This window comes from Plecotus auritus (genome assembly GCF_963455305.1).
Source record: "Plecotus auritus genome assembly, chromosome: 3".
Lineage (NCBI taxonomy): Eukaryota > Metazoa > Chordata > Mammalia > Chiroptera > Vespertilionidae > Plecotus > Plecotus auritus.
Window position 1 is genome coordinate 9,815,821 of NC_137772.1, and position 288,358 is coordinate 10,104,178.

At 42.6% G+C, this 288,358-nt stretch overlaps 1 protein-coding gene across 18 annotated transcripts; it reads right to left on the bottom strand.

Moving 5' to 3' along the window:
* Nucleotides 1-17,763: 17,763 nt before the first annotated feature.
* Nucleotides 17,764-225,508, bottom strand: SORBS2 (sorbin and SH3 domain containing 2). 18 transcript variants are annotated; one of them, XM_080661534.1, is made up of 26 exons: nucleotides 188,254-188,299; nucleotides 151,841-151,896; nucleotides 114,347-114,396; nucleotides 109,410-109,502; nucleotides 102,746-102,772; nucleotides 102,137-102,261; nucleotides 91,123-91,261; nucleotides 87,649-87,821; nucleotides 82,291-82,357; nucleotides 81,578-81,622; nucleotides 78,666-78,855; nucleotides 75,781-75,895; nucleotides 68,520-68,678; nucleotides 67,757-67,840; nucleotides 65,989-66,045; nucleotides 61,256-61,305; nucleotides 57,148-57,335; nucleotides 52,715-54,292; nucleotides 49,549-49,637; nucleotides 47,421-47,467; nucleotides 44,635-44,749; nucleotides 44,424-44,552; nucleotides 41,867-42,070; nucleotides 24,462-24,511; nucleotides 20,634-20,740; nucleotides 17,764-19,893 (listed from the first exon to the last, which is right to left on the bottom strand). In XM_080661534.1, exons 3-26 carry the CDS (start codon nucleotides 114,354-114,356, stop codon nucleotides 19,832-19,834), a joined length of 3,903 nt encoding a protein of 1,300 aa, XP_080517660.1. In that variant the 5' UTR covers nucleotides 114,357-114,396; nucleotides 151,841-151,896; nucleotides 188,254-188,299; the 3' UTR covers nucleotides 17,764-19,831. The 18 variants fall into 18 exon arrangements, with proteins under 18 accessions (XP_080517660.1, XP_080517659.1, XP_080517674.1 ...); XM_080661533.1 differs by lacking the exons at nucleotides 65,989-66,045; nucleotides 67,757-67,840; nucleotides 68,520-68,678; nucleotides 151,841-151,896 and adding an exon at nucleotides 224,940-225,508 and having other exon boundaries at nucleotides 102,137-102,192; nucleotides 188,254-188,392; XM_080661548.1 differs by lacking the exons at nucleotides 65,989-66,045; nucleotides 67,757-67,840; nucleotides 68,520-68,678; nucleotides 151,841-151,896 and adding an exon at nucleotides 25,274-25,294 and having other exon boundaries at nucleotides 188,254-188,500.
* Nucleotides 225,509-288,358: the final 62,850 nt, after the last annotated feature.

Consider the following 288,358-nt stretch of genomic DNA (forward strand, 5'->3'; position numbering starts at 1 on the left):
AAAGAAATTTTTGGAGCTCTTCCTCCCCTTTCTTCTCTTAGGTCATATTAAGTTGAACATGTTAGGAAAGAAGATTCATATTCTTCAAGTTACTAGGAGACTCTTTAACCCACTGTAGCTGTGGTTAACAAAAACACTCCTTTTAGTATCATGTTAGGAAAACATTTATTTCTTAAATCTCTAAATTGCAATTTGAGAGGAGTGGAAAAGGAAAAAAGTGATTAAACATTGTTTGGAGGTTGGAATATGGCGATTTCCGCAATAGTTCTAATCACTTATGGTCACATCGCTGTCCTCACATCGTAACACTGCCTATGGATTTCAAAGCCTGGCAGCCCAGGTGAGCCACACCACACAGTTTACCTCTAGTATGCGTTTTCCTCCAGTTTCCGTTCTCCACCATTACTCTGGCCAGGAATGCAGGGCATCCCAGGAGACCAAAGGTTATGAGAAGTTGGTGGCAGCCCTGACTAATTCTCCAGCTTGCTCTGTAAGCTTGATGCTGCCCATTACAGTCTGTCCTATTACGTTATCAGCAAACAAGGCAGCTGGGGCCGGGTAAAGGGCTGGAAGTCTTGAATGAGCAGGAGGAAGTGGGTGCAGTGGTCCCTGAAGTGCCATCTGGTCATGGAGCTTGTACCCTGGGAAGCCTTGAGCTCAGGAGAGCTCCCCGGGATGTGATGACGGTGTATAAGAGTGCGTGGGGCTCCAAGGTAAGGTGAATGCACAAAAGAGGAAAGAGAAAGAAAAAAAGGAAGAGGAGAGGAAACAGAAGGAGCTTTTTAAAAATATTTTTTTATTGACTTCACAAAGGAAGGGAGAGGAAGAAAGATAGAAACATCAATAATGAGAGAGAATCACTGATCAGCTGCCTCCTGCATGCCCCACACTGGGGATGGAGCCCGAGACCCAGGCTGTGCCCTGACTGGAATCAAATCGTGAGCTCCTGGTTCATCGGTCAGTGTTCAATCACTGAGCCTCACCGGCTGGGCCAGGAGAAGCTTTTTAAAAATACAGGAACAATATACAACTAAGTTTCCCATTTTCACATTAAAAATACTAAGACCTCTGCTTGTTCCTGCAATGACATTTTTTTGGGTACCAGCACCATAGGAGTGACCTGTTATGCCCCGACATGTCAGTGCATCCTTACCTACGTCCCAGCATGTGCAGGATGGAGGCTGGGGGAAGGGGTGAATGAGTCCTGGCTGAGATCATAAGCCTGGCTCTGCTGACTACCAACCTCAGCTCCTCTGGCCTCAGTTCCCTATCTGTAATGCAGCAGCGATACCCCCTACCAAGGGGCGAAATGAGGTGGTGAAATGAAGACCAACATGAGACGCTGTGGAAGTTGATAATCAATAAAGGCTTTTTGTTCACAATATTTTCCCCATTTTGAAACAATATTCATGAGAGTTCTTTTCTGAACAATCTCTTACTATGTCTTCAAGGGCATCATGGAATTACAGAATTTAAATCACTTTCTTCTGGGTGTCTTTCACGTTCATTGTTTTGATTATTAGCAACCCTGATACTTGCAGACAGATAGCACTTGAAGGATCATAACTCACAAACATTTAATTCTTTCCACTTAGCATATTTTAGTTCTGCTCATTTAAGATTTCAAACCATCTGGCCTCCCAGAATCGCACCAAAGCTGCCTTCCCTCGGAGGCTTCTCGCAGTTTCTCCAGTAAACCCTGGAATGACTTTCATGACCAAGTTGACTGCTGTTTCCATGCCTACGAGTCCTGTTTTCCAAACGGGCTGTTCTCAAGCTGGCAAGAGTGAACTGATTTGACTCCAGAAACATTTTAAACTTCCTGAAAGCTTAAATGGCCAGGCTCACTCCCACAGATCTTCTGCACTGTTCCTTTGTAAGGTCAAGGTTCATGCTCTCTTTGCAAATGTAATGATTTTCTGTCGTTCTCTCTCTGACATGTAGCATCCATCCCAGGTCCTTCTGCATCTGCCAACAAAAGGCCTGTCTTCCCACTGCCCCTCCTTCCCAGACCCCCTTGAGTGCTTATCTCTGCTGCTTTTTTTTTTTCCCCGGTCCCTCTGGCCGCCAGAACTTTTACCTGTTCTGCACGTGTAACCCTTGAACTGCCTTGTGATGGTTTCCCATGGCATCTGACACCAGAGACTGAAAATAGCCAGACGAAGCCCAAAGCGTTCTCCAAGGGAAGAAAACCGAATAACGTAAGCGGAGTATTCTTGGTTATCTTGCAGATACCGTGTGACCAGACGCCCACAAAGGGCGCTGAGATCATTTCTAGTCGCCTCTTAATCTGTTGGCAGCTGGCTTCCCAGGGCGCCTTGAGATTCTCCCCCCACCTCCCCCCGCAAGCCAAAGGCAGCCAAGGGCTTTAAAGAAACGTCCCATATTGGATGGTCATTCTGACTTTGACAAGTCACTTTGTAAGGTTCCTTTTCCTTTCCTTCCTTTCAGGTTTGCTTGGGGAGGAGAGGGGAGGAGCGGGGGAGGCAGGGCTCTGCTTTTTCACAGTGGTTGCTAAGAAAGCCTCCTCTCTGTTTATAGGCCCCTAACAACGAGTGACAACTGAGAGACGAATGGGGCGCTGTGTGCGCAGGCGATGGAAGGGGGCCAGCAATTAGCAGCTTTGCGCACGGGCGCGCTCACAATGAGGCCTTTGAGAGCGCAGCCTGGCATTCTGCTTCCACACGTAGCTTGCAATAATTTACAAAGGTGTTTGCCTCATGCCTGCAGTGACACCTTCATTTCCAGAGATCGGCCAGGACGGTAGAACTCGATAGGGTTGGAAATAGCAGAGCCTTTTTCTTTCTCAGAGACGCTCTGGCTGAACGGGAGCCACACTGCAGCCTGATTTCTGTCCATTTTCAGAACAGGATCCTTTGACCTTTGAGTCAGAGGTTGGAGGGTCACAGACCGATAATGGGAAGCCAGGAGTGCGTCGCTCATGCTCACCTCTCCTGCCCCTTTGTTTGGGGCTGGGGGACTGGGCGGGGGGTGGTTACCCCTGGCCTTGTTGCCTTAGGGCAGGATGGTGCTGCCTGGGCTGGAGTCAGGAAAGAATTATGCAATGAAAAGAGAAAACCAAGGTGTCTTTCTAACACTACACCATTGGGTACTGGGTTCTTTAGTTCATAATGACGGTATAGGGGAGTGTAGGCTGGGGTCACACAGAAGGCCTGACATGATGCTGTTAGAAGAGGAGGCCCAGTGGAAGTGGGTGAGCACGTGGTCTGCAGTCAAGGGAAGCAGAGAGGGCGGGGTGGCTGTGGGTGCTGGCGGGCACCGGTTCAGGCCTCACCACGGCCCTAGCTGGTGGGTGCTGGGCTTATCCCACTTTACAAGGAAACGGAGGGCATGAACAGCTTCCCGCAGATCCACAGTAAACGGCAGAGCTGCGGTCGGATCCAGGCAGTTTGTTCAGAACCAGTGACCCACGGCGTGATGCTGCCTCTGTTGGGAGGCCCGCCGGTGGTCCTCAGAGCCTCAACTTCTGTTCCCCATCTTTTTTAAAAAAAAATAATATATTTTTATTGATTTCAGAGAGGGAGAGGGAGAGAGAGAGATTGAAACTTTAATGATAGGAGAGAATCATTGACCGGCTGCCTCCTGCACTCCCCCACTAGGGATTGAGTCTGCGACCCAGGCATGTGCCCTTGACTGGAATCGAACTCAGGACCCTTCAGTCCACAGGCCGACGCTCTATCCACTGAGCCAAACCAGCGAGGGCTGTTCCCCATCTTTTTGTTTGACCATCAGCACTTCTGGTTCTGGGGAGACTGCCCTGAAAAAATGTCTTTACCCACTTAGCTGGGAGAAGGCCTTGCTGCTTGCCTCTCTTCCCCCCCCCCTCCCCCCCCCCACCACCACGACCCCCTCCCGCCAACCTCCTCCTCTAAGGAAATGAGTATATAGAATCTTGAAATGACTTTGGAGGAAACACAGGGAGCTTAGACCAGGAAAAGATTTCATTTACTTTCTTCCCAACGCAGCACACAATACAAACTGAACTGCTGTGTTCAGTGCCACCATTCATTCCACAGGCTCCCCTCTGACTCCGATGCCTGTATTTACTGAACCTGAGGTCTAAAACGTCAGGAAACCTGGTGTCGGGGGGTCCACAGTCATCACTGCAGGACAATTTGAGTTCCTGTCGGAGGGACGTCTGCCCGGTGGAGAGCTGAGATATGCACATGTCCACGGAACACTGGGAGGCCGCCTGTCCTTCCGTCAGGACCAGGCTCACTCTGTGCCTCTCCGTCCGTCCGTCCGTCCTGACCGGAGATGTTGCACCTCTCTCAGCCTCCGATTCCTTCTGCAAAGCCCGCGGCTGCGAGCACCGGTTCTGAGTGAGCCTGCCTGGATCCAGACTCAGCGCCATTGTTTGCTAGAATCTTCTAATGTGAAGCTTCTCGTCTGCTAGCTGCGATGATCACACAATACTTTACCCAAACTGGAGGGGGAAACATAAAACAAACTTGAAGAGCAAATACGGGGACCAGCTACAGTTCCATAAACAGGAGGCAACTTAGAATTGTTTGGGGCTGAGTGGAGACTGCCTTTTCATTTTTACCAGTTTTTGTCATATGATTATTTAGTAAAATGTGCATATTATTATTTTCTAGTCCATTAGAAATAATAAGCCTTCTATTGTTTTTAATATTTATTGAGCGCATCATTTGTGATCTGAGGGGAGCCTTGAGCAGCTCTGCACCTGGGCATGAGGGTGAGGTGGGTTTATAACTCAGGAGAGATGGCACACACCCATCGGGTTATAAGCAGCCCACAGATGCCGCACTGGCAGCAAGATACACTTGTTATGGGAGCGCAGGGCAAGCATGGTGCAAAGGGATGGGTTTATTGAGGAAAGGTTTACAGAGGAAATAACATTTTAGCTGAGGTTTGAACGATTTATTCACCCATTCAAAAAATATTGTTGAATGCCTAGTAAATGCTGGACTCCGTGGCAGGTGCAGTGGACAGTGGGGAAAGGAGGGCCCACTCTGAGCGGACACAGAGTGCCAGGAGGACTGTGAGCTGGTGGACACTGGGACTTGGCAGGAGGAGGCTGCCCTGGGCAGGGATCTGGGTGGTAAGATGCAGAGTCAGGCTCAGGGGTCAGCGGCAAGGGAAGCCGGCACCTGCCACACGTCCCGTTGGGACCAGTTGTCTACAGGGCACTGACCCAGAGCCCAGCATTGTCAGGCCACCACCCTCCCACCATTGCTAGGAGGACTCATAAGGTTTCCCCTGTACCCAGTCGAGCTTGGAAAGGATGAAGGAACAATCTGTTATTGAGTATACTTTAAGCTTAATGAGTCTTTGCCAAAATTAAGTTGCCTTAAACTGGAAACATCTGAGCTGTTATTGATTACTAAATTTGAGCTAGTAATTTTTCACTGCCACCCAACGGGGTGGGAGTTCATTGGGGCAGTTTGGTTGGTTACATAGTGTATGATTCCATTTGTATGAAATATCTAAAATAGGCAAATCCATCCAGACAGAAAGGAAATTGAGGTAGCCAGGGGCTGGAGGGAAGGGAGAATGGGGAGTTACTGCTAATAGGCCTGAGATTTCTTTTTGGGGTAACAAAGTGTTCTAGAGTTAGATAATGGTGATGGTTGTACAACTATGTGAAAATACTGAAAATCACTCGATTATCCGCTTTGAAGGAATATGGTATGTGAATTATGTCTCAGTGAAAAATATTAGATTGGTTAAAGAAAACAAGGAAATTATGCTTTTCTTTACACATCTGAGTAGTAGTCAGAGTAAAGTCCACTCTGTATGATAACTGTTAACCAAACATCGATATTCCAAACACCCCAGCTTCATACTGTACTGGATAACAGTCTACATGTAGCTTTACACTATTTCTACCAAAATAATACATTTCATGAAAAAACTCAAGTGGTAATCAGAATTCAACTCAATTTGCTTCGCACTTGAAGCAAAAAGTACTTAGAGAACTATGCAAAAAATAAAGCAATCCACAAGGTGTAGAAAGTTAATGTGAGTTGATACATGTAAATTCAAGTACTTTTGGTTGTCAGTATTTTGCCTTTGGTTTCTTTCATACTTTGAAGATAAGAAATGATAAATGTTATTTTCTAAACCAGAGTACTTGTTGAAAACATCTGCTATTGTCCTTCTTAATGCCATACAAAAGTTTTTGAATTTACAAGTTTTTAAATATACAAGTTTTTGAATTTCAAAATTTTTCTTTCTTTACTTTTAAGTCTATTTATATTGTGATAATAGAAAACTTGTATATGGAAAATACATTACCGTCATTCCATTTTAAGAGCCAGGACTGAAAATGGGCCATTTGTTCCACTGTTTTTATCATTCCTGCCGTTGGCTTGGCTTGAAAGCTCATTGTCGTCATGGACTCCACCATTTCCTTTATTTCCTGAAGCCAGTCAGTGGCCAAGTCTTGCTGATTTTATTTTTGTCACCGCTCTCATTTGCTTCCCACTGCTGCCACCCTAACTCAGACTATCATCTCCCCCACTGGGACCAGGGTCGCTGCTGGCTTCTTGACTTCCATCTTGCTTCTCCGAAAGCCTGGAGTGATTTTGCCAAAGTTTCTTGCTGCCAGTCCTTCCCCCTCCCCTCCCCACTCCTCTTCCCCCACCTCCCCCCCCCCCCCCCACCGCCGCCCCGCTCAGTGTTTGCTTTGATTAGATCATCATTTCTTCCATAGCTTGGTTTATCTCCTTTTCAAAGGTGTATCATTTCCAACATTTCATTCGTTTTGTCATTCTACTTTGTCTGTGTCAACTAGGAAATTTACATCTTGAAGTGCCTTTTTAAAAGAATCTTTTTTATTTCTGAAGCTCCTTTATCATTTACTATTCATTTTTCCTGTAGAGTGAGAATAGTCCCTGTCACCTGCTTGAAATCCTTTGTGGAACAAGATGGTATAGAAATGAACTATGGACATTGGTGTTCTGATGGTGTATCTTGGTCTTCCACAAGTTTTATGCCCATGGCAAGAAGATTATGTGTGTACCATAATTATTTCTCTCTGAAACAACTTGAATATGTGGAGAAACATCACATATTACACATAAAAATACAAAGGACATTTTAATTCTTATATCTCCAATTTTCTTTATATTTTGCACTGGTTTCTTTTAATTCCCTTCATTAAGTTCCAGCGTCCTCCAAGTCTCAGTTTAAAGCCTTCTTCTTTCTCTCCCGGTATCTCTCTGTTTTGTCTATATAGTTAGGCTGTCTCTTTTTCTTACATAAAGTTTTTAAATACTTTCTTTTTCCTTTTTTTAGTCAATACTCTTTGCTTCTTCTGCCCTCGGTATTTATTTAAATATAATTTTCATAGGAGAAATGCTAAAAGAAAGACCAAGGTAATATTAAAAATTAATATTTTGTGATTCAGAAAAAGAATGATGAAAGCTATTGTCTTGTAAGCTATTTATTGAGAAAGCCTTCCTACTTTCCTTTATCAAATGAATAACTGGTCAGAGAGGGCTCTGTTCAGAGAAGAGACCCCTGTATACTTCACTAGAAGAGGAGGTAGAGAGTAGGGTGTAATGAAAGTAAAAGAAAACCTGGGCCAGATTCTGTCCTGGGAAGTGGTGGAAAGATGGAGAAGGGGAGAAAGAATGAAGAGCATGGGGCGGGGAGGTGTGTGTGTGTGTGTGTGTGTGTGTGTGTGTCTTGCTCTCCTCTCTGGAGCCTAAGCTTTAAGGTGAAATTACTTCACGAGCAGTCTGGAGCTCAGCCACATCAGCGTAAGCTGGGGAATGCTGTGGTCAGGCAGAAAGGGGCCTCTGGAGTGTGGCTTTCCCAGCTGCCCCTGTTCTTTTTCTAATGGGGATGCAGAATGAGGAGAGAGGTATCTACTTGGTGCGCACGATGGCTATGCAAGGCGATCCTGCAGCAGAGGCTGGGGCACTGCTGGGCCAGAGGCAGGGGGAGGGCCTGGCAGACCTTCAGGAGTCTGCAGCCTGCAGGACCTAACACGAGGCTGAGTCAGCCAGGGAGTGATTATCCTGACCCTAAACCAAGGGGGATCAGATCAGCACCTCAGATTTCAGTCCTGAAGGTCAGGAGAGACCCAGGGCACAAACAGCCTTGCCCTGGAGACCAGAAGAAGTAGAAGACATACTCCAAGACCCCAGATCTTTCCCACCATGAGGATGTTAAATTCTCTTTCTGCCCTTGCACCTGGGAACGGTCCTAGGCACAGAAGGGAGGGCTAATCTGAAAGACCAAGTGGTTTTTAGCCTGATGAGTGATTCTTTCCTAATATGAGTGCTTAAGTCTTTGGAATGGATTCCATTAAGACAGGATTTGATATTTAGTTAATTTTACACATATATGTACATAATACATAAATATGCATAGTTTATGCTTAGATTTCATTAAATATTTTTCCATGAGGCATTTTTATTTATTTGTTTATTTTCTTTAAATATATTTTTATTGATTTCAGAGAGGAAGAGATTGAAACATAAATGATGAAAGAGAATCATTGACTGGCTGCCCATGAGGCACTTTTGTTTTATTTATTTATTTATTTATTTATTTATTTATTTATTTATTTATTTTCCATGAGGCATTTTTAAATGAATGCACAGCATTTCATAGTAAAAAGTGCCACAAATTACTTAATCATTCCCCTATTATTAGATATTTAGGTTTTTAATAGTTATTTGATGTCATAAATAACATGACAGTACATATTTGTAGCTAAATATATGAACACATTCATAATTATTTCTGGTGAATAAACAAACAGAATAAATATGTATAGATAACTATATAGAGTAAGTATGTAGAATAAATACATAGAAATGACATTGCTGGATCAATAAATATACAATATTTTAAAGTTTTTGTTATGAATCTCAAATTGTCATCCAAAAATTCTATCAATGTACCTTCTCACAAACATGATATGGAGACAACTTTTTGTGCGGTTGCCAATTTGCTAGGTAAAAAATTATAATATATTTTATTCTGTTTTTGACTCCTGGGGTTGTATAGTTATTTATATGCTTGGGAGTTCTGTGTTTATTTTGTTTTAATCTTTTAAAATTTGTGTCTTCATGCCCTGGGTTTTGTGCTGTACTTGAACTGCACCTGCCCATGTAGGAGACTGCGCTCACGGTCTGGCCCCGTCCCCCTCCCAATGCAGGTGTTCCAGCCTCCAACCCAGAGTTAATGAATTTCCGTTTCTTTGAGATCCATATCCAGTGGCCGCTTCGTCTGCTGGTGTTTTTCCTGAATTATGTCCCATAAATATTTCATGGACAGTTTAGAAATAGAAGGATCTTGAAGATTCAGTTGATTGTCTTCATTTTGGCATGAGGATCTTGACTCTAGGCCATCCCAGTAACTTCTCATGTCACAGATGTCATAAGTGTAGAGTTTGGGGCTCTGTAATGCCCGGCTCTAGACTTCCAGTCTAGTCGTATATCCACCCCCCTTCATCCTACTAGGGTTTTCTGCAGCCTCTATGCCAGACTAGATCTCTGTGTTGGAACCATCCATATAGCTGATGGCTAGCAGCACTTTTTCTGCTCTGTTCCCTTTCTAGTTCTAGCTTCTAGGTCTGTTTTTAGATCATTTCCTTCTCATGAACTAAGTATCTTACTATAAAAAATTACAATACCTGTCTTATATAATACAATATCTGCTTTAAACATCATATTGATTTAAATGTATTTGTAAATGCTATATTCTGATTGTCCTCTTTAAACACCCAGGCTATGAAATTTGGCAGTGCGGCCTGAGGAGTATCTAATAAGTAAATTCAAATGTTTGGTGTTACTTGGAATCAGCCAAAATGTTAACTTCAAAAAGAAAAGAAGCGGGGGAGAACCAAGATGGCAGCATAGGTAAACACCAATACTTGCTGCCTCTCACAACCACATCAAAATTACAACTAAAAGGCAGAACAACGACCACCCAGAACCACGGGAAAGCTGGCTGAGTGGAAGTTCCACAACTAGAGAGGTGAAGAAAGCGCATGGAGACTGGTAAGAGGTGCGGAGGCGTGGAAAGTCCCGGCACCTGGATGTGCTACTCTTTTCATCGGGAGGGAGATACAAGCTCCCACTTGCTCTGAACTCCAGTTCTGGGTGAGACTCTGGGGGATCCAGACACATATGGGGAGAAACTGGACTGTCTGGCATTGGGACAGGAACGCAAGGGTGGCTTTCTCTCAGAGGTGCTCACAGCGATCATTGTTCCTGCACGGGGGGCGTGGGACATGGAGACCCGGGGACCTCTCTGGTGCAGGGCTGCTGGCAGCCATTGCTGTTTGCTCCTCCCTGGTGATTCCCAGAGACCCTGCCCCACCTAATTTACAACCCCACCCAAGCTGTGTGCATCAGCTCTTGCATATGAATGAATGGCCTGTCCTTTCTCCGTCTAAAACCTATCAAACTGCAGCTGGGTCAGAGAGCCCCAGAGCTTCCAAAAGAAGGCCCAAGGCCTGGAAGCAGCAGCCGACCTTGCTTCACAGCTGGGCCTCATCTGGGCACTTCTAAACCCCATACAAAGAGGAGGAATCTGCAGATGTCTCTGTAGCTCCTGCTGGGTGGCCCCAGACAGTGGCTGACCTTGCACCTCCTTGGAGATCCAAGAGCCAGTGTACCCAGTGGTCAGAGTGAGACCATCCAGATTACAACTCTTCACATCCATAAGAGACACACTCAAGGGCAGACTCAGTGAGCATCAAAGCCCCACTGAAGCAAGTCCTGCCCCATAAGGGTGTCTTCTGTGCAACAGATCTTCCAGTGTAGACACAGCTGGTCATCACAGCCAATTGGCCTGGAGGTCAATTCCTCCCAGCGATACCAACAGCAATCAAGGGTTAACTACAATAAGACTGCAAACAGCCCACAAAGGGGTGCACCAAGAGCATCCACCTCAGGTGACTGGGGAGGCTGAGCCACGGGGCCCTATAGGACACCTACCACACAGGGCTACTCTATCAACTCAAGGAGACTTAGCAGCTACCCAGTACATAGAAACAAACACAGGGAAGCAGCCAAAATGCGGAGACAAAGAAACAAGTCAAACGAAAAAAATGGATGAAAGCAAAATACTGGACATAGAGTTCAAAACCACGGTTATAAGGTTACTCAAGAATCTTCTAGAAACCTCTGAGAAATTTGTGAGACCCTCAAGGTTATGAAAAAGGACCAATCAGAAATTAAGCATACACTGACTGAAATAAAGAATAATATACAGATATTCAACAGCAGACTAGAGGATCCCAAGAATCAAGTCAAAGATTTGAAATACGAAGAAGCAAAAAACACCCAACTGGAAGAACAAAAAGAAAAAAGAATCCAAAAATATGAAGATAGTGTAAGGAGCCTCTGGGACAACTTCAAACGTACCAACATCCAAATTATGGGGGTGCCAGAAGAAGAGAGAGAGCAAGATATTAAAAACCTATTTGAAGAAATAATGACAGAAAACTTCCCCTACCTGGTGAAAGAAATAGACTTATAAGTCCAGGAAGTGCAGAGAACCTCAAACAAGAGGAATCCAAAGAGGACCACACCAAGACACATCATAATTAAAATGCCAAGGGCAAAAGACAAAGAGAGAATTTTAAAAGCAGCAAGAGAAAAGGTTAGCTACCTACAAGGGAGCACGCATACGACTGTCAGCTGATTTCTCAACAGCAACTATGCAGGCCAGAAGGGAGTGGCAAGAAATATACAAAGTGATGAACAGGAAAAACCTACAACCAAGATTACTCTACCCAGCAAAGCTATCATTTAGAATTGAAGATCAGATAGAGAGCTTCACAGACAAGAAAAAAACTAAACGAGTTCATCACCACCAAACCAGTATTATATGAAATGCTGAAGGGTATTCTCTAATAAGAGGAAGAAGAAGAAAAAGGTAAAGATAAAAAATTATGAACAACAAAGTGACAACAAATACATATCTATCAACAGGTGAACCTAAAAATCAAATGAATAAAAAACCTGATGAACAGAACAGACTGGTGACTGTAATAGAATCAGGGGCATGGAAAGGGAGCAGACTGACAATTCTAAGGGGGAAGGGGGTGTGGGGGGTGCGGGAAGAGATTGGACAAAGAGCTTACACCTATGGACGAGGTCAGTGTGTGTTGGGGGGAAAGCCTGGAGTGGGGTGGGAACTGGGTGGAAAAAAGAGGAACATCTGTAATAATCTGAACAATAAAGATTTTAAAAAAAGAAGCATAAATTGGTACTTACAAAATAGTCAGGGGGATATAAAATATGGCATAGGGAATATAGTCAATAATATCATAATAACTATGTATGGTGCCAGGTTGGTACTGGAAATATCAGGGGGAACATTTTGTAAAGTATATGATTGTTTAACCAGTATGTTGTACATCTGAAACCAATCCTTTGTAATAAAAGCCTAATATACTAAAAAAAGAAAAGAAGGGCAGGGAACTAGCCTTTATTTAGTGCCAACTATGTGTTAGATTCTGCTTGTATATTTTATCTCATTTACTCAAATAAACATGGATTTTTTACTGTCCTCACCAGTGGTTGGCAAACTCATTAGTCAACAGAGCCAAATATCAACAGTACAACAATTGAAATTTCTTTTGAGAGCCAAATTTTTTAAACTTAAACTTCTTCTAACGCCACTTTTTCAAAATAGACTCGCCCAGGCCGTGGCATTTTGTGGAAGAGCCACACTCAAGGGGCCAAAGAGCCGCATGTGGCTCGCGAGCCGCGGTTTGCCGACCACTGCTCTAAGCTAACTGAAGTTGTCACCAGGTCAGAGCCTAAAAAAACGAGTCTGAACTTGAAAATATGATTTTCATACTGTTTTATAGGACTTGTGTTGGCAAAGTGAGGCATTCACTCTTTCATACTTTTTAAAAATAAACTCTGAATTCCAGAATGATCCTTAAATAATATGTCATTATCACACACCGTCAAAAAGGAGGCTTAGACAGACACATTTGGATTTGAAGCTGACACCATGGTCCTTGTTTTAAATCTCTTATTGCAGGGAAAAATGTCTCCTGAGGTAAGAAGATTATTCATGACCCCATTTAGAAAATAGATCATCTCATCTATGTATGATCAGTGTCGAGAAGTATGCTGTGGTTTTAATACAGCTGTCTAGCATTTATCTTTGATAACGAGAGAAATACCAGGCCCATTAATCCATGGGCAGATGTCTGCTAAGCTTGTTGTCAGGGCATCTGACAGCTGACCAAAGTCATAACTCTGTGTGTTGAGAGATGTTGGGTGCATGGGAGGTCTAGATAGCACTAGCTCAGAGTTATGAGCATTTTGAGATTACTCCATTAGAAGAGAGAAGGAGAGAAAGAGAGTGAGGGAGAGAAAACAATATTATAAATACTTTGAACAAATCGTCCCAGGGTTTTTCCTAGGAATTATGTCAAAGGTCAGCTTGCTAGTTCTAACTCATTTCTGTCAACCACTCTTTTTCTTTGTTGAGGGGTTGGGAGAAAAATGCCAATAATTTTAAGTAGAAGCCTATGCTATCAGCAGCTCTGAGAGACTAACAAATGGTTAGCGTGTACAGGAACAGCCTTTGAAGGGGACTTTATTATTAAGAAGGAAATAAATCTCATCCCCCATTTGGTTTATGGAGACATACACAAGTCCTGAATAGCTGAAGGTCTGCGTATGTGTGTTTTCTCTTATTTTAATTAAACATCCTGTATTGCTATTTAGTCACTAAGGTGAACTCAGTAAATTATCTAAGAGTCATATCTTGCTGCCTCAACAGCTCAGCCCCCAGTTGAGATGTTGGTGGCATTCAGTCAGGAATCTTGAAGCCAGAATGCCTTGAATGCCAAGTTTGATGGAATTTTGGTCTTGATATCATATTCCTTGTATCAAAGCTCATCTTCAGAACCAGACAGTGTCACTGGTTCAAATATAGGCTAGTGTCTTTGAGCAATGGCAGCAAAAAGGTGCTACAGGTTAGCATTGCATTACAGACCTAACAAAATCAATATTTATGCCAATCTAATTTTGAGACCAATTTTACTTGATATGATTTAAGAATAACGAGTGAGTCATTAGAAAAGGTATACTGATTCCTAGCCATTCTGTCCAAGGGATTTTTCCAGGATAAGTATTGTCTATAAATTTTGAGCTCATACCTCATCATGACCTTATCAATACTTGTATTCTGCAGAAGAACAATGATATTTCATGATTATCCAATGAACAACTCTGATATTACTAGCTTTCATTATCTATCTTTTCTTACTTTAACAGTGCCCATAAAGATATATATACAGGGGTCGGCAAAAGTGGGTTTACAATTATTTGAATGGAAAATTATACAATAATTAATTAAGAATAATACAAAAATAAAGTGTTTCACGTACTCACCACTGCAAACCTACTTTTGCCCACCCTGTGTGTATATATATACACACACACATATGTTGTGTGTATATATATGTAGAGCCATCCCAAACCTACTTTTGCCCACCCTGTGTGTATATATACACACACATATGTTGTGTGTATATATGTATATACACACGTGTGTGTGTGTGTGTGTATGTATATGTATATCACATACACACACAGTGACAAATGCCGTTGATTGAATGTTTCAGTGCCATCCTCTGTCCCTTGTGGAATGGAAACTAGCAGACTGCTGACACTTCCTTTGAAGGCTCTTCTGATTGCGTTTGAGATGACTTCTTGAAGCCAGTGATTGAGAACATTTGGTGAAACAAAGTGGATCAAATAGTCTGATGTTGTGGACTAGGTGCTACCTAGAGATCTCAGGAGTTGAGGGCCCGAGGCATTTTCTGAAGAGATCCAGGTACCCTGGCTGTTTCTTTGATGTCCCCTCAGTCATCCTGCCAAGTTGTGCAATTATAACTGAGAAATGGGCCGTGTCTCTCATAGATGGTGTACCCATCATGGAAGCAGCCCTCGCAAAACCTGAGGACCTAGAGTCCTGAGGGTTAACAAAAGAATAATCCAGAAATCCCTGGGGCCTATGGAGACATAAAAAGCTTTGGATAGCTTCTCAATAGATCCACACAGAAAGCTTCAGCCACCAAGATGAGCCCAGGGAATGTGCCAAAAGCGATGGTGCTTCAGTGCCTAGCCTTATATTCTAAAGGTTCTACAAAATGTAGTTCCATGACCTAAGGCTCCATAAAGTGTTTTATTATTGAACCTTCCAGACTCACCAGAGGTACTCCCCAGGCTGTGAATGATGCGTAGACATGTAAGACAACGGAGAAAGGCAAGATCAGAGGGAGGGACTCCACTCCCTAGAGCCTGTGCTGTAGGGTGGATTGATGGTGGGCTTCCTCGTCTATGTAAGTTTGGGAGTAATTAATGAGTCAGAAGATCTTACTATAGTTTTACCCCCAGGGACCTAGAATTTTTTCTTACATTACTGAATTTTTCTTACATTACTGTCATCTTCTGTTGGGATGGCTCTACATGTATGTGTGTGTGCGCAGGGGAGAAGGGTGTAAGCTGAACTACTCACCGGTTACCCTCTTCTGTCCGTTTGAACTCAAAACTTGTGCACTTTGCTAACCCCCAGGATGGTTTGGATGTTGCACCCAACTGCTCTGTGGTTCACATATTTCTCCATTTAATGTCTCTCTTCCGTTAGCCATTCCGTAGCTATAAAAATGCCTACTGCATGTGATGGCTTATGGTATGGAGATAATAAATACTTTCTTTTTTCTCTTTGTCTCTTCTTTCCTTCATCTACCATTTCCTCAGATTGCAACATTATTAGTGATAATTCTGTAATTTTTGTCTATTGGTTTTGAATTAATTGCATTTTCATGAGTTCTGGGGATTGACTTCAACGTTTCCTCACTCCTTTATAAACCTGTTGTCAAATTGACTTGAAAACATGACTTATTCACTGTATTTCAGAGTCCTGACTCAATAGTAAATGCAGGTTATACAATAATATGTCCAGTATGATCCCACTTTTGCCTGCATATTATGCACACACAGACACACACACACTTCTATGCATGTGCAGAAAAATACTTCAGAGGAATATGTTTCCAAGTGTAATCTTTGCCCTAAAAATGGGACTCTCAGTGATTGTCTCTTCTTTTTGTTCATTTATATTCTCTATTTTTTGACAATATGCATCTGTTGCTTGTGTAATTAAAAAATACTTTAAAAAGCCATTCTCAAGCTTTCTGTGTAATATCAGTGTAAGATCTGACACCCACCCACTGGTGTTGTTAATGGTAATTTATTTAAATGGCTTACTTGAAATGGCACTTATTTTTGGAAAATGCTGGGACAACTGAGTCACCCATCATATTTTAGGAAAAAAGATGAACAAGAAACCCCAAAGGAACAGGTGAAGATTTGCTAGGCAGAGGTCTGGCTCATACCGAAAGGTTTTTGGGTCAAGATATATGTATGTGCATGAGCTCAGCTGGAACTTTCCTGACCTGCGGAGGGGCTGAATTTAGCAGTGAGCTAAGGCTCCTTGTCACTTAGTGAGTCACCCAGCAGAGAATGGCTGGGATACAGACCCTAGGGCTTTGTAGACCGAGGAGTCCTGGGAGCACACTGTGTTCCTAGAACACGCTGGGCTTGCCTGTCTCCAAGTGACACCGTTACCAATCGCTTCCCAAAGCCACCACCAGCTGCTGTGTGGGCTCACTGCCCACAGCCTCCAGGCCCACAGCCATAATGATCACAGCTCATGGGCAAACTCAAGCTCAGTTAACAGAAGTCAATCGTCCGACTGGTGTGGCTCAGTGGTTGAGCGTCCACCTATGAACCAGGAGGTTGCGAATGGATTCCCAGTTAGGGCATATGCCCGGGTTGTGGGCTCGATCCCCAGTGGAGGGCGTGCAGGAGGCAGCTGATCAATGATTCTCTCTCATCATTGATGTTTCTCTCTCCTTTTCCCTTCCTCTCTGAAGTAAATAAAAGTATATTAAAAAAACAACGTGTAAGTAACCAAAATTATATCCTCATGGGTCACTGTATTCTTTTAAAGACCAAAGTGAGCTTTCCTTGGGGAAAGACTGTTTTACTGGATGGAACACATACCTTTCTTGTCATCCTGGGCACAGCCAGGTGGTGTGAGGAGTGGTGGCTGTTGGTGATGGGAGAGTATGTGGATGGTGGAGTGGGAGGAGGTAGAGGACGTAGCTGTTGAGCTAGAAGCACACAGTGTGATCTGCAGTGTGTTTAGCACTGAGGATTGGGAGAATTTTAAGACAGTCGAATTGGGAAAGTGCTCACACCTTCTTGTAATTAAGTTCTCCTTGGAAAAAAATAGCTGATTATCAGGCAGAAACATTTTAATGTGTTGTTTTAGCTGAAGAGCAATTTTTTAACCAAAGTGTTTTAAGCAAGCAAGCTTCAGTGGTGGGTTTAAAAAATTTTCTCTCACCCAGGTTGGTGTTGCTCAGTGGTTATATTGTTAGTCTGTGGACTGAAGGATCTTGGGTTTTATCTCTCTCTCTCTCTCTCTCTCTCTCTCTCTCTCTCTCTCTCTCTCTATCTCTCTCTCTGTCTCTGTCTCTCTCTCTCTCCCTCCCTCTCCTCCCTCCCTTACACACTCTAAAAATCAATGGAAAAAATATCTTCGGGGGAGGATTAAAGAAACATTTCTTCTCTGAGCTGAGGCAGATACATTTTTCCTTCCATTGGTATGTCTAGAGAACACTGAGCAAATGCATTTTCTCTCAGCTTATCTAACAGATTGGATAAAATACACAATTCCCTTAAGGATAAATGTCAAGAAGAAAGACTGAAGTATACTTCCAAGCAAAATTTATTAGATGTCTATTCAAGAAAAACACAATGACCTTTGCTTGTAAGACTTCAAAGTCAATGACCTGAAAGCCAAGTAGGAATATTTTTTCCGTTCAAAATCAGGTACAGAGAGTAGAAACAGTAATTTTTCTTAAATATGACAGGCAACAGATATTGAAGTCTTTTCTCATAAATGGCATGGAAGATAATTATTCATTTATCAGCAAAGCTGCATGCAGTTGACCTAATTTCAAACCCAAGGCCTTTAAAATATAAAGCTGGTTGTGAACTTGACAGTAATCAAGATTGGCTACTCAAAGGTGTTTCTTTACCTTCTTCCTATTGAAACCCCTCTGTACTGGATACCTATATACATTTCAGTCTGGCTGCTAAGATCGTTTAAGCTCATAAACTTTTGCATAAATGCTATCTTATAGAATCACACTATCGAGGCGTGCTTATGATCTGTGGGATATACAAAGGATCATCTTTAGCTTAGTTTAAGTGAAGGATAAAGACCAAGTTAGGAAATTCCCTTGTTTTCTCAACAACTAAATAGTCTGTACAAAAAAAAAAAAAAAAAAAAAAAAAAAAAAAGAGCAACCATATGTACAAAATTCTAGAGTCTACTTACATTGTGAAAAGATCAGTCACTGTCCACAGAAGAAATGCCATAAAAAGTTTTCTCTATAAGGTGCTCAAGATCCAAATATGAATAGTTCTTATGCAAAGTCATAAGAAATACAAAGCTAGTTCTCAGGGGGTGTGTAATTCAGGCACTGTTTGCCACATTAAATCTTCCAGGTCCCAGTATTGTTTTGTAAATTTCTACCTCAGGGCAGAAAATAGAACCTGGATGAGTTAACATTGCCTCTAAAAAGTGCCTAATGTATTTTGAGGAAGTATTTTATACACACCAGAAAATCAGGCTCAACATATTCCTGTCCTCAAATGTAGCCAGGATTCTGAGTTCCATAGAAAAAAAATAATTATTATAGTAAAAATAATTGTATTGATCATAATCCTTGCTAAAACCAGCCTTAATACATGTGATACTTCTAAAGTTTTCTATTTCTATAAAATAATGTGTGGAATTCTTTTACATTCCATAAAATGTATGACATATCATATGGATTGCCTGTTCTCATACAATCGCAAATGGCTATGTGCACACACAGTGAAATCCTACCTAGGAATATTGCTTACGGATACTTTCAAGTGTCTATGTTAGAATAACTCTTTGCACCTCTCACTAACACTGCTTTTATTTAAATTTTGTCAGATAAATAAGCACTAAGGGCTCATTGTTTATGATGCTGATTATTACATTTTAATATAAAATAGCAACGCAACTTTACAACACAATACTTTTTTTGTAGTCTAGCTAAATCTCTTATATTCTCATGATTATTACCCAAAGCTCTTACTCACTTACTGTTTGCACTTCTAAAAAGTACAAAAGAATCGCAGGGAAAGACTGCTATTTGAAAACCCACATTCAATCAACAAAAATCACACTCATCCAAATGAACGCTCCTACTCTTGCTTTAGCTTGTGTAATCACTGTGCATATTACAACATACGTATAAGTGCAGGCAAATAATAGCTGAAGTACAGTTGTCATGTCGTGTAAACGAGGACTCTAGGCAAACTCGTGAAAGGAAAACAGACTGCCAAGCTAAGAGTGTGAACACGCACACCACGTATTTAGTAATAAACCATCTTCTGGTTGCCTGAGGAGGGTGGGGGGAACAACCTCAAAGTGGACCAGGGAGCCTCCTCGAGACACTTTTCAATTTATTTCACCCTTTGTAAGTATGATGACTTTCTTTCTGATCCTAATGTACAGACTTTCAGTTTAGAGCAGAAAGCAGGGATATGCACTTTCACATGGAACAGGCCTGCCAGCCTCCCCGAGGCTCCAGCGGTTACTCTGCTGGTGGTTGGGCGGCAGGTGGAGACGGGGATGGTGGTGACTTCTATGGGAAACATAAGGCATGAGAGCGGGAGGCCTGCGGGGTCTTTCGGGCAAGGTTCTGAGATGCAGCATACACAGGAGGGACGGTGCTTCACAGCCTCTTGACATAGTTTCCGGGGAAAGTACCAAAGAATTTGGTTCTTCTTGAGGTTCCTGCAACACATGAAAGGGGGTGATATAACATGAAATAGTTCATACGTGTGGGCCTGGAACTCTGCGTTCCAAGGCTTCCCTACCTGAGCAAGGCCGGCAGGGTTTGCAGAAGCAGGAAACTCACTTGGGGACGTGAGGAAGGTAGTCAGGTGAAAAAGAAACAGAGACTGGGAGGATGGTGTCTGACACTCTTGTCCACAAATGTTCTCCCAGAAGACGTCTAGTCTTCTTTCAAGATATAAGAACGAGACTGTCTTTTCAGTGGTCAGAATGGAACGTCTGTCTCCCTCCTTCCTCCGCAAATGAAGGCTAAGAAAGCCCTGGCCTCTTAGGGTGACGACAGCAGCCCTAGATGGGGGTGAGTGACCTTGTTCTCTCACACTGACCCTCACTGCTGACAACTAGCACTCTCCACGGAACAGAGTACTGATACTACTCATCGAGGGAACATTTTTGTTTTTCTTCTTACATCTCAGTCTTTCCTGGTTGGTGCTCTTTAAAGGAATTTTCTTCTCCCCGTTGAACCAGAAATAAAGCTAACAGGAAACCGCATCTACCTGGAGCAGTCAGTGCTCACCTATATTAAAAATGCAGTTGCCTTGGGATGACAGATGAATGTATGGAAGATCAAAGGCACTGTGAACTCAGAGAAAGCCTGACCGCCGTACCCATCTACGCAGGGAGCAAACACAAGCACGCTAAACGTGGGCAAATGTGTGTGAAAGGAACGGTACACGTACCCACAAACCATCCATCATCACATTTTTCCATCACGTCGATGACGTCGCTTTCTCTGAGCTCCAGCTCGTCTTCATTCCTAGGAGTATAGTTATACAGAGCCTGAAACCTTAAACAGGACAGATGCAAGTGTTTAACACAAAATTCACACCTTTGTGAAACTATAGAAGATATACAACGTTAATTTTGCTTTTAGCATTTCTATTATTATAATTATGATATTACTATTAACATAAGTCTTTGGTAAGCTTGTAAATAGGACTATTGAGACTCTCATGGAAATTAAATCACTCAGTATTTCAAAAACTCGCAATAAGGAATATTCATGGAAGATGATAACATCCACGAATTGGATTTAAACATTTTAACATTTATAAGCCAGAGTCACATTTCAATTGGCCAGTCACAGACATCTAGCATTCAGACATTAAACAATAGCACAGAATATTAAAAAAGTGCCATGTGTGTTATTCAGCTATATAAAAACAAGAAATTACAGTTTTAGCTATCTAGAAGCAGAAGTCATTAATTGCAGTTTGCAAGTTGAATTTTCAAAGGATTCTAAATTGACATGTGCAAAATGTGTCTGACATATATCTTCTAAATCACTGAGTGGGAATTACTAGAAAAAAGAGGTGTGTTTTTTTTTCACCAAAAGAATTCTTTAAAACGGTTTGGTTTCACAGTTTGAATCCATCCGTGTTTTCTCGGATTTAGAATATGAAAATCTGATGTTGTCCACTTATGAAATGAAATGGATGTATTCTATGCTTAGTTATCACTTGAGCTAATATCAAAGAGTAAGGGTATTATGGGCATCAATGCCTTTTAAAAGGTTCTATGGAAATTGTGTTTGATGTAAAAACTATCTTGAAATAATTTTACATAAAAAATGACTTATCAGTAATGCTACCCACTTCCCTTTCTCTGTCTGAATTCTTTGAGAGCATATATTTTGGTGACATTGATCAGTAATGAATTCAGCCATTGAATTTTTGGTAATAAAATCGCTCGTATTTTAACGCATATTAACATGGACTGGCATTTTGAAAAGTGAAGACACAAATTCTAGCGGCTGAGGCCAGGCAGCATTGGCTGTGCAGTGAAGACAAAGACGTCCCAGTGCTTCTAAAATGTTATCAGTATTGGGAGGGGGGTTTAAAAAACAATCAGTGAACTTGTTACTGCTGTTTTCGTAGGAGTTGTCCATTCTGCCATTGTAAGAACAGAAGAACCACATTTCAGGGCATTTCGGTTTTTTAAAGCCAACTTTGAAAAGCTGATTAATATTGAACACTGCTCAGGAATGAGGATGGTGTATTTCTCATGTCTTCATTCCGTCGGAAAAATCACATTTTGGTGGAACAAAACTATTCTGTCACGTGGACGCAAACATCCTGTCATAAATCAGGGACGGGGCCCCCTGGCTTCCTCTCGGTCTGTGCACGTGTTTGGGGTGGGGGACCTGATCAAGTGGGCTTCTGTGGGGGGTGTCTGAGAAAGGGTGGGTAAGATGTGGTGCCTAACACCTTCTCCTAGGAAACCTTCTCTTCCCTGGCCTGGCCCGAAGCCTGAGCTGCGGACACTGGAGATGTCTTCCCCTGTCAGTACTTCGTCCTCCTAGGACACCTTGTCAGCGGCTTGTGCTTGTGGGGATTGGCCCCTGAGGTCCTCTGTTGAGAGGGGATTGGATTATGGGGACGGGTCAGGGAAAGCAGCCAGAGTCTGAGAACAGTGGCGACAAGGCAGGGAGGTGTCGAATACCGACATGACTTCGTTTGGAGGCTTGCTCCGTCATCCCTGATCTTGCTGTTTGCTCTAAGGATTTGACGCTGAGGCCCTTCAGATGAATGGATGATGTGTTCTGTATACCCAGGGGGCAAGGTGATGGCTATATAGTCCCTTTTCCAAATCCACACGAGTGAGAGTCATTCATTGCCCTGCTGCTAATTCAATGGATGTACACTGCGTCCCTCCCTTTGAGAAACTGGTTTTCTGATTGAGTTTTTCAGGCTCAGCCCTCACCCGGGCACATCTCCAACCACGTAGGGAGACAGGCCTATTTAAGGCCACCAAGCCCAGCTGCTTGAAGAATCTCAAGGTCCCCAGAGCTAAAATAAAATTGGCATGAACTCCTACTTCACTTGGGTGTGACGAAAGCCAGCATGCATGCCAAAATTTACTTACCCTTCTGGTTTGGTTAGACCACAAAAGGCAGGGAGGGGTCAGGGGGGTTGAAGGGAAACATAAACAAACTTTTCAGAAATCCTCCTGCCTCACTGGCTTTCAAAATCAGTGTTGCACAACCGGAAATGCAGTCGAATTACAATGGAAAATGCTGTTTTGAAAGATGTGTTGGTGAGATGAATGATGGTGGTGGGTTAGGATGCCTCAAAAAGACCTTTGTCTTCTAAATAGGAAATCCTCAGCCAGACTTAAGTTCTCTAACTTGCAACTTTTTCTATAACGTATTTCACCACAATTCTGAATTTAGAGACATAAAGCCTTGTGTCACTATTTTTTTTAAATGAGATTAAGCGACACCCTATTATCCTACTAATTGGGGTGGTAATCAAATAGAAATTTCATAAGGCATATTTTATAATGTCCAAGGCAGGACTTGGAAAATGTGCCATCTTCCACCTGTGAGCGCAGTAGTTTCATAAACAGTCAAATGACCACACTGGAAGTCTTAACTCCATGTTACTTAAACCAGTGCAACGTCACATACCTAGTACTTCATAAAGTCCTTAAAAGCTGCTGCTGTCATCTATTAGTAATGCGATCGACCTAAACAGCCCTGACATTTATTTTTGTGTGATGTGACCCTGTCGTTGTTTGAGAAAAAAGGAACCCCAAACCCAAAAAAACAAACTGAAACTTTAGAGCTAAAGGCCATATTTAAACTTTTCCCAGTTAATGAATTTTCGAATGATTCTTATTTCCAACTTGTTCTTTTCATGGTCTTTTTCTTAGCAAGACCTTCTGGTTGTACTCGGGGACAGCAGCCTCAGGCGAGAGATGGTTTCTGAAGGGCACGCTTTTAGCTAAGTGTCAGGTCTGCGAGGAGTGAGGGGGTTACATGGCCCTGCAGGACTTGCTCTGTCCCAGTGAGCAGAGCGTGGGCAGTGGGCTAGAGGCTCACCTGTGCTCAGCTAGGCCTGACGTCTCTCCTTCCAGGGTCAGCTCCTGACTCACAGAATAGGTGGGAGCCAATAGGAGGTAGGTCACCTCTGAGTATCCCTCACGGTCAAAAATGGAGCAGGAAAGGCACACAACGTATGGGTCTTAAAGACAGTGCCTGACACCTTCGGGTTGATCTGACTACGTTTCAGCAGGGAGAGGGAATTTGATAGTGTGAAAAGGCATGTGATTGAATGACAGTGCATTTTAGATACTGCCATTCCCAAAGACCCTTCTTGGAACGTAACTTTGGAATTATGTCCCAAATGTGTCACCTTAAGTCTCCTGTTACATTTTCCTTCTCCCTAAATATGTGCAAAAACAACGTTGGGACATTTTCTGTGCCTTTAAAGCTGTAGTTACTAGGATCTACGTGGCGCGTGAACAGAGAGGAGACAGATTCACAATCTTAGGAACCACTGTAGTTTGGGAGGCCTTGCTAGTGCACGAATCAGTCTTCTGTGCAGACCACGGGTTTCTGTTTAAAAGTAGCTCTTTCTTATGAAGATGGAGACTATGGCAATCCCCCTTCCTCTCGGAGGCCTCCGTTTGCATAGTGGTGCCTTCCTCTACTTGGGTACATCAATCGTCCATGTTGTGGGTCAAGGTTAGTCTTGAATTTAGAAGAGGAGAAGAAGAATACTTACGGTTCCCCCCCACCTTGAATGTTTTCATGAGCAAACACAGGACGCTGTGGCTGAAATGAAATGATTTGCAATGTAATCAATGTTTAAACTGGTACTAAGTAAGAGATAATTTGGATAATGGCATGGTACTTTTCTTAACATGTAATATATCCTGCTGTAAAAAACCAAGAGGAAGAAAAAAAATACAACCAAATAAAGGGTTTCTGCAGGATTAATCATTAAAATATTTTGGAGGGTGCTTTCAATGACTTCAAAAGAACCAAGCTTCGAATGCTTTGAACATATCTACGATCCAGTCTGCTCAGGTTTTAAGGGAAAGTCAGGGCTCTGTCCCATTGATTTTTCAAAAGCCATGGCAAGAACATAGACAGCAAACCACTGAATGGGAAGCCTGGACACCCTCAGACAGCCTTGCTCCTCAGCGTTTTCTCAAGCAAGCAGAAAAGAAACCACACTGAGTCTGACAGCCAAGTATCCACACTCATTCTAATATGCTTTTCCCCCACAGACAACATGTCCACATACAGCACAGATGAAAATATCGAGAGGCGGACATCCCATGCTACATTTGAATTAACAGTCTCTGTTCTCAGGGTGGAGAAACACATGCATTTTAAAAAAAGAGAAAACAGAGAACTTTAAATAGAATGCAACGAACAATATCCAGGTAACATGTAGCATTTTACCTTAGAAGAGAAATATTGGTAGGCATTCCCAGTGCACTGAACTCTCAAAAGAGTTTCCTTTCTTTTTATACTAAGCATCAAGACCAGTATCTGTAATAGATACTCATAATATTGGAAATGACAAACCTGAGCATATCCACATAAAGACTGCAATGAATGAAAGTTAACACGTCGGTTGAATATGTAAACTCAATGTTGTTTATACTGACTACCTAAATGTTATCTTTTAGGGGGAAATTACTATAATATTCATAACACATTTCAAAAGCATTCTCTTCTAAATGATGGCTACATGGTGAAATGAAGTAAATCCGAGTTTGCATAGCAATGGTCAAAGTGACTGTTTGATGATTACTGAATTAGATATTAGATTGATCCAGGTCCACAGACATCAGAGTGAAGTCCAATTCCTGGATTCCAGAGTTATGAGTAGATCTAGGCTAACTTTCCCTTGCAAATTATCCATAGAAACCCCACTGGTCCAAGATTGGATGGGGAACTCTGGGGTTCCTTTCAGTCTATGAGTCTTAATTTTCTCCCTTCCTAAATTCTTTATCCACTCTCTTTCCATCTAAGCTGTCTAGCATACACTACTAAAATTTTAAGCTTTGACTGTAGTAATTGGAAGTGTTTATTAACAGTATTCTTAGAAATTTCACTCAACAGTTTGCATAAATTTAAGACTAAAGTATGGCTAAAAATGATTAGGCACATGTATGGCTTAAGAGAGTAGAATACTTTACCCCTATAAATCAATATAAAATTACTAACAATATATCTATTATTAAAATTATAAAATATACTATTTCACAAATGATAAAGACTAAGCTGTTTTTCAGCCATTTTAAGATAATTGAATTTAATACATTAAATAAATTAAAATATATGAAAAGAGATAAATATGTCATTTATAAGCCTATATGCTATTACGTTTCTTCAATTTCTTGTCCAATCACACGCACACACACACACACACACACACACACACACACACACACACGGTGTCCCAAAAAAATGTATACGCACTTTAACAGCTGATAGCTCAATTTTGAAAATGAAATGTATTTTAATAAACACTGCCTTTATAATTATTCAAAGTGTGTGTACACATTTTTGGGGGACACTATATATATATATTTTAAACTTTATTTTTATTATTGACACTATTACAGATGCCCCCATCCCACCTTGCCCACCTCTACCCAGCCCCTGCCCTCTTCCCTAACTTTTATTGCAGAAATAAGGTATATATATATATATATATGTATATATATATATGATATATATTATATATGCATATATATTAATTGCTATCAATATTTTGTAATAATTTTCCCGTACACATTTTAGTTCTCTTAACCATTTTGTTCTTTTTTGTTCTGCAGTTGATCGTTCTAGCCTTTTTTCATTGTCATAAATAACAATGCTATGAACATCTTATACAAAGAACTGTTTTCTTCTTTTGAACCATTCCTGAGAAATCATTTCCAGGAGTAAAATTTCTGGCCAAAGATTATACATTCAAGCCACATGCTATTGAAACTGCTCACATCGGTCACTCAAACATACTGTATATAAATATGTAACTTAAAAAAACTACACTACCATATTTCAAATCACACATCAAGACAGGTACTGTTTTCTCATAGAAATAGTCATAGCACCATATTTCTAGTGCACAACAAAGTTATAAACAATAAATATTATCTGTTCTTGCCTGAAGAGAACATGTTTTGTAAAATATATTTCACTGTGCTCTAAAAATGGTGTGCCTATTTCCAACTTTTAAATCATCCTGATACTTTTAAGTTGAGTAAAAACTTGACTTTTACTTGTGGCATCTGGGGCTTGGTAAACGCAAATGTGACTACAACTAATACAATACTTTGAAAATCAGTATTGTACCTTGTTGTTATTGTTATTACAGTTTTACTGGTTTAATTCAATTCAGCTTACCTCATACATCATTGAACTGAATCCTCCTTTTGACAATGATAAAAACTGGGCTATTACCAGAGGTGGTGGCTCCCTGATTCCACAGGCCCCTGAGTCTCAAGAACCGTGTTCCTGGATTGCTGGCCAGTAGTGTCTTTGCTTTCACCCATCTTCCCCACTGTGTCTATTCCTTCACCTCCTTCCAAAGGATCCTCCATTACTTTTTTTTTCTCTCCTGAATCACCAGTTTTCTATATGTTCACATTCTCAGGCCAGGATTTCGCACAGCTTTTATTAGCATAGATGTCATGTACCTACTATAGTGGCGAGTTTCAGAACTTTCCTAGGTTACCTTTAATAGGAATCATTTCCATGCGAATGTGCATGGCTGCGAACCAGCGTTGAGGAAAGATGACCATTACAGTATTTGAATTCATTTATTTTACTAGGAAAAGTATTTGGTCACTAGAGGAATACATAGCATTAATAGATACATTTATGCCTTTCTGGTGTCGGCATTGACTACGTAGCTGTGGATATGCACCTAGGTTCCCTATCTCTAAAATCAAGGACTTGGATGAGATGAGGATTGAGATCTTGCTTGTCCCCCTCAGGGAATCCATAATGGAATCCACATTTCACAGACATATTTTCTGTGTTATGTATAGGTGCCATCATCGACCTTACTCATTCAGTTGTCAGAGAGCTGTGACAAGGGACATTCATTTACAGGTGTCTCAGTCATGTAAAAACAGTAATAGTAATAATTCAACTTCATTTTGCAGATCGGTGAGCCAAAACCAAAAATAATTTCTTAAGATCACAAATAAGTAAAAAGCAATAACAGAATTATAATATTGCCTCTCACTCTTTATAGCATAAAATATTACTATGAGGGAATAGATGGCCTAAGTTGGTTAAAATCAGCCCTAACCCTAACCCTAACCCTTACCCTAACCATAACCCTAACCTAACCCTAACCTAACCCTATCCCTAACCTAACCCTAACCCTAACCCTAACTCTATCCCTAACCCTAACTCTAACCCTAACTCTAACCCTAACCCTAACCTAACCCTAACCCTAACCTAACCCTAACCCTAACCCTAACCCTAACCCTAACCCTAACCCTATCCCTAACCCTAATCCTAACCCCAACCCTATTTATTTTTGCCTTTAGGCAGCTGTTTATGCTCTGTGTGGTTACTCAAGCGAATTACCTTAGGGGACTATCTTTTGCGGTTCCTCCTCTTGGTGTCATAACCATGGGCACAAACCTGGAGGAAGAGCTCTGTACTGTATCTGCACTCTATTGCCACCTAATGGTGAGTAGTGGCAGCAACATTTAAGAGTTGTTCATGCCTTTACTCAGCTCTCACCAAGTTCCTTTAACCTGGATTCATTTTGGAAGAATATTTTAAAGACCGCAGAGCAATGTGGAACCGATATTCATCTCTTTTTCTGACCATGTTTTTCCCTTCCCACGTTTTAAATTCTTGAGAAAGGATCACGCTGGCCACCAGAATTTTTGGTCTATGATAATTTCTATTTTAACTATCTACCCAGGCATTTCTATTATTCATGACTTCTTAGCCGTTTTGTGACAAATACAGAACAGTATACATTTGTGCCATCCAGAAAGGCTCACGTGAACTGTGAACGTATGAATGTGGTTTTCAAGCCAGCAGATTACAGACACTGTGCTGGAAATGTTGGGTGAGAATTACATACATCATGCCTGCATTATCTTGATGAGTCTTAGGGGGACAATACAAATGAGAGAGCCCAATGGAGCATCCTGCTGTTTTCACGAAAGCCTAAATATTTAACATTTTCCTTGGCAACGCAACAATTATTTTTTATCTTTTAGTGTAGCTATTTTTAATGTCAAATGTCAAGTATGGGTACAATCTTGACAGGTTTTAAGCACATGCTAATTTTCAAAGCCAGAACCAAGTCACAAACCACTGATCGTATAGGAAGCTGCTTTGAAATATCCTACAATCTCTGGTATCAGTAAAACATACACTTCCCTAGCTCAGTCTGTCTGACACTCACCTATTTATCTGTGCTGCTGCAGAGGCGTCTCTGGAGGATCACCTATACCTCGTTGTAGGAAATTCTTAAATAAGGGGTCATTGCTACTTTAAATATTAAAGTGTGGAAAAATCTTTGAAAGAGAGCAGCAGTTCTAGAGTTCTTACGTCAATTCCCCCCCCCCCCCCCCAGAAAATGTCCCTTGTAGTTCCTGCAACCAGAATTGAATGTTTCTGCTTCTCAGCTTATTTTTCCTTCTTAAATTATGAAGTTAAATCAAACTTTTGCATAAATCTAAAGAATATAGAATATTCATGTTCCACAACATAGATAACGTACCTAATGTAAAAATCTGGCAAAGAAAAAAACCTTAAGGTGACCCAAAGCATACCATTGTCACTGGCCCGTGGGAAATTTGTGCCTGGCCATGTTAATTACGGAAATTAACATTTTTGTTGTTCTGGAGAAGGCCCTTCTGCGGGGTCTAAGAATCTCTTCAAATCAACATCCCTCCTTCTCTATGGCAACGCAAACCTCTGCCCCAGAAACAAAACGAGGTCTTACTCGAAGAAGCGAAAAGCACAATGATGGGATCAACGCAGAGAAGTCTCCACATTTTTAAAGTATGGAAAAGGCAGTTTTCTTTGCAAGGAAGCCCTTCACCACTTGCGGACCCACAGTCACGTAACAGACCTTTTAGGGTTAAACCGGGCCCGTCAAGACAGAGAAGGTGGAAGGGCTGGCTCATGCGGGGAGGAACATTCCCGGTTCCCCTGCGCCTTCCTCGGGATCCACAGTCCTGGTTAGCATCCCTCCGTTGTAAAGTTTGACCTTTAAGTTCAGTCAGTGCTGTCAAGAGACTGGAAGAACTTAAGAGTCCAGAGCAGCGCAGGCTGCAAAAGGGTCGTGGGGCGGATGAAGCACGCATCACCAGAGCAACGCGATGTTTTGCAACAAGATCATAGATTTTGAAACATCCACATAAACTGGACGACACAGAAGCAAACATTACCGGAAGCATGGGAGTTCAGTACAGGGTGGGGCAAAAGTGCGTTTATAGCTGTGAGCACGCCAGGCACAGAGTTTGTGCTTGTGTTCTTGTTTATTGATTCTTGTATTATTTTCCCTACGAACAGCTGTTAACCTACGTTTGCCCCGGCCTGTGTTTTATTGGTAACCGCTTTATCCTTTGCACGGAGGACAATGACCGCAAAGCAGGGATTTACAGAGAACATTGGCACAGAAGCACGAGACGAGGTGGAAGACACACGGCACCCTTAGCTGTCTGGTGGAGAGTCTGGCCACGGCTGTCCGGATTTGGGGGAAGCTCACACAAGCACATTCCGCAAACAGTTAGGATAGGATTTTCGTGTTGATCTGATATGGTAGCTCATCATCAGTGGGTCACTCCATCTCAAGGTTACCTCTACCCTACTTGACCGGCAACGTACAGCGAGGACAAGCAAGGAAGAGCCAGCCCGCTGAGGGTGCGTGTGTGTGGCCAGGGTGCCTGGCTCAAGGAAGGTGATCCGTCCCTACCCTGTGGGAACCGCTGAGCCCTCTGACAGGCGAGCTGCAGGACCTCCTAGTCATCACTGGGCTACGCGGAGGCTTACCCAGGACAAATATCTCGCCTTTTACATCGGCCTGGAAAAGCCACAAGAAGTGAGTTAGTTCTCATCTCATCCTCCAGCGTCAGGAGGAGCTGCCTGCTCGTTTTTCATGCACACACAGCATGCCAGACCCCTGCGCATGGCCGCGTGGGGAGGGTCTCACCCTGCAGACAGCCCCTCCGGCTGCCCCTGCCTTCCACACCATAGGCATCCGTTGTGCTTCAATCTGAACGCGCAGGCAGAGCAGAGCAGAGCAGAGCAGAGCAGAGCAGAGCAGAGATGTTTGAATGTAGCGGACATGGCAAAGAGCACATACCAGAAACCGTATGCCTTTACCAAAATGTTTAACAACTGGGTTCAAGACACCCTCCGATCTGGCCCGTTTTCTTTGTGTTTATTTGAATAGCTACAGAGTAAGAAAGAGGGCCATTTTACTTACTACCCATCCAATTGCATAGGAAGTGCCAGTCATTTGTCAGGGGGGAAACATTCTAACAAAACACATAAGAAGAAAATAGGACTTTTTTGGGGAAAATGATGAAATGCGATTAAATACTAAATACTGTCCTAACTCCAAGCACCTTGTGACTACATTGGTGTTCTTCCGAAGCAAGATTTTTAATCTGACCGTGAATAAGCTACCGTTCTTGTGTGTGGGTGCGCTTTCTCTCTCTCCAGTGGTGGACGAAATTAGCAATGCGTCCTGTGGTATTGGACTTGGCTTCTGAGAACTCCTGTGGGACTGAAGGACCTTTAAATAAAAGCGTGGGGTTTCCTCACCTCTCATTGAGGACAATGTTCATGGTAATTAGTGATGAGTGACCTAGACTCCGCAGCCTCTGGGGATGCGATGCGTTAGGTATGGATCTTCAGGCTTGTGGCAGGGGCGGCTTGATGCCCTCCAACATCCGCTCTCTCCTCTGTCCGTCCTCAGTAATGAAGCCCCGCGGGTTAGGTAGGCACATGGCCATTCGGAATGAAGTCTCTAACCCAGTCTTGTACTGAGAGGCGCTCATGCGGTAAGTGCTGACAGATGGGAATGTGCGCTTTCTGGGAAGTGGCCTTCCGGAGGTACAGACTCCTTTCCTCTTTCCTCCTTCCTGCATGCGGATGAGGGCAGGACTGCTGGAGCTGGTGCAGCCACTGTGCAGCGGGAGCTTCTCTTTGAGGATGATGAGGCCAAAGGAAAAGGGAATCTCTTGGGTTCTCTAATGACTGCGGAGCCACATACCAGCCCTGGGTGCACTTACCTTTATGCGTAAGAGAAATATACTTCTACCTGGTTTAAGCTATACTTATTTTGCGTCTTCTGGCACTGCAGCTACTCCAGTCTTGACTAATACAGGGAAGATTGTCTATAAGCATCAGGGCTCATGGAGAGAAATACCATTTAGCTGTTAGCTAGAATGACGTGGTTCAACAGCTGGTGAGATCATCGGAACATATTAGGGAGAATCAGGGTTTCATTTTATGTTGGAAACTGTGCTGGGGGGCGGGGGGCGGGAACCACCTTCTGACGGGATGGCCGGAGTGTGAGGAGACTTCCTTATGGGACCACAGTAAGGGAGTTTCTTAGAAGAAACCAAGAAAGAGCCATCTTAGTGCTTCAGAAAGAGCTTCTATCGCAATTGGAGCCCTCATGCTGTAAGTCTCCTTTACAAAATATTCTCTTAGGTGGAACAGGAAGTTCGGCTTGTGGAAAAGCTGAGGAGGATAATGACTTTTATTATGAAACACCATTATTTAAAGAAAAGATGCTAGCAAGACGAGAAAATATTGGATGCTGATTTATATATCAACCTCGTTCTATTTTTCAGTCTTCTGTCACTGACAAAGTAGTGGTAAATTTTTACTTTATGGAAAATTTTGGATTGCATGTGACAAACTTACACTGTCTGAGAAAAATTCTTAAAAGAATCAAATTGTATTAAATTAGGATGGGTTAAACCCTAGCCAGTTTGGCTCAGTGGATGGAGCATTGGCCTGTGGACTGAAGAGTTCTGGGTTCGATTCCAGTCAAGGGCACATGGCCGGGTTGCGGGCTCAATTCCCAGTAGGGGGCGTACAGGAGGCAGCCAATCAATTATTCTCTCTCATCGTTGATGTTTCTGTCTATCTCTCTCTCCTTTCCTCTTTGAGGTCAATAAAAATATATATTAAAAAAATTAAGATGGGTTAAGTTAAAAAGAACCAGTGGCTGATAGGGGCTGATAAAGTTGTATTGATCTCCTGCACACTATACTTTGCCCAGTAAAACATTATTAACATTTTACTTTCTCTCAGCTTTTAGTGCGAGGCTACTCTGCTTTGTAACTCTAACATCCTTGACATGGAAGGAACAGAAAGCCTTCTCACAGGACTCAGCTCAGCACAGTTCGTCACTGTCAGATGTGGGGTTAAACGACAGTAATGGTCTAAAACTCGTACTTGGTTCCATTTGTATTTAATTACTGTCTTACTTAGGACAATTTTCATAATAATTAGTGATGATTGACCTAAAATCTGCAGTCGCTGGAGAGGAAATGCGTAAGGCATTGTTCTTCAGGGTTCATGCCAGCAAGACGAGAAAACATTGGATGCTGATTTATTTATGAAACTCATTATCTTTACAGGCACAAATAACTTCAGGCAGTTTATAATCTCTCCGTGAATAGAAAAGTAATTTATAAGGTTTCAAAAAAAAAAAACACCTCAGTGGGGGATTAAAAATTAACATTTGCTCGCACATAGGGGATGAAATAGAGAAAAAACAAGGTCAGTTTTATGGAGGTAGTTATTTGATGTGGTTACTGAGGTGTTATTCTCAAACAGCTTTATTGAGAACACCTCCATTCTCTCCTCACATTCCGCCAGTGCCTGAGACCTAAAGCCCCGGTCTCTTAAACTACAGAACACCGATTCTAAGTTATGTTCGCCTTAATGGCTGGAGAACAAGGAGAAAGGCAAGAAATAAATACTTTGTCCTTAAAAAGAAAACCACAGAGAGAGAGCGGGGGTGGGGGCGGGGGGGGGGAGAAGGAGGGGGGAGGCAAATTCTTAGTCTTAGACATTATCCAAGTGTTATTATTATCTTAAAAATTTCCTAATTATTTCCTGCCAGCAAAGATGAAAACCTCAAAGGGCAAAGATCAATTAGTCTTCGAGTGTTCCACTTTTTCAGACATTTTTCCTTTCATGCGTAAGAGGAATTCACGGCCGGACGATTTTGGTGGGTGGGTCTGCTGGGTGGGCGTGGGAGAGTCCCAGATGGCCCTTCTCAGGTGCGGGCTCTTCCCAGAACAGCCTGGCGCGGCCCCCTCTCCGCAGAGGCTCTCGCGTCAAGTTCTAAAGGTTGAATGTGAAGGTGAGTTATTACTTGAAGTCTGTCGCCTAAAGGGGAAAACTTTGGCTCATTTCGATCATAAGTGCAAAACTTGTCCACGAGGGAGTGACTTCGTTCTGGGATTGCCATCCAGTCTCTTTCCAAGGCTAGTCACTCATTGTGGCAAAACCTTTTAAAACGCTCTCCTTAGGGTGTTTAAAATAGCAGTAGAGCTGCCAGCCTGCACATCTCAGAGGTAGAAGCTTTGTTCACGCCTTCAACAGAAGGGGCTGCGTTCCTGCATCCTTATCAATTTACTTCAGTTTTGTGGGAGAACAAGGCTCAACCAGGGGTCCTCAAACTATGGCCCGCGGGCCACATGCGGCCCGCTGAGGACATGGATCCGGCCCGCCGGGTGCCGCTGCCTGTCCTGCTTAGCAGCCGACGCGTCCCGGGCCCGCAGTGCGCATAGGAATTTGTGCATAGTTTTTTTTTAAAAACTATAGTCTGGCCCTTTAACCGTCTGAGGGACAGTGAACTGGCCCCTGTTTAAAAAGTTTGAGGACCCCTGCAAGACAGTCCAGGCCCGGGAGCATCGTGCCCTCAGGCTCTGCTGACCTGGCCGATGGGTGGGCAGCACTGGGGGTGATGAGCCCACTGAGACGTGACAGAGGACGATAGCTACAAAGCTGACGCCTTTGAGTGGGATGGCTCTCCTGCTGACCCTCCACTTAAAAAAAAAAAATCTTACGTACATTTTAGTTTGTTTTTCTCCTGCCTGTGGGTATCGCCGCTATGCAAATATAGATTTTAACTTTTTGGATAGAGGCCATGCTGCTGTTGTTAAAAGTTAGCAATCAGTCTTGACATGACTTTTTTTAGATCTTGTAAGATGGCACAAATCTACGTACATACATGTAATTGATTAAGTCCATATAAAGACATGCAAGAAACCACACACAAGATGCAGTTACCTTTAATTTTGGTGAACTTATTTCCTGTTGGTAAGAGTGTTTAGGGAGGAGAGGTGGTGAGTAGGACTGGGCAGGCTGAGAAAGCGTAGAGACCAGCTGTGAGGCCGAGGCCAAGGGAGGAGGAGAGGGAGGGGAGGGAGTCAGACAGCTGGGAAAAGGTGTAGACGGTCCATCTCTCTAGGAAAATGAAGGTAGCTTAAATATCGAGGAAAGACAAGATGAGATTACGCTTGTGTCCAGAATGAGGTCACATGGTCAGCCTTTAGCTAACATCCCCCATATTTGAACAAGTTTAAAGTGAACCAGTACTGGTGACATTTATGACAAATTCTTGCTTTAAAAGCATGAACTTTTTCCTTGGAATTTCATTCAAGATTTCCAGTGGGTGTGATCAGTTTCATTTTTCTGATGTGGGAGGTAAGAATCTCCATAGAAGTTCCTGGGACCCAAGCCCTATATCTAATCATGTCTTAAAATTAAACTGAAGAGAAAATGAGCCATTTAAGTGATCAGCTAGAATCATGCTTGACTAACTACAATGAATGATCTCTATTATGAAGCAGTGTGTTTAGTTGGTACAAATGCAGGTATGGCTGGGTTCTTTGTTCAGGTGAGGGTTTCTCTCCGGGTTGAGGGACAGCCAAGCCTCAGGGTCCACGGGCCTCATGGGCACTGACCATTATTTAAGCCCAACGAGACCCTGTGTTGGCCAAGTGCCTCTACATTTGTTATGGGTAAGATCTAAGTAGCAAATTATGGGGTTTAAACATGATTTTCATTTTCAGAAATCTTTCAATAGAAGATCCACGGGGGACTTGCATAGCGGCATAATATGAATCATTCATTCTTTTTGTCTCATAATTTTGATATTTTCCAGTAACCATATTTGCTACTTAATTCACAGATTACATACGTGAGATATTGAGTTTTCGTTTTCTTAAAAGAGAACTTGACAAGCTAAAGATTCAGGATGTTATCTCTCTTTACTGATTAAAATTATGGCCCAAGTCTCTTGGTTTTTAAAATGAAAATGGCAGGACCCAATTCTTTAGTAGTCACCGATTTGAAGAAAACTCTCTCTTCAGAAAGAGTAGAGAGGGAACCAGAACACTATCTTCCTCCCTCCCTCCCTCCCTTCCTTCCTTTCTTCTTTCCTTCCTTCCTTCCTTCCTTTCTTCTTTCTTTCCTTCCTTCCTTCCTTCCTTCCTTCCTTCCTTCCTTCCTTCCCTCCCTCCTTTCCTTCCTTCCTTCCTTCCTTCCTTCCTTCCTTCCTTCCTTCCTTCCTTCCTTTCTCCCTCCCTCCCTCCCTTCCTTTCCTTTCCTTTCCTTCCTTCCTTCCTTCCTTCCTTCCTTCCTTCCTTCCCTCCCTTCCTTCCTTCCCTCCCTCCCTTTTCTTCCTTCCTTCCTTCCTTCCTTCCTTCCTTCCTTCCTTCCTTCCCTCCCTCCCTCCCTCCCTCCCTTTCCTTCCTTCCTTCCTTCCTTTCCTTCCTTCCCCCCTTCCTTCCTTCCTTCCTTCCTTCCTTCCTTCCTTCCTTCCTTTCCTTCTTTCCCTCCTTCCTTCCCTTCCTTCCTTTCCTTCTTTCCTTCCTTCCTTCCTTCCTTCCTTCCTTCCTTCCTTCCTTCCTTCCTTCCTTCCTTTCCTTCCCTTCCCTCCTTCCTCCCTTCCTTCCTTCCTTCCTTCCTTCCTTCCTTCCTTCCTTCCTTCCTTCTTTCCCTCCCTCCCTCCCTCCCTCCCTCCCTCCCTCCCTCCCTCCCTCCCTCCTTCTCCCTTTCCTTTCCTTTCCTTTCCTTCCCTTTCCTTCCCTTCCCTTCCCTTCCCTTCCCTTCCCTTCCCTTCCCTTCCCTTCCCTTCCCTTCCCTTCCCTTCCCTTCCCTTCCCTTCCCTTCCCCCTTTTTTTTGGTATCAATTTCCTCATCTCTAAAGTGGAGATGATAGTATAACCCACCTTAAATATGAATGTATAGCTGTAAATAAATAATGGAACTATATTATACATTTCCATCATCTTATTAAAATTTGCTGGGTTGCCATACACTCCCCCCCCCCCCCCCCGACTTATATAGTGCTTGTTTCTCGTAAGGAAAACCTCTAAGGCAGTGTTTATTAATATGATTAGCTGTGCTATCTAATTGTCGTTGTAGGACAGGTTAGTTCTTCAGGGATTAGGCAATATTGAAATACCTCCTTATTGGTGTGAGCGGCACGGTTGTGTTCCTTGGGGGCTCTAGGGCCTGGGAAGGTGGCTACTGCACCTTGTGAGCAGCTGGGTTTCCTCTCCTCTTCCTCCTCTTCAATGTACAGGCTTGGTGTCACCTCGGGGCCATCATGGCCCCACCGCAAGGCGTCTGGGTCTTGAGATTCAAGCCCTCCTTGGATGCCTGACATCACCCCCTCACAGAGTTCCTCCTCTTCCTCTCCAATGACAGGGAGGGTTTGGGGCAAGGGACCCACATTAGTGTGTGCAGAGGCCACAAACTTATCCCCTAGGACTTCAGATACCTTTTCAGGGTTTGCAAAGCCTTTTCTCATTGTTGTCAAGTCTGCACACTTGTTCTGAGTTGTCTTTCTGGGATCCTGGACTGGCGTTTTCTCAGAGGGATGGACTGGAGTTGAGGTCGCACCTGCGCCACATAAGGGTGGCCGAGGGGAAGGTGATTTGGCAGGTACAGATTCTGGAGGCGATGGGAGGGGAACTGAGGGTTCCTCTTTAATTTCAAGGGTGATCTCCTCTGGGATATTTGGCTCGGCTTGGTCAGCTGGTAAGGTGAAAGTACCAAGCTTCTCTAATTCATCCAAGAAGTTGTCCAAGAAAGGAATCAAAGGGTTTGCCGGAGGACAGTGAGCTGTCAGGGACGGCCACCCCTGGGTGGGCCCCTGGTGAGCTCCGTTATCTGGGCCAGGAGAAGCTCTGTGCGTGAGAGGAGGGGCTGGTTCACCGGGAGCCAACTTAAAAATGAGCAGGGAATGTGAAGCAAAAGAAAGGAAGAAACCAAGAAAATAACAACAGTGTATCAAAACACAGAGACAGAAATGCAGGAAAGGTAGTGAATACAGAACAATATTTTATGCTGTGGTATAGATTTGAAGATATTTTGCTGAATTTTTCTTACATAAAACCACTAGCATGTTAATTAGAAATTTATTTGGGAAATGAAACTCTCCTAGTATTTGAAAGGGGTCTTCAGTGTCAAATGACAAAACAGAGCAGTCATAGCGATGATAAGGATAGACAGTGAAACCTTAAGAGATTTAATTTCATTTAACAGACTACCTCTTTTAAACTAGGTTCCGAGATAGTGACTTAGTAGTAGAAATGACTTTGAAATGACAAGCCAATAATTAAACCTTTCTCAGCTGCCGAATTTGTGACGTCTTCTTGCTTCCTGAAGCAGTGCCCAATCCTATGGACTTCCATAATTTTCTCACCTATGTTTGCCAGGCGATTATAACATATGGCATACAATATTTTTACATCTTTATACATGAACACATTTCTAAGTGCATAAGTTTGGAAAAATATGTTTTGAGAACAGAACCCATGATCAGAATGAAACTGAACTTACACTATTTCTTCAAAGTTTTTATTTTTATTTTGTTATTTTTTTTTTTGACTTAAAAGTTTTAAAAAAAATTCAAAGTAAGTGATTACATTGGAAGGGAGCATACGATGTTAGTGGGAAAAATCTTCTGCTAGGACTCCCATCTCTCTCAATAGCTCGACATTTTATGTAAACTTGGGGAGGTATAACTTAAGCTGAATCTTCTGAGTAAAAGTAGACTTCTGTGTAACTTAATATTATTGCTATATTTTGGATATATTGAACAAAACAGAATTTTTATGTAAATTCATTCAAAGGTCTGGAAGCGCTGCCTAGGAACATTCTAATACATGTATCTATTGCTCCTGGGCTGGGAAGGATGGTTCATGCCATGCATGTGAAGGCCTTGCGAGAGGCTGGTGGGTGACATGTTACTTTAGTTCTTCCCAGGGAATGATTTTGGTTTGGAAAGAAAAAGTGTTCAAGAAAGAGCATGGAGATGTGCTTTCTGGTTGGTTGTTCAGGGTGAGCTGGTTGTTCTGCACTCAGCACTTTGGGGGCCAGGGCCTTAGTACGTATCAGCGCACAATGGACCCCCACTTAAGCTTTGCCTTCTGTGTCCGATAATAGGAATGGGGCATTTATAGAATTTATTTAGCTGTGTGTGTGTGTGTTTTTTTAAAGCAAATATGCCATGTCACCATGTGGTGGGATAAATGAGACAAAGTGTCATAAAACTCGTGAGCATCTTAAAGAAGATTCGGGACTACGGCTTCTTAGCACCTGATACAAAGAAATACTCTACACTTGGTCTATTACTGGATAGACAGACATTCCTAGCAAGTCCTGTATATATTTAATATTTAATGAGATAGAAATGACCTAAGTCTTAATTGATGGTCTAGAGAAGTTCCCTTATTGGCCAGAGTCCTACTGTATGCTCTATGCTATGCAACACAAGAATCGATTTTGAAAGCCTGTGAAATAATAAATTCAAGATGATTACTTTTCACTTGCACTTCTTCTCATGGTCAGGAATATTATGTGGATGCGAAAGATCTTTAAATTCTACCCCGATCACCAATACTATTGCAGTGCCATTACCACCATAGTCACCAATCTATGTTTAACAGGTTCAAAGCGCTTAGCTTTATAATGGACATATTTCCACTGAAAGTCAAATTAAGTATCCTGGGATACCATATCACAAAAATATACCTATAATACAAAAATCATTAGAATTGGATTCTACTGTACAAAAGCAAGAATATCAGAAATATTATCAACTTATATTTGAGCCACCCCTGAAATACAGTACATCAAGAAATGTGATTGAGTGTGTCAAAGAGTGATTCATAAATCACTTAAATTCCTTCCTTTATTTGCAAATATCAGGATATGTAACATGCATTGGATATCGTCGTTTAGAAGTACATTATAGTTCTTTTTCTGAAAATGATGGCGTTCTACACCACGGAGAAGTTTCCTTATTGAGCCAATATCAGAGCACAGATTACCAGAGGGAATAAAACCATTAAGAATTTTTTCCAAATTATGGATGTAAGATTTTCAACACATTTTTTCCCCCAGCAGTGAGAATAAAACACTAATTAGTTATTAGTGAAATTTGTACAGTTCTCTATTTATAGGATTTAAAATTGGGTGGTCTAAGAAAAAACTTTGGAAACTGAAAATACATTTAATCATATTCACAACAAAGATTAAAACACTGTGCTCTAAAATATTACATTGCCAATTAATTAGGACATTATGGAAGAATTTCTTAAATGTTAAAATAAGCCTTTGTAGAGATACATGCTTATTCTTTCTTATATAATTTTATTTGAAGGTACAGTTACTTTGAAATTTATTTGGTAGTTCATTTAAGATGACTGAATAGTGGGTAAGCCAAATATGCAGATGAGGATTCTTATCTTTTCATTTATCAGTGGGAACTACTAAAGAAAGAATGTTGATCTCTAAGTGCTAAGCTCTGGTAGTGCAGTAAGTATACTGAAGAAGATTCTGGAAAACTTTATAACCAATCAACCAAAATTGGACGGTACCAAATGGTTCCATTACCCAATGATATTTGATTGAGAATAATTACCTCACAACTGAAACCCATTCTTCGAAGAGAAGTAGAATGAATATAATGCCAACCTTTGCCCTTTTAAAGAAAATGCTTCTCTTAAAACAGGAGATAGGAGATCTTAGATTATTTGCTTTTGTGAAATTCTCTTAAGACTCATTTTCAAGGAGAGGGTTAGGGCACTGGGGGTGCTACTTGAGGTGGTCTTGCATTGGAGCATGAAATGACTGTACAACATCCGATGTTGATGTTATGTTGCTGGCTCTAGATGGTTTATTTCCCATGTCCTAGCCTTGATCTTAATTATTTATTAAAATAATCAATAAATTATGCAACATCATATACTTTTTATATGTTCGAAAGTACTTACAATATTTTGGAACTAACTCCTTGGTAATTTAAAATTTTATACTTGGAGCTTAATGAAAAGGTGAAAGAAATCCCTAAATACTATCCATAAGAAGATCACACAATATTATAACTTCACAGAAAATTAAGAAAAAAATTCACATTATGAGTAAAGAAAGTAGAATAGCCTTTTCTAGTTAACCAGTTCAGGGAGCAAAGTTCCTTTTAGACCAGATATTGAGAAAGATAATTTTCTTCAGCCACTAGCTCAAGTGAGATAGTAGAACTGGTACATAATTATCCTAAAACTGAAATACACACGAGGGCACCTGATGACCAATGACATTTTCATTCAGTCTAATAAACAACCTGACTTAGAGATCTTAATTTAAAAATTTTACTCTATTTCTCTTTCTATATTAAAAAAATCTCAAGACGTCTACAGAATTTTTCAACCTAATTACCATGTACTTTGAAATAAACTATTTTGGGATCTATTGATTTATCTATAGATGCATACATACATATGTATATAATCCATTTAATATATACATATATAAAATTAAGCTTTAGAAAAAAATCACTTTTCAAAAAACCCGAGTTTCAGAAAGCAGGTATATTTATCCACAATATAGGCTCTTATGATACTAATTTTTCTCTTTCGGTATTTTAACTCGAAAATAAAATTTTCAAAATCAAGCATTAAACCCTAATGCCAGCACCCATAAGAAAAATTATATTGACCTGTCACTCAAACTTGGAAGCATAACATGTAAATCCCTTGCTTTGCAATAAAAATGATGTTCTTAATGACCTAATATCACCTATTATCTTACTCCAAGCTCCCAAGTGTTCTCCTAATATGCTAAGTGTCTTCTTACCTTGTTGGAACTTAAGCTGTGGATTCTATCACTCGAGTAGCTGTGGGGTATTGGAGGGTCGGGGTAATCCTCGGCGCCCTTGGCTGGGTTCCTCTTTACGACTTCTACATAGGAAACAGGGAAGATGCCTTGTCTGTTGGTTCCTGGAATTTTCCCTTCGTACCAGTTCTGATCAACTCTTTTGAGAAGAATAACTCTATCTCCCTGCAATGAACATGAGGAAAATGCATTATAAGCAGGGAGGTGACAACATAAGAAATATAATTGCCAGCATTTCTAACAAACAATAGTTTTTCATTTGGGAGAGTGTTACACCTCCAGTTTCATTTAGTCAGGAGAAGGCAACGGAAGTCTCAGTTCATTCCCAAATAACAGCTGATCAACATATATGCCATTTAGTCACCCACGCACGACATCTTTCCCTAAGGGTGCTTGGTTAATGTGAATGGGCTCATACATGTTCACACTGGTTCTGTGTGAAATGACTTGTGTAATGTCAAAAAGCAGAACGGTTTAATAGGCAATGTCTCCTAGACAGCAGCGTCCTGTCGCTGACAGAGTCCACGGAATGAGCTTCCGCAGGAAGGATGAGCTTCTGAAAGTGTCACTCAGCTCTCTGTGACGGCGGGCCTGCGGTGGGTTGCAGGAACCAGCCCCAGAAGGGATGAAGTTGGATGGCACACCATTTTTCTTTTTACCCTGCACATGCTAACTAGTAACAAAGAGTGAAGCGAATGGGGTGGGCCAGTGGGTGGCAAACTCATTAGTCAACAGAGCCAAATATCAACAGTACAACGATGGAAATTTCTTTTGAGAGCCAAATTTTTTAAGCTTAAACTTCTTCTAACGCCACTTCTTCAAAATAGACTTGCCCAGGCTGTGGTATTTTGTGGAAGAGCCACACTCAAGGGGCCAATGAGCCGCAGTTTGACGACCACTGGAGCGGGCAAAGACAAGCCCTTGTGATAATCCATGTCTGTGGCCAGGGCCTACATCCACCAGGTCTGCATCCAGATGGCCGCACACCAGCATCCATTCTGAATGACGGGTCGCCATGCCACAGTGGCCATTAAGTCTTTTTATAGAACCCCTGGCTTTTGGAATAATAGAACTTTCTACCATCACTAATCCTGCCACCTGCAGGGATCAAGCCAATGCCACAAAACAGTTTAAATTTTAACTCAAAACCACATGCGGCCCAGAAATAAATGGGCAAGATGTGGTTAGACAGTCAAACGCGGCGCAGCTGCATCCAGTAGATCATGTGGACGTTTGGGCAGCTGCACCTGCTGGGACGACAGAGGCGACAGACACAGGGTCAGAGCTTGGGCACCGCGGGGAGGCCTTTTGTCAGGGGTACTCAAAGGGAAAGTCTGCTTTTCGCCAGATGCTGTGGTTTATCCAGCCTGACCCACTGCCATGGAACAGAACATACCGAAGCTAAGTGGGGCTCCCTGCATCTTAAACTTGCACTGCTTTTCTCCGTAACACACCGACAAGAGGCTGACGCTAGGCTACTGCTTGAGCTATAATTGCACTGGCGGAAGCTTCCACGGAAAGAATGAAACAAGCCGATAAAGATGCCGTGTGGCAGCTTGGAGGGTAGGAGAGAATCGGTTGATGATGCAGACCCAGGTCTCACAGGGGAGGAGGAGGTGAGGCTCTGGAGCCAGGAGGAGAACAGGGGTCCTTTCCTGCATTCACCGCAGGCAGGAGGCGCTGGTGGCCCGCCCCCCATGTGACCACGGTCTAGTCTGCGTGGTGCGCAGACATGCAGGCACCTCAAGCAAACGGACATGACTGCTTAGCAAACACCGAACGCAGTTGATGGGACCATTCCCAGGTGTGTAAAGTAGCAAGTTAGCGTGCTTTCCATCCTGCTAGGAAGAGGCACTAGGATCGGCTAGACTTCCAGTGAAACGGGGGCCAGTCACGAGGCCTCGAGGAGGAAAAATGCTCCCCAGGAAGAAAGAGCGTCATGACTGCAGGACCTTTCCTTGATTCCAAGGTAAACATATTGTTAATTAAAATTAAAAAAGATCACTCATTTGGGGATAATAAAAAACAGTATAAACTGATGAACGAAAAGATAGATACAGAGGCAGTAAAGCATCAAACAGACTGTCAAATTACAGCGGGAAGGTTAGGGAGAGGTGGGGGAGATAAGAAATCAACCGAAGGATTTATATGCATGCATATAAGAATAACCAACGGATGCAAAACATTGGGGGGTGAGGGCATGAATGGGAGTGGGGTGGGGGGGGGCAATGGTAAGATATGTACACATATAATACCTTAATAAAAAAATTAAAAAAAAAAAATGAAAAAAAAAAAAGAAACGGAATGATAAGGCAAAGTGCTTTTCCTGCTGATGCCTTTCCACAAGTTCAACTCCATGGTGCTCAGGCCGAGGCACCCCTGGGAGGGGCAGGGGCCAGGAAACAGGGCCCAGGGCAGCCCTGGGGAGTCCGCTGGCCTTTCTTTATGGGAAAACGCAGAGGCGCCTAAGGAAGAAGACAGCCTGGGAAAGGCACCAGCACAGAAGGCAGCCCAGTACCTTTCTCAGCGACAGCTCCACGTTCGTGTCCGCATTGAAATTGTATTTGGCGATCGCCTCTCCGATCTCTCCAGGCTGGGCCGGGGGCGGCGGCCTTGCGGGCTGTGCTTTCTCAGGAGGTGAGAGCTTCTAGGAGGAAAACAGTGGTTTATTCCTGACCGGCCAGGACCTTGGAGGAACCCCCGTGTGAGCAGGCGGGGCGAGGACTTACCTCCACGTAGGAGATGGGGAAAATGCCCACTCGCCCGTGGTGCTCTCCCTCGTACCAGTTCTGGTCGATTTTCCTGAGGATGTAGACGGTGTCTCCTTTCTTAAAGGACAGCTCCCTGGGAGAGACATGCTCAAATGGGCTTTTTCTCGATGAAGAGCAATTATTCTTAAGATCACTAGACCCGCATTCGGCTGGGAAATACACTTCCGACACTTGACCCATTGTGCGCCATAAGCATCTATAGACCAATTTTAAGATCGTGGTTTTGTGTGTGTATGTGTGTGTGTGTGAGACTTTTCAGCTGAAAATATTCCAGAACACCCGAGTTGTGAGTCATATATCTATTTTTAGAATATTCATTGCAAATTGATTTTTTAAAAAATTAAATTCAAAATATCATGGTGTGTGGGGATGGCTTCCATTTTGGACACATGGCAGTTATAAAAAAAAATCTGTTCAGCCCAGTTGGATAAAGATTTTCCTTACAAATTCTTAGGATTTGCTTACAACATTATACCTTTGGAAACGTGATTTTACCTCATTTTCCTGTTTAGCAATTGAGACATTACATTGGATGGGTTCCATAGCTGTATTTTTTAAAATTAAATACATTTCATGTATTCGGCAAACAAAAATAGCTTTTAAAATAGATATTTATTTAAAACAGGTACCCATCTCTCGCCTGTTAGATGTCAGGCACACAGAAGCTCTCCCGTCTAGGCATTAATGGAAATAACTTAAAAGTGAGGCTGGCCCTTCGCTAACGTGCAGGGCTGGCTGGGCCTGGGAGCCTTTGAAAGTTGCCCGAGTCGGCCAGAACCTTGACTTTTGTTGCAAATAGGTCATTGCACAGGGATGATGAGCAGCTCCATGTGTACGAGAACAGAGCAAGAGGAATGTGACGAAGCTGCAATAAGATATGTTTGTTTATGGTGGAAGGGGAACACTTTTCCTAAAAGGAAGGGGTGGCTTCCACGGTGACTATTTAACCTGCTTCTCTGAGGTGTACACCGTTAGGGTTAGTTGGTTTAGGAAGGGCTTTATGGGAGGGGGGTGCGGGCAACCCTCAGGTCTGTTGTTGATGCTCCTGCGGGCGGCCGGTGGAAGAGCAGGCTTCCCCGAGCCCTTGCTAACCTTGGACTGTCACAAAGAGGAAACGAAATTCACGTGTTCTGTATAGTTATTTTATAAAACCGACATGCATCCTCCAATTGTCACAGTACATTCAAAGAACAGTAGTAGTGAGGACCAGAGTATAGTAGACACAAAGCAGAAGTTACTTCTCTAATAATAATTTTAAAAATGTGATCTTTTCTTTTAGGAATATATATATATATATATATATATATATATATATATATATATATAACCACCAGATTTAAACCATGTTCAACATCTTAATTTCTAAATAGCATTTTTCTTATTTGGTTCATTCCCTTTCTCAGCAACCTCAGCCAACTCTGAATGATTTTATTTTCTCTCTGTCTTCTCCTAGAGACAGACTCTGGAACAATGAATTTATATAATATGCATTTTGATGAATAAGTATTTGGATTATTGTATATATTCAGTCTAAACTACACCGTGTAATTTTATGCCAATTTACAGTGAATTTAATAACTTGAATTCTAAGAGAGACTAAAGTTTCTTAAGTAAGGTCTGGGCACATGGGCCACTGCAAGGTGGCAAACTCCCTCCCATTTGAGCCAACTCATGTATCTAGTTCCTATACTGATTTTCCTCAACCACATGCCCATCTGATGAACAAGAGTCTAAAGAAAAAAGGGAAAGGAAATATTGCAACACAGGAGTATGAAAACACCAACATCAAAGGCCACAGGAGAGAATGTTGCTCAGACTCACTGAGCTTTTTTTTCTTCTTCTTTTTTAAAATATATTTTTATTGATTTCAGAGAGGAAGGGAGAGGGAGAGAAATAGAAACAAACATCAATGATGAGAGAGAACCATTGACTGGCTGCCTCCTGCATGCCCCCTACTGGGGATTGGTCCTGAAATCTGGGCATGTGCCCTTGACTGGAATTGAACCCAGGACCCTTCAGTCTGCAGGCCAATGCTCTATCGGATATCCACTAAGCCCATGGTCGGCAAACTGCGGCTCGCAAGCCACATGCGGCTCTTTGGCCCCTTGAGTGTGGCTCTTCCACAAAATACCACGGCCTGGGCAAGTCTATTTTGAAGAAGTGGCGTTAGAAGAAGTTTAAGTTTAAAAAATTTGGCTCTCCAAAGAAATTTCAATCGTTGTACTGTTGATATTTGGCTCTGTTGATGAATGAGTTTGCCGACCACTGCACTAAGCCTAACTGAAATCGCTAAGCTTTGAGTGTTGAGACATGGAGATTTTATGGTGAGAATCTGTGCACAGTTCTAGTCTTCAACCCCCCAAACTTCCTTGATTTAGATGGATAAATGAATGTTATCAAATTCTCCCAGGAAGTGTTAATTATTCCCCAACTCTTTACTTTTACTTCATCTTGACACAAAAATTCGAGAAACAAAGATGCTTAATTTCTTTTTTTGTTTTACCTACCCATTTGAATTCGTTGTGATGTAATATGTTTAGTGTAGTTTAAAACTCAATGATTCTCAACTAAACTCAAAGTGAAAATAAAATTACCTACATCCCAATTAATTCGGAAGGAACCACTTAATTAGAGTGGATTGCTGAATTATTTGAACATGTCCCATTGCAATATTTATCTCTTAAAGTATTATTAAAGTGTATAAAGCCAACTTAAATCATATGATGAATACTTATCTTACTTACTTAGATGTCTGAGCCTTAAAATCATAAACAGCTTTTGCAGGCAATTTCTGGAAAGGAAGGAAAACGATTAGCACTAACTTAAAATGTTGGGTTTCCTACAAGAAAGCAGTTTCACAGGAATTAAAGAGAAGTGAAACCTCAAGGAATGATTAAAAATATATAATGTAAATTCTATATGCAATTTATGAATAAATCAATCAGTTCTTCATTTAGACACTTAAGCTATAGCAGGAATACAATAGATGGCTTATTCACCATAACTATTGAATGTCATATTTCATCTTAGCAACTAAGGTAGATGAATGTCATAATTCTATATAATAAAAGCCTAATATGCTAAGTGTCTGGTTGTACAGTCATCCGTTTAACCAATCAAAATGTAATATGCTAATGGTATGCTAAGGCCGCTCAACTGCTCACTATGATATGTACTGACCACCAGGGAGTAGACACTCTGACTGGTAAGTTAGCTTGCTGCTGGGGTCTGGCTGATCGGGACTGAGCAAGACAGGTGGAACACGCCCTGGAGCCCTCCCATAGCCCCTTCCCCCAGCCGGCCTCACCCCCGATGGGTCCCCATTGGGGTGCACCAGCCAGACCTCAACCATGCACGAATTTGTGCACTGGGCCTCTAGTAGGGGAATAAAATACCTGCAGAGGATTCTGTCCCAGGTATAATTTTGGCTGTAACCAAGGCATTTTCTGGGATAATTGTGGAGTCAGTTATCTATGCCTTATGTATTGGAACAGCTCTGTCTGAATCATAATAAAAGGACTGATGAAAGTTGGGAAGGATATCATCATCCTTTTTTCTAAACACTTATGAATATAGTAGCAGAGAAACATTAGCCCAGTTATCACTGGGAGGCTACTTCAGTGGTCGGCAAACTACGGCTCACGAGCCACATGCCGCTTGCGAGCTGTGGTTTGCTGCTCTGTTGACTAATGAGTTTACCAACCACTGGGATAGGGGCTTAATCACAAGGAACAACAACAGCCTGTAATTATTGGAATCGAGAGTCTAGGTCAGTGGTCAGCAAACTCATTAGTCAACAGAGCGGCAAACCACAGCTCGCGAGCCGCAGTTTGCCGACCACTGGGCTAGTTAGTGGCCAACAGTGTAGACTGGATGATCTTGCATTCCCCGGAGGGTTCAGGAATTCTTCAGCACATGGTAAACGTGTGCTCCCCATCAAACCTTGGGGCCCACAGATCTGACTGGGGCACCGGTGAGCTAGCAACTCCAGCTCTTCCTTCCCTACTTCCCAATGAGTCCCTCACCCCACTCTTTCCCCCTGTGATTCTGGTGAGCTTTAGGCAGCCTGGACCATTCTTGACTTCTTTTGGTGGGGAGTCCCACGGGCACAGGACTCTATCAGACACCTACAGAGATACTCCTGGAGGGGCTGCCAGTCCAAGACCCACCTTCAGATCCCACCAGATCCTCATGGCTCCAAGGTAGTGTGAGCCAGCGCTCTAGGCCTGGCTCAGGGCACTGGCCAAGAGCTAGTAAGTAGGTGGTTCCCAGGGACAGTGGTTTTTTAAAAATTCTTTATTGTTTAAAGTATTACATATGTCTCCCTTTTCTCCCATTGACCTCTCCCAGCCTGCACCTGCTCCTACAGAGGCCCACATCCCCCCTCCCCCCCCCCCTATTGTCTGTGTCCATTGGTTATGCTTATATGCATGCATATAAGTCCTTTGGTTGATCTCTTACAGGGCAGTGGTTTTTGAGGGACCCTCACCAACAAAAGCAGGCCAGGAACAGATATCTATATAGCCTTTGTATTGATTTGCAACATGGTTGACCTAGGGCTCTCCCTATATCACTGGACCAGGAGTTTGCAGATGCTTTTAGACCACGACTGTTCATTCATGGGTGTGAGGTCCAGATGCACAAGAACAGAGGTCTCACTGCCCCAGCTGGACCGCAGCTGGGGCTGATCTGCAGCTGGGGTCAGAACACAAACTCTCCAGTCCTTTGCTTGGGCTCCAGGGAAAATGTTCTAAGTTTCTCCACTGTCATTTTTATGTTTTTAGTCCGTGTTCTTTACTGGTTTTGGATGTAACTTTGACTGGTTTTCAGGTATCTTATTGACAAAAACTTAAATGCAGTTGAACGAACTACCTCTTTTTCTGGAGTTCCTCTTCTTTCCCTCGGTGCACTCCTCCCCAAGTCCGTCACAGTGGATGCGTAACTTCTAGGGGACTCGCGGTCTATTGGAAAGGACAGGGCCAGAGTGAGTACCCACCTATTCAAAGCAGACGTGGTTAGCCATTTTCCCTGGTGACAACTATTTCCCCCCTTACATATGGAGAGACACCACGATGGAGAACATGGGTACGAAACTCATAGGTAATCATACAGTTGTGACATTAGACATAAAAACAGAGCATTTCAAAAGGAAAGCTACCTGAGGTTGCAGAAGTATTACAGTCATACCTATAAATAAAATTGTTGCATTGCTGATATAATTATACAGCACCCTCCAGGCCAGAAAGTTCATAGTTGGCAGGAATTTGTCATCTCAAAGACTTTTTAATATTTTCTATTTCTATTCTTTTTGCCTCCAATTTATAATGACTATTTTAAGGCCTAGAGAAGGTGGAGAGTAACACTAATGTACAGAAATGGAGACATTTTGTGGAACAACAGTTTAAGAATGTAGTAAAGAAAAAGAAACTATGATGATGACATAACTATGGTCATGTCCATTCTCTCCCTCTCTCTGTTTTTAAATATTTATTGAGACTTGAGATGTCATCTTGAGGCTTAATGCTAAAAGGGCCTTATTTCTGTTCTTTCCTTGTGCTCAGCTTAGCTTATCAGAAAGTAAATATTTATTCCAAGAAACAAAGGGGTAAACATTCTCTAAACAGAAAGTATCACATCCGTTGCCAAATTGCTTATGAAATAGTGAATTGTTTTTGTTCCCCTTAAAGCAAAGTATAAATGATTAGTTACTTTACAGAATTATGGTTGTAAGGATCTCTTAAGGTTATCTTATACCTTACACATTTATATGTGGAAATGTTACTAAAAGTATTCCAGTGGCCTATGTGATAAAATTTTACCAGTATGCCCAGATCAAAATTTGTAAATTCTTTCTCTTATGCCTTTAATAAATGTAGTTATACTGAATAAGAAGATGCAGTAAATATGAAATAAATCCATCTGTAAAGGGATGAGAAATACTGATTTATAGAAAGGAAACATGGTCTAAAGGTTTTGACTGCTTTGATGACAAGGAAGAATTGTCCACTGATAACAGGTGGGATGTCAGTTACATGACAGATACAGATAAATGCCTAACTCTCCGTGAGGTGTGCATTCTCTAGGCTTAGCAAGGTAACCTGGCAATAATATTTCAGGTAAACTGAACCAGTTATTTTCGTGAATGCTAAAGGTTTATGTGCAGTATTTTTTCATTGTAAATTAATATATTTTTATGATCACAGGGCTCTCATAGTGATCATAAATTTTAAATTACTTTTGCTAAACACAATTGGAATAGTAAATATTTTAATAAAATACAAAATACCCTTTAAATGCATTGCAAAGCCCTCTGAACTCATGCCTTACTGATAGTACATACTCTATCTTCATATAATGCTGAGTGGTGATTAAACTAGGATTTTGAATAACTGGAAAAGGTAGCTAATTTATTAAAAAAATTAGATTCTGACATGGCTCAGTCAGTGAAAATTTCAAATTGCAGACATTGATTTTGAAAATGCTAATTTATTGTTTTTGAATCATGTTGCATAGTACAAGTAGAGCAAAAATAAATACTAATAATATAGTAAAGTTGTGCAATGAGAATAAGTGAGCCATATATTACATTAATATGAAGCTTGAATTATGTCTTTTTTTTTTTTTGCCTATAGAGATATAGTCTATATTACAAATTCTAAGTGTTAGGAGTTTAAATCTGTTAGCGCTACCTTCTCTCTACATGACCTGGGTCAAATTTATTGTCCTCTGTGGGTCTCCGTTTCCTTCATGGTAAAACAGGGCTTATAATAATCCCTACCACTTAGGTGTAGGCCACTGTTAACTGGGTAATGTATGTGAAACATTTTGCAATGTCTGGCGATCCAACTTCTTAAAATCTACATAGAAAACAGTTGCACCTTAAGGATTCATGAAAACAACGGTATAAAGATATCAAAACACTTCGTGCTTTTCAGTTACATAAACCTCAAAAAAACCCCAAACATTTTCTGCATCCGAATTGCTATCTGTCCTTGCGTTGCCACTGCAAGGTGATAATCCAGCTATGAAAACAGAGTTGAGAGTCACTTTTAGCCTAAATGGTCTAATTCTAATGTCAATATAGGATTATTGTAGCAGAAATAGAAAATAGATAAATTAAGCAATGGAATGGAAGAGAAAATGAATACACTGAGTGATGGAAAGGAGACTGTTATATATATACAGCTTAAAGATACATTCACAAAAATTTTACCCTAATCGTGTCCTTTAAGTGGAGAAAGTTATTAAACAAATCCTAATCTCTTGTAATCATCCATCAATTACTTTGCTACATATTTCAGTTTTGCTTCCTGAGTATTTTGCTGTAGTACCTTCTATATAATTACTTCAATAATTACTTATTGAGTGAATGGCTACAAAGTTAAAAAAAAATCCAGGAAAAAACTAGTTACTAATTAAGAGGTAGTGCAAAGGTGTTAATCTCTTAAGGAGACTGCTAGTCAATTATGGGTTGTCTTGACATCTTTTAAAATTGGTAACATGTTGCCCTAACTGGTTTGGCTCAGTGGATAGAGTGTCGGCCTGTGGACTGAAAGGTCCCAGGTTCGATTCCGGTCAAGGGCATGTTCCTTGGTTGCGGGCACATCCCCAGTGGGAGGTGTGCAGGAGGCAGCTGATCGATGTTTCTCTCTCATCGATCTTTCTAACTTTCTATTCCTCTCCCTTCCTCTCTGTAAAAAAAAATCAATAAAAAATATATTTAAAAAAAATTGGTAACGTGTTTAGTTTCTTGTGTTGTAACTAACAGTCGTCTCAACCCTAACATGAAGCTACAAAATCATTTTCCCTTTCAATTTCGAATGAGTAAATTTTTGTGAACGGGTGATCACGTCAAGCCACACACACCACATCCAACCATCACATGGAAAAACGAGAACTGCGCGGTGAGGCGCATGTGCACAGCCGTGGTGCCCGGTGGGCTCACAGCTCAGGAATGATGAGATGTGGGAATGGACAAGGACAGAGCTGGAGGGTGGGTGTCTGAACCACAAGGAGAAACAAAGAAAGGGTCGTCCACCTTGCAGACCCAGGGCACTGTCGAGGTCTGGGTGGTAGTTGTTATTGGTGTCCATGTCTTGGAGAGAGGCACTGTGAGGCACCCTCCCGCAGTCGTTCTGGTACCATGGACAGTGGGTAGCACCATCTTGGGGCAGCGGGTGGCAAGGCTGGGGCCTGGGGCTCCTCCTGAGAGCTCTCAGCGATGAGTTCCTTTCGGGGACATCCGGCAGCAGTTCACTGATCAGACGGTGCAGTATACTGTTGTCTGGCAAACTCCCCCTCCTCTTTTCAGCCTTAATTTGGTCACAGATGTCTTTCAGGGCGGAGTCCAGCGCCTCGAATACGGCCGTTTTGCATTTCGCTTTTTCTGTCTGTTTTTTGGGCGTCGAATGCTTTTTCCTCCGGAAAGGCACGGGGCTGACGAGAAAGGCAAGTTTCGAAAGGCCGGGGTCCGGGTCCTGTCTTCTGGGCTCCTCAGCATTGTCATGCTTCGCTCGTTCGTGTTTTCGCATCGTGGTAAAGCGCGTGTAGGAGGCCGGGCACCTGCCTTTGCAGGAGCTGACCAGGTGCCGGTGATGGTGATGGTGGTGATGGTGATGGTGGCTGGACCCATAGACACTTTCCGAGGACGTGAACGAAAAGTGGTCGAAATCGCTCTCGCTGCAGAAGGACGAGCCCTCGACGTGGATGTAGTCGCTGTGTTCGGACACCACCCCGTCCTGGTCGCTGTCGGAAAGCTCCAGCTGGGGCCTGGGTGGCTCGTGGCTGGTGACTTCGATGTGGATGGGCACCAGGGTTTTAGACGGGTAGCTCCGCGGTCCCGGACGAGGGTGCCTGCTCGGATTGTCTTCCTCCAGCAAAGACTCGATGGAGAACCGCCTCGTGGGGCACAGCCCCCGGTGCTGCGGCTCGAGGACCGCAGGGGAGAGCATCTCGTCCCCTAGGTTGGGCATGGACTTGGACTTCTGAATCAACTTCTCAAACTCCGAGATGCGGGTGGGGACCATGTCCCTGGGCACCTCGTCGGCGGAGGACTGGCTCCACCCGTGGAGCAGGCCCTTGGCGGGCGGCTCGTTTTCGTACTGCAGGACCCTCGACTTCACGGAGCACATCACCTCGGAGTTCAGCAGGTCCTGGCGGTTAATGCGGTGCATCTTCTTGTACATTTTCAGGAACCCCGGGGCGTTGTGGGCTGACCTGTGGCGGAGCCGCGACCTGCCGCCGGCCCTGGGCTCCTGGAGGCAGGAGGATGGCCACGGCCCCGGGCAGCCCTCCTTGGGGTCCTCTTCGCAGAGCAGGGAGCCCATGCTCTCCGACTTGGTTTTGGGGTCGGGGAAGCCACTGCAGTCGTCGTTCAGGAGGTCGTCGCAGCTGCGGGACTTGATTTTGGGGGACACCGCCTCTTCGGTGCTGCTCCAGACCTCCGCGTTCTGCCGGGCCATCTGCCAGCCGTTTTTGAAGGCGATGGCCCGCTGCGAGTCGCGCGGGACGTCCAGGTGCTGTCTGTAAGTGGGACAGTCATCTACCTCCTGGCAGGGGCTGCCGCGGGGCCCTGGGCAGCTGCAAAGGGGTGCACACATTTTGCTATCATCCCCACCTTTTAATCCAGAGCAGCGTGGCGGGAGAGAGACGTGTGAAGAGGTTAAAAGTTTCACAAAGAGGAGAGCATGTCAGTTAGCATCAGACAGACAGGCAGCAAGAGAAGGCAGCGGGTTTGATACAGACACATTGTTACCCTCGAAGCTTCCCCTACAGAGAAAACAGTCTAATTCTAAGGCATGACACTGCTTTTGCAGTGAAGGTAGCTTTAAAGATATTGGAGTTGACAAGACCATGCATAAAACGTCATTGGTGTAGCTGAAACCGGTTTGGCTCAGTGGATAGAGCGTTGGCCTGCGGACTGAAAGGTCCCAGGTTCGATTCCGGTCAAGGGCATGTACCTTGGTTGCGGGCACATCCCCAGTAGGAGGTGTGCAGGAGGCAGCTGATCGATGTTTCTCTCTCATCGATGTTTTGAACTCTCTATCTCTCTCCCTTCCTCTCTGTAAAAAATCAATAAAATATATTTAAAAAAAAAAGTCATTGGTGTAGCTAATACCACCAAGAGCTACTAAGACCTATTTCTTCTACTGAATACTTCATACATCTTTCTGCAAATACTATTTGCCTCAAATATGATATAGTATCTTATATGCTAACAGCATGACCTGGTAGCAATTTAAGGGTTTAATAATTAATGCCCCAAATGATATAGATAATCAAGTTAATAGGGTCAGGATTTGAATCTCATTTGATATATAATAATAGAAAGGTAAAGCACAATTTATAAATTTACATCTAATTAAAACTCCCACAACTGTCTTGGTTAATTTTTCATGGGCACTAGATGGGAAAAGCTATAAGACGAAGTATTTTCCAAAATGGCAAAATGAAGATGCTGTGAACTATGGCTGCTAACATTTTCCCGAGGGAAAAAAAACCCACAACTTGCGTGTCTTTAAACAAAACTAACTTACCTCTTTACTCACTCTGCCTAGAACCTTTTGGTAGGCAGGCTGTCATGAGCATGGCTGGGTACATATAATGTAAATCTTTCCCCAGAGGTGCAAGGCGTCCTGCTTTTCCCCAGGGAGGGTCTTTTTAAAACCTCACTTACAATTTGATAATAGAGAGCTCAGCATGGCCTCAATTTGGAACACGTATGGAAAAACTCTTTTCTTTTGCTTGGCTGAATTAACTAATAGGTAAGAGGCCAAGTCCATCTGAGGAGACATTTTCTTCTTAGAAATAAACCTAGTGGAAGAAAATAACTCTGTTGAGCTCCTGCCTTGCAATCTTTCCAAATTCTTGGAAAGTAAACAAGCACATAAAAAGCAGATAGGTAGTGCCCTGGCCGGTTTGGCTCAGTGGCTAGAGCGTCGGCCTGGGGACTGAGGGGTCCCGGGTTCGATTCCGGTCAAGGGCATGTACTTTGGTTGCGGGCGCATCCCCAGTGGGGGGTGTGCAGGAGGCAGCTGATCGATGTCTCTCTCTCATCGATGTTTCTGACTCTCTATCCCTCTCCCTTCCTCTCTGCGAAAAATCAATAAAATATATTTTTAAAAAATTAAAAAAAAAAAAAGCAGATAGGTAGTATTTGGGAAAGGGAGTTGGCTTAACACTCCCTAGGAGGAAAACACATAGCTAAATCAATCAGTTCATTTAGCTTTTGGGTGGTATCCAAGCATAAAGACTCAATGGCATTTTGTGACCTATGTGTTACCTTAAGATAGTCATTTGCATCAATGAGCAGACTCTGATAAAGGCAACCTTGCTAATTTGAGGACAGGTATCAAAGGGCCTCCCCCCCCGCCCCCCGCCTGAGAACCTTCTGGTTAGTTTTCACAGTTTTATTAGGATATAGAGCAGAGCTGGTGTCTTCTGTCTATCCAGACTCCAGGCATCAAAACCAGCCCGTCTTTTGCACACAAACCAGCTCCCTCTCACCTTTAACTACCACGCGGCCACACTTTTAGTGCCTACATTGGATAGATGTGGCGGAATCGGTGCTATTGCACGGAAACTCCTGTGAGAGGTGGCTTTCTTCACACATTTCAGATTTCTTCTCGGTTCTGTCTCAACCCCAGGAGGTGGGAGGAGACTGTGGAGCCCCAGATTTGGCATAAACCCGGGTGCCTAGCAACGCTGGTTCAATCCTCAGTCTCCTCTTAGCAACATCCCTGTGATGGTGGGACATGCAACAGGATTTCAGGGACTCGAAGGAGTAACGTGCCCCCTCTCAGCACAACTCGCTGAATTCTGGAGAGGAGACAGGCCATATGGAAAAAGGGTTTGGTGGTGTCTAGGTTTTATAATTATGGCTGAAAACCAGTTCGTTCTTACCACCGTGCTGTCATGGATTGAACACGGTATTGATGGATATTCTACTGTATATATGCATACTGACCGAAATAGAGAGCAGGTGATTAAAGAAATGACTTCTTCACAGGTTAGACAGATTTTATCAGGAATTAAATAATAATAAAAAAGCCCAATTTGTTTTAGGTAACAATGTACTCTGTTGCTACTTCTAATTCCTATTCTATAACTTTGATTAATTTTGCTAGTTGTAGAACATTAGAAAAAGTTGATAATATGCAAATGTACTGTAAATGTAATCCTTTAATAGCCTGCCAGTAAATTATTTGATACTTTGAATTTGTTCCCCCCCCCCAAAAAAAAAACACCCAAAAATGATATATTTGGAAGGAAAAAAGCATTAACAGAGGATAGACTCCTTTACGCCACTTGGATGGCTCAGCCTGAGTTAGTCCGTGTAGGAAGAAAGCTATTGTTCCAAAAGTCCATTGAAATGCTATCTCTGGATAGTTATCCCTGGACAGCTTTCACAGGGAACTCCAGCTTAAAACATCTACTAGTAACGTGTTTACATTTCTATTCATTGCTGTTTACCTTTTGCTCTGGATGGGGAGGAAGGGGAAGAACTAATGAAAGACTGGGTCAGGGTGGCGCTTGATCCTGGGAGGTCCGCCCGGCCGGGGCTGGTTCTGCTTGCCCTTGGGTCCCCCAGGCCCCTCGGCTGCCCCACGGCTGGCTCGCTCTTCCTCCTTTTCCTGAAGTCACTGGCCAGGCCTGCAGAGCTGCAAGAAGGAATCACTGCAGTTTGGTTGGTGTTGGAGGGGGTTAACGTGAACCAGAAGATGGGTAGGATACGCTAGCAAGTGTTATAACTCTTCTCCCCCACCCCCCAAACTGCATTTTTAGGAATTTATTCCTTGATATTAAACACTATCCTATATAATAAAAGGGTAATATGAAAATTGACCCTAACAGCAGAATGACCGGGAATGACCAGGCGCTATGATGCACACTGACATCCCCCGAGGGCTCCTGGCTGTCACAGAGATGTCTGACTGCCAGCTTAGGCCCAGTCCCCCCAGGGAGCAGGCCTAAGCTGGCAGGTGGACATCCCTTGAGGGCTCGCGGACTGTGAGAGGGCGCAGGCTGGGCTGAGGACGCCCCTTCCCAAGTGCACGAATTTTCGTGCATCGGCCTCTAGTTTCTTTATAATTGTCACTTAAAAAAAATAGACTATCTTTAGAGCAGTTTTAGGTGATTGGAAAGTATAGAGAGTCCCACATATACCCTTGCATACAGCTTCCCCTATTATTGACATCCTTTATTAGTGTGGTACATTTGTCATGGTTGGTGAACTGTATTGTTACATTATTATTAAATGTAATTAAAGTCCATGGTTTACATAGGGGTATTTTTTTGTTGAGCATTCTATCAGTTTTGACCAGTGTGGACATGTGCCCATTACTACCGCATCCTGTGGAATAGTGTCATGTCCCCTCTCCCTGGACATCACCGTGCTCTACCTTTTCCTCCCTCCCTCCTTCCCCGGACACCTGGCAACCACTGATCTTTTCACTGTCCACAGGGTTTTGTCTTTTCTGGAATGCCATAGAGTTGGAACCAACAGGATGTAGCCTTTTCAGATTGGTCTCATTCATTTAGCAATATGCCTTTAAGATTTTCTCCTGTCTTTTTTTTGGCTGATAGCTCATTTCTTTTTATTATTGAACTAGTGACCTGGTGCACGAAATTCGTGCACATTAAAAGGGGATTAATTAGAGGAAATAATTTAATATTGCTATTTGCCCTTTCTCTATAATAGAAGTGTCAGAGATGAAAGAAAATTAGTAAAAATGTATATGAAAACCTTCCTCCTGTCAAGAGTCTGGGGCTCACCATGGGACCTAGAGTCAAGTCCCCGCCCACCCACATGCACCTCAAAATTGCGTGAGACCCAGACCTGGCCGCCCGCCCCCCATTGGGCTAGATCTAGACTCGGCCAGTCCCACCCTTGTCAAGCCCTGCCGGGCAGTGGGCATAGCCTCAGGTCCCTTGGCCCAGCGCCAGGACGGGAGGCATGGCCTGAGGTCCCCCAGCCCAGACCGGGGCGGAGGGGGGCATGCCTTGAGGTCCTCCGTCAAACCCCACCAGGTGGGGGACATGGCCGGAGATCCCCTGTCAAGCCCTGCAGGGTGGGGGGCATGGCCTGAGGTCCCCCATCAAGCCCCGCTGGGTGGGAGCACAGCTTGAGTTCTCCCGACCCAGCACTGGGGGGTGCACCTTGAGGTCCACCATCAAGCCCCGCTAGGTGGGGGGCATGGCCTGAGGTCCCCTGTCAAGCCCAGCCAGGCAGGGGGGCACAGCCTCAGGTCCCCTGGCCTGGTGCTGGGGTGGGGGTGTGGCCTGAGGTCCCCTGTCAAGCCCCACGGGGGTGGGAGAGGGCGTAGCCTCAAGTCCCTGCTGATTGCTTGTAAGGCTCCTTATGGGAACTTGGCCTCAGCTGTGGGTGCAGCCATCTTTGTGATGGAGTGATGGTCAATTAGCATATTCCCTCTTTATTAGATAGGATAATATTCCCTTATGTGGTTGTACCACAGTTTACCCATTCAGCTATTGAAGGGCTTCTTGGTTGTTTCAAATTTGGCAATTATAAACAAAGCAGATTTTTGTGTGGATATGAGTTTATAATCATCTTTTAAAAAAAGTTTTTGTAAAAATCCTCACCTGAGGATATTTTCCCCCCAATGATTTCTAGAGAGAGTGGGAGGGAAAGGGGAGAGAAAACATCGATGTGAGAGAGACACATTGATTGGTTGCCTCCCACAGGGGCCCCTACTGGGGGCTGGGGAACTTGCAACTGAGGTATGTTCGATTCGATTCCTCGACCAGGAATCAAACCTGGAACCCTTCGGTCTGCAGACCGGGCAACCAGCCAGGGCTATCATCTTTTAAAGTAAAATTCTCCAATTAGTGTAATATGTTATGACTGACAGTTCCGTCTTATGCTTTGTATTGTCTACCTGCTCCCTATAAGGAAGCATTCCAACAACACGGATAATCCAGAGGAGGGAGGCCAGGATTCAGGGAAGGACTGGGAAAGAGGCGGACACCTGATGAGACAAACTTCTTACCTCGGGGCTTCCCTTCGGCTCTTCCTCATAATGTTAGCTTTAAAAACCTTACACTGCAACCCCAAGATTTTCCCATTTACGTAATCAATGACCAGTGATTTGGTCAGCAAATAGACTACTGAAGTGTCCTTTCACCCAGTCGTATTCAATGGTGTCAGCAGTCTTAGTGGCAGGACGTTTTTATCATGGTTCTCGGTCTGAGTCTGTAATTCAAGACCGTGCGTGGAGGTCCACATCACACAGCCCGCCGTCTGCCACGTCGCTGGCTACAACGGCATGGACAGCGGCAGCCACAGCGCCCCAGCTCCTCGAGGCAGCAGGATGCTGTATGGACAGGTGGCCTCACCCAGCCCACGGGGCTGTCACTGTTTCATCAGTGAGTGAAAGGAGCACGCTGGCTCTGCGAGCACAGAGGCGGAACAGACCCCGGAATCTGCCTGCGCTCCTCGGAAGAGGGCGCCCCATCTTCTCCTGGGCCTGTTTTGCTGCCATTTGTCTGTCATGTGAGGGTCTGTGTGTCTGCAACAATCCTCACGCCAGATCAGCACTCTGAAATTCAAACATTGTAGGTGCAGGTGTGGCCGGAGAAAGACATAAAGGGAGGGGCTGGGGAGCGCCTTTCTTAGCCACACTGATGTCATTGGGTGGCACCCAGGAGTCCAGTGTACAAAGTCTTCTACTTACGTTGAAAGAAATCTAGAGAAGGGCAAATTAATGTTACGAAAATATGTGTTGTTGATGATAAAGTGTGGCTGGGAGTTTGAATTATTCAATAATGCTGTTGAACTGTGTCTGGATTTCTGTGATATTTTAAAGTAAGTATGATCTACAAAGCCCACGAACAGCACGTACCCTGGCAGACTTTTAAGGCAGGACTAGTGGGTGGTTACAAGCTATTTTGGGTCAATTTTACTTTGTCTCTGCTTCTTATCAAGGGTGTAAACTTAGTAAGTTATGGAGCGTAAGTGTCAGCGTACTCAGAGATAAAATGGGGGTAATGGTACTTAAGTCACAGTGGTGTCTTAAGGACTGGATATGCCTACGTTCTTAGAATGCTTGGTACATAGTGTAAGTCCTTATTTATTGGTAGTAACAGTCATTCTAATTTGTGTGGTGAGAGTATAATGAACACATATGTGTTTTGTAAAGTTTTTCAAATATACAGGGATAGGCAACGGTAGTTTTCAGGTGTGGGTATGCAAAACAGTGTATTCTGTGTTATTATTTATTCTTGTGTTATTTATTTGTATTACCACTGTCAACCTACTTTTGCCCACTTCTGTATTAAATGCGCCAGATAACAGTATTGAAAATTAGATGTTTATAATCCCCATTTAAAGATATGGTTATAGAGGAGACAGGGAAGGGAAGAATTTCTCAGTCTGTAAAGAAGTCCAGAAATATTTCACTTGATTTTTTATAAACTTTTGAGTATGATCATATAAAATGATGCAGACACAAAACAACTTCACGAAGTTTGGTACATAAAATAAAAACGTGATTGCTGTTTCACTGAAAGAGAAAGGACTGGTACACAATATTCCCGTTGCATAATTCAATAACATTCTTACCTACTGGGTCTTTCCAGGCTTCTATCTATAGAGGATTGATACAAGGAGGCCTGTTAAGATAGAAGAATAGTACCGTGAAAAAATTGTATTTTGTCCATGAACATTAAATTAGGTATGTTCAAAAGGATATTGCCAAAGTTGAGATTAAAAATAGCATTTAATATGATCAGAAAAATGTCTCCCCCAAAAGAAATCATGCCACAGGGTGTTCTACTTTCTTCCCATCTATTACTTTCTCTTCTTATTTACTGCACTGTATTGCTCTGTTTTACTCAAATTACAACCTCAACACTGCCCGGGAGGAAAATAAAGAAAAATCAGTAACTGTTCTTTATGTTGGAAATCGGCTATAAATAGAAATTTCCTACGTAGAGGAATAGTTTGACGATTTTTAAAAAACTTGGTAGTCATTCAATCCTTATAAAGCATAAACTTCTTAAAAATAAATTTTTGTCATGTTGCAGGTGTTATCTTTAAAACCTAAAATTTAAGCAGAATTTGAGACATCTTTCATCTGTCACCATAGACATAACATTTTAATAAAAAACCCAGAATTTGGCTTGAAATTAAACTAAACTACTGGTACTCAAATCAGGTACAGATGATTACATATTTCAAATAGTTCACTATCTTTCAGGTTAGTTTATAATAAATGATTTAATGAACCAATATATAGCCTTAAAAAAAAGTTGACTTTTAACATTTTGATCATAAAATCAACTCTCATTTGTCCATGGTTGGAGGAACTAAAAACTGATAAATAATTACAAATGCTTATTATACACACCATTTTCATGCTCCATTCTGAACAGTATAGTGAAATAGATATTAAGCAAAAATGTTACATAAGAATTTTTCGCTTCCAATGGCCATCCACTGGAATAATTGCTAAAATATCTAAAAGGTAAGAGAGAATCAGACTCTAGAATGCTGGAGGTGACGCTGATATCTAGAATGTATAGGAAAATGTATATTAAATAGTCTTGGCTTTGGTCCTACTTGATTAATTCTTTATCACAAATAAACTGGTCTGATGAAGAACTGAAATTCTAGTTGGAAAATATTCTTCTATATGACTGTCTAAAAATGTTAGCTAGAAATGCAGAATTTGACACATTTTATCTTTAGTTCTTACCTATAAGAAATATTTTACTAGATTAAAAACTTCTTAGTGGAAATTGAACACTTTAAGAACTATTTCTATAACTACAGTTTCTATTTGTAAATTAGTACCAATTAAACAGTTAAAATGTCAGTATATAATTTTGAGATTCTTTATGTAGATCAGTCTGACAAGCCCTTTTATGAAGCAGAATCTAAAATTGCTCCTATTAAGTAATATTTTCTTTTAATTCCATCTTACTAAATGAGAATGGAATCTTGCCCAGAAATAAACAAAAGCACCCTCTGCCAGAGAATAGTCCCCCACGTCAGACAGAAAAAGCATATTGTAATAATTTTTTAGTTCCTAAAAAACATTCAGATTTCTAGGTTCTCAATAAATATAAACTTAGAAAAAAAAAGTTTGGTCTGCTGATGTGATAAGTTTACAAGATTATTTTAACTCAACTCTGAATCAGACACTGTAAAGGTGGAAAAATAAATACTAATTAAGAAGGAAGACCAACAAGTAAATAAATAAAACCATGTACTTATATTTCTATTTAGGAATATTAATTCTCTATGTTTGCGGAAGAGCGATACCCAAGAGCCTCGGAACGTTGCGTCTGTGTGGCTGGCTCCTTTCCTGGGACACCCACCCACAAACCACAGTTGATCCTCAGAAAGTGTCAGTTTCAGAGAACTCTTAGAACACCCCTAGAGCGGTCAGAAATTTTGGATTGCCAGCTTGGGATGAGCCTAAAAAGTATTGTCATATGAATTAAAACATCCTATAGGAAGTGAAGGCTCTACACTTCCTATTGTTTTAGACGTAGGCTCAGAAACTACAGCAATTCCTCCTTGTGTTGGTTTTTCCACAGTCCAAAATCAACTGAAATGGATTGTGTGACTTTATGTACACTCAAAGGAAAAGGTTTAGTATTAAAGGAACCAGTACAAAGTCTAGGTGGATGACCAAGAGAAAACCTTGTATGAGATTGTATGAAGGGTACTCATCCTGAAATGGAAACTGTCTCCAGAAAGGAGGCAACCTGCTTTACCTATTATGATCGACTGGGTATTTAGATGTGACCATTATTTTAACACACCTAAGCAAGGGTTGTTTTAATAAAGTAGAGTCACTGAACCACTCTCTCTGTTAAGTGATCATGTGATTATACTTGCTTAAAAGTCCTTAACACATTGCGGACGGATCGCGAGAATTCTCGTGTTTTCTGTTCTAAAGCTTGTGGCCAATCATACTTTAAAAAGACATTAGCTCGTAAGAACATGTAATAAATAACTTCAAAATGCAATGGGTATTTAATTTTAAAGCGTGCCTTTAACATTTATGTAAAACTTTTTTTGTACTCGTTCAATAGAAACTTATCTGGCCACTGGGTAAAGCTAGCAATAAAACTACTGGCCCATAGTGTGTTAATTATGGTTCATTAATGCCAGTTTCTCAGTTTTATTTATGGATATGTTGTTTGTGGTATATACTAGACATTTGAGATAAAAGTTAGCGAGGGTAATGTCTTATCACTTAAAATTTTTACAGAAATGTGGTACATAGGTTATTAAAGTACCTTATCAAAGTATTTTTTTACACTCTGAAAATAACTATGATGTGAAACTAATAACATAGTTAATATGCTCTCAGGATCATACAACTTTCTCAATCCCAAAGAGGTAATGGCAAATCAGTTTAACCATCAGCAAAGTGCTGTTTTATGTGATTTTTATTGCCATTACCATACCAATATAGAATGCACAGAATTAAGTTTCTACTATTTTTAGCCCAAGAATTTAATGAAAGTTGAGAGTTAATAAGAAATAGTATTAGGTATATAGTTTGCTACTAAAAGATTTGAGCTCTAAATCCATCTCCTAGAAGTGCTAAGAAGTGTGGTGTAAAGGAAAGAGCCCATAAGTGAAGGTTATGAGATCTGTTTTATTTTTAATGTGCCACCATCTTACCATGTGATTTTGGACATTACTTCCTAAAATCATTGAGCTCTACTTTTCTTGACTGAAAAATAAGGGAGTTGGATATGGTTATCTCTAAATTCTACTTCAGTTCTTAGTGAACCAACTGCCTTAAAAACAACCTAGGAATATCTGGCCAAAATATCTGAGAGAAATATCTGACCAAATTGAATTCCAAAGTAAAATTTTGGGCCATTCATGTGCTTAATTGATACCTTTTCTTCAGATGTGAAGGAAGCATAAGAATATACTTGTTTTTCTTTCCAGAATATAATTAAAATTCTTTGATTTTCTTTACATTATATGTCTATTTACAAAAAAAAAGTGTTTAGAAGTGACTGAATTAACTAACCCTGAATGTTCTTGATTACTCTATTTTACCCCTAATTGAATGAATACCTATATATTTGCATAACTTCTATTTAACATACACTGATGTCAGGGGAATTGAAGCTCTGGTAAACTGGCTATTTCCTTCTGAGACTGTACTTGCAATTCCAGTTTTTACCACTGTGTGTCAGTACTACTCCCAGCAGCATAGGCATTCCACTAGCTTTATTTTATTTTCTAGTTGCACGTATTTAACTGAGTTAAGACTTTTCAACGAAGACAAAATATTAAGTGTTTTTATGTTTACTTAGGACCACAGAGACACTACTATTCAAACACCAGTTTATTCCCTTTGTCCTAGCTGCTTCTAAGAGTTCTCAGAGAGGTGTTTACACAACTGATGTTTAGCAAGACCATCACTTTTGCTTGTGTTTGCTAACGAGTCCTAAATCTGCTTTCCAAGATATTTTATTTTTCTTTGCAAAGAGCAGGATAAAAAGCTCTTGCCTCTGGATTATTTCTGCCTTTTTCTTATTCCCTTTGACCAATTCAAATAAAATTTTACATTGCCGGGCATAATTTTATTTTACCTAGCAGACGGTGATGAACATTTCTAGAGCGAGATGGCAAATGCATTTCATGTCATTCTCCAGGGGTAATCCAGGGCGTGTGTGGATTACAGGTGGAGAAGGATTAGGAATGCCTGTCGGTGTGGACCCGGAAGTTGTGACGTGTGTGCCAGTTGTCAGCCCTGTTCTTTATTTTTTTTTAGCTTTTAAATTTTTTTTCAATTCAAGTTTACATTCAATATTTACTCTGATGCATGTCAGCCTTATTCTTGATTTTGTCTGATGCTAAAACGCATAAATTGTATTTAGGAAAATGAAACCATTACAGTACATTGTAGGTCTATGTGGGGCCTAACCATCTGATTATCTAAGAACCTAAAGGGTCATTTTGCACCTCCAGGCATGATGCTCAAATGGCTCTGAGAAGCCTCCTGGTGGCATTTTAGTCTAATCAAAGCAGGTGGTCAATATTCGCACAAAGACCACTGAGCTTGGTGTTTTATGACCCCACTCCTGGAGAACAGGGCTGCACGGAGCCGTTCAACTCAGCCCACTTTTCAGAAAGAGCCCACACGGTATAATTCACGTCCAGGGAATGATACTGGTGACAACGTACTGAGGTGAAGGTAGATTTTCAAATAAAACAGCTTAGACACCGTGGTGCATTGTAAAACACAGGTGTTCGGAATCACAGTAACAGCTCCTAAGAGAGAAATCTGAAAAAAGAGAGTAATTTGTTTTTACCTCGTTGGAAACACCGGGAGAATGATCTTGAACATAGTCCAGAGCCTTTTTAGGAGGCTGGGTGTCGGTGCACACCACAGAAGCAGAGTGTAGAGATGGAATGGAGGACAGTCAATGGCAGCAAGGAATGGGCATGTGGAAAAGGTGACAACAGTTAGAAATTGAGTGACGACAGCACCAGATACACACACAGAGGGACACACGTGGAGCACCATGGGGGTGGCCTGGGAGGAAGAGGACTATGCTCATCACTAATCTCAAGCACGGGTGGTGTGATTAGTATGTTTATAAACTCGGTTCATCAGATCCGGTTAGCACTCCTAGTCTCGGGCCACAGAGGAATGCGAGGGCGATTAAAGAAACATGAAGGGAGCGAGTGGACACGTGGAGAGCGTGCTGGTGAGTTTCCAGGGGTGGCTGGAAAAGATGATAGAAAAATGCTGCTAATTTAGGCTCAGAACAGAAATCGGGACAGTCCCCATAAACTGATCAACAATAAGGATACGTATAACGTAAAGCTAGAGAATTTGTTGTCTCTGAAATAAAATACAGTTATGTGACTGCTTGGATACAAATTAGAAAAAAAAAATGGAAAAAATATTCCTCCTTATGAGGCATAGTCTCAGAAAAATTCTTTGGTTTATATTTATTTACAGTCACTTTTGGTCCAGTTCTAACCCAGTCTCCTTTGCATTTTAAAGGGCAAAAGGGATTACTATATGCACCCAGGAGAGAAAATGTGATTTAGTCCCTGGGCGTATAAATCAGTCTATGATATGGCAAAAGAAAGATTGTACTCCCTGGTCTTTAGTAAAATTCTATGCAGTGTAATAAACAGTATTTTCTTTGAGAGTTTAAAATTCAGAAACACCAATAAAAGCATCAACAAGATGTAACTGACACGCCTCAAAGGCACTGCTGTTGGAGGGTAGAGTTCTCCAGTAAAACTTGAGTTGCTGAAGGAAATTGCTATTGGAGGCCTGTTGACTCTTTATACCACACAGACTGATTTCCAGAAGGTTCCCTTTGGTGGGGGCTGGGGGAGTAGGGGTGTGGTGGTGGCTTTCAGTAGCAAGACTGGAAATCATTCCTTATTTTTCCCTTTGCTTATGTCCCTGAGAGTAGAGGTGTGGTCAGAGTGGGGATATTCTGACAGGAGGTTACAGTGGGAATTGTCCAGAGGTGGTGTTGTTGTTGTTTGTTTGGTTGGTAGGACTGGGCTTGACATTTGACTCTGCCACTTACTATCTTGGGCAAATTACTTAGCCCTTCTGGTCTCTGGTTTCTTCTTCCTGGAGGGGCCTTGTGAGGGCTCCCTGGGGGAATGCCTGCAGACCCAGCCTCGCCACGTGCTTGGCGATTCTTCAGCAACGGGGGCTATGATGATAGTACTTATTGTTATCATCAAGCCACTGTGCTCTTCTGAGTGAACTAGACCAAAGTGGACTGTAAACAAATACACAGCTTCTGCAGATCCGCCATTGTCTGGCTGCGTAGGACAATGCCTCTCAGCAGTGTGAATTTGCTCAGACATCAAGTGCGCCTCGCGGGTAATTGGGTGGTAAAGAAACACTGCATTGCACGTGTCTGAGCGTGTTTAACCATTTGGTCCAGAAATGATTGTGGGCTGAGCGGGACCAGATTTGCGCGTCTAAGTACACACTCAACATCTGTTCTCTGAATGCCGCCTATCGCTTCTGACAGTATGTTGTGTAAGTCAAGCCACATTCCCCTAGTGTTCTTACAGGAAGAGTCTAGCCTCACTTACCGGCCGTCCAAACTCCAGCTCTGAAAAGAACTTATACCAGGGCTCATTCTCTAACTCTACGTCATCTGGATGTATGCGGTCAGTCTAGAGCAGACGTGAAGGAAAAGGGAAGGAAAAGGCACACTGAGCGAGGTGAGGAGGATGCTGTGTGGCATGACACACGCGCGCATTCACACGCCAACGTGCACCTGCTCTCATCCCACGCATCTCAGCCACAGAGGACAGGGGAGTGGAGCAAAATGAGTAAATCAGGGATGGAGAGGAGCTTCGATGGCATCACGAGAGCCCTGGCAGTCTCTCTGTCCACCCTTCTGCTTTCCCTCCTTAGCCTGAGGCATCGACCATGAGAAACGGGTCGGTGACAGCGAGAAGGCGCGTTGACAGCTCACCAGCGCTTTAGGCCAGGCTCAGCTGTCACCGGGCAGCTCCTGGGGGGCGGGGAGGGGGAGGTCAGCGCATCTGCCCTGGCTGGTCCCAGCGTTGTCTGCAGTGCAGACAGTCCACTCAGGTGCAGGGGGTGGGAGCCCGGGAAGCGGGAGGGGAGGTGGGCAGAGATCCAGGCGGGGAGGAGTGAGAGGTGCTGGAGGCGGTTAGGGGTCCATTGGCAGGAAGACTGGGGTCTGGGTGAGGGGAAGAGGGGCAGCCAGGTGGGGGTGGAGGTGGAGGTGAGAAGCCGGCCTCTGACTGTCTCCTAGCCCCTGGAGCGCAAGGACTACAACCACACGTCCTGACATTAGGAAAGCAAAGGAAGGAGGGAGCTCACCCAGATGGGAGAGAGAGCCGGGGTGCTCGGGCTTGGTGTGGGGAGCCCGCTCCTGGGCGGAGGGGAGGGGCTACCAGTGACTTCTCCATGTGGTGACATAGGAATCGGCTTCCGGCCGGGTTCCCCGGGGACAGGTGTCGGAGTTGTTGGGAGAGGGGGCTGTAAGAAAGGGCGGGGAGAAACTGGTTCATTAGGTAGAGGTGCTCCAGGGAATGGAGGGGACGCCAGTGGCAGCGACTTGGGCCCTGCCTTAGGCCAGAGAGGGCGGGCCCGGGGCAACAACTTGGGATGGTCGGGACCACTGAAAAGCTGCGGAGGCCAGGAGCCTCTCAGAGAGTAAAGAACGAGCACATTTGCCTTGCCGGCGTGGCTCAGTGGTTGAGTATCAACCAGGAGGTCAGGGTTTGATTCCTGGTCAGGGCACATGCCCGGGTTGCGGGCTCCATCCCCAGTGTGGGGCGTGCAGGAGGCAGCTGATCAACGATTCTCTGTCATCATTCATGTTTCTCTCTCTCTCCCCCTCTCCCTTCTCTCTGAACTCAATAAAAACACGTTTTTTTTTCCAAAAGAAAGATCACATTTTATGAGATACCCCAAGGGTCACCTTCTTCCTGCAGACCTTGAGCTACGAAAGTGGATTTGGGTGGGGTTCGTTTTTTCATTTTTTTCACAGCACCTTGGTGGCTTAGGGTGGGCAGACAGTGAGGGAGAAAAGTCTGCCCTTGTTTGGATGACGCTGTAATTTAGAGAAAAAGCCAATGTATAATTGGCTTGCTCCCCTTTAGTGGTCATTGTATTTAAGAGAGAAAAACGAGGAGTGTTAATATAAACTGTTGGACAAAATACATCAGTTACTTTAATAAGAGCAAACTCAGCCTCAGCGCATTTACGTTACCCGGTGATATCCTGGTGCTCTCTAGTAACGCATGCCTGACCACGCTGTTCTGGCTCAGGGTTTCTATGAAAAACGGGTGCTTAAGTACTGCCTGTGGGTTAGTCCTTCTTTGGTAATTACTACCTGGAACTAATTAAACATGGTGTAATTGGGCAGTAAAATTTTAAGTCAGAAAAAGACCCCATTTGTGTCCCTAAAAGCCATCTCCCCAATCAGGGGAGGGCATATTCTTTGTAATACTGGATGCTTTGAGACACTCCATATTCAAACAAAAGCCATTATTTTGAAATTAGCTTGTCAGAGTGTTTTATTGATTTTTCCCCCCAATAGTTTTAAAATAATATATAGCCTGTATTTATTAATATATTATATCCAAAAGATTTTTAGAGATGTGCTTTTTTATTTCAATATTTTATAATATGAGGTTATCATGGTAGCTACAGACAGAAATAGAAAAGTTGGGACATCATAGCAGAATAGGGACAGGGTCTAAGTTATCCGGCCTGTGTAGTAATCATCATGATAAAAGCTGAGTAGTAACCCTAGGGGATGCGTCGGGTGGGACGCTAAGGGATAAAAGCAGAATAGGACCGTATGTTTGTATAATAGTCTCAAAGTCTGTGGCTGGCGGGGCTCAGTAAGAAAACACACACACTTAAATAATAACTGGAGCGTATAACACTTCATGGAATAGTTCGCTGGAGCTGATTTTTAGGGAAAATGACATTAGAGCGAATTTTTCAGCAAATTTTGTTTTGTCTACAGAGGCCTAGTAATTCCTCCACAGAAAAACGAATCTTTGGCATTTTTCAAATCTCATTGTTTCTAATGTTATATACTTAAAAAACATGGTGAATTCTTGATTTTATAATCTCGGCTTTCAAGTACCGTCTTTGTTTTTCTTAAGGGGAGACAAATTTTTCTTAGAGGAAACAAATAAAACACACACACATATTGAACAGCAGAGGGCAGCACATTCACTAAACAAACACATGTATTTACAAGTGGTGACAACGTCACTTAGACATCCACCTTAAGAAACTCTAGAAAGACAGATATACAAAATCCTGACTTTCAGAAACATATTTCTCTTCTCCACTATGGAAAGGGGAACAGAATGTCTGTTGTCCTGTACCCTACCTTAGAATGGCAATTTTCTCTGAATTATGATTTTGTGGATTAAAAATCCAGTGTCTAGTCACAGTGGGCAGCTATCTGGAATCCATGCCAATAGAAAACAGAGGAAACACCCCAAACAGCGATAACTGGTCATTATCTCTCACGCTGGAATGTGGTGAGAGGCACGCGCTTGAGCGGAGTCTTTAGGGTAAAGAAGCTGTAAGCGGCAGAACTGGAATGTTCTCTCTGCTGTGGCTGATCTATTGAATCCCGTCGGTCATGTGACAGTTAACAGTGTTGGGTGGCAACCTAGACCCACTGCCAAGGTACACAGAGGCCTGACGACAGTAGAGATGGACATACGGACAGTCAGCCAACGGACATACACACTCCTAATCTCACTAAATCAACACTTTCCACTTGTAACTCCGAAGTTCCTCTGAGTGGTTGGACGTGAATATTAACACTCAGATACTCATAGAGGAAGCTCTCTTTGCTCATGAAAGACAAGAGCAGAACTCTTGTTGCGTATCTTTCTAAACTTATGTCTGACTTTTCCAGAACATCTAGCAAACTGGTGCTTAAAACCAAAGTCAATCAGTGCAGAAGGAAGTGCTTATGAAAATCTAAACCTACAAGTTACACATGATTCTTATTGCAGAGCAACCAAGGGTGAGCAATCTATAAAGTTGGTATGTTTTCTACAGTTTAAAAGCATTTAGTTGCTTTTCAGGTTATGGAAATTCTACTGTTCTCAGTATTCTCATGACAGACATGTAACTTTTACATATTGTTCAAATGAGAAGTGTCAGCATAGAAATTTGGTTCTTTATATTTTATGCTCATTAGATTTTTAAGCTTTAATGGCATTGACGACTATGTTCTGTATTTGTTGTGGTTCCACAATAAATGCTATACATGTTGTGACTTGGGGTAATTATTTATGCTTTAAACCAGATTTATTTTACTTTCCTGTGGCTCACTTATAAACAATCCAATCCAGATGGGATTTAAAGTTTCTATTGATATAATCCCAGTAGAGAATTTGTATGATTGTCTTATGGAGTAAATTGTGGTTCAAGTCAGTTAAAGATAGATTCCTGGTGATTGCAAAGTACTTTTTGAGATCAAACATTGGCCCATTCAATCAACATTTCTAAACGTATAGTCAAATGAACATCTATACACTTTAAAAAACTGCATTCACTTTAACTTTTGTGTTAAAGAACATCAATGTATATTCTATGTATTTCTAAGGAAGAAGGGGTTCCTTTAGGCCAGAGTCTGGGGAAGGACTTTTATTTACACAGTCCTGCCCTGCTATGCCCTGCACCAGGGATTCGTGGCATGAGTGGACCACAATTACTAATAGCAGTGCATCGAATCTCTCATGTGATTTTTGATGGAAACACACTGTGCCTTTTTGTCACCAGCTCTGCAGATAAGCAACAGAACAAGGATTCGGTCTCACCAACTTAACCCACTCACAGCAAGGGTAAAACCTATATTCATTCACTTACATTTTAATTCAACCAGTATTCATCTATCCTGTGCCAGGCATTGTGCTAGGTGCTGGGGATACAACTGGTGCACCAGACATGGTCCCTGCCTTCAAGGAGCTTAAAGTCTAGTGAGGGACACAGACCAGAGAACATTACAATGCAGTGTGGTGAGTGAGGGGGAAATGCCCCAGGCTCACAGCAGGGGGCGCTCTGCACCTACAGTTGAGGAGTCAGGGCTGGTGCCTTGGGGAAGCGAGATGAGGCTTTTCCATGTGAAGAGCAGGTGGTGGATAGAGCGTCCCGGCAGAGGGAACAGCCCGTGCAAAGGTCTAGTAGGGAAGGAACTGGTAGAGCTGGAACAGAGTGAGCGAGGCAGGAAGGGCAGGGTTTCATGAGGCTGGAGGGGTCAGTGGGGGCCAGTGCATAATGTTTTTGTAAATTATATAAGGAATTTGGATTTTGCTCTAAAGTTACTTGAGGGCAGAGAAAGTTTTGAGCAGATTTTATAGAGACTGGAGAATTAGGGAAACGAATCAGGCAGCTGTCGCTGCAATCCTGGCATGGACGATGGAGGAGCAGGAGGAGGGGCAGTGACATTTCTCCTTGGGGGTAGGACTGTGGGATCCCTGGGGGAGAGGGGAATCCAAGAGGACATTTGGGAAAACTGGGCAGATGATGGACTCATCTCAGAATTGGAAAGAGCGGCAGGGAATTACCTAGCTATTTATAATTTACATAAAATGAAATATTACAAGAGCAAAAGTCCTGCTCACACACCGCCTTGGAGTAAAGTGACCCGAGAGTGCATTCAGAACTTCTGGAAATCCTCGGTGTTGCCCATTGGCTAAGACATCACTCTCACCCAGCAAACGTGCTGCTCATCCCCCACACCTGTGTGCTCAAGACACTCAGGGCCCATGCAAACGATATCAACATACAGCCCGTGTCTGCACCACCACCATGAACTTAGCCCCACCCCCTTTTCTTTTCTTTTCTTTTCTGATTCATGGAGGCAATCAGAAAGAATTCAGTGTTGACAACAGCAAAAAAAAAAAAAATCAAAAAAAAAAAAAAATCACAGCCTAGTCCTGTTTAAAAAAAAAAAAAAAGCCTGGCTAAAATGGTACAGAGGCCAAGCTCAAATCATGTTGCATAAGTCTGGCCTTTAGCAAAACTATTTAGGAGGGATGACAGTTTTGGGTCTTGCCATTTCTTCATAAGATACCCATTCTCATTTCCATGTACCTAGGTCCCTCCCACTGCTCTCCTCCGGAGGCTGCAGAGCCCCCCGTACCCCGTTCTCCAGCAGTGCCCACTCGCCAGATCTTTTTCATCCTAGGGACAGTTGAGCACATGGGTCTTGCATCTTAACTACTCAGGGCCCAGGTTTCTGGTTAAGTCAATCAAGGGCACTAATTTATTAGGAGTTGGCAAATGAAGTATGCTATACTGCAAAATAATCGAATCATCAAATTCATTGAGATGCTAGTGACTACTCGCTGAATATGGTTCCTACTCAGCTAATCGTGCTGGTGCCTCCGTACAGTGGTGACTGAGTGCACCAGGCATGCGTGAGACTGGGCTCCCGCGTGGTCCCAGCGCCCTCCAGCAGCGTGACCCGGGCAGCGTGACTGACTGTGTGCTTCCGCCTCTTCATCTGCCATGTGCCTGCTCCATAGATTGTTCGGATCCTTACATGAGATAAGGCATAAATTACTAATTACAGGGCCTGGCACATAGTAAGTGCTCACTAAGGATCTACAGCTATTGCTACAGTGTTTGTTGTTACTGTTGTTGTTATTGAGCCCAAAGATATGAGTAATGTGGGAATTTCAGTCACAGTGACAGGACCCATGAATGAGCTGCTAAGGGGCAGAGGGAGGATTCTTTAGGTGTGCCTGTTTTAACCGTCTAGCTGGTCTGTTTCACACAAATGCACGTCTACCCTGCACCTCCATTAAATGACAGCCTCCAGGTTCCTCGAGGTAGAGACTGTGTTGTTCACTATTGTGTCCCCAGCACCTAATACAATGTCTGGCACTTAGTCGGTGCTCAATAATTTTGTTCAGTGAGTCAATAATAGAAATATCCTTTTCCCTGACGCCACAGCCATCAAAACACGTCAATACAGTTACGACATGCATCATCCTAAGAGTATCAGAAATGGTTAGAATGATCATTGAAGTTTTGGTATTGACACTTAAATCTTAGACATTACTTTGCTATTTTCAATTTTATGCAATGGTGACCTCATGATTCACTCAATTCTCATCCTAGAAATGACAAAATTCAATCACATAACCTAGTAAGTGGGGTAGACATTTGCAATGGAGCTTGCAACTCAGGCATGTTCCATTTTTTTCAGTTTTTCTGTTAAAATTCTGTTACTCTGAAAGATATGAGTTATTTGTAGAATGGAAAAAAAAAAAAGGCTTAGATAAACATCACTATGAATTATGTGATTATGAGGTTCCTGAACCTGTTTCTCAAGAACATAACCATAAATACAGGGTTTCAAAAACTAAATCAAGGACATTCAACTTGGGTGTGGTGAGGCCAGGGTTTCCAATCAAATTTCAGGGCTGGCCTTGCATTCAATATGATCATGTGGTTTCTTGGATACTCTTAAAGGAGCTACCAGAGAAAACTCCCTCCTGTTCACTGACACCTACATTCTTTTAAGACAAGACAAGGCAGCCCTAACCGGTTAGACTCAGTGGATAGAGCATCGGCCTGCGGACTGAGGGTCCCAGGTTCGATTCCGGTCAAGGGCATGTACCTTGGTTGTGGGCACATCCCCAGTAGGAGGTGTGCAGGAGGCAGCTGATCGATGTTTCTCTCTCATCGATGTTTCTAACTCTCTATCCCTCTCCCTTCCTCTCTGTAAAAAATCAATAAAATATATTAAAAAAAAAAAAAAAAAAAAAAAAAGACCAGACACGGCAGAGAGTAAGTTGCAAATGACATCAACTGTTTCCCTCAAAGCAGACTGGGACAGAGGTGCAGAGGAATGACAGTTCCGGAGATCCCGAGGGCACCGGTCAAGGCGGGAAAACAGGTCCAGACAGGAAGACGGGGACCTAAGAACCAGGAGGGCCACGCAAGAGCCGGTTTGTTAACTGCACTTTGGGGAAGCAAATGGGTACTTTCCACCTCCCTTTTCTTTGCATAGACTTTAAAGGAATAATCGAAAAATACTGATCCATTAGATGGACCATCAGGAAGCTCGAGGCTCGGTAACCTGAGAGAGATTTAACAAGAATCCATTAAGACCAACTTGTTCTAAAAAGACATTTGGAAAATTTCCCCCGAAGCCCTAGAAATAATAACAAACCTATGTAGAAATGAAGGGACGTACTGCCTGGGTGCATTTGTATCAGAGAGATTAATGAGTGATTTTTCTCATTAGCGATGTAGACTAGCGATTAAGTCTTGCATTTATGAGTGTTCTTTTTTTTTTTTTTTTTCCCTCCAATTAAACTCATAGCTATGATGAGGCATGGCTATAGCTACAGGCAAATACAGTCACATCCTATATTTGATTGGTAGGAACGACACATATTAGAAACTGCATCTTCAGTTCCGAGACAAGATGCACAAAACACGGTACAAAATAAACGTGATTTCTGGATAATGCCGAGTACAGCGCCTTTGCGACAAACACTGCTAACGATATGAGACACAGGTTCCCATGGGAACCCACGCAGCCGAGAGAAGCGCGTCGTGTTTCGGAACAAGTGCTTACTGGTCGTTCATGCTGCAGGATCGACGACTTCCCCGGTTCATATTCAAAAATGCTCCTGGGCTCAGAACGGAACTTTCTCGTGTCGACCTTTCTGTCCGGAGGGTCCCAGTCATGCCTGGAAAGAACCAACAAGTTTCACGTGAAAATCATTCTCTAGGCTCCCAGGGGTCCTCAAACTTTTTAAGCAGGGGGCCAGTTCGCTGTCCCTCAGACCGTTGGAGGGCCGGACTATAGTTTAAAAAAAAAACTATGAACAAATTCCTATGCGCACTGCGGGCCTGGGACGAGTCGGCTGCTAAGCAGGACAGGCAGCAGCACCCGGCGGGCCGGATAAATGTCCTCGGCGGGCCGCATGTGGCCTGCGGGCCGTAGTTTGAGGACGCCTGCGTCGTATCTACCCACTCGCTGTTTTCAAAGTGAATTTTCGTATAGTTGTTTTAAAAAAAAGTCTCATAGGATCCAAAGCTAATCTGTCCCAAATACCACATTTATCTTTTGTTTTACATAAAGGATTTAGAGGAAGTCATTTCTTTTATTTCACATTATGTTTTCCTCTGTTTAGTTTTGTTTTGTTTTGTTTGTTTTCTTTCATACATGGGTGTTATCCTCCTGCTGGCTCAAACACTCACACAAAGGATCAGGAGACATGCAGCCAGGGAGCTGCTGGTAAATAAACCCTTAGGTCGGACGCAAGGGCAGCGTGTGCGTCTGTGTTTGGAATAAGCGGTGCTTCCACTCCATTAGGCGATGTGCGTTTTCCCACCACTCTGACCTGGCACCTTTGACTCAAAGCGACAAGGAGTCATGCACACGCCATGTTGGATCTTGTTCAAGTGGCATCATGGTTTGTGAAAAGCACCGAAGGACCGCTTGGGTGGCCATCCATAGGAGCAAACTGTGGGGGCGGGTGACCCTCCTTTGTGTTGCCCTTGAAAAACCAGAGCCAGGCATCCAGCCCATCCCCTGGGAGACCTTCGAACCAGCTTTGTCCTGATCTAATATTCCTTGAGGGGCGGCCACAGGGCTTCCAAAATAAAGCTTGTTAAGTGGCTGGTGCTACAGAAGGTTTCCAGAGGAAGAGGAACTGCTGGCTTTAGATGGGGCAATGCTGACCCCTGGGAGGGATGGGCTGCTGACCCCACGGCATGCTGGAAATAGAAATGCCTTTAGGGACAGGAGAATTAGGGGCAAGCGCTGGCGTTCTGGTAAATTGCAGAATAATATTCAGCAGAGGTGTTTTTGAAATTTTAAGAGATTTGCGTATTTTTTAATGAGAGATTTATTTTTCACTAAACACACAGAACAAATGATACATTTAATTCTGAGTTAATTTTGGTATCTCCGTTTATGGCAGAGATACCATTTATGTCTAGACAGTTACTTATCAAATTTAAGACATCACCATTCTAAACATAAAACCCATCATGAGAAGACTGGTACAATGAGAATCTTCTCATATATGAAGTGTGTCCATTTTCATGGTATCCTATACCCTATACAACCATCAGTTACTCTTAACGATACCATGCGGTGTTGAATATAATAGTTTTGACATGGGTATGGTAGGTCAGTGGTCGGCAAACTGCGGCTCGCGAGCCACATGCGGCTCGCGAGCCGCGGTTTGCCGCTCTGTTGACTAATGAGTTTGCCAACCACTGTGGTAGGTGAATGCTTAATAATCGGTATTAACACTGAATAATTATTATATCCTTATTTATTGCGAGTATAACATGAGCCATGATTTCAGTCAGAGGTGAGTCTGAACTCTGCTGTATGAGCTGAGCAAGTTGTTTGAATTTTCTAAATCTCAGTGTCTTTCTCTTTAAAATGGGTTTAAAATAAAACCTTATCTCATTGGGTTCTCAGAATTAAATGATATAATAGAGGAAAAGTACTTCGCCTAGTGCTTGGCTCATAGCATACTCTCAATAAAGGTCACCTATAATTGGGTTATTAGTCATAATCTTAATTCTTAAGTGATGCCATAAAAGTTTGTTTATAAATTTTTATTTTTGTGAGGATAGTTTCTATAAAAACATATCTGGGGAAAATGAAAATTAGTATCATCTTGGAAAACTGGTGGAAATGAGTCACAGGTAGACACTTACTAACTAATGACTTATTTATGATTCATGAATAATTTTCTTGCTTTCAAAGATATATTTTCGTGTAGCAGAGGGGAAATTTAAATAATTAATAGACCTAACATTTCAAATCTGAGAAAACTGAAAATGAACTGCATAGTCTCTGGGGTGCTATGCCAAAAAGACTACGTCAATGATTTCTTTTTATTTGTCTTCCATGCATTTAAAAAATTAAAAAAGTAGATCTTGTGCCCATGTTATGCCAGGTCTAACTTAGGTCACTATAATATTATGAACCAAAGTTGCAAAGGTGTTTAGTATAATCTCAATAGAGGGGGGTGGGTCAATGATGTACACGTACAGTAGGTCCTCAGGTTACGTCGAAGATCCGTTCCTATGGCGACATAATGTGATTTTCCCATAAGTCGGAACCCACCTACATAAGCACCTACGTCACTCACATGGAGCACAGACACAGCAGCAATGAAGTGAAACAGTAAAAAAATTTAAAAGAAAGGTAACAATTCCTGACCTTTACTTGTGGTACATAAATAATAAAAAACATAAAGCACATATGTACATACGTCGAAATGATGGAACTTTTTTTTTTATAAATAAATGGGAGATGGCGACGTAACCACGAAATGACATACGTCGAGTCCGACGTAACCCGAGGACCGCCTGTTTTGGCTGAAGATTATACATATACTATCTCCACCAATTCTTCTGCTGACGGCCATGCGGCCTTATCTTTATGCCAAGCTAAATAAATGTGGGCCTCTTTGGGGGGAAATGCCTTACTTCTCTGTTGAAGACCGATCTCTGGGTCGAAGCGGTGGGACTGGAGGAGGAACATGGGGGGGTGGGGCAGGGGGAGTGGCATCCTTAAAAGTGTCCGTGCCATTGTCCGAGTGGCTTTTGGAGAGGGGTCTGTACGTCTGGGTCTTCGCAGCAGGATGGGACTGAGCACTGTAGGGTGAGTTGTACAGGCCTGTCGTGAAACACAGCAGAACAAAACAAACAGGGGCCAATGACATTTAAAAAGTGCCTTAAATTCTTCGGACCCCACAAAATACCCGATGATTTTGCCCACGTTATCATCAATAAGCATATCCATGCTGCATGCATTGGGCAGGATGATCATCAGTAATTAATGTATTAATCTTTATGAATAAATTAATTTGTTATTACTGTATTCTGTACACAAGCATTGGCGACAGTAAATCTTTGTCAATCATTTTAGAATTAGTAATCAATCAGACTAGTACGAGGCATAACTTACAGGTACTCAGCAAATTTTCTCCTGGAGAACATAAACTAACGACACAGTTAAGATTTCAGAGGAAGATTAAAAATGCTTCCCAGAACTCTTTCCAAATATCTTCTAGTACTTTAAAGGCTCTGATTCATATGTGATAATGGACATGTTAATTGTAACGAAACACAATACTGAGCAAGATATGCATGTGCCGTGCAAAGCTTAAGGAAACAGAAGCCCTTGATAAGCCTGTAGCGCATCTGGGAAATGAGACACAAAAAGAACTCTGATGGGAAATAATTGGCAACATGGTAAAGGCCAAATGCGGAAAATATACATTAGTGATGAAAGGATTTTAGAAGATGGTGGATTGGTCTAGGATGTCATGGAACCGAAGGCACCAGAGTGGGCCCCGAAGGACTGGTTAGGCGAAGAGGGTAGCAGAGATGACAGAAACGAAAAAGAGGCCAAAAGAGCAAGACCCGCGACAGGGGGACTGAGGGCTAGCAGAAGGGAAGAGACCAGCTGCAGTTGCTCTGTCTACTGATTAAACAGTAAACCTCTCTCCACAGGCTCCACACGGTTATATGTCACTCTTGTCTGATTGACTAAGTACTAATGGGTGCAAAACATTCTGAATTCCCTGCAACCTCAGTCTTTGGAGCTAAGTCTATTTTCACTTTTCTTCTCCAGAAGTTCCATGCAAATTGCCACGACAAATACAAAGAGATGATGTCCGCACTTTTTTTTTTTTTTTGGCCTCAATTCTACTGTCTGAGTTCAGCTTCAGTGCTTGTTAAAAACAGGACAGCAGGCCCCCAATGGAGTTGTTCATGCAAAGATCCCACGTCACAAACTGGACTCAACTTCATTCCGGTGTAGGCCTCTCTCAGAAACGGAACCTTAAACCAGCAGGTGTCACCTGGTCAGCACCAGTTAGGCCATTGGCCTGGCAGACCCAGCCCGCCCCTAAGGGAGGTGACCTCAACGACCATCCGCTTTCTCGCCTGCTCTACCTTCCTTGTCCTGCTCCCTCCTGCCTGTAACGTCTTTCCTGTCGTGCAGCTACTCTCTGTCTGCTAGATGGGACGCTGCCCGACTCATGAATCACTGACCAAAGCCAATAAGATCTTTAAAATGTACTCAGTTGAGCCGAAACCGGTTTGGCTCAGTGGATAGAGCGTCGGCCTGTGGACTGAAGGGTCCCGGGTTCGATTCCGATCAAGGGCATGTACCCTGGTTGTGGGCACATCCCCAGTGGGAGGTGTGCAGGAGGCAGCTGATGGATGTTTCTCTCTCATCGATGTTTCTAGCTCTCTATCCCTCTCCCTTCCTCTCTGTAAAATATCAATAAAATATTTAAAAAAATGTACTCAGTTGAATTTTGATTTCTTAACAAGTTAAGCACAGGAGGTGAGTTCGGAGTACCTGTGGCCAGGAGGAAAAACTGAGGCAACATCTAGTGGGCCCCATGTGAAATGTGGAATATCAGGGGCAGAAGACCAAGGGCTTGTCACCTCTATGCTTGTTCTGTTCGCTCGTTTGCTTAATTCTTGTTTTGTTACTTCTCTATTTGTCTTTGGAGACTAGTAGCAAAATCCCTAAGAGCTCAAGGGCCTGTGCGCTGGCCCTTAGGTGTCCAGGAGCGGGGAACCTTTGCAGCTCTGAGCCAGGCCAGCAAGGGCACCCCTTGTGGGGCTGCCGGTGCGTAAGGGGAGGGCAGACCCACCTGCTGAACCTGCTCTGAAGAAAGAACAGACCCCAGGCAGCGGTCTGGAGCCTGAGGCTGAGCAGGGACAGGAGGCCCTGTGTGGGATTCCCTGATGCGCCCGTTAGGAGAATGTCATGACAGGAAACATTTCCTAGGGGTTCCCTCACTTGAGCCTGCAACCACTTCATAAGATACCAACACACTCAAGTACAAGCAGAAATGCCTGGAATGGAAGTTGCTCTTTATGACCTGGGCAACTCTGAGTCAGAAGAGTGGCCGGCAAAGTGGGATTTTAAACAACCCTTCCATGAATGGGTGCATTTTGGAGCAAAAGCCTGGGCAAGGTCATAGAACACTGTGCCCGACTTGTTTGCGGTGAAGTGCATCTGACAGATCTTACGCAATGGCGCTCACGCTCTCCTCTGATAAAAGGAGATCTTTATCTTATTTTGTACCCATTACAGTGTGTTCTTTCAGGCTGGCCTTCACAGTTGAGTTAAACATTCCTGAAGCTGAGCATCAACTAACATGGGGAACGAAGGCTATAAAACAGGGTTAGTTCTAATATCCATGAGAAGAGATCAATCCTTTTGTTAGGCATGCTGTGAGAAAAAAAAAGGGGGGGGGGAACAGCCTCCTCATTCTGAAAACATGCGCCCACAGCGGTAAAAAGTGAGGCTCAAGTTCTTCCAAGCATTGCAAGCATTGAAAAATCTTCATTGCAAGCCAGGAAAGCCGTCCTACCTGCGTTATATGTATAAGGAGTATTGTACATGTCTGTGTCATCATCTAGAAAATGAAACATACATATGATGGTAATGCAGATTGCGTCACCGTACCACAACAAGACAGCAGAACTTCACAGAAAAAAGCAGACATTTGTTAGAAACCAGTGTACGTTGCCTAGCTCAAAATACTATAATTTTTTTTTTTTTTTTTTCAAATACTGTTTTTCAAACTGTCTGTAACCTATCTGCTCTTCGGGCATCCAAGGTCAGTACCTTTGCCTCACTTCCCAGCTTTCTCTTCTGGGGCCTGACTTTCCTTTAGAAAGTGCTTTAAATATCTCTGTCAACTCAGCGAGACCTACCTATGCTCACTCTCTGGATAGGGAGCGGACACGTGGACAGAGGAATAATGAGTCTGTCTAAGTGGACAGCAGGCCACACTGGTTCAGACTACGGACAAGGAAGGACGAAGGGAAGAGGCCAGAGCAGCTGGCGCCTCTTCAAAGTCACCACCTAAGAGGCTTCTTGGCAGATCAGGGGTGAGGCAGGAACACAGGGTCTGGGATTTGAAGGGGTGATATAAGGAGGAATGGTCACAAGAAACAATGGAGGCCAGGAAGCTTGTTAGGGTCTTGACATTTGGGGTGAACCAACTGTGTAAACGGGGAGGACACATACACATCCTTCAAACCACAGGGACCCGAAGGGGACACGGAGCAACGTGCGTACCCGGCTTGTGCACCATGTGAATTTGCTTGAACATCGTCTTGTACCAGTCCTTCGGTCTGTCAACTGTCTATAAAAGAGAAGGTCCAACAGTTACAAAGCTGCTTCCAGATCGATGTCGATCCTTCATGCTTTGCTTTCTATATTTTATCTTTTTTTAATAGCAAACCTATGTTCTCTGGTTTATAAAAATCTATCTCATGATGACAAGACCAGTCATTTATCCAGTTATGCATGCAGTGTGTGAATACATTACCCCTTGTTTGAGTTTAGGCTGAATTGGAGCATTATATGTGCTATGGTTTTATTTTATCCTCATCAGAGTTTTGCCCAGCACTCGACAGTTAATGCTTGCACAAACATCTATAATAATAAAAGTGTAATATGCTAATTAGACCGGATGTCCTTCTGGACGATCTTCCAGACGACCTTCCGGACAAAGCCAGGGCTTCGAGGGAAGCCCGGGTCCCGGGTGCTAGAGGAAAGCCGGTGCTGGCAGCGGGGGAAGGAAGGCCTCCTCTTGCATGATTTTCGTGCATTGGGCCTCTAGTGTTTATATAAAAGTCACTGAGTAAGAGGTATAGGGTTATCACAGTGTCCTTCACTCCTTTTGGAGATAATTGTCATTATCCTTAAAAAACTTTTTAGTGAGTGTTCTGTTTAAGACATTGTTTTTAGAATTAACAAAGGAATATTTTTGACTCCAACTGTATTCTGGTCAACTTAGGTTCAGAGAAAGAAAAAATGAATATTTTTTACTCTAAGTTACTAAAGTACCAAATGTAGGGACACAATCCAGAGTCTGAGAGCAATTCTAAAAATGGAGATGTTGTTTCAAAAATGTTTTAACCTGATAATAAAACATTTACAACATTTGCTTTGCTAAATGGTAAATTCCTTGAGCATAGAAGTGCCCCCGTCTGCAGCCCAGGCTTTTGATATGATAGAAGACAATTAATGTCAGATCAACCTAGATTCATATCTCAGATCCTTTAATTGCTGTTTCCTACCAATATGAATTTGGATAAGTTAGATAACCTTTGAGAGCCTTGTTTTCTCCTTTTTAAAATGAAATAATTATATCCACATCATAGGATTGTTATGGAAATTGAATGAGACGATGTACACAGAAAGATCTAGAACAATGCCTACAATATAAGAAATGCTCAATAAAAAACCATAGGGAACGTCAAATATTTATAGAATAAAATAATGAATGAATCCAGATTATTGCATGGAACTCAACCATATTGTGTACCTGTGAAAGTAGACAGACACCTTTATAATCCTAATTAAAGATTTTTCTTGGCAAGATCTTTATCTCAACCTTTTCCAGAGCTACTAGAGCAAGAGACTCAACCATTGTGTGTACAGTGACTAAATATACCAGACTTTCCGAGACAATTCCCTTGATATAAAATATTCCGTCAGGACTGCCACAAAAATATTCTTATACTGGTTAGACTCAGCTTTTAATTTGATATCCTCATTTTTCTCTCAGAAATGTGGTCACTGCATATTTTTCATCTGGACATTGAGTTTTGTGCTATATCCAATTTTATTTTGTTGTCTAGGAATATATGAGTCTGTAATCACCACAAGTATAGATGAACTTTAAGGGCTACTTGACTTTGTGGTGAATCACCTCTTCATTCATTCTACGCTCCTTTTAGAATGGAAGAATTGAAGGGATTGTTGATGGACTTTATGGTCAAATGGTGGTAGCTGGTGGGATGGGGTGCAGTGATGAAGTCCAGCTATTATTTGCTGGTTTAAACGAAGTAACTGATCAAGTGTCTTTAAGGGACATAAAAGATCGATTTCTCTTTCATTAAGCTTTATTTCCTTTACAGCATTCAGCAACAGAAAAGAAGACAAAAGCTTGTGGCAGAAATGTTTTCCAGCTCTACCTGGACACGGCCGATGGCAACAAGGACGCCTACTAAGTAAGTCATAGCCCTGTATATGGCAATGGATCCTGCCAGACAGGCCTTTTCCTGCCTGGCTGGAGGGCACGTATCGGGCAGGAGCTCAGTCCTGCCATCTGCTAGCTTTATATGGTGAGCACGGAGATGCCAGGCATGCCTAGCCAGTTGGCAAAGGGGAGTATGAAACTGGTCACACAAAAACTCTGTATCCCGTTCTAAAAGAAGTCCTCTAAGCATTTCAACTTCGTCTTATAAATGCCATTGTGGAGATTGTTATGGCTAATCCTGAGACTAAGTAAACAGAGGTCTCCTCAACTGTGAGGATGTTTACTTCTGTAGGTGTCCTTCAACATTACTTTGCATGGACATGAACTACTAGAAATCCACCACTCCGTGTTTTCTGTAACCTCGGCTGAGCACAACTGGATGTTCGCATTCCTACAGTTTACAGATGATCAGAACTCTACCCTGATTTAACACGCAGGGATTTCCAACCAGGGGGAATAGGCACATTCTCTGCACTCCAGTATTCTAGTTGATGTTTGCTCCTTTCCACTTTGAAATGCTCAAATGGTCCTAGCTGGTTGGTTCAGTGGCTAGAGCAGTGGTACTCAACCTTCCTAATGCCGCGACCCTTTAATACAGTTCCTCATGTTGTGGTGACCCCCAACTATAAAGTTATTTTCGTTGCTACTTCATAACTGTCATTTTGCTACTGTTAATGAATCGTAATGTAAATATCTCTGTTTTCTGATGGTCTGAGGCTCTACAGCAGCGGTTCTCAACTTATGAAGTAGCAACGAAAATAATTTTATGGTTGGGGGTCACCACAACATGAGGAACTGCATTAAAGGGTCGCGGCATTAGAAAGGTTGAGAACCACTGGGTTAGAGCGTCGGCCTGCAGGCTGAAGGGTCCCAGGTTTTATTCCGGTCAAGGGCATGTACCTCCGTTGCAGGCTCCTCCCTGGCCTGGGCCCTGGCTGGGGCTCGTGCAGGAGGCAAGCAACTGATGTGCTTCTCTCACAACAATATTTCTCTCTGTCTGTCTTTCCCTCTCTCTTCCACTCTCTCTAAAAATCAGTGGAAAAATATCCACAGGTGAGAGTTAAAAAAAAAAAAGATTAAAAAAAGAGAAAGTGCTCAAATGGTGCTGTATTTGACGGAGAAGAAAGGAGACTTGTATTTCACTTAACTAGCTGGCCGTAATTAGACAGTCCCGTGGGATCTGAACCCTGGTGGGTTCTGTTGTTGTTGCTAAGAATGGCGGTAAAAGGCGAACACAGAGGGCCCGGGTCACATGAGAGAGGGCAGCCGGGGGAGCCACTTCCCTTCGTTCAAGTAACTCAAAGGTACATTTGTTGACTCTTGGCTTTCTAGAGTTTCTGGGTTACTTTGCACAATTCTGTTTCCTGAGTCTGGGCCGGTTTCTAGGATGAGACTACAACACGATACAGGTGTATACATTCGCTCAGCAGAAAGTCCCTGTGAAGCAACCCAGTCTGATAATCATTACTGTCTACGTGGAGGAGAAAGAAAAACAGCCCCGGATTCTTGGCCTGCAGAGGCTCAGCGATGGCCTGACTCGGCATTTGTAAACACGGCTATACTTGGGGATGTGCTGGGCCAGGCTGGGAAATAGGAAATAGACCTACACCTTCTTTGTAAAGTTCTAAATGGCCAAATAAGAACACAGCTGTACAGAGAAACTGTATTTTATCTTCGACTTTATGGATTGAAAACTAGCATTGAGTATGGTATATGTGTTAACGGATGCATGTCGAGACCTGTTCATGATTCAGCAATATATAAACAATACCAAATTTTAATATTACTCGATTTTCACCATCCACCACATCTCAGTTTTTTTCCTTTTAAAAATGAACAAGCAAGGCCTTGCTATTTAAGAAAATTACATCTTATGGGTTAAAAACAAAAGGTCAGGCGTTGTGTGTTCATTTCTATGTATCATTTGTTGACTTAGAAACACACCCAGAGTCTCAGATAAAAATTTTCAGAGAGAATCTATAACTCTATAGAATCAGGGATCTCTGGATTTGTGTATATTTTGTGCCTCAGGGATCAATTAAACAGAACGAATGACAGCATACCTGTCTGACACGATATCTCCACATTATTAGGAAAAAAATTTTAAGTGTAACCACTCTGAATCAGAAATCTTGAAAGGGAAACCAAGAACAAAACATTGTCACCAGAAACATGTAGTCATCCTAAGATTGAGAATGTTAGTCCTGATCCCAGAACTGTTTCTGTCCCTTAAACATGACAATCACCAGTTCCAACATAGATTTTTAGGACTTTATAATTAGTCATGTTCAGTGTTCTCAGAATCTCACGAGTCTAAAACTCACAGCCACTGCTACACAGACTTATTTTTTTGGCTTCCGATTCTAGTACAGATGCTTGGGATAGTTAATTTTTAACTCTTCTCTCTTTACACAGAACACGTAATCCCCACATAATAAATACAGATTCAGGGAGAGAAGAAAACCCCCACGCGTTGTCTTTTGTCCAGCCGGAGTGTTTCCGATCAGACCACTGCTTTTTTCTGATCCCTTTCCCCTCCTTTTCCTTTACCCTCTATTGTCTTCACATCCTCTCTCCCCCAGGTTTGCATTCCAGGGAAATAGCTCGTGGCCACATCCCAGCCAGGTATGTGGGTGTTGCGGACACGTGTAGGCAGCCTCAACTCCGCTCTCGAACCGCCCCCCCACATCACCTGCAGACGTGCTGCCGTTCTCATCCTGGTGGTTCCCAAGTCCTCAGGGCCGGCGGCCGGTAGCACAGACCTTGTCTTCAAGTGGACTGGCTCAGCCCGCAGCTGCCTGCCCAGCTCCTGGAGCCGCTGCTACTGCTGAGCTTTGCCAGAAGGGGCTGCCCCACGCACTGAGCAATGCCCTGGCAGCGTTTAGAGACTAAAAAAAAATCCAAACGCTCTCACTCAGCGTCCCCGAGAGCTCCCAGCAGGCACAGCTGAAGAGGGAAAACTCTCAAATGTGTATTTTCCTGGTTGTTTCTTTCCGTGACATTAACTCCCTTCACTCCAGTCATCTCACCTCCCAGCCCCCAGCTCCCAGCTCCTCACCTCCTGGTGTTGTTAACACACATCCCTTTCAAGGAACAAACCACTGGGTTGTCTGCAATGCACGTGGGAATTCAAAGCAGCCAAGAAGGTCACATTTCTCTTCCCTCTTCTCCCTATTGCCCTAACACTCATCGGTAGAAGGTAAAACAGACTTTTGTCGTTTGACAAAATCACAAGTTTCATGATTTTTCATTAAAATGGAGAAACAGATTGTGTGACTAGCTCCCGTGGACAGTCCTCGCTCTGCCACACGCAGCATAATATGCATGAGAACGGCAATGCTCATTAGATCAGACAAGGGGTGCACAGAGCCGCCGAGTCCGCCTACCGTTCTGATTGCCGTGGGGATGCCGGACTCGTCCACCGGCCCGATCCCCGGGTAGTGTGGGGCTTTGATGACGGTCACCCTCTTCTCTTCCTCTGAGGACCTGTACAGCGGGATGGAGCTGCCCAGCGTACCGTCCAGAGACTGTGCGTGCTGGGCATACGTCTCTGTGGAATCTGGGGAGAGAATGTGGTGACATATAATGCATGCGATGCACGGGGAATCATAAATTAATGTACCTCTTGCACAGTTATGCCAAACGTGGCATAGTCTATATTTCCATCACGATCTCTCTTAACTCAGTTACCTTAAATTTGAGTCTCTGGATGTTAACAGGGAGGTGCATATGGAACACACCTATAACAAGACCGTCCCATTTTATGAAGCAGGGTGAGGGGAAGAACAGGAAGAATAGCCTTGGTGAGAGACCTTGTGACCTGTGGCAGCCACTGTAACAAAGCACTCTGCATGCACTGCCTCTTCTCATTTTCCCAGCAATCCTCGGGGCGGGGCAGGCGGGGCAGAAGCTGGGACAAGTGGAGTCCCAGCTCATAGTTTACATTACTATTCTTTTTGTGAAACAGCTCGCTATTTAAAAGCACTGAAATGTGCTCTTGGGACAAAAGATATGACTGTGGAGTCTTCAACAGTAGTTTCATAAAAATAAAGTGAAGACAAAAATCACATGAAAACAACTTCGTATCCAAACATGTACTTGGCTTATGGGTAAATAAATGACTTTAAATTATTAGTATTCATTTTTCTTTAACTAGCCAAGATGGCCATAATGTCTTTGCTTTTAGTTTAAAGTAACAAAAACCATGACTTCTGGCCCCTTGAGGATACAAATCGCCCTAAGCATATAAATTAGATGGGATTTATCCTGTCCCTATCTTCATGCCATGGTTGTTAACTTTTGCTATACTTTCACAAGAAATGCGGGGACTTAGTGTACTATATGTTCCACTTACTCATAGTTCAGAGATATTTGTGAAAAACAACATTATTACCATTCATCTGGTGCAACTGATAATACAATTTCCTGTGTTTTTTTTTCTTTTTTTTGTTGTTTGTGCCCCCCCCCTTTTTATAATAAATTTCAAAATTTTGGTGACTAAGAATGATTCTTTGTCACAGTTGGTCAGATCTGTCACTCAGAAAGGTCTCTTTTTATATGAATATGGAAAAGTCCTAATGTTTTAGGTTAGCAATGATATACTCACTGTGCGTTGGTAGAAAACTTATATAAATCTTCATAAATAAAACTTAAAAATTTAACTCATCATTATAAGGATAAGAAGATATCAAGTAAAATCCATTATGATATTTATAAATGCTATTACTATTATGACTATTTTCTATTTAATTTGCAACAGAAAAGCATTTTCAATCTATAAAAGTAATATTTTCCAGGCAGCTCCAAAGTAAGACACTATGTGATATTTGACTCAGATTTCCCATTTCATTTTAAAAAGGATTTGACTGGGCAGCCATGATCTAGTATTTCTATAAAAAAACAACCTTTTTGAGCACCTAGTATATGCAAAATGCCAGCCTAAGCAAACAGTATTAACTCTGTCTTCATTTATGGTTCATGATATTCTATGAACTTATATAATACAAGTTAACCTTTTATTTTATTATGCTCTTCTATGCTCCACTAACTCTCATTTTTGCAGTTTTTGTCCTAAACTAGATATCAAGTTTCTCTAGGGCAGGATAGGTTTGTACATTCTCCTCAGGACCTATCTCAGCATTGGCCAACTGGAATTTGTTCAATGTTTATATAGAGAATTTCTTTCCATGTTTATAGTTTATATGTAAAGTCTACCCAATGGTATGCTCTGATATAAAATCCTGTCTACATTCAAGTATTTATATGTATTGTTTGTTGAGGTGAAGGGAAAAAATTGTGTTCATTAAGGCGAGCAATGGGGGTGAAAGAGTCAGACTTTGACAATAATTATTTGGGAAAATATTACGGCTAGAATCATTTGTAGAGTTTTACTGCAGATGTGTCATAATGCATAGCTCTGTAAAAAATCTAGATATAATGGGCTCCTATTGTAATACGACACCAGTGACTAATTAAGGGCAACGTTCTGGCACAAGGACGTTCTGCCTTCTTATACTCTAAAAGGCCATCGTTATAAGAGTCACCGATCATTCCAGGAGCAGCATTAGAAAAGGCACAAGCATAATTAGACTTTTCTTTAATAAGTCTCCTGGCTACCTGGGAGCTACAGAGGTTGTGTTGACACAGAAGCTGAGTCCACAGTGCACGTGGCGAATGTTCTTGGGTAAACTAATGGCACCGTGTCCTTTCAATACACAACAGTGTTGGGGGAATGAGGGTGCTGCTGCTATCAAGGAGGAAATGGGAGGTAAAGCCCTCTGCTCTACTTTCTTGCTCCCTGTAGTTGGTTGGTGGCCAGAGGATGGGCCTCTCCTACTTTTCTGAGAGCTGTGCTGCGATCACGTGGTCCTCTGCCTTCCTCTCTGCTTCCTGCTGCCCTGGAGGCCTGGTTCAACATCATGAAACCTTTTTCAGCTTCAGTTCATATGATGCTCTGATTTAGTCTGGGTTGCTTGTATTTTTTGGTAATGTTCTCGGTTATGTTTTCACATTTCTAAAAACTAGGAAAACGTATGACCTTATTTTCTAAGCTGTTGTAATATATTTTGCCACATAAAAATGTTTCCATCGTTATATAGCAGTTCCTTCTCCAGCAAGCTTCAAGGAGTTCCTGAGCCCCGTGAAATTATACGCTGGAAAGTGGTGTTTTTTGTTTTTTTTTTAATAAATGTTCAAGTGTTCATTTTGTATCTGGAGGAAAGCTCTTTCGTCTAATTCTTAATTCCCAAAAGGCTAAGAGCTATGTCTTGATGAAATCCTGGCACCATCCTTTAAAGAGACTCACGTCCCTGACGGATGGTCTTCTGGCCTCAGTGTGAGTAGTTTACTACTTTGGGAGGCAGCAGTTCAGAGTGTACTACTGTGTGAGGCAGCCTGTGCCCGTTAGTCAGCTTTAACTATGAACCAGGTCTTCTTTACAGACACCAAAGGAATGTTCTACAATGACAGTTTTCCCACGAAAGAACAGGGCACCTCCACGTGGATGGTATTTACCATACATGGAAATGCACTGTGTGAATGTTCTCCTGGTGATGTGAGCTCTCCCCCCGCTAACCGCCCATCTTTTTCTTTCTAACCTCCCACACCCCAAATATCGACTCGCCTTCCCCAGAGGCAGGCACAGAAGCAGTCGCTGCCTTGGAAGGGCTGGGTGCCCGTCTCTTCCGAGGCCGAGTTCACGTGTTCCCTAATGCCTCCCGAGGACAGGGTCTTGAATCGTGAACTGATGAACGTGTCTGCCTCCTTTCTAAAAGCTACTCCGATGCTTTATGTTTTTCTCATGTGGTTTGTACTCGCTCTTGTGAAATTGTCATGAAAATCATGATGATCCAGGGACTTACCGAGGGACCGGCCATGCGGCATGATGATGCTGGAATTGAGGGAGCCTGGCAGGGAGTAGGCCGAAGGGGAGAACGGCCGCTGATAGTAGCTCATTGGACTCACAGCACCTCCCGAGTTCCCATTCACTGTTATCTGGCTCTGAGAAAAGTGCGGACATCCCGTTAAAGCATCGTTCCTTTAGGTGACAATGAGAGACTTCATTCAAATGACAGGCATCAGCTGTCCAATTTCTATTTACTCTGAAAACTGATGTCTAGAGGGGCAGGGTACACATTTTCAGTGTCTTCTCACTCTTCCTTTATTTCTGAAACCACTCTCTTATATGCCAGAGGGCACTGGGGGAATTAGAAAGCAGCTGACAGGTGGGCATGCCGCTCTGCCAACAGAGATGCCAAAGGCACCAGTAGGAGTCAGTATAGAGTAAGCCTGGAGGGCAAGTTTGCTCTTATTGTTGAGATAAATCGTCAGAGCATGTCACACTGCTCTGCATGGAGATTTGAAGTGAATGTTCTTTGACATGACGAAAGGGATTGGTTTTCAGACTTGGTCAGGGATACCCTCCAACGAACCAATGTTTCCAGGGCAAGGTGATTATTAAGATAAAGAACACAATTGCTTGGATTTATGCATCATAGGTCAATCTATTCTAGAAGAATCAAATGCCTGGTGAAAGACATGCTAACTGCTGGCTTCTCCCTCCTGCGTTCTCATTTAGCACTTTATGGGCCTCTGTTTGGTTTTGTAATCATTTATTGTTTTGATTGCTTTATACCTGAGTATTTTAATCCCAAAGGTATTTCAAGCTTCCTGTTGGAGATGGTCATATACATGCTTCTTTGAAACACATATTTTATAACATGCATCCTGGTGCTAAGGACATAGTAGATAGTCAACAGGTACATATTCTAATTGAATTGAATCAGCTGAGCTCACAGAGGCAGAGCTCGCTACTATGCAACATGCCTCTCTGGCCACACACACGGAGGAGGTGACATAATGCATGCCAACGACACAAAACATTGGTAAGAGCATGTAGTTAAAATGGCCTTACAGCTGAGCACACCAAACGCACATATGCACACAGATAAACAGAATTTGTGAACTTTTTCTACTTAGTTTAACACAGAATAAATAGTTCTACAGGCCTGACACACAGATGCACGATTAGTTGCTTATTTCCATGATTCTTTCACTTGAAAGCAGATGTTTTCAAATGACCTAGAACAAACCTAATCTCATGACTTTAGAGCACCGCCACATCTGCCCCAACGTCAAACATGTCATTACACTGAGGTGCTTTTCTCAGCTGTTGTGGAAATCACCCTCATCTCCTCAGTGCCTGTGTCTTGAGGATCTTCTACCTGAAGGGCAGTGGGCATGCAAGTAAGGGCGAGGCACAGGCTTCGGAGGCACCCCAAAGCTTCGAGCTCTTATTTACCTTGGATGAATTATTTGAGAATATTTTTCCTCCCTGCCCAAATCAAGTTTGGTTGATCTTTGTAAATATAACTTTAAAACTGTTGTTATAATTAATGTTAAAAACAGGAAAATTTTTTATTTAAAACTATCATGGTACTATGTTACTAAACTTAAAAAAGTCACCCTAAATACTACTTTGTCTATGACAGTGCTTATTTAAAACTTCATTACAAAATCAATTTTTTTAGAAAAAATATTCCTATTTTTTGGCCTAAAATTATATGCCTTTCAAATTGAAGTCATTATCTACACATTATATGCAACTGAAAATCTGTGTCATAAAATTTTGAAGCACTTTAACCGTTCATAAATCATTTAGTAGAGACTACTTGTCACATAGACATTGAAATGATAGAATATACATGGGAAATACGTATTGCTCTAAATGGAAGGTAAATTACTGATATGTGAAATAATATAGGTATTCATAAAATTCTATCCTGGAATGGCTCAGGAAAAAGAATTCCAAAACTATTACAGGGCTCAATTTCTGCAGGGTAGGTTAGGATCATTTAGTCCTGAAAGGCAGTTTGAGTTGAGGAGATGAAGGTGTTAGTGAGGGGGAGCAAGAGGCATTAGAACAATGTAGTCATTAACTGTGCAGGTGAGAAAGAAGTACATAAACTACTCACATCAATCTCCCAGTTAAACCGTTCTCTACCATGATCTAATATTGGGTTAACATTTCTGGAAAATTTTAGTTTCTCTGTAATCCAATCACCATAGTGTTATATATGTGCCTATCTACATTTCTGAGATGACTTCTCATTAAGGCAAATCACTGTCCAACTCATTCGCTAGAGCTACCAGTGTGAATGTGAATCACTCTAAAATGAATGAAGAGAATGTAAGTGATTGTTCGGCCCACAGTAGGTTTCTGAGGATGACTGTCATGGATTTCCTGGTAGACTACATAGAATCAGCTTACTACTGATCAACATCTATGGAATAAAATGCTCGGCAGCAAAATGAGATGGCAGACAAGCAATCAGTCCTCTGGCCTTTGGAGACCTGTTTGAAAATGACGGGGTCAGAGGGAGGAAGCAGAGTTCCATGCATGGCAGCGGGGCCACTAAGGAGATGGCGCCTGTGGTGTGAGAGTCAGCTGCCTGGGGCTCCTCTGGGACGGCTGGGAGCACTTCCACCAATGGGAGGAGTCTATGGTGGGAGCCCACGGTGCGGCCTGGGGAAGGTGGTCAGGAGCAAGGAGAGGTGTTTATGTCAACAGAGGTCCGTGCAGGTGTGAAGGCCCCAAGTCAGCAGGTGGAGGCAAGGCAAGGGGTGCTGGCCTGAAGCCTGGCTTTGGTCAAAGTATTTTGGATAAAAGGTGGCCTGGGCGGGGGAGCGGGGAGAGACCTGTGGTGTGGTTGGTCTGTGTGTCTGTGAAGCATTTACCTCCAGCACACTGGCAGTTAAGTTCTGGTTTCCAAGCTGAGTTTCGGGAAGAAATAATAAGAGGAGATATAAATTATCCAATTAAGAAAACATCTATCTGTAACGTGGCAGAGAAGGCAAATCTTGGGTTTTATTTGCAAGCACTTGAAGGACATGCATTCAGAGGATTAGGTGCCCGCCACACAGTATAGAGAAAGCATGAAAGCAAGAAGAAAAGGAACCCAGCAAGGGATTTCTGGAGACAAGACCAGGTTTCACACAGCATTGCATGGTCTTTTTGGGTGGGAGCTTGAGAGTATCGGCACAGTGGAATTTTTTCTTCACAAGTTTTAGGTCTTGTACTTGTGACAGTAAAATGCCATCAAGTTGCCTATTGATCAAAAGAATTACTTTTCCCTTCACTAGAGAAATCTTTGTAGCATACCTACTGCCCCCAGCCCCTTTCTGGGAAATGTCCCCGAAATATTAATCAGTTTGTTTACTATTTTATGATTAAAGATATACGTAAGGACTGATCAAACTAAAAAACAACTAAAGGGAAAGGGAATTTTGTCTACTTTCCCATTCACTGAATCTCTTTCTTGATTTCATTAGGAAATACTAAGAGAATTAGACGCTGAAATGTCCTACCATGCAAACAGTGGTAGCCATGTGTGACCATGACATGAAAAAGAAAACCAGCCACAGATGATGGTTAGAATAGAGCCTAGTTCGTTAGAAGAACTACTGTTGGTTTACCTACCAAGTCATAGGTAAAGGAGAAAGAAACTGAAGGAGGAAGAAGAGGTTTAATTCCCCCAAGGCTATGACCCAGGAGGCCTGACATGGTGGAGGGTTGTTGTAAAAGGAAGGGTGGGGTTGGCCCATTAAAGGTCTGTAGCTCTTCGTTCTAACTGTGAGGGTGTCTGGCCACACATGTGTAACCTCATATAAGAAAAGACTAATATGCAAATAGACTGAATGGCGGAACAACTGAACAACCGGTCACTATGACATGCACTGACCACCAGGGGGCACGCACGGAACACGGTGGGCATCAGCCAAGGCAGGATGGTGGAGCAGTTGAGTGGGGGCGCCAGACCAAGGCAGGGTGCCAGTCGCTGTTATTGGGGCAAGCCTCTGGTGGTTACTGAAAATTCTTTGCTCCTGCATGCCCTGGTCCCACCCAGCGCTCGCACCTGCTGCCAGCGCCACCTCCACTCGCACCTGCAGCCGGCACTTGGGCAGCCGCTTGCACCCGCTGCCAGCGCCTGGCGCTGGTCCCAGTTGTCCCTGAGGGCTTTTCCACCTCCCCCTGCTTCTGAGGGGTGACTGGGGCAGCAGCTGCTGCTTGCACCTGCTGCTGGTGCTGGCCCCAATTGCTCCACACTGTCAGCGGGTGCGAGCGGGGGCTGGTGCTGTTAGCACGTGGGAGTGGCGGTGGTGGGAGCGGGGCTGCTGGCAGACAGGGGATCGGGGGCCGTGGTGGAAGGGGCCAGGCGGGGGCACAGAGGATGAGCCACGACCTGCCCCTGTGCCCACAGCAGCCTCGCGGTCCACAGTTCCTTTCAAGGTGCATGACTTAGTGCACTGGGCCCCTAGTATGAGGATAAGCATCAACCTTAACATGAGTGAATGACACTCTGAAGGTATAGAGACACTCCCCCCCTCTGCCCCGCCACCACACACGCATCTTCAGAATAGAGGGTTTTATTGTTGTTTGGTATGGTGCCAGTGGTAAGGTAGATAGCCAAAAGTACTACAGAATATTAATACAATTAAAAGGAAAAATCTAATGATTGTAAATATCATGGGATTGGCTGGCCCACATCCTTTGGACTACAAGTATGTCAAAGGCTAAAGCGCAGTCTATTTAAAACCCTCATTGGTATGGGTAATATGATCAGTTGGTATAGCATTGTGTTTAGGAATGGACTTTAACCATTTATTTGTTCTTCCAAAGAGACTGTCTACAAAAAACGGAACTATTTCACTTTTTGAATTTCTCTCACTACCTTCTGATATGCTCACAATTTTGAGTGTGTGTGTGTGTGTGTGTGTAACAGATGAAATGCCTCCAGGTGAATCATACCACACTTAAATTTCTATAGATAAAACTCAGAAGTTCAACAAAAGCTCTGAAATATTTTGAGATACAGATGTACATTACCTCTTAGACTACTTGGGGCTCCTTCCACATAACCCTCATGTCTACATTAAAGAGATTCCCTCTTATAGGAGAGAAATACCTCTTAGACACAGGAGGAGAGAGAATCACAATATACATATTTCCTGGAGGAGAATGTAAGGTGAGGAGGAAAAAAGCCGAAAGTGTGAAAACAGGAAGAGGAAGTATTTTCTCACCATGGACTACCTTGAAGTAGGAAAAACAAATTCAAACAAGAACAGGCTTTTTTTTTGAGGTGTGTGGGGGGGTGTTTTTTATTTTTCCTACTGAATTGTCAGCAGATAGATGGCTGTGGAAAATCTTCATAATTGTTTGCGTCTCCATCTTTTCAAGACCATTTAAAGTTGAGCTGTTTGAATATAAGCCAAAGGTCACCAACTTGTTGTGAGTTTAAGTTCCTTTTTACTGTTGAGCTGGAAGGGAGGGCAGAGCTAGAAACACCAGTTTGCTGCTGTCGGGTCTCCACAAGGGAAGGGGCAGTGCTTAAGCCTCAACATACGGATGCTCTAAGAGAGAGCACCCAGTATTCAAAATCGCACTGAGCCTCTTGGTCCAACGGAATTCAATCCAGAACGCTAAGGAGAACCTGTGGATGAAAGGGATCACTAAGTTTAGGCTGAACCCCTCGAGGAATTGGGGAGCCAGGGAACTCAGGAAGCATGAGCTTCACCAGTGGAAAAAGCATGTTGGGTTGGATGTAGGCATTGCAAACTCAGGTGCCTGCCTTGGGCCTGGGATGGATTCAGAATGTGCAGGCCAAGTGTTGGATAGAGGGAATGATAGGAACTGTGGTGGAATGGAGAGAGCACGGTCCTTCTGAAGCTGGCCAAAATAAAATTAATTCAGTGGCAACAAAACAAACTAGGTATGTAGTCATAAGCCCCCAGACCATCACTTCATTGAGCCAGTAGATATAAAGGCAGAGGGTGAGATGAGTGAGGCACCTATCTTGGGTGCAAAATTGAATGGAGTGACAAAAACTCACTGGAAAAGGGAAGAATGTAATCTTAGAAAAATGCAGTCTTAGAACAAAATAAAAATCAGCGCTCCAAAAAGTCATACTGAACGAAATTTAAATAATGACCAGTGCCATATCAAGCCATATTAAAGACTGAAGAAAAGGAAAGAAAAGTCTGTATCCTGGATTTTTAATGGAAGCAATCTATATATCCTATATAATAAAGATGTAATATGCAAATGGTCGTTACACCGTGAAGCGTAACAACCAACCGTGTAACGACCGGATCACGGATCAGCAGGAGGGTGGGGCATCGAGTTACAAGCGGGCGGCGGAGAGCTACAGGAGGGGGCAGGGCAGCAAGCTATGGGGGGGGCGGGAGGGCGGAGAGCTACAGGAGGGCAGCAGCGAGCTATTGGCTATAAGCGGGTGGTGGAGAGCTGCAGGAGGGGGCAGGGCAGCAAGCTATGAGGGAGGACTGGGGGGCAGGGAGTGGGGGGAGCTACAGGAGGGTGGGGCAGTGGGCAGAGAGCTACTGGAGGGCAGCAGCGAGCTACTGGTGAGCTATTGGCACACCGATTCGTGCTCAGGGCTACTAGTATACATATAAAAGCCTAAGCGACCAGCCAACTGGCCTATTGGCTGACCGTCCAGTAGCTATGATGCGCACTGACCACCAGGGGGCAGACACTCAATGCAGGAGCGGAAACCATAGGCATGGAATCGTGGAACAGACTGATGAATCTCAGAAGGAATCAGGGAGAGGGGGTGCAGGAAGAGATTAACCAAAGATCTTATATGCATACTAGAGGCCCAGTGCATGGAATCGTGCACCAGTGGGGTCCCTCGGCCTGGCCTGAGGGGATCAGGCTGAAACTGGCTCTCTGATATCCCCCAAGGGGTCCCAGATTGCAAGAGGGCGCAGGCCAGGCCGCGGGATCCCACTGATGCATGAATCCATGCACCGGGCCTCTAGTAATATTATAATACAATAATATTTTCAAAATCTGTATTTTCCTGATCTCATTTTCAATTGAGAGAATAGCCATGTTTGATAATTTCGCCATGACCAGTGATGATGTTACATAATTTTTAACTAGTTTAAAATGAAATAAATGACAATAAATTCGATTTTGGTATAAATAAAATGTTTAAACTTAAAATAATGTTCAGTTTTAATGCACTTACTTTCCTTCTTTTCAATATTTTTTAAACTACTGAAATGTTCTAGAAAAAAATTAACAATACCTAAAAACATATATATATGGGGACATGTTTTTCTTTCCGTCTTTGGTTCCAATTGGCTTACCATGGCACTGTGCTCTGTAGTCTTAACTCTCCCCTTCTAACCTCTGCAATGGCTGAGCTTCTAGGCCTCACTTCTCAAGGAACATACAGGATATGTTAAATACCCAGAAAAGGGAATTGATGGGTTTTGTTCTCCTTTTCAATACAGTTGACAGTAATGTACTTAAGAAAATAACTAGCCCAGCTGTGGTGGCTCAGTGGTTAAGCATCAATCAATGAACCAGGAGGTCAGGGTTCGATTCCCAGTCAGGACAAATGCCCGGGTTTTAGGCTTGATCCCTAGTCTGGGGTGTGCAGGTGGAAGGCAATCAATGCTTCTCTCTCATCATTGATGTTTCTATCTCGCTCTCCCTTTCTCTCTCTGAAATCAATAAAAATAAATTAAAAAAAAAAGAAAATAGCTAGGGAGGAGTGCTAGCAAAATCAATCTTTGTACTAAGAAATTATTTGTATTGTATTAGGTATCAGAATGGTATTTGCCTTATTTTTTCTCTTCACCTGTTAGATATAGGTACTAACATTTTTACAAACTTAAGGATCTTATACTGACTTTACTACCAGGATAATTGGAGTTGACAGTTGAAAACAAATGAAATAATAAAAATTACTGATGCCTTGTGAGGGGTACTTATAATGATAGAATTATCTATATCATTGTTAAGATTTAAAGTTTCCATGGTAATTTAAAAATAAATGATTTACGCATTTTTGTGAAAGAAAATCTTTCCCTCCTACCCCATCTCCTTCTGTGATAATGGACATTTTCTCTGACAGCCCTTCTCCGGGGACAAGGAGGAAACGTCCGGCAGACACTTGCATACTTAGACGGCTCTATTTCACCGGCCACAGCTATTGGTCAGGAGGGGGAATAACTGAACTAACCTGGGCCAGGGAGGCACTGCCTCCTTCTTGGGATTGAATTACACTGAGTGGCCAGATTATTATGATCTCTGAAGGCATAATAATCTGGATCTCTGAAGGTATAATAATCTGGCCACTCAGTGTCTGTGATATATATATATATTAGAGGCCCAGTGCATAAATTCGTGCATGGGTGAGATCCGGCCAGCCTGGCCAAGGGGAGGGGAGGGGACATGGGCAGTTGGCCGGCCTGCCTGCTGGTCGAACTCTTGGTTGAGGGGACAATTTGCATATTAGCCATTTATTATATAGGATATACACTGAGTGGCCAGATTATTATGCATTCAGAGATCATAATAATCTGTGTATATGTACTGAATGCCCCAGTTGGGGAGTTTTGTGCCCAAGAGCTGCAGATGCAAGTTGACACAGAGAATGTCATGGACATTCACAGGCAACCTGAAGTAATGAGAGAGCAGAGGCTGAGAGATGAGAATGAGGTCAACTCAGAAAGAGGAGCGACAACGGGAACTGCATGGCACGTCAGGTGGAGAGAGAGTAGCGAATGTTCTCCCGTTCTCCTGAGGCCTGGCTGTACCACCTGCCTTTCATGATTCAAGACTGCACTATAACCTCATAATAAAAACTATTTTTACAGACATCTAAATAGCCTTAGAGTTTCTACCCAAGACCTGGGTGACAAGTGGCCTAAAATGGTCACACAGATTTGGGCACATTGCGGGAGTGTGGCATCTGACTCAGGGGAGCAAATAGTTAAGAGATTTTGTGCATGTGAATCAAGAAAATTTTGGTGCTAAACGATCTGGCACGAAACACATTTCTTTAACACTTAAAAGTACTTGGAGTGGCTCAGTGGATAGAGCATTGGCTCAGTGGATAGAGCGGGTTTGGCTCAGTGGATAGAGCATTGGCTCAGTGGATAGAGCGGGTTTGGCTCAGTGGATAGAGAATTGGCTCAGTGGATAGAGCCTGTTTGGCTCAGTGGATAGAGCATTGGCCTGTGGACTGAAGGGTCCCAGGTTCATTCTGGCCAAGGACACATGCCCTGGTTGCGGGCTTGATCCCCAGTGTGGGGCGTGCAGGAGGCAGCCGATCAATGATTCTCTCTCATCATTGATGTTTCTCTCTCTCTCTCTCTCCCTCTCATTTCCTCTGTAAAATCACTAAAAACATATAAAAAAAGAAACCTAGAAATGTATTGATGAATTTCATAGGGTTATAAAGGGGAGGATGGTTTCTTTCTCCTTTCCCTTCCTGATTGGACACTACCAAAGCAGTCGGTTAGGCAAGCAGCCCAGCGCGAAGGGGTTAGGGTCTCTGCAGGACAGCGGTCAGAAGAGACTGGAAAGGGTAATGGATCACCCGGCAATCTGAGGAATGAGCGGTCGCAGCCACTGCAGGTTTTTGTCTCTCTTGCTGAAGAGGTATCTTTGGAGTCTCTGGAGAAAGCTCAGGCAGCTGTTTGTGGCTTTCGGGATCCTGTCCTGACGGGGGAGCTATCTGAATGGAGAGAGATGCTGTGTGTTTCTCAGGCACTGGGTTAGGGGGCGGTGAGCAGGGCCTTTTGAGGAATGATGGTAGGTCAACAGATTTGGAAAATGGTGGAGAATTAAAGGGGATGCTACTTCCTAGATCCTGGTTATGGATTAGTTTCCGTGTAGAAATTTTTCGCATTTGAGAATCTTGCACGTAGTCCTCTTGTAGAAATGGGGCACTGCCCGTGTCAGCACTGGGTGGGGACCCTGTGCTGGAAGCGGCTGGTAGCAGGTTAGTGATTTTCTGTGTGTACGACACAGTTGTGTTAGATTCTTCAGAATAAACGATTGTCTGGCTGGGGTCGTCTTCATCAGAATGCATAGCTCCCGGAAGAAGTTTTCTGTTAGTAAAGTACTCTGAACAGGAAGGAACGTGTGTGTTAGTTAGTGGTTGGTCTAAAATGTCACCCTTTGTGTGACTGGCTGTCAAGGAGCTACAAAAGCTCTCTTTTCTGAGTGGTGGGAGGGGTGCCTGGATTGCCAAAAGCATCCGGAGAAAGAAATAATGTTGAAAGAAAAACAGAGAGAAAGTCAAAGTTAGTCATTAAAGAAACCAGTGTTAACGCCATCCTTAAAGAGGCTAAAGCAATATCATACCTTCTTATTAGGTTACACATCTTGTTGGCTAGATTGATCACTTTAATTCCATCAGGAATATGTTTTATTTTATTATCAAAAGCTGCCTTTGAGGGGAAAATAGTCTTTATACAGAATACATTGTAAAGTTTGTCTCCATCTACATCCTGGGAAATTACCTTAAAAGTCAACGTATGTTCTCTTGCATATTTTCAGGCTTTGAAGCACACACACCACACACACACACACACACACACACACACACACACACACACACACAATTTAGTTACATTGTTTTGATAACTCTTCTTATGCTGCAGCACAATTTTGCTTATATCTCCAACACAGAATTCCTTTATATAATGAACAGTTGCAAACTCATATTTATAAGTGTATAATGATTGCTGATCTCATTACTTTGAAGTCTAAGTCATCAGCTGATAATGTTTTATACAGAAAATAGCCTAAACATTATGTTAGAAACTGACCTGCTTTTATCAGCTGAATGAAAAAAAGAATCTGTTTTGAACTTAAGACTTGTTTTCCATATTGTCTATACAAGTCTGACCAGTAGTACAAATATGAAAGCAAAAACATATTACAAATAAAACATGTACCAAAATATGCACCTATTACTAGAAAACAGATGCTAAAGTAGAGGGCTAACAGCCTTGCTTTCAAATAACACAACAGACAAGAGTGTGCAGGAGTACCTGAGTGGGTGACCTTTTTTCTTGTAGGTTTGGTCGGACACTTCTAAAGCCTTTTGCTGCAAGAGAGGAATACGTAGCATCTCCATTCAGTGTGTCTTGATTTTGGTCATTGTAAGATCTCCAAGCTTTTTTTAAGGGAACACAAATTGGATACAAACATATCTACATTCACTTTTAACATTTTTTGAAATAAAAATAAATGTGAAGTTTTCTTTAAAAAAAAATCTTTAGAAATTCAATTTAATTCAATATGCATAACTGTACATGCAAGTTGACTTTACTGTGAGGTTAACAATGTGGTTATGAATATGTTAAAAAACACACACAACTCATAACGCCCTAGCCGGTGTGGCTTAGTGGGTTGAGTGTCCTCCAGTGCACCAAGAGGTCCCTGGTTCGAATTCCAGGTCAGGGGACATGCCCGGGTTGTGGGCTCAATCCCCAGGAGGGGGCGTGCGGGAGGCAGTCAATTGATGATTCTCTCTCTCTCTCTCTCCACCCCCCTCTATAAAATCAATTAAAAACCCCACACATTAAAACAAAACAAAACAAACAAACAAACAAAAAACCCAGCAAATGGAATGCTTATTCAGAAGAGCTTTTCTGTACCTGAGTCTGGGGACTGAGAATCACGCCCTAAAAGAAAAGAAATGTTCAAATTACTATGAGGTTAAAGGAAAGGAACAATCAAATAAGATCATTTGCCAAAGAACTACATGCATTTGAGGGGGGCAACATTATCTCAGTTCTAAAATTCTGGGCACATAAAATATACCAATGAGAAGTTTGTACATTAATTTTTTTACTTCAATTAGAATATAATTCATTATATACCCATAATTTATAATTAACACATATATAAAACCCTGATTCCTCCCCCTCCCCCGTGTTATGGCAACCACTAATTTTATCTTATTATTGCCCACGCAGAATGTATGAATTTCTAAATATCAAATTAAAGCATCAAAAGGTATCTGGCTTGTGTACAATGAGTGTTTCTCCAGCATTAAATCAAACCTCTGGATCCTTAGCTTTTGATGCTCTGGTATTTCCATATTCAACTCCTGTATGAGACAGCAATAAATTTTTTTGTGATTTGACTTTTTTTTTTTAATTTGGAGAAAGTGTAATTGTGGCTACCATATTATGTGATACTTCAAATCATTCTCTAGACTTCGAATTTTCTTCTTATTGCCACTTAAAGTCACATTCTATTCAAATATAAAAGAGCTGTTACAGTATAGTTCATTGTATTGCAGTAAGCTGTGGAAAACAAATTTCAGTACTAAGAAATTGCTTTTGATAATGCAGGAGGGAAGTGGCTCAATGACATATTTACTATTAGTTTTACTGGACTCACACATTCAAGAATCTTCTATAACTTATGAACATCGGAGGTAATTGATTTGCATTGCTCAGTTCTATTATATCACTTGGCTAACTTCACCTGGAATCATAAAGCCTTAACTTTGGGAAGGGTCATCCAGCTTCACTTCTGTCCTGGTCCTGGATCCCTTCTATATGGCCCCCGAGACCATTATTAAATTGCTGTTATTTCAATGCCTAGTAGAACATGAATGTTATGTGTAAAAAGGACTCTTCATTTTCTTTTTAATGCTTAAGGAATGGCTATTTTGAAATCTAAACACATGAATTAGGAATGATAAAAATTAGTTGAGAAATGCCAAGAGTTTGAATTGAGATCAAATATCTGATGTAGATTCTTTCCAAATCAAAGAAAGAGAAATAAATGAGCCAGTACAGAGTATGTTAGAATGACTCCAACTCAAATGCGGTAGAGAAGACTAAGAAATCTTCATTTCTTAAAAAAGGATATTTGCTAATTTAGTATGGATCATAACTCCAGTAAATTCCAAATCAGGGTGATAAATGGGGACCACACAGTGAAAATAACTTTGAGGAGTTACATATGAAATGCTTACTAGACTCTCTCTAGGATTTGATGGGAGCAGAAATGACTGACCTTCTTAATCCCTTAAATGATAATAAGGACTCTACAAAGAAAACAGTGTGATACACAGAGCAGCAAGTTTTGTGGCTATGGAACAAGTTTTGGGACCTGAAGAAATGGCAATGAAAAGACAAGCAGTATGGATAGTAATTATTATTATCTGTACTATAGTTATATGCTTGAGAATAGGGATTTCACTTTACTCTGGCTTGATAGAACTGGGCTTTTATAAAGAAGGGTGTGTGGGTATGTACTGGGGATGGAGGTTATAGGAGCCTGATGCTTGGAGGTACAAGAGGTATAGGCGTGGTGAGGAAGAGGAGGGCATACTGAGAAGATTTGAAGGACACTTTGAAATAAACTTCCTCTAACTGATAGTTTGTAGAGGGTCAGTTCTTTTTCTTACTGGTGACTGCATTAGAGATTATGGAACAGTGAGTGGGATAGACAGTAAGTGTGAGAATCAGAGAAGAGTCATTCTAAGCTGAATCCAGGGGCTCTCCAGCCTCCTCCCCTCAACTGATACTGAGCCCAGGGATTTCCAAATGAAATTATACCGGTGCTACCAGAAATATGAGCTATTGATCAGGGTGAGCTCTGCTGAAAAAATCCTGCACAACATAGGAGACATGAATGTGTAGAATTACAATAAAGGACAAAGAATAAAAATGGGCAAGGATGAAAACTTCAGGATGAACCCTTATTTTAATGAAGTTTATGTTAATGATTGAAGTCCACACCTACGAGGGTGGTCTCTTAAGGACACTCAAGTGTATAGCATTGCAGTTTATTTAAAATAAATCCAATTATAATATTTAAAGCACCCAATCCTGATTTTCTATTTTATTGTAGTTCTCCAGAGGCACTGAAAGATAAAAAGCTCCCACATGGATACTGTTGACCTCAGCCCTGCTTTTATTTCATTCCTGCCAGGCAAGGGTAGGAAAGGGAGGACGAGCATGGCTGGAAGCAGGTGACAGAAAGCAGGAAAGCCTCCTGGATCCATGTCAAATAAAGAGAATATATGTTAAAAAAACACACACACCTATTGAGCTATATTATGCTAAGCAAAATGAGCCATTCAGAGAAAGACAAGTATCTCATAATGTCACTCCTATGTGGAATCTAATGAACAAAATAAACGGATGAACAAAAAAGATCCAGAGACATGGAGGCATGGAACAGACTGATGAATCTTAGAGGGAAGGGAAGGGGGGCAGGAAGAGAATAACCAAAGAACTTATATGCATATATGCATAACCCATGGACACAGGCAATAGTGAGGTGAAGGCCTGGGGAGGGGGTGGGAGTGGGGTCAATGGGAGAAAACAGGGACATCTGTAATACTTGCAACAATAAAGATAAATTTAAAAAAACGATTGAGCTGGTAAATGACTTGGCAGATGCATGGGGAGGATGGTTTTGTCCAACGTCTTCAATATTATTTGTGATCATTCATTGTGAAAAAACAGAGCCAGAGTTCTAGGGATCAGAGCTCTAAATTTCTAGTGTTCTTCAGTAGATGGTCATTGTGTCTGCGGAAATTTAAGAATGAGTAACTGGGTCAGATGTGAATAGGGTCTTTGAGAATGAAGAGCCATGACCTCTCTTCACTGGTTCCATGAGCACTCCCTGTGCCCAGCAGAAGGGGGTGAGGACACTGTCCAGCCTCATTGCAGGGTCGGTGTCAGGGGCTGGACTGCATGCACTCAGAGGTCCTTTCCAACTTTGTGATTCCAACGTTTAAATTCCTTTTCACTGATGTGGCATATTAGACATAATAAACTATATTTTTCTTGAAAATTATGATGATTTTAAATCTTATAGTTCCTTCCGTTAGAGGGCTCAATTACTTTGCAAGAATTAACTTAAACCCATTAGTTAAATTCAAGCCAACTAATTGAATGCCTACAGTGCTTCTAAGTACTGGGATAAGACTTTTTATTTATTTTCTTCATTTACCCTCATTTAATTTTGAAAATCTTTGGGAGTCTAGGAAATGATTAAGTTCTCAGAGAAGTAGGGAAACAACAAATTCCTCTTCTCCTCCCCCTCTTCCTCCTCCTCCTCCTCTTTCTTCAGGACAATTTGAGTTACAGACATGAATTTTCCCAAGGGTGTAAAACATGCAGGTGCTGTTTCCTGGGGCAGTGGTCACCACTGCATTTCATCCTTAGCAGTGTTACCTGAGACTGCCAGGTGGTTTTGGGAAAATAAAATGAACTTCGAAAGGCTTATCGTGTCTCTATACTCGCCGTTTTGATTCTAGCTTAGATTTAAAACATCTATGTGTCTATGAATTATCCAGTGGGATTCTACTTCTTGTAAAAGGGAAAGAGAAAGACTGACTTGGGCGACAAATAGTTGATGACGAGCAGCTTATATTGACTTTTCATCTGAGAGGGGACCTTTTGTGGAGATAGTCTTTTACTTAAAGGCTATGTGGTTTTAACAATAGCTAATGCAATAAATATTTGCTAATCCCCCTTTAATTCATGAGAAGATACTGTGCCAAATAAGTTCTTCTGAAGGCTACTTAAAGTGAAGGGCCTACAAAGAGGATGATTGCTTTCTTCAAAATGGAATTAAAATTAATTTTAGAAAGTGATCATACCTATGCATCTTAATACAAAAGGGGTCTATTTTTAATGTAACAATTAAGTCCAGAATTCAGGGGGCTTCATTCTCTAGAAATCTTATTCCCTTACTAGAGGCCCGGTGCATGAAATTCGTGCATGGGGGTGTGTGTGTCCCTCAGCCCAGCCTGCACCCTCTCCAATCTGGGACCCCTTGAGGGATGTCCAACTGCCCGTTTAGGCCCGATCCCTCTCACAATCTAGGACTGCTGGCTCCCAACCGCTTGCCTGACTGCCTGCCTGATTGCCCCTAACTGCTTCTGCCTGCCAGCCTGATCACCCCCTAACCACTCCCCTGCCAGCCTAATCGATGCCTAACTGCTCCCCTGCAGGCCCAATTACCCCTAACTGCCTTCCCCTGCCAGCCTGATCACCCCTAACTGCCCTCCCCTGCCAGCCTGGTTGCCCCTAACTGTCCTCCCCTGCAGGCCTGGTTGCCCCTAACTGCCCTCCCCTGCTGGCCTGGTCACCCCTAACTGTCCTCCCCTGCTGGCCTGGTCACCCCTAACTGCCCTCCCCTGCTGGCCTGGTTGCCCCCAACTGCCCTCCACTGCAGGCCTGGGTCCCCCCACAACTGTCCTTCCCTAAAGGCCTGGTTGCCCCCAACTGCCCTCCCCTGCTGGCCTGGTCACCCCTAATTGCCCTCCCTTGCCAGCCTGGTTGCCCCTAACTGCCCTCCCCTGCTGGCCTGGTTCCCCCCAACTGCCCTCCACTGCAGGCCTGGGTCCCCCCACAACTGTCCTCCCCTAAAGGCCTGGTTGCCCCCAACTGCCCTCCTCTGACAGCCCAGTCACCCCTAACTGCCCTCCCTTGCAGGCCTGGGTCTCTTCCAACTGCCCTCCCCTGCTGGCCATCTTGTGGTGGCCATCTTGTGTCCACATGGGGGCGGCCATCTTGTGTGTTGGAGTGATGGTCAATTTGCATATTACTCTTTTATTAGATAGGATAGTATAAAATTTAAAATGGCCCGTAGCCACTACATACTTATTGCTGAATATTATTTCATATTCCTAAAATACTTAAATGTTTGCTATTATTTTGATTCTGAAGCATTACGTATTTTCTTTTAATTTTCGTGATATGAAATTGCTGATATTCTAGTGTAGACTCTCCAAAGTGGCAATCTCTAATCCGGTCACTTATTCCGTTAGTGGTTACTTTGGTAGATAATGATAATTCGGCATTGTCGAACCGGTGCCATACTCCCTTGCAGGTGCTGCAGGCAGCCGGCCACCTCTGCGTAGCATGGGCTACGATTTACTTGGCTGAAATGTCAATGGTATTCATGGTATAGGCGTGTCCCTTTCCTGATGGCTCTGGGCTTTATTTATGTTCTTATTTCCCTTTATTCCCATTTCCCTCAGGTATCCCACGTAAACACATTTGTAGCTTTTCTAACATCTTACATATACACGTGAGCAAACATGTACAAATACATATACATATATATATATATCTTTTTAACTAAACTGAAATGGCACTATATACATTGCAATGAAACTTACATTTGAAAAAATTTAATATATTCTGGAACCACCTGGCCTGCTATTTAAACTTGGACATTGAAATCCATTTGTGGATTGGAGGTGGTGGGCAGGAGTGGGTTTCTCCAGATGGAAGCTTGTTTTTCCTCAATAACGTGGGATAGTTCAGGACCAAGGACATTTTGAGCATTTAATCAACGACTACATGTATGTGTGTACAAGATACTGGCGTGCACAGTGAGAATTAAAATTATTCAAACACTCTCCATCCCTTTCCACTTCTGCTCCAAAACCCCGCAAATAGAAATAAAAAACAAAGAAACCCCTCTCTCCCTCAAGTAACCAACCAAGAATCAAACCTATCAGTCAGCAGGAGGTGCAGGTCTGTTCCTGGGTCTGGAGTCCCTGAGGTTGTCAGGCTCACGTGGAGCTGCCAGAGCCACGCCCCCTCTCAGAGCAGACTGTGCTTACCAGGTTGGGTGAGTCCAGACAGACATTTATTAGAGATACCCACCTCGGTGTCTGCTGGAACATCACGCTACCAGTTACCTTCTAGAGTACATGTATATCTGTGGCTGCACCCAGGTAGACATGTGGTGCTCATCTTAATTGCACCAAGGTGTTTAAAAATACGTTTAGGAGGATCTTTGCTGACTGGATTAAAGGAAGGTTCAAGATCTCTTTCAAAACAAATTATCATCCTGTTTGCAATCTTTGGCGAAGAAGTGAATTAATAAAATTCAGTTTCCTACAAACCCCTCTCTCTGACCCCTGTGTCCTCGCCCCTCAATAGTTTTTAGCTTAAAAACAAACAAACAACAAAAGCAACTATGAGTTATCTTGATTAAATATTGTTACTTTAGTTCCTAAGAGACAAAAGCTTAAATAGTTATTAACACTTGCAGTTACTCAACACATTTTTGGCAAGTCACTGTTGTTTTTAATTAGATTTTTAAAATGTTTTCTACAAGATATCAGTTTCCTTTGGCTTTTTTATTTTTAGAACAAAAACAGTCAGGAGGGATAGGAGCTATTCTTGAGACAAGAAATGTAAGAACTTGTGGGACATTCACAAGGTATTTACAGTCACTTTCTTCATCCAAACAAGATAATTCTGGAAAGAGAGAAAGGTCAGACAAAGCCATTCAAGTGTGACATTCTGGGAGTTAGTGATATTATACCTGCAGCCAATAGGTTTGGAGAACTTTGAACTCTCTTCACAGATGTTAATGTAACAGACATGGCAGCACGTTTGCGAGCACACCCACCGCTATCTGGAAGCAAAAAAATGAGATAGCAGAAGCCACAGCAAAGGAAAAGCACATGCAATCTCATGCATTTTAAGTGGAATGTGCCAGACACCCATGGGAAAGATGAACAGTCAGAATTAGTAACCAGGGAATCCATACGCCAATTTTACAACCGCCCCAAACTCAAAACAAAACAGAACAAAACAAAACAAAATAGCAGGGGTTTGTTTTAGAAATAGATGCCAATGCTTTAATAAAAAAAAAATAAAATAAAAAAAGGATTTACTTAACATTTTATGGTTTTTCTTTAATGAGAACATAAAAATATAAAACTCAACTTTGTTTATACCATTGCATTCAACTGTTAAATTTTCAAGCAGTGTAACTAGCTTTTAGAGTTATGAATAAGCTCTCTTTCAGGGTTAAGAGCCATAATATAATATACTTTTGTAGCCATCATTTAGGCTTACTGTGTTTTAGCTATTATGAATCCTGAAGACGGTTTTAAGCCCCTCTTGAAGTAAATGCTGTTAACAGATAGAGCCATGATATATTTGATATACCAGATTCTCAAAGAGAAATATAGCATTATGGAAATTCTATGTCTTCCCATAGTTACTATAAGTTATGGAAATAATTAGCCTATTTGAAATCAAGACAATATTGACACATACAGTATTGAAATGACCATGCTAAAAATTAATTTGTTTTTATACTTTTGAACATATATATGATGATCTACCTATTTACACTTACGCAAATATCAACATGAAGTAAAGTAAGTGAAAAGGTACCAACTATTATAATGTGATATAAGTTTCGAGTTACAAGACTTCTAAAATTGAAAGGTTAATGTTCTATTTATGAACAGATTCCAATTCCATTCCCACATTCCTTTGTACATGGAATGTGCAGTAAATAGTTTTTCTCATTCCCCTGAAACCAGAATAACCTAAGTTTAATTCTTTTTGAAAGTTGTAACAAGAGAGACAAATAATGTAACCACCAATATAACATAAATCACTATATATTGCCACATGCTATTCTCATTTTTTTTTCTTTATTTCTTTTTCATATATTTTTTATTTTTCAGTTACAGTTAACATATAATATTATATTAGTTTCAGGTGTACAATGTAGTGATTAGCCAGTTATACTTTTTGTTTATTTCTTAAGGAAAAGTATCTGCTTTGTTTACTGAACATGAAGGAACTTAAGAATGCTTGGAAGTATGATCTGAACTAATTATTGGTAAAATCACAAGTAGTAAGGTCAGTAGACCTTAAAATTGGTGGAATTGTCCTCATATCAAAACACAATTTCTTAAATATGTTTAAAATAACAGTTTCCTAATGCAGATAATAATTAAAATAGAAAAATGAAACAACATGAGAAAGTCAAATAAATCAAAGACTATAATTCAAAGTCCCAACATAGAAAGACATAAATGGTGAAAGCATACAACTAAAGATGTCTTTAAGAGAGGCACCAATGGGATATAGCAAACTCCGCAAACTGAAAAAGCTATGAGGGATGAGAGTTTCTGATAAGTGGAGGGAATGTTTTTGAATATGCGGTTGTAGCAGCTTCAGTGGTCTAACAGGGTTGTGTAGTCAAGGGTGTTGAAAGTGTGAGCTGAGGGCTCTTGAAGAGATTTCATTTTCTAGTTCTATTCATTCTGAACATCTGAAGACAAGCAGTGAGAAAGACGAAAAGGGGGGATTTCAGAATGAGAAGATTCAAGGTCATTGGTTAAACCTATGGTTCCCAAACTGTGTAGAAGGTGCCCCGGCTACCTCAGTTGATTCATGAGGGTTTTGAGGGATATTTTAAATTTTCTAGGAAAACTCAGTGGTATCTATTAGATACTGCATGAACTACTAGCCTGAGTTAGTTTCCAGTTTCACCATAATAAAGCTTGTATTCTCTTCCTTTAGATGATATTATATCTTTGAAAAGTTGGGTTTTTGGTGATGGCTATGACAAAAAAGCAAGTACCCCATGAAAGTAATTTTGGGCAGTAAATGAGACTGGTGATGTACAATGTGAGTTCAAGATCTGCAGGGTTTTGCAGTGCCCAATAAACACACACGTTCCATTGGTTATTAACTGCAGTCATAAAGAACAAAATAAAATGATTACTTTTTTCAATTTAAGTGTATTATTTTTTCAAATTGCTTCTGAGTTGACAGAACATAAGTACTTATGAAGTTGTTTGCCCCTAGATAATTAATAAATGGAACTGTTGGGTATTTCTTTTGGCCTGAGAGGGTTGGGAACCTCTGGGTTAAATGACATCTATATTCTAAGGAACTCTAAGACCTAGGTGAAATAAATGAAGAATCTGTCTTTATTAACAGTTTAATAAGGAGCTTAATTAGAAAAGTTGAGGCATTTGTGAAATTGCTGGAACAGAGAAATCTATTCTATCCCGTTTCTACTTACTCGTGTGTTGGTACTTCCTGTGATTTCTTAAGGATATTTTTAAGATCTCAGAATGAGGATCTGTCTTGCATACTTCAGGTCATTCTGAAGAACCCTAGTGCCATTCTCACCTTCACCCTCGTAATGACCTGCACGGCGACAGTCAGCAATGACTTGCGCCTCTTCCTCCCAGATGCATGGCTCTTGGGAGCTGTTTCCACGGCTGAAAACACTCATACGGGTAAAGCACATACAAGGAATTACTTCATGTCTTTCTCTCTTTACTTTCTTCCAGCGCTAAGATTTGCCTTAGAAAATAATGCGTCACAGATTCTAAGAGTGGAAATACAGCATGTTTTATACATATTTCTATACATCGTTCAGAGACTTTAGTGTAAAAAACGAACACATCTCCTCTGGCACTTTTACTATGTATTTGACTAAAACAGAGCTGCTTTGCTTGAAAACAATCTTTGTTTGTTTTTTTTTAAACTTCAGTGGCTGACACATAGGTATTTAAATAGTAATATATGTCTTTAGGGATTGGTAGGTAGATAATGAAGACTAATTTGATTTGTTAGATATTTCAGTACTAACTTTTACCAGTACTTCATTTTGTAGATATAGATAGCAACAATGCTTTCTTCACCTTCCTACAGCAATAGTTACACATATATTAAAAAGTGGCATGTTTTTATAATGCACTATGGTCTTAGTTTGGAATTTTAAATAAAGGGTTTGTCACTTCTTACCAATTTTGTGTGCATAAGTTTGAATATCATATTTTACATGCATATGTACATATAGGTTCACTGATATAAACAAAATAACTGTGCAAATTAGCATTCTACATGGAGCCAAGCTCAATCCTTTTCATGAGAGGATGCTTTAGAGAATGTTATATTCATGCTGCTATAGCAGAAACCTGGCTCAAGTACCCTAGCGACCCAAACAAATACACAAATGTCTATTTGCTTACTTTGCCATTAGAATTGAATTCTATGCATAGGAGGATTCATTATTAGGTACATTTTACATGAATATGGTATCTTTAGCATAATCACATATTACACATCTGTCATGATAGGGTTATAATAAATAGGAAGTCAGCATTCCACAAGGTAAAGGATATTGGGAAGTTATGTCTTAAGTCAACTTAAGTCTGCGAGGAGATGTTTCAGAATGATTATGGAAATCAATGCCTTCCCAGTTATTATTAGTTGTGGAAATATAACTTCCTCCTGTGGACCTTCTGTTGGATTGACTGCAGTTTCACAACACGACTTACCCTAATTCAGCTACAAGCTGTCTATTCTATTTGCTTTCTTCAATCTCCTTTACCTAATACTATTTGTCCTTCTATTTACCGTATCTGACTCCCACACTTCCCATTGTCTAAATGCCTTTACTTGGTTCATCTCCAAGGTTATAATTTCTCTGGGTTTCTACGTCTTCCTTGTATATTTTGACTATCTCCAGTATCCTCGTCTTGCCTGTTGCTCTACATATCTATGAGTTCACTACATTCACAGGGGCCAGTTGACCTCGAGTTTAGAGGTCAGTTAGGGCAGGTTTCTGCTAAGGGGCAGCCACAGCATCATGGGGAATGGGGCATGTGTCTACCCTTGATCTAGGGATTAGAGACTGATTCTCACCGTGGCTGCTAATCCTCCCTTGATAACAAGAGACAGCAAACTTTCCAGTGATTGCTTGCAGATAGGAAACAGTATTTTTTAAACACAAGTTACAAAATTTCAGTGAGAAAGTTGTTTTCCAGAATTACTTACTATCAAATATAAAGATTTCAGGGGAGAAAAGGTGAAAATGTATGCTAAAACATTTCTACTATGGAAAAAAATTCATGTACATAGCATGTATCACAAAGACGGTTACAATTAATCTGTATACAATACAGAGTTCAGAGGCATCCATGTTGTTAAGCTAATTGGAGATACTGTTCTCACATCTAAAAATCTAATGCTTATGACTTTAGGTGTATTGTGTGTATGGATTAATTAAGCTGATTTCATAGGAAGCTTTGGCACTGTCTGCTGACTGTCAACATAAAGGGTTTATAGAATGGGAAACTTTAAATGTTTTCTACTAAAACAACCTGCCTTTGAATTTAGCCTATTCTAAGAAGGATTTCAAATGTATACATGCAAATGACATTCCGCCTCTTCCTAGGGTATATAGGAGTTAATTTCAAGACATGATTTACAGAAAAAATTTGAGTAAGAGTAGATAAAACCAAAAATTCTACTTTTGATTGCTGTAAGACTAGAACATAAAGACAAAGACATTAAGTAATGAATGTACACTATCCATCTAATCAGAAACTCAGGATCACATTTGAATCAGCAGAGGGCTAACCTAATGATTTAGGGCCAAGATGATGTTTAGAGAGTAGGGCGAAAAGGTTAAAACTAACAGAGACGGCATACCTGTATTCATTGTGACCTTGGAGGGTTTGTTATTAAAGTCTTCAGTTTTCCTGTAGAAAAAAAAAATGATGTTTTAATTTATTCACCAGCGCGTGGAACAAAATATCATAACGTGCAATTGGTTTTTGTTTTTTGTGTACCTGTGAGTTAATATCTCATTATCATTAGTCTTATTTAAATCAGGGCTTAATAAGGTGGGCAGAATTTATAATTCTATTGAAGTTAAATTTCAATTATTATTAGTCCTATGCTCATAATCGTAACTTAAGTTTTTATTTTACGGTGGCCATTAGTGGAGGAAAATGAAGAAAAGTTCTCATTTTAAAAAATTCAATTTTTCTCATAAGCATCTATATATATAAAAGCCTAAGCAACCGTTGACTGGTTGCTATGATGCACACTGACCACCAGGGGGCAGATGCTCAATGCACAAGATCAGTCTCCCTCCTGTCTGGATCAGGCCTGTGGGGATCAGGCCAAAACCAGCTTTCCGACATTCCCCGAGGGGTCCTGGATTGTGAGTGGGCATAGGCCAGGCCGAGGGATGCCAATGGTGCACAAATATGTGCACCAGGCCTCTAGTTTATAACTAAAAGGTTTTGCTTTTTAAGCCTGAAGAGATCATTAGTTATAAAGTGTCACCTTTCAGAATTTTAAAATATACCCAGGAACTTTGAAATCTAACATATATTATTCAATTTATTATATTCAATTTATTACTGGACCAATTTATTACCAGGAAGTATTTAATATATTTAATATATATTTTGAACAAATAGCCAAGGAAGATGAGATTCATCTATTTTTTTTTTTAAGATGCAGAAAATAAATGTTTACTACAAAACCCATTTCTGTGTCAGTATCAGATACTGTGGCTTTTCTCAGTGAAGTGTTTGATGGATAACAATTGAGATTAAGTCATTAAAAATGGTTGCGGCCTGGCTGGTGTTGCTCAGTGGTTAAGCGTCGACCTATGAACCAGGTCAGTTCGATTCCTGGTCAGGGCACATGCCCAAGTTGTGGGCTTGAACCCCAGAAGCGGGTGTGTAGGATGCAGCTGATCAATGATTTTCTCTCTCTCTCTCTTCCTCTCTGAAATCAATTAAAAATATACATTTTAATAAAGTGTTTGCAGAACAATGGTCATTGTAGAAAAACATTTTTTAATGTTGAGTATTATTTTATGATGCATGAGATGACTTTAGTTCTTTCCCGGTCATGTCATCTTAGCCCATTTTTAGAGTTTCTGATTTATCCACACCCTAAGACCAAAGGGAAGGACACGTTGTCATAGGAAGCAAACCTTACCAGAGCAAGCGCTCTCTGGAGATGCCTAACCCCAGCCACCCTGCCTTTGCTAATGGCTAGGGCCTACTGTTGGATGGACATGAATTTCCCCAACACCACTCACCGAGTTGCCATGTACATTAGCACTCTAACATCTGATAGTTTAAAAATTTATTTATACTTTGTGGATGCGTGGGGATAATGTTGAAATGAAATCATCTGTCACGATTTGTCAAAAAAGACTGTGGATAAATACGTTTTTCTTCAACCCGTAGAGGGCATGTACCCGATGAGCTTCTTCGGCTTTCTTGTCTGTCTGCCTGGCCCTCGCCCTCTCCACCTTTCAGGATGGTTCTCCTGTCCTCATGTGCTCTGCTCCACTCACCATCTATCGTTTTCTTCCACTATGGCCATTGCAGTCCACCTCTGTTAGAAAGCTTAGTTTTTATTCAATTACTACTGTGAAATTCTAATAAAATTAAAATGCAAACACCAGCTAAATATAATGATGCCTATTTTCTCTCCCAGGGCGGGGAAAGAAATGGTGAAATAAAATAGCATGAAAATAGTCATAATTAGGGAGCTTTTTCTAGTCAGATTTTCAATGCTTTACTAGAGAATTACTTATTTCCAGGGACTTTAATTATTTTTATAACATTAAGTCCCTAAATGTAACCAGTTTTCACCAGATGGTTTCATCTTCATCACTTATCTACAGCAGTTTTACTTATATTTAGTAGCTATTGTTGGAGGGAGATTATAGCATTGTTGGAATTTGAGATTTTATTAATTTATACTTAACTGTTTTGAAAATGTGTATTATTTCAAATGACTATTTAAATCTGTTTCTTTTTTTCTGTTTCTTATACAAATCACACTTGGCTTATTCAGTCAATTCTTTTGGGCTATGAATTTTTGCAAATTTATTGGGAAATACATTTTGTGACAATTTTGAAACATGGACTATACCGTTGATTTTTTACAGAGCTTTATACTGTGAAAGGAAGAGGTTGAATTTGCATATTGAAATAAACGGGAAAATTATGCAAAGAAAAAAATAGCATAAAAATGCACCTAAAAGATATGAGATATAATTATGAACCGAGAGGAAAGGGATTTTATCTTCGATGGCTAGACTGAACTAACTGATCCTTGGTTACTCAATGAGGACGAGGGTATGAACATAAAGAATGAATACAATCACAGTGCTGATATTCACCCCCATTTAATTTTAGAGTTATAAACGGAAAACAATTCAGATGCTATTCTTGTTCTGTAGTGCTTTCATACCACCCGACTGTTTTCACTGTCATATGGAACCGAACACCTAGTACCATGATTTTACAGTGGCGTTCACAATCAGATTTCATAGGCCAATTGACGTTAAAATGTGATTTCAGTGCGTACAAATTAACAGCTCCTCTCCCCTCCCCTCCGCCCCCCAGCTTTCTCAGAATACACAGAAAAATATGACACATCACTGAGAACCTGCTGGTAGCCTGCACACCACCTGTGTTGAAGGGACAGAGGCCAGTGAACCGGGAGAAGGCAGTGGTCAATGCAGGAGGCTTGAGAAAGCTCCGTCACACTATTTACTTTACTCTCTCAGTAGCAAAACTCCTAATATGTTAACCTTAAATGGACAAAATAAATGGAAAGGAAAACCCTCAGGGGATGTCTGTGACCAAGGCTAAAAACAAGAAGGGATAAACATTCTCCAGAGATTGAGGACTGCAAGGACATTCCCCAGATTCTCTTTTCTCACTCCTTTCCAAGAACACTTTCTGTTTAAAACTGTTTCAAGTTTTAAAACTGAATGACAAGAGAGGGCTTGGACTGGAACACTACCGATGGATGGAATATTAAATCTGCCTCAAAGGCTGGGCTCTCAGAGTCCAACACCTACGGATAAAACATAATAGTGCTTTTTACAGTGAGTTAGAGAACTAATTGTCAAAATTCATTGTTTGACTTCAACTGCATATATTTACAAAATAGCTGACACTCCAAAAGTAAAATCGGATTAGCGGGAACAATGACAGGCGCCACAAATCCTTGAGCGTTTCATCTTTAAAGTGATGTATCCTGTTACTTATAAATGAAATTTGCGAGGTTTTTAGACTTCACACTGTTGTACATGTCAAAATGTGAAGGGACTAACTTCCTAATCAGGCAAGATGTTTTCCAAGTTGTTAAGAGCCGAGTGATACAGCTCCCAGAACCTGAAACCCAAAAGCTTCTTGGGTGACTAATAAAAATGCATGATTCCATTTCCATTATTTGCACAAAAGCCATTAACAAATCCATGACTGAGAACTCTCTTTAGACAGTCTAAACTGAAGCGGATCTAATCCCTTTTGTTCTGTTGTGAAAGTGTGTCTTTGACGGGACTTATATAACAAGCATGGCTTATTCTGGAAAGCATCAAATTCCTGTAGTGTTTGCATGCTACCAGAAGAGACAGTACTTCAAGTATTTCCTTAAATTGGAATTGAACCAGGGCCAAGGCGGTGAGAACTGACGGTAAAATGCAGATTGCCTTAAACCTCAGCAGATAATCCACAGAGCAAAGCACTCTGCGCATTAGAGAGTCCAAAGGGTGGTCAGCAGGGGGTGTGGAGCTGTATTTACTTAAATTCAGTTCTTGCCAGAGTTTCCTATGAAAGGCAACTTTACAGGTATCTGAATTTATGGATAGCAACGGATTTGCTTTTTGTTGGGGTGAGAGCAGCTTCATCCCCAATAAGTACACGGCAACAGATTGTGTTGGTTGTTCATGCATGGCCACAACATCGGTCTGTGTTCTTTCAATTCCGCTTGAATTTCTTTCAATTATCAGACATCCCATTGGATTGATGGATCAGGACAGCCTTTTATTCCCAACATGCACTGGGCAGTAGACGGGGTGTTTTAACTTCTGAATGAGGGCCCCAGGAAGACGTCTGATTGTTCCTGCAGAGGCACCTAGGTGACTGTGCCCAGGATCTTGTAATTCGGCCTGAGTTCTTTCATCAGGCATCTCATTCTGAAGGGGAGCAGAGGCAAATCCTGTCCTCAATTTTGGCCGAGAAGTGTGTGTCACTTTACTTTTGTAGACTTGAATTTAGGCATCAAGGCCATCTAAACAACTACAGGACTCAGTTTTAGCTTGGTTAATGCGAGAAGATGCCCAAAAGATTGTTCATGGAATAATTGTAATCCAGTAATTGCTAGGGTTCGTTTGAAATTAATCTATTCACAATCCATATACAATATTATTCAGAATAAAGGGCACCGTCGACGTGGTAAGAAAACAATGAGGGATGTGTGATTTTTTAGAGATCTATTTGAAACACAAGAAGGAAAAAATGATGCATATTAAGGTTATGTACCAGATTTAACCTGAATTTACTTTGAAATGGCATCATGTGTACCACCTTTTCTGGATAAACTACCCTGAGTGGTCAATACATTCTGCTCCCTTTCTGACTGGGGTAGGATTAGAAGTATTCAAAAGTGCCAAATGATTTCATTATTTAATTATAGACAAATGACTTAATGTAGGTGGATGACGTTTATTTTTACTTATCTTTTCTAACACTCTGTCAAACATGCCGCTTTGAAATTTGCACAGGAAATAGCCCAAGCAGTTTATTTTGCCCTTTACAGTCCTTGAGATTAGAAACATAAGAATCCACCTCAACTCCTTTTCTCAATGGTTCCTCTTAATTGACAGCCAGTATCTGATGCCAACGCACGGCTCCCTTGCCTCTGAGTAGGTGGTACCAGTCAGCACAGTCAACTTGAGCACGGTTGTGTATGCTCAGAGTCCGCACTAAGAACTCTAAGTTCCTCCCACCGTTCCTGGGCTAGTGGTGCCTGAAGATGGGTCCATGGTATTCAGGAGCCAAGTTACCCACAGCCTGCAGGCATGAATGCTGGGGCCAGGACATATCCCACAGCATTGGTGGGAATAAGAAGAAACCACCAAGAAGAGTGAAAAACAAAAGCACACGAGGCCACTGATTATTTTCACAAGAATATACTAAGTATTCTTTGTAAACACACCGAATCTCCCATGCCTGGAACACTCTCCTGAAGCACAGCACCATATGCTTCTCAAGGAGATCAGCGATTTTCCTTTTGAAAATTCAGAAATGCAAGCTAGTAAAAACACTGACATATTTTCCCTCAGACTGTACTGGTTAGAAGTAAGGAGACACCACCTGGTCAGTAATTTTCTTTCTGATACTGTTCCAAAGCCTCAGAGTCTGTGATCATTCTCTTATTTAACTGTAAAAGAATGTGGACTTTTTTTAACACATGAAATGGTCTTGAGATTTAATATTGCTCTAGTACCTTACTTTCCTGGTAATTTTCTACTTTTATGTTGTGATACTTAAGAGTGATTACAGGGTACATCTAAATACTTACAAACACATCTTTTTTTCTCAAAGATATTTGAGTAAGTGGGTAGTACAGTGCTAGAAAAAGGCCATTGGCTCCTATTGTGTGTATCAAAAGCCAAACGGATTCCTAATGAAAGGAAATCAGATGCCTAATGGCGGCCCGGTGAGGCAGGCACATTATCAGAGACCTCTGAGGAGCGAGAATACTGGGACACATGCTACAGGGGAACTGAACAGTGTGGGAAGGAGAGGTCTGAGTCTGGCAGACGTGGAATCAAATCTCAGTTCTGCCATATCCAGCCATGTCAGTGACGTATGCTGGTGTCATCACCATCTGCTTCGGCAGTGGCAACAGCAGTGGTATCAAACCTATCCCCTCCCCCACCACAGCAAACCATCCCCAACCCGGCCAACTGGCATCTTTCCCGTTCACCCATATTTCAGATAGCTTGAGGCAGATCTTTAGCTTTGATTGAGTATTGGTAAAATAATCTAGACTTTCCTGAAAAAATACATGGGGCATTATTTCATTGCTTTAGATTGAAATGAGCAATTGTGGTTTATTAGGTTAATTTGTACGTATTCTTCCATCTTCTAATTATCCACCCCCAACTTAATAGCATAATGGATTTGAAAAGGAATTCTGTTTTCCAGGCAGTGTTCTTTCTTCCATAAACAGAGCCTTCTTTTAGCTGAGGCTTTACCCTCCCCCCCTTCCCCCCGCAACACACACACACACCCATATTGCAGGGAGCAAGAGGAGATAGACCTAAAGAAACAGTTGAATCAAACACTTGCCTCCTGTCCCAGCTGAGCCACTGCTCCTGCATCTAAAGGAATGTGACACATAAAGGTTGTGACAATTAGTCTTTTAAAAACCTTTTTCATTGACTTTGACAGCTTATAACCCAAGGTGATGGCCAGAGGAAAGAGATGTCTATAAAATGCCACATAAAGAATGGTGTGACAAATTACAGAGTAATAACATCCTGATACCAGCCATTCCTGTTTAGTTTGTTAGTGAAGGCATCTTCCGTTCTTTTCACCATTGTATAGAGTACCATACAATTCATTTTTGAGGAGCAAATCTCTGATCATTTAAAAGAACCATTTACTTCTTTGTTTTCAATTTGGAAGAAATAAAACTGTCTCTACTTGCAGATGACAATGTTATATATAGTACACCCTAACACTCCATCAAAAAACTGTTAAAACTTGCAGATTCAGTAAAGTTGCAAGATACAAACTATGGAAAAAACCAGTTCCATTTCTATCCTATATAATAAAGAGCTAATATGCTAATTAGACTGAACAGCAGAACAGCCGTCTGGACGACCGTCCGGATGACCTTCGGACAAAGCTGGGGCTGCAAGGGCTAGCCTAGGCTGTGAGGGGCTGCGAGGGCTGACCGGGGCTGTGAGGGCCGGCTGAGGCACCTGGGGCTGCAAGGGCCAAGCCCCTTGCACGAATTTCGTGCATTGGACCGTCAGTTGGACATCCCCCGAGGGCTCCCAGAGGGATGTCTGACTGCCAGCTTAGGCTCGATCCCCCAGGGAGTGAGTCTAAGCTGGCAGGTGGACATCCCCTGAGGGGTCCCGGACTGTGAGAGGGCGCAGGCCGGGCTGAGGGACTTCCCCCACCCTGAGTGCACGAATTTTTGTGCCCTGGGCCTCTAGTGTTTATATAACTTAGTAATGTCCAAGGTCATTGTATACCACTGGTATTATTATAAATTTGTGTTTGTATGTGTCTCAGATATGAAATGGTGAAACTCCTCTTGCTCCATGGCATTTGAATTTTGGGGGAGGGAGGTGGTACACATTTGCTCCAATTTTGTCTTTTACTCTCAGAAATTAAATAATACTTCTCTTACAAAGCTTATCTAGAATGAAAATATGTTAAATCACTTTGAATAGATGTTATAGTAATTTGACTCATTTTAGAAAATCCAAGGAGAAAAAATGGGCCAATGGGGGGAAATACTGTCTTTGAAGAAATTTTGAATGTACTAACATTTGAAACTTCTGGCATTTTTGTTGAACAATCTATAGTTTATGACAATATTCATTTGGATCTAAAGAAAATAGATAATAATGATAGATATCTTCTATTTTCATTGTTAAAATTATTTACCTCTGATATCAGAAATGTAACATTATTATTATCATTTATATATTGCTGGTTCTTTGGAGTGCAAGATGGTTCCCTAAATTTTAGCAAGAAATTTGGCATAATTCTTCATGATATCTCTGTGTGCTCAGTGTGAAAGTATTAGGGGAATCCTCACTGAATGAAAAATTTTCAGGAGTGCCTCTCCCTGGCTGTGTTATCAACATTTTTATTCTGGGGGAAAAATAGGGTGGCATGCTTATCAATTCTACAGAAGGCATACACACAAGAAAGGAATAGGTAATAAGTAGAAAGACAGATTATGCTGACGGCTGAATTAAACTTTAACAGGGATAAACAAGAACTTCTGCAGCTTGGCTAAACCAAATCATTTCATGATTAGATTGAAACATTTATTTCTCATAACCTTATCTGAAATAAGCCTAGGGACTTTAGTGGGCTGTGAGCTCCGTATGATTAAAACATAATTAAATCAATGACCAATGGTGGTAGAAATCCAGGAAGATTATGGTCCCACGTTTACAGCCATGCTGGAGCCTGGTTGCTCGATTTCAGAATGTCCTCTTTCAGTGTTTGCGCATGAACGAGCCTGGCCTGGATGTGACATCCTGGGCAGGCTTAGAGGCTGTCCCTGAAGGCCGAGGGAGTCTGGGTGAGGCCACCGAGTGGTTTGGTGGAAGGACTAGTGTGAGCTGCCAGGTGACTGTTGGCAGCAAAAAGAAAACTATTGACATGAACCCTGATATTTGTTTTTTTTTTCATTTCAGGGAATTCATCCCAGTGACTTTTAGGGTTAATGCTCTTAAATAACCCAAATGTATGCTTTGCGTTGACAGGAAGACAGATGGATAACAGTAGCAACTGGAAGGTTCAATATTTCCTTAAAATGTACTGAATTTAAGAAACATGATATCCAAATGAAACTTTCTCTATGCTGTTTTGCTTTTTTTTGGCTGTTATTTTCTTTTTTTATTAAATTCATTGGGGGTGACATCCTATATAATAAAAGCCTAATATGCTAAGTGTCTGGTCATCCAGTCACCCAACCAAAGCGTAATATGCTAATGATATGCTAAGGCCGCTCAACCGCTCACTATGATGTGCACTGACCACCAGGGGGCAGACAATCAACTGGTCAACCAGTCACTATGACATGCACTGACCACCGGGGTGCAGATGCTCCGACTGGTAGGTTAGCTTGCTGCTGGGGTCCGGCCAATGAGGACTAAGCGAGATGGGCTGGTCACGCCCTGGAGTCCTTCCTCAGTCCTTCCCTGACTGGCCAACCTCCTACGTCCCTCCCCAACCCTGATTGCGCACCGGCGGGGTCCCTCGGCCTAGCCTGCACACTCTTGCAATCCGGGGCCCCTTGGGGGATGTTGGAGAGCCGGTTTCGGCCCGATCCCGATCAGTGCAGGAGCTGCCCCCTGGTGGTCAGTGTGCTCCCACAGGGGGTGCTGCTCAGCCAGAAGCTGGGCTCATGGCTGGCAAGCACAGTGGCTGTGGCAGGGAGCCTCTCCCACCTCCGCGGCAGCACTAAGGATGTCCGACTGATGGCTCTCCACTGGCAGCGGGCCTAAGCCATCAGTCGGACATACCCCAAGGGCTCCCGGACTGCGAGAGGGCGCAGGCTGGGCTGAGGGACCCCCCTCCCCGGAGTGCAGGAATTTCGTGTACTGGGCCTCTAGTTAGTTAATAAGATTATACAGGTTTCAAATGTACATTTCTATGATACATGATCTGTACATTGCATTGTGTGCCTACCATCCTAAGTCAAATCATCTTCCGTCACTATATAGTTGATCTATGCTGTGTTTTTAACAATCAGGTTTACAACTTTCATCAGAACTACCAGTAAGTGTGTTGAGGCTTCTGAATTATACAGCAAAACGGAGGGTGGATATCTATTGCCCTTTGGTTCAGTGAAATGCCAACACAAATGACCTCATTTCTAGTTCTTACCCACTCACATGGTCTCAGCATTCTTCATTTTTTTATACCTAATATAGTTCTCATACCCTGCCACTATTTAAAGCTAAAACCTTCACTTATAACATCCAAAAATAGGCAAAGAAAACATTATACAAATTTATACTTAAATTATACATTGGAGAACTAATGAAACTTATTTGAACGAAGATTTTGTTTCATAATACCCTTATTTATTTGACATGGTGGCTAAATCTAGAAATGGTTGGAACACTTTTTAAGATGTTGTTGGGTATATTTAAACATATGTAGTTAAATCTTATTTGATTTAGCCCTAGCAGCTTTGGCTCAGTGGATAGAGCATCGGCCTGCAGACTGAAGGGTCCCGGGTTGGATTCTGGTCAAGAGCACATGCCTGGGTTGCAGGCTCAATCCCCAGTAGGGGGTGTGCAAGAGGCAGCCGATCAATGATGTTTCTATTTCTCTATCCTTCTCCCTTCCTCTCTCTCTAAAATCAACAAAAACATATATATATTTTTAAAAGTTAACAACTTTCTTGTGGGAGGGGCAACGTCAGAAATATACATATGCACTAATTCAATGGCTAGTAAGTGGCAGAGTCAGGATTCAAGCCTTATATGTGAATGTGCGCTTGGGCAAATCACGTGTTTCTTTGGGCCTGAGCTTTTTAACTTATAAAATGAAAAGTTTGTTTTAAAATTCAAAAGCACATAAGGTCCTTTTATGGTCTGAAATTTGCCTACATCAAACTCTTCTTATATTTAGTTGACTAATATTGATTGTACTTTTTAAAAATGATTCATTTGCATATTAAAATCCAGAAGAAAGAGACTTTTAAAGATTTGTATATCTAATAGCTTCAGAATGAGATGGCTACATACTGACATGAGTCCAAGCCATCATCCAAAGCTGTCGGGAGACAGCTTACCTGCCTAGTTTACTTAACTCCAGAAACACGACCTATAGAACTCTTGTTATATAACACGTCTTCCCATATTGTCTCAAGTGCCATTCAACTGAGATGATCAGTTACAGGATTTCACTTGCCAAAAATGTCCATTTTAGAAATCTACACCAAAACAATGTGTAGAAAAATAAACTTTGGTTAATAAATTATCATCACCTTCTAAAAACTTTTTCATCATGGTGTGGTGTTGGTAGGGACACTGGAGGTGATGAGAATCACTGATTTTTGTTTGTTTCTTTGTTTCTATTAGAGTTTGCAGTAGAGAAGACATTCAAAACAGTTAAGTCACAAAATGCAGTTTTGCATTCCAAATGTTACATTGTTCTGCATATCTCATATTTCAAAGAGTAAAGTCTGCTGGCCTTTGAGGAGACAAAAGGCTAAAAGATCTAAGCACATTATGTTCAAAGGCAATATTTTCATTACCTTTTCTTGCTGGCTGAAGCAGTCCTGTCATCACTTGCTAAATTACAGCATGGGAAATACAGTGACATCTTGAGTTATTTGTCATGTGGATGATGCCAGTCTTACTTATGATCCGTAAACCTTTCAATCAGCCTGTTCCCTCTTTCAGAAGTTTCTGAATTAGAATGTTAATACTTAACATAAGTTATGATTGAATATATGTGGCTATTTGTGGTACAACTATGTGATAAATGTATCATTAACGTAAAATGATTGAGAAAGACAAATTAGGGAAAAGTTTAAATTATGGAATGTTTATGACCAAGCAATTTATTTTCTTTCAAGAAATATAGATTAATTCTAGGTCCAGGAATAAAGCCAAAAATAGATCCTTTGGGGTCGTATTTTAATGAACACATAAGAATGATTTGTACATATGACATTAATTTATATGTAGTAAATATTTCAGAAGGCTTATTTTATCTAGTTTAAGTATTTATGTTAACATTTTGCTTAAGAACCTAGATCATCAAAAGTATACAACAGCTTGGACCCTCATCAAATTATCCCAATTTCTAAGTTGGTATGTCTAAGTTACAATACAAATATAATTAATATTGATTTCCCAGTTTATGCTAGGTTCATGATATTTCCCTCTTCCCAAACCTCACACCATTTTTCCAGTATTCCCTTCCCCAGAGAATGGCATCATTCATTCATTATTTTTAAAAAAACATATTTTTATTGATTTCAGAGAGGAAACGAGAGAGATAGAAACATCAATGATGATAGAGAATCATTGATAGGCTGAGTCCTGCACGCCCCCCACTGGGGATCGAGCCCGCAACCCAGGCATGTGCTCTTGACCGGAATCGAACCCAGGACCCTTCAGTCCACAGGCCAAAGCTCTATCCACTGAGCCAAATCAGTTAGGGCATTCATACATTATTTAATTCATTAAAATTCCTGTGGCACTCCCGTTGAAAATCGCTAATTTAACCAGTAGTAAATTACTAATTTATATAATATATTTTAAACAAAATCATCTTTGTTGTCTGAACCTTAAACACTGACATGACCTGTCATTTTGTTTTTCCAAAAGGAGAAAACAAATACTTATTTTAGAAAAATCCTCAGTCTAGAAGGATTATCTTACTAGTCTTTATTCCAACCAAAATTAGAACAACACAATGCAAACAAGCAATCCCTGGACTCTTTTATCTCTTAATTATTTGTAATATAATATAACAAAATTGATTATAACAATGGACAGTGATTGCCGTTATTTTGGGGGTATGTCTTATGTATACACAATCTGGTAAATTGTGATCCTTGGTTCATGACAAAGTCTCATCATAGCTCCTCCTACCTCTTCCTCCCTTCCTTCCTTCTCATTAAACACCTACACACACACCACCTAAAACAAGGTAGACTCTGATAACTAATTGCATCGAACCAGAAGGCCTCACTCCATCCTTCCCCTCTACACCTGAAGTAACTATTACTCCAGTCCTATGTGGGACATTCTCTTGCTTTCCTTTTTATGTGGTTTCATTGATTCAACAGAGTGGTAAACATACTTATATGTTTATTTATAAGTACTGGTAAACATACTAGTATGTTTATTTTAGTTGTTTTTATCTTTAAAATGATGTCATCATGCTGGATATAATTATATTACTAAGTTTCATTCATATTGTTTCCTGTTTCTGTAGAGTGTTCATTTTGCCTCCTGTATAACGTTCTATTGTGTGAATACAATACAGTGTATGCATCTCCTTTCTTATTCATGGACATCTGGATTGCTTCCTGATTTTTGCTGTTTTGAACAGTGCTGCCATGTTCATGAATATTTATGTACATGTTTCTTACAGCTATGCTTGTTGATTAACTGCTTGCCAGAGAGCTTAAATGATAATCATACTCTTACTTAAGTGCTTTCTGTGTGCCAAGAACTGTTCTGACAGTAGTTACATACGTATTAACTCATTTGAGCCTCACAGCAATCAAATGAGATAGCGACTGTTGTTATTTTACTGATTAAAAAAATGAAAATTCAGAGAAGTTTAGAAACATGCCCAAGGCCACACAGCGATTAGCTAGCAGAGTCAAGTTTGGGGACCCAGGTAATTCGTGTGCTTAAACACTGCATTATGTCTTTTTTAGATCTAAGAACCTGAAGGATGGCAAAGTGTGAGTGTAGGACTGCCGTAATTTGGATCCATCAGTGTATGGTAGGCCTGTAATGAGCAATACTGAAAATGTTCATGGGCATTATAACCACCTAAAACACACTTCATATCAACTTTCTGGTATGTATTTTTCGATGGGAACAAAGCTCTTTGCAGATTTGTTTCCATGAGGTGGCCACTGTTTTTGACGCTAAAGGAATACCCCGAGACAGGGTGGGAGTCCTCTGATGCCTTGTCAGGACATCTCTGAGCCGTCATTCTACTGGTAGGTCACGGGCACCGGCTGCCCCAGGCCCATCCTCGTCCCTCCTTAAGGAGCCAGGCTTCTTCTATGTCTTTGTGCTGAGGTGGCTCTCACAGAATCAGATGTGAATTGAAGTGACTTGGACCCTCACTTCCCAGGGGAAAGAGGCTTCTGGGTGAAGAGCAAACACGCTCAGCAGTCAGTAAGGCCGCCTCCTCGACAAGGTCTGGACGGCGCGGCGAACAGTTCAAGCACGTCTGCCCTGACATGTGTGTGTACTACCACAAAATAATGAACATCTTTAGTCCAGAAACTATATTGTCAGAGGTACATGTCAGTACAAAGACAGGAAGCATACGGGGCATCTGTTTACTTTGCAAGCAGCAAAGCCATCATCAGGCCACCCTCTGTGGCTCCACTGGTCCCCCCGTCCTCCCGATTACGAAGGTGTAGCCTCCAGAGGAAGAATGAGCCATCAGATGGATGAGTCATGTTTTCGTTAGAATCACAGAAACATTCAAAAGTGAAATCATTTTATTCAGCTGAAGGAACCTTATAAAAAGTAAATTACTTCATATACATTTGGCAAAGGACTGACCAGCTATTTTGAGTTCTCCCTGGAGTTATCTCACAGGTTCTTTCCACCCTCCAGGGCGCCTGCCGCTATCTCTCTCTCTCCCTCCCTTCCGGGTGCTAATGGCAACCTTCAAACCTGTACAGCAACAGGGAAAGGCCCTACAGTAGCAATAGTTTCAAAGTGAGTGTCTTTCAAAGATGCAAATAAAATACTTTCAAGCCAGTTCAATATTATCTTTATCGTTATCATTGCTTTTAAAATCTGATTAAATCATTACGCCAGCATTTCCCAACTTTAGCCATATTTGTAACTGTGTCTACCTGTGTGTGAGTATATGTTTCTCTCTCTTCTTTCTCCATGCAGTTTTTTCAATATATATCAACGCTTAAAAGTCAGAGCTGATTATGTATAAAGTTGAGTTCCCCTTCTTTTGTTTGTTAAGAAATTCAATTCAGTTCTTACTGTGAAACAAAGATCTCTCCAGTTTAAAAAAAAATAAATGAAAACTAAATTTACGATAAAGGAGCTTACGTTTTGCTAAAACTAACTGGTAGGTTTAAAAGAAAGGCCAATTGTAATAGGGTAGGAATAATTATGGGTGACTTCTCCGATTTTCCAAGTGTTTGTGATGCATTCTTGTTACTCTTTAGATGAAATGAAAATAAATGCATGAGTAAATCATAGCACATCCACATGCCTGCGTTTAAAAGAATAGATCCATGTGACTTGGCAGGAAAACCGACCTCCTTTTCCCTATCATAAGCCTTTGATGTTCTCACAATCCCGGCTGTCCTTATCAAAACCACACACACTTGCTTTTCAAAGTTTGGTTCAAGCTGCTCACATCGCCCCACCCGGGCCCAATCACCCACATCTTTGTAGATTTCTACACGCTTAGCACGTGGGCCGTTCATCCGACATTGAATCACAGACTCTCCTGCAGCTTTCTGCTCTGACTGCCATTTCATTTAACTTTTCACGTGCCTTGCCTTTCTCACTATGTCATAAGCACCTTGAGGGGAGAAACACTTAAAGTCACAGGCCTCAGTTTCCTCATCTGTAAAACTAAGGGAACGAGGCCTCTAATTTTTGTTAGTTCTAGTACCCCAGGATTCTTGTCCCCAGGACTGAAAGTCACCATCATCATCTTAGCTTTGCTTGCACAAAACTTGCCCCAACCCGGAGATCTGGACGCCTAAACTGTAAGACAGAGGGTGCTGCCCCCTCCCCAAGGTCTGCTGCCTGTGGTTGCCTTGCTGCTTCTCATCTTGGGACATAAAATAAGATCGTGTTACTGGCCAAATGGTATAAAGTGTTTAAAGTTATTACTGATGTCATTTTTTAAAAATAAGCAAAGGGCAGTTTTTCTATGGCTGGTGGAGTGTGTCTGAGTTCCCCTATTTTATATTAGACTACATTTACCCCCAAATTTCAAGAGGAATGGAATGCGTTTCCCCATAGTGACCACCTCGGTCCTTTCCCCCATGAAGGTGTGATGCCTGTATTTGCATTATGGTTGCTAGTTTCCAGCACTGAAGTGTTTTTTGTTTTTGACTTTGCTGAGCGTGGAAGGGACCGGCTGCTTTCCTGCTGTAGGAGCGCTGTCTTACCAGTTACGGAACTTGAGTCATGTATTAGCGGTGCCTGCTAATGACAAAGTGAGCACTCGCCGGTCCGCTGCCCACGGCGAGGGAGGCCAGCGGGTAGGCTGCCAGTGGAGATGCCCAACACCACGCTGCCGATGGAGCTTAGAGAAGCCACGCTCGTTGGGTGAACGCGGATGGGCCTTCAGAGACGCACAGCTGAGTCATAGCTCTGTTAGGAAATGGCAAATAAATGTGTCCAAAACATAACATGTATATTACTCATTAGATGTTGGGAACTGCTTTAAAAACCAATTTAATGCCTTCTACGATCCAACGAGATAGAATTGTGTGAGAGATGCAGGCAACTTGTTTGGGCAGATATCATGTTTCTCAAGTTCAACTAGAGGACTTTGTAGGAATGTATGGGTCGAATTGATGTTTAGTTCAGGTGGCCTCTTGCTGTATAGCGTCGTCCAAATGAGGGCTAAGGGACAAGACACCTACAGCCATCACAGAGCAGCTGAGGCATGTCGCTGGCATCCTGCCACCCTGGTTCCACGTTTTTACCTCCTGTCGTGTTTTTACATTATTTTTTTCTTTCGTCATAATCGGGTCTCCACTCCTCCCAAGAAAAATTCCCAAACTTATACAGGGGTGTAGGCAGTCATACTTGAGGCAATCTCAGAGTAAGATGTGATGTGTTTGGCCTGGCCAGTGTGGCCCAGTGGTTGAGCTCTGACCTATGAACCCGGAGGTCATGGTTCAATTCCCGGTCAGGGCACATGCCTGGGTTGTGGGCTCGATCCCCACTAGGGGGCGTGCAGAAGAAAGCCAATCAATGATTCTCATCATTGATGTCACTGATGTTTCTCTCTCTCTCCCCCCCTCTCACTTTCTCTCTGAAATCAATAAAAGTGTATTTTTTAAACTATATGATAAGTTTGAAAAAGGGGCTATGGCACTGAAACTAGTGCTGCTTGAAGAACCCTACATTTACTTCTCTAGCCCCTGCCTGTCCTCAGAATGCCAGACTTAGAATGTCACTGCTTATTCACTGTGTCCACTTAGATGTCCCCCAGGCACATCAACCTGGCCCCTCATTCTGCCCCACCATCCATCCACCCTTTCCTCCTGGGGCATCTCCCTTCTCTGCAAACAGCATCACCATTTCGGTTGCCCAGATCAAAGCCAGTGACATGACATTTGACTCAAATGACCTCTTGCATCCCTTCCCCTCACTTATGAGCAAGTCCTACAATCTCTGCCTTCAAAATAGATCCGGCATCCTAATACTTGTCATCACCTCTCCACTACCACTTACACCTTAGTCTAAATCTGAAATGTTGTAGTAGCCTTGTGATTCGTCTTCTGTAGTTCACTTCTATCACCTGCATTCTCCTGTTCCCGAGGTTCTCAGAATAATGTCTCCAAAACCCGAGAGAGATCACTTATCCTCCTGTTCAAAACTCTTCAGTGGCCTCCCATCTCCCATCCTTCCAGGGCCTTCAGGGTCCTCCATGCCCTGAGCCCTCACCCATGTCTCTGGCTTCATTGCTGCCACTCTCTCTTGCTTTGTTGACTCTGCTCTGAGCTCTCTGACCATCATTTCTCCTGAATATGCCAAGCCTCAAGGACCCCAGAGTCCTTGCCTGTGCCTGGGACACTTCTGTGTATCTCTAGCTCTCTCCTTTCGTTCTTCAGGTCCATGCTCAAATACCACCTATCGGAGACCTTTCCTAACCACCCAGATAAAATGCCCTCCTTCATATTTTCTTTACCCTTGAGAGTTTTTTCTTCAGAGCACTTCCGACCATCTCTCATCCTACATGTCTGTTTGTTATCTCTTTCCCACGGTAAGAATATAAACTCAGAAGACTTGGGATCGTTATCAGAAGAATTTGCTTCAGAGGCAGGAAATTCAGTCACGGGGTGGAATCTACAGAGGGGTTCCACCCACACATTGGCATCCGGTGGCCCCACCCAGGGTAGTTAGGGGAAGGGATGAGTATTACAAATTGCTGAAATCAATCTTTTTTTTTTTTTTTCCTTTGGGAAATATGCAGAGGTAGTCAACTTTACGGACTTGACCACTTAGGCAGCTGGGAGAAATATTGCTATGTGGGCAGGAGTGCAAGAGAACGTGAAAGAGTGGAACGAGTCAGTGCTTTATAACTTGATCAATAGAAACTGTAATCATTATTGTTTGCTAGTGGCTCACTGTCACTACAGTGCAGCATCGCATAATTAATATTGCCCTGTGTGCCTACTGAACACCATTATTTGCCGCTGTTGTCTTCCATGTGAAACTAGACAATCATGATCAAACTTTGGACTCTGATCACGGGCACTGGTTCCAAACAGTGCTGACGCAATTCAGTGAAATGTGGGATCGCCACCACTGCTCATGATCTTAAATTTTCAATTCTATGAAAGGGATAGAATAACTACCGCCTATCCTGAGTACAGTGAAAAAATTACTTCCTTCACGATGACAACCCTCATGATTTAAGTGCATAGATGGCTGATTTCTTATCTTACATTTGATTTCTTTGAGTTTTGTTAAGATGAGTGATGAGGTAGTGCCTTAGAAAAATAACACATTTGCATTTTTACAGGTTGTTTTCCATTTCTTTCCAAATAATGGGAGGAGCCAGCAGGCTGGGGTGTAGGGTGTTTTTGAGCAAAGTCTTACAATGAGCCTCAACTCATACCATTGGTCCCCAGCTGGCCCTCTGACTCTGTACTTGGTCTATACTTGAGTTTCATGAATTCACTGAGCTGCCATCATGTAGAATTGTGGCAGATTGCACAAACTTAACGTTTAGCCATCCTTACTGAAATTTGCTTTATACTCTTTTCTACCGCATCTGCACACAGAACTTATAACCTAAAATTTGCACAGAAAAAAGGTTTTAAAGCAATAATAAATAACATATTGCTTTGCTATGTGTGTATCTCAAATCTTTTAAAACTTCCACTTAGGTCATATTGGAAAGCATGATTCTATGAAAAGATAAGGAATTGTGTTTTTGGAATACAATTTAAAGGCTTGTAAATCACTGTCTAAAAATGTATCTACTTTATAGTGGCATTTTTCATGATAAGTTTTAGGAAATATCAGGATTTATCTCATATATATACATAGATTTGTTTGCAACTAAAAACAAATTTATTTTATTTAATCATTAGCTTTATTTTTCTTTTGGAAATAGGGATATTAAGGAATAAATTATGTTATTTAGGCATAAAATGGGATTATCTGAGGCAATATAGCCAAACAGAGATAACAACAAAATTCACTGTATTTTAATATTAGTCTCCAGCAATTTAAGCTTCTTTCTCTAAGAGGTAACTCCTGCACTTCCAGGGAGAGAGAATGAAGTTGGGGAAAGGCACATAACAAGGGAGAGAGAGAAAACAAAATAACATGTCAGATTAAAGAAGAAAAAATTTAATTTAGCCCAGAATAATTAAGGCTGAATAAAAATGGGACTGAAATTTTAAAATCAGAAAAAACACTGGTAAAATTAACCCTGCTTTTTTCCTAAGTTCTAACACACTGGGAGAAAAACATTCCATTGTACTTAAAAAAAAATTCTTTTTAATAAAAGTAGATTAAAAACTATTTTATGTAGTGAGTAGAAAATTTCTGGCACTCAATAATTTGAAATATAAAGGACTGAAAATGCAGACAGAATCAAAATCCTTTCGAAGAATGCATGAGTGACAGCTCCATTCATGTTTCCATCTCTCAGCTATAAAAGGCTTAAAGACAGAGATCAAAAACAATAAATGAAAACCACTAAATGCTCATCAGATAACTCATGAATACTAACTGCTTAGTGAGTGTTTCTGGCATATGCAACAGAATATTTTTAAAAGAAGGCTATGCATCCTCACTACACAAAGTCCTATAGTGCTCCTGGAGGGCACGGAGCGGATGTAGAGTCTTTGTTACATGTCTTTCGTCTCTCAGAACAAGAATACTTTCCTATGTACCAGCCACACAGCAAGGCACCTAAAAGAAAGCAGGCCTCTTCCTCTTGATAATAAATACAAACAGACACATTTCTGATTCATCAAAGGAATTTACAGGAAAAGTATTTCCAAACTGATGTTTATGTTCCAGATCACTGTTAATTTCAAGGACTGTAGTATCACCCTCTGCCCTCGGGCACGAGACGGAGAGATGGGAGTGGTGCTAGGACCACGTCTCCTGATGGGGTGGGCGGGAGTGGTGATATAGAGTGCAGACTTTGGGGCCGAGACAACTGGGTTAAAAGCCCATCTACCATATCCACGCCCTGAACCTGACTGGGTTTCCTCCTCTCTACATAGAGATGACAACGGTGCCTACCTCCTAGGGTTGTAGAAGGATGCGGTGATTAACACACTGCGGACGGATCACGAGCATTCTCCTTCATATTACACAGTGTTTTACAAAGTATCATACTTTAAAAAGACATTAGCTTATAAGAACATGTAATAAATAACTTCAAAATGCAATGGGTATTTAATTTTAACGTGTGCCTTTAACGTTTATGTAAGACATTTTTCGTACTCGTTCAATAGAAACTTACCTGGCCGCTGGGTAAAGCTGGCAATAAAACTAGTGGCCCACAATGTGTTAATATACACAAAGCCCCTAGAAGTGGATCAAGTGCATGACGCCCACAGTGTCACTACTACTGCTAGGCACAGTGGATGTTTCTCTGGTGTTGATACATGTGGCTAGTGGCCGAAGCATTTCTTGCCTTGGTCATTCATTCAAATAAATTCTCAAGTCAGCTTTTCTCTCTTTATAACTTAATTTTAAGGACAGCACTGAGTCTTCTGTGGCGAGATGGGATGCATCCTCCTAGTCACAGCCGTTTCCCTGAGGCGCCTATGGCTGAGAAAGTGGGTGTTGATGGCACCTGCACTTTGTACGTCAAGGTCCAGGAGCGGCAGCTTCCTGACACTGACGAGGAGCTGCGTTTGACTGAGCTCCCCAGCGCACCGGCCTGTGTGGGCGGATAAGAAGCCCATGGGAGAACACATCAGGGGCGGCAAGGGTGCTGGGAGGTGGGGGCCACAGGTGTTCTCTTGTATGAGGGGGTTGGGGAACGGGCTTCGGCAAAGGGGGGCTGCAGAGCAGCAAAATGATCTCGATTCCCAGTGACGTTTAATTGCAATTAGATTTTTAACAGCCACAGAAATGGTCATCCAACTCCTCCGTCTCATTCACATACAACTGCCTGCGTCTGGGATATTGTAATGCTCATTCTTCCCGCAACGGCATCAACACCGGGTTTCTTGTGTTTGCAGGGTACTGAGGAGAGTTAATGGCCCAGAGCAGGAACTCGCTGGCTTCAGAGTCTGAAATTAAACGGACTCAGACTCGGCCCCACAAATTATTCCCTGCCAGTAATCTCCAGTGAGTTGCTAGGAGATGAACGGTTTATACTTTCCTTTGATTACAGGGCATAACCGCCCACTGTCGAATGCCAACGGGAAAATCAAAGGCAACGATTGCCTAAACCATTTTTCCCCCCCTTTTCTTGCTGTGGGTCCTGAAACCTGGACTGCTTGGCGTGGCGGGAGGAGATGAAGGGAGCCTTGGAGATCTGTGCAGTAGTAGAATGATAAGAACTGTTACCGGAGAAAGGGCAGCATTTCTCCAGTTGTGGTGGGCATGTGACCAGTGTTCAATGCATATTATTCGTTCGACCAAATGGAAACATACTTTTTTTTTTTTTTGCTAATTTCTTTAAAAAACAGTATTATGGATAGATACGGTGGGTGGCTTATGGGTTAAAAGAAGTGCTTACACATGCACGGAGGAGCCTAGCAAGGTCAAAGCAAATAAAAGGCCACGAACTGAGAAGTATAATTAGCCCAACCCTCTGGATCGGGGTCCTCAAACTTTTTAATCAGGAGGCCAGTTCACTGTCCCTCAGACCGTTGGAGGGCCGGACTATAGTTTAAAAAAAAAACTATGAACAAATTCCTATGCGCACTGCGGGCCCGGGACGAGTCGGCTGCTAAGCAGGACAGGCAGCGGCACCCGGCGGGCCGGATACATGTCCTCGGCGGGCCGCATGTGGCCCGTGGGCCATAGTTTGAGGACGCCTGCTCTGGATGGTCAAATACAAAGAGAGCAGACAGTAACTCTTCTGGCCCCAGGACCGGGCTCACTCCATTAAGCCACCTGTCTCCCATGCATACAGTTAGGAGATACATAATTCTTTTTTTAGGATAGCCAACACGGTTTAGGGATTAAAAGTAACCATCTGGGTTTCAATAGTAACTCTTGCTACTTACTAGCTGTGTGACTTAGGGTGAATTACGTACGTGTTCTGTGCCTCAGGTTCCACAACAAAAAATTGGGGAAAATAGTAATACGTACCTCATAGGCTCAATGTGAGGAATTAATACATGTCATTGTAATGAAATAATGTAATATCCTTCAAAATTGTGTACCTAGAAAGGTACCAGGCACAAAGAATTATTAAAGAAATATAATCTATCATCTTCACTATGGTTATTAGAGTTATCAGTGACCTGGCCGGCGTGGCTCAGTGATTGAGCACTAACTGACCTATGAACCAGGAGGTCACAGTTCCATTCCTGGTCAAGGCATAGGCCCGGGTTGTGGGTTCGATCCCCAGTGTGGAGTGGGCAGGAGGCAGCCAATCAATAATTCTCTCGCATTATTGATGTTTCTATCTCCCTTTCCCTCTCCCTTCCTATCTGATATAAATAGAAGTTGTTTTTTTTTTTAAAAAAAAAAGAATTATCGGTGGCCTGGATATAGCTCATCACCACCCAAGAGTATGAAATTTCAAAAACTTGGAAAGCCACGAGTTTAGAGAGACAGCGCAGACTCACCAAAGCAGAAGTTCAAGGAAACAGAGAGGGGTTTCTTAAGTCTCGGGTTCTGTTAGTTGTTGATTCTTACCTATTCTCAGTCACTGAGCGGACACGTGCCTCAGGCCACTCGAGGTGGGCGACATATGTAGCACAGCCTGTGCACAGGGCACTTATGTTTATGCCGCTAGGGTCACGTTGCCGGGCATGTCCGTCAACAGCGCACTTCTCCGGGATTTGGGCGATGCGAGTTCTGGTCACTAACTGGGTGGGTGCCTTCAGGAACCTTTCTGCCTTTGTGATGTCTGTGTCCTCCTTTGCAGCCGAGAGAGTTGGAACATGTAGACAATGTTTTCTCAATCTGCACAGTTTCATCATTTTACGATCTCTCTTTAGAAGAGCAGTTGTGTGCTATCATTTCCTCTGCAGGTTAGCTCTCAGCCAAAATGTGGAAACCCAGAGCTTTAACCAGGAACAGCCAGCTGGTTTGTTTTTGCTCCACAAATGAGTTAGACTCTCTACAGGTGGATTGTCCAGTTCCATTAAATAGCAAGTTTGCCCAAGGACTCTAAGCTAGAATCAATAGACAAGACAAGCTGGTGTTTTGTTGTTGTTGTTGTTGTTGTTGTTTTTTAAAGCAGCTTGTCTTGTCTATTCATTATATAAAGTTACGTGATAGCCCTAACCGGTTTGGCTCAGTGGATAGAGCGTCAGCCTGCGGACTGAAGGGTCCCAGGTTCGATTCCGGTCAAGGGCATGTACCTTGGTTGTGGGCACATCCTCAGTAGAAGGTGTGCAGGAGGCAGCTGATCGATGTTTCTTTCTCATCGATGTTTCTAACTCTCTATCCCTCTTTCTTCCTCTCTGTAAAAAATCAATAAAATATATATATATTTTAAAAAGTTACGTGATAGTTGTTAAATGGTGTGTTTAAAAATATTTTTATTGATTTCAGAAAGGAAGGGAGAGGGAGAGAAAGATAGAAACATAAACGATGAGAGAGAATCATTGATCGGCTACCTCCTGCACACCCCACACTAGGGATGGAGCCCACAACCAGGGCATGTGCCCTGACCGGGAATTGAACCGTGACCTCCTGGTTCATAGGCCGATGTTCAACTACTGAGCCACACCGGCTGGGCTTAAATGGTGCATTTTAAAAATTACTCTGGCAAATATTTTCTTAAAGAAAGGTTACCAAAAAATAAAAAAGAAGTAAAAGAAAAGAAAGAAAGAAAAAGGGAAACTCGGTTTTTCTGGCTCGGTGGAGCAGCAGATGCGAGTCACAGCCCTGGTGCTAAGGGGAGAAGGCTCCGTGGAGGATGACCCATCCAGACTTGCCAGCGCTATTTTTATGGAGCCTCTCGAACCAGCACGAACCGTACACTGTCATTAATTATTCAACGTGATCCAGGCTGGGGCAGCCTATGCTGACACAACTCAGATACGTTTTTCTCTCCAGCATTTGGTTATCGGTTATGCGATATATAGAGTAACAGTTAGAAGGATCCGTTTCTGCAACTTCATCCCTCAACCTACTTTTTTATTGTAAATAAACCAGATGAGGGGGAAAAAAGGCAAAGGCAGAAAGTGCCATGTTTCAAGAACATTGTCCTGATATTCCAGTGACAAGCTTACTCTAATTAATTCTATTTGGCTCTGACTAGCTTAGCGCACGGTGTTAGCTTTCAGCTGCAGAGGAGTAGCACTTGACAAGGTGAGAAATCCTCCCTTGATTGTTGAAATCATCCAAGACGCGTTTCTAATGTGCTTTGAAAATGAAAGCCCTAGTAATATGTGGCCAGCAAGCTCTCTGATCCTGTGGTAGGAGATTGGTCACTGCACAGGGCAGAGATCACCAGTCGCCCTCTGCTACCCCGCCTCTCCTTACCTGGCGGTGGCAGTTTTAGCTGGGCCTCAGCCTCAGCCAGGCTAAGAGGACACCTCGCAGTTTCCCTTGGGTTGTGACCGCACTTTGGCCAGAGTGTGAGAGGAAGTGTGCGCCTTGGTTTCAAGGGAAGGCACTCCGCCTCTGCTTTCCCCTTTCTCCTTTCTGCTGGCTGGACTGCGGACCAAGTGTTAGGATCTGGAGCAGCCACCCTGGTCACGTAAGGCAGTGGTCGGCAAACTGCGGCTCTGTTGACTAATGAGTTTGCCGACCACTGACGTAAGGGAAGCCCTGACAATTATGGAGATGCTGGCCCTGCACTGCCAACCCGTGCTCTCACCCGAGCAGGCTATCAGCATCTCTCCTGTGTAAGCTCTATTATTTGTGATCTCTGTAACAGCACTGAGCTTTGATCCCAATTAAGGGACTACCACAGTTGGAATCCAGAAAATTTAATAATTTCATTCAACTTACATTTATGCATGATTATAAGGAAAACATCCCCAGTTTTATAGGTGTTCCACCTGTATGAAAATTGTACCGGGTTCTGGAAGATGTTTGTTTATTATCTTTTGATTTTAGGACCTAGAGAACACAATTACCGACTTTTTGAAAGGTATTTTCATTATCATCTCAAAGAATAAATTGGAGGTATTGATCAAGCTATCCTTTGGACTGAGGCAATGTGGCTGATCTGAAAATATAGATCACAGCATGGCTAGTGAGGCTCAGTGGTTGAGCGTGGACCCATGAACTAGGAGGTCACAGTTTGATTCCCAGTCAGAGCACATGCCTGAGTTGCAGGATCCCCAGTAGGGGGTGTGCAGGAGGCAGCCGATCAATGACTCTCTCTCATCATTCATGTTGCTCTCTCTCTCCCTTCCTCTTTGAAATCAATATATATATATATGTTTAAAAAACACATAGACACGCACACACACAGGTTAATATGTGAGGTGTTAAATAACTTGATGGGGGAAATCTTTTCACAGGATATACATATTTCAGATTATCACAGTGTATGATTTTATTTGTGAATTATATCTCAGTAAAGACTTTCAAAAAGTTTAGACCCCAGCCATGACTTCAACCCCTAATTGTCCCTGTAGCCATGGGCACATCGTTTAGTTCTGAATGAATCACAGAACAGGTAGCAGCGGACCCTCTGAAGCCATGTAGGCAACCTTTCTGCAGCTGTTTCGTCACATTCAATTAGAACTTTGATCCAGATGTGAAAGGCAGACGGGGTGGGGAGGCAAACACTACGGAGAAGGGGTAATTCTTTTGGTCTAACCAGAAGATGAAGCCTAGACCACAGCGTCAGAGAAGCCCAATGTTTCCTGTAAAGTGGGCGATGAAAATACCCAGAACCTTCTGCTGAGTCAAATGGTCTCTGTTCTAACATGCACACTGGAAACAGGGGCAAACAAGAGCTGTTTTAGTCAGAGACTCCATCAATCACTTGAGGAAGGGCGCCGGTCCAGAGACCTGAGGACTTCCTCTGAGAAATTAGAGACCTTTGTTCCTTGTAATTAGGCCTTGTATTGCTCAACTTCCAAATAATGTGGAGGAAACTATCATGTGAGACTGGAATTTTTCTCCAAAACAACCTTCTCAATGGGCAGCAAAATGTAGTAGGGGAGAAAAATGAGAAGTTCTTTAGACTTTATCCAAGACAATACTGTAAGCCCCAAGTCATCATATAAATGAACACCAGGGATACCTGTTAAAGGGCCATGAGTTCCCTAAGGGATGTTAGAACAAATTGCACTTCAAAAAAATCCACAAGAAATCAGTGAAAGGAGATTATGCTTTGTCACTGGGCCCAGGAAGAGCGATAAAACACTTATGATCATGTAAAGCTTCATCTACTCATCTGGAGCATGGGTGGGGATGTATGTGGTACTTTCAGAGGTTTTTTTCCATATATATATATATATATATATATATATATATATATATATATGATTTTAGAGAGAAAGAGAGAGGGAAAGAGAGACAGAAATATCAATGATGAGAGAGAATCATTGATTGGATGCCTCCTACACGCCCCCTACTAGGGATCAAGCCTGCAACCTGTGCATATGCCCTTGACCAGAATCGAACCTGGGACCCTTCAGTCTGCAGGCTGACGCTCTATCCACTGAGCCAAACCAGCTGGCGCTTGTTTCATTTTTAAGTGAAAAACATCCATGAAACTCTAATGGGACAGGAGACTTTCTAATTCTTTGGACCTCAAAAGAATTCTTCAGTCCTAATGAACTATGGGCAATTACACTGAGGGGCCAGATTATTATGATCTCTGAACTCATAATAATCTGGCCACTCAGTGTATATCCTATATAATAAAAAGCTAATATGCAAATTGTCCCCTCCACCAGGAGTCTGACCAGCAGGCAGGCCAGCCAATCGCCCATGTCCCCTCCCCCTGGCCAGGCTGGCTGGACCTCACCCATACACGAATTTATGCACTGGGCCTCATATATATATGTATGTACACACACACTGAGTGGCCAGATTATTATGTGTTCAGAGATCATAATAATCTGGCCACTCAGTGTATATTTATTATTATTGTTCATGTGGGTATTGAATTAGAAAGTGGCATTGTTTGGAAAACTGTTTCTGCGATTTTTAAAATCAAGTTTAGTGTGAAACAGCTATGTTGCCTTTTGGCTATCAATAGAGGTGTGAAAATCCCGAATATCACTTCAGGCTTTGCAGAAGGCTCCTCTCCAGTGACTGTTTGGCATCTGGTTGGTGATGAAAAGAATGAGGAATGGGGCATTGGTTATTCTGGGACAGTTTTGAGAACGCTGTTGAAAGAGCGGGACTTGAAGAGAGCGCAGCATCCTTTCCTTCATCCCTCGTTCAGCCTAAGGACTTTGTCCCCTCTTTCCTTTGATTAAGGCTGAAGCACTGATAACACTTTTGATATTAAATGTCTCTTTACAAGAAAGCACCTGAGCATTTAACACTCCTCTAAGGTTACCCGAAACCCTCACCAAAATGGGCACCCAACGTGCCGGGGAAAGAACCAGTTTTCTAAGATGGAGTATAATTTTATTTTGTTTCAATAGCTGGAGTGGGACAGAGCTGAATGTGCATCATCAAAGGGGAAAGAAGAAAAACCATCTGAGAAATGAACCCACCCCAGAGCCACTGAAAGGTATGTCGCGTTTGGGAAGCAGCTCTGGCCGTGAAGGGAAGCCGCTGAAATAGCGCACGTGTCTTCTTGCTCTGGGGTGACAGCCACTTGGCCAAAAACACACAGAAAAGTACCCTTTTGTTCCAACTCCCTTAAAAACGTTGAAAACAATCACCTGCTTTAAAAATAAGTACTAATTTCAGTTACAGATCACACGTAACAGGGTATATTTTCATAAGCTTAAACCTAAGCAACATATGTTAACAGCAATCAGTTCCTATGAGGATAATGAGAAAACTGTAGGCCTGGTGCATGCCATTCGTGCACTGGGGCGGAGGGGTCCCTCAGCCTGGCTGCACCCTCTCGCAGTCTGGGACCCCTCGGGGGATGTCCAACTGCCGGCGCGGAGGCGGGAGAGGCTCCTGCCACCACCGCTGCGCTCGCCAGCCATGAGCCTGGCTTCTGGCTAGGCGGCGCTCCCCCTGTGGGAGCACACTGACCACCTGGAGCAGCTCCTGCATTGAGCGTCTGCCCCCTGGTGGTCAGTGTGTGTCCTAGAGACCAGTTGTTCCACGGTTCGGTCGATTTGCATATTAGGGTTTTATTATATAGGATAACTATGAGACCTTAAGGGACGCCAGGAGTGGGGGGGGGGGGGGGAGATCCAACCCAGAGTGTGTTCAATATCCAGAAAAAGCGGAGATGCTGATTGGCTTCACGCACCACTCTGCGTCAAAAGGATTCCACTCATTTCCTTAGAATAACTCCTCATGTGTGTCAAGGCATACAGACTGTGGGGGCTCCAGGGGGGGAGTGTGTCTTATCCACACTGGAAATGTTATAACTTTTGGAGTTTTGGAATGCTGCTTCTCTGAGCATGTGTCCTTCTACTTCACCCATCTCTGTAGAGTTGAGGAAGAAACACAATTCGTGGACACAGAGCAGGATGTTGACCTTGCTTCAGTGAATGTCAAGGTCCCGGGTTCATAAGGAATGAGGAAAGAGCAACTGTGGCATATTACTGTGGCATATTAATCTACAGGCCCCAGCAGCACCGCAGCTACTTCTTTTCAATCACTTTATTTCCTTTAAACTCTTCTGGGTTTGCCATGTACACAAACCCAGGTGCCTGACAAGTAACAGTTTTCAGGGTTTTTAGCAGTTACTTGTTAGCATGTGATATTCCATGTAATTTCGCTCCGCTCTTGTGTGTGTGCCAATGTCTTTACAATTTGACAGCAGGAAGCAGTTTTGTGCATATGATAAGTTAGCTTTTCATTGCTTCACCTTCTCATGGAGTCTCCAATCCAAGGTGCTTAGAATTAAGAACTTGGGTTTCTTGACTTACAGGTAGCCTCTTGGACATACAAGGACACCATAAATTTAGACAACTTGTGTGTGTTTGTATTGACTACTTGGGGTTTTTCATGCACAAAGAAAATAGGGCAGAGGAATGAGCAGCGAGTTAACAGTCTTCATAGTTATCCTTCAAAACCAATTATTTTCTGGTCTGTTTGCAGAATCACCTCTGTAACAGTTTCCTAATGTGCCATCCCATGATCACATTCATAGTTTGTCTTTCAGATCTGAAGTAGGTGTCCCTAACTTAACTTTCCCTGCAGTCATTTATACCGTTGCCAGGGGACCCTTCCTAAAACCTAGCTCAATTACCTCTCTCTTTTCTTCAAACCTTCTATTGTCCAAGAGTCAACTTCTAGCAATAGTATGACCTCATGGCCAGCCTCTGACCTGACTCCACTTTCTAAGTCTCACCTTCCGCCACTCCCCTCCCTTCATCATCCATCTGCTCTTCCTGAAATCCACCAGGGGCGTTCATGCTGTCTTCCCAATCTGGATAGAAAATTTCCTTAACTTTCTTATTTCCCCAAATCCCACCCATCCTTCAACGTAATCCGTCCTGAATTACTCTGTGTGTTTTTTTAAATGCTCTTAATCTGTTCAAAGCCTGTAACATACCATGTATTTCCAAGTCAATAACGGTCTATGAAGTCATGCCTGTGTCCCTCACAGTCTTGGGCACAGAGACTCTAAAACTCACTTGTTCACGTATCTGATGTATTGACTGTGATTACAGTTTCTGTGTTCTCAAAACACTTTCCTGGAGCAATACTGGAATATTTATTTCCTCCACGTCTGTCTGTCTCTCTCACTATATCTGTGAGATCAAATGAATTTCTTTTTCATGATTTATCTCTCATTGCATCTAGTTCAGCACCTTGCACATCTTAAATGCTCATGTTTTTAAAACATGAATCACATATAAGATTGTGTTGCCCATTTATGCTTTAATAGAGAGGTGTGTTTTAAACACACACACACACACACACACACACACACACACGATTATAGCCCATCTTTGACTAGTTCCATAAAAAGATTTAGGCATCCGTTTTTGAGGATTTCTCCTGTTAATATTTGCAATGAACTTCAGCCTTTTGTGGGTCCATGGCTATAAACCATCAGAGCCTGCTATAATCCAGTGGTTACAAAAAGGTGGGAATTCTCTTGCAAAAAGTGCCATGCTGTATAGATTCTAGTTTAGAATTATTACCATGGATACTGGATATTCTAGCTAATCATTTGTATTCAAAGGAGAAGTTGCATTTGACAAAGCTTGTAAATGTGGTTTCTGGCCTCTGTCACATAATACTCTGTTCCAGGGGATCAAACGAAATAGAGCACCCTACTATGGCATCTAGCAGAGCTTTCTTGGGAAGTTACTTAATTCCTGCAAGTCTTAATGTCCTCATCTAAAAACCTGTGAATTGCAAGTTTGTGGTAAGAGTCCCAAGAGGTAATTCATCAAAATTTTACTTTGTTCTTGGACATAGCATTGATCATTAAATATTAGCTCTTATTGTCTTTATTTTTGATTTTTGTTCTTTATATAGTACTTGTAACTACTGCTTCTAACTTCAGGCTCATCATCTGTCCTTTCAATCTCATGTTAGTAAATAAGTTGTCATCATAATCTTTTGATTGGCTTTCTTGTGGCTAGTCTTCCCCCAATTAATTTCTATCTCTCAGTCTCTCTCTCAGTCTCTCTCTCTCTCTCTCTCTCTCTCTCTCTCTCTCTCTCTCTCTCTCTCTCCCTCTCCCTCTCCCTCTCCCTCTCCCTCTCCATTCCATGTTGCAGTTGTTACAAGGTTAGTCTTTTGAAGGACCAGTGACTTTGCATTATCTATTAATAAATTCCAAATCAAGTCCAGCACAATATGTTCCCAACCTAACATTCAAGTTGTTATCATCTAGTCCCCATCTCATATTCTGTTCATTAGTCAAACTGGTTTTTTTGCTGCTTTTTTTTTTTTTTTTTTGGTATATTTTATATTTCAGCCTCCATTTCAGTTTAATCAGCACCTTTTCAACGGGACGCCTACCATGTGTCAGACATTGTTCTGGGTCCTTGGGGTGCCAAGATAATCAAAGCAAAATCCCTGTCTCCCAGGAGAGCATGACTGTGGCCAGGCAGATAGGACTGTGAGTCACCTCTTTTGTGATGTTTCCGCCATTGGGGTTACTCCTCAATACTCTTAAAATCACACCCATTATCGAAGGCCCATCTCAAAGTAGCCCCTTTGTCAACAGCATAAATTGCTCCTTCTCATTTACGCTATTCTAGTGCCTTGTCTGTGTACATTATGTTATCTGTGTTTATGTTTTATTGAGGGCAGGGACCATGTTCATTCCCTTTTATATTCTTCGGTGTGCCTTATACATGGTAGGCTCTCAGCAAATACTTGCTGAATTACAAAGAAACATATTAGTAGAAGATTAGTAGAACATACTTAAAAATAGAAAAAGACCCAAGCTTTCATGGGTCATTTTTAAATGACCTATCCCCAAAGACACTAAATCTAACAAAGCTTACTTGATAAGAGCTCTGTGCTACTTAAGCTGAACAAGTGAAACCATGTTAAAATATATATACATATTTTCAACTTAACTAGACTGAGTTTGAGTGAATAAGGAGATTGGTTGCCTATTTTCTTTCCTTTTCTTGTATTGATGCCCTACAAGTATATATACATATATATTAAAATATTAAAAAATTATGGAAACAGATGCCAGAAAAATAAAGACACAAATATACAGATAAATATAGTACGGGAGCCTGGACATTAACCAGGGCTTTCAGAAATAGAAGTAGGGGAAATGTGTCTGGGAGGAGGGTCTGTTTTTAGCGCATTTGGACACACATCTTTAAATATGAGGCCCATTTCTGGAAGGAACATAGGGTTCCGTGAGTGAAGTATTCCATTGCCTAATTCTGAGGCTGGGATAGAGAATCAGCAAAACTGTGAAGGGAAAGCAAAACCAAACGAGTCCGGTTTTATGCGACATTAAGAGCACTTGGATCCCTGCTTAGATGTGTCCACAAAATAGCAGGTCTGGAAGTGTGGGATCCCTGCTTAGTTGTGTCCACAAAATAGCAGGTCTGGAAGTGTGCTCACATGTCCCTCCCTTCATCCTCCCCGGCAGCATCATTTCCATGGTTACTAAACGAGTCACTCCTCACAATCAACACCGATGTGACGGAAATGGCTTCATCAAAGCCAATTATCTTCCCCTCTGAGAAGTGGACAGGTTATTAAGAAATGTCCAGAGTTGGCACTAATGATGCTATGACTTATGTGATCACAATTGCAGCTAACTAAATAGGTGCCAGAGTCAACATATTGTGTTAATCACTTACTACCAAAGTAATAATACTCACAGAAAGAAGAAGTTAGGAGGATTTTAGTAAATTCAGTAATTGCCTCTTTATTTTGCTCCTGGGTAGGGCATTTTCAATGAACCAATCTTACTTGTTTATCCCAGTGCTTTTGGTTGTTTTTGAATAGTGAAATAGGAGCAAGTTTGCTACCAGGTTACCTAATTAAGCCTTTTATCAGATCATTCCTGCATTAAGAAAGAAAAGCCTGCCGAGATCCATTTCTTTCAATAAGCTCCGTTAAATAACTTATTTATCAAGGTTATTAAACCATTATGCAACAATAAAACTTCATTTCCAAATAATGTCCCATGATTAGGCTTAGTTTAGTTTGATAAAACCAGGTTTGCTACACATTTGAAGATAAAGCAAGAGAAACAGCTTGTTTAAGAAAGACAACTAAAGCCAGATAAAACCGCCTCAATCAGGGCTGTGAATTGTTGGTTAATGTTTGTCCCCAAATCTGCCCCAGACAGATTTTATGCTTTCTCCAATGACTAACTCTTACAGGAATATAATTGGCTCTTAACATTAAACCCATCCTGGTGGTATAATCCTTGACTAGGGGGTATGATTCTAAAAAACACTTGAAATGTACCTGGTCAATTGCTTATAGAGTTTTAGTAAACCTATGGAAAATAAGTTCTGTGGACATTAGACGGTTCAAAAAAAAAAAAGATTTTTATTCCAAAAACAAAGTGCTTGCTTTCTGGGACTTTGGGCCTATCCAGTCCACCCAAGGCTAGGACTGGGTTAAGGTCCTCCCGTTTATTAATGGAGCACAGCTCTAAGGTATAGCCAGGGACTGTGTTCCCTAGAAAAGCCTACTGCGTGGTGGAGTGGAGAGAATGTGGCCGTGAAATGATACTTTCAAGCTCTGGTTCTACCATCTGTCACCTCGACAAATGTTTTCACCTGGTTCATAAAAGCCCTTGGATAGAGAAACAAACAAACACTGTATTCATGGATGGGGATCACTTGAAAACGTGTTGCTAAGGCCTGTCTTTGCCGTTCTATCTAACTGGTGATTGTGATGACTCTTATGTAAATACTGGTGAATATGTCTTTCTCTACCTCTGTCCTGTAAGCATTCTTTGCGTCTTTCTTGGAGGTCCATACGACTCTTTTTGGTGAAGGAGCCAAAGCAACTGATGCACCATAGCACTGATTATTTTAATTCCTAATTCTAAGGTGATTCTCAAATCAGAAAGAAAATACATTAAGAGGCAAAGTTATTTACTGATCTCCTGGGAGATCTCACAGGTTCCTCATGAAATTGCACTCTTAATCTTGGGTTCAGCAGTTTGGAGACAGGCAAATAGATGAAAATCTGAGCTAGGTGTCCCGTCCGTTCCATCAGGAGGCAGAGATGAGGGCCCATTGCTAACCATACCTCCAGCGCTCAAGCCACACTGGCCATGCATTAGGAGCCAGGATCATGGTTTCTGAGGGAGGACTTGGAAGAATGGATGAAGCTGGCCCCCCAATCTTACTCTCCTCAGCTGTAGGATAGAATGATGGTATCTATTTGCCACGGGTTAGGTGATAATTAAATAACACATGTAAAGTGTTTAGCGCAGGGAAGAGCGTGTAAGAATTATGACTAATAATCATTATCTTCCTACAGGAAAACCATATCTCTGGGTCACAGAAATATGCTTTTTTATTTCCCACTCTCCTTGATTTTCTTATGTGGTAAAGTATAAGTCCTACTGGTATTAACAAATAAAACCCTTGTTCAGGATAAAGTTGCTAAAAACCTTCAAATCTGCGTACTTGAGAAACAAAGGGAATCTAGACGTTCCTTGTCTTTCTCCCCATCTCTGGGCCACTGGAGCAAACCTCCACTCTTTCAGAGACTCCCCTCATGGGCCTACAGGTGGGATTTGCTTCTGAATGTTCATTTTCTGAATAAGTAAGAGCAGAACTACATGCTTAGTACTGTCTCTGTGGCCTGGTCCTTACGTTAAACTGAGTTACGTTAAACATTCCTCACCACCTGGTCAATCGATGGCCGCAGTTGGGTAGGAATGTGAATTACAAATGCCCCAGGTCGGTGAATTCTAGAAGATCACGCCATCTCCCGTTTGCTCAGATCCCCGGTTTCCAGCCTGTGAAATACAAGGGCTAATGCGGGTCTTCCATTTCCTAGGAAGGCACTCCATTGCTTTTTCTCTTTTTCTTCTTACTTAGTCTAAAGACTCACATGCCAGGTGGCTCTGCCCAATTTTAGAATTATCATGATCTCCTTTGTAGGAAAAAGAACAGCCTGTAACATCTCAAGTACAGTAACTTACATAATAGTTTTCAAGGAATGAAAACTACACCGCTCACCACAGAAGCATTTCTGGCTCCTCTCACGTTAGGGGATATAAAATTTCAGTATTCTCTCCTGGGGATGTGCCGTAACTTATTTACTGTAGTTTCCTCATGAATTTACATTCTTAAAGAATGCTTAATGAGATGGAAAAACATTCTCAAAACAATGAAGTACATGAAAAATATCAATATAGACAGTGTAATTTCAATTTTGCTTTTTTAAAAAGGTTACTATGAATTTTAAAAAACAAACAAACGCAGGAGAGAAATATCTCCAAATGTTTATCATCTCGAGGGTGGGGTGAATTTTGGTAAAAATCACCTCCTTTTCTTTTTTTGTGAAAGATGCCTTCTCCCACTCACAGGGTCACTGTCAGGATACCCGAGAACCTTTATTAAGTCATGTTTCAGCACTTACGAGTCTTCCAAAATAAAGGCAACATATGCATTTAATGAAAGAAGACTGATGACTCCGTATTTCTGACAAGAGTTTTGAGCGGGGTTTTTTTTTTTTAGTGCCTCTGAGAAAGGACAGTCAGAGAGTCCTGGTGTGAACAGCTGCGGGGCTGTGGGGGCAGCCCCTTGCCGCGGTGGCCAGCCCAGGCCCTGCCCCCGGAGACCTGGGATTTGTGCGTATCCAGGCTCTAAGCGCGGCCCCACCTCTGGGACAGGCGAACAGTATCCATGTGACACCTGCAAGGGACTTCATCCTGACTTACCTGCAGATCAGTGTACTACCCAAATGCCATTGTTACTGATAAAATGGTATACTGGTATATATATTTAAATCAATGTCATCTGCTTACCGAGTATTCTTCCTAGAGAAACTGCTAAACAGGTCATTTAGTACTCTTCTTCCATTAGGGCAGCGGTCGCCGATCTCTCGGACCTCATGGACCACTAGTGGGCTATGGACCACCGGTTGGCGACCGCTGCATAAGGAAACAAATGACTCTTGCCACTCACTACTTGGCATGCTTTTCTTTTGGTCTAGTATCCATGCTCTTTCAATGGCTTTTTAAGAAAACTCAGTCCCAGTGGGGAACTTCAATCCTTCCCTTCATCGATGATGCATAGAACTTGCTTTGGTGAAAGTTCAGATTCAGCCCTAACCGGTTTGGCTCAGTGGATAGAGCGTCGGTCTGCGGACTCAAGGGTCCCAGGTTCGATTCCGGTCAAGGGCATGTACCTTGGTTACAGGCACATCCCCAGTGGGGAGTGTGCAGGAGGAGGCTGATCGATGTTTCTCTCTCATCGATGTTTCTAGCTCTCTATCCCTCTCCCTTCCTCTCTGTAAAAAAATCAATAAAAATATATTTTTTTTAAAAAAAGAAAGTTCATATTCAAGTCCAGAGGCTCTAAGCTGCCCACCTGACTGGGGGGCACTGGGATTGAACTAGAGCTCCAAACAGAAAGCAGCTCCGCTGGCTGATGCAAATGAGGAATTTCCGCTGGCCGTGAACACGGCCTAAGGCAACACAGCCGCCTCGTTCATCACTCTCCTTTGTATCTACTTACCAAAATATTTATAAAGTGTCCTTGCACTGTCGCACCTAAGTAAGCCTCTCGGTATTTGGTATTTACGTTTCCAGTAGGACCCTCTGTCCTTACACGACGTCTGGTCTGACGTAAGGCCCAAGCACGGGCTTTTATAAAGTGGACTCTCTCTGTGTGTCTTTCTCTATCTCTGCCTTTGTCTTTGTCTCTCTCTAGATATACAGTCAAATCAGTGTGCAGGTGGAGGACTGAAAGTATCACAGATTGTTACTCTGGCTAATAAATTACACAGTCTGACCACTGTGCCTGATAGCATCCCCTCTTTCTTGAAAAATATGCACATTTAAAACCCGATTTACAATCAAGGAAGTCAAAATTTTCCTTTTAAAACTAATATATCAGTAGAGAGTGGCAAGTTCAGTGGAGACGGTGACCTTGTGAATTATGTGTGTAGGAGTAAGTAACGCATGGCATGCTGCAGCTCCCCAAAGGCAGAGCAATCCAGGGGGACAGCCAGCTTTAGACAAACTCACGCCCTGGGAAGATCATCTCATTAGTGTGTGTGGCTATGAAGCATCCATGAGCAAGAGGCATCCCTGCAGCGAGGGGGCGCTGTTGGGAATGCCTGTGACTCAGAAGCAGGAGGAAGGATTTTTAGGACAAGTGAGGGGTTCAGTTATAGTTTCCTCACAGTGTTCCTAAGACCCCCAGCAACAGGTTTCATTGTGAAATCAGGCAGAGTAAAGAATTCCAGAACAGCCAAAACCGGCTTGGCTCAATGGATAGAGCGTCAGCCTGCGGACTGAAGGGTCCCAGGTTTGATTCCGGTCAAGGGCACGTAACTAGGTTGCAGGCACATCCCCAGTAGGAGGTGTGCAAGAGGCAGCTGATCAATGTTTCTCTCTCATCAATGTTTCTAACTCTCTATCCCTCTTCCTTCCTCTCTGTAAAAAATCAATAAAATATATTTAAAAAAAAAAAAAGAATTCCAGAACAACCATTCTGCAAGGAAAAACTTGTGTTGCCTTTAGATCCCTTTCGCCTGCCTCCTTCCTCTGACTGTCCCCCACCCCACTTCCCACCACGGCCTCCTCTCGATCAAGCTTCAACCCAGGGTGTCTCTGCGGAATCCCAAGGAGGAAATTCTGCTGGAACCACAGTGGGCATGAATGCCAGGGAGAGGCCAGAGCACACGCACGCATACCCCGATTGCCCATCGTTCTATGCCCTTCCCTTCCCTTCCCTTCGAGCCCATAGTTAAAATGCATGCAGATCTCCTGGCCTGTCAGCCCCGAGCCCAGCGCCGGTTCCCCGTGCGTGCAGCAAGCGTACCTTCTGAAGAAGTGCACCCAGATCACAATGGTATATGAGTCTGTCCTATTCTGGCTCTAGAAAAGAAACGTCACAGTAAGTAGGTGGGTGGGATCTGCCCACAATCGCAAAGCAACCTCAACAGCCGTGCAACCAGACTGAGAAAATGTAAATTCACCATTACATGTATATATACATATATAAATGAAATATACTTTTTTTCTTTACAAGCTTTGGCACCTACTTATCAGGGAAAACCTATGAAAAGGAAACTGCAGATACAGGGGTGGGCAACAGTAGGTTTACAGCTGTAGACACATAAGTAATACACTCATTGCTACATGATAATGCAAAATAAACCCTGGGTTTCGCCTACTCAGAGTACACGCACCTCTGCCCACTCTGTCTTTGCCATTATTTTTAGTTTGTAAGAGACCGCGAGCCACTGTAATGCTATGGAGAGGGTCCATGGGGCTGTTTTTTTTGTTTTTTTTAAAATATATTTTATTGATATTTTTACAGAGAGGAAGGAAGAGGGATAGAGAGCTAGAAACATCGATGAGAGAGAAACATCGATCAGTTGCCTCCTGCACACATCCCACTGGGGATGTGCCCGCAACCAAGGTACATGCCCCTGACCGGAATTGAACCCGGGACCCTCCAGTCCGCAGGCCGACGCTCTATCCACTGAGCCAAACCGGTTTCGGCTCATGGGGCTGTTTTACCCAGGCTCAGTTCTAGGTGGGGGTGAACAGGCAGTGTGGCTTTGGCAGCCCCGGTCCGGTTTGCTGACTAATTTCCACTTTCCTTGCCCCTTTATTTGAAACAAACATTCTCTAACGAAGCTCCATCACCGCCGATCAGCATTGAGTAGGATGGAAGCGCGCAGTATGGTGAGGACCGTAATGCTAATACACTTCATTCCTGCCGTTCCCACCGGCTCTGTGCCTTTCTAGTTCTTTCCAAGTCTGGGTGGAGCAGAATGGAGGAGGAAGGGATCTAAAGGACAAGAGGGAGCAAGCCATTTCCTGCCCGATGAAGTCGGCTCTCTCACCTCCGCCCGTTCCCCACTGAGAGCTCCGATATCTTCTCTCCACCCAAAGCCAGTTCCTATGTAAGGAGACCCCTGCTCGCAGTCCCCCTCCTCAAAGACTCTTCCCTGAATATTTGCACCAGCTCTTGATCCTTTCCTGCAACTCAAATCTTTGTTGCCCAGGCTCTTTCCACAAACAGAGTCACCTTTCAAGGTCTGCTCTTGCAACTGAAGGGGGTGCAGTAGCTGACTGTCCAGGCTCTACAGTGTGCTAAGAGACGGCGATCACACGCTGCTCCCTCGGGGACACCGTATTTTAAGCGAGACATTTGTCTTTTCTAAGCACAGGATGGACCCCAGTGGCAGGCATTTCAGAGCAGGGAGGAGTGAGGGTGATGGGACGTGGGGGCTACATGGGAGTCCGTGGGAGCTCCTCAGGGACCCTCGCATCCCTTCCTGAGGCACATGCCTGGTCATCCTATTTCCAGGGATGGCCCTGATTTCATGGTGAGAAGCAATATGTGTTTCTGCAGGTAAGTCAATCCCCAAACAGCAATAAATACTCCATTTTGACATCGTGGCCAATTTGCTTGAAATGACGCATGGTAAGCTGCTTTGTCCCTTCCGGGCAGAATACTATTTGCAGATATCTGCACATTTGGGAAGGGAGTGTGCTTCCTAAATGGAACTATTCTGACGACGAGGAGAAAAAGGCAAATTGCACACACACACACACACACACACACACACACACACACTCGCACAAAATCCCTCCAAGTCTTCATTCAAATGTATCTGCTTTGGTTAAATTTTAGTTAAGTTGTTGTTCCTGGTCTGTATTCCTGTGCGTGTGTGTGTGTGTGTGTGTGTACACATGTGCATGTGCGTGTATGTGCATGTGTGTGTACATGTGTGCATGTGCGCGCGTGTGTGCTTTTGTTCCCGTTGTCAATAATGGATCAAAGTTAATGTTTCCCTTCAGATAACTAAAATCCTGTGCATATGCCTTGATGATGCTTAGATTATTTAACAGTTGCAGTTAACAAATATCTCAGAAAATATTTAGAATTTAAATTTTAATGGCGGGCTAACGTTGCCAAGTTCCCTGCAACACAGCTGTAGCATTTATTGCAGCCAACACTTACCACGCTGACTGTGTGCCAAGCTCTTTTCCAAGCTTTTATGTTAGCTCAGGTAATCCTCCCAATAATACAAGGTGGGGCCACTGACAGGTGCCAGTTCCCCGGGCCTAGGTGACGGGCAGGGCCTCCGACATAGCAGCCGGGCCCTGGCATCAGTGCTCAGACGCACTCTGCTATGGCCATGGCCATGGCCATGTTAAAAGCGCCCCTTTGTCATGATCCCAAATAGTTTGCTCATCATGGCTTCCTGCGTGCTCGGCTACTGAGTCGAAGAAGAAGCAAACTCAGTTCACCTTGTAGTTGCTTCATCCTTAAAAATGACTAACCGCTAGCCTCCATGCAGGGGTCACAGTGCAAGTCTAGGCTTGTGCCAAATTAAAAAAAAAAGTATGCTTTGCAACTGAGGCAACCATAGGATTGAAGGAAATGGCAAATTGATGCCCGAGTTTAAAAGTGAAGTATAAGCCCTACCCGGTTTGGCTCAGTGGATAGAGCATCGGCCTGCAGACTGAAGGGTCCCAGGTTCGGTTCCGGTCAAGGGCACATGCCCGGGTTGTGGGCTCGATCACCAGTGGGGTCGTGCAGGAAGCAGCCAATCAGTGACTCTCTCTCATCATTGATGTTTCTATCTCTCTTTCCCTCTTCCTTCTACTCTGAAATCAATAAAAATATATTAAAAAAATAAAATAAAAGTGAAGGATAGGAGACTATGTCACCCCAAAATAGGACTGCAGGAGTTCAGGACATGACATGCCAAAACATGCCACTCTAGTCTATATTGACTATTTTGAGCTGTAGACACTTGAAAACTAGCAGCTCAGGGACAGGCTTCCTCTGAGCTCCCTTATCTGCCCAAAGACACAACCTCTAAGAGAAACTCAACTGTCATACATTTTTTGGGGGGGAGTTTAATCTACCAGGAGGACAGACTTACCACAGGAGAGGAGACTAGATGTCCACACCACCCTCAGACACACTCTCACAAGCCACCACACCTCCCCGCTGTTCTCCTAAGGGCCATTCATCTGTCCTGAAAACCATTTCCTCTGCCCTAAGAGGCCTACATCCCCCTCCCGGTTCCCTAGAAAGGTAGGTTTGCAGCCTGAATTCTTAGCCACCTGGGGAGTTAACTCATTTTTCTTCAGGTCTCTCCCATGTACAGATGAGGTATCTGTGCTAATAAACTTCTGTTTGTTTTTCTCTTGTTAATCTGTCTTTTATGACAGGGGTCTCAGCTAAGAAAGCAGAAAGGTAGAGGGGAAATTATTCTTTCCTCCCCTGCGCAAGTCTTCCCTGGTCTGAGGGTGCCCGGGACCCTTAAGGAAGAAGCAGTCTGTTCACGAAGGAATGAGTACCCTGGCGGTTACTGAGCGGACCTAGGACTGGGGAGAGAGAAGGGGGGGAAAGAGGGTTTTAAGGAGAGGCTGAAGCCGATGACATTAAGGACCACAGCGTTAGTTTCCGCTGGTACAACTGAAACAGTCTGAAAAGGAGGCTTCCGACAGCAGACCTTCCCCCAGGGAGCCGATGCTGGGTTAGGCCCAGGCCCCGTATGCATGTGGGGGGCTCTGGGGTGGTCCTCGCCACTGGCTGAGTCCAGAGCTACTCTGACACAACCCACTGAACCCCAAGCGTGCTCTGTGGGGGAGGAATAAACTTCCCTCTACCCTCAAGGTTCTCTGGCTGGTCTAATAGCCCAGCAGACATGAGGCAGATTAGCAAGAGAAAATCACCAAGTTTAAAACATACGTGTGTATGGGATGCCCACATGCACGGGAGAGTCAGAGAGCCCACATCCATGAGAGGTTCCGAGGTAGAGAGGGGACTGAGGGATGTAAGGCATCTTGAGCAAGGGAGGAGGCAGATGCCTTAGGGCAGTGGTCGGCAAACAGTGGCTCGCAAGCCACATGCGGCTCTTTGGCCCCTTGAGTGTGGCTCTTCCACAAAATACCATGTGCGGGCGCACACGTGCAGTGCCACACGTACAGTGCGATTGAAACTTTGTGGCCCGTGCGCAGAAGTCGGTTTTCGGCTCTCAAAAGCAATTTCAGTCGTTGTACTGTTAATATTTGGCTCTGTTGACTAATGAGTTTGCCAACCACTGCCTTAGGGGCTTCACCGCAGGATGGTAAGATGTTTAGTAAGTAGAAGTTTGTCCTGACCTCTCATGGATAGGTCAAATGAGGTTATCTCTGATCATCTCTTATTATGGGCGAGGCCCCTGGTCCAGGTTCTTCTAGGTAGTTAGAGGGAGGGGCAGGAGTTTCTCTTGAGCCTGAACCTGAAATCGCCTTTGGCTCAAAACAATCAGCATACCACAGAAGCACACCCTGGGGTGACTAGCTCTGAACCCCCACAACTCCAAGACCAGGCTCAAGATTTCATTGGTTCATGTTTGACAGCTACGCGCCCCACAGCCGCCTGCAGAGCAAAAAGAACAGCAAACTAACTAAAGGAGTCATCCCCACAGCAGCTCCCTCTGGGCAGAGCCTGCGATCAGGGGCTGATCGTCCATGTTGAAGTGAATGGAAAGATGCCCCTCAAATGGAGCCTGCCCCATTTTCCTTATCAATGCCAACCTACCGGCAGAATCCCCGCCGCCAACATTTTCACTCCAGGTGAGCAGGTCCAGTGAGAGAGAATAAGGCATCTGAGTTCTGGGTGTCTGTTAGCAACATCTATTAATCTGAGCTTCTAACTTTCTTTACTAGGAACGGTAACTGAGGTAAGAACTGGACACATTCCCTGGCATTGCGGTGGCTCACCGTTTCTCCCTTTTTCGTGATCACCGAAGTGCTTTGAAAACACTGCTCCTTTCACTGTTTTTTTGGGGCAAGAGAGGAGGAGAGGTTGATTTTCCAATGGCTGTTCTGACTTGGCGCTTAGACTTTCTCCTGCTTTCAAGCCTCAGGTCTGGGGCTTAGAGACGTTGGGGACGGAGAACGGCCACTGTCCAGCCCGATGTCCACTCCAGGCCTGGAGGGAGCAAGGGCGGGGAGAGGACAGTGGGATTATCGGGGCCGGGTCTCCTCTTTCCTCCTAGTAAAGACTGGTCTGCTCCTTCCGAACCCGAGGCCCTGGAATGGCGGTACCGTGTAGGCAGACCTGGGCTGACCACACAGGTGCGATTCAAAGGAAATGAGATTTTCTTGGGAAAAGGGGGATGGAGAGAGGAGGGGAATCCCAGCCTTAAAAACACAACTTAAAACATCGTCATTTCAAAAAGTAGGTGGTCTGTAAGCCCCCAGACAGCTGAGAGGTGCTTAAGCCCACGTGGGGTGCTTAGGTGGATCTGGTGTGGCCCCCGCATCGGAGGAGGGAGGACACCTGCATGCGGGTTGACATGTCACACAGTGGAAGGGCAGGTGAGGAGCTGAAGGACCTTCCCGCCCAGAAAGCAACATCTCCACAAAATCGGATCCTGCCCGCGGTCTAAAGGCCTCAACCTCCTGCCGAGCTCCAAGGGAAAACGAAGAAAAAACAAAAAGTAATAACACAGGGAAGCTTCCTGCAATAAACAAACCTGTCCCTCTCCACTCAGTGTACAAAAACGCACGCTGTCGGTCCAAATAGGGGACAGAAAGCAGCTCAGTGGCTTCTGGTTTGAAGGACTAGCCACTAGCTGCCAACCACAATCAACGACACTGAGAGGGAGAAGCAAACGCAACATACAACACACGTAACTACCGGCTGGGAAGTGTGCGAGGAAGAACCCACAGAACGGAAGGGACAGGCAGAAGGCGTCTGTGATTGCCATTCCTTCTCTAACATCTGCCTCCGCGCCTCAAGCAAGCAAGCGGCTCGTTCATGGGTAGCTTTTAGCACACACGGATGTTCACATTCTAGGCGATTTTCATGTAAATGATTGTGCCGGTCACCTCTGGGGTCATTCAGATATTTCCTGAGAAATTGGCTGCGTTCAGTTCTTTCTGGGAATGTCACGTGTTTCGTTTTGGGGCGGAGCGGAGGACAGACTGGGCCTCCCGAGAGGGGCTGAGCTCCTGTAACTGAGCTCCGTGGGGAGGGAAGTGAGGGGCTCAGAGGCCAGCCCAGCCCAGGCTGCTTCCTTCTTCCCTGACAGGAACAGCAAAACACACCTCGGGGTTTTGCAACCGGGCGAGCTTAGAAAGATGCCGAAGCTTTGTACCCTGCCAAGTGTTTTAGAAAAAAACTCTTTTCTTTCTGTTCCCTGCCAAAAAATGTTACCCCTTAAATATTTGTTCCCATATCTGGCTACATGTCCGGGATTTCTTCTTTGCTAAGAATAATAAATTTTTTTTTCCCCTGGGACATAAAAATGCCCCTTTGCGCTATCAGATCAAACATCTCTTTATATAGAAAAAGCATTTGAAGCATCCACCAGTGGGGCTAAAGGAGGGGTCCTTACTTGACATGGCCTTTTAAATTCAATTTGATTAAATATTTGGCCTTTGAACTCCTGTTGTGACTCTCAGTGGAAAGTTCAAGCTTGTTTTACAACCGTCTCCATTCTGCTCTTCCTCCCACTGCCCGCTTACTCTTCCCTTTTACTAGAGAGCATTGAACGAGAACTGATTTCTGTCTTTGACCAAAGCAACACCTCGGAAATGGAGCCAATGCACGGGGACCCCCAGGCTCCATCATCTATTGGCATACTGAGCTGGATTGGAGGGCTGGCTGTCAGGGCTTCAGGAACTCTGGCATTCAGTAAGTGTGAACGTGCAAATTAGCCGTCACGTTTCATAGAAAGTGAATAACGCAGCCCAGAGCTGGCTGGCTCCCATTGCTGGTGTCCTACTGATCTCGCTGTGAGGCGGAGCAAGACGCACAAGAACACTGAAAAATAGCAATTTGCAAGGAGTTGGCTTGGCATGTTCTTTTTTTGTTTGTTTTTACCAGCTACAAAACGGCAATTACATTCACAAAGTCAAAAAGCTAATAAACAGTCGTCGAGTGGACAATACAGGACAAAACAGTATCATGTGTGAAGAAGCGGTACTATCTGTGCAACTCAAATGTGGTTAATAGTCACAGGGAAACACACTGTGAGGCATTAACGCTCATGAAGCCACTAACGGCCCAGCGCAATACTCTACAGACTCAAAGCTTAACACTGGGTAACTTAGCCGATGGTCATGGTGGTTGATATGGAATGAATCATTGTAAGGAAACCTACTGTAAACAAAAAGCATTCTAAGCTGATATATGGCGTTACTGCTAGTTAGTTGGTTAATTTTTTAAATCTCTGTGTGTACAGGTGTGTGTGTGTGTGTGAGAGAGAGACAGAGAGAAAGAGACAGACAGAGAGAGAGAGAGAGAGATTGGGATGGGGGAGCTATATTCCTTTATAAATGGTTCTCTCTAAACTTCCTGGCTTGCGAATCTTTGTCACTCTTTTTAAAAATCTCAAAACACAAGCCTATTCTATTTGGAGAGCACCTAAACATGAGGCCATGACAGCGTTTCAGAAAGAGCACAGGACAACATGATTCTGAAATGTCACAAAGTTGCTTCAGAACAAACCAAGATTCCCTCCGAAAGTAACGGCATACGGAGGAGCCAGAAACCGGGGGAAGAAGCAGATTGTTGCGTGGCCTTCAGCCCACCGCCATCCTGCCCACGTCAGACCCAGTGACACTCCCCTCCCTCTCCCAGCTTCTTGCACAGGCCCTTTCCCCCACGCGCATGGGGAAGCAGGCGTTTGCATTTTGAAATGTCAAGCATCTCAGAACACTTACGTTTTGTGGAACCAGGTCTGCCATGGTCAAGGGTGGATGAAACCCAGCACAGCGAGCTGCCTCCTAGGACCGGCAAATCAGCACGGCGCTGCACCCGAGCCAGAAATAATACCCTCCATTCGCTGCAATTGGGTTAGTATCAGTGCTATAAAAAATAGATGACGGAAAACCGGAGCCCTTGACAGAAACACAAGTCTGCCGGGTTCTGCCGGGTGGCTTCGACAGGACTGGAGCCCAGCGAAGGGGTGGTCTTGTCCATACCCCGCACTTGGGCTGCACCTGTGCGGGCCGGCAGGCCCACGCTCACAGTGTCCTCACGCGCTCTGGGCCCTGATCCACTCGCATGAATGGCAGCGCTGGGCACGTTTTCCATGTGAACTGTCCCAGGAGCCTCAGCCTGTGGCATATCGCTGCGCAGTGCGCAAGTTATTTACGGGGCTTGAGTTTTTCTCTTTGTTTTTGTAAAAAAAAAAAAAAGGCGATTCCCCACAAAAGAATGACCTGTGGCTTTGGCATCAGGGGAGCTGGGCTGGAAGCGGTGAGGGAACGGCGTGAAGGTCACCCGGGTGTACTGCAGCGTGAGCGAGGCTCAGAGGCCAAAGTGCAAAATAAGCACCACAGGTCCGGTGGCTTGGAATCAGAGTCCGAGCCTGGGCAGAGGAAATCTAACTGAAACGTGCAAAACGAGGACCTGTGTCTGTGCACTGTCTGAGAATACACCAATGCAGGGCAGGACAGGGAGATGTTAAAGAGAAACATCATCTGAAAACTAACGTGGTGTGAGAGGACAGGAGGAGTCGAGGAGGAAAAAGGCAGAGAGAGAAATGGGTGAAAAAGACCTTTGCTTCTCCGGGGCCGTCCCTGCTTCAGATGCTGTCCAGGCGTCCTCAAACTACGGCCCGCGGGCCACATGCGGCCCGCCAAGGACATTGATCCGGCCCGCCGGGTGCCGCTGCCTGTCCTGCTTAGCAGCCGACTCGTCCTGGGCCCGCAGTGCGCATAGGAATTTGTTCATAGTGGTTTTTTTAAAACTATAGTCCGGCCCTCCAACAGTCTGAGGGACAGTGAACTGGCCCCCTGTTTAAAAAGTTTGAGGACCCCTGCGTGTAGCCTGAGACTTGCCCCCCTCCTTACCTTTAAGGTGCACCCTTGCGTTTGTGTCTGCCCCTGAGTAGACACTGCCCTAGAGTCTACACAGAGTCATCTGAAAAGACATGTTTGTGGTCATGGTCTCCTTGTGTCTGGTCCACTGAGTGGGCCTAACCCAGCCATAACCCAGCCAAGTGGAAGCCTGGCCCTGCGCAGCGGCCTCTGCTCAGACACTCGTCTCCTCGCCCCACCTGGTCCTGGTCTGTGTTCACTTCCTCACCGCCGGCGTTTCTCAGTCCCTGCGGATCCAGGCGGCCTCCAGCCCCTCCAAGGTCGGAGGCCCTTCCCGATCCGCCACTGGCTCTCTCTGAGACCGGTATCTCAGCTCCATTTCTGATTTATTTATTTTTTAAAATATATTTTTATTGACTTTTTACAGAGAGGAAGGGAGAGGGATAGAGAGTTAGAAACATGGATCAGCTGCCTCCTGCATGCCCTCTACTGGGGATGTGCCCGCAACCAAGGTACATGCCCTCGACTGGAATCGAACCTGGGACCCTTGAGTCCACAGGTCGACGCTCCATCCACTGAGCCAACCTGCCCCACTGGCTTCTTTTCTCTGCTCACTGTTGCCGAAGATACCAATTTCTAGTTCTCAGGGGCCAGGTCTGGCTCCAGGAGTTTGGGTGTGGAGTTCCAATCAACCCTGAAAGGATTTTATCGTTCAAGCCGGTCAGTAAACAAAACAAGAAGCAAACCCAACCCGAGGACTTATGTAAAGGTAGTTCCTGTACTCGCCAGGAGCCCGGGCTGGGGGGCTGGACGGCCAGCTTTGCATCTTGCTCTCGGCCACTTAACCTTGGACATGGCAAAATGGGGACAATAACAGTACCTGCTTTGTAGGTTGCTTTCCACTCCTCATGCGTTTGCTAGTTCCTGCAGCAGAAATTGAGTACCACTACCTCCCAGGCAACAGGAATCCAGGAAAGATAAGAGTCCCTGCCCTCAGGGAGTTTGCAGACTGAATAAGATAGCCACCGCGCCCCCCCCCCCCCAAAAAAAAAGATAGCCCACCTAAACCTCTCACCTTGCTAGCTATTATTATAACAACACTGAGTTCTTAATGAAGGTTTAAACGTTGGTAATAAAGATATACCTGCTGGAGTAAAAGGGAGAGAAAATGTAAGGATGTCAAGAAAGTGTGAAGTATTTGTTAAAATCATTTATGCACCTAGCATGAAGTTGATTCTGATGGTTTCTAATCCTCGACCTTGAGGTGACATTGTACAATTGGGAACATGTACTTATAAAGTCCCTACCTATATGCACGCCATCTGACAGCACCACACAGCTGCACGGCCCTCAGCGTGAGTCAGCGCCCTCCTTACTGAGAGAGCCGGGGAGCAAGGACAAGCCGCCCTGAGCCCTTGGACGTGGGGTTCCCAGCTCTAGTTTCCTGAGCGGGGATCTCATTTCCACCTCAGCACCCTTGATCTGAACCTGAGATCGCAAGATCAGGCGGTGGGGAAGATTGGGGTTTCACTGTCCCTTTTAAGTTACCTTATTTTTTACAATCATTTCTATGTATTATTATTTTTGTAGCATCCTAGTGAGGTGGGCCAGTGTCACAACATGCTGCTTGGGGGAAATTGGCCACTGCTGAGGCACTTGACCTCCCTAAATGTTGGCACCGCAGGAAAACCCAGTGTTGTAGCTCCCCCTCTTTCTTGCAGACCCACCCAGGCCTGAGAGCTGTGGACTTGGCAAGGACAGCTCCACGCCCCGCTGACTGCTCCCGGGATAGTGGAGAACAGGACCAATACTCCATCGGTCAAGCAGGCTCCTGCCAGGCTGAGCCATGTAGCCGTTTATTCCACATTGCCTTTCACTCCCGAGGATGTGATCTGCGATGATTGACACCTCCTTTCAGGACATACATACACACCCACTAGTTTAGAACTTGGTGTCTTCCCTTTACACTCCGCTCACTGCTCTGCATTCTCCTCTCCACTCCCACAAATTCCGTGTGAGACAGGGTTCAGGTATCCAATGAGTGGTTGGACAAGGCAAACTTAAACTTCATTGTACTTACTCCTTCTCCTCCTTCCCCCCACTCCACCCTTCTCCTCTCCTTTTTTATTTATTTTCTGTTACTCTGTCTCCCACTTCTGTTTCCTACAAGTTCATGGGTTGGGTGCTATTATCACTATGCACTGTGATCCTGTGAGTGCTCGTGGTTTCAGACTTCCATCCCCATTGTCCACGTTCCTGCCTTCCCACAGGATTTGGAAACACAGGAGTTCCATGCAGCCCTTTCCAGGGTCCCAGGACTACTGGTGGGTATTGGGTCCAACTTTTCATATTAATCCATCAGCATATGGCTGATAACATTATATTTAGTAGAGAATTAAGGAGAATGTATTTTCATAGGTAAAAAACAAAGTAGCAACAGACAGGTAGCATTTCTCTTTTTGCTTCCCTTTAGCTGGTATGTCTTATTTTTAAGCATACACTCCCCCCTCACCACACATACACACAATCTGAAGATGCCAACTCAGGCTGCCTGAAGAGTGTGTGATGGAAGCCTGTGTCCTCAGTGTCCATGGTGAACTGTCTCCTGCCAGGACGCTTGCTGCCTTTTGCCTTTCCGGAGAAGTGGGCAGCGGCAGGTGCCACAAATACGTCTTCCTGGTCTTATCTTTGTCCCCTCTGCTCATCAACAAAACCTCAACTATCTCCTGCTACACCGTAGACCAGTGGTCGGCAAACTGCGGCTCGCAAGCCACATGCGGCTCTTTTGCCCCTTGAGTGTGGCTCTTCCACAAAATACCACGGCCTGGGCGAGTCTATTTTGAAGAAGTGGCATTAGAAGAAGTTTAAGTTTAAAAATTTTGGCTCTCAAAAGAAATTCCAATCGTTGTCCTGTTGATATTTGGCTCTGTTGACTAATGAGTTTGCCGACCACTGCCGTAGACTATGGGAAATAGTAAAAGGGAGAGAAAAAGTAAGGATGTCCAGAAAGTGGAGTATTTGTTAAAATCATTTATGCACCTGGCATGGGAAAGGCAGAGGAGACGTCACAGGAGGAGTCAAAATGACAGACACTTGGAGGCGGGCGGAGGAGGGAGGGAAGCAAGTGACTCTTCCTCAGGGTCACCTTTCGGCCAGATTTCCAGGACAGAATGTTTCCTCTACACTTAAGTGGCTTGAAAAGTTATAGAAAGTTGGTTCCCTAGTGACATGGTCCAGACATTGAGCGGTTTCTGTCAAGTCCTCTGCTGACATCCCCGTCGCCATGGTTTTAGGGTTGTCTTTCAGAAGCGTGATGGCGTCCTGTGGACCCGCATGGCCTCTTGGATTTGATTAGACTTAAGTGGGAACTGAGGCTGTGGCTACAGGAGGGGACAAACGGCGACAAGCCACCTGACAAATGGCGACAAGCCAGCTGAGCTCATCCTGGACGGACAGAGGGTCACATATTCCTGTGTGGGGTCAGCTCTGCGGAAAACACCACGTTCTGAGGACACTCTCCTCCCCACCAGCCAGACTGACTGCCCCTAACCTGGCTGCGGCCTGGAGCTTTAAGCTACGAGCAAGAGGTGCAGCTCTTGCCCTAACCGGTTTGGCTCAGTGGATAAAGCATCGGCCTGTGGACTGAAGGGTCCCAGGTTCGATTCCGGTCAAGGGCATGTACCTTGGTTGCGGGCACATCCCCAGTGGGGAGTGTGCAGGAGGCAGCTGATCGATGTTCCTCTCTCATCGATGTTTCTAACTCTCTGTTCCTCTCCCTTCCTCTCTGTGAAAAATCAATAAAATATATTAAAATAAATAAATAAATAAATAAATAAATAAAAAAGAGGTGCAGCTTTTGGGGAGGCAGTAATTTGAATTTAGTTGCAGATGTCTGAGTGCGAGCTCACACAGGCTTTCCGTGGTCTGACTCAGTGGTTCTTAACCTTCCTAATGCCGTGACCCTTTAATACAGTTCCTCCTGTTGTGGTGACCCCCAACCATGAAATTATTTCCGTTGCTACTTCATAACTGTAGTTTTGCTACTGTTATGAATCGTAATGGAAATATCTGTGTTTTCCGATGGTCTTAGGCGACTCTACTAGCGTCGCGACCCGCAGGGTGAGAACCGCTGCTGCAGACTCTGACTGGAAAGGACTGGAAGGTGCGAGGTCATGGGCAGTGAGCTCGGGGTGCCTGACCTCTCGCGGTTGGAACACTGTAGACAGAGGGCACTCGGTCTTCTCTCGGAGACAGTTGGAGCTTCCAAGTCTGTCCCATTGCGGGTCCCCACCTTGGCCCCAGTCAGTGAGTCAGACCCCCAGGTGATGGGGGAGTGGCTTCTCCTTGTTCCCCCCCCCCCCCCAGCATGCACTGCTCTGTGCCTGGCCGCCTCCTGGCCCAGAGATCTTGCATTTCTCCCCGGGGAGGTCTAAGCTGTGTAAGACTGGAGGCATATTTTGTGGGTTCTGGGGTGGTGCATCTGACGTGGAGAGGATTGCTCTGGGCGACACTATGGAACTAGGAGGTTAGCATGTAGCCACCTGTCATCCGGACGCGTGATCAGGGCCTTGTCAGTGAGGACTGGGCTCTAAGGAAGCCAATGCGCTCGCAGGCGGAGCGGCGGGGTCCCTGGGAGCGGTTTCCAGGAACTCCCCCATCCACGGTGCCGCCGAGCGGGCTGAGTCTTTCTGGGGAGCTTTCTGAATCAGGCTTTGATGGATGCGGTTTGTTCTTGAAAACATATTCAGAGTTTAGTGTCCGTCAATCTTATCCTCCCCTATGACATCTGCTTCTGGGCTGTGAAGTAGGGGGAATGGTGATCAGAGCTGCTGAGGGATTTTTTTATGGATTTTGTAGCCACAGTTTCACATCAGTGACATTTGGGGGGTAAATCAAGTTGATTTGTTAAACCACTTCAGAATAATTTTCCCATCCAATTAGATTTTGTCCCTGAGCTTCTTCATCTGTTTGTTTGAAAAATGAGAGCTACACTGGGCTTATTAGAGCTGGTTTACATTTCACCTTTGGCGGCCAGAGATTTCCCTGAGCTATTTCTGGAGTCGAGTTTATTGCTGAGCGCCTGTGCCCTCCTGCATGAAGAAGCATCTTTCCACTTGAACAGCGAAGGGCTCCCCTACAAATTCTCGGGAGATAACGGGAGGAAGAAGCTAGAGAAACCCAAGCAAGGCAGTCTTTCTCTGAGGGCTGCGGGCAGTGGCCTACACGGCATTGAGGAATATGGCTCGGCTTGCTGCGGTTTTGGCTTGTTTTTATTTAAAGCACAGCTAAGGAAACTTCGAGCAAGACCCTCTTCAAGCAGGTCCTTGTGAAAGCCATGGAGTTGCACAGCCACCACTGGGGACCACATTGCCACTAGCTGACTTCTGGAGGGGGTGCGGCGGGAGCGCACTGAGCCACCCAGCCTTCCCGGGGCAGGAGCGCTGCAGGCCGTCTGAGAAGAGACGCCCGGGGCAGCCAGTGAGAGGCTGCTGCCAACTGCTGGGGACCTGACCGGGACTGCTGCCAGCGCCACAGCCAGCAGCAAGAAGGCCGGGAGTTGTTGCCAAGGGCAACCTCAGGCCTTGCCCCTGCCCTGAGCCACCTCTGGGAGCAGAGGCACTGTCGGAGAGGATATAATTGCTCTGAGCATCCTGCCTTCTTGATAACCCACTGAGAGTCAGCCTTGAACAAGAACAACAAGAAAGAAAAAAGAAAGACAGTTTGCACCTGAAATCTTGACGGGACTGGATACCAGAGCTGATTATGTACCAATTAATCGGTAGCATGGGCCTCCGATTCCTGGCCAGTCTGGCTCCCAGTTACAGGGGACAAATGCGGTAAGTTGTGTAACCAACTGCAGGGCACGTGGACTTTGAGGCTGGCAGAAATGTATGGAGGATCCAAACTGCGAAGATCACTTAGTTTAATGTATGTGTGGATAGAGGAGGGATAATTTTGGAGATGCTGCAGAGGCCAGAGCAGAATGGGCCAGAGCAGGCTGGTTTGCCGGCAGTTTGTGGATCTAATAGAAGACTTTCAGTGGCCTGTGTAGGTAAAATAAATGCAGGGATGGAAACCAAAACCCTTAACACAGCAATGAAAAAGAAACTGTATGCCTCAAGTGTCTGCCCACAAAACCCTTATAAACCAAAGGTTAGACATTATTCTCTGGGGAATATTCTCGTTGCTCACCTGCTGCCTGAGCTGGGCGCTACGGCTTCCTTTTCTGCCTACAAACACTGGTCGGCCTGGTTGCTAAGTCCAGTCATTGGGGAAATGGTACACGGTTCAAATGTGACCACTTGAATGGACACATGCAGATATATTGATCCCATCAGTTATGTGTTGTAGTGGCGGATCCCAGATGTTGCGTGTCACACACACCTGCGTTAGAATCCCCGCTCTGTCACCCAGCTCCTGGGCCCATTCCCCGTTTGTCTTCCCAAACAGGAGGTAGACATGTGGGAGTTGAGCAAGTTAACTCCTCTGAAGCTGTCCCCCATGTGTAAACAAAAAAGATGACACAAAGCATCATTTTAAGTGTCAACTGTGTATATAAAATATGTACAAATCATAAAGTTCTATTTAATGTTATCACCCTTAAATCACATACAGGGGAGGTAAAGTAGGTTTATAGTTGGTCATGTGGAAAGTATAATAACTAATAAATAATGCTACAAGAATAAACCCTGTGTTCCGTGTACTCACAACTGTAAACTTACTTTTGCCCCACCCTGTGTTTGAAAAGAGTCTCCCAAATTCAATAGCATCACGTGACCTGTCATAACAATAGCTGTTGATCAGCCTGTTCTGACCCAGGCAGGTGGCAGAAGGAATCAGAACAGTGGCTGCATGGAGTCCCCAACCCTTGATCTTTCTTGAAGTTTACAGAGAAACTTGGTGCGCTCTTTGCAAGTTACATAAATTAACTAATTGCGAAACACCGAAAAGCACCCTCAGCCACATTTCCCGGTCAGTTGCTCACTGGAGAGTACATGCTCCCTCTCTGCCCAGCAGACAGGGGTGCTCAAGAGCCTAGTGAATTTGGGTGAGAAAACGGGCTGTTTGTTTCGCTTTCTGGCTTTCACTGACCTTTTGGAACTTGGGGGTAGACTACAAGCTACGTAGGAGCACTTATTTCTTTCTGTTTTTCCCTTTTGATATCATTTCTCTCTTCTTCTTTTTCTTGGCTGGTGAAATTCAAATCACAAGAGCAGGTAGCAACCGAATTCCCATTATCTATAAGGCACTTCAAGGGACGCAAAAAAAAAGTTTACAACATGGTTTCTGTCTCAGAAAGTGTATAGCCTTGTTTGGGGAGACAAGACATACCAGATGGAAAGTTCATGATACTAGACTGAAACAAGGGCTCAGACGAATCAGAGGACTTGTTATATAACATGGCACTTCAATTAACTGCTAAAGGAATGCTGTTAGCTCTCACTACTGCATGAGTACAGAAAAGAGAGACCCATAAACTTCCCTATTGGGCTGAGGTAGGGGGGAGGGGAAATGAACTACCCGTGGCGGGGTGAGTGTGGGGGTAGGAGCTGGTGCGGAGAAAATTTGGGTCCGGAAGACCAAGGGCAAACTGCGATGAGACAGGCCCTGGGGGAAAGTGAGATGAGCAGAGGTCCACAAATGACATTTTGTTAAATTAGGTGGTACAGGGCCAAACATGAGGCATCCTTAGGCAAAGTCAGCCGAGGAGCAGGAGAGGCAGCTGCCCAGCTGTCCTAGAAGGTGGTTGAAGCTCTTTGAACTCAGTCGATACATATTGACCACAACAGAGATAGTGTGTGTGTGTGTGTGTGTGTGTGTGTGTCCACGCATACATGCATGGAAGAGGATGGACGCCTGAGTGCAGAGGGAATAAATTCAGGGAGAAAAGAAGCCAAAGTTAGATGCCGGACATTCCCCATGTGAGGCTCGGGTGCAGGAACGATTGGGACGAGTCCAGGATGCTTTGGGGAAGGCTTTCTACGAGCGTCAGTATCTACACATGAGCAAAATCACTTAGAAACTTAGGGATATTTTATTATCTAAGGCCATGGCAGTTTTGTTCCCCAGGGACCATGTGACAATCTAGAGACATTTTGGGTTGTCACAGCAGGAGTGGGGGGAGCAGGGAAGGATGCTAACTGGTACCCAGTGGGTACCGAGCAGGGATGCAGCTAAACATTCCACAGCATGCAGGAGGCAGGAGAGCTCCTCACAACACAGAATGATCTGGCCCCGAATGTTAATAGTGCCAAGACTGAGAAACCTAACCTAGAGGATGAAGTGGAAGCAGGACACTGTCTTAAAATAAACTACATTACTTAGCTACGCGACGGTACTGTGTCACTGACGGATGTGAACGCTGAGCATTTCCTAAGCATGAATTGAAGCAACAATGATTGTGGTTAGAATTCTTTAATATAAATAGCGAATGCAGCAGATGTTTAAACAAATATATTCAGCTTCATCACTTTTTTAAAAAGACACGAAACTGCTCTGTCCAAATCATGCCAATGGAAAGCAATGGTATGCTGAGTGCTGTCCTTGCCAGAAAGAATTCAGATAATAACGAGTGGCAAATTGCCTTTGAAAAAAGATGGGAGGAGGCAACAACTTAATTAAACCCAGCGACTGGGCCCATTTCCCATTTGTCTTCCCAAACAGCGAATGACTTCTGACCCATTTAGTCCTGACAAAGTACATATCCTGGAGAATCTGTATCATTTTTTGAGGTAGTGAATAGATGTTTATCAGACAAGGAAATATTGCACGTCTGTTCTCCAAAATATTCGATCTTTCAAACGGCATCCATGTGCCACATGTAGGATACGAGGGGGACCTCCGCCACATACAGAGAGCAGCGACTGAGATGAAAGACGCGAGAACCAGGGAACGCGGCCGCCAGTGCGTCAGGGGTTGGACGGCACATTAGCCACAAACAATTTCCATCCTGGCAAGTACACTTAGCGCAGCTACTAGTGCATGGTAAGTACTTGATCCTAATTCGACCTAATGAATGAATTTTTATTCTGTATTCTCTATGCTTTTGTAGGACACTGACCACAAATACAAAGGGAAAGGGGGTGTTTATATAACCACAGCCATTTACAGTGACATTCTTCATTTCCCTGTCACTTAAGGATGATGAAGAATTGTCAGGAAGGCTCTTTAAAAGACAGGCTGTGGTAAAACACACACACACACACACACACACACACACTCATTATCAGGAGAATTACAAATTGCATAGTAATTTAATATGATGTACTTCGTAATAAAATTTCTTTTGTTTAATTTACTTTAATTCACTGAGGAGTTCAGGTAAAATATGCTCTCTAAAACTTTAATCTGGCAAATTTTAATTGGGGGTACTGATTTGAAACTTGACAAGTTCAAGTGTATTTTTAAAGATAATTTATAAAAAACGCTCCTCTCAGGTAAAGTGAAAAGGATAACAGTTTAATTTGGGGAAATTAAAAAAGTCATGTCTTGTGCATTCTTTACTTTTGATAGAATAGTTCGTCCTTTTACGTGGCAGAATTATTAAATCAGCCTTGTCCAAAAGACATTATGTAACTTAAATACTTTAAAATGAAAAAGTTAAATTCTATGATGTTTTTGTCTTATTGTAAAATTATGGCACCATTGGATCTGAGTTTTTAAAATTACTTATCTTTTCAAAAATGTACCCTTGAGAAATACATCTCACATGTAATCACAAACTCTATTAAGATACGTTGACATATTACATTATAGAATCACGGGGCTCTATAGTTTCATCAAATGTGTAAGGTCGGCAGATGTCTGTAATCCACATCCCCCCAGTTTTAGTGGCTTAACACAAAATAAACTACCAGTGCGGATCAGGGGAGGGTGGTGGTGAGGTGGGGTGAGGGGGCCCTACCAGTGCGGGTCAGGGGAGGGTGGTGGTGAGGTAGGGTGAGGGGGCCCTACCAGTGCGGGTCAGGGGAGGGTGGTGGTGAGGTGGGGTGAGGGGCCCTACCAGTGCAGGTCAGGGGAGGGTGGGGGTGAGGAGGGGTGAGGGGGCCTCTGACCCAAGCAGCCATTCAGGAGCTGATCTGGTCAGGTATGCCCAGACCACCCTGCAGGTTCTCCAAGCAATCTGCTCTTCACCCTTTGAGACAGACAGTCCTGCTTCTCATAGCAATCACATCGAGTTCAAGGGCAAGATTTGATTATGTCACCTGCATCTTTTAACATGGGGAAGAGTCACTGTCACCTGGAACGAGACTGCAGATTCCACCATCCTTAGATTATATCGGAATTCGGCTCCTCTAAAGCATTAGAAGGGAAAAGTCGCAAGAACATAATAGGCACCAGAGTTTGACATGGAAGACAGTTTTCTCATCATAAGATACACAACTTGAAATTCGGTCTAAACAGCAGGTCCTGAATAATGCAGCCATACTTTTACTGGTAGACATCAGCAGAAGGAAACAGCAGGACAAAAATGCTCATAGAAAAAAAAATAGATAAAGAAAATGCTCACAGAGCTTGGAAGCAGCAACGAGTCTTGGAAAACCAGACTTGACTATTTAAAGCAGGGTCTAGACTAGAGCATCCATCAACTTGAATCACAAAGGCTAAAGGACTCCTTTTGACCTTCTTTTCATTTAGCAAACATCATTTTACGCAGAACTCACCACCAACACCATTTGGGACCAAGAAGAACAATCATGATACTCATTCTTTCAAGACCTTTCCTTCTACTTGTGAAGAAGGAAATGGCTTCTCCGTCCTCATATCTCATCACTTGGGGTCAAAAATCTTTCATCCCTTCATCTCACTTATCCTGGTCTCATATGGAATCACATTTATTATAAGAACAAATTTAATTTTGAATGTCAGAAGACACATCCGAAGTAAATATTAGTATATTATCTGATGGGGATTAAAATGCAAAAGAAAAATGAAAAAGTCCCAGACTTGTACCAACGTTATGTTTTAAAGCAACCATGAAATAAATCAAGGCAGCTTGATGTGAGCCCAGCGAAGACATTCAGGAGTGTTCACGGTGTGCCAGTTATTGAGACTGGTGCGTGGCAGAGCAGGAGTTAAATCGGCTGACCTCCATAGACAGCTTCCTGGAAGAGAGTGTGTTCCAAGAACTTCAAATAGAAGCTGCTCAACAGAAGGTCATCTCAGTCCAGCTCTTGACTGCTATTTTGTTCATGCCGTCAAAAATCAGTGTTCACCTGAGAACACGTCGCTCTGTAAGATTCAAAGATTACCGCAAATCAAACTAAAAATGTCCCCTCGGTTACAGCATAAACATACAGTACATATCATCTTGCTGTTTACTTTACATGGATTTTTTTTTTTCCCAAAAACCTAGGCAGTCAATTTCAGAAAAAGAGAATGTTTCACAAAGTGCACTCTTCTCATCTAGAGTCCTGGTCCTAGGCAGCTCATTCTGGCTATATCCATCTCTATCATCCCAAACTCTAGTCCTGCCCTGGCTAGTTTGGCTCAGTGGATAGAGCGTCGGCCTGCAGACTGAAGGATCCCAGGTTCGATTCCTGGGGGCGTGCAGGAGGCAGCCAATCAATGATTCCCTCTCATCATTGATGTTTCTATCTCTCTCTCTCTCCCTCTCCCTTCCTCTCTGAAGTCAATAAAAATATTAAAAACAAACGAACAAAAAAACTCAAGTCCTGTTCTAGGCAGCTCATTCTATGTGTATCTATCCGTATCGTCCAGAACTCAAGTCTGCTCAGGGCTGGGGCCTGAAGACGGTTTCTGTTTCTTCACCTTTGGGCTGGTTTCCTCACTGACCTGCATGCAGAAGCAGGAAGCTCACGCCTCAGGGGGCCTGACCTCCTATTAGAAGCCTTTCAAATATTGTCAAGTTTAGTTCACTTTTCTGGACTTCGGTGGCTTCTTTGATGACATAAGATATTTAGATCATACAAAGCCCCTTCGGGAATCTTTTATAAAAAGAAACATCTGATGGATTATGTTGTCATTTCATAATTCGCCTCAGAAGCGAGACAGGAAATTCATCAATGTGAAGAAGGCAGAGCAGGGCAAAAAAAAAAAACCCTACTGCTTTTTCAAATGTTGACTTCTGAGTCACAAAAAACACACCACTCAGCCTCATGTCAAATTTGAGTCTTTAATTGTACATTCTAACTTTTAGAGATTTTTGGTAATGTTCCTTTTCATTGTTCCCTTGACATTCAAGAGGCTTCAGACACTAACGCTTTTATGAAATAATTTCAAGAAATGAAAATAGTATTTACCTTGAATGTCACTGGCTTTGTACCAACACCACAATTGTATTTTACAGTTACTATTCTGAGTCCTTGGAAATTAAACCACTATATCCTTCAAGGTAACATAATCGCCACAGAGGCACAATAGGCTAGCACAGAGAAACTTATTTGGTGTAGGATAGCTCCATATTGTATAACATATCACAGAGGCAAGTGTATGAACTAGTTCAGCTATTTCAAGCCCTTAAAACATCTGCTTCCCCTCCAGTTAGATCTCTACAGCCGGGTGGTGAAGATCAGGCATACGTTTTTAAAAATGATCTCTACAATGGTGATTGTCTTACTGTACTCTGATCGGAGCTACTTTCCAGCAGTAACCTGTACACATTGGTTGGCCCACGGAAGTGATGGAGTGTGATAAAGGGAACCTGCTGGAGATTGCTAACATAGAGGTCGATGGCTTCTGTATGTGATATATCTCGGGTTGTGTAGAGGCTGCTATTTCATAGCGTTGCTGACATCAAGGCACGTGATTGTTTACACAATTAATAAGACTGGTGGTGCAGAAACTCTCGAGCTCTAAATGGTAATTCATAAATTGCCATGGACATATCCAGAAAAATAAAAATGTGTGATGCATCAAAACCAACATCTCACTCTTTTTAGTTGCAGCAGACATTTTTATTTGAAAACATTGATATCCTTAAAATATATCAACCTTGTTGCTGATTTCAAAAATGTGAATGAGTATAAGGAGCAGAGGAAAAAATCGTTACCAACCCTACTCTGAAAAAGTTGTTATCATACTATTAAAGCAGAAAATATATTTTTTAAATTATTGCTATCTCAGTTACATAATAAAAATTAACAGATATAACCCCAACCACAAAGTTTAATTTACACACACACACACACACACACACACACACACACACACAGAAACATACACATTTGTGTTGGTCGATAAAATAAATATATCTTTTACATCAAAATTAGGTATTTCTTTGAACTGTAGTTCAAAGTGAGGAAAGGAAACTTTAAACATTTTCTTTCACCTTTAACTCCTTGCATGCTTCAGAGCAAACACCTGAACATATGTCAAAATATTCCGCAATCAGTAAGGTCTTTATTCATTGAGAAACTTTGCTTCAATATCCCTCTGTGAGACGTTTCCTGGATGTTTATCTTGAAAAACCTTACCCAAAGCTCAAATAAAGTTTTCTCAGAGTCACATTCATCTTTCGTAGGTCTTTCAGAAATCAAACTCCTTCAATATTTAGATAGGTGCAAATACAACACTATCTCCATAATCCACGGAGAATTTATATGTACTAGTATAGCTAGCTGTCATTCTAAAGACACTTTCCCCAAGAGACAAAGACCATTACATACGTTCACTTGTATTTAGGGAGTGGCTGCTCATGGTGATACCTGGTATATCTGTTTTTGGAGAAATTCTGGCCATATCGCTTTATAATTCACACTCAGCTACTGACCAAAGGGGCTCTCATTCTCAGTGTAGTGCAATGCCTCTTCCCATTCCTACCCCAGGTCATTCACTTGAAGTTGTGTTGTCATTGACCTTTAGTTCTCAAAATTGTAGGTTCTGCTCATCCCCTCCTGCATCTTTCTATCATAGCTCTTATTGCAAGTTTAATTATGTGGCTACTCAGGCAATTACCTTTCAGTCTCCCACTGCACTATAATCTCCATAAGGGGGGAAAGATTAGTGGTCCCCGGTGACTGACCGCCCAGAGGCCAGGTCACAGCATGGGGCAAACTCAACAAATGATTACTGATTAAATGACATGAAGATCAACGATGCCATAAATGTTAAAAGATCCCAAGGATTGGTATTTAGAATCTCCTCCTTCATATCAGATAAAATTACGTTTACTTTAATTATAGTAATAATTCAACGAGTGGGACCTTTATGCTGTGATTCCATACCTTATTCTGTATTTTTATTGCACATGATAGGTTGGTACCCTTACCATTTGGCTGTGCTTATATTTAAGGCAAATGATCTTACCTATAAATTAAAAAGGAAGGAATTTAAGACTTTACTAGTAAGACCAAATACTGTTTTAAGTGTCCTCAGGATAACGACTTTTAATGCCTTAAGCAAGTTCATATTCATTGAATGAAATCTTGTCATAAGGATCTAATTTTATGTAGCTTCCGTCATTGCTTTCTTAAAGACACCTTTCACTATCACATATGCATTGTGTGGAGTTGGTGGTTTAAAACTCTGCATGCTGACTGTAGCACGATAACAAAACATTTATCATTTAGCATTTGTCTACAGCCATCCTATCAGTACACACCGGCAGTGAAACAGGCGGAGAGTCCGAGGAAAAGGGCTCTTCAAGGTAAGTACCAGGATGACATTGGATCTCTATTCTACGCCTGGTACAACGAGCCCCACCCTTTCCTTATTATTGAATCTGGAACACTTCACCTCTGCCTTGTATGTGGAAAAACACAGGGCTATTTATGCTCAAAGCATGAACTGAACTTACTTCCTTTGGTTGGCATGGTCATCTTTCCAGGTTCTGAAGAGAAAGCCAAGTGAATGTAGTCTCTGTAGGATATGGAGTTTGGGAGATGGGAAGTCCACATGCAAAGCCTGTTTGTTTTGGTGAAATAATTCTGGCCTCAAGGGATGAGACTGGATGGCAGAGAAAAAGGATGTAAAGAGAGGCCAGGACACTATTGAGAAATCCGAATCAAGAAGGTTGCAACAGCCATTTAGCTAGGCCTGTGGTGGATATTAAAGATACGTGGGCAGGTAGAATCAATGAGTAGTGACTACGTAGGTATGTCTACAATTTGAATGCTCAAGGTTCTAATCCTGAATAACTGGGTGGCACAGCTATTAAGATACAGCACTGGGAAAGAAGAGCAGATTGGGAGTTGGAAGATGAGTTTTAGACCTACTGAGTCTGAGGTATGTGGCACACATTCGAATGAGATGTTTACCAGTGACTTGGAAATGTGTCTGAAACTCCTGAGAGATCAGGGATACAGACACAGATTTGGGGATTATTGTCAAGAGAAAACTCTGGGGAGATTAAGTAAGAGGGACGGAACCCAAGGGAACAGCATTAAAGTCAGGCAAAGAAAGGCACCTGTAAGTGGAATTCAGGAGTAATCAGAGATTGGAGGAAAATGGCTGCATCACAGAAGGCAAAGGAGAAGGAATTCTAAGGAAGGTCAGGGAATCAATGGGGCCTGATCTGAAGGTCTTCTCACATTTGCTTCCAAACAGTACTGTGGGCTGGTTGTGTAATATTTGGTTTCTCAGCTTTAGTAACGATGACATGAGGAAATTCACAGTCATTCTTTGTGTTATTAAAACTTCACAATTTCTCCCAATGTGTTAGTGTCCCATTAAAACAATTTTATATACTTTCATGGTCTTTACCTAGAAATGCAGAAAATCTCTTTTCTTTGAATTGTATGATATAAAATTATCAACTTTTTGCTTATGCTGAACTTTCAGCCTACATGTAAAATTACTTGTAATAAAAAAAATGAACAGAAAAAAATCACTCAGTACTACCCATCATTTGTCAAAACTCTTAACAAGATAATTCCTCCAGCGTTTCCATCTTAGCATACTAAGTGTAGCACAAATAGGAAACATCAAAATAAAAATTCTCAAAGTTAAGCATTGATTCTTGCCAAACGGTAATGAAAAATCATGAGGTTCCCCTGCCTCCCCATATCAAAGAAGTGTTAAGTGTAAAAATTAAGTAACAGTTGTGTGTATGTAAATCTCATGAATAAATTAAATTTCAGGAGAAGCACTACTAAGTATTAAGTATAAGCAGTCCTCATTTGGCATAGTATCATGTCAAGTGAGCTGTGTGACTGCTTTCAGGGTCCTATAGAGTATTGCCTCTATGAAACCACTTTCCATACACTTATGCACAGAGCATCTTCAAACAGGAAGATACGATAAGCTTATTCACCACTGGATTCAAACCCCATTATAAATTCTCATAAAGCATAATGACAAATTACTGAATAATTTAAAGAGGAAATATCACATGAGGTAGGTTCTATGAATTGTATGCAACCATGCCTTGTGGAATGATACATCCTATAGAAATGATCTTCAACGGAGGTTTACAATAGATATTTGTCTGCTAAAGAACAAAATTCATTTTCTTTTCTAGTTCACCACTTATAGAAGTTTGGGGCCCTAGGCAAAAATATAGAAATACAGGTCAAACACGATAACAGTTGTATTATTTTCCATTTGTAAATTTTCAGAAAATCTGGGCTGTTTTAGGTAAAAATAATAGTCTCTCAATATTAGCATCTGATGAACTTATTCTGTGTATAGAATGCATCTTAGATTTATGGCATGAAAGATAGAGGAAAAATACTTTTTTTATTGATTAAGGTATTACATATGTGTCTTTATCTCCCCATTGCCCCCACCCCCACCCCCTCACCCAAGCCCTCACCCTCTGGTGTCTGTGTCCATTGGTTAGGCTTATATGCATGCATACAAGTCCTTTGGTTGATTTCTCCCCCTTATCCCCAAAAGATAAAAAGAATAATATACCAAACATACATGTGCCCATCATTCACCTTAAAACATAAGACATCATGGACTCAATTAAAGCCTGTTGTCTACCTCTCTCCCTGCCTCCAGAGGCAACCGTTATCTGAATTTCTTATTTTTTAGTCCATATATTTCTGTGCACTTTTATGATATAGGTTTTTAATTTATTTTTACTTTATTCATTTACTTTTTTTTTTTTTAAGGTTAAAGCAATTCCTTCCTATGTTTGCTTGTGAATTTTTTTCTTGGAAGGTTGTTTGAGATTTTATCAATGTTTTTCACATTGAGATTAGTCCAAGTGTTAGAGTATAAAGTCTTAAATCTTGAGCCCATATGATTCATATTTAATGGTGAAAGGAAGCAATAAATGATTGGAGGAGCATAAAAAGATCTTTTTGACAATATTTCATTCGGTAAATATGAAATTGGCTAAGGCATTAAAAGTCATTATCTCTGGTCATTTAAAACACTACTTGGTTTTACTGGGAAACTCTACTTTCCTTCCTTTCTGACTTATTATGTGTAGATTGTTCTTAATAAGCACAGCCAAGTGTTAGATGTACCAGCCACACCATATGGTCTTCTGCCAAGTGTTTTTACACCTCTGCTCTCATTTAGTCATTCAGAATATTGATTAGAAAAAGGATGTATGTGAATGTATAAAACTATGAGGTGCACACATGATTTTTTAATGCTCTATGTTTTTTGTTTAATTTCAATAGACAAAAATCTAACTGCAATCAAGTTTTCTCACATTAGCATAAAAATTATCACTTTATTTCCAGACAAGTTTGTACAAGTTTTTACACAAGCTGTGGTTCTCACCGCATGAGACAAAGAAAACCCCAGTGCCAATTCTAAATTAATTTTGGGACATGAAATGCATTCATTAATTTTAAAAGTAAACTTACTCAAACACAAACTAAAATGAAATATATTTTATATTGAAGACCAATAGTAATCTTAAAATTTTTTCCCAAAAAGAAAACTTTCATTATTCTTTCTACAAAAATTGCCTCTAACTGAATTTTCCATTTCACTCAGTTTTTTAGTCTTTTACCTGGTTTTTAAGAGTTGTTTTTTTTTTTTATCATAAACTACATCTTCTGTGGTAGCAATATAAAGTTTAAAACTTGTTTGTATTTTGGTTTTAGTCTTCCTTGAAAGAAAATAATCATGTTTGATATAAAAAGTAAATTTTAGTGATTTAATTTTGTCAGAAATAGTAATAGTAAACTCTTAATTTTTATTTTAAACACTTTGTAAATAATTGCTTATATGTCATATATAAACATTTCAAATTATAAAAACAATTTTTAAATAAATTAATAAAATAAAATGATTGATTTGAAAATTTATATTTAACTAAGTTAGATAAAAGTATAAACTAACTTACATTTCAAATTATAAAATGATTTTTATGGTAAACAATTTGATTTGTTATTTATACGCCACCACTAAGAGGTGATAAAGCTATTCTTCCCAAAGTTAGCATTTTACTGCCCTACAGTCAGGGACAATGACCACTTCCTACTTCAGAATGAAGCCTAGACCTTTGACATTTAACACCCTTCTTGCATTAGCACAAAACTTCCTTCTTTATCCCACCACACCCCTATAAATCCTTCAAGCTCTCTGTTGTCTATTTACAGATGTGCGCCTGAAGGTCAACCAGCTGCTAGGCCATACTTTCCAGCACTTAGCTCTGCTGGTACCACAGGGTGTGGTTTCTAATCAAACTGCCGGTGTAGGAGGCCATATTTGTTTTTTATAGTTTCCCATTCTTAACTTTTTTCAACACTCATGGATGTCTTTAACATTAAGAATTTGTCTTAAAAGTTGAGTGCTGCATAGTTTTAAAACATTTAAATGGTCAGTTCAAACAAAATCAAAATTTCTGAATGCTACTTGGAGCTAAATTCGAAACCAACCAAATTTCTTAGGTTTGCAAAATTGAACCAAGTAGCACTGAGCTGAATACATGTCAAGAGCAACAGCTCTCCTAGAATTAAACCAATTCAAAGTTGTACTTGGACCAGGATATGCAACACTCAAAGTATTCAAAATACGATGCTTTGAAAACACATCGTACATGTATTTTTCCACTGAACTAAATTCAATTCCTTTTTTCAGGCTCAATTTTGTCTTTAGAAGAAGAGATTAATATTTCTATTCCATCTTTTTTAATACTGAACTGACCGGTCATAAGAGAGTACACTATTTTTATTTACACTGTATCAAGTTACTAACCTCATTCTTTTTACTGTCCTGTATCTTTTTTTTTTAAAATATATTTTATTGATATTTTACAGAAAGGAAGGGAGAGGGATAGAGAGCCAGAAACATCGATGAGAGAGAAACATCGATCAGCTGCCTCCTGCACACCTCCCACTGGGGATGTGCCCGCAACCAAGGTACATGCCCTTGACCGGAATCGAACCCGGGACCCCCCAGTCCGCAGGCCGACGCTCTATCCACTGAGCCAAACCGGTTTCGGCTGTCCTGTATCTTTTGTTTCAATCAGCCAACTCCTAACTTTTGGTTCATTAACACCATTGGCACATTCATGTCTTTCTCTGTAATCCTCATCTCCCTTTTGCTTATGTTTTCCACTTAGTGAAGCATAGAAAATTAAAACTTGCTGTGATTAGAAAATATCTCCCTTATTGCTTGGACCAATAGTTTTCTTGTTATGCTTTGGCTATTGTTTCTAACCTGTTTTATACTTTTGTATTTTATAACTGGGTGGAATGGCACACTTTGAAAGATCTGGACATGAGCGTCAATCTACCATTTGCTATTTACCAGGGATATAATGTGGATGATGCAGCAACTGTCTGGGTGTCATTGTCCTCAACTGTACACTGGGTATACAATGCCTGCATGACCAACCCCATATTAATAGTAATACCACCCTACATTAATAATTAAGGAAATCAAAGTAGTTATTGAATATGATACAGCTATGCATTTGGTGAAACAATAAAAATAAAACTAATTATCTCTGATAATACTGAATATTAAATAAAATTACAGGTGCAATTATTTTGCAGGTAGAGTTTTAGTTTCTAGGACAAAGTACTAGAGGGCAGTACTGTGTAGTTCCAATGCCTCATGCTCCACACCAGCTGATCTCCTCTCATTTCTACTATTCTTATCTTTGTCTCTTTCTCAGCTACATCTACTTGAAGGGCTGCCCACTGTTTCATTTCTAATCATTTTGAATGTTGATCAGCAATAACACTAACACATGTGCCCAATTATGATAATTTTCTTCTCAATAAATGAATGCCAACCCAACACCCCTTTACAGGGATACTCCATCAGACCTAAGTTCTTGCTATACCAGATTTCTGGATATTCTCTGAGTAGTGAGCTGTCTTTCTTCTGAGTCTTTAGTCACAATCAACTTCTTACATTTGAATGCCCTCTTATCTGACCCAAAGTCCAATTCAAATACAGTTTTTCCATCTGTGACAACATCTCTGATTTTTAAGCACTATAGATGCCTGACTCTCACTCCCAGCTCTGTGGCCTGACAGCACGGCGGACCTCCACATCATCCATCTTCTCCTACCAACTGTTATTATCTGACTGTCCCACTAGACTGTTTATCTGTCTATGGCACAGTTCTCAGAGTAAGTGGAAGGCTTGGTAACAGAATCCCATATTCATTTAATGGCCTTGATTGATCAAATTGTAAATAATGCCTGATGTCCTTGCATTTATTTAAGGAAGAAACAATGGAATTCTACCTTTTTTAAGACTTCAGTTAAGATTTTTGAGGACCACAACTAAGACTATGAATCTCCCCCCAAAATTAACAATGACAAATAGAGATGATCACATTTAATTGAATTTGTTTCAAAATGATGGACAGGGGGGTATGCAAGGGCCACATGTAGCCTATTAATCTGAAAAAGCAGGAAAGATTATTTTTTTAATACCACATCAAGGTATTTCCAGCTACAAACTGAAAATTCACGAACAAAATGAAAATTTTATTTAAAAAATAAGTGGCTGATAAGCTCACATTCAGAAATTAAAATGGATGCCATGGTCTTGGTTTGTAATGCCATTCTTCATTAAAAGAAACCATTCTTCATTCTTCATCTCTCTTGAAGAGATGATTGATTTTAGGACTCAGGCAGAAAATATACAAAATGAGCCTGGAGTATCTTGTGATATCAGGAAAGAAAAAGAAAAACTCACAATGACGGGAATATGTCAAAGGGACATAGGAGCCAAGCAAAACTGCCAACAGCCAAAGCTGGAAAAATTTGAGCAACAAAATAAGAAAAGTTGTCTTGAATTATAATCCAAAGTATAAGATAAATATCTATGCATTCATTCTGATATAAGTAAATGATTAAACTTAAGTAAATTGGGGAGTAAAGACAAATCTCCCACACAGAAGAATTTCAAATAATTTATGTAGGTGCTCTACCAGCGGGAGGAGCGTAACTCTCCTCTCTATCGGTGTGGGCTGCACAACGTTACTTCTCAAAGAGTGCAGTTTGGAAAGGGGGGGAAAGAGAAACATTCCAGTGGAGAAACATGACCAATGTTCCCTCAGCAGGTAATCAAGGTCAGCATCTACAGTGCTACCTCACGTGGATGGTATGTATCCTTGATGTGAGGTACTGAGAATGTCTTCCTCCCCAGGACCCATAACCCTGATCTAATCAGGAGAAAACAGACAAATTCTAATACAAAGACGTTCTGTGAAATACCTGACCAGTACTCCTCAAAACTATCAAGGCCAACGAAGACAAGCAAAGACTGATAAACTGTCATGGCCGAGAGGAATCTAAGAAAACATGATGACTAAATGTAATACAGTATCCTTTTTTAAAAAGGTATTGAGAGAGACAGAAAGAGAGAGAGAGAGAGAGAGATTTTATGTAGATCTGTTGTCCCACTTATTTATGCATTCATTGGTTGATTCTTTTCTTTTTTTGGTAATCCTCACCCAAGGATATTTTTTCCATTGATTTTGTAGAGAGTAGAGGGAAAGAGAAAGGGGTGGGGGAAGAGAGAGAGAAACATCGATGTGAGAGAGACACATTGATTGGTTGCCTCCCACACAGGGATTGAACCTGCAACCCGGGTACTGAGGCAGCGATTGAACCTGCAACCCAGGTACATGCCCTTGACTGGGAATCGAACAGGCTGAGGCTCTTAGCACTGAGCAACACCAGCCAGGGCTGTATTCTCGTATTCTGGATAGGATCCTGGGACAGAAGAAAAACATTAGGCAAAAACTATGGAAATAGGAATAAAGTATGAACTTTCGTTAATCAAGTGTCAGTATTGTCCATTAACTTATAACAAAATTACCATGTTAATGTGAGATGTTATTAACAGGGGAAACTTGGCATGGGGTATATGAGAACTCTGGTTCCATCTTTACAATTTTTCTGTAAGTTTAAAATTGTTCTAAAATAAAAAGTTGGGTTGAAAAATGGATATATCATTCTGACCTAAAGGGCTGTGCTCATGCCCATTTTATTTTTATTCTGATATGAATTATTTGACCGTTACTGAACACACACTCTAACTGTGAGACACATGAGAATGAATGCTCCTCTAACTCAGGGGCCCATGGGCGAGCTTTGCCCTGTGTGTGAGACTGCAGCCCACAGCGCTAGAGACCTGGGGCCTTTTCCTCCTCCAGCAGTTCCAGGGTGGTGAAGTCTGCAGGGAAGACTCCTGTTCCTGCCAGAATAAGAGAAGCGGACACCTGGCCAGTGTGCCTCAGTTGGGTGTCCTCCCTTGTACTAAGGAGTTGACGGTTCGATTCCCGGTCAGGGCACATGCCCGGGTTGCAATGTTTCTCTCTCCCCTCCCTTCCTCCCTTCCTCTCTCTCTAAAAATCAGTTAAATTTTTTTTTTATTTTAAAAAAGAGAGAGAAGTGTAAATAATAGAAAAGAGGGATAATGCCATGAGAAAAAGAAAAGTTAGAGCAAGAGACATAGGAGGCCTCGGTCCAAATACAGAGGAAAGAGGAGTTGCCTTCTTGGTTCTCTGCTTTAATTCAAGCCCCAGTGGGCTGCACTTGCCCCTGGGGATCAGAGTGATTCAGGGGGTCACCAGGGTCTCCTACTCCATGATAAAGCTCAGGATGAGAGAGGCTTTAAGGGGACCTGTCTCCTGACAACACTGTCTACGTATAAACCTACAAGAAATGCCCACCTCTTTTGGACAGTCCACCTTGGGAAAGTGAGAGAATGCTTTGGGATCATTGAGGTGTTTTGGCATTGTAATGATTAAAGCATTATTTCAGAGAAAGTGATAACATCCAAATAACAAATAGAAGTTTAGTTGGAGAATGATGACTTTCCTGGAAATGATGGTTTATCTGTTTCAGGCAAATAATCCTCTTTGGTCTATCAGGGGAGGACTTTGTTCTGTGACATCATGGTCTGATCAGATGGATACGAATTTTTTTTTTTTTTAAGAACATAAATGCCACGCGTCTATACATTTAAGTTTTAATAATATATCCTTGTGGAATGGATAAGCGTTATATGGACTCCATTTTCTGACAGTAAATTAAGCACAAGAGAAGACGTGTCAGAGACTGATTTTTGCATTCTCAATGACTAGGGTGGTCATTCTTGAAAGAAGATCACATTATGATGTAAAGAAGGTTTGCATATGCACAAGTTTGGTGTTTATTTGCCACCTGGTATTTCGCCCTTTCTCTTTCCCAACCAACCGGGACGATGGCTGTTTTCAAAATATTGAGCTCAATCCACCTTTATGTGTTTCGTGAACCCCCTTGCCAGATGGTCCTGATTGTTTTCTCCTGTTTCTCTCTAGCACCTCCCTTTGAGCATCTTCCTCTCCTCTACTCACTGCACTGGTTTTGGGGTATAAAAATCAGGTATGCTGGTAAATGCTACGCAATGAATAGTGAAGTCAGTGTTAAAGTGACTTTAGTAGCTCCCATCTGGAGGACCCACACGGTTTGGTACTGTGAGCTTTTCAAATGCTTTCCGTAGTACGGGATCAATGACAGTCAGTTTGCAAATCATCTGCTAAAATGCATCTTCCATGGTCTAGTTCATTAAACAAACACCTGACTACAAAATTTTCAAAATCAAATGTCATAATTTAATTTTGTAATAAATAACTATCTATAAATGTCACTAAATTCAGTCTGACTAAACCTTCAGTGCGGTCACAAATTTAGTTTTTATGAAAATTCTTCAAATGAGTTCAGAAACCCTCCAACCAATAACATGACACACCAACTCAGCGTTTCCTGGGCTCAGCATCTCTAGGGGGCACAGACCCGTGACCTTTCTGAGGCTGGCTCTTGCAGCTTCATTTACAACTGCGTAGGTCTCCCCACTGGTCATATTTTCATTGGAGGTTATAGCCATTTCTGGAATCCTAATGATTAGAATGTAATCTTTGTTGTCCTCAATAAAAAAAAAATAGTACCCCCCCCCAAAATTCAACATTCAGCCAACACAAACTTAGATGATCAACAAAAGAAAGGAATGTTTTGGGATCCTGGGCTTGATTATTTTTATTTTAGATGTGATAGATTTGCTGAACGCAGTTTACAAAATCCCCTTTCTTCTCCACCCACCTCCACCTCCACCTCCACCAGAACACACACACCTTCACAACCTGGCCCTGTCTGTCCACTCAATACACACATCAGCTCTAAATCCCCACCCTTTTCTGGTGGAAATTGACTCTGCTGAGTACCCCTGTATTCTCAGTCTACATTACAAATAACATTACTGACGTTTTCAATGCTTACAATGTTCCTTAGGAGTATATCACTTGAGCAGGCGAAAAAAAAAAAAAATTAGCTGGAAGTTTATTATTTTTTTCCACCAATGTATTTGACACCACCTTTGGAGCGCGAACAAAAAGCATACTGTCAAGTGGACGGACTAGGACAAAATGTTACTGTTTGTTCCTCACGGGCACAGAGGTATATTTGAGCAAAGAAAGACATTCCAGGACTCTCCGGGGACTTCCTTCAGCTGAATTATACCAACATGTTCACACCACTGTGGTTCAGGCTGTGCAGGAATTTAAAATGCAGACTCAAAGTTGCCAATGCTTAAATACCACAGCTATAAAAACTCGTATTAGGATTGAACCTGGCTTTCAAATGTCATAGAACAAGTGGGAGTTTCTTGGCGGAAAAAATGTGTGTGCCCATGCAGGGACACGGGAGGCATGAAAAGAAGGGACGGCCTTGCTTGACAGGTTCTATACTCATACAGGGAGGCCTCCGCGTCCCTAGAAGTCACCTGGCTTTGGATTAGGTTTCAAATCCAGCCTCGCTGACATTCACGAAACTTTTGGCAAAACACGGGCCAAGTTTCGAGCAAGGCCGGGTAGAATCCTTCCTTTACGTGGAAGCTGCGTGAAACTCGGGGGCTTTGGCGAGCTTTCACCTGGAGCTTCACATTCAAACCAAAGTTTCAGAGGAAAATGAAGGGGTGAAGAGACACAAAGTAACAGAACAGCAGCAGCAGCACAGGAAACAATGGCTTGCCCACCGAGAATGGAATGGGCCTTCTGACACCTTCCTGACCCCTGTCATCCTGGTGCCATAGGACTCTGCACCTGAATGTGTGTTGCCTGTGACAGGACATTTTAACTCAGCAATGCCGCATCAGAGCTCCCTCGTACTAAGGGGGGGGGGGGGGCTGGGGGGGAGGGGCATACTAGCCCCCCAAACGCAGGCAAGTACACGCTTAAAATAACTGGAGGATTTAAAATTTTGACCCATCACAGAAATGTGATCATTATTAGTACGCTCCTTATAATGAAAATTTGAAGTGGGGGGTGAGGGGTTAGCAATTAAATGTCCAGATTTGGGGAATAAAAACTGGACTGAACATCTCGGAGTTTTCTTACTATTAGTCCACATTCTAGAGACTCTATTGCACCTGATCCCATGGAACCTCTCCCACAGCCTTCTCCCCAGCTCCTGCCCTCTGAAACCTCGTCCTGTCCTGTGGCCACTGGCTCCCTTCCCTCTCAGCAAGGTGCAGAGTGCGGGGAGCCCACTGTGCCAGCTCCAAGGAGCCCCAGCTCTGGCCTGGGACTTAAACAGCCCCCTGATGGCACTGGGCTCCTTCTAGCCCTCACCTTCAACAGAACAGGTGGGGACAGTTTGCCAGGAAAGTCAAACTGAATATCAGGCTGAGGACTTTGAAAATTCCACCTCTGCTTTGAGGGGGGTGGGGAGAAAAGGATAACAAACGAGTGTAACACACACACAAATTTTCTTTAAAGAAAACACGTAAAAGTTGATTGAATGGCTAGAAAGGGCTACACGGCCTATTTTAGGAAATAAATTTTTTTCATTCCTTATCCCTCATTCAGTAGAAGTTTCACTCGCATAACAGGCTTTTGGCTACCAAGGGGTTTTTCCCCCCCTAGTTTTCCTTTTTAAAAATTTCCCCGTCTTTCTTTCTTTTTAATTGTTCTTCTCCTTTCTTTCTTTTTTTTTTTTTTTTTTTTTTTTTTTTGAAGTTACCCAGAAGATCACCGTGTGTTTAAAACGCATGCTTTCTTTTGACATGGGATCTGCGATATCAGTAGACTGTTTTGGAAACGAGAATCAGTAAATACCAAGGATATATCTGTGTTCCTGTTAAAAGGCAACAGTGAGGGCCGGGGACACGTGGTGATTGTGAGTCCGCGGGGGGTCCAGCGCGGGGCTGACGGAGCGGGACCCTGCGCGGTCCTCTGCTGCCGGCGGGGGGGGGGCAGGATGGTCCCGGTCCCGGTCCCGGTGGCGGGAGGGCCTGGCCGGGAGATAGCCTTTTCCTGGCAGGTCGGGGTCTCCGCACAAGGAAACCCCAACACGCAGCAGAGAGAGAACCAAAGCCCCATGGATCGCCTCCAGGAAACGCTTTGGAAGCACGGAACAAAAAGACTTTTCACCGACCACAGCGAACACCCACAATCCAAGTAAGAGCTGCGTCTGAAGTTCAAGTCCACCGATCAAAGTACTTGGCCGAAGGGTAGGCGCGCGCACACGGAGGGGTGGCGGGAGGCGCGGAAAGCTCCCCGGAATATTACATCGTCACGTGAGAGAAACCTGCCGGCCAGGCTTGCAGCTGGGGAAGGAAGCCTCCGACCCGAGTCGGCGAACCGTGCCAGGAATACGCAAAAAGCAAAGAACCAAGCACACGGCTCCACTTCCCGCTGGGAATGCGCGCACGGCGGCGATCGACCCAAGAACAGAATGAAAGAGAGCTTGCTCCCTGTCCTTCAAGAACAATTGCATCTTTTTCCTTAAAAAAAAAAAAAAAAAAGCCCGTAGGAAGGTAGACATCAGGCAGCGGTCTAAACAGCAGCTCTGTGAAGTCGGCCAGGCGGGCTGGCTGCGTGGGGTCGGGGCGGGTAGGTCCGGGCTGCGCAGGCACAGCGGGGACGGAGAGTGTGCAGCAAAAGTTTAAAATCTCACCCCCCCCCACCCCCATGCACAGAGGCTCCTGCTGTCATGGGGCACACCCTGTTTACCTGGAGACCGTTCGCAGCCCCCGCTTATGTCCGCTCTAAATAATGTCTTTCAAAAGCATGCATCGGAAACGTCTCAGGAGCCAATGAAATCGTCGTAGAATGAAAACTCTTACCTCGGGGCAGCCGGGCTCCTCAGTCGCTCTGAGCGGAGGAAGTAGGAGGCAGTGGCCTTTACATGTAGAGATGGTTTATTTAGCCCTTTTCAGAAGGTCTTCAACGCCAGCGATTTCAGATTAAATCCAATCCAAGTGTCTGAAGCGGGGGAAAAAGGCAAGAGAGAAGGCAAATAAGGGAGCGAACAGGATCGCAGCTGCTGGGTGGCGCTACCGTTCGGAGCGCCTTGGAGCTATTTTCAGCATTACCAGCAGCCTGGGGTGACTTGCGAAGGGATGAAAAAATCTTGTCGGAATCGCCACACCCCCCATCCCCGACCCGGGAGCGGGTGGGGGAGGACACCAACCAGGAAACCCACAACGTGGTGCACTGTGCAAATATGCATTTAAATGTTGAGGAAAACTGCCCAGCGCTGTTGAAAACAAACAAATAAAAACCTTGACTGGAATCTTAAAGAAACAGAGTGCCTAGCCATAATCCCCAAGTTTTTTTTGTGTTTTTTTTTTTCAAAATGATTTACCAGATTCATTGAAAATAAGATGTTCTGTTCATGCCTTAATGGAGAGGGAAGGCTTTAAATCTGATATTTTCTTGCTCATTTATGTATGGGTCTTAAAAAAAAAATGTTCCATCTCTCTGGTAGGTATATCTGTGGTCAGCCAAACCTTCTTAAGATGGAAGACAAATGGTTTGTTTCTAGCACGCACCCAAATTTCCAGTTTCATCAAGTAGGCTATTTTTGAAAGCTGTTGACGTTTCTTATCTGTTGGCAGTGACTGGGGACCCTTCAGTGACATGATGCAGACAGACACCAATTCCCCCTGCTCTCCCCACGAAGGCCAATGAAGACATAATCCAGACTGAGTCACCAACAATGGCCAGCAAACTAGGGCCTTTCATTTTGTTTCTAGAATTATAAATTAAGATCTAGAAGTTGTATTCATTTATGCAATTCTGCAAATATTTGTGAGACGTACTCTTTAGCCTAGTATATGCCAGACACTTCAAGAATAGAGTGGGCAAAATCTATAGCGCCTTTGCTTCCAATGGTTTACAGCACACAAATGCAGCAAGGATAAAGATAGAATTGGTTCACAGTTTCTTTTTTTTTTTTTTCTTCACACTGTGAGACTATTCAAACCATAGCAATTGGAGATGAGATCTCTTTATGTATGACTGAAGGAAAATGCTATGCATCATCAGACCAACTCCCAAGTTCCATTGCTTCATTCTGCCTTTAACACCCCTAAGAAGGAAAGTTAGTTACTTCCTACAAAGGAAACACTTAGGTATTTTTTGTAAAAGCCTTTATTCTGGGTGGAAGAAACCCTGAATCCTTGCAACTCCCCCGTCCCCATAACGGAGACAATGCTTAGCAGTCAATGAGTTCTGCTGAGAGATGAAAGATTCTATGACCTTAGTCCAGTATAAAAACCACCATGATATAGTTTATAATGAATAGGGTGAAGGTTGGTTACTAGGCACTCAGATCAAATCCAATTCTTTCCTTGCAAATGAAGAGAGACACTGAAACTGATTATAGAAAATACTGAGGATTTTGCATGCTGTGTTAAAAAGAAAGATATGACTGCTATTTCAAGTACTGTGGTAAAATATGAAATCCTTTAGCATAATACACTTATATTAAAGCTATGCAGATATTTAAATATAAAACATAACAACTTAAGTTTGAAATACCTAATCAACATTTTAAAATAAGATTAACTTTATTTAAAAATATATATAGCAGGGTTTTTAAAAATCTCTGTAGAATAATGCATTTTTTTCCATTCATTTATTTTAAATGATCATAGAATAATATGTCTTAGTTATCTGTCCGTTTAAAATAGGATATTTACATTACTTGGTCAAAATGACAAATGGCAATTCTGACAAAAAAAAATGGAAGCCTGAGCCTCAGATAGAAAATTTTAAATTGTTTTTACTTTTTCCTCCTTATAGTAGTTTATCATAAATAGAAAATGCATTTAAATATCAGCCTTCCTTGAGAAAAATGGAAGTTACGGGAACTAATAAAGATGAACTATCTGACTACCAAATCAACGATTATTTTTAAATTCCAAATGGCCTGTTTTCCACAGCACTACACTGCCTCACGTTTAACTACAGTCTTATGGAGCTGTGTTCTGAGAAATGCTTCTTTAGATGCTTTCGTTCTTGTTCGAACGTCACAGAGAGCACTTAACACAAACCTAGATGGAACAGCACACTAATCTCCGAGCTGTTTGCTCCCAGGCGACAAACCTGTACAGCAGGTTATTGTACAGAACAAATCGAGATGATATCAAGCACCAGAGAAAAAGGATGCTATCAAGAGATGCGGCAAATGCGGGAGATGTATGAGGCTGCTGCCTGGGTAATGTGCCACCCTGTTTTACGGTGTTAAAGAAAATCCACAGGCCCCCAAATGGCATCACTGCCGATAAAAGCCCATGATAACAAACCTAGGTTAATATCTGATCTAATTGCAATTCCAACCTCTTCCAGGAAAGGAATCTTAATCCACCGGTCTGTAATTTTCTGGTCAAGCCCCAGTAAGATTACCTGTCACTGTGGTCCCTCTCCATCCCTCATGGAAAGAAGAGGCAACCTGCATGATAAAAAAAAAAACAAAAACCCTTCCCCTCTGTCCCCCCAAAGAAAGGTGGCCTGGCCCCAAAATAATCATTTCTTTTTGTAATAGCTCCCTTGCCCCACCCTCTTCTGATAAAAACCTTCCATTTTTCACAACCCCCTACAGCCCCCTTTCTAGTTGCTAGATGGCATGCTGCCCGTTTTGTGTATAAGGAGAAAAAGTACACTCTAAAATAACGATAAAAGTATAGCATAGTAAGTACATAAACCAGTAACATAGCCGTTCATTATTATCCACAGTATCATGTGCTGTACGTAACTGTATGAGCTATGCTTTTACATAACTGGCAGGGTGGGAGGTTTGTTTACACCAGCATCACCACAAACACATTCGCGTGTGGCTATGACACTACGAGGACGGTGACATCACCAGGCGACAGAAAATTTTCAGCTGCTTTGTCATCTTATGGGACAACCATTGCATGTGAGGTCTATCGTGGATCCACAGGTCATTATGCGGTGTGTGGTTTTATTATTGGAGTCATTTTGTATTAAAACCTGCCCTTGAATGAACAGATTATGACCCTGCTAGCTGCTTCCATTTATCCTGCCATGGGTCGCACCAAAGGTCTCCTTTGTTCCCCAAGGGTCCCATTGACCCACCAGCCTGTCCACAGCACCTCTCACCAGATTCGATGTTACAGAAAAGTGCATGTTGGACCTCAGGCATATTTTAAAAGGTCAGAGGGTAACAAATTTGGACTTTTCTACTTATCCAATACGATGCCTTTTATAAGCTATGGATGTCTTAATAATTGTACTAATTGTAGTCATCTTAATGATTCTATTTGTACTCTTTAACTTCCTTTTTTTTAAACAAAGAAGTAGATTTAAAATAATTGGGAAATGCTTCTATTAAAGTGGGCTTCTCATATTGGTGAAACGCCACATAGGGCTTTGGGCATGGCCCCTCCTGCGTGTACCACGGGGATACTAAGAGTACCAGTCCCCAGAATCGTGGTAGGGTTTATATAAATAATGCACATAAGATGCTTGGCTAAGTAATGGCTGATACATAGCAGGCATTCAATAAAAGTTCATGCTGTTATCATTATTAGTGTAGGAGTTGGCTGTCCAATATGATGGATTCATGTGGCAACTGACCATTTAGCATGTGGCCAGTAAGAACCGAGGCAGCGTATGAGAGTAAAAAACACACTGGACTGCGAAGACTTACTATGGAAAAAGTATGTGTACGACCAAATTAATTTTTATATCGGTATATGTTGAAATGATGATAATATTTCAGACACATAAGGTTAAAAAAGTTTTGTGATAATTCACTTTACCGGTTTCTTTTTCCTTTTTAAAACTGACAACTAGAAATTTTTACATAATATATGTGGCTTGCATGAATGTCTATTGGGAAGTGCCATCTAGGCCAGTGGGACTTAAACTGTCAAAGCATAGATTGCTGGGGCCCACCCCCAGTTTCTGACTTAGTAAGTTTGGGGTGGGTCCTGGAATTTTGCATCTCTATCAAGTCCCCAGGTGGTTCTTAACCACACTTTGAGAACCAGTGAGCCTTACCATAGAGTGGTCCATGGACCAACATCAAAGACATCACTTGGGATCTTGCTCAGTAGTTGACACTCTCAGGCCCTACCCATACCAACTGAATCAGCAAGTACATTTTAACAACATCCCCAGGTTGTGTGTATGCACACTGAAATTTGAGAGAAATTGATATAAAGTAGCGTCTTTCCTCCCTGGGTACAAATGAGACATATCTGGAGAATTCTTTTAAATACCAGTATCCCGGACATACCTCTGGAAAGTTTGCTTTAAGTAATCTAGATGAAATCCAGGCATCTGCATATCTAAAAAGCTCATGGGGTGATTCTGATGTAAAAGCAAGCACTGAGAGTTTGATGGGCAGTGGGTCCCATCAGGTGTCAGAGGTCAGGAGGTCAGAATCCAGAAACCAGACAGGTTCCTTCTAGGGAGGGCTAGTTGCTTTTGGGGGGGTGGGGGGCGGGCACAGGGCGGGTTGTCCAGTGCTAGGAGGACAAGGCCTGAGCAGATGGAGACAGTGGAAACTGACAGCAAGGGTTTGGGTGAGGGACCCAGTAAGAAGCGACCTATGCTTCCTCAGGTCTGACAGAGGACACTCGCTGCTCAAGAGTGAATAAGGCAGCGCATAGCCGTGGTCTCAGAGGAACTAGAACACTAGGCAAGTCATCTGGGTGGAGATGCAGGGTCTGGACAATAAAGGACTTGGGCACAAGAACGCAGGTGCAAGTCATGCGTGGGACTGGCCGCCGTGTTGACGGTGTCCTTGACCTCTCCCGGACTGGATCAGGTTCAGAGGCTCAAGCAGGAACCGTCGTTCAGGGGTGAGGAGGGGAAGAAATGGACAGCAGTGTGGGAAGTCAGTGTGGTTCTCCATTTCCTTCTCTCCCTCCACAGCACACAATAAAAATGGGGATTGTTCTCGGCTCAGTATGGGTCGAATTAAAACCATGTATGCTGAGGCAGAGCTGACGCAGACCGAGCTGTCCCAGGGGGCATTTACATCTCAGGAGAGGGCCTTGTGAACTCCACGCTCCAACTGTTCCAGCGGTCAGAAAGGTGGGTGTGGTGGCGCCAGAGGCCTGGTTCTCCGACCCACCTTGTCCTTGCCTTAGACGAGTGTGCCCACGACTTTGATCTCGCCAGTTTGCTAAGTGACACCTCACTTTTTCAGGTGGTCGCCAGAGCTTAGTGTGCTCCGGTGACTCCAAAATAAATAAATAAATAAATAAACAAACAAATAAATAAATAAAACCATCCGCGTGGGAGAGAAAGCCGCCCACATTGGTAGCACTTAAAATTACCAATTCTGCATGCAGAGAGTTTCCTTCTCACTTAATTGGTTGGTTGTATCAGAAAACCTTTAAGAACTGCATGACGCTTAAGAACAGAGGGTCTGGGTTTGAATCCTGGTCGTGCTGCTTTTGTGTAACGTTGGGCCAGTGAGTTCACCTCCCCGTGCCTCCGTTTCCTTCTCTATCAAGGACCTATCTCATTGGGTTGTTGTGAGGATTAAAACAGGCATTTTAAAGGAATGTCGAAAAGTCTGGCACGTTGTAAATGTTATTGTTGGTTAAATGATGAAAACGCAGAATAACTATGCACATATGTTCCATATATGTTCCGTATATGTTTCCATATTGTGGCCAAAGATAGTCGTTTTTTTCAAACAGCACGACAATTTCCAGGGATTTTGATGTGCGTGGCTTGTTGACCGACCCCATGTATTCTGAGAGCCCTTGGACAGTGGTTTAAAATTTTTTCCCAAGAGAACTCAGAATTCTCAATTGATTCCTCATCACTTCCTATTATTTGAGAGGATCTCAGGAGGAAGGAAGTGCATGGAGTTTTCCCATGAATATTGTTTTCTAGGTTATGTTTCCCCCTGAAGTCCTTTGAAAAGGGAGCTGCACTATAAATGTCCGAAGGCTTCCGTGGCCCATGTGGGCTTCGCAGCATTGTCTACTATTCCCGGAGAACAATGTGTCATTCTCTGGGACATTTTAGTGCTTGGGGAGAGGCAGCAAGACCGCCTGACACACTGGCATGAGTTTCACAGTCGTATTGAAAAGGCAGTCAGATTCTCCGGCCGACAGAAATCAGATCATGCCGATTAAAGGGACGGGTGGGCCCCGACGGCAGGCCTGGTGGGTGCAAACTGAAGGCTGAGATGAAGCGTGATAACATCTTTTGCGCTGGTCTGTGTCAACCACACGAGACAAAGCGAAGCATATGAAACAAAAACGATGACGCTTGGTAGCATCGTGCACTTCCTGCTGGCCAGGCCGTCTAGGGTCCCCAGTCCCCTGGGAGCGCAGCAATGAAGAAACGCCCTGGAGTGGGCATTTCAGAACAGTCACGTGGGTCTCTATGCTGGCGCCCTGAGGCCCAGGCGGAGGAATCTAAATAAACTGATAAACAAAATAGATGGGGAGAGGTAGAAGACTGAGGAATCTCAGCGGGAAGGGGTGGAGGATGGGGAGAGATTAACCTAACAAGGGAATTGATACACATATATGCATAGCTCAAGGACACAGACAGTCCTGTGGTGAAGGTCTGGGTGGAAGGGTGGAGGGGGTCAGTGGGGACAGAAAACAAAGGTGACATCTGTAATGCTTTCAACAATGAACATACATTTTTAAAAAATAAAATTAAAGTCTATGCCTTTGCTTGGACTTAATGTAAATTACATTGGACAACAACCCCCCAATCTACGTCTACAGATGCGATTACTTGAAGTTTGTCAAATGGTCCCTAATTCCTACTACCTATTACAGCTGTGAGGAAGATGTGTTTTAGGAGGTGATTTGCCATCCACGTGCCATTCGGCACTGAACTTCATCAAATAAGGTGATAATCTTCATGAATGTTAAAGAACTAGTATCAAGTGCAAGAGATTATACAGAAATAAGTTCTTTTTTTTTTAATTGTTTGAAGTATTACAAATAGTAGTACATATGTCTCCTTTTTTTTCCCCCATTGACCTCCCCCCCTCCCCCCAGGACATGCCTTTACCTGCCCCTCCCCCCCCCCAGTGTCTTGTATCCATTGGTTATGCTTATATGCATGTGTACAAGTCCTTCGGTTGATCTCTTACAGCCCCCACCCCCAACCTCCAGAAATAAGTTCTTATACCCTTTGTTAAAAGTCACTTTTCTAGTTAAAACATGTTTTTAGCTGTACTAGCTGACTCCCATATGGATTAAAAAGTGCCTCTGCTGTTTTACATAACCATGACTTAGCTTTTCTTGATATTTATATTCCATGAAATTTGAGCATATGCAACAGTTGCTAGATATGGTCTAAAAATCTTTAAGATAAGTGTTCTAAAAGTGGCTCCACATGATCTGGTCTCTTCTGGCATCTCCACCCACTCTCCCCTCCCCACCCCCCTGCCTCTCTTTTAGCTCCAGTTCTTCCAGCTTCTCTGCTCTCCTCTCAGTTCCTGGGATGGGCCACACTCAGGGCCTTTTTGTGCGCTGTTCCCTGTTGCTGGAACGCCTTTCCTGCTCAGCAGTTCATGCCCAAGGGCACTTGGGCCCTCAGCTGAAGTGTCCGTCCTTTCCTCAGGAAGGGCTTCTCTGATCCAGCCAAGGTCAAGGTTTTTGTGGTGTGTTTTTTTCCTTGAAGAATCGTATTCTTCATTCCTTTGAGGGTCAAACTCAGTTGCACTTGAGTGGTTGATTCGTGTATTTCTCCTCCATGACCCTGTAAGCTGCTGTTTTCCCATCCGTCATATGGACTCCTCACACACGGATTTGTGCCTGGTACAGGGTCAGTGCTCGATATGTATTTGTTGAATAAATAGTTCAACAATAATTAAGTAATTTTTTGCAGAAAGCATGAAGCAATGGTATTTTTGTTATTTATGTGTCAGAGCTTGTAAAATAATTATTTTCTCCTGTAAAAAGCAAAAACAAAACAAAACTGTTTTCTAACTAAGCAGCTGTTGCAACTGAGAGGACTCGGAAACCTTTGCTTTGTAGCTACAGGTTTGTTGTAAAAGGCAGATGTTACTTGTTTGTTCTATTAACTTAATAATTTGCGTTCTAAAATAGATTGGAAATAACTCAGGTTTTCTGCCTCAGACAGCACATCCCAGACCTTTCCCACAACCATGTCATCCTCTACTGGGGTGCATTCATCACTCAGGTGAGGTCCCCGGTAAAAAATCCTCCTCGTCAGGGTTGTTGAGAGAATTACATATTTGCCTGTATATTGCTAGATAGTTGTACCACCTGGATCTCTGTAAGTTATAGCTGATATTGTTTGTAAGATACTTTATGAGTAGGAAGTCAGACAGACAGACATGAAGTATCACACCAGCAACTCTACCTGGTCAGTCCACTGTCATTCCCGGGGCATGAAACCCCTTCTCATGTCTGTATCGTGCATTAGTTATAACCATGCAATGAATTTCTGGTCGCTGACTGAGATGCTGGGGGATTTGTGATCTTGTTCTCCGGCAAAGGCCACGTGATCTCAACAGGCGAGGAAAGGAGAGCTTTATGTGGCCAAAGCTACAGGGCAGGTCAGGCTGGGGCTGGTCTCAGCCTATGGTTTTGGAAGAGGCTGTGTAAACACCTCTACCGTGCGCAGAGGAATGCTAGTTAGAGCTTATGAATGTTTGAAAATGTACTACTTGTACATGTTATTTATAAATTTGTAAGGCAATCTGAAGTCACCAAGGTAGAGCACGAAATACATCTTTACTGAGGCATTCCAAAAATGAACTAATTAACCCAACAACCCATGACACATTTCCATCATTACTATGACCACAGATGTTAATTTCACAGGGATGGTCACACCAATAAATAATGCACAAGATGTTAGAAAAGTGTCCCTGAAAGTCAGACATGAAGGATGAGTAAAGGACAATAAGGAAGTGCTGACTGCCATTCAAGGGCAGAAGGAGCTGTAGGTTCATGACATCAAGTGCATGAGAAGAACTTCTTCCTGAATGAATGAGGCTGGAAATGGGAACCTTAATATTTTGTCCTCTAATCCGGACCTTCCTACTCTTTGTGAGACCTAAGGTGTGTCCTGAGTGGGTAACAGGTGGTGCTGCAGTACTGATCCCCTCAGTTGTCAGGTGACCAGGTGAGACCCGGCAGCTGGAGCTCCTGCACCAGTCACCTGCGGCTATTAGCAGCCTCACTGGTTTACCTCGGTGTGCCTGCAAGTATTTTCACTTTGATTATGCCAGATACGGAACAACTTGGGAGGGGGTGCTCTAACCAGCAAGGTCAACCTACTACAATAGTCTTAGTCACCAAAGGAAACACAACAAATAAGATGGTATGTGAGAGGCATGTTGGAAATATCAAAAAATGAGTAATGATATTTGAGTTTTACAGAAAAAGGGGGGTGGGGGAATCTTTGTTTATAGTCTTGGGGCTGAGCTGGGACTGGACTAGTCTCCAGTGGAAGGTATGACTATGCTCTCTTTTTTCTCATCAATGATTTCTTTCAGGATCCTTTTTTAAAAAAATTTTAAAATTCTTTATTGTTGAAAATATTACATATGTCCCCATTCTCTCCCCCCCCAAATTAATCTCCTCTAACCCACCCCTGCTCCCCACCTCAGGCCTTCACACCTTATTGACCTTGTCCATGGGTTATGCATACAAGTTCTTGGGTTGATCTCTTCCCACTCACCCATCCTTCCCTGCCTTCCCTCTGAGATTTGACAGTCTGTTCCATGCTTCTATGTCTCTGGATCTGTTTTGTTCATCAGTTTATTTTGTTCATTAGATTCCACATATTAGTGAGATCATGTGATACTTACTTTTCTCTGACTGGCTTATTTCGCTAAGCATAATACTCAGCATCATTTTTGATTGAAGGTTCTCAGTGATATGTTTTATTTTATAGTCAGGTCACTATTTCCATACTTATTACTCTTTAAAATAAATAATTAAGCATATAACAGTTGGGGCAGACAGTGCAGTGCTGTCTACCTATTAAGGATCCATTTTCGCTTTGATCTTTACTCTAGACTCCTGACAATATGCCTATCTGGAAACTTATCTTCCAAGATTCCCTAGCAGTTTGTGCTGGCTAATAAGCTATAGGCAAGACACTTCACATATGCAGTAACAACACAGAGCCTGCTTTACCCTTTCACCTAGTGGATGGAGATGCAGATGCATTCTGGGAGGCACGTGCTAAGGGAGGGATGGCAGAGCTGAACACATTCTGTGATTCTTGGTGTTTGGGGCAAACCAACCCCTTCCCTGGTTAAATGGCTGTCTTGAAGTAACCTGTTTGTTGAAGCTGGAAACATACTAGACACAATCATCTAAGAACAATTTTGTCACGCTGTGCTATCTGAAAGACAGTCGTTGACTGGTAGGCCTGTCATTAAGATATCGTGGAGCTCTAGTTGGTTTGGCTCAGTGAATAGAGCTTCAGCCTGTGGACTGAAGGGTCCCAGGTTCAAATCCAGCCAAGGGCATATGCCCAGGTTTCCGGCTCGATCCCCAGTAGGGGGCGTGCAGGAGGCAACTGATCAATGATTCTCTCTCATCATTGATGTTTCTATCTCTCTCTCCCTCTCCCTTCCTCTCTGAAATCAACCAATCAATCAAGAAATAAAAATAAAAGAGATATCGTGGAGTAGATAGTTTCAGAAGTTTTGAAAGAACTTCTGGAAATGATCCACTAGCCCTTCCCGCAGTTGCCTATTGTCATTTCCTAGTGGAGTGAAAACTGCCGTGAAAGACAGAGCCATTCTGTTGGAAGCCCCAGGAGCTGCGTCATTTGAATATTTTTGGCTCTAAATATAGTCAAGTAGTTGGCTCCTTTTCCCTAAAACTAACACTTAATGATCGTGATATCAAGAGAAATAAAAACACAGTAATAATGTACAGGAAATACAAAACAGGAACCCATTGTTTATCCTGTTCTGGGTGTACATGGCCAGAGCATTGTTCGGAAAACTTTGAACAGGGTCATTTCAATGGAGTTCACTGAGCTTTCAACATCTCAATTGAATGGTGGAATTTGTCCTTGTTAGAGAAAGAGTGATTTTGAAAAGATAGTCAAGGCTAGTGATGTATTGAGTTTGAATATTAAATAACCTTTAACATTTCCACGTATGCTTTCTTAAAATGCTGAATGCTTATCAGAGGCGAAGGGATGGTAGATTAGGAAGCCAATGATTTTCCAGCTTTGAATAAAACTAAAGACACATGCAAATGTGGAAATTATTTTAAGCATCCTTGTCTCATGGCTTCTAATTAAATACCATACATTGAAGAAATGAATATAAATCATAATACATTTCATTATAAGAGGCAATTACCTACCGGTATAAATAGTTTGTCTTTCTATCTATATTTTCCAAGAGCATAATGATTGAGAGCAAGGCTCTGGAGGCTGTTGGCCACCATGGAATTTGACTCTACTGCCTCCAGCAGGGTGGCTACTCACATCTCCTTGAGCTTCAGTTTTCTCATTAACAAAATAAGAATCATAGCAGTACTTGCCTCATATGATTGTTATGAAGACAGAGTGAGTTAGTGTATGCAAAGCTCTTCTAACAATGCCTGCTATGCAATAGGCACTCTCACATTATGGTTATTGCCATTATTATCATCATCTCATTGATGCACATCACATGTAGCTAAAAGCATGGATTTTGAGAATAAATAGTCCTCAGTTGATTTTTTGGTTCTGCCTCTTATTAGCTCCTTGAATTGGGCAGCGTCACGACCCACAGGTTGAGAACCGCTAGCAGGGTTGCCTAAGACCATTGGAAAACACAGATATTTATATTACGATTCATAACAGTAGCAGAATTACAGTTATGAAGTAGCAATGAAAATAATTTTATGGTTGGGGGTCACCACAACATGAGGAACTGTGTTAAAGGGTCGCGGCATTAGAAAGGTTGAGAACCAGTGCCCTAGAGCATCCTTAAGGGGATTGAAAAAGGTAATGCATGGTAACCACACCTGGCCCACAGTAATCATTAGTAATTTAAGAAAATCAGGTAGGCTAATATTCTTTGTAAATACATTAATTGACTTTCACAAACATATGCACTTTTATTTTGTTGATGGGGAAAATGGAATGGATTGGACAAGTGTAGATATTGAATTTAATTCCCGTATACTTTATTTCAGAGAGCTCACATTCAGAGTTTTATGGGTTTTTAAAATTTTAATTTTAAACAAGAATTCATAGAATTGTCAAATGACAGGATTAAGAAAATTCTCCTCTCTGCTAATGACTTGATCTGTGATTGATATTAACAGCCTCTTTAAAGCAATAACATTATTATCGACTTATTTTCTGAGTTGACGTAGATTGAAGAGGAAAGATATTAGTATAAAGAGGAATAGTACATGAGTGGATAAAAAAAGCTGTGGTACATTTACACAATGGAATACCATGCAGCTATACAAAAGAAGGATCACTTACCCTTTGAGACAGCGTGGAGGGACCTGGAGAGTATTATGCTAAGTGAAATAATCTCACTCATATGTGGAATCTAATGAACAAAATAGATCCAGAGATACAGAAGAATGGAACAGACTGTTGAATCACAGAGGGAAGGTGGGGGAGGGTGGGTGGGAAGAGATTAACCAGAGAACTTACATGGATAACCCATGAACACAGACAATAGTGAGGTGAAGGTCTGGTGGGCAGGGTGGAGAGGGTCAATGAGGAGAAAAAGGGGGGACATATATAATACTTTCAACAATAAAGATAAGTTAAGAAAAGAAAAAAAAAAAAGGAATAGCCTGGAGGAACTGGAGAAGAATTGACTTTGTTAGTCCCTGTGAGCATTTATATTTCCTTAGCCAGTAGGAGGAACAGAGTTATGATCCTATCCATTTTTGTAACAAACAGAGACTAACTTTTATCCATTAACTACAATTATAATGGACTAGAGGCCTGGTGCACGACATTCCTGCACGTGGGAGGGGGTCCCTCAGCCCAGCCTGTGCCCTCTTGCAGTCCGGGAGCCCTCAGGGGATGTCCGACTGATGGCTTAGGCCTGTACCCTCTGGGGAATGGGCTTCTGACATCCTTAGCGCCCGCCAGCTGTGAGCCAGGCTTCTGGCTGAGGGGTGCTCCCCCTGTGGAAGCACACCGACCACCAGGGAGCAGCTCCTGCATTGAGTGTCTGTCTCCTGGTGGTCAGTGCACGTCATAGCAACTGGTCATTCTGCCATTCAGTCGATTTGCATATTACCCTTTTATTATATCCTATCCAATAAAAGAGTAATATGCAAATTAACCATCACTCCAAGACAAAAATGGCGGTGCCCATAGCCACAAGTTGGTGGCGTCCAGTCCTCTCAGCTCCACCGGAGTCCCCCAGTCTCAGGGAGGGCTGTGCTAAGAGCCAGCAGAGTAAGCAGCATGATCCTCTCCCAGCGGTGGCAGCCTGGGCTGGTCTGAGCTTGGGAGGGGCATGCACCCCCACGGCGCGATCCCCCTCCCAGCGGCGGCCGTCTGGGCTGGGGTCTCAGCCTGGGAGGGGCGTGCACCCCCACGGTGCAATCCCCTCCCAGCGGTGGCAGCCTGGGGTCTCAACCACTGAGTCACACCAGCCAGGCAGATATGGAAGAATCTTAAATGTTTCTTTTTTAAAAAATATATTTTATTGATTTTTTACAGAGAGGAAGGGAAAGGGATAGAGAGCTAGAAACATCTATGAGAGAGAAACATCGATCAGCTGCCTCCTACACACCTCCCACTGGGGATGTGCCCCCAACCAAGGTATATGCCCTTGACCGGAATCGAACCTGGGACCCTTGAGTCTGCAGGCCAATGCTCCATCCACTGAGCCAAACCAGTTAGGGCTGTCCAATATGTTAAAGAAAAAACCCTATCTAATAAAGAGGGAATATGCAGGGGAGGGCATTTGGGGGTGACCGGGTTGTCAGGGGAGGGCAGTTAGGAATGATCGGACTGGTAGGGGAGTGGTTAGGGGGTGATCAGGCTGGCAGGCAGAAGTAGCTAGGGGCAATCAGGGCAGGCAGGTGATCAGTCGGGAGCCAGCGGTCCTGGATTGTGAAAAGGATGTCCGACTGCCTGTTTAGGCCCGATCCCTGTGGGCAGTCGGACATCCCCCGAGGGGTCCCAGATTGGAGAGGGTGCAGGTTGGGCTGAGGGGACCCCCACCCCCCGTGCACTAATTTTGTGCACCGGGCTTCTAGTAGGATAATAATTGAAGTAGGAATATCCCTTTATTAGAACAAGAATCACACTACAGAAAAAGGGACTCAAGGCTTTGGAGTCAGGCAGAGCTGACCTCAAGGTTTCACTTCCCCAGTGGCATGCCCTGTCACTCTGGACAAGTTACTTAATCTGTCTGAGGATTGACTTTCTCATCTATAAAATACAGACACCACCACCTACCTTTTTGGGAGCTTTTGAGAAGATTAAATGAGTCTGTGTGTGGAAAATCAGTAACTAGGTCAAACGCCTGTTGCAGAACAGGGTTTAATATATCATTGTTGCTATTTACCTGTCTTTTCTTATTAGACTGTAGGCTCCTGGAGGCAGAACACCTTTTAAAAACACAAGGGTAGCCAATTCCCAGCACAGCATCTCGAAAATACTGAGTGAATATAGGGTGTCCCCAAAAATGTATGCACACTTTGAATCATTATAAAGGCAGTGTTTATTAAAATACATTTCATTTTAAAGATGTAATAGAATCAGCTGTTGAAGTGTGTATATACATTTTTGGGGGACACCCTGTACGTGGTGAACAAAGCAAGACAAGGCTTCCCTGCATGGAAAATTGAAACCACCACAAAAGCACAGAGAGGCTTGACTCGCTGAAGTGAAGGTAGCTGAGAGAGACAGGCATTGACTAATTGAACTGATGTTCTGAGGAACAGATTTATGTAAAAAGTAAATAAAAGACATTTTCTTCCCATAATGTATTTAGAAGGGAAAGTCAAGCCGTAAAGGACAGAGAAAGGCTGTCACAGTGACCATTATGCTACTGGAGGGATTAGAAGTAGCATCTTTAAATGGGGCTATTTTTGCCTATCACCCGTATTTTCTTCCTTTGTAAAAAGGTGGTAATGATGTAGGGCCATGATTTCTGTTAACTTTGTCCGACTTCTTTCATTCACAGGAGCTATATAAAATTCAAATCTTCCGCTTTCTCCCTGGGCTTCCCCCCCGCCCCCCCGGCCTCCCCCTATTCTCTCTTCCCCTCACTGGGCGAGTGTCTCTGCCTTGGGAGTTCATAGGTTTTATGCCTAAATCCAGTGGCACTGATCCTAGAGGGGCAGGTTTTGTGTGTGGGTTTTACCTTAGTCACTGTCTCTGAAATGTCTCAGCTAGGACATAGTCTGGAGACTTTCAGCACTGATTTTGGCTTCTCCCACTTCTTACCTTTCTTTGAACCTGGAATCGTACATAACTGGAAGGAGTATTACAAAACCTACCCAATTATCCCCTTTCCATTTAGAAAATTGGGGTGCAGAGACTCACTTTATAGGAAAGCCATGGATTGCTATGATCGGGGTCTGAGACACATTGTCCCCGAGGGGGTGAAAGGGCACAACAGCATATTCTACATCTGAGAGGGGACGGGAAGTCCCACTGGGTCCCGTCAGTTGGACAGGAACACCAGTTACAACAGAACCCACTGCTGCTCTCTTGTGTGTGGGAGCAGCTTTGATAGGAACTTGCCATTTAAACCGCTAACCAACGATGAACTCGGTTTGAGGTTAACGCTGCCCACAATAGTAAACGCATTTAAGTATCAGGTGATGGCTCCACCTGGAGCAGAAAAGGTTCGCAGAGAGAAAAGAAAATGGACACAGAGACTGGAGAAGATGAGATTGGCAATAATTTCCGTGAGAAGGGATTCAGTGGGAAAAGACATTAATACACTATATCCCAAAGAGAAACTCAGTACAATTTGGAGCTTTAGAGTTCAATATCAGGTACATTTTAATTGAGACACTCGAGTAGAATAAAGTGATCTCGGAATTAATTATCAAAGGAGAGTAACACTGGTTAGGATAATGAGAAAAATGGCTCATGACATAAGGTAACGCTCAGTGAAAATTTATGTTTATTAATGCAGGGCTTGCTTTAGTAAAAAATTTCTAAAAAATAGAAACCAGCGGCTGAGTTCATTTTATGGCATTCTGTTAGGGTGCACTTATTTGGCAAGTTTCACAGTTCGACCCTGTAATGAATGCTACCCGCAAGGACAGATAAAGAGGACTAAATTGAGGTCACCCTTAGATGTGCACACGCAATGTCGGGTAAGAGAAGAAGGAATTGGAAAGGTCTGAACGAATGGTGCCCATCACTGGTGGCCAAACCTGAGCTATAAATTGCAGCGGCTCTACCATTCCGTAACGCGAACTCCGTTTTCGTGTTACCGATTGAGATCTAGCCACCTGGCCTCTTTTTAAGAGCGTTGTGCCCGTTCGCATGCGCCTTTGAGACTCCAGGTTGAACTTCGGCACCACATTCTATTTTGGGTAACCACAGAGGTGCTGGAAATTTCAAGGAGCAACAAACACTGCAACCTACAAACTGAACAACATGAGCCGGTGCGGACACGGCTCCGGGTTTCCCAGGGCGGCCCAGGGCTCCGGTGATGCTCTGGGCTGGTTGACTGACAGGAATAGACCAGGGCAGGTTGTCTTTGTTGTGGTGAGTTTATTCTTCCAAGGAACATAGTGTTGCTCTCCCCACCCCCCCCACCCCCTGCTTTTACCCTCAAAGATCAGCTTAAGGTCCATCTCTAAAGCTAGTTTTGTGCTGCCTTGAGAGGACGGTTAGGTACTTGCACGTTCATAGGAAATGAATGCTGTTGCCTTTTTCCTACTCTTATCCATCTCATTCACTACAGCTTATCCGACTTTGAACTTAATATAAAGATACTCATGCAGAACTTATTAAAAATAGTCACAATAATTTCATTTTCCTAAATATAATTTATCCAATCAGTTATGTTACATTTATAATAATTTACATATTATACTGAGTGGCCAGATTATTATGATCTCTGAACACATAATAATCTGGCCACTCAGTGTATATCTATCTATCTATCTATCTATCTATCTATCTATCATCTATCTACCTACCTACATATATATTAGGGGGGCCTGGTGCATGAATTTGTGCATGGGTGGGGTCCAGCCAGCCTGGCCAGGGGGGGAGGGAACATGGGTGGTTGGCCCGCCTGCCTGCTGGTCGAACTCCTGGTTGAGGGGACAATTTGCATATTAGCCTTTTATTATACAGGATATACACTGAGTGGCTAGATTATTATGCATTCAGAGATCATAATAATCTGGCCACTTAGTGTATATAGTCATGTACATATATTAATTATATTATATAGGATATATAAAAGTACAAACTATAAATAATTAAATTTACAAATGAAAATCATAACTTTATTTACAAACTCATCTCTATTTTTGTCTTTAAAGGATAAATTTGTGCAGCGCCTTCAGAATACATTAATTTCTTACAACAGAATCACTCAAGACAAACATAACATTTAAATCGTCTTGATTTTTAATGCAATATTTCACTAAGCTCCTTTTTAACTATTAAAGAATTCTTGAAAATGTACACAGTGAGGAACGGTTATGTGATTTTGCTGCTGTTCTTGCTTGTCAACCATCTTCTCACTGTCTTAATGCCTTGGGATGTTGGTTTTGAACTTGAGGTTTCTTCCTACACATAGAAATACCTATAAAGTCTTGCACCATTTCCAAATCAAAGTGAGCAGTTTCTCATGGGCTATGTTTGCCATTTCTGTTTCAACAGGAAACAATATACCTTCTGTGGTGAAAAGGTTTATGAATGGTCCTGGCTAATTTCTAAGCTGATGAAACATGGCTCTAGTTTCACAGACTTGGAGGAGATAGGAGACTTGGGGTCCTATTTCTTATTACTTATCTGCACTCACTGCTCCAGTGGTTCTGTTAACTGGGTTCTAAGAGGAACTAGCCTGGGGTAAGATGTAAAACACAAACACAATGAGGTAAGTAAATCAGTCTATTAACACATACTGATTAGTGTCCAGACTCACATACAAAGAGCATTTAAACTAAAACAGTCCTGATTCTCACTTACGTGATAATCACTGTGGCTCAACAAGGAAAATAAATGTATCTTTGTCATTTCATCTGTTGGATATGTGCTAATGGTTTTGTCCAAAATAGATAAGGACTATAAATGTCGGGAATTATTACAAGACACCGAGTAGCTGAGTGACGCTAAAATTGGAATTGTTTCAATTTTGACAGTCAAGATAGCTACAGACTCGTGTTTAACTCCATTCATTTGCACCATCACGCTTAGAGAGGGTCTCTTCATGTAAAAGCAACTTTAGCATTTTAATGTCAAGAATGTTAACAACTGACTATTAATTTGGGGCACAACTCGAGGTCCCCAGCTCCTGTTTTCCTGAAATGAGCCACTGTTGTTAACTGGGCATTGACTCTGTATCATAGAGATTGCTTTTCTCTTCCACGTCACGTAAATTAAAGAAGAGCCGATTGTGGTACTTGGCTATAAAGAGTCTGCAGTATCAATCCTCTGAAGAATGTGAACACTGAGTTGAAAACCATGAGTGCAGGGAAAAGGTAATAAAAGCTACTGATGTGCTTTTAAGAGCATAGCCGTTTGCCACTGGTAACGACACTTACTGACACGGCATTTCTCATAAACAACCTTCGAGGTTTTTCTAAGCACTAATCCCGAAAAGTATGCCAATTTTCAATACAACTTAGAAACGAAATCTGTTTAAATTAGAATGAGTAGTCTTTTGCCACATTTCATTATCATCCGGTGGGATGCATAAATTCACCACTTCCATCCATGCGAACAAAATAGGAGAAAAACATTTATGGATACAGTAACTGTTTAAGGAAAAACTTCATATGTTGTGTTTATAAGGCTCCTATATTCATGAGTTGGGCACTGTAGCCTCAGGTACAAAGTATAAGTAGACCCGGGGAGGGTGAGTTCCATGAGGGCAAGTATATCTCTTTTGCTCACAGAGGTCAGAGCCTAACTTGGGGTACAGCTTCCCTCCTGCCGGTGAGAAGTGAGAGATGGGTTAGTGGATGAGCAAAGTCAGGCAAGGCAGGCTACATAGGCATTCTGGACAGTGGATGCTTTAAGGATGATGGTTGGATTTTTTTTTTTTTTGCTAGTTTTTCTCAGTATAAATGCCTTGGGTGGTTTCTTTTACTGAGTCTGTTAGGACTTACCCATGCAATGAAATTTAACGTAAACATCAGTGCTCACACTTGCTATCAATCATACCAGGTCCTCTTTAAAAATGTGCAGAAAATAAGATTGTTTCTCCTCCCCCCCCCACCCCGCCCCAAAAATATACGATCCCAGAGTGGCCACTTTCTTTTTCAGATCAAAGTGCAGTTGTTAACAAAGGGAACTTGTTCGGCATGTTCACAGGCACAAGACTCTTAATGCTTTCGAACTCCAATTGAACTGTTTTGGGTTCCAAAGTAGAACTAATCGTTCCTAATCCGGAGGTAACACCATCTCAGCTGGTAAACAGGACCCTTGCCGTTGAGCACAGACTCAGGTTGGCTGGTCCGTTTTCCAGGGCTGCACCTTCCAAAAGACCTCCCAAATCAAAGTGCAGGCACAGCATTACAATAAAAATAAATCAAGCCCTCGTCTATTTAGCCCAGTGGATAGAGCGCTGGCCTGCGGACTGAGGGTCCCGGGTTCAATTCCAGTCAAGGGCACATGCCTGGGTTGCTGGCTCAGTCCCCAGTGTGGGGCGTGTAGGAGGCAGCCAATCAATGATTCTCTCTCATCATTGATGTTTCTATCTCTCTTCCTCTCTGAAATCAATCAAAATATGTTTTTTAAAAAGGAAATCGATAAAATATTTATATCCAGAGGTTTTGTTTTCTTTTCAACTTCTATTGCTTCATATTGTAACGTTGTCAATAGATGTGTAAAGTGGATTGGTGCCACACCAATGTCCTTTGGTCCCCATCCACGGGCACCTCTTATTTAGAAATTTTCATAACTTAATGTGGAAGTAGAAAAAATGGACAAGCCGAAAGAAGGAAACCATCCACAATCTCATGCCAAAGAAATAACCATCATTGACGACCTATTCCTCCCTACCTCCTTTTGTTGTTGCGCTGTTTCTGGTCTTAGACAATAAAGAAAGTGGTGTGCTCTGGTAAGTAAATGTTTTCATAGCGCCCCAAACAAAACTGTAGAGCGGATGATGAAATGGGAGTTATAACATTTTCTCTTGGCTGATCTGTAATTCCCACAAATAGGCAGTCTAGAAAAATGTTAGCGTTCAGGGTTTGGAATCTGGCCGACTAGAGTTGAACCCTACCTTCCTCACATGGGTGACCTTGTGCAGGCTGTTTAACTTCTCAGAGCCTGCTTCCTCTTCTATAAAATGAGAATAATAGCCTCATCAGAGTGTTTTTGTGAACGGTCAATGCGAGGTATTTGAAGAATTTGGCAAGCTGCCTGCCCCAGTATGCATTCAATGAATTGTAGCTATTATTATTATTTACAAGAATACTTACAGTTATTTTGCATTCTTAACTAACCTTGTAGGTCAACACCATGTAACATGAAGATTAATTTTAGATCAGCCCAAGAAAAACATAATTAAGCAAGTCAATCTTTTGGGAAAAAGATGATATAATGTATTCTTAAGCAAGTACTTTAGCATGGCAGGATTAATTAAAATTCTTCTCTATTAACATAGTAAATGGCAGGATGGCCATTTGCCATTAGGATCTTTAAAAATAGCCATCTCCCCATTCTATCCTAATGTCGTGTTTGCAGCTAATACTCTGATAATTTATGGTCCAAAGATTAGCTTGCCTTGGTCTGCTGTAATTCAGGCAAGGCCAGAAGGTACAGAGTGTGTTGTTAGCCTCTCTTAGAAGATTCCTTGAGTTTTAAGTTAAACTTCAAGTTTAAGAACTGTGTGATCACTGAAAGCCTGGTGGATTTTATGGTAAGAAGTTTTAGAATTATTTACCTATTGTGGAAATTAATTTTTATTTTATGTAGTTTTTGCTCAGGGCCCAGTCAAGCTTTATTATGTCAAGATCTCTGCCACATCCCCATTTTTCTCTCATCCCAGGAGATGCTTGCTGAGGGCAGAGATGTCCTTGATTGAGAGCCAGGTATGTGCTAGGCACTGTTGTATGTACTTTGCATGAATTAGTTCATATAATAGAAATAACGGTTCTATGATCTGGGCACAACATCCTCGTTTTTCAGGTACCAAACCTGTGGTTGAAAGATGTTAAGTTGCATGTCCATGAAGGCCAGGCTCATGACTGGACCTCACTCTATTTGTCCCCGTAGACTCCTGCCCTGTCTGATCCCTCCTTTCCTGAAACATCAGAGGGACTTTCATGCAGAATCGGGGGAACCGTGTCCTTGACAAGGCACAGTACAAAGGGAAACACAGTTATGAAATCTCAAAACACTAGAAAATAATTCACGTTTCCTTTTTCAAAAGAAAGAAACACTCTTATTTACTGACTGTTAAAACTAAGCAACCAAGAATAAATAACATCAAATTGTGTATGGACAATGATAAATGACACTTTTAACCATAATCAGGATTATATAATAAATGACTTTTAACTATAATCAGGATTTGTATGTTAACCCCATAAAGAAATGACATTAGGCTGGTGAGATAGGTGGGGGAAGGGAGGAGAGTCAGATGGATGAAGAGGAAGAATGAAAGTAGACCGGAGTAGGGGGCGTGGGCGTCACACTAATGTTTACGGATGTCTGGGGCCACCTTGGTGCTTGCTGCTATTCAATCAGACAGATCCCTACTTTCACATAGAATGCAATGCAGGGAAAGTCTGACATTGATAATGAGCTTTACCTTCTTAAGGTAGGGAGGGTCCATGCACACAAAGCTCCAAAACACAAGAATCCAAATAATGTGCCTTCAAACATGAGCCTGGAGCTAGACCTGCAAAAGCAGAGCCCACGCCAGGCTCTCAGTGACACTGGTTATCGGAGGGAATTCCCGGCTCTGTTCCCTAGCTCTACTTCCCCATCCTCGCTCTTCTGATTTCCATATTGTGAAACTCTCTTACCAGGGGAAGGGGTGGGGAGAGAGGGTTTTCTAGAAGGGACAATGTTAGTGAGAAGCTGCCAGACCCCTACCAGGTTGGGGATTCGGTGGACGCCCTCGACATGAAGCAGGATTCAGGATGATGAGGTTCTGGCATGACTGAGGTGCCGTCTGTGGGGTGTGTGGGAAGGCTATAGCAGGATTCATGCATCCCAAGCACCCCGGCCCAAGGAGGAGCAGCTTTTCCTCTGGCCAGAGAGGGTGTGGCTGCCAATAATGAAAATGATGCCTCACACCAGTTCAAAATCTCTAATGGTCTTGTTCTAGACACCCAGCGTGAGTCCTAAAGGGCAAGAGTGTTCACATATAATGCCTGAAATACAAGTTGCATGCGGGGTTGGCTTCACGGTCTGTGACTTGAGCATTTGCACCTGACAGTGCACTTGGAAGGACCAGGTTCTGGGCTTAATGCTCTGTGGTTGTCATCTTGAAATTATTAATCATTGTTGAATAAGGGATTCTCCATTTTCATCTTGCCCTGGGCTCTGCACTTTATATAGCAGTGGCTGGTTTGGATAAAAAAAAGTTCAACACAGATCATCAAAGTCTCCCCAAATTTCTGAGAATCCAGTCTCACATCCCACATCTTTGAAAGACAGATCAAGGTCAGGAACAGCTGTGGCAATTCCTTCATCTCTCCTGCCTCTGCACAAGCTCTTCCTATTCTCCCCCTCCCCTCCCTGCACCTTCGTAGAAGCTTTTCTCCCTTCACACCTTCATAGAAGATGTTGATCCTGGTCACTCATAAGTAGGTATGTCCTTCACAGGCTGCGGAGGTCTGGAGTTCTACTGTCCAAAGTGATGCCATCAGCCACAGGTGGCTCCTGGGCACCTGAACTGTGGCTGGCTAGCATTGAGATGTTGTACATGGAATGAGGGTAGGGGAGGTGGAAGAGGGTAAAGGGGGGATAAATGGTGATGGATGGAGACTTGACTTAGGGTGATGAACACACAATTTAGTGTACAGATGATGTGTTGTGGAATTGTGCACCTGAAACATGTATAATTTTGTTTACCAGTGTCATCCCAATAAATTCAATAAAAGGGATGTTATAAGTGTAAATCACACACTGTAGACACACATACACATAAAGAATGCAAAATAAGTCATTACTATTTCTTATGCTGATTATTGAAATCATAATATTTGGGATATATTGGGTTACATACAATATATTCTAAAAATTGATGTCATCTGTTTCTGTTTACCTGTTTTCATGTGGCCACTAGAAAAATTAAAATTATAGGTGTGGCTTGAATTTTCAGCTTAAACTATATTTCTATTGGTCTAGATATCCCCCTTTCCTTTTTAAACTATGTTTTGAACTATTTCCCCTAAATGTCCCTAAATGTTCTTCACCTCAAAAAGTCTCAAACCAATTTCACTACCTTCTCCCTCAAACACGCTTTTCCTAGATCTGATTTTCCCAAGACAGAAACCTGGTCATCAAACTATTCCCCTGCTCCCATCCCCAAGTGAATACTAAAGTACTCTTGGTTCTAACTCCATAATCTCTCTTGATTCCAGAACTTTCTCTCCAGACCTATTGTCCTGCCCTAGCGGAGGCTTTCAGCCTTCCTTCCTGTCATTTGCACGATTCTGCTACACAAAATCCTTGGGATTAATCTCAGCCCACCGCAGCCTTAACACCTTCCCCAGCACAGCTGTTCTATAACAGAAATCTCCTTATGTCACTTTCCAGTTTGAACGCTTTCAATGGCTTTTCACCTGCGTATGACCCAGTGACACCACAATCTGGCTCTGGTCTGCTTGCCCAGTCTGACTTTCTGGCTCTCCATATGGGCTCCCTGCATCCCAACCATACCTAAGGACTCTAAGTCCTGAGGACACTTCCTTCTGCCTCTGGCTTTAGCACGGGTTGTTGTGTGGTAGTGGTGGCTCAGCGCAGTCCCACACCAACACCCACCACACTCTTAGTCCCCACCCTTTCCTCAGCGGTGCCTCTGGAGCTCCTGTGCATGTCGTGTATCTCTGTTCACTCGATACCACACCGAGGTAGAACCATCTATCTTTTTTTTTTTTTTTTTAAATTCTTTATTGTTGAAAGTATTACATATCATATGTCCCCTTTCCCCGCCCCCCCATTGGCCTCCTCCAGCCCGCCCCCGCCCCCGGCCCAGGCCCTCACCACCCATTGTCTGTGCCCATGGGCCATGCATGTATGCATACAAGATTCCTGTAGAACCATCTATCTTTAGGACTGTTTGGCAGTCACTGTTTTAGATGCATTCCACTTAGGCGAGTGACTGACACAGTAATCTTGACTGAATAAATCACTCCTGATTTTCTTCCTGATCCACCTCTTTCAGTTCATGGCTGTTTTGCTCTTGCCTGAGATATGGAAACTGCTTTTCTATAAACATTTATTGTTCTCTTCATTTCATCTGATATACTGTTACCAGTTATATCTTTTTAACACACAAACATGACATGAGCATGACTTTTCTCCACTTAAAGGAAATTCAATGGTTCTCTTTTCTTGTAAAGAATCAATCCGCCGAAACCGGTTTGGCTCAGTGGATAGAGCGTCGGCCTGCGGACTCAAGGGTCCGGGGTTCGATTCCGGTCAAGGGCATGTACCTTGGTTGCGGGCACATCCCCAGTGGGGGGTGTGCAGGAGGCAGCTGATCGATGTTTCTGACTATCTATCCCTCTCCCTTACTTTCTGTAAAATATCAATAAAATATATTTAAAAAAAAAAAGAATCAATCCAAACTGCTTAGCAAGTGTGAGGCTGGTCCTGGTGCTGGTGACCAAAATAGGTGTGGCTACAATTCCTTCTGTGTTTGTGGTGTGCCAGGTGCTATGCCAGTCATCTATAATCATCTCATGCAATCCTAATGATAATCCTCAGAGGTGAGTATTATCATTATCTCCCCTCTATAGGGTGCGAAACAGGTCTAGAGAGGCCAAGGGACCTGTTCCTACAGACTCAGCAGCCAAGGAGCTAGCAGTTAAAATTAGAGAGGATGTGACCAGCTACCTTATTTTAATACAGCAACAAGTGAGACAACAAGCTTTCAAAGTCTGGAAGCAGGAGGTTAGAGATTGAAGAGTCAGTATGGGGTCAAGCCCGTGCACAGGAAAGGGTGACTCTAGATGTTCTAGTCCACTTGGCAGTTATGAACTTATAGCTCTGATGTATTTGTTGGGCAAATATATTTCGATGATAGTCTTAGAATCACTTGTCACCTGGCATTATTCTTGCCAGATGAAATTCTGATTTTATTTCCCAAAAGAACACAGCGACCAATGAATAATCTGACCTTTTGCGACATGACATTTCTCAAAATGTTTGTCAGTCAACATGAGACTCTCTGCTTTGTTGGCCAGATAAAATGCTCTCACTGAGATGCCTCAGATAGCATGCACACAGATTTCTAAGAAATGCCTTACTTCTGGTTGGAAATTTCATATCAGTGCTTTCCCTAATTCCTACTGAACTCAGAAGCTCTTTTGGTTGAGTGGCCCCATCCAGTAACAAATGCTTGGAGGACCAAGGTTCTTCAAGGTCCTAGCTGTTAAGCTCTGCCCCCTCCTCCTCGTCTCAGGCTTTATCTGGACCAGTACCTCTTCTCACAGACTGGGGTAGAAGCTGATGTAATAAAATGACTGAGGAGACTGCGAAGGAGGCAGTTTATGAACAGAATATTCCCCAGGAAACTCAATTTTATGATCATAATCTTTCAGTTCTTGACAGTTGTAAAGGTGAATGTCAGTGCCAAAAAGAGTGAACCAGAGTTTTGATGGCATGTTTTCTCAATGCATCCCAAAGGAAGCTTAAGTTTAAGGTTCAGAGTGATTAGGATGTGTTAACATACCACATAATAAATATGGATTGAGTTCAATTATTTTACCAGAGAGCTGTCCGTCTAAGGCACTGAAAGGACATTTGGGACATTGGGTCAAGAGGAAGGTGATTTTCAAACTGAACTGGATTATTTACGACTTTCATTGTCAGTTGCTTTTATTTCTACAACAAGGGAGATGGAACGCTCTGCTACCAATAAATCTAAAATTTAATTTAAAATATATTAAAACACTCCGTGCATGTCAGAAGGGAGTGTTTTTTAAAGTTCAAGAAAAAAGTCACATTAATTATGATGTAAATAAATCCGTTATGCTAGTCTTACAAAATTAAATCTATGGTAGAAAAAAAGTCATCGATACAATCAGCTTTCAGACCACAGAGCCTCTGAAAAGTTATGTTTCTAAATACAGTCAGTGTCAAGGAATTCAGGATGTATTACCAGTCCTCTGAGTTATTAACCTAAGAAAGCCCTCTTCCCCAAACAGATGTATTTTCAACAAGTGAAGAATCGTTTTTCTGGTAGAGGAGATAACTATGCTTTTGCACACATTTGTAGCTTTCTTGGTTGCCAGGGATAATGTACATACAATGAAGTTGCTCAGAAGATTACCTTCTGGGGGAAAGTCACAAGTGGTGAAAACGAGCCAGGTCACCTTTAGTTGTGTCGTGATTTCCTCTGTTGAGGACGTCTGATGAGTTGAGAGAAGGATTTTACATGAGAAGCATACTAACCAAACACAAATAAAAAAAATGCAACAGAATAAACCAACAGACACTGAAGGATATGTGGACTCTATTAATTTTCTCATGATGAAGGAACCACATACTGTTTACATTACTTGAGTCTACCTCTTTTTCTTGTTGTGCATTTTATTTGTCAACATTTGAGACAGCAACCTCCTTGGGTTAACCATCTAGCCATCCCTCATTTACTCTTGGCTATACCCATGACAGGATGAGAGGAGTGAAAACAGGAAGAAGACACTATTGCTTTCTCCAAGAGCTCACGTGCTTCTGGAAAGATCAGATACATAGGAAAACTTCATTGAAATGAGATAAAAGATACTGTAATGTGCAAGTGATAAGAGAGCCGCTAAGAAGGAGCAACTCAATGTGTTGTTCATTAAATCTCTCTTTGGGAAACGATTTTATTATTATTTTTATTTATTTATTTTTTTTAAATATATTTTATTGATATTTTACAGAGAGGAAGGGAGAGGGATAGAGAGCTAGAAACATCCATCAGCTGCCTCCTGCACACCTCCCACTGGGGATGTGCCCGCAACCAAGGTACATGCCCTTGACCGGAATCGAACCCGGGACCCTTCAGTCCGCAGGCTGACGCTCTATCCACTGAGCCAAACCGGTTTTGGCTGGGAAACGATTTTAGATCACATGGAATGCTTCTGGAAAATTCCAGTTAAAATGTCCTTCAAAGTTTTGTGATTTCCCAAACCCTTCATTAAAAGTGAATATATATATAAAGCTCTTGGGACAGTAGCTAGCACAGAGTAAATGCACATAATTTGTATTATCAGTATCTCTTGGATTGAAGAAACGGAATAATTTTTTCCTGTAGTTTATTGAAACCTAGTTACCAGGTTTTTGTTGTTCTCTTGAGTTTAATCAGAAGCAGCTATTTTGATTGACCCTGTAAGCAGCTCTTAAGGTTTGTAACTTGAAAAGATCTTCCTGATGGGTACTTCTTTCTGTCCTGAATTCTCTGTTTAAAATATCCTAAAGCCTCAAAATAAAGATCTTCAATTTTGTGACCCTAGGCTTAAACTTTTCTGTTGTGTGCTTACTTAAAAGGGAAAGGTAACTCTTTAGTGCCCATCGCAGTACTTGATGAATGTGGCTGTAACCAGAGGCTTTAAGAAAGTTGAGAGTAGGAATACATTTTTCCTGGTGTCTGAATTAGTCACTAAATAGCTAAGCTTCTGGTTATTTTTCCTGCCTTATATCGTTGGTAAAATATAGTGCTTCTCACCTATACTTTATTTTTTTAATAGCATTTTCTAGTTTTCATCTTTTTTCCTTCTCCTCTGTTTTATGATTTAGAAAGAACAACAGCACAAAACAGGAAAACTTGTAAATTACCACTTTATCTCTACATTCAAGCAGCATCTTTTAGTCAGCGTGTTAGCATTAGCACACCGCCAGGGGAAGGGAGCCCTTCATTCATTCAGCACACACTCACTGAATATTAATAAGTTGACCTGTTTGCTGAGTGCCTACAACGTCCCAGCTGCTATTCCAAAGCAGGCCAAGTCTCCCTGTTACTTTCACCCTGCCCAAGCAACCCGTAACTCTTCCCGTCCTCTTGCCCCTCGCCACCTTGGTGACCTCCTTTTATCTAAACTGGTTCAAGCTGGTGCTTGAGGTGTATTAAACGGCACACATCCATTCACATTGTTCCAGAACACCTACGTGGTTATCACTTTTCAAATTCACTACTCGAATGCCATGTTCTATAAAGTTCCGAATCTAGATGTCGAGAGGCAGGTTCTTTTAAAACCCATTTATCCCCCCAGGATATAATGGAGAGTACTTACTATACTGCAATTATATATCGGACAGATTAGGTGTACTTGTTTGAGAGGTGCTCAGACTGTTCCCCAGATGACACAGTTAGCCAAGAACCGCTGGAGTTGAGATCTAATCTCTTTTCCTCTGTTAACTTTAGCTCAGAGAAGTGAAATCATTAGGTGTGACGGCACCTTGGTGATCTACAAAATAGCTCACTTCAAAGCAACCAAGCGCTGCTTTCTGAGACTGGTTTGATTAATAGTGTAAAGGGTAGGACGTTCTTATAAAGCATTCAGATCTGATATTAGTGCGATTCAGAGGCAGAAGTAGCTGACTTGTTAATGGGTGGAGGAGGATTCCAAAGTTTGTTGCTTTTTATCAAAGGGGCTGCTGTCTCCACACTGGGTAACTTTCCTAGAGGACCACGTGTCTTTGAAGAAGCTAACTTCCTTTCAATAGAACTAGATACAGGGACTGCAACGTTTTAGAGGAGGACAGAATAAACGTGTGAACTGATACATTTTCTCCAACACGCCCGGTAATCCCTTAGAATGTCTCATTTGCATGAAGTTGCCATTCTCCATGCGATCCCCTGCTTGTAATTTTTATAAGTGGTGCAGCTCTTGGTTAGAAGCCCGTTTTGTTACAGTTCTTTGGATTCCTGTGGCTGGTCCTTAAAACCATATTAATCTGTAAAGGATGGTGAATTGAGTAAGACACCAGAAGGTTTGGAGCCTGAGAAGTTTATGCTGCCTTCACATTCAGCATTCCTGAAAAAAATTTACTAGGAAAAGGAACCCAAAAATAATGATTTCTATACCCATTGGACCAAGTCTCCTACGTAAAGCAGAGGGTACAATTCATTAGAAGGAAGTATGTTTGATATGCAATTTACACCAACTATGAGAAAACATCTCAAAGGAGAGTTATAAGAATTGAATATCTAGGTTAAATTTAAAAATCAAAAATTTAAAAAGTAGGCAACAGTTCAAATGAAAAAAAAAAAACCCCTCAATTATCATTGAAATTTTCAAATGATGTTCTTTATTAAAAATAAATTTCCCTTAAATTATCACATGGATATAAAAATAAATTAGGAAATATAATGAGAATATTGCTAAATTTCAGTGTTTTTGAAGTAAGACAAGTTTCTTTAAAGACCCTCGGTTAAATTCAGGAAAAGTGAAAGCTTTCTGGACTTTTTGCTCAAATAATGTTTTTTCTAAAGGTGCAGAATTAATGCTGGGTCTATGAGTACCTGACCTGAATGGGGAAGAGGAAATCACTCTTTTTGGCTACAATTCCTAGCTGGTAAATAGGACATTTCTGTTTGAAGACTAAGGCCAGTGCAGTGTAGTGTAGTTCTATGTAGCTAAGCTGTGCTGCCAGAACTCAGAATAAAACCTGCCCTTGCTGATTCTCAGTCACTTATTCAGGTCAGTTCACCTCTGAGGTTCAGCTGGACTGAGAGTTCTTATTCGTCAATATTTAGAACTCGATATTTCCAGAAGTGTTTCCTTATTGCCGAGTGTATTCATCTTAACTTTTTTCAAAAAGTGATGTAGGTAAAAAGATTTTGGAAATATTCATATAATTATTTGCAGTGATAATTTAGAATTTAATGGACATATCCTTGACTAAATTATTAGTTTGAGGAACATTTAGAAAATTAAAACCATCATATGTTATAAAATGCATCAAGAGCACACTCTTTTCATTTGAATATCAAAAATAGTTATACGTAATTTAGGCCTTCAAATTTTATAACTTACTTAAGGTATATTAAAAATAATGCAGAAATACTGTAAAATAATGTTTAAAATCTAATTACTACATACAATTTAAAATAATTGATTAAATATGACTCGTCTTTAAGATGAACAGAACCAATTTCAACTTTAGTTATTATTTAACTAGCACACTGTATATTAAAATCAGCTGGAAGGTAGCCAAAATAAACATTTCAAGGACAGTATGCTAATTAAGAGTTGATATTTAATTTTTTATACAAGTTAATTATGCAATATAATGTGAAAGAATTTAAGTGATTTCCTAAATATTTGCTTTTTAATTCTAAGCATTTGGACATTTAAAAGTCTCAACCTTTGCTACTTTATGTATAAAAATACATACAATATTAATTACAACTTTTGTTTTCTACATGGTTTGTCTTAGAGACAACGCATTATATGTTTATTAGATCTTAAAATTCCTGACCCATTCTTGTTTTTGATTATAACATTATGGCAATCTTATCTAATAAAAGAGCAATATGCAAATTGACCGTACCTCCCCTACACCCACAAGCCACACCCACCAGGCAATCAGGAGCGAGTATGCAAATTAACCCAACCAAGATGCCTGCGGCCATGAAGCTGCAGCAAGAAGGAGGCTTGGGTTTCCCTGGCAATGGAGGAAGCCAAGCTTCGCTGCCACCCTGGCCGGCCCAGGCCTACACTCAAGGCTACAAAGTTTCAATTATAGAAGATAAATAAATCCCAAGCAAAATGGCAGCTGCCATGGAGCTGGAGAGAGCAGGAGGCTTGAGTTGCCCCCGGTGATGGAGGAAGCCAAGCTCCTGCAGCCCTGGCCTGTCTTGGCCTCCACTACAAAGTTTCAATTATAGAAGATAAATAAATTCCAACAAAAATGGCTGCGGCCACGAAGTGAGCAGGAGGCTTAGCTCCACTCAAGGCTACAAAGTTTCAATTATAGAAGACTAGAGGCCCGGTGCACAAAATTCATGCGCGGGGGGGGGGGGTGTCCCTCAGCCCAGCCTGCACCCTCTCCAATCTGGGACCCTCCAGGGATGTCCGACTGCCCGTTTAGGCCCGATCCCACTAAACGGGCAGTCGGACATCCCTCTCACAACCCAGGACTGCTGGCTCCCAACTGCTCGCCTGCCTGCCTTCCTGATTGCCCCTAACCACTCCCCTGCCAGCCTGTTTGCCCCTAACTGCCCTCCTCTGCAGGCCTGGTCACCCCTAACTGCCCTCCCCTGCTGGCCTGATCACCCACAACTGCCCTCCCTTGCAGGCCTGGTCCCTCCCAACTGCCCTCCCCTGCTGGCCATCTTGTGGTGGCCATCTTGTGTCCACATGGGGGCAGGATCTTTGACCACATGAGTGCAGTCATCTTGTATGTTGGAGGGATGGTCAATCTGCATATTACTCTTTTATTAGATAGGATAGAGGCCTGGTGCACGGGTGGGGGCCAGCTGGTTTGCCCTGAAGGGTGTCCCGGATCAGCGTGGGGTGGCCTGGGCGAGGGGCCTGTGGTGGTTTGCAGGCTGGCCACGCCCCCTGGCGACCCAAGTGTAGGCCCTGGTATCTGGGGTTTATTTATCTTCTACAGTTGAAACTTTGTAGCCTGGAGCAAAGCCAAGTCTTCTGCTTGCTCCGGGGCGGCAGCCATTTCTGTTGGTATTTATGTATCTTCTATAATGAAACTTTGTAGCCTTGAGTGGAGGCCTAGGCCGGCAAGGGCAGGCGGAAAGCTTGGCTTCCTCCATTGCCAGGGAAACCTATGCCTCCCTCCTGCTCTCTGTGGTGGTAGCCATCTTGGTTGGGTTTATTTGCATATTCGCTCCTGATTGGCTTGTGGGCGTGGCTTGTGGGTATAGCGGAGTGATGGTTAATTTGCATATTACTCTTTTATTAGATAGGATAAATAAACCCCAGATACCAGGGCCTCCACTTGGGTTGCCGGGGGGCGTGGCCAGCCTGCAAACCACCACAGGCCCCTTGCCCAGGCCACCCCACACCCCAAGGGAACCCCCACCCTGATCCGGGACACCCTTCAGGGCAAACCAGCTGGCCCCCACCCGTGCACCAGGCCTCTGTCCTATCTAATAAAAGAGTAATTGCAAATTGACCATCACTCCGACACACATGATGGCTGCCCCCATGTGGTCAAAGATGGCTGCCCCCAGGTGGACACAAGATGGCCGTGACAAGATGGCCAGCAGGGGAGGGCAGTTGGGAGGAACCAGGTCTGTAAGGGAGGGCAGTTGTGGGCAATCAGGCCAGCAGGGGAGGGCAGTTGGGAAGGACCAGGCCTGCAAGGGAGGGCAGTTGTGGGCAATCAAGCTTGCAGGGGAGGGCAGTTAGGGGTGACCAGGCTGGCAGAGGAGGGAACTTGGGGGTGACCGGACCTGCAGGGAAGGGCAGTTGGGGGGGGGATCCAGGCCTGCAGGGGAGAGCAGTTGGGGGGGACCAGGCTTGCAGGGGAGGGCAGTTAGGGGTGACCAGGCCTGCAGGGGAGGGCAGTTAGGGGTGACCAGGCCTGCAGGGGAGGGCAGTTAGGGGCAATGAGGCTGGCAGGGGAGCAGTTAGGCATCAATCAGGCTGTCAGGGGAGTGGTTAGAGGGTGATCAGGCTGGCAGGCAGAAGTGGTTAGGGGCAATCAGGAAGGCAAGCAGGCAAGCAGTTGGGAGCCATCAGTCCTGGATTGTGAGAGGGATGTCCGACTGCCCTACCTGGATCGGGCCTAAACGGGCAGTCAGACATCCCTTGAGGGGTCCCAGATTGGAGAGGGTGCAGGCTGGGCTGAGGGACACCCCCCCTCCCCCGTGCACGAATTTTGTGCACCAGGCCTCTAGTCTATACTAATAATATGTTAATTAGACCAGGTTGACCAGACATCTTCCGGACGTCCGACTTCCTTCCAGACAGTTAGGGGGTGACCAGGCCAGCAAGCAGAGGCAGTTAGGGGTGATAAGGCAGGCAGGTAGAGTGGTTAGGAGCCAGCGGTCCCAAATTGCCAGAGGGATATCTGACTGCCAGTTTAGGCCCCATCACACAGGGGCCTAAACCGGCAGTCGGACATCCCCCAAGGATCCCAGATTGGAGAGGGTGCAGGCCAGGCTGAGGGACCCGCCCCTAGTTTTTCTATAAAAAGCTATAGAAATTGAAGCTTATTTTAAAAATATAATGGCATGCCATCAAATAGAGAAAGGATGGAAGTCTCTGTAACTGAAAGCATGTCTGTATCAGGAGAGTTACTCCCAGGAACTCAGATTCTACAGGGAAGTATAATGGAACCAGTGATGACCAGTAACCTTTCAGGTGTATGTGGGAAAATGAAAAGAAATTCTGCGATTGTAGACTTTATTTCAGTTACTTGGTCTCTTTCCAGTTCATGAGTTTGATTTTCTTCTGGCTTCACTATGAAAAACAATTCCATAAACACTTCAGTTACAATTAGCTATTCATTATTATCAATTCAACATTCATTTTAATGGTCTGATTTTAGAGCAGATTTCCAACAGGGATAACTTAGTATATTTATTTTCCCCTGCAAATTTTATAATAGCTGTAAATTAAAAACAACAACAACAACAGCATCTTCCAGATACTCAAGCTCTCAACCTGTTTTGTTTAAAACTTACACATTGCAAAATTTTCCCTCAGAAAATTCTGCTATATTATGGAGCATTTATAGCATTTTTTTTTCAAAATTGTGACCCTGAAGTCATGTTTTCATATCAGGAAAATGAAAGCCTCATTGCTGCTTTTAAATGTTTTGAGTTTTGTCTGATAAAAGGCACTAAAATAGATAATTGGGCTTCTATATCCAGACTGAGCATATATTTACAATAACCAGTAAGACAGCAGTGAAGGCCGAGGTTACCAGCACATGTCTGAATGCCAGGTTCTGGACGCTGGACAAAGCACATACAAGAGGAAGAGAATCAGGAAGCCATAAGCAGACACGTGCAATATGGGGCAGCAGACAGAACTGTAGACAGAAGGCTCTGAAGTGGCTGAAGGGGAAGGCGAGGAAGTGTCCGGGAAGACAGTCTCGCTGGATTACGAAGCATGGGGAGGCGCGTTAGAAAAAAGTCTGTAGGTGGCTTTGCACAAGTTTGCTAGAGTATGTTTGGGAAATTACATAGTATCCGACATGCTAGCGGGTGAGTTGGAAAGTGGCATTTATAAGGCTATAGAAATAGACAGAAGCCAAAGTGCAAAGTCTTGAAATGTAGGGGTTATATCTCGGCATCTGATTCTCAAAGTTGTGGAATTAATGACTATGTTGATATACAGTGACATAAGTGAACTTAAAACGCTCATCTTTCATAGCATATCACTTTAAAAGGTTACTAATGTAGAAAAATAACACAGGTATAAAGTTCGTGTGTCATGGTAGGCAGATGTGTCTTAAGTATTTCCTCACCCAGTTCTTCTAAAACTCCCCGAGAAAAACGAACACAAAATCGTTTTCTTGCTGCAGGTCTTTGCACTGTGTTAAGTCTGAGAACTCCTTTTGCAGTGCAAAGCTCTGAAGGGAATTCAACCGAAGAGAAAGTCTTACTACCTTTCATTCTGCTATAAAGAACCATTCTTTTGGCTATTTTTATTTATAGAATTTGACTCAAAACTAAGTCTGTTCATTTTAAGTTAAACGTAAGTGAAGAACCATGCCATCACCTCTCCATTTTATCCCACACACTGTCTCTCACACACCAATAGGCATATTCCTATTTGTTCTCATTGTTACATGTTTGGATTTGATCCTCTAAGATCAGTTGGTCTGTGTTTTTATATCCTGAATATTGGTGACATTTAAAGCAGAATATTGGTGACTACACTTTATAATTCTCTTATCTTGGGGTACATTGACATACTTGTGAAATAGGTGATGCGTGCTCAGATGTAGCAATGAAAATTGTATTATTATACTTAAAATTAAAAGGTGCCTCCCATGTCACTCACATTTTGGAAAAAAGAAAGCAAATAAAAAATATTTCTTAGAAGTAAGTCTAGGATTTACGATATACTATTTATTAGACATTTCATGGTAGATTTAATCTTTAGTAGAGGTTTTTATTCAAAGTTTTCAACAAAACGGTTTTCCTTACACATTTTCAACAGCCATGTAAATTATCTGACAGTCCTGGTAGACCAACAATAGAATTGATTTCGGTAAAGCTGAAATGCTGCTGAAACATAATTCATCATTATTTGGTCACATCCTTACCAAGGGTTTCGATTTGACTGACCAATTTCAATCCACAGTAGCAGCTTTGTTCCTAAGAGACTATAAATCAGAGAAACACTCATAAGGGGCAGTTCCTACTGCAGTTCAAAGTCTGTGCTATTATCACCTAGCGATTGGCAGCAAACATCCCCCGCAGACATTAGTGTCCGACCTTCGCAGGAGGTGTGTGGTGTGTTGGTTTCACTCTCTCTCTCTGAAACCTATCTGCTTGGGAGAAAAACCTGTGCAATAGAAGAAGTTTTACCAGCACATACAGTTGCTGCGCTTGAATTCAATGTGCAGATCTCACTTCCTTTCTTTCCTGGGATTCCAAGCCGAGGTGCACAATGGGGGTGTTGTGCTCTGGGCTAGCGTGGCGTGCATGACGCTGGGAGAGGACGCGTGAGCTGCTTCCAGTACTTACACTATTTGTTTTACAGCCACCCCCCAAGCAAACCAGACAGCACACCGAGGCTCAGTTCAGAGCAAGCAAGTGCAAAATCCGCTGGCTCTTAGGATCTGCCTGCGGAATAGAATTCCTTAAGTTCGTAGTGTAAGTAGGTGTGTTAAGAGTGAAAACTCATCAGTGCTGAGGCTAAAAAACAAATGCTTCACCATTTTCAAGCCTCTGACTTTCCACGTAATTCTTTTCATAGATGTCAAAGTGCAGTCCATGAAAGAACCCATTGTTTGTGAGAGAGAAAGGTTGTTGGTTATAAGACTATCCAGAATGACAAGCCAGTATGGTTTGTTAAAATAGTAAATATTTATCTCAAGTCCCAAGGCACATTTAGTAATGTTTTTGTTTGTTTGCTTTATCATCCGATTTCTAGAAGCTAAACTCACCGAAACAAGTCTGTGCCTCGGACACTATTTTGTGGAAGTGTGTGTGTGTGTGTGTGTGTGTGTGTGTGTATGTGTGTGTGTATACTTCCTTGGGAAACCAGACAACGCAATGTTTATAAATGTTTCAGGTTAAGTTTTGCTCCGAGTTATTGATAACGCCACGCTTTAAGAAAAGCAAAAAGCTTACCTCTGTCAGTCCAGTGCACACGCGGGGACCTCCTGCTCAGCCGGGGCGGCCTCAGCGGGCGGGCAGCTGCTCTCCGAGCCAACAATCTGTTAACAGGAAGCAGGTGAACCTGAGAGCGGCCGCCCGGGTTCCAGTCCAGTGCCCATGGAGCACACACCTGCTCTGCAGACCTGCGGCTCGCAGGCTCCGGCCGCTGGGGACCCTGCTCGCCGGCGGTAACGCCCTCCTTTGGGGTCACTAGTTTTCAGGCTAAACAGCTAGGGAGCTGCTGAGATACGATTGCAGGGCAGGCTTGCCTTTCCGAGACAAAACCCTTTTCTGCCGTCTGATAGCAGATATGCAGCATTATCTCGCTGCATTCCAGTGTCTCAGATCAGCTAATAGGAGCGGCCGTCACCAGCCCGGTCCCTACGGCAGCTTGCAGGGCGCTGGGCTCTGATCATTGTACCCTCCCATGCCCATCACTCCGCTCTTCTCTGAATAGATTTTTTTTTTTTAAATGCTCCTTCCAGGGTAACGCTCAGCAGAATATGCCACACTGTTTTCCATAAGTAAAATGGCTGGTCCTCTCAGCCCTGCTGCCGGCAGCTCATTGGGTTCCACCGGCTTTGCGTAGTCATAGCAACAACCAACAGACAGCGGAGCCAGCAAGCATGGCTGGTCATGTGCAGCGCGGGGACGCAGCTTGTGAATTTCTTTTCATCAAGCTCATCATCTCCTTGAGGAGGGTGGCTCGTGCTGCCTTTCTGAATATTTCACCGAGAGTACAAGTTCTCAGCGCTCAGGAGGAACTTAGGAGACAGGAGCCAGCGCTCCAGGTGGAACTGAGACAGGGGAGCCCTTCTCCATAGACGGATTCGGGTCTAATCGGGTTAATAACATGCAAATCACTGTGGACACACTAACCGGAACCAATGTCAAGACAGGGACTACCTTCACGTCCTAGAAGGAGCCAAAGGGAGGCTGACACATGCGAGCAGTTACAGTGTTTGTTTTTAAATGATAACCTTGAAGTCACTTAATGGAAACAAAGCCCTGTGACTCATTATATGGGGCCAACATAATAACCGAATAAGACAGAGACTATTTTAATCAGATGTTACCTATGGATTCCATTCCTCTAATTATTTTAATACACGTTGCACTACACTATTTAAAATAGAATTTTAAAAATTCCTATTGCAGAAAACGATTCTTTCACGCAGTGGTAATTTAAGAATACTTAAAAAAAAAAAATCCAAACCAAATTAAAAGTCCTTTGCTTTAAACCTAACCTCCAAGGCAGGAATAGTGTTACTTCCCCAGTGAGATGGATCTCATCTCACCCTTCCTTAAAACTTTATCCCTTCTGGGAATTTCCCATGATTAACAGAGTTAACCGCTTAAACTTTCCCCAGTTTTTTCCTTAACACCATGTCACCAGTCATATTCTCTTTGACATATTTCCAAGACACAGTCCCATCTATTTTTGTTTCTAGCAACCTGTCTGGAATAGTTGTGTTAACTCTTAGGACTTGTTGACATAGATGCTTCATTTCCTACAAATAACTGATTGGGTATTTCTGTTAAGTATCGCATTTCCCTCCCTGTGTCAGCACTCCTGCCTTAGGCATTAATTCCCGGCGTCAGCAGAGGAATCCTGAGGGTGCTGGTCTAGACATTCCATTTCCCTTCCATCTCCAACCCTTCCTCACCACTTCCCACTGTTTCATTTGCCTATTCTCATTTAAGTCCTCTTCCTTTTCGTTATTTTGAGTTCGCTATACTTGAACTTGCCCCTGACTCCAGCCTTATATTCTATTCTTCACGTCCCATGTTTCAGCGATGTTGAATTACATCCTAGTTCTTGCTTCCTTGCCTTGCAGATGTTCTTTCTAGCTAAAATCTTCCCATCCAGACCCCATCCGCCCAGGACCTTTGACCTCCATCCCAATCTGACTCCTACTTGATCTCTTAACACTGTGCTCAAATGGACCACCTCACTAACGGCACCCCCAGGTGGAGTGGGGCAGCGGTCTCTCTGTGCTGCCACGGTACCTGGGACCTACCTCTCCGTTACAGCCCCTGTCATGCCCTGATGACTTATTAGCCATTTTCCCTTCATGTCGGCCTCCATGCTGCCCTGTCAACTCCCCGAAAGCCAACCCGGTCCAAGTCTTATTTGTCTTCCATGCTTGGAATCTTCAAATGTCTCAATACATTTTGAATGAGAACCTCAAACACTGTCTGAACAGGTGCTGGAGGACTAGAGAGTGTGAAGTCTGTGTTTTGGTTCACTCTTTCAATATCATGTATTTTTTGATATTTTAACTTCAAATAATTTCAGTGGTTTTGATGAAAGGTTGGCATGTTCCAAAAGTTGTTAAGAAACATCCTAAGTTCATTTTGTGTTTTCTGGTGGCTTTTCTTTTCCTTGTGTATCTGAACATGTCTTTATTGTGCCCTCATACTTGATGGACTGCTTGCCTAGGTATAAGAATCTTCGGAATTTTGAAGGCCTTCTTTCATTTACACCGCTAACTGCCAGTCTCACCTTGTTGCCCCCCCCCACCTCTTTCCCACCCCCCCCCCCCAAAAAAAAGTAGAAAACACTGAAACTGCCAAGACTAGGAACTGAGGTGGATCCCTTTGCTCCCACGGTGTCCCTCACGGCTTCTCTGTTAATGGTTACACATCACTCCGTGAGAGGCTCTGCTACTCCCGGGCTCCATTCCATGGCTTCTTCACCTCCCCACGCCCTCTCCTTGTGATTCTGGCGGCCACAGCCAATTTGCGGTGGTCTATGGCTCTGCCCACTCCTGTCTCTGACTTTTACTCTCCCTCCCAACTTGTTAATTCAGAAAAGAAATTGCTAAGTACAGACTCCAAAGAAATGAATATGGTTTTTCCCGCTCATCTTTCTAGGCCAGATGAAACACCTCATAGAATACCAGCAGCTTTGACCCTCGACTGCCCTATGTCAGGTCCCCTTCCTTGGCCCAATCAGCTATGGAGGGACACTTGGCCTCATATGGTTTTCAAATTTTTGCCAATGCGATAGGGGCAAAGTAGTAGCTCAGTATTGTCTTAATTTGCTCTTCTCTAATTACTGGAGAACTTGAACATCCCTTCATGTTCAATGGTCTTTTGGGTTATTGCTTCTATAAATGTCCTGTTCATAGCTCTTTGCCTTTTTTCTCTATTGAGACTGCTGTCTTAGCGTGGAATTTTAAATGAAAAGGTATTTTCAAAAATTTTATATATTTAAAAGTTATAATTAAATTGTTATAGGATTAAAAGTTAACAAAGGATACATTGACATATAAAGAGAAACCAATAATTCACACTGCTAATTGTTTTGATTTTTATTATGCAGAGTGTGGGTGATACTTTAACATGTCACCATTCAGAAAATTTTTTTCAGTATGAGAATATATACTAACACCATGAAAAACCATTTTCTAAATTAAAACCTAAAGTTATATAAATGACATCACAAACAATGTTATTAGCAAAAGTGTCTTGCAAAATGAATATTAATTTCATGTTTAACATAGCAAATAGCATGAAAGAAATAGAAAGACTGAGGAACTAATACTGATGAAAGGAGATAGAGACCAACTGAATGTAATGTGTTGATGCTGGTTGGATACTGACTCAGGAAAAGATGCCAGAAAGTGCATAATTGGGACAGTTGGTGAATGTGAATAAGGACTATATGTTAGATAATGGTGTCCTTTGCATTTTAAATTCTCATAAGTTGATAGTTATATTGCAGTGTTGTCCATCTGGTGTGGCTCAGTGGTTGAGTGTTGACCTCTGAATGGTTCGATTCCTAGTCAGGGCACATGCCTGGGCTGTGGGCTCAATCCCCAGTAGGAGGCGTGCAGGAGGCAGCTGATCAATGATTCTCTCTCATCAATGATGTTTCTATCTCTCTCCCTCTCCCTTTCTCTCTGAAATCAATAAAAAAATATATTTTTAAAAAGTGTATGTCTTTATTATTAAGGAAACATGTTAAAGTGTCAATGGCTATGACTCAGCAAAAAGAATAATGGATAGTAATATATTTGTATTGTGTGTGAATGTGTTTTTGCATGCTTGGTATAATTTAGCTCATAACAATAGATCTATCTATATACTGATCTATCATCTGCCTATCTAGCAAGGGCTAGCAAAAATGTGGCAAAATGCTTAACATCTGGTGAATCTTTGGTGAAGGATATTTCAGTTTATTTTATTATTCTTTCCACTTTTAAGTTTGAAATTTTTTATTTTCAAGATGAAAAAAAACACACACCTGAAATAAAATGAAAATAAAAACAGACTTCTGATAAGATTAGTTGATGAGGGCCTGTTTTTTAAAGTGAAAACTTAAGTTGGTAAGTTACGGATGAATTAAGGTGGTTATTATTGCCATCATTTCTAATGTTAGTATGAGTCTACTTTGCTAGAGAGTACTTGGACACATTTTGCACTTTCTCGAAAGAAGTTAGTTACTTCCCTACATTTACTGCTTCCCTGTATCCTGACATTAAGCCACTTATCCCTTGGGTCCCACGTTGAACTCCTTCTTAATCTCCTTCCCTCACTGCTGTAAAAATTCAACACGATCATTGTTGACTGGAGCTCACTCTCCTGCATCACACCTTTCCCTACAGCCCCCATAGCTGGGCGACACCCTGCAAAGGCATCTGATCCCTGGTACAACAAAGAAACTCTTTGTACAGCTTAAAGGATAGACTTTGAGCGTGGTTTGTTAGATAGGGTAGCACAGACTGTGATAAAGATTAGACGGAATTTTCTAATTCCTAATAACCAACAGACTACACCAAAGGCTATCCCTAAATCCATCGTAATGAGTCACGTGAGCAATGACACGAACAATGTGCTGTCAGATGGGACCAAGACGGGAAGAGGGACCACTGGCTTGGGCAGGATTAGAAAGAGGGCTTGGGTGTCTCAGTAAAGCAAACTGGATTTATTTCTAAGATTCCATCGTCTCAGAAACATACACCGGGGTGCAGACTGACCCACAGATGATTAATCAAATGCCTTCATATCCTCTGAGGAAATCTGACCTTGATAAGTATCCAGAATGACCTTGATAAATCAGAGGGACCTGAAACCAAAACGACCCACCAGAGTGAAGGCTATTGGAAACCCAGTCATCGAATGAATTAAAAATGAGAAAATGATTACAGAAGAATAACACCTTCCTACAGGACAAATGGTAAGAATATGAATATCAGCAACATTAACCTATTTTTAAATTCTGAGTATAAAGTGAAATCTACTAACACAAGAATACCATCTGTGCGCCATAGAAGGAAATTCAGTTAGCAGTTACTAGAAACCACGAGACGTTCTGCATTCCCTCTAGGTTAGGTGGAACATGAGAAACGTGGCAGGAGGCACAGGAAGAAGACTTGGCCAGGCCTAACCAGAGATCTTGGTCTTGACTAGCTAATAGCAACAACATTGTTTTAAATATTTCAGGTTTATCACGCTCTGGGCTTGCAAATGCCTATAACTGCAGCAGCTTACGAGAACAGCGTTATCTTAAAATGTGCATGAATACGTGTCCGTTCCAGGTGGGGCAAAATTGTAGTGTTAATCAACAACAGCAGCAGCAGCAACAACAACGGAACCTACAAGCACCCACCCCCCATCCTCCCAGCCCCGGCAACCCCAAACACAGCTACATCTTGCTCACCCTCTGATTAAGGAACACACGACTCTTGGCTTGTATTAAGCCCACAGTGTGAGGGGTTCCACGAGTGACAGAGAAAAAGTCGCGCTTGCTCCCAGGACTTTGACTGTTTGTACTACATGATGATGATAAGCTTCAAAAGCGACCTGGAGAGAGGGGGCTGGTTGCTTTCACTCGCCTGTGAGGGCCCACGTGCTTTGTTCTCTGAGAGGCACTCTGACCAAATTAACAGAGTGTATCTCCAGTGACCTTTCCCACTCACCATTGTTTCCTATGGACTGAGGGAGCCCAGGTGCCTGCAGGCGTCCTGCCACAAACACCCCACTGCATAGAGAGACCTTGGGGTGCTGCTGTCACCACCTTGTTGAATCAGTAACGAAACACAGCAGCCTCCGCAAACAATGGCTGGCAAGGAGCATTTTCAAACAAATGCTGCTGGTTTCACCCGAGCCATGGAGCAAACCATGGGGCACAGGGTGAAACTTGGCAGCCTCTGCGAACTCTGAAGGGGCAGAAGCCAAAGCCCTCAGCAGCCAAATGCGCGAATCTCAGAGAAAGAAAAAGGAGAAGGGTCAGCCTTTTCCCCTGAGAAGCACTTCGGATAGAATTGTTCAGTGAGGTTTATTCATCCAAATGAGCACATCATATAATAAGGTCTACATAATATATAATTTGGTACATGATTTAGAATCCAGTTGTCTGATTCCAAGTGGGAAAATGGTTGAAGAACCATAAACCAAGAATAACATGCACTGGACATAGTAGATGCTCAGTTAAAGGCTCACCAGTGATAGCACACACAGCTAAGGAAAACAAATGATGTGCCCTGTGGGATCCTGGATGGGAGCTCCATTTTATCGTGTTAAGACAATAAGCCAGGATGGTAATTATTTCACCAAGTCTCTCAAAATCTGAATTCATTTCCCATGCTTTCAAAAGTAAGACTCAGGGGTCCTAATTGCTGTCCAGCTACCTTGAACTGATAACCAGGGAGAATGTGCTTTTGGATGTTTTCTACATCAAAGGAAGAAGGGGAGCTTTGTAAACAGTCCTTGTGGGTTTAAATTAGCAGGAGAAAAAAAAATCACTCACAACCAATTTACTATAGGCACGAGGGTGGATAAAGAAGACTCTTCTAAGATCGGAGACCTCCACTGTACCTTGAAGGGTATGGAGGACTTGATGAGGGAAGGACGTAGAAAAATGTCTGTTAACCAAGGGAATAACATGAGCCAAACCTAAGACAGGTGAGAAGGCTTGGATTTTCTTTCATAAATTGGGTGAATTTTATCCCCTGATTTCCTAAGTTTTTTGTTTTTTTATGAGGATCAAATAAGGTAATATATAAACAAGTTTTAAACTCAACAATTATTAAAGAAAACAAGTTATTTTCCAATTTTTGGTAAAACATGAGAAATAGTCTTATCGCCGTATTTATCTGTTAGGACTGGGATCAGCTGCATCTCTGATAAAACCCAGATCACAGTGCTGAAACAGGACAGAGGCAGGCTCTCCTCTCACTGTAGGAAGTGAAAGACAAGGAGTTCAGGGGTAGTAACAGCTGGCCCATGGACATCACTGCAGCTCCTTCTCTCTGTTCTGTCATCTTGAGAAAATGGCTTCTATTCTCCCGGCATCCTCATGGTCCAGAATGGCTACTGTACTCCGGCCATCACGACCATGTTCCAGGCAAGAAGAAGGGAAGGAGGCAAAGGGCATATTTTCCACTTGGGTTGGCCTCTTTTTATTTTACTTGGGATATAATGGACATACAATACTATGAGTTGGCTTCTTGTAAGGAGAACTTCTGCTGATATCCCATTGCCCAGTCCTAGCTACAAGTAAGGCTCAAAAATGCCATCTTTCAGCTGGGCGCACTGTGGCCCCAGGTATGTCAGCCTTCCCTTATCGAGGAAGAAATGGAGCATGCCAGTGGGGAGGCCGCGAGCTGCCTCTGCCAGGTGTCAGCCAGGGGTCCTCCGTCATGACTCATGTCAGAGGGGCCCTTTGAGGAATGACTTTCCTTCAAGGCTTCTACAGCTGGACTTTGGGAGGGACACTACTGACTGACAGGGCCTAGGGCTGCTCAGTTACAGGCACTATAGACACTGTGTAGTTATAGTTACACTAGAGGCCTGATGCACAATATTCGTGCAAGAGTAAGCCTTCCTTCCCCCGCCTGCCAGCACCGGCTTCCCTCTGGCACCCAGGATCCGGGCTTCCCTGCGGCCACTAGCAGGGACCTGGGACCCAGGCTTCTCTCGCAGCCCCGGCTTTGTCCGGAAGGTCATCTGGAAGGACGTTTGGGAGGATGTCTGCTCTAATTAGCATATTATGTTTTTATTATTATAGAGATGCACATGTTTATTTAAGCTCTCTGTGTCCTGGTAGATTATCAACTTCCCGAGAGCAGGAATCATTTCTGTTTCATTTTCACCTGATTTCCATTGCTCAGCATGGAGCCTGGCATACAGAGCCAGATATGGTGAATGAACAAATGAATGAATGGACAGGCTGGGGAAGTCGCAGCTGAATTGTATCTTATTCCACGGCTGTCCTTCAATTCAGTCCAACACACATTCCTTTAACCTGTACAACCTGCCAAGAACCTCATCCGGTGTCAGATGACGAAACTACAGCTCACATTCTGGGTGGGGGGAAATACAAGTGGATAAGTAGTTATGTTTCAATGTGGTTTGCTATTTAGTACATTTCTACCCGGGGAGTGATGGGAGAAGAAAAGATGAGGAGGGAATCACCAGTCTTGGAAATCAGGTACAGGATTTCCACGCAGAGACAGGGAAGCCAGTTGAAACTTTGGGGAGCCCAAGGCGTTGAATGTAGCTGATGCAGAGAATCACAGGTATTGCTACTGTACTAGGTTTCTGACTGTTTGAGTTCATTGCCTGCAAATGTAGAGACTGTTGTTGGCTCTGTTCGGATGGGATTAATGAAAGTCAACTATACAGGAATGGTGATGTTTCCAGTCTTGTTGTTATTTTGCCACTTATCTTGGGTAAATCATTTTGATCAAGCTATTATCGTTTCTGCATCTTAGAATGAAATATCACATTTTTCACAGGCCTGCAGACAGGGAGAAAGCACTATCAGAATTTAGAAGCTAGGTTATTTTACCAGCAACAGTCATCACTTGACATTCAAACTACCGGGTTGTTCCTGAAATGAATGAAACAGTTTCTGCATCCAGCTGTTCTTCACACTGGGTGTAAGTCACTGTGAAGGAAGAATAATGGTTTTGATTTTCTCTCGGTTGCAATGACCTAGCTCATTCAAGGTTTCCTGTCTCTGCTATAGAATATCTTCACCTAAAACTCCTACAAAGGTATCCCAGGTCACCACAGGGAGTCTTTCTGCAGTTAATTAAAGGAGCTTAACTTGAAAGCATTACAGTCCATGGCCAACAAGCCAAACAGGAACTTCACTGGAGCAAAATCAAAGAAGGGGAGCAAAATTATAGCTAGCAATATTTTCATCAGTGACACCTCATCAAAGTGGACTCAAATTCTTTTAAATTCATTGGCCTCATCTATGCATTTATATAATAACAAACATTTCTTGGAGCTCATATGCTCTTCAGAACTGGGGGTGAGGGGTTGTTCTCTGAAGTTTTCTTTGCATCTAGGACGTGTGGAAATATTTTTTTACCCAGAGTGACCCATCGGGTACACGCACCAAGCTGAGCTATGTGCACACCTTGACCATTAATACCTGTTATTCAAGTTACACCAGTCCATGGTAAACAGAAATCCAGGACACAGCAGTGTGTCAGCATGTCATGGAAATCTTTTTTGAGTGCTATTCTTTTGAACATTTTCTTTTTCTGTGCCCTGTACATTATTCATACACGAGTCCTGATTTTCAAACAGAAGTTGGTCATGTCAGCTGGTGAGTATAAGGATATTTATTGAAAAAATAATTCAGAATATTTGAAATTATAGTTAGTTTTCAAAATCAAGAGCGTTAACATACTATTTAACCCCCAACCCCCAGTTTGCAGAATCAGCAGGAGAAAAACAAGGATGAAGTACTAATAAAATTACACTAATTTATCCAACAGTTATTTTTATGCATTTTGTGAAGCGCCTGGCACTATAATTAGGTGAAATGACATTAAAATGAGAACCAGAAGACAAGATTTACTACAAAATTTATCTCTAGTTGTGTAATCATAAGCCTTTCACTGACCGTGTTTCTCAGTTTCCTGATTTGTAGGTTGGAAATTATTTGGGCCCCTTCCCACTCACAAGTTATTATGAGGTTCAAATGAATTTTTTAATTGCTAGTATAAAGGACAATGCAAATGAAATGCAATTTGTTTTCCTTCTTCACTGCTACCACTAGCTTCCTCCCCCAAACTGTCATCATTGTCACCATCATTGTCATTGTTGTGATCATCATCATTATCGCTACAGTATTAGGTGCATTCTCTTGAAACATGACAAAAAGGGGATTTACTGAATAAGTTTACTGGGAGGGCCCGTGGTTATAATATCTGTAAGAGAGTGGGGAGGGAAAACTGGACAAATAGAGAAGGTGAACTCTGGTAGAGGATACAGGAAGCTATGGTGCTAAGACAACATTTTCAAGTTCTCCCAAATGAAGATTGAGTCTTTGTATCCCTGTATCCACTCAATGCATGCAGGCTACCTACATGGAAGAGGCATAACTGTGGGCAAAGACATTCTTGGAGAGAGACTCAGTTGTGAGCCTTCGGTAGTGCACACACCTAGGGCTGGATGGTTGAGCAACTTGGTCTTGAAGGGGAGATGTAAAATTACCACCACCATCATCTGGGGTGTGGAAGGGCTTCAAGAAGAGGCACAATCATTTCATTTCTCTTCTGTGACACAACAAAGAAAAGAAGATCGAGCTGCCCGGATAGGAGCTCAGCACCAAAATATAGCTGAACCTCAAGAGCATCTTAGGAAGGTGTGGAACCATGGGGCGCTCAAGTCATGGCAACATCAGATCTACGTGGCCCAGGAAGCAGACACATTAGCATAGGACATCAATTCCAATCAACTATCTCTTGTCTCCACATCGATTGCCTTTCATCTTCCATTTCGTTCATTGAATGATAGATTCTCGGGGTGAGAGGATCTATATCAACTTATATCAACTTATATCAACTTTGCAGGGCAGTTGATATAAGTGCTACTTTGTGGTTGAACTCTCCTTAGGAATCCTGACCAACACTACCCAGCGTTTACTGGATGGACCAGCTCTAGAGATGAGGGATCACTACGTTCCCAAACAGCCCATTCTGTTGTCAAGGACCTCTCCTGTGTGAGAGGAACCTGCTTCCCCAGTTTTTACGATTGATCCCGCTGCTGTGCTACCGGACAGTAGAAGAGGTTTACTCTGTCCTCTGTAGGTGCCATACACATACTTTTGCTGAACTCACTGTGCTTAGTTCCCAAAACTTATCCCCAGTTTGTGACATTTTAAAAAACCTGTCCTTTGAATGTGTTCTTTTTTTTCTCTTAAACTGTGAAGATTGCTCTAAGTTTTTTCTTATCCCTGCAAAGGATGGGACAAGTATCTTCATTCTTGTTCCTGGGCCTCTGTTCACGTGGCTGAATATTAAAATGGGACTCTACACTCTCTGTTGTGCTATGGTTGATAAACAGCTCAGTTTTAAAGTCACTTGTCTTGTACAAATGCAGCTGGCCTTTCTTGAATGCTAGTGTAGGCCTCTACATAGATCAGAGTCAAACTGAATTTTGTCTCTCATTCCAACTATGAGATCTTGGTGGATCCTAATTTTGTTTCAGGATGTTTCAGTACTATTAAAGTGATTGCACACACACACACACACACACACACACACACACACACACACGAAAATACTGAACAGAACAACATGGAAAATTTAGGGAAAGAGAAAGAATGAGAGAAATGATTGTGACGTGATAGTGTCACATTGGAGGAAGATTTATTGCTTTTGAGTCTCTGAGGCAGTAACACATTCTGCTTCATATTACTCTTTACATCATTGTTTGGCTGTGACTAGAATAATCTAATCCATCAAATACTGTCAAATTCAATTTACAATAATTTTCACTGAAGCAGGGTTCCTGCATTATACTTCCCATTTCCCTCTCTTTAGCTGCCATGAACTAGTCACCGTAATCATGAGCTTTATTTACAAAACCAACAGAGTGAAGTCGCATCCTGATTTATAACAGATATCTTATATCCTTCGATTCAGAATCGGAATTGGATGTAGTTTTCTCATACAACTAGCATTAACTGATGAGAGAAAACTATTCCAAGATGATGGGCGTTTTAGACTCTGCACGAACTTGCTTAGCATCAAATGTAAATTCATATTTGCCATTCTTACATGTTCATGTGTATTTGAATCAGAAATATGATTCTTCAAATGAATGTTTGCTGAGAAGAAATTTGGCTCGCTCATTTTTGGCATTGCCATCTGCATAACCAGAAATGCAGTAATACTTTTTCCTTTCATAACCACTGAAGAGTGCTCTGAACCGAAGGGTTTTAATACCTGAAGCTGCAGAGAAACCTAAAGCAGGTTTCCTGCTGCATTCAGGGTATTGGACCACACAAGGGAAGGTGTGAGGCTGCTGGAGAGATTGATGAAGGGTGTTGAAGTGGGGATGAGAAAAAACGTGTTGTGCTCTGTAGGCCTGATGTAGATACATTGCCTTTGGAAGGGGGTTTTTAATCTGCAAATTGCTTATGTCTTAGATAGTGCTATGGGTGGAATGGTTCCAATTCATATGCTGAATCCTAACCCCCAATGTGATGGCGCTAGGAGGTGGGGCCTTTGGGACGTGACGAGGTCTTGGGAGTGGAGCCCTCATGAATGGGATTAGTGCCCTTATAATAGGGAGCTCACAGCCCCCCAAATGCTTCCAGGCAAGGACACACTGAAATGACTGCCTTCTATAAACCAGAAGTGGGTGCTCACAAGACACCAAGTTGGCCAGCACCTTGATCTTGGACTGTGGGAAATAAATGTTTGTTGTTTATAAGCAAAAAAAAAAAAAAAAAAAAAAAAGTAATTTTTACTCCGTCCTCATCCTCATCCTCTCTAGACACAGAAACACACAAACCAAGAGAGGATTTTGAAGAATTAGATGAAGCGGATTGAGCATCCCTACTAAGTCTGGCTCCCAATTTCTGTCACGCACTCATTATTTGTAAAATGTTAACATCTACCCTGTACTTATGCACTGGACTAAAACGGCTATGATAACAGTATTTCATGAAGTCACAAGATATCTTTTCATTGATTATTGATTCCATCCATCTTCACTGTACAATCCATACTTACTCCTGTTTGCACCCGATCTCTTGAGTGGTACCAAAGATGTATTGCTAAGTAGATGAAAGTAAATAATTTCATTTTTAGATGTAAATCTTCAGTTGAAATGACTTTACTGAATTGGATTGAGAAGGGGATGGGAAATATAACTAACACTCCTGTATTCTATATCTTTTTTTTTCTGCAAAAAGCTTTATTGTTTCATTCGGTCCAATGCATGGGAGAGGGCTTCAGGGCGTTAAAAGAATGGCTAGTAGTTTCGGGGAAGGGGAACGCGGAGGGGCCCCTCAAAGGCCTCTGGGCTCCAAAGGCTCCTAGTGGTGCTTGAGGTGAGCCTTTGGCAGAGACTCGCCCAGCCCAGCCTGGGGCAGCCTGCGGAGGTGAGTCAGGTGTGGCCCATCTCCTTGATGAGTTTCACCTCCTCACCCCAGAAGTGGTTCTGCAGGAAGTCACAGAGAGGAGGGTCTGCGGGTAGAACCGGGGCCTGCAGCTCCCGAAGGGCCTGGGTCAGGCTCCTCTCCAAGGCCAGGTGGACTCCAGGGCGCCCTGAGTTTTGCCCACTCGTCCTGGGGGGGCTTCAGCACGTCCTGGAAGGGAATGCGGCCCCCGCGCTGGTTTTGCATCTTAGAGCCGCTCAGCGCCCTCATGCTTCTCTGCCAACTCCAGGAAGAAGCAGCCCAGGCCCTGGAGAGCCACATCCTCACGGTGGGAATAGAAGCCCCGAGAGAGGTGGGTGTGGAGGCCGCAGAGGCAGGTTGGAAAGGTGGGTGACCGCAGCCCCCACTGGGTGGAATAATGCTGATGAATTTGGGAGCTCATGGTTGTTGGGCAATGAGGAGTTAAGGTAGAAAAACCTGGTGTGTTGGCTGGTCCCGGAGGTGGTTCTGAAGGTGGTGACTGGATGAGACGCAGGAGAGAGGCCGGAGCTGGAAGAAGGGGCGTCCCTGGGTCTGTTCTGTGCAAACACTGTTGAAGCAAGAGACAGATCCGGGACCGCCGAGGGCACTGCCTATATCTTTTAATTCAGTAATTTCCACTATAATTTTCCCAAGGCTTCCAACCTGTGCATGATATAATTTTAAGAGGCGCAATTGCAGTTGCATATCACTTGCTTATACGTTTATACTGGCAAATTTGCAAGTCAAGTTGCATTCGTTTCATCACTTCTTCACATCTTTTCCTTATTTCCATTTCCCTGATGACTATTATTGACTCAGATGTAGCGAGTTGAAAGGTGCTTAGGAAAAGAGGGAGAAAATTCAGTCTGGTTGGCTGTCTAGATGCTCTCAGCCCCCAGCTTGCAGAAGGAGCCACAAAACTATTGGGCATTTCCCAGTTAATAAACCTGCAGGGTGATCACATAGAAGCAGGAAGTGCAGGGCGCTGATGAGGGCCTGGGGAGGTGATAAAGCACAATTTTTTGCCGAATAGCTCTTTGACTCACCAATGACTGATTTTGAGTCTGCAAACAGAAAGCAGTTAGGGGAGGAAGCAGCTGAACAAACATCACCATAAACACTGAAGAAATAGGCATAGATCCTCAGTGTGTTAGCAAAGGCCCCCTGATGTCCACAGTGCAGCCTGGTCCCACGTAAGGAGGGTGTGGCTCCCGCAGTAAAAGTAAAGACACGGACGTCCAGGGGTGAAGAAAAACTTCTGGGATGAAGACTTATTATTTTGAGGCAAAACCTGATTTCTCAGATTACTGCTGTGTGTCAGTAACGTGGTTAATTATTTACCTTTCTCACCATTATGCTCAGATTCTTTTCTTATCAGACTGCTGGGTCTGCACCCAAAACAAACAGTTGGTGATCATGTGAAGTGGCGTGAGTGCGATGGACAGGACATTTTCTGTCCTTTCTCTCCTGGTCTCTCTCGTTCCCAGTAACCATTCTGCTAGGGAGGGGCAGGGCTGCTTGGTGCTGCCATGTTGGCACGCACGGTTGGCTGTGACTTGGTTCTTTCTGATCTTTTAAACCCGCCTCTTCAAGTCTTTCTAATTTCTTCATTTAACAGGATATTTCAGATTTCATGAGAGAAAGAAGCCTTTTTTCCCCTACCTCCAATTGTCTTGCTAAACAGATTTTTAATCACAGGCTCTAAAATGAATCTAACATAATCATTTAGAACTGGAATGATTTAATGATCAAAAATAATTAGACAGCAAAGCTGACATTTTGGGCATTCCTCTGCTTCACTTAATACTTACTCCTTGCAGGAGCAGATTGCTCTGGGCAATCGTGGCAGAAGAGCTGGCAGGTGGGGTGGTTGCCAGCAGATGCTCTGTTTCTACAGCAACGTTCAATCTGAACTCCAGACGAAGCAGCTATTCCGACCCTTGATTTGGGGTCTAGTTTTCTTCCTTCTTAAAGTCACTCACTTTTGACCTTTTATCCTTACTGGAAAAGTCTCATGAAGTTGCGTCTTTATTATGATGCCTGAAATCACTTTTGGAAACAAGGGAGGTATGAAATAGAAAAGGGATAAAAACAAGTGGCGCCTAAAAGGTTTAAACTACTTGGCCAAGATCATACACTGAGTTGGCAGCCATTCATTCATTCATTCATTCATTCATTCCAGTAAGGCTTATTAAGAATTTATTATGTCATAGGTATTAGGATAGGTGTTGGGCATAGAATGATAACAAAGACAGAGTCTAGACTAAAAAGCAGATCTTTTGACTCCCAAAGTTTTGCTCTTCCCACTACATGCTGCCATGTCATTGGTGCCTAAAAACACACCAACCAACCAAACAAACAAAAAATACAAATTCCCTGGGTGTCTAACTAGAGCTGAAAAGAAGCAAGAGTGTGAAGTTGGACCTCAATTTCCTCATCTTTATATTGGAACTAATCAGAACATCTAATGAACAGGGCTACAGATTAAAAGAAACAATCCCTGCAAAGGTTATAGCACAGAGTTTAGCACATATTAACTGCTCAATAATTTTTTAAATATTATCACTATTATTGATGTTTTCTGGTTATAAATATAGTCAATCTTATAATCATTGTAACCCATTTTCAAGATCTCAGTTGGGAATCATTTCTGACTAAATGAAACTCTTTATCAATAACCGTTAGTCTGAATTCAAGTGTAATGCTGAGGTTTAATTCTTTTTGAAACTTGTCTTTACTTCTTTGAAAAAAATTCTTTCCTTCTCGTAATAGCAGAGTTTAGCATGTCTGATATTTATAAGATCTTGTCTATCTAACTGTTACAAAGAATTGAAAGTGCTACTGTGCAAGCTGAAACATTTTTTTGGAATACATTGTCCTCGCACTTGGTCTTAAAATGGCTAATACCAAAGAACAAAGACAAGTTATCCATAGCAAGTGAAGTCATAATTTTATCTTCATCACCCTGAGTAGAGCCACCGCCTGCAGATCGTGTCCAGCCAACATGAACATGTCTGGTTGGCACCGCTACAAGAGCAGGGCTGATAAGTAACCGATCGGCTTATCCCACATTCTTTTCCTGGGGAGGTCACTCTCCCCTTTGTTCCCGAAAGTCCAACACAGTTTCAGCATCGCCGAAACTGGTCATTCAAATTAATTAAACGGCATCATGAACACTGCTCCTGGGATGATCATCTTGTACTGGGCTTTTAAGTTTGCCTAATTAAATCCTTTCAAATGTAAAAAGTGAAGCAATTAGTGCTACTAAACCATATAATTAATATATGCCTTGAGCACACTTTTTAAAATAAAATGGTTTGGAAAAGAAATGTTTTGAGTAGTAGATTGCTACTAACATGAATGTACTAGTAATTAGTATTACTAATAATACATATGAAATACAAAAGGATTATCAATGTTTAAAACTGTATGACCATGGAATTTTATCTTTATGTTTCACCATATGTTAAATGGGAACTATAGAATTTAATTCATAGGCTTTTATAAGGATTTACTCAGGGCATTTAATTCAATTAACATTTAACTTTAATGTTTAAATTTTTGTTGTTAATCCTCACCTGAGGACATTTTCCCATGATTTTAAATTGATTTTTTAGAAAGAGTGGAAGGAAAGGGGAGAGACAGAGAGAAAGAAACATCGATGTGAGAGAGACAAATCAATTGGTTGCCTCCTGCACACACCCCAACTAGGGCCAGGGATCAAGCCTGCAATGAGCCAGGTACGTGCTCTTGATCAGAATCAAACCTGTGGGCCTACATTCTATCTACTAAGCCAAACCAGTGAGGGCTAATTTTTAATTAATATTAATTCTCAACTAATCTTTATTGCAATTAATGAAAAGCTAAAATGTAATAAAATTCAACACTATAATTGTAATGGAAATAATTATTCTTAAATTTGATCCAGAAAGCACAAAAATAATTTTTAAGTCCTTCACTGGTCCACTTGATCAAGAAAAATAAAATATTTCAATTTGAATGGCATTCCACATTATATCGACTTCGGTAGAAAAAGAATGAAACCATATCATCTTACATTCAGGTGAACCATTGACATTTTCTCAGAGGAATCTAGACTACAACAGAAAAAGAATTTTCCAACAGAACATTAGAATGTATTTCCTCAGATAAATTCCCAGAATTGGAATCACTGGGTCATGAGGCAGTTCCATTTTTAATTTTTTGAGGTAACTCCATTCTGCTTTCCACAGCAGCTACACCAATCTGCATTCCCACCAGTAGTATCTGAGGGTTCCCTTTTCTCTACATCCTTGCCAACACTTATTGTTTGTTGATTTATTGATATAGCCATGCTGAAGAAACCCAAAACACTAATCCACAGCAGCATTATTTACAAAAGCCAAGGTTTGGAAGCAGCCCAAGTGCCCATCAGTGGATAAAAAGCTGAGGTACATTCACACAGAGGAATACTACTCAGCCATAAAAAAGAAGGAAATCTTATCCTTTGCAACAGCATGGATGGACTGGAGAGTATTATGCTAAGTGAAATAAGCAAATCAGAGAAAGACAAGTACCTATGATCTCACTCATATGTGGAATCTAATGAACAAAATAAACTAACAAACAAAATAGAAACAGACTCATAGATACAGAGAACAGGTTGAGAGCTGTCAGAGTATAGGGGGTTGCAGGGCTGGGTGAAGAAGGTGAAGGGATTATGCAAAAAAAACAACAAAAACCCTCAAAAACCAAACCACTAATTATTTCAGACTACAATATGGTCATTACCAGAGGGGAAGGAGGCTGAAAGAAAGTAGAAGAGGGTACAGGAGGGATAAATGGTGATGGAAGGAGACTTGACTTGGGATGGTGATCACACAGTATAATATACAGATGATGTCTTATAGAATTGTACACCTGAAACATGTATAATTTTATTAATGTCATCCCAATAAATTAAATAGAAAAGAAAAATAGAACATTAGAATGTGCTTACATAAGTAAAAATTCAAATGAAAATTTATATGAGCATTGCTCAAAAACGATAAAAACACATTTTCTTGTTTGTGTTTTTGCCAACTTTGAAAAAAATTTTTATTTTGGCTGCAGTATTCAGCTAATGAGCACTAAGTACTAGAGAAACCCTTTGGTCAGCTCGCCTCCACCCAGAAACCAGCAAATGGCACAGGAGTCAACATTCAAATTTTTGAAAAACTCCCCTGAAGGTGGGAGACTTGCTTTCACAAGATGAGGAATTTCTGAAGAAACGCAATCCGGCCTCTTGCCAGGAAGGAGTTCCATAAACAGTCCGTTATAAACTCAAAGGAAAATATGAAGCCTCCTGACATACCCATAGCTGAGGTCTCTTATTCTGACAACCAAGCTTAACTGGGGAACCTAAGCAAGGGTCTAACGAACAATGACCCAGGCCTCCAGCATGGCTCTGATAAGAAGATTCAGGTGAAGGGCAATAGCTACGTACTTGGAACTTGGATCACGAGTTGCTGTCTCATTTGTTAGAAAGAATAATCATGGAGCACTTCACTAAAGAAGTTGGAAAGTTAATGTGTCAAAATCCATACAGATCCAATGAATCTAACTGAACACTGAGGCCCCATACAGTCCCCCATTCCCAGTCCTCAGCATCTCCTTGTGCGCCTGCTTTACTTTCTGCTTTGAAGTAGCAGCTACACTGCTAGGGTCCTGATCAGAGCAGATCAAAGTCAGGTTATGGGAAGGCCAGGTGACAGAGAAAAAAAATTAGGGATTACAAGGGTAAACATATTACAAAATTGTTGTTTAAGCTTATTAAAATCATTTAAATAATGAAAAACAAGTATTTATTAAGTGCTTACTATGTGCCCATCACTAAGTGCTTTACAGAAGCCACTTATTTAACCTTTCTGATGAACCTACGAGGTGGGCATGGCACTGTCTCTATCGTGCAGACCTGGACACGGAGCCTCAGAGAGTCTCACAACTTGCCCAGCTCACACAGCTGGCAGATGGAAGAGCCTTGATTCAAACCGAAACCAAGGGAGTGCAGCTCTAGCACACCCAAGAATCTGCTCCTTTGACCCAGCGTCCTCACTGGACACATCTTACTTTCATTGCTTAAAATTGCAGAGATAGAGAAGGAATTATGTGAGCAGTTGGAGTTTCAAAAGATGCATTTTTGCCTGAAACCGACTTTGTGCTATAAGGACAGTCACCGGGATCCCTTGACTCCAGTTTACTCCATTTGCAGCGATGGCCAAGCTCCTTCTGTTTCTACACTGTATGCTGCCTATGTCCAAGGAACACTTGGAATAACATCCAACGACCCCCTTTCCTAATGGATATTTGGTTATGGGTCTATCTTACCCACAGGTTATCTAAAAAAGAGATCTTACTTTATTCGTATTATACCCTTTGCCTATGCATAAGGCCTCCTTTTTAAAAAAAATATATTTTTATTGACTTCAGAGAGGAAGGGAGAGGGAGAGAGAGAAACATCAATGATGAGAGAGAGAGTCATTGATCGACTGCCTCCTTCACACCCTGAGCCTGCAACCCGGGCATGTGCCCTGACTGGGAATCGAACCGTGACCTCCTGGTTCATAGGCTGACACTCAACTACTGAGCTACACCAGTTGGGCAGGGCCTCACTTTTGTTCATGGTATATTAGACAATCAATATGGAACTGCTGATGAGTTCTAATGTATATGTGAGAAACAGAAGTACATAAATCTATCTTGCTTATATCCAGAAAATTGTTAATTCACATGGTTGAATTTTACATAAACAGAGTTCACCAAATGCGCCCAGAAAAATGCAGGTCCAAACATAGACGAAGGCCAAAGTCTCTCCTAGAAGCTGCAACGCCATTCGCTTCGGGCCAAGGAGTGAAGGTGAGCCAGAGTAGTTCAACCTGAAAAATGTGTTTGAAGTTGTTGATGTTTAGGCTCAAGCATTTGCCACATTTTAGAAACAGAGAGGCTATTTGTTTCAAAGCTCTTATAATAAATACTGTTTCTCCTTCAGAATTTCAAAAACCACAGGAAAAAAGCCAAGGATGAGGAAAGTTCTCATGCAATCCTTCATCAACTGTGTGCAAAGAGGGTATCTGCATATTGCTTTCTGGAATGGCTTTCATGCTAATGAAGTTGAGGGAGAGGGTTCTTCTTTAGACGTAGGAACATAATTCCTAGTATCATGGTTAACATTCCTGTGGCCAGATTGTTCCATTCAAATAGAACTCCTTGAGACATGTTGAGATATTTCTTTTGAAAAGCCTATAAATCTCTGTGAAATCATCATAAAAGTATTACAATATAACATGGTAAATATGAAAAGGAGCTAAGAGGAAAGTTATCTAAATTACTCTAACACTACACAGACTATCCCCCAAAGGTACAGCTTCTTTATCAACAAACAAACAAACACACCCATTGCATTGAGAAAAGGAAGAATTCTGGATTCTTTTGTGGTATTTTGAGGCACCTAACTTTCCATTTGAAGATTTTTTTTCCATTCAAGATGATCTCTCACAGCTCCTCTATTTAGTTTAGGAGTCTGTATTTATCCCACATGAAATTCTGCGTCTTTCTTTATGTTTGCCATTTGATGCTAATTCAAGTTGATGACACTTTTCTCAGGGCTGTTACTTAAAACTGACAACCCCTGGATGCAACCAGAACCTCCTCACATCTTCCTAACCTGTAATATGGCAGTGCTTGGACAGGACCCCCACAACATGTGCTCCTGGTCTGGTTGACCACACCCACCCATCGCAGCCTCAGTTGTCTGCCTGGCTTCCCAGCTGGAGCGGTCCCAGCCATAACCCTAGCCAGAGCTGTGCCATTCCTCTGCCAGCTCACCTCTTCACCCCCAGTTGCCTCTCCTGTGGTCTTAAGAGGGATAAGCCACTATATACCCAGTGGGGTTGGTGCTACATCAATTCGTCACCCAGATCCGGCCCAACTCAACTCACAGACGCTCTGGTTTCCCCAGAGGCTACCCCAGGGCTCATGTAGGAGAAGCTGGGAGTATGGGGAATTAACACAACCCCAGAGAGCAAAGAGAGAGGGAGGAGCCAGCGGTGCTGAACTGTAGCGATTGGCTCCATGAGACCTGAGAAACACATTTCCTGAGAAACTGGCCAGCTTAGTAATCATTCACCTTGTGTTTGCTTGTCCTCTTTCCCGTCCTCACTTCTTTTTTAAAAAAATATATCTTATTGATTTTTTTACAGAGAGGAAGGGAGAGGGATAGAGAGTTAGAAACATCGATCAGCTGCCTCCTGCACACTCCCTACTGGGGATGTGCCCGCAACCAAGGTACATGCCCTTGATCAGAATCAAACCTGGGACCCTTGAGTCCGAAGGCCGACACTCTATCTACTGAGCCAAACCGGTTAGGATCCCTTCCTCACTTTTTCTCTCGCTCTTGCATCCCGAGATTGCACACTTCCTTCTCTCCCCTGTAATGTATTCATTAAGCGTGTAAGCTCAGCCAGGCTCTGTGTTATAGGGAAACTGGTGAAGACCTGGTAACAGTAACCATCCAGACTTCACTCTCCTCACCTTGATGGAGAACCTCTTATCTCGAATAGCTCATCTCAAGGGTCTGAGAATCACCAGGAGTTACCTCACATATGCTCACAAATGTGTCTGCTCAGGGACCACATGGTGTCGGATGGGCAGTGTTAATTCCCCCACTCCCAGGTTCTCCTGTGTGAGCCATCAGACACCATGTGGTCCCTAAGCAGACACATGAGTGTATCTGTCCAGCTCGCAAGTACCACTGTCTGCCATGAGGCATCACTTTCTCCGCCTTTGAGAATCTTCATGGTCCCAGCGCTACAATGGTGTTATTTCGCCAGGGAGGAAAGAACATTTCTCCACTTATATTGTGAGTCTGCCTCTGCGGGCTCATGCTTCCTTATGAAAAAAAGGTTTTTAAACTTGCAGAATTGAACTGAGTCAGAAGACAAATTCAGAAGGCAGATGCCCAAGATAACTCAGCTACAACCTCTGGTTTGCGCTCCATCACTGGCTCTGGGCAGAGAAAGAGGGCACATCAAAGATGAGAAAGGTTCTAAGAACTTCCAAAAGAGTCTTCAGATGTGGCTGAGGCAGGTGATGGGGAAGTCAGCTGTTTTACCCAAGATTCATGTCCTTAATGATGTCTGGGGACTCGGACGCTGGCGCCAGGGTCAGGCAGGAAGCCTGCAAGGGATCAGGGTTTTTTGGGGGATATTTACAACATCCGTGTATCCTGCAGTCACTGTTCTAAAGAAAAAGCTATGGAGCACTGAGCATTCCCTAGGGAAGAGGCATGAGGAGGGGCGGGGGAGGGGAGGGGAAGGGGAGCAGGAGCCTCTCCTCATGCTCCCTCCTGTGCTTGTAACTTGTTTATAGCGCTGCCAGGAGTTGTTTTTTGGTGGGATTGGCTTCTGAGCCTTGTTCAATAAAGAACACCCGTCCAAAAGCCTAAAATGCAAACGAAAAGCCACAGCACCATAAAATAAGGCAGTTTGCACAAATGAGAGTGTCGTGCCTGGGAGGTGAAACAAGAAATCTTAAGTGACTTCCTAGGGACGTTAGGTATTAGGTTTGATCAAAGAAGGTCTTCTGAGGGGCAGAGTCCTAGAGGCGGGGTGCTGGCACTAGAAGGGCATTGGGAGAGCATCGGTGGGTGGCCAGGAGACAGACAGCACCGGGCAGTGTGGTCATTAGGTAGGAGATAATCTGGTGCTCATGGGAATGGTGTCTCCTGGGAGAAATGGGGGTAGGGAGAAGAGCGGCTGTGAGCAGTTTCACACCAGGGCTCAGCTGCAGCGCAGGTGTAGGCCACTGGTCGCGAAGATCAATAAGGAGGTTCTGTGCTGGTAGCTTATTGGAAGAGTCGGTATTTTATGGATGAACAGGACCTGTTCATTCTAAGCATACTGTTTAGATAAAGAAATAAAAGTCAAGTCTTCCTGTATTATAGAAACGCTCTGAGAAGAAAAGGCAACTTCGTATGAATGGGTCAAAGAGAAGGCCAAGGTATTAAACATCTACTTATTTGTAGACCAAAACCATCTATCATTCATGGTAGGTGGAATCCGGCTGGATTTTGGTGTGGTTCTTCCATAAGCATCTCTCCTGTGTGGCCACCTGCCTTTATTCAAAAGAATAGTAATGCTAGTTTCTTGCATATGTGGTCTGTGGCCCCTGCTATTAATTTCCCCTAAAGACATGTCTGTAAGCTCTCTGAGCAGTATAAAACCCTTTTAGTTCCATTCTGATCTTCTCTTCCCGTCAAGTCCAACTAGGCTGGAGGAAAGAAAATGCATTATTCTTGGGAAAAAAATCAGAGATGTTTTCTGAGGATATGAAGTACTGGCCCCATTTTATGTGCAACTCCATGTGTTGCTTTGAGAATTCTTTCTTTGTACCTACTGATAAAAGGGAAAATTAATACTGGACTTAATAAAAATGAAACACATCTGCACTTTGTACTGCTAAGAAAATGAATAGGAAGTCATGGACTGGGAGACAACATTTGCAAAATATGTATCTGATGATAGACTAGTACCCAGAATACATATAACTCACAACTCACAACTCAATAATAATAATGCAAACAGCTCATTAACATTTTTTTGAACAGATACTTCGCCAAAGAAGAGATACAGATGCCAAATAAGAGCATGATAAATACTCAATATTATTAGTCATTAGGGAAATGCAAATTAAAACCATGATGAGATACTGTTACGGGTGTGGAGAGATCCTCATCTCTCCCAGTTGCTAGCTGGGGTGGATTTCTTGAAAAAAATAATTTTCTGACACTTGCACAGGTGGATGAGGCATCACAGAAAGCTTTATTTCTGTGGAATTATACCCCTGAGTTTCCAAAGCCCCATTTCCCTTTGTCTTGCCATAGAAGAAGTGTAGTTGGGGTTTTAGCAGAGCTAGAATCAGCCAGTGTCCAGAGTTTTCTTTCCATGTCTGCACAGTCCAGTTCAGCATCAGGCTAGTTTAATCTGTGTTTCTCACTGCAGTCCATCAGTCCACTGCGTGCAGGGTCCGAATGGCTATGAGCCGTAAGGGCTAGCACAAGGGAGCCAAGAGCCAAGAGCCACACGAGCAACAAGAGAGCAAATTCCTTTTTTTTTTTTTTTTTAGGAGATTAAGTATTCCCAAATTTTCATGCTCTTGCAGTGGCCACACCCATTCTAGCCAATGATTTTTGTTCCCAGATGTGACTGACAGGCAAGTAACCTTCCTTATGTCACCCCAACTTTACTGGACATGAACCCATCTCTTCTTTATTGGATCCCTTCCCCCTGTATTTTACCGGGAATAGCCTGGTGGATTTTGGGGGAGTATGAATTTGCAGCTTCTTGGCGAAGCTGCTCAAATGACATGCCTATAATATCTGGCCTTCCCTTTGATCCTTTGGTCTTATTAATAACTAGCTACTTACAATGGTATCAATACCATGGCACACATTAAAATGACTAAAATTTTTTAAGAAGACACCCGATAATAGCAGATGCTGGCAAACCTACAGAGCAACAGTATCTTTCATTCACTGCTAGCAGGAATGCAAAATGGTAGAGCCACTTTGGGAGACAGCTGGGCTCTTCCTGATATAGTGAAACATAAACCTCATGCAACCCAGGAATCCACTCCTTGGTATTTACCCAAGTGAAATGAAAATAAGTATGCGCACAAAAACCTGTACGTAAATGTTTAGATAGGCCTTTCCAGAATCATTAAAACCTGGAAATAATACAAATACCCATCAGTTGGAGGAGGGATATGTAAACAATGGTACATCCATTCATTTGCATGCCACTTGGCAATAAGAAGGAAAAAACACACTACTGATATATCCAATAACATGGGTGACTCTCAAATACTAGTATATGATGCTCGTGAAAGAAGACAGACACAGGGGCTATACATTACTTGTTCCTATTAATATAACATCCTGGAAAGACCAAACTCTAGGGACAGAAAGCAAATCAGAGGTGACCAGGGTCTGGAGGTGGGGAGTGGGCTCTGAGTACAAAGTGGCACGAGAAACCCGTCTGGAGTGATGGAAAGGTTCTGTACCCTGATGTGGCGGGAGTTCCATGGCTGCATGCATTTTTCAAAATTCATATAACTGTGCACTTAAAAAGGGTGAATTTTACTATGTAATACATTACAGTTTTATAAATGTGACATTAAAAAATGACTGGGGCCCTGCCGGTTTGGCTCAGTGGATGGAGCGTCGGCCTGAAGACTGAGGGGTCCCGGGTTCGATTCCGGTCAAGGGCATGTACCTTGGTTGCAGGCACATCCCCACTGGGGGGTGGGCAGGAGGCAGCTGATCAATGTTTCTCTCTCATTGATGTTTCTAACTCTCTATCCCTCTGCCTTCCTCTCTGTAAAAAATCAATAAAATACATTTTTAAAAAAATGACTGGGAACACCAGTTGTTTAAGGAAAAATGAATGGGCATTGGGGATCCTATAGAGAGCAATTTCATTGGTAAAGCCTGAAGCAAGATTGAGAAAATGGCATACATTTATTCAGTGAGGTAGAGAGCGGGGCGCCCTACCAACAATGAGACGAGTGGGCCTCTGCTGAGTGCAACATCAATCAAGTTCACCTGCCATGTGCCTTCTCCTTCAGCGTGTAACTGAAAACCAGGAAAGTTTGGGGGTGGGACGAAAGAGGGGGGTGTGGGGTCATAATTCTGAATCTCCAAGGACATTTGTGTTTGAGAAATGTAATATATAATATTTAATTTGAAGAAAGAAGCTATTTGTCAAATAAAAACTAGGGAAAGTGAAGTTTGACAGAACCTTTTTGTCTGATGAGGATGCTCAGAAAAAAACAAGAAAGACTCACTGTGGGGTCATGTTCCCTGTGAAGATCTTCAGTGCGGCAGGAGTGGGCTGGAGATGACATTTTATAACGAGACGAAGCATGGGCCCAAACAACTAGAGAAACTCTGTCCTATAAACTTACACTCATTTTGTATTTAATAATAGATGCAATGTTGATATTATTTTAATTACTTTCACCACCACATATTTGAGTCGTAATTAACAAGAAATAATTTGTTCTAAGATAAGAAAAATGATCTAATTTTGTTCTTCCTACTAAGTAAACAGTGAGGTAAGTCACTTTGTCTGGGGTTGGAAGAAATGATCTGATTTGGTTTCCCTTTGGAAACACCTTCAGTATCTTTTGGATTGGCCCACCAAATTCTCACTCTGCCCAGAGTGGAGGTGACCGCTGAGTGCTGAAGAGCTGGTACCATAGAATCAAGCCGAACATGTGAGTCATGGTGAGCAATTATAGCTCAGAGTCCATTCTCGCAGGACCTGGGGTCCCTGTGTTTGTGTCGTCCAGACACATTTCCTCCCCTCTTCCCAACAGCAGCAAGTCCAAGCCAGAGCTCACAGGATGAGAAAGCGACACATGGCATGTGTGAAATTCCCCTCCACCCTGCTGCCCTTCCTGGAGCTGCCCGAGTGATGGTTATGGTAACCTTGACTCCATAAGGAATGTGACAGCTTAAGCCCCACAGACTTTTAGCAATGTGTCATTCCGGAGCAGTCAGTTGTACCCTGGGGCCCTGGGATGATGACTAAACCACGAAACTCAAATCTAAGGCTTGTTCATCAGGGGGAAATTGGCTCAACAATGACTGGAATATCTAGGAAAAGGGATGTCTCTTACATAAGGGAAAGGGTTCTACTGTCGTTTTTGATGCTAATCTCATCAAAGAACAGTTGACTCCTCTTTCATTTTAGAGCTAGCAGGCTCTGGCATTCCACCAGCTTCTCTCATTCCTGCTGGCCTCACGCTGGGACTGGACTATCTAGAGATTTAAGAAGGCCAAAATTTGTCTCCAAGTCATGATTTGGGATCGGGGAAGTCCAGAAAATTTGGTCAACTTCAGAGATCCTGGGAACTCTGCTTTAGGTTCTAGCCTGAGGTACCCCCAAATTATATGGGTACATTTGAATGGAGGCAGAGAAGATGTAGCTATGACATTTTTTTCATAAAGACTCTATAAGTCAGGTCAAGTTTAATGGTCCCCATGATGATTCAGATCTTCAAGGGCATTCCAGGGAAATTAGGTATCTTGTGGGTAACAGTGAACCTGCCTTTAACCACACATCCCCTAGTATCGTGGAATAAAAAGAGAAGTGGGAATCAATGCACAGGGTAGGGGTGGGGAATTTTTAAACGCTGAAATCCTACTGTGACACACCGTCTTAAATTGTGTTTTGGCCATTTCTTTCATGTCAATGACTTTGGTGACTCTGGTTTTGAAACTAGGAAATCAAGCTGAAAGCAAAGAGAAATTCAAATGGAAAATTGTGACAGAAATGAAGATTCTCATGCATAAAAATTAAACATAATTTTTAAATGTCCTGTATATAAGGACAAATGTCCTTTATATCTAGGACACATAAATGTCCTATATATGCATATCCTGACAACAGTTTGAATCTTTCCTCTGATTATTAAATCCACGGGGCACAGTTCCATGCTTTCTTCATACAGATAACACATCTGAAACATTTTAAAGTTGCTTGAGATCTTTGGATGCCCCAGATGAAGCAAAGTAAAATATCTCCTATGCCATTTTCACCACTGTGGCTTATGTATATCAAAGGAGTTAATAATAGTGACACACTTGTATTACAGTGACTTGACTGATGCTGGCTGGTCTGGAAACATTTTTTTTTCATGTTATTTTTTTTTGGGGGGGGGTAATGCCCTTCAATCATAAGAGTGACATGTGAACCCCCTCTTTAAGACCAGTGCTGTCCCATCTGTGAGAGTGACCGAGAAGCTCCTTCCAATGCAGTGTCCAGTATGGGTCCCTGCATCTTGGCACCTATGGTTGCTTCTGCTGCTATTCCAGAGAGCAGGCACTACATGATGGGGCCACTGAGCTTCCCCAAGGCCACTGGGGATTCTGGCTTGAGATTTTGCTAGACAACCCATTGTATTTTGAAGCAGGATCTTCCTTAATGGAAAAGTCCCAATATTTCTGTTCAATTGGCAAAAAAGGAATTCATGAATTCAAAGTGATATTCTGAATAGACTGCTCAAACTGGTTGGGTTGGATTATCATTCACCACTCTCCCTCCTGTTGCCTTTTTTTTTTGTAGCATTCCCATGATAAAATAAGTTATGTCCAGTGTGAGAAAATTGGTCATTCATAGTCTCTGAAATTCTTGCTCCTACCTAAATCCTCTCCTGTCTCTGCAATTGTTCTTTTAGATGAAATCTTTGATGCTTCACCCCTCATTGTAGAATAAGACAGTAGCCCAGCATACCATGCTCTCCTGGGGCAGCCTGAGTCTTTGCTTATAAAAATGGAAAGTTATAAGCCCATTTTTTCAATTCCAATGACTGTGTTGGAACTATAAAGTCTTACTCCATCTGGTCCTCTTCATAGGAGACTGAAAGAAGACAGGCAGAGATGTTGATGGCCAAAACCACTTAATTTCTATTGAGACCAAAAAAGAAATAAAGAGCAGATCTAGGTTGCCAGAAAACAGAAGACAAGCATATGGTTGTGAAAATTACATGAACAACTGGAGTGGAGAAGACAATCAGCTTTCAGTGGCACAAGGCTTTCCACATTGCTTTTGATCCACACCCATCCTGGCAAGGACTACAACTGCACAAGCCTTCAATTCTTCAAGATTGTGTGGATACTAATTTAGACTTGGTCTCTGGTTTGTTATGAAATGAAGCTCCTTCATGGCCTAAGTGTGGAGCATAGGAGAATCTGATTTGAAGATGCCGACTAGACCTCCTCATTCTGCTTCTCAGGCATGAGTCACCATTTCCTCTTTAAACATGGAGAGATTCTAAAAGTGGCTTTCACGTGGGCTGTACAATGGGTAATGACCAAGCTGGGAAAAAAACATGACTCCCTAACTGTCCACGTGTCCTGGGTTGTCACAACAATCTTGAGAGAGATGCTGAGGTATTATAGGAAGTTTTAAGATTCTGCTCCATGGCTTATCCCCTATGTTGAGTCTAACATCTTTATGAAAAAGCAGTTAGAAAGAAAGAGGACAGTTTCTTCATGGTTGTTGGAGACACTCAAGCAAATGACAGCGTGTAGCTCTCTCTTTGGTAGCCTGGCATCATCGGCTTTAGAAAACATTTGCTTGAAAGGATAACTCTGTTCTTGCACATCAGAAGAAGGACTTCATGCCTTTGATTTATGAGTGCTATGAAAAACCCGCCCTCTCTCCTTTGAGCAACGTTGGATACCTGGCCAGCCACCTGTGCTGAAAACTACTGAGTTGTGCTTATCATACATTTTGGAAGACACTAGTTCTATTGAGTGGGGTCAGGATGTACCTTAGAGCATTTATCAAAATCTGCTCAGAGCTGAGAAGATGAACAGCTCTCCTTTTGTATGTTGCCTTTAACATGCTCATTGCTGAACTCAAGAGAGCCTGCATTTTCTCAGAAATGAAAAAAAAATCTATCTTAAACTACCATAAAGACCATGAATCGGTATTTACAATTTTATTTACAAACAGATGTTTTTAAAAATGTTTTCTTGCCCTGTTTGGGTATCTCAGTTGGTTAGAACATCCTCCCTGATTGCCAAGATTGTGGGTTCGATCCCCAGTCAGACTACATACAAGAATCAACCAATGAATGTCTAAATAAGTCAGTGGAGTAACAAGTTAATGTATCTCTCTCTCATATATATACAAGAGATTACAAATATTCAGTAGCTTATAAGTTGTCCTTTATGGAATCTTCATGATCCATCCTCACTTTTATTTCCCTTTTTAAATGACATTCTGTGGAAGACTGTCAAGAAAAGCTCAGTGTCTAACAGAGACCCTTGCATAACAATCGATCACAACATGTTGCGCCAGAAAGCACTGAGCCTATGTGAAGACTTAAGGGATCCGCTGAAATGAGTGACACCAAGGCAATTACTGAAAGTAAGGGGTGGTCACACAGATTCAGGAATAGGTTTGTGAAATATAGAGAGTCTGAGTCTGCGGATGAAGAAGCTGCCACCACATTTCTGGCAGAGTTGCAGAAGTTGATTAGGGTTTGGTGTTATCCATGGTTTCAGATATCCACTGGGGGTCTTGGAATGTATTCCTATGGATAAGGGGCGGGGGGAGCTACTGTACATATATGCTATCACTCTGGCAGGCTGGAACACAAAATGTTAAAAAGTAGTGTTTTGCGTCCATTGCCATAAGTTCATCAACCTCATTGTCACCTTTTGGTTCCAGTTGATGTTTGCAGAGTTCGGTAGCATTCTGTCTAATTGCGGATGGTATCCATCTGTCATGGGTGTAAAATGACCAAAGTTGTCAAATTCGAAACCAACCAACAAACGGAGCACATGGTCTAACAATTATAACTCTACTAGAGGCCCAGTGCACGACATTCGTGCACTCAGGGGGGAGGTCCCCTCAGCCCTGCCTGCGCCCTTTAGCAATCCGGGAGCCCTTGCAGGATGTCCGACTGATGGCTTAGGCCCGCGGAGGCAGGAGAGGCTCCCGCCACTGCCACTGCACTCACCAGCCATCAGCCCAGCTTGTGGCTGAGCAGCACGTCCCTGTGGGAGCGCACTGACCACCAGGGGGCAGCTCCTGCATTGAGCATCTGCCCCCTGGTGGACAGTGTGCACCATAGCGACCAGTCTTTCTGCCATTTGGTCAATTTGCATATTACCCTTTAATTATATAGGACTTGTGGGGACAAAAGGAGCAAACATTTTAATTTGGGTTTGTCCTAGAAAACGCACGTCATCTGGTTGTTTTTACTAGTATAGTGTCGTGTTCCTTGGTTTCCGTGTTGCTGTAGCTTTCCAGAGATTTCCTTGAATGTCAGGAAAAATCTTGCAAAGAGGAGTGTATTTCCTCATTGGAGTTGCATGTCAGGTTGAATTTGTGGGCTCGCAGAAGCTACATCGTTCCACTCACAGCTCTTTCCGATGTTTCACACCTGGTGCTCCTCACGTCCACCAAGACCCTAAGCAGAGACCAGTGGACTCAGACCTTGGGGGTCTGGGGAGAAGTGAAAGCGGTCTTTCATTAGCATGCAATACCTTTGTGGCTTCCCTTTCTTGTTTATTTGTATTAATATAAAAACAGTGCTTTAAATTATTTACCACCAAGCAAATCGCCACTCCGTTGGGCCTCTGGGTTCTGGTAGGCATCCCCTCCTTTTGCCCCTGCCATGCATACTTAGGGGATGGTGAGGGAGCAGGTCGGGGAAATAAACGGCCAAGCATGCACACTGAGTGAGTGTTGTGTACATACGGGTGTAGAATGCCTGTTTCCTGGGAGTGTACCTACGCGTGCGGCCCTGGGCTTCCTACCTGAGTATCATTATGAACTTGAAGAGCACAGGGAGGGAAATGACACTTCATATGTAGTTGGAGTTTCAGATAAATAATATCAAACATCACAACCATCCAGGGAATCTGGTATCATGAAGTTAATTTTATGGATGAAGAAATGGAAGCTAAAAGAAATAAAATAACTTTTTCTAAGTTGTTTAGGAAGAAGTTTATGTCTTTTTAAAATGACATAATGTGTAGAACCAGAAAGTAGGTTATTCTGGTATCTTTTGAGGCATGATCTTGGCCCTTTTTAGTTCATACGTAGGATTCTTACCACACCCTAAATGTGTACTATGAGTATGCCTGGGATAGCTGCCTACATGGTGACAGATGAAGGCAGCTGTGTAATTCTTTCTTTCTCACGGGTATAAAAAGGGGGGACATACAAGGGATACCTGAATGAGATATATCTTGTGTCCACTTTCGTGGAGAAATATGTCAACTTAACTTTTTTATATGAGATATAAAACAAGTGTCAGAATTTCTTTCTCTATATTATATTTATCAAAGTTCTCAAATGCTGTCTTAGAAATACTCGTGTAGTATTACCATACTACCAGACATATAATAGAAACACAGAGAGTGTGCGAGAACATTCTTTTTTAGTGGAGCTGACACCTAGGAACCCTGGACAGGTCTAAGGAGGAAATAAGGAAAATCACTTTTTTTTTTTTTTTTTTTTTGTATTTTCTAAGCTGAAGGTAAAACTATGGAGTCTTTGTTGTGTGTCTAGGATTTTTTTTTTCTTGCTCTCACTAATTCATTCTCTCTCTCTTTTAAAAAATATATTTTTATTCATTTCAGAGAGGAAGGAAGGGAGAGGGAGAGGGAGATAGAAACATCAAAGATGAGAGAGAATAATTGGCTGGCTTCCTCTTGCATGCCCTCTACTGGGGAGTGAGCCTGCAACCTGGGCATGTGCCCTTGACCTGAATTAAACCATGACCTCCTGGTTCAGAGGTCGACACTTGCTCTCTTTTTAATTGAGGTATAATTGACGTGTTTAGGACTTTTGGTAAGGTTTTCAGTAAGCACCAAATTGATTTTTAAAAAATCTATCTATCTATCTATCTATCTATCTATCTATCTATCTATCTATCATCTATCTCTAGCTATCATCTTCAGATGTTATTCTTAGGTTACTTAAAGAGTAACCAGGGTACTACTGAAGCTTATCTTTACATAAGAGTTTCAGAAAATAGTCTCTGAATTAAAATACTCAATACACAAATCATCCATTATGGTCTTTAAATTGGTAATCACTAAAGAGTGTGACAAGTGCTTTTTTCAAGTATGCACCATTAGAAGTTTTGAAGTAAAGAGGGAGGAGTTGAGGAAGGCATCCCAGAGAGAGTAGAAATGTGAGCTGAGTTTTGAAGGTGAACAGTCATTCATCAGCGAGGGTGTGTGTGGGGGGAAGGGTGGGGCGTGGAGGGCAGAGACAGTTCACAGAGACTATGAAAAAGACTAATGGTCATAATTTTTTGTTTTGAAGTTTAGCTACAAAATGCAATAGTCCCATTTGAAATAAAGTCTCTAATTGTGTCGGTTTTGAGGTAGACGTCTTGAATTTTCTTACCTCATCTTTTTTTTGGGGGTGGTGGTGGCTGTGTTCCTCTAAATGCATGTTGTTCTAATGGCACAGCAGCATATTCACCCCGCTGTGAACCTGAACCCCTGGCTACAGCTGACTGCTTGGGGGAATGACCACTGTCTACAGAGAGGCAAGATCGCACTTGCTGTGGTCATTGACATCTGGATACTCGTTTAGCATTAAGATGCTGTTTTCTTTTAGTCATGTGGGGTTAACTATGGTTAGTTGTCAAAAGATGATAGGACACTGTCTTGGTTGTTGAGTTTGTGGAGCAAATCACGATGTTTTAATGAAATAAAATGTGTCTATTTTGAGACTAAAGTTGGAGCTAAAAGATTCTCAGACTGATTCTCACTTTAAAAAAAAATAATACATTTTTATTGTTTTTTAGAGAGGAAGGGAGATGGATAGACAGATAGAAACATTGATCTGCTGCTCCTGCATGCACCCTACTGGGTATTGGGCTGCAAACCCTAGGATGTGCCCTGACCAGGAATCAAGCCAGTGACAGGCAGACATTCTCTTGATGAGTGAGGTGCACAACTGGAAATTCTCTGGTGGCTGAAGAAATCCTACCCAGTAAGGAAGAGGGATGAAGAAGCTTCTCAGAGAGAAAGGGAGATACAGAGATGGGGGAAGCGGGGAGAGATTGCTAGTCTCTGACTCCAAATGCATTCTTGCCCTTGGGTGCCCTTGAAACTCTCCCACAGCATGAAAGTAGTTTCTACTCATTTCAAACTACTCATAATAATAGTGGGTTTCTCATCTCCAAATGAAAGCATTTTATATGCACACATTTTTATGAAGTCATCGCAAAAACTGTAATCTCTTATATATACATTTAAATGATAGTACATAAAAATCATAGTCTAATAGTTTACTCACCTCTGCAAAAATCATCAGAGGTTATTAATTTTTCCAAGAATTAACTTCTTTATTTTGTTCGGGGCATAGTTTTTGCTCACAATACACTCTTACATTCTCCCCAAGATTTTAGGAGATAAAATGAAAACTTGTTAGTTGTTTTCAGGCTAAAACATATGGCGGTCCCTCTCTGCAGACCTAAGGCTTATGAGGAGTTCATTCGGGGATGTGCACACAGTAAATCATTCTCATTGACACCCAGGTGTGGGATGCAGACAAAGCTTTTGCTTCGCTCCTTAAGGGATGTGCAAATTCATCTGTTTGGGGGCCACCTTTACGTCTGTATCAACGCTGATGAAGTGCACCTCAGAGCACTTTCAAACAAACAAACACAGGCACTTTCCACAGAGAGCACTAGGTTCTATGAGCCACTTGAACTCCCTGGAGGGAAATGTCATTTCATTAGGAGGCTTCTTGGCTGCTAATCAAGGGCTTTTCATCTCCTCAAGCACATTGCTCTGCTACCCACTTTCCTTCACTGTCAAGCAAAACAGTCGGGGAAGCACTTTCTGAACGCACACTCCCTGGGTCTGTTTGTCTTCGTAAGTATAAACCCTGAAGCATCATCAGGAATCAAAGCCGAATAAGCACCAAGCGTTTGCACCTGATGACATGTTGGTCTTCTCCCTAAATCCTTCCCAGATCTCACTTTCCACCAAAGGCCTCCTCCACCGCACAATCCCACCGGTGACGTCCGCTGTGGTCGTTTACATCTGGGCTACTAGCTGAGCACTCAGCTGCCCTTTCCTTTAGGTGCTTGAGGCGGCCTAGGATTGGTTGTCAAAGATAAGCACTGCTGTGATTGTCGGGTTTGTGGAATGAAGCACTGTTTTAATGAGAAAAGGAATGTGCCTTTGTGAGTCTTAGTGTGTGGCACCCAATAAATGGAAATTGAATATAAATCTACATTGTAGATTACAACACTCCATTCCCCCCCCCCCAAATTTAGCGGTTTATGACTAATTTAAAATTCTAATAAATAAATACTAGGATACAAATCAGTGCATTTCTTACATTTCCTCTGTTACTCTTTAGTCCAAAGTCCAACTTAAATCCTGCATCTTACCTAGATGTCCCTGGGCTAGAGCAAGAAGCGGCGTCATGACGTGGAAAGGTCATGGGCTTCAGGCTCAGGCTGGAACCTAATCCCGTCTCTCACACAGCTCTGCGGCCAGCTCAAGTTACTCAACTCATTGAGTTTAACGTTGTTACAGGTTCAATCCCAGTAATACCATCTGATTGTGATTCAAAGTTGTGCCAGATAATAAATAGGATTATGAATGAATATGCCAAGGTCACCGCTGGGCCCATAGAAGACACACAGTAGAAGTTACTTCCTCCTTACTCCCCTCCCTTCTCTTTTAATATCACCCTGCTCTCTGATCAACAGCCAAAACCTTTTGAGTTTTGTAAATCTACAGGTGTTTCACTGGTGTCAAAGTCCCTCTTTTTTTCTAGCATCATGAGTTACAATTCTTTCTTTACTACTTGTTTTCGTATTTCTCACCATTTCTCCCCTTAGGTAGCAGAAATGAAAATGCTATGGTAAATAGAACCAGGCACTTTGCATTTGTTGGGTGTTGCAGATTTCATTGGACACATTGCCTTTCCACCAGGCCCATAAATTGCCTTTTTGCTGAGGTTGTCTTAAACACTGGTTTCTCTCAGGAAAGCCAGCATTTCATAGCGTGCCATTAAGGGAGCGATGCAGAAGAGATTTTAAAGAAACCCACATCACCTACCGAGTAATAACATCCACAAACTAAATGCACTTTCATCTAAAGAATTAACTGGCTTCAGGAACTTACTGTATGTAATAAATGGAGAAAAATTCAAAAGGTATGGCAAAAAAAATATGACAGCTTTTCATTTCCTTTCCTTGTGACTTTATTCCTGACAAGAAAGCAAACAAGGCTAAGAACATCAAGAAGAGTTTAGGTAGTTAGACGTCTCTGATGATGCCTTGGAATGTCTATTTATTTATTAGTCCCTATAAAACCTTTACAATTTTTCATTATTGGAATTAGTCCATTTATGCATCCTAGCTTTTCCTGAACCCAAAGGGCTGGTGGGAAACAGAGGGATGAGAAAAATGGCAGGAAACTGCACATCCAACAACAATCACCCACCTTGGCTTATTTTATTGTCTGCAAGGAGGTTGCTTCAGAGTCTTTAGAAAACACACTATTGGCCTTAATAGGATTTAACTTCCGTTAAAAAGACTGAAGACATTAAACTCATTCTGCTAATGGACTATGGCTTTATTAGAATTCCTCAGAGTGGAAAATGAACACCTTGATTGGTCATTTTTCCCATGGGAAAAACTCAAAGATTTCAGCATGGCACCCTGAGTGTATGTTCTGCTTCATGCCTGCTGCTCACCTCACATCTCTTAATCCACTGCCCACACCCCTACATGTCCCACAATGGTTCACACGCCAGTCTTCTCTAGTGGCCTGCGCGCTTCCTGAGGCCAGGGACCATTTATAAGTCAACCTTTTATTCTCAGGGCCTGGTGCATTGTAGGTGACAAATAAGAGATGGCCGAGAAGTGAAAAGATAAAGTGCAGGGGATCAGGACTTGAGGCAACAAGAGTGTGGATAATAAACAACACCGAAGGCACTGGTGGCTATTATTTCTAGTATCTTGGAAATAACCAACGGGCAAGTAAAGAAACAAAAGCTATGACTCATTTAGAGAGATGAATGATAGATAAAAATGACACTGAGTCTTTATAATTTTTTGTTGTTAATCCTCACTCCAGAATATTTTCCCATTGACTTTTAGAGAGGGTGGAAGGGAGAGGGAGAGACAGAGAGACAGAAACATCAAATATCTATCGGTTGCCTCCTACAGGAGCCCCAACCAGGGATCGAGGTATGTGCCCTTGACTGAAATTGAACCTGAGACCCTTCAGTCCACAGGCTGATGGTCTATCTACTGAGCCAAACTGGCTAGAGCAGGGGTGGGCAAACTTTTTGACTCGAGGGCCACAATGGGTTCTTAAACTGGACCGGAGGGCCAGAACAAAAGCATGGATGGAGTGTTTGTGTGAACTAATATAAATTCAAAGTAAAGGAGCGGAGGGGAGAGCAAGAGAACTGGATAGAACAGCCGGATCCGGCCCGCGGGCCGTAGTTTGCCCATGGCTGGGCTAGGGCGAGTCTTTACAATTTTAACCACATGTTAAACATTTTTTTCCATAATTCATTAACTCTTTTTAAAAAATCTATTTAACTTTGGAGGTTGCTTGAAGGTGATCCATAAATAAAAAGTTTCCTGGTGACTGTGTAAGCAGCTGTTGGTTCTGTGAAACTTTCCACTGGAGATGAAATGGAATCACACAAAAATATACTGAGCAAATGAAGACAGAAGAGAGAGAGAGAGAGAGGAAGAAGATCCACTCATTAATTGAGGAAATAGCTGTTGAGTCTCTCTAAATCACCAGCCCCCTATGAGGCACAGGGTAAACAAGACTGACCTGGTTCCTTATCTTAGGGAGCTTGCCTCCCAGTGCAGGGGGAGATGGACACATAAACAAACAATTAACAGATTAATAGTCAACAATTTCAGATAATGAGGAGTGTCATGGAGATAATAAAGCCTGTGGAGGCTTGTTTGAAAAGGGCATTTATGCTGAGACCTCAGTGAATGGGAAAGCCAGGAGAACATCTGGGAGAAGAGTGTTCTAGGAAGATAGGATGTGTCTGGTCCCCGGGATCAGAGGGCAGTTCAGAGAACCTGAGAAACCCAGAGACGATGGCGTGGGCAGGGCAAGAGTCAGAGGAAACCGGTGAGAAAGGGGCTGGAGAAATAGAGTGAGGGCAGCCCCTTAGAGGTGGGGAGATGGACCTGGATTTTATTATTGCAGGTTATTAATTAAATAAGTGCAAAGAGCAAAGGGACATATTTGTACTTTATACAGAACACTCTGCCTGCTGTGTAGATTCTTGATAATGGGGGAGCAACTGGGAGCATCGTCCAGAGGAGGGGACGATGGGGTGAGCAGGAGTTCACCGAGGGCCCTCCTGTGGCTGAGGTCACTGCCTGCCTGGCTGTGTGGTCCTTTGGGCATAGCCCTTGCCTCCCTTACTCGGGTCTTTGTGCCCTGAAGGTAGCAGCTCGTGTGATTCGTTTTAAAGCATTTGACAAGCCCAGACAAAGTCTCACACACATTATGCAAGAAAGCGTGGTTCTTGAATGAATGGCACATATTCTAAGATCATTTCTGCACAAAGGTGAAGTTTAGGGGCTCTGCCTCTTCTCTCTGTCTTTATTCCCAGCCCCGCCCCCCCTCCTTGGTGTTCGCCCTACACTGAGGGCGGGGGGGGGGGGGGGTGTTTGCTCCTCAGGGGCACCTGACCTCTGGACAGGTGAGGAAGCCTGGACATAATTAGATTTGGGCAGCTGGGAAATTTGTCTTCTAACCCCACCTACCTTTCCGAGCCTTTGGACCCTGGCAGGTCACTCGCTCAGTGGTCTAATGCCACCCTCTGTATACCTTCTCTTCCCTGCCAGTACAGTGCCCTGCAGGCCAGGCCAGTGGTGAGATGGGATGGGGAGAGAGTAATGGAAAGCTCTCAAATAGCTTAAAATATGTTTCCCTAATGTGTTCAGTGCTGATTAGACTAAATCCCCCCACATGGCATTTGCATGTTTACAATAGGAGAAGTATGGTATTCAAACATTTAAAAAGAGCACTGGGCTGGAATAAGAATTATGGGATCTGCCTTTCATTAATGTGGATCATCTGAATGACAATAAACCTTTATCAAGTGCCTGTGTGTGCCAGGCTGTGTGCCGGGTACTGAGGTGATAAAAATAATAGGCAGTCGGTCTTATAAGGATATTTTGATTCATTCAGGGAGTCCGATAAGTGAGTACACAATTGCAATATTGCACAAAGTCCAGTCCTCATTTCATTATGGAATTTATCACGATTTGCAACCCACCATCCTAGCAGCATGAACTCATAATCAACAGAACACATGTTAAATGTGTTGCTTTTTTATCCATGTAGGAGTAAGTTATATTACACATGAGTTTAGAAATACTAGTGCTATTGCATAAAATTATTACAATTGTTCAGTTTTCAGGTTTCTTATATTATCAGGCTCCATAAGTTCATCGATCATCCTTCCTCTTGTTGAGGATGGAAACTGCCTCGTGTGAATGGTATTTCTGTGATTTCTAAGCAGAGGAGGACCCCACAGGAGATGTGACTGAGGTTTGCACATCGGTGGCAGATCTGTGTCATCTCCATAGAAAAAGACCAGCTTGTCACTTTCCACATTTTTAGTCAACTGTCAGGTACTATGGTTTTGAATTAAACGTGACCTCTTCATTATAGGACTTCTATTTCCTCCCCACTTTATTCTATTTAGATGTGCAGCGACACTGGGTTCTTTATTTTATGTTTTCAGCTGTGAAATAAAGCATGAAAAGAAGACAAAGGTCCCGACCGGAACACAGATTATCATTTGCAAAGACTGAGCCACGCTCTTCACGTATTTTCTATCTTACTTATTTTGCTCCACGAGATAAGGCGAGACATGCGGTAGCTAGCACTTGCGTTAGAGCTAATTTTAACCCCCATATCAATAAGCAGATGCCTTTTCAAGTTATAAAAAGTATGCCACGATTATCAACTGGAGAGAATGAGGTCATTGTTCCCCTAATACTATAAAAAGCCAGGAGGGTGAAAACATACCTCAGGAAAAAGAAAAAAATCTCACGCAACCAAGGAAATAACTGTGAGGCCAAGAACATATGAGGATTTGAAATCATCACCCTTAGCTCTCGCTAGATTTGTTTAATCAAATGAAGTTCTAAGGACCTGGGAGGCAGGGGTGGGCAAGGCATGATTGGACAATTGACCCAAAGAAAGCAACTTCATGGCAGCAAATAAACTGTGGTGGAGAAAGCGGTGGTCTGCAATGGGAATGGGAGTGAAGATTAATATAAGCTGGCACGCAGCAGCAGAAGTTAGAGGGGGTGCTTTGGGATAAACTTGCACCTTGCCCTGCCTGCCCCAGTTCTTGCAACCTGCTTATCTCCCAACATGCATGCTTAGCTTAGACATTACCTTGGGCATCTTTCTGTTCTGTGCTTTCCTATCTTTGATGTGGCTGCCAAGGTGGACTAATTTAGAGTTGCCTTTAACACTAAGAGAGAAGAGTTCCCATAAGTTTAATTATCAACCTCCAACTCAGTTGACTGGGACGTGAGAGACCAGGAACAATAGCACACTGGCCTTTTGTTCTCCTGCCTGGGAGCCTGGGAGGGCAGCACCCTCACCTGACTCCACCAGGCCTGCTTTTCATCCCTGGCCCTTCTGCCCCCTACCCCTGGCACTGCCAACTTCACCAAGGCCCGGAATTAGCCCAGCTATGGAAATACTATGGCACTCTTTTTTTTTTTTTTTTTTTTTTTTTTTTTTTTAAATATATTTTATTGATATTTTACAGAGAGGAAGGGAGAGGGATAGAGAGCTAGAAACATCGATGAGAGAGAAACATCGATCAGCTGCCTCCTGCACACCTCCCACTGGGGATGTGCCTGCAACCAATGTACGTGCCCTTGACCGGAATCGAACCCGGGAACCTTCAGTCCGCAGGCCGACGCTCTATCCACTGAGCCAAACCGGTTTTGGCAACTATGGCACTCTTGACTGAGTGCCATGCACAAATCTGGGCCCTAAAATCAGCAGATTAACTATTCCCTGTCTCCCCTGGGGCCTGTAAATCAACACAACTCAGAGGGACTCAGTGTGTGTGCGTGTGCGTGTGTGTGTGTGTGTGTGTGTGTGCGTGTGTGTGTGCGCGCGCGCGCACGCGTGCGCAGAGAAAGAGAGAGAGCTATTATATTCTGGACTGGGACCATTGAAAATTGCACAGTACCACTTCCAAGAGTATCTTCATTAAAGGAAATCTTTACTCAGGAAAATTTCAGTGTCCTCCTACCTTAACTTGTAGAAGTTTCCTGCCACCTCAATCATTTCATATTTGTCTGCAGTCTTCCCTAATTTAACCTCTAGTTCTCATCTCGAAGAACCCCAGCTTAGCGATAGCACAACTGGATTTTAAATTCTGCCCCCAATGTTTACCAGATACCTTAATGCCACAGTTCTAGCTCTTTTTAGGTGAACGTGACTTTGTTTCTCTTGTGCTCGGTGCTGGGGTTTTTCTTTTACTGATGGAACAGGTTTGGCTCTGAAGGAGAAACTGGCTATAAGTGACATGATCCGACCAGGCTTTCTGCCATGTGTCTTCTTGAACTCTCACCCAGGAAGTGCAGATCCTGATCCCTGCAAATTGCCAAGGGAAATTCCAGAGGCTTAGAAAGCTTCAGAATTGCAGTCATATTTGAGAGGGTTTTGATGTTTTCTAATCCCTGCCCTGGTTTCTGTGGTTACTGGCCAGCTGGCATTATAAAATACTGTAACTGTTACCAGCGGGCGCTGGGGGAAGTTGGTGTTGGGTGAGTCCCAGTCTTGAGACTAAATGGGCCAATGTTCCCAGCCTCGCAGCGAACAAAGCAAGTTCAGTGTTAATCAGGAAGCCAAGAAGGAGTGCTGGTTCCAAACCAAATTTCATTTTCTTTCTAATTCAGTTAATCCAATTGTAAGCAACAACACTTAAAATAAAATATCTTACATTGGAAATGAGTCTGAGTTCAATAGAACTGCCCTTCTTGGATGCAAACAGTTATACACTCACACTATCTATTGCTTTTAATGCACATTTGATTTTGTAAGGGCCATGAACTTGATTTGAGGGCATCACTTTTTTTCTTCCTGTTTCTTGTCCCATCATACATAGTGGAGGTAATAACAGATTCATTTTGCTTGCTTTATAGAAATTGAGACTGCTCTGTTTTAACGCATTGAGTTCTAATTATTTTTTAAAAATTCTTTTGAGGTGAGACAGAGCTGTTTTTTTTCCCTCATTTTCCCTTCTTTCTCCATTTCAAAATTCTTAATTCTAATCAGTATGACAAATTATGTTTCACAGCAAATATATTTGTTTTTCATCTTGATAGTTGGCTAGCAACCTCAATAAATCATACAGATTACTGCCATTGCTACTTTTCCCTGAATTTCTGACTTTGATAAATGCACATTTCTTAATCAGAATCGTCTATTTTAGCTGGTTGTTTCAATTTCAGAATTCCGGAATGAAGGCAGGACCCCAGGTTCTGAGAAAATAATAACTGGCAGTGCTTGAATGAGAAGAGGTCTCATTCAGGGGCAGTGCCGTGGGTACTAAAACACTGAAGTTATTTTAAAGGTCAAAATGGTACTTCCTATTAGCCAAGGGGTAAGTAATTATTGTTAAGTAATCCAGACTCTGAGTGATGTCAAGGTGATCCCTAGTCACCTGATAAGACACAGGCACCAGTAGAGCTAAAAAGTGCCAGGTTGGAGGGGACTCAACTGTGAGATTTGTATTTGCAGATCTTTCACTTCCTCTAGAAACAGTATTGTAGGGTGAGAATCTCAGTCCGAGAAGTAGGTGGGAGGGCTGATCACATGTCTCTGTTGTTTAAGACAACTTGATGTCAACATCGGACTGGCATGAATGGAAACCTGAGTCAGTACTGGAGCTTGTTCCTTAAGCCACATCTGTGCTGTGCAAAGGTGTCTTTCTGGACCCAGAAGCACTGAGGCGAGACCCCAGTGTTGAGTACAAATGCCATCGGTTCATTATCTAGTTTCTCTCTTACTTTCAGGTCTGGGGACTCTGCTGCTTGCTGCCAGACATGGCTTTGGAGGTCCCTGGTGAAGCTGGAGCATCTATGCCCCGAGGAGGCACCCTCTCTAGGGCCATGTCACAGCCAGCTCTCTGAGATCCCACCACGTCCCCAGGCTACTCACAGGACAAATACCACCCCCTCCATCTCATTGGTTATGAAATCTCGCCCCGTGGGAAGCCTTCGAAGGCCAAGTCCTTTCTTTCCTCCCTTCAGGACAGTTTATTTAAGCCCCTATAAAAGACAGGAAATGCCTCTAAGTTTTAACAGGAAGTCAGAGGACTAAAGTAGAGCAGAAATAGAAACCCTCTACTTTCTGCAGAGCAAACCCCTCAAATCTCAGGAATTCATGTTGGGGTGAGACGCATGAAGGGAAAGAGCAGAGAGCACACAGACACACTGATATCTCAGTAAATCACTCACAGCTATTTAAGGTGTGGATTGTTGGCTACGTGCCATCTTTTTTGTACCGTCACCGGTTGTAATATTTTTTTATACCCAACCCCTTTCTATAAAGCCCGCTAAGTGGAAGAGAGAAAATCTCAAGGTCTGTGGCAAAATTCAGTGGCAGGGTGATTGTCTTGTCACCAGGAGGATGTCACACTGTGTCAGGTAACTACCAGAAAATATTGCTTCTGAACCAGGACAGAAATTCTGAACCAGGACAGAAAAATCCTTGGTCTTGGGCAGTGATTGGGCAATTTGTCAGATATAAATCTGATGTTCATTCAAGATAGGTCAGAATGTTCTGCTATAAGAACAAAATACTAAAGGCAAACAAAGTCCTCTGGAGTAAAATCCAGAGGAGAAACAATACTGATTTCTGGAGCATGAGGCAAACGCACAATCACAGCAACGCTCTGAATGCTCAGACTGTTGGGAAGGAACCAGCCTTTGGTGGTGAACAAGTGAAAACAAATGGACAAGCACCGGGGAAGGATGGGCGCCTGTCACAGAGCCAGGACCCAATAGACAGGCAGATGCTAAGTTAACCAGCGGACGCTAAGACCAGAGATGACATAAATAATTGATAGAAAGTTGTTTTTCTAGTCTCTCTGGTTTACTGAGGAACAGCATGTGGACACTCTTTTATTTAGGGTATTCATTCAATCAATAAGAGAAACCCACATAACTGCAGTTTAAACAAATGAAGGGCTTATTTTTTTCTACCCTATGTGGTGGGTAAATCTAGACTTATATGAAGGACCCCCTGTATTCTCACTGTTCCAGTTCCTTCTATCTTTGTGCTTTGTCATCCTTAGCATCTGGCCTTATATTTGGCTCTTACAGGATGGCAGCTGCAACCTCGGCGGTCACATTCACTGTCCAGTCAAGAGGAGGGAGAAAGCAGGAAGGACAATAAGGCACAGACCAATGTTTCTTGAATCCCATGCAGTGACTTATGCTCATGGTTCATTGACCCAACTGGCTGCAATAGATGCTGAGAAATGTAGTTTTTACTTGTCGTGTTATCACTTCAAATGCAACTGGGGCTCTCTTGGTAAGAAAAGAGATTGGCTGTTGGGTAGACAACTTGGAGCGCCTGCCATAGTCACCAGGCAATGAATAAATTCTCATGAACAGATCTTGGAACTTGGAAATGGGGCCTCATTTCTGCTTTTGACTCTTCACATTTAGCAAATTTCCCAGGTGCAAAATGAAGAAGATTCTCTTTCTATTTCTGGGAGAATGGGTTTCTTTGAAGAATCATTTAAATGTGTCAGTTCCACCCTAACCGGTTTGGCTCAGTGGATAGAGCATTGGCCTGCGGACTGAAGGGTCCCGGCTTCGATTCCAGTCAAGGGCATGTACCTTGGTTACGGGCACATCCCCAGTAGGGGGTGTGCAGGAGGCAGCTGATCGATGTTTCTCTCTCATCGACGTTTATAACTCTCTATCTCTCTCCCTTCCTCTCTGTAAAAATCAATAAAATATATTTTAAAAAAATAAATGTGTCAGTTACTTTACCAACATTTTCTTCAAATAAAAGGTAGCCATAAAACATACACCCCTCTGTCCCTTCCTTTATGTTTATAAGCTTCAGGGGAATAAAAAGTTGAAAAAAATCTCACAGAGAGGATAAGATTTCAATGAACTGCATTGTACATTAGAAATAAAATAATTGTAACAACCAGCCACTACAGTAATTTACAGAGTTGACCAAACAGCACGTTTTCAAACTCGTTGAGCTATTGTATGACCCAAACATCTGCCTTTAAGTAAGGAAAATATAATTGCTATTATACAGTGTCCATAGTTTGCGAATGAATGCAGATGGACATCAATGAGAAGATGGGTTCCCTGCTTAGGGGAATTGCAAGACACACGCTGTCTTCAGGAGATGAAAGATACGCACAGACAAGCACATCACCGCCTGCCTTCCCCGCTTCCCGCCTTGTTCCTCCGGAAAGCCCTTCACTCTCTGCTTCCTGCTTCTCTTCTGTTCATGATCCACTCTAGGATTCATGGGTTTTTATCCCAACTCGCTGGAAATAATTGGAAGCCAACCACTCCTTTAGTGTTATGTTTCAAACTGTTTGTCTCTGATCCCACTTGAACTTGGATCACAGTAACTGTGTCTCTAATGAGACCAAACTGCTGGCAGCATCAGAAAACCCTGCCCAGCAAGTTTCCGAGGTCAGCGTAGCTAGACAGATGCTGCACTGACGACTCGAGGAGGACCGTGTGGGGCTCCGGCTTTGCTTACTCAGGTGCCTTCTGCTGTGAACTATCTCCACCTTTCAAAGGTGCTGGGATCATGAGTGTTGCCAGGTGGATCCACTTTGGTGAGGTGTTGCTATTGGTTGGAAGGAGCACACTGTCACCCTTTTCCTAGAACCTATGCTACTCACGGATTTGTTTTTCTAAATCATTCCATGAACCTTAAGGAAAGAAGCCGCCTTCATTCTTTTAAACTTTCCAAGCACCTCTTCTGTCCCCATCACTGTGTTAGGGTTTGAGAAAATGAGGTTAAGTGACATTGTTCATTCTCTTGCTTTAGCTTCTTTCCATATGCACATTGATGATTACTAGACCCTCAAATACATTTCAGGGACTCAAAGGAAGTAATTTCCCAAACGAAAGTCAATGCAGCAAACCCAAACCACAGTGAGACAGCACCCCACGCCTGTCAGAATGGCCATTGTAAAAAAGACAACAGATAACAAGTGTTTGGGAGGATGTGGAGAAAACGGAACCCTCATGCACTGTTGATGAGAATGTAAATTGGTGCAGCTACTATGGAGGTGCCTCAAAAAGTTAAAAATAGAACCACTATTTGGTCCAGCAATCCCACCTTTAGGTAAATTTCCAAAGGAAACGAAAACAGAAGTGATGCCTGCCCTTCCATATTCATCGCAGCATTATTCACAATGGCCAAGAAGTGGAAACAACCTGAGAACCCATCAGTGGATGAATGGATAAAAAAGATGCTGTACACAGACATATATGTTAATACTAGAGGTCCGATGCACAAAATTCACGCAAGAGTAGGCCTTCCTTGCCCCGGCTGCTGGCACTGGCTTCCCTCTGGCACCTAGGACTTGGGCTTCCCTGACAGGCCCGGCTTCATCTGGACAATCGTCCAGAAGGACGGTCTAATTAGCATATTATGCTTTTGTTATTATAGATTATTCAGTCATGAGGAAGAAGAACATCCTGCTGTTTGCCTCAACATGAATGGACCTTGAGGGCATTATGCTAAGTGAGACAAGTCAGACAAAGACAAATACTGTCTGATCTCACATGTGGAATCACAAAAAACCAAACTCAAAGAAGCAGAGGGTAGAATTGCGATCACCAGGGGCTGGGAGTTGGAGGAAAAGGGGAGATTGGTCAAAGAATACAAACTTGCAATTATAAGATGGATAAGTTCTGGGGTCTACTGTATAGCAATAACACTGTACTATAGCATTGAAAGTTGCTAAAATAGTAGATCTTACGTGTTCTCACCACGAAGAAGAAATGGTGGCTATGCAATGTGGTGGAGGTGTTAGCTAAAGCTAAGATGGTAATTATTTTGTAGTATATAAGTTCTACACGTTAAACTTACACAGGGTTAAATGTCAATTATATCTCAATAAAGTTAAAAAAAGAAAGTTAATGCAATTATCAAAAAGCAATTAGTATGTATCTTCTGCATCAATGAAACTACAGTAGCATATACCCCTGTACCCAAACCAATGTTTCCATATAGTCTTTTAATGGGATAGTGCCAGGCACTTTCCAAACATAATCCTGTTTTCTTATACCTTAACAAAACGTGAGCCACACGAGACTTTTTCAGCACATTCAGTTCTGAGAATAAGGAGTGCTTGTGACTGAAAATAAATGACACTGAGCCCATGAAACAATCCTACAATACAAGGGTCCTACCGTACAGTACGAACAGAATAGCGTAGATTTTACAAATTAGAACAACACAAGGATTTAAGTAGCTATTCAAGTGTTGTGAGGAATGTCAAACGTAGCTTCCCCTTTACTTGTTTAAAAGGCCTGATAAAGCAACAAGCCCTGATAAACTGTAAATACTGGAGGCTGACCCTGATACTAGAAGGAATAGACTGGAACTGTGGACACCCGAAACGCTCAAATTCCTGAGACCTGCATGCGTGGCCTCCTCCGCATGGGGCTCTGCATCTTCTTCCTTTCACGGCTTTTGCTGCTGAGGAGCAGCGGTTGTGACAGTGACTGTGGTGGGCGTGTGCCCGGGGACCCCATGGCCGCTGCTTTTCCCACCTACAGGCTGTCTTGGTGTTAACGGCTGCAGTCCGTGTGCAGGTTCTGGGGGTTCAGAGATCTTCTCACCTGAGGAGCTCTGGTTTGGAAGTAGGCCTGTCGTCTGACGCACAGCCCCCAATATTGCGCCAGTGTTCTGGGGCAACAAATAGCAGCTTTCCATGGCTAATGACAGTCCCTGGTTTACGTGCAGAGGCGACCTCTCTCTCCCGGGTTCTCCTAGAGCAGTGGTCGGCAAACTGCGGCTCGCGAGCCACATGCAGTTCTTTGGGCCCTTGAGTGTGGCTCTTCCACAAAGTACCACGTGCGGGCACGCACATACAGTGCGATTGAAACTTCATGGCCCATGCGCAGAAGTCGGTTTTTGGCCTGGGCAAGTCTATTTTGAAGAAGTGGCGTTAGAAGAAGTTTAAGTTTAAAAAATTTGGCTCTCAAAAGAAATTTCAGTCGTTGTACTGTTGATATTTGGCCCTGTTGACTAATGAGTTTGCCGACCACTGTCCTAGAGGTTTTCCTTTAGGAAATATTAGAAGTAGCATAGATTTATGTTGGAACTTTTTATCTAAAAAGTATAATAGGCTTTAAAATTATATCAAGTTGGCATCTTCCCTCATTCTCATATTCGGATGCTACTCTTGAATAGAACTTCTGTCTTGATTTATTTTGGGGATAAATACAAGGGAAAGAAGAGAAATCCAATGGTTCCTCCTATAGGCCGCTGTCATCCAAGAGGCGTAAGCTACAGTAACTGCAGTTCATTTGGGAGGCTGGTGCACGGTGTATAGCATGGGAGATGGAATCTGGGCTGTGTGTTATCAATGGCGCCACTCTGGGCAAATTACATAAATAGCCTTGGCCCCCGTGTTCCTTCATCAGTTCATACAGGACAACAATACGGCCTTTGTAGAGATGTGAGAATTTTACAAGGTTTACATATACACGTGTGTGCTTGGAGTGCACTGAATATCATAAATGACCGATGATGATGGCAATGAAGAACAGTGATGGTGAATAAAAACATGCCACCAGCTTTCAAGGGAAATATTTTCATTCTGTTTTCAATTATTTAGATGCTCAGAAAAATGCAACAATAAATTATTCATCTTTTAATCAACTCTGAGGAGACAGAGCCTAAATTGAAGAGGGTGGGAGGAGCAGGGGGCGGAGAGGAAGGAAGGGAAGGGGAGGGGGTGGGGAAAGGAGCTTTTGTGCTTTTCCTCTTGCACTTCCATCTTATTTCACAGAAGTGGGCCCACAGGCTTCTTTCTGGAAGGGGGAGCTCTCTCCACCTCATAATCGCTTCCTTCTAGGGGGACAGTGGCTGGTTAGACTGATCACACCTTCATATTCATGGGTTATCTGTAGTGGAGGGAGTCACTGTGGTAAGAATTACTGGTCTGTTTGCTGATGAATTGATGGTAGGTAAGCTTGACGCATCTGTTTTATTCATCAGTATATGTTAGTGCTTAGCATAATATCTGGCATATAGAGGACTCAATAAATATTTTCTAAAAGAATGAATAGTTACATAAATGCTCTTACAAAATTAATGCTGTGCAAAAGAGGTGTTTTTCCCAAATAGTTCACCCAGAGAAGGACTTACAGAGTGGTCCAACTTCTCTTCCCCTCTGTGGAATCTATCATTTACAGTCATGGCAATGACTTTATTTTTAAGCCGCTCTTCATCTTCTGTGATAGACTGAATCCCAGTACCACATGTTTGTCTTTCACCTTCTGGGAGCTTATGGAGCTGGGGATGGAGAAGTATGTTCTTCATGACACCTGCTTCTGTTTTTCCTTCTCCTGAGTGGTGGCTGTCAACAAACTCGCCTTGCCTCTTGAATTTCCAGCATGAATCTAGCCAGATAAGAAATTCTTAATACTATAGGCAACTAAACTTGAAATTTTAAAAACCTTGACCCAGGAAAGGGTGTTGTGGTCATAATTCAGAAATCTAGGGGAGTGAGTATCTGTTTCTGCCCGGTGCTGACCAGCAGGATGGGGCGGTCACATAGCAGCGATTGCAATGTCTGCTTTTGTATAAAAAAAATCAATATTTTAGAGAAAGATTGGGGCTTGATGCACTTCTATGCTCATAATTTATCCTGAATATTGTTCAAAACTATGGTTTTAAAAATCATTTGCTCCATAAAATAAGGTATAAGAAATAATTTTAAAAACCAAATTACGCTATTTTCTTAAGGAGAACTATTACTATGCAGACACAAAAACATAACCTACATAAAAACATAACTTTATTCTAAGTAATTAAACTAATATAAATCAAGTAATATAATTTTTCCTTCATTTAAATTAAATAAAAGATATAGAAATTTCTACCTTTATGTAAATGTTTGCTGGTTTATATCAAGAATTAATTTTAATATTTAATAATGTGCTAATTCACCAGAAATGGAAGACTATCCTGGAACCCTTTATCCTGCAACTTCCCTTTTTATATTTTATCCATAAAAGTAGTCTTGGACTTGTACAGAGATTTATTTACAATGACGTTCATTATAGTGTTGTCTATGATGATGAAAGAAAAAATGAAATGACTTGAAACAATAGGGACTGGTTTAATGAACTACAGTTTACTTGGCACACGATGATGCCAGGGAAATAATGCTGTTGAGGAATCTACACTAATAAAAGAGAAAGATGCAAATTGACCATACCTTCATGATGCCCATTGGGCAATCAGGAGTGAGTATGCAAATTAACCCAACAAAGCTGGAGGGTTAATTTGCATACTCAGGTGCCGAGTGGCTGGGGGTGGGATGCTTGCATCATCACCATGGCGACGACGCAGGCATTCCACACCACCCCAGCAGCTCCTGGGCAGCGTGGGAAGGCAGAAAGGCAGTTCTGGGCCAGAGCAAAGGCAGTGCTGGCAGCCAGGGGAAGGAAGGCCCATTCTTGCACGAATCTTCATGCATCGGGCCTCTAGTATTTAATAATAGAGAAAATATGGCTACATTAGTTTAAGTATAAAACATCACAATTCCAATTTTGTGAAAAAATACAAATACAAAAAAATACATATGTAAATACAAAAAGAAAAGATTAAAAAATATTCCCCAAACTATATACTTTAGTTCTGGGTTAAGTAGTGGAATTACAGAGAATCTGCTCATTAGAACGTAAGCCCTGCCCCCTCTACCCCCAGGGCAAAAATTTAGGTGTTTTTCCCACCTGAAACAGGGCCTGATACAGAGTGAGGGTTCAACAAATGCAGGTTGGATGACTTTCTATTCTCATTTTTACATACTTAGGATTTTAAAATTTCTATTGTTGTTGAAATTAAAAAACTCATATTTAAGGGCCTGCTTAAGTTATTAAGTAACAACTTTAGGGCCTAGGCATTCTCTAATGCTATCTCCCCACACATATTCAACTCTCTATTGCTATTTTATTACTTTTTTTAAATGAAAGAGCTAAATATAAATAAATCCTGCTGTAACTTTAAGCATTGCTATCATTGTTTTCCGTTACTGTTGGCATTAACCTCCCATTAGGTGCCCTTGGCTCTAATTGTGTGAATGACCTCGATGCCAGTACAGGGACAAGGCTGTTTATTTAATTCCGAAGTTAAATAGCTATTATCACATTTCCCCCTACCTTGTTTTTTTGCATGTTATGTGCAAACATTTTTTTTAAAATGCAGAATGTCTTTATTTTTATTGCTGAATACCTGGTTGAATGGAATCAGATTTCATCATGAAAGTGTAGGGGGGATTCAAAGCAAATTTGAAGGAGTCAGTCATTTGGAGATCATCTGAAAATTCTCATCCTAGGGGGTATATGTGAGCCACTTGTTTTACAATCTACCCAACTCTGAAGTTAAAACTCTCCTACTTAAAACAAAACAAAGACAAACCAATAAGAACAACAACAGCACTACAAATTCTCTTGGAGGTTGTGGAGGCATTTAGATTCCCCTTGTGGTCAACCCGTGTCACTCTGTAACTGAGGATCTGCACATGAAGAACATGGGCAGCTTTTCTTTTAAATCCTCTCCCGAGGACATGCTTAGAGAGAGGCAAGAAGAAGAAGGAGGAGGAGGAGGAGGAGGAGGAGGAGGAGGAGGAGGAGGAGGAGGAGGAGGAGGAGGAGGAGGAGGAGGAGGAGGAGGAAAAAGAGAGAGAGAGAGAGAGAGAGAGACTTTGATGTGAGAAACATTGATGGTTTCCTCCCATACTCATCCCAGCAGGGAATGGAACCTGAAACCCAGGCATGTGTCCTGACTGGGAATCAAACTGGCAACTTTTTTGTGCACAGGATGACACTGAACCATCTGAGCCACTCCTGCTGGGTGAGAGGAGGCTTTCCTTTTTTTCATGTTTAGCTAAAAAAAAATTATACACATGTGGGTCTCTGTTAAACAATACAGATACAAAGAGAATAAATATGAAAGTCATCCTCTTAGCCCTAATCTTCAACTTCTCTTTCCAGAGGCAAATCCTATGAGCAGTGTGCCTGTACCTTCCAGGAATTTCTCAGGTACACGCTCACACATGTATGTGACTACACATTGACATATGGATGCAGGTATGACTTTATTGATCACAAGTCGCATCTTAGAGTCTATATGTCCTTTGCCTTGTCTTTTTTTCATTTAAGAACATGACTTCCAAGACATTTTTTAAACCTCAGAATATACAAATCTATCTTCTTGTTTTGAAAAGTTGCATCATATGTCATAATATGGAAATGCTGTACTTTAATCAACGACCTCTGAACCCCAGGTGGTCATTTCTATTCTTTTCCATTTTAAGCCATAACAAACAATTCTCCTCTTTATTTTGTACTTCGTACAACTTTTGGTATGGCTGTAAAGTACTTAGGTATGACAGAATCCTAGAAAAATTGCAAGCACTCTTACTTTAAGGTTTAAACATGTTATACATTTTAAACATTGATCTTCACTGGTAAAATGCTCTCACATTCACAAGGGGGTTTACTAATTTCTACTTCCATTGAGACTGGGAGGAGTTAGCTGTCCCTCAATGCTCATGTCTCGTTTGTACACTTCCATCACTGTGTATCCTTCAGTCTATAGTTGAGAAGAAAGGATTAGCTTTAATATGTCCAAAAATTTCCTGAGACAGCAAAGAGGTATCACTGGTCAGCTTTCAGATTTAGCCCGTTCTAAATATGCCTTCTTTCTCTGCTCATGTGTCTCACACACTAAAAGACCAGACCATGGCAGAGCCTGGGAGAATAAAGCAGAGATCTAAATGCTATTGGCTTATTTAAATGCAAGTGTTAACAAACCTTATTGCAATGTAAATGTTATCACATTTTTTTAAAAATATATTTTATTGATATTTCACAGAGAGGAAGGGAGAGGGATAGAGAGCTAGAAACATCGATGAGAGAGAAACATCGATCAGCTGCCTCCTGCACACCTCCCACTGGGGATGTGCCCGCAACCAAGGTACATGCCCTTGACCAGAATCGAACCCGGGACCCTTCAGTCCGCAGGCTGACGCTCTATCCACTGAGCCAAACCGGTTTCGGCAATGTTATCACATTTTTATGTTAACAACAGCAGCAGCAATAATACTAATTCAGTTAAAATTAAATTCCTGGGACAAATGCTAAACCCAGCGGGATGCTGCAATGACAGACACAGGTTTGTACTGGACAAACTAGAGTGCTACCAAATGATAGTCCATGTTCCCCCAAATCAAACATTAGGAATTGCAAAATGTGCTGATGAGGTTAAAATAACAAGGTATCTTTTTAATTGGTTAATTCTTTGTAGTCATGGCTGTAGCTTAGGATTTTGAAATGCGATTTCTTTTGGATAAGGAGGCCGTAAGTCAGAGACCTGCTTCAATAAAAGAACAAAATTATCTGTAATGACCTCTGGATCATGAAGAATAAAAACATAATGATATTTCCTTTAAAAATGCTTCCTGGGGACACAAATAAACAGCAGCCCTAATAATGTCATATACTAATCACCCATGAAAGGGCCAGAGATAAAACCTATTACTGCAATCTGCAATCTGTGAAACACATTAGATATAAAAGTAAAGGCTGATTTAAAAAACCCTAAAGGTTATCTTTTTATAAAGAAGCCAAGATAAGCAGAAAAACAACAAGAAAAGATTTGTTTAATAAGTTGCTTTTCTCAGGAAATTACTGGTTACATAACACTTTGAATGCATTTACAAGCCATATTAAATGTTATTGCTCTCTATTTGGTGTAAACCAAGAATTAGCATCACATATATTTGATTTGATCATTAAAAATACAACTATCTATCCTAAACTCATAAAATTAAAAAAAAATCAGACAAACAAACTGACAAGGCAGAATTCAGCAATCTCTGCTCATTAGAAATATAAATAAATGGAGACAGCCAAATATAGCAACTCTTTACCAAAAAACTAAAAATAAACATTATCCACAGAGGTACGACATTAAAATATTTTTAGTTAAAATCAAGAACTAGACAACAACATGTCTTACTACTATTATTACCCTGATGGGTTTTAGTATATATGACTAAGGTATAAAGTAATTTGCATACACATTGAAAAAGAAGCCAAAACCAGTTTGGCTCAGTGGATAGAGCGTCAGCCTGCGGACTGAAAGGTCCCAGGTTCGATTCCGGTCAAGGGCATGTAACTTGGTTGCGGGCACATCCCCAGTGGGAGGTGTGCAGGAGGCAGCTGGTCGATGTTTCTCTCTCATCGATGTTTCTGACTATCTATCACTCTTCCTTCCTCTCTGTAAAAAATCAATAAAATATATTTAAAAATTAAAAAAAAAAAAGAAAAAGAAAAAGAAAAAACCACGCTACCTCTTCTTGCTGGTGATAGCATTTTCTATTTAGAAAAGCCAACTGATCTCATGATGAAGAAAATGCAAGAAAATGCATGTATATCAGGTAAATTTTTTTTTCAAATTAAGCTTTCTCCACTTTAGCAAGTAAGTACAAGTAGGAATGTGGGAAAACTCATTAACGTAATCTGAAAAGCTCTAAAATGTTCATTGGCACAATGAAATATCATTCGGCAGTAACAATGAATAAACTATTGTTTTATACGATGTCATGGGAGACTCTCAAAAGCATTGTGCTAATGAAATAACTCTGACACACAAAACTGCATCCTGTGTGATTCCATTTATAAGACTTTCTGGAAAAAGCAAAACTAGAGAGACAGAAATCAGATCAATTTTAGCCAGGAGCTGGGGGAGGGGGAAGGTGATAGAAAGGGGCATGAGGGAACTTTACAGGGTGGACAATAATATTCTATATCTTGATGGTGGTAGAGCTTACATAACTGTATTTTGCCCAAACTCATAGGACTGTATACCAAAAAGGGATGAATTTTACGGAATGTAAATTATTCCTCAGTAAATCTGACTTTAAAAACTAAATTAACCTGCTTATAGTTCCTACATGTGGAAATTGTTCCCATTTATCTTTTCTATCTGGATGTCCTTCTAGAGAGATAAATGTTAATATTTATCAATTAGCATTAATAGTAGTTACATATCAGGGTGGCATTTTGCATTCTCCTTTATATATTTCTGTATTGCTTGATGTTTAAAATGAACTCATATTATTTTTTACTATGTGCTATTTTTTAGTAAAACAAAAGTTACTGCATTTGTTAAAAGCTCAAAAATAAAGGTCCAAAACAAGGGAAATGATTCATGAGATCATGAAAAAAAGGAGCACAGAGTAGCATTCAGGGTCTAGTAGGGTAAGATAATTTGATTTCACTGTGGAGTTGAAACAGACTTCTTCTTGGTGTCAGTCCATGAGCTGAGCAGGTAGATGGTAGGAGGCTCATCTAGATGATGCTTTCCTCGGCACAGGACCCACTTCCCACATAATCTCTCAATTTCTTTAGTTCCAGACACAGACTTGACTTAAAGAGGCTTCTAACAATTTAGTCTTTTAGGAAGTCACTGTGTTCCTGGAATGCTCATATAATAAATAAGTTCCTTAGGTAGTTCTCTTATTGTATTAACATAATTCTTTCTCAGTCCTTGGGAGAAATGGTTACATATTTAATACAACAATCCTATATAATAAAACCCTAGGTGCAAATCGAACAGCGGAACGGCTGGTGGAACTACCAGTCACTATGACACACACTGACCACCAGGGGGCAGACGCTTAACGCAGGAGCTGTCCCCTGGTGGTCAGTGTGCTCCCACAGGCGGAGCGCCGCTCACCTGAAGCTGGGCTCACGACTGGCAAGCGCAGCGGTGGTGGTGGGAACCTCTCCCACTTCTGCTGCAGGCGAGCAGTAAGGAGCGAGGGGTCCTGGACTGTGAGAGCCCTGGACTGCGAGAGGGATGTCTGACTGCCGGCTTAGGACTGATCACCCTGGGGCTCGGGCCTAAGCCGGCAGACTGACATCCCCTGAGGGATCCCGGATGGTGAGAGGGTGCAGGCCAGGCTGAGGGACCACCCCCCACCAGTGCACAAATTTCGTGCACCAGGCCTCTAGTGTTAGTAATAAAGTTCTAGCCATACTGCGGCTTTCCCTACAGCAGAAGTCAGGCAACTCTACTGGTAGTACTGACTACACTGACAGATCAACCTACCCTCTGTTCTTGATGTGAGCATTAGCTTGGGAATGGTAGCAAAAGGAAGAAGGAAAAAACCCTCACACATTCAAGCAACGTTGCTAGAAAAAGGAGAAGGTGCTGTTTGGCAAAACAGAACTTAGAGATGATCAGAACCAGTTCCCAGGCTTCTTCTAGAAAGCCATTAAGGTTTAAGCTGGGAATGTAGTTTGGGTTTGTAGGCTTCAGATCGGATGCTGGGGAGGGGCACAATGCTGTCATGTTAACTATATAATCTGAGAGTGAGGTAGACTTTCACTCCTGCCTCAGAAAGATAAGACGTGGCCCCAGGGCACCTGCTGCTGAATAAACAAGCATTTCAGAGAGGGCTGAGACCAGAGTGAAGGCACAGTGGTGTGCAGGGCCACCCACTAGGGCCACCCACCATAGCTCAGGGGCCACATCTTCACCCAGACCACTTCCGTGCTTATAGACCCATCGGCTTGGTGGGATAGGACCACAGCCAATTACAGCTCAAAAGTAGCATTTCATGGTTAACTTCAAGATCTTTTTAGGTCTACCATCTATATTGCCATATATAAACTGAAATGAAAAAGAACCAACCCGTTATTTTTATGCTTTCTCATCATGCTCTTCAAAATGTTTAAAAAAAATAAAATATAGAAATGGGCTTAAATCCTTGACCCTGTTTAAGATTGCTGTAGAAATATCATTGGCATCTCTGTAGAGAGAAAAAAGTGAGTCTGCTAAATGCCAAATCGTGCTTCACACACACCCACTCCACTTTCCATCGCATGCATTGGGGATATCTTTACAGAGAAAAAGAATTTGGTCTTATTCGTATAAGTTTCTATAAAGTCAATGATGTGTGATTTTAAAAATCTCTATTGTAACATATAAGTACCAAAGGCAACATCCTCAACTTGTTCCCGTTTAAAAGTTCTGCGAAAATCCATGCCATTAACCATGTCTGCTCTTAGAACTGTGGCAAACCACGTGTTGAGCTGGTAAATACAAGTATTTATAAACAAATACAACATGTAACAAGTAGATACAGCAAGTCCATGGGCAAAGATGGAAAATTATGAATTTACTGTGAAAGCACTGAGGCCAGTTGTTCCAGAACTATGTCCAAGGTGTTTAAAATCCCTGCTAGACACTGTTCTGTTAAGAAAACGTGAGGCGGCATCAGAAAGCCTCGGGTATTTTCGGCTGTGGAGAGACACATGCTGTTACTGTGATGTGGTCTGGTTCTGCTCCGCCATCCACTGCTCAGGCCAAATCTGGGACACGGGATTCAGTGTGGAGAAGGACAGGCGAAAAGGGATTTAGAACATCACTAACAACAGAAGACAAACAGCACGATGAGAGGACTGGGACTTAGGAGGCGTAACGGCTGATGGAAAAGATCTGGGTCATTTAGCCTGGAGCCAACTATGTGGCAAGAAGGGACACCAAGCATTTGACGAGCTGTGCTTTGAAAGAGAGTTGCATATTCGGTGAGCCCCCAATGGTCTAATTTAGACCTAATGATTGGAAGCGACAGAAAAGCAGATTTCAGCTCAGTCAGAGGAGATCCAGCTCGTCTGGAGATAGAATGAGCTGCTTGAGAGGCACTCAGTTAGTGGGATTGGGTAGGAGAGAAGGCGCTCTGTGTATGGAGGTTGTCTTTGAGCAAACAAAATTACATGCTTCCCTCTTTACACAGTTCTGAGACTGTTATAAAGAGTTGGCTGTTTAAAGGGCTGAAAACTGTTTAATTAAGAACCACAACCTGGCTTCAGGAAGGGGAAATCACAACTGGAGGGCTGTCCTGGACTGAGGCCTGCATTATTGAAGAGTTGGCCACTGTAAGTTCATGCCATGCGGTGACCAGGTTTGTGGACCAGAGACTTTGTAGTTCCTACAAATATTTTTCTTGCCAGTGACTTGAAATAGGCTATTTTTGATATTTTAGCAAAACAAGCTTCTGTAATCTAAGTAAAACAAGTTATTCTCACACAGAGTACCCTAACCTAGCGAGATGTTGGCATCCTTTCATTTCATATTTTCTGGAGGGTTACTAAGAAGAGGTGGTCGCTGACCTTTTTAATAACAAATAATCTGTACTAATAAAATGGTAATATGCTAATTAGACCAGGTTGACCAGACATTTTCTGGTCATCCTGCCTTCCTTCCGGACAAAGCCATGGTGGCGGGGGCTGAGGCAGAGGCAGTTAGGGGCGATCAGGCCGGCAGGGGAGGGCAGTTAGGGGTGATCAGGCCAGCAGGGGAGGGCAGGTAGGGGCAATCAGGCAGGCAGGCAGGTGAGTGTTTAGGAGCCAGTGGTCCCAGATTGTGAGAGGGATATCCAACTGGGAATTGGTAGGTGAACATATCTCTGGGAGCCCTGCGGGATCGGGCCTAAACTGGCAGTCGAACATCCTCCGAGGGGTCCCAGATTGGAGAGGATGCAGGCCAGGCTGAGGGACCCTGCTTCCTGTGCATGAATTTCATGTACCAGGCCTCTAGTCCAATTATAAATTTGTAATTGTGTATCTCAAAATTTTTACCCTTACAGTGTTATTAGGTAGAAAAAGGTGTTTTTTTAAAAAATTTTTTGTCTTACTGAGTTATCATGGCTGAGTCACACAGTAACATACATGTACACATTGCATTGTTATATATTTTCATTACAATTCTGATAGGCACAAACTGTAAGAAACCTGCCATTCTGGATTTTCCTCCTCTGGCATCCAACATATTGCTTGTCCTAATTTGTTTATTTTGAACTCTCACTGCATTTATCATATTCTGTAAAGTATTTGTGCTGGGCTGGTAACGGCTCCCAGAGATATGTCCACCTACCAATTCCCAGAATTAATTAACCGTGAATGTTACCTTATTTGGAAAAAGGGTCTTTGCAGATATGATTATTCTGGATTATCTGGGAGGTTCCTGAATGCAATTGTATGTCTCCGTATAAGAGAGTAAAGCAGAGGGAGATTAGAAATAGACACGCAGGGGAGAAAATGACATGAAGATGAAGGCAGAAATTGGAATGATGCAGCCACAAGCCAAGGAATGCTCACAGCCACCAGAAGCTGGAAAAGGCAATGAATGGATTTCCCCCTACAGCCATCCAGAGGGAGTGTGGTCCTGCTGACACCTTGATTTCAGACTCCTGGCCTTCAAAACTGGAGGAATAAATTGCTGTTGCTTTAAGTCATCTCATTTATGGTAATTTGTTACAGCATCCACAGGAAACTAATACAGTGTTCTCCCTCATGGATTATGTTTCACTGCTTTTTTCCTGACTCCTTAGAACTGTTCACACATGTTCTGGAACCCCCTTCCCCATTAGTCACAGTGAACTAGAGTCCTGATGATGCTTCAAGGCTCCTCTTCACACAGCCTGGCCCGAGCAGCCTCCTGTCTCCCTTCCAACCAGCATCACAGGGAGTCACATGGCTCCACCACCCAACCCTCAACACTGAGAAAGCCACTAGCCTCTTGAGTCTAGGCTTTGCATCTTATTCACCTCCCCTGGGACCTTGCTCTAGCCATTTTTCTTTCTGGAAATCATTTTCCATCCATCCCTCTCTGTCTGCACCTGTTCTATACTGAAAAACATAACGTTAAAATAGAGAAAATGCAACAGTGCTCCGCTCTCTACCATCCTACTTCTTCTTCTTCTTCTTTTTTTAATATATTTTATTGATTTTTTACAGAGAGGGAGAGGAATAGAGAGCTAGAAACATCGATGAGAGAGAAACATCGATCAGCTGCCTCCTGCACACCTCCTAATGGAGATGTGCCCGCAACCAAGGTACATGCCCTTGACCGGAATCGAACCCGGGACCCTTCAGTCCGCAGGCTGACGCTTTATCCACTGAGCCAAACCGGTTTTGGCAACCATCCTACTTCTTTTTTAAAGATCACTTCCAATGCCTCACCATTCACTCATTAGAAACCATTTCAAACCCAGTCTTCGTGTTTACCACCTGCTGTTCTTTCAAATTCCCTGGTGATTTTATGAAGTCCAGTTCCTGCTTCTGGGGCATCACCTTGCTTAGCCCGAACCTAGTACTCAGCTCCACTGTGGGCTGCGCCTTGGACATCTTAGCTGGTCTCTTTGATTCAACATATGTACAACCAAATATATCATCCCCTTGAACTCCCGTTTGTCTTTTAATGTCCCTCTCAGTCTGTAATCTAGGTGCTAAGTATTCATCTTTGATTTTCCCTTCCATCCCACTGTACCAAATCTGTTGCATTATCCTCCTCCTTCCCCGCTGTCAATTTTACTCCCTTAACATCAATATAATTGATTGATTACCATTGCTACTCCAACAGACATAAAGAGGCTCTCGTTACTCACTTCTCCCCTGGGCTATTACCATTACCGCCAATATATATTCTGTGTCCTGCTTTTTTTTCATTCCGCCTGTTCTTAGAGAACTCTGACAGATTAATTTTTAACGATGTATTTATTAACATCATTCCTTTGTACAAAATCCTCTAATGACTATCCATTTTCTATTGAATTAATTATATTCAATTCAATTTACTTCAACTGACATCAGAATGCTCTTTGCAATACAAAAGTCATTACCACGGCTGACATTTGGGGAGCTTCTCTGTGTTTCAGATACTGTGAAGCACTTCTCTGATCTTCACAATAACCCTAGGTGGCAGGGACCGTCATACTGTGGTTTTATAAATGAGGATCCTGAGGTTTAACCAGGACTAGAACTGGTCCCTCTATCTCTACAGCTTAATGACAGAGCCCATCAGGGAGGCTGTCCCTTAAAACCTCCTCTACTGCTTTCCTGAGTCCCCCCTGTACCCCCCAAAGCCTCAGTCTTTCCTGCCTTCCTCTCTTGATTGTGTTCCTCCTCAATTCTCTCACCTCTGCCTCTTCAGCTCACCCATGTACTCTGAGGCCTGCCACAGTACCAGCTCTAAGGAGTTACTTATTTTCCCCTGATGGATGTGATCCCTACCTCCTTCAAGCCCCCACTGTGCCCAATGTCTCCCGTGGGCCCTCTGTAACAGTACAGCATATTCACATCTTGTCCCACTATTGGCTTGTGCATTCACTGAGTGTGGGCGTGCCTTCCTTCTCATCTTTGCGCCTTCTTCAATATTTAGCACACTGGCCTGAACATAGCAGTGACTCAGTGTTGTTGAATTTCAATGCCCAGAGTTTCTGCCTTGCTAGAAGATAGTCTGCTTAAGGGTTGGAACAAAACTATAATCAATTTGTGTATACTTTATAGTATTAGACACTGTCACATACACCATTCACACACAAGTAATGAATAAAGGAATGAATGAATAGAACAAAAGAAAGAAATCACCTAAGTGCTCTGGGTTTGTTAAACTGTGAAATAAAGGGATAGGGATAAATTGTCCCTAAAATTCCTTCCAGATCTAAATGTTAGGAGTTTTAAGATTCTCTATATTCTAACATTTCTCTATTGCACTAGGAAACAAAATATAAGTGAACTTTTGTATCTCCTGAAATCTAATTTAAGAAAATATCATAACTATTTTTATATTTCATTTTATGTTAAATTTGATGCCATGTAATTTCTTTTTTAATCTTGTTTGTACTATAAATCCTTAACCATCAAAGTAAATTGGAATGTTTTAAATGCTTAAAAAATTAATCTGGATATACAGAAGAAAAAAGATTTTAAAGAAGATAATCAGCTATGAAAGAACTATGAAGTTGCTAACATTTTAGAATTGTGTCACGTGTCCTTAAGGTCACATAATCTAAAATATTCATTCAGACAACTTGCAACATTTCCTTTTTGCAATCAAGCAATCAATGTCATTCTTCCTCAGAGCAGTGACAGAATTCCAAAGGAGTTGTTTTACTAAGAAGGATTTTGCTTGGATACCCATGTTCATGGAAGTGTTATATGTAATAGCCAAAGAAGCAGCCCAAGTGTCCATGAATAAGTAAACAAAATGTGATGTTCACATATAATAGAATCCTATTCAGTTTTAAAAAGAAAGGAAATTCTGACACATGCTACAATATAGGTGAACTTGGAAGGCATTATTAAGTAAACTAATTCTGTCTCAAAAGGACACATATTATAGATTCCAATTATATGAGGTGCTACAGTAGTCATAGAGGCAGACAGTAGGATGCTGATTGCCAGGCTGTGGAGGGAGGGAAGAATGAGGAGTCATTATTTAATCGGTACAGAGGTTCAAATTTAAAAGATAAAAAACATCTGGAGATGGATGGTGATGGTTGCACAACAATGTGAATGTACTTAATGCCATGTACCTGTACACTCAAAAATGATGAAAATAATAAGTTTTGTGTTGTTTCTACTTACACCACAAAGAAAAAAGAAGAACGTGGAAGTAAAAGGACAACTATAGTATCAAAAATACAAGAATGAGGAAAATATATACTACATTCTTCTCTGGTTCAGACACTCTGACCAGTTATTATTGAGATCTAATGAAGTGATTGGCCTTGAATTTGCTAAGGATGCTAGAGGTGGAGGAGCAGGAATAGAGACACTCATGAATGCAGATGAGGAAGGTCTATGCTTTCTCTGTTGTGTCATGAGGAAGGAGCATGAAGAGATAGGCCCTGTTATACTTAGGAAATGGACTGTCTTTGTGTTGTACTACACTATTACGGACTGAATTGCATCCTCTCACTGCCCCAAATTCATATGTTGAAGCCCTAACCCCCAATGTGAAAGGATTTGGAGATGGGCCTTTGGATGGTAATTAGGACTAGGTTAGGTCACAAAGGTGTGGTGATAAGATTCAGTAATTAGTGAATGTAAGAAGAGGAAGGGGTCTCTCATCCCCACCTGCACACAGCAAGGAAAGACCATGTGAAGAAACAATGAGAAGGTGGCCTTCCATAAGTCGGGCACCAAACCAGCCAGCACCTTGATCTTTTGGACTTCTAGCCTCCAGAATTAAACAATGGAAATTTATTGTTTAAGCCACACAGCCTATAGTATGTTGTTATGGCAGCTCTAACAAACTAATACAGCGTGTCCCCCAAAACTGTATACACATTTTGAATAATTATTAATT

Excerpts from the sequence above, each read along its gene's own strand:
- SORBS2 (XM_080661534.1), bottom strand. Across the intron at positions 102,773-109,409 it reads TCCAAACCTATTGGCTGCAG|GGCGTGATTCTCAGTCCCCA; the intron begins GTATAATATCAC and ends CTTTTCTTTTAG. Across the intron at positions 66,046-67,756 it reads AGCTGGAGTTTGGACGGCCG|CCTCCTAAAAAGGCTCTGGA; the intron begins GTAAGTGAGGCT and ends ACCGACACCCAG.